The sequence below is a fragment of the Carcharhinus amblyrhynchos genome, chromosome 16 (genome assembly GCF_965287045.1).
Source record: "Carcharhinus amblyrhynchos chromosome 16, sCarAmb.v2.hapA, whole genome shotgun sequence".
NCBI classification, from domain to species: Eukaryota; Metazoa; Chordata; class Chondrichthyes; order Carcharhiniformes; family Carcharhinidae; genus Carcharhinus; species Carcharhinus amblyrhynchos.
The window spans coordinates 31,102,521-31,373,385 of NC_137339.1; the positions used below are offsets into that span (position 1 = coordinate 31,102,521).

Genomic DNA, 270,865 nt, shown 5'->3' on the forward strand with positions numbered 1-270,865 from the left:
TTCCAGGCTTCAGGTACAGATATGGAAAATGGTGGAAACTGACAATTGAAGTATTCAATAACTACAATGGAATGCCATCCATGACATAATGTTAACTGATTTAGGATCTAAATCTTACTTGCAAGTTCTTGAACTAAAGGGAGGATTGGTTTTATTTTTGTATTTTCATGGATTGATCTTTCTCAATAAACACAGAGTACAATTTGTATTTTTTTAAATTTAGCCATTTAAAAAGATGGACACTGAAGGGTTAGAATGACAGACAGGGAAACTATTTCAAAGTAAAATAAGTTGCGGTAATAATAATCTATTATATATTACATGATGTCCTCAAGGTGTGGTTACACTCCCAACTGACATAGTTTTATTGCGTAAGTCAGATCGCAGAGTGAAACCTGGCTTGATAGATCTCAATTTTTTACATTTTTTTAGAAACTGGAGGTAAGTTGCTGAACCAATTCACAAGAGTCTGCTGATAGACTTTTAATACAAAGAATAAAACATTCATTGAACAAGAAAAACGAAGTATATTATACTAGACAAAAAAAGTTGGAAAGATTGTGATAGAAACACCAAGAAAATAATTCAAATATTCTCTATTCCTTCACCCCAGCTTTATTTTTACAGATAAATGCAAAATTGGAAAGATAAAATCATTTACCATGGCTGGAATTTTCTGGCCTTTCTCACCCTATTGCTGCTGTGAAGATGGAGACTTTGGCATTCAGAGGCCTCTTCCCACTGACACGTGCGCAGATGTTCCAAGAAACTGTGGTTCCCAAACTGCAAGGTAAGTATTCTACTTTCATAACAACATCTTAATAGACTTGATAGCCAAGGGGTTACAAAAGGTGGGCCAGAGCACATTAATTTAATCAAAAAATTACAATTAAACAAGTACCACAAAAAGCTAGGTGACAAATATTAGGATTAAACCTAACAAAAACAAGAAAAATAACTATAGATTTTGGAAAAAAAAAGTTAATGATACCATTCCTGTGAATGTTCATGATGTGGACATTGGAATTATTGCTCATGACCAATATCTAGGTATTAAAGTAGATGATAAGTTGAATTGGAGGGAATAGTTAACATGTGGTGGCTAAGGGATATAAACAATTCTACTACCTCAGAAAATTAAAATCCTTTCAAGTAACTCCTATAATCATGAAATTCTTCTAAATATGGCTGTAGTGGAGAGTGTTATTCTTTTTAGGATGTCTGTCCAGGTGCTGTTATTATAGGAAAGCATATTCTTTGAAGGTACAGCGACTACTGAACCAGGCAAGAATTTGATGACATACCTTTCATGAAGAAATCTGCTCTCAAAAAATTTTGACAAAAGAGTGTCAGAAACAATGAGTAAAATCTCTTTTCTTGCTATTACTGCAGGTTGTGTTCAAGGAAAAGGTAGCAATCTCTCTGATGCAGAACAAATTGGTTCCTGAATCTATTTGTGTTCTTCTCTATAATAACTGTTAACAGAAGTTTGTTGCATTCATAAACCTTGGATCTATTAACTGTCCACACTTCCTGCTGCCTTAGCAAAGTAGTCAGCATAATTAAGGACCCCACGCACTCTGGACATTCTCTCTTCCACCTTCTTCTATCAGGAAAAAGATACAAAAGTTGAGGTCATGCACCACCCAACTCAAGAACAACTTCTTCCCTGCTGCTGTCAGACTTGTGAATGGACTTACCTTGCATTAAGTTGATCTTTCTTTACACCCTAGCTATGACTGTAACACTATATTCTGCACTCTCTCCTTTTCTTCTCTATGAATGGAATGCTTTGTACAGTGTGCAAGGAACAATACTTTTTACTGTATGTTTATACATGTGACAATAATAAATTAAATCAAAGGATATTTGATTTGATTTACTTTGTCACATGTATTGGGACACTGAAAAGTATTGTTTCTTGCACACTATACAGACAATACATACCTTTCATAGAGTACCAAGGGGAGTAGGAAAGGAGGGGGTGCAGAATGTAGTGTTACTGTCACCAATTCGGTATAGAGAAAGAACAGCTTAATATAAAGTTGGGCTATTCAAAAATCTGATGGCAGCAGGGAAGAAGCTGTTCTTAAGTCGCTTGGTATGTGTCCTCAGACTTCTGTACCCTTTTCCCAATGGAAGAAAGTGGAAGAGAAAATGTCCGGGGTGCGTGGGGTCCTTGATTATGCTGGCTGCTTTTTGGAAGCAGCGGGAAATGTAGACAGTGTCAATGGATGGGTTGCTGGTTTGCGTGATGGACTAGGCTTTGTTCAAAACCCTTTGTCACAAGAAGTGTTGAATTGGTGAGGAAATTGGTGTGATTCACAATTGTTTTTTCATTGGGAGTTCAGACTCGAATCTCCCACACTCTGTGCAATGTAGAGACCACAATTGTGAATATCATCAAATGTTCGGGGGGTGGGGTGGGGCCCATTCACACCAGAGTCTGATAGTCCCAGGACTCTGTGCATGTGCAGTGGCCTTGAACTGTCAGATTGCACTTTGCTGGCCAGCTCAATTGCTGGCCAGCCCAGGACCCTCACACTGTTGCCCTTCCAAACCACCCCCCACCCCCGCCAATCGCAGCCCCACGAGCATTCCCGGGCCATACCTGACCTCCCCGCCCATCCCAGAGTGCCCCAATCACCAGCCCCACCCCCAGCAGTGACACCCACCCCCAAGAGGCAGACCATCCCCGGCAGGCCATCCGCACACCACCAACCCCCCACCCCCCACCCCCCCCAAGCCTGCCCCAATTTCGGGCCCCCTTCCAGCCACAACCGATCGAAATGCAGAGTGGCAATAGGTGACCCCCTTGGCCCTGGCCCTCCCCAGCTCTGCCCCCTCCCTGGCCTGCCCCCTAGGCTCTTCCCCCTTGTTCCAGATCCCACCCCCCCCGGGCCCCACCCCTTTGGCACTGCCCAATGCCTGGTGGGCAATGCCAAGGTGCCCCTGGGCATGAGCAGTTTGCCTCTTTGTCGGTGCCAGGGGACAAAGGCTGGCACTGCCAGGGCGCCCATGCCCAGGGGCACCAACCCCTCTGGCCAACCCCCTGGGGGAGCCTGAGTGCCTCCCCTTCACTCTATCGGGGTCTCCTGCTAGTTCCCTGAAGGTGGGGAGCCACTCTAAACCCTGCCGGAGTGAAATACTTCTGGCAGGGTGGAAGATGGTATCGGGCCCAGAGAATTTTGTGCAGGGCCCGATAATGACATTTGAAATACATGAAAAACAGTTTTAAATGACTCACTTCTCTTCCCACCAATTTGTATCACGGTCGTGACTGTGTCTGCTCTCTGGTTGTGGGAGATGCGTTTGCAAGAATCCCGCAAAATGGCCCACTCAGATTCTCCCGTCCCGATGCCCCAAAAAATGGCCAGGTCGGGATGGGAGGATCGGGCCCATAGTTTCTTGCAGTGTTGGAGAGACCAGGAGCCATATCAAGCTGTGATACAACCAGGAAAGGTGCTTTCTGTGGTAAGCCTGTAAAAATTGTTCAGAGTCGTAGTGGACATGTCGAATTTCCTTAGCCTCCCGAGAAACTAGATATCCACTCAGGGTCAGAATCCTTGACTTAATGCATTTGAATAGTCTTTAACAGATATTTTAATTAACTTAAACCTCTGTGATGGGGATAATGTAACTTTCTTCAGGAAATGTTTCCAAAATGAATTTCTGTACGGTCAATTTTTACTTTTTTATTGAATAATTAGACAGAGGCAAAAATGTTGGAGATATGGAAAAATAGTTTGTTGCCAGAGAGATAAGGTGTATTTGGAATACAAATGATGGATGGATTTGTGCTTAGTTTATCTTTCACACGTATGGAAAGAGTTTAATGAATCCCATTTTGTTTTTGCTCACCATAGTCACGGTGAGATGGCAGATACCTTTGCATTTAATTTCTCTGACGCACAAAATATCATACCAGAAATCATCTGGTGCATGTGCTTCTTGGCACATACTTTCCGAAAAGGAAAAATGAATGAGCTATTTAAGCTACGAGGGAAAGAAAGACATACTCATTCAGCACCATTTGCACTGTCACGGTGTTGCAAAGCAGTTCACAGCTTTCCAAACATAGTTACTGTCTTAACTTGACACATGAGAGTTTATTCATCTGCACTCCCACGCACAGCATTGCACCAATGATTTGATAATGGTGGACCTTTTCCTGCCTCACCCACCGTGGGAATTGTAATGGGTGGGTGGGGGTGGGGGGGGTGGTGGGGGTGCTGCGGGGCGGGGCTGACCATGTAAAAGCTCATTGACCTCAGACAGGATTTTCCGGTTTTTGGGGTGAGTGTAGCCGGAAAATCCTGCCCAATGTGTTTATCAAATATGTTGATTAAGGGCTAAATATTGATCAGTACGGTCAATTTTTACTTTTTTATTGAATAATTAGACAGAGGCAAAAATGTTGGAGATATGGAAAAATAGTTTGTTGCCAGAGAGATAAGGTGTATTTGGAATACAAATGATGGATGGATTTGTGCTTAGTTTATCTTTCACATGTATGGAAAGAGAATACCCCTGCTTTTCCTCAAACAAGTGCTTCAGAATCCTGCAAGGGACGAGAGGGAGTCAGGTTGGTGTTGCAGTTGCTGCCCATTGGGCAGCACGGTGGCATAGTTTAGCACTGCTGCCTCACAGCGCAGGGATCAATTCTGGACTCGGGTCACTATCTGTGTGGAATCTGCACATTCTCACCATGTCTGCATAGGTTTTCTCCCACAGTCCAAAGATGTTCAGGTTAGGTAGATTTTACCATGCTAAATTGCCTCTTAGTGTCAGGGGGATTAGGAGGGTAAATGTGTAGGATAATAGGGATAGGACCTGGTGGGACCCTTGTTGGTGCAGGTCTCAATGGGCTGAATGGCCTCCTTCTGCATTGTAGGGATTCTATGATCTCCCCTTGTCCATTGACCTTCCTGACTTGGAAGCAGCCAGTCATAACACAGATTTGTCCTCCTTACCAACGTCAGCTCTCCATAGTCTCAGAGTCAAGGAATGGGATAAATCTTCAGGGTTCAAGGCTCATAGCTTGGTGGCACGGGATCAAGAGGCAATGGGGTCGCTTCTTTGCTGGATATGCTACGGCTGCCACTCATGATCCAGCAGCTCCCCGCAAGGCGGACACAACTGTTCAGTTGACCTTGGGTGGTCGGGCTGGGGGAGCAAATGTAAGAAGCCCCCTAGTGAGCTTAAGGGAGGGAAAAACCAGATGGAAGGCTACAGGCGAGTCTATGTGAGTGAGGGAGGGTCCAGTCATGGTTTGGAGGGCACCTGAGCTGTGAACGTGCAATGGCCGTCATCGAGCTTTTGCGATTGGCTGCTTCCCAGTCAGGAAAGTCAATGGGTCAGGTGTGAGATGATGGGCAGCAGCTGTGATACCAGTCTTACTTTCTCGATCGTCCCTGACAGGATTCTGAACAATATTGGGATGAAGCCAGTGGAGCTGGCCATCTGAACAATCACTGCGCTGGAGCAGCATAGACTCCAGCAATAATGTGTGGCAGTACCATGGCGCGACCCTACAGAACTAGACCAGGGGGCCACAGGGCAGGCTGAGAGTCCAGAGGTCATACCAGCTGTGCAGGAAGCACGAAGGTGCTGAAGAAGACCAAGGGTCTACCAGACTCATGTGTCCTTCACGGGTCTGTCCGACACCACCTGCTTTCAAAGACTCCAGATCATGAAGAAGACTGTGCAGCACCTGTGCCATGTCCTTGCAGACTTGGTGCCACTTGATGACAACTTCTACACCACTGGGCCTACCACCCATAAGTGCCTTCTTTGCATTAGGTCTTGCCTACTTTGACCTGGACCAGGCTTGGTTGGTAAGAGGACAATGGCGTTAGGGGGCAGATAGTTGGTCTGCCACAGTGCAGGAGATGATAGGCTACACCGATGTCACTCTCTGTGCTTCTGGCATTGGGGAGTTTCTTTCAGCAAACAGAAAGGGTTCCACTCAATGTCCAGTTGGTGTACAACCATTAAGTGTGTGCCCGTTTTCCAGGGAGCATGCATGACAGCTATATCCTCAACCAGTCGCAGATTCCTCGAATCTTTGAAGGATGCCCCAGGCTACAGGAATGGCTCCTTGGGGACAAGGGCTATACTTTCAAATTGTGGCTGATGATGCCAGAGCAGAGGCCACAGACCACTGCGGAAGCCAGGTACAATGAGGCTCACAGGGCAGTGCTTCGGCCTGTTAACAATGCGGTTCCGCTGCCTCGACAGGCCCAGTTACGACACAGCCTCCAGAGGGTCTTCTACATTGTCGTGATCTGCTATGTCCTCCACGACCTGCCTCTGCAACGGGGCGTGGGGCTTCTTGAGGATAAACTGGAGGTATGGCGCATGTCCTCAGATGAGGAGGTCATGTCTGAAACAAAGAAGAACTTGAATCTACAGCCTTCTGACTTAGCAGTGTGCCACAAGTTCATTCATAGCTGAGCTGACAGAACAGCAACTGAAAGACTCAACTCCTGTCTGAAACTCATTGCTGTAGCTTCCCTGAATTTGCATGACACAGCAAGAGGATATGAAACAGCACTTTGCTATATCTGGCATCCTTCTGTTACAGGGCAAGGCAGCCTTTGATATAGAGGACAAGTTAACTCAGACAGAAACCAGACTTTCGCATGACCACATCAGTATTCAGATTTCAATTAGATAAGAAATAAAATGGCTTGCTTCCAGGCATAGATAGAACTTTCAAATGTGGATTCAGTATCCAAAATAGATAAGACCATAAGACATAGGAGTAGAATTACTGAAGAGGTAGTGCTTGGTAGACTAATGGGACTGAAGGTACACAAGTCCCCGGGACCACATGCAATGCATCCCAGGGTTCTGAAAGAAATAGCAAATGTAATAGCAGATGCGTTAATAGTTATTTATCAAAATTCGCTGGACTCTGGGGAAGTGCCAGCGGATTGGAAAACAGCTACTGTTACGCCGCCATTTAAAAAAGGTAGCAGACAAAAGGCAGGTAACCACAGGCCGGTTAGCTTAACGTCTGTAGTTGGGAAAATGCTAGAATCCATCATTAAAGAAGAAATAGCGAAGCACCTAGAAAAGAACGGTTCGGTCAAGCAGACGCAGCACGGATTCATGAAGGGGAAGTCGTGTTTGACGAATTTACTGGATTTCTATGAGGACGTGACTAGTGCAGTAGACAGAGGGGAACCGGTGGATGTGGTGTTTTTAGATTTCCAGAAGGCGTTCAATAAGGTGCCTCACAAAAGGTTGCTGCAAAAGGTTACGGTACATGGAGCTAGGGGTAAAGTGTTAGCGTGGATTGAGGATTGGCTATCTAACAGGAAGCAGAGAGTTGGAATAAATAGGTGCTTTTCTGGTTGGCACTTGGTGACTAGTGGCGTGCCGCAGGGATCAGCGCTGGGGCCTCAACTGTTTACCATTTACAAGGGCGATCTGGAGGAGGGGGCTGAGTGTAGGATAACCAAGTTTGCTGATGACACGAAGATGAGTGGAAAAGCAAATTGCGTGGAGAACGCAGAAAGTCTGCAGAGAGATTTGGATAGGCTGAGTGAGTGGGCGAGGACCTGGCAGATGGAGTATAACATTAGCAATTGTGAGGTTATCCACTTTGGAAGAAATAACAGTAGGATGGAATATTATTTAAGTGGTGATAAGTTGCAGCATGCTACTATGCAGAAGGACCTGGGGGTCCTTGTGCACGAATCACAAAAACCCAGTCTGCAGGTGCAGCAGGTGATCAAGAAGGCGAATGGAATGTTGGCCTTTATCACGAGGGGGATATAATATAAAAACAGGGAGGTCTTGCTGCAATTGTACAAGGCACTGATGAGGCTGCAACTGGAGTACTGTGTGCAGTTTTGGTCCCCTTATTTGTGAAAGGATATATTGGCCTTGGAGGGAGTACAGAGAAGGTTCACTAGGTTGATATCGCGGATGAGGGGGTTAGCTTATGAGGAGAGATTGAGTAGATTGGGCCTGTACTCATTAGAGTTTAGAAGGCTGAGGGGGATCTTAGAGACTTACAAGATAATGAAGGGGCTAGATAGGGTAGAGGCAGAGAGATTCTTTCCACTTAGAAAGGAAACAAGAACTAGACAACACAGCCTCAAAATAAGGGACAGTCAGTTTAGAACAGAGTTGAGGAGGAACTTCTTCCCTCAGAGAGTAGTGAATCTCTGGAATTCTCTGCCCATTGAAGTGGTGGAGGCTACCTCGTTGAATATGTTTAAGTCACGGGTAGATAGATTTCTGATAGACAAGGGAATTAGGGATTATGGGGAGCAGGCGGGTAAGTGGAACTGATCCACTTTAGATCAGCCATGATCTTATTGAATGGCGGAGCAGGCTCGAAGGGCTAGATGGCCTACTCCTGCTCCTATTTCTCATGTTCTTATGTAATTAGGCAACTTGGCCCATTGAGTCTGCTCTGCTATTCAATCATGGCTGGTATTTTTCTCATCCCCATTCTCCCACCTTTTCCCCATAACTCCTGATCTCCTTATTAATCAGAAACCTATCTATCTCTGTCTTGAAAATGCCAGGATCCATGGAGCTCTGAGAAAAGACATGCAGAAAAGAGTTTTGATAGTAAGTTTTAAAAACAAGTTTACTAACAGCACTTTTGAAAATGTAAGAATCAAATACGGAGAGGGGATAAATGCCAAAGATCAAAGCAGAAGAATCGGAAGGATTTACTTGTTTAGTTTTGTACATTGGGGTTAATCCTACATTATAACCCTCTGAAAATTAAAAAAAAATACAGATGCTGGAAATAATTTCAGAGGTTCCAATGAAAGGTCATTGACTTGAAACATTAATGTGGTTACTCTTTTCACTGGTATAGCTGAACATTACTCCTGAAATTGTAATTCCCTGGAGCAGACAGAGAGAGAGAGACAGAAAGGCAGGGTCAGAGGGAAATGAAATGGAGACAGGGACTGGGGAGAGGTGGAGCGTACGGGAGAGATACAGAGGGAGAGACGGAGAGAGAGAGAGACATGGAGAGCGGGAGAGAGCTGGAGATGTAGGACAGATGGGGATGAGGGAGGAGAATGGAAGGGGAGAGATGGAGAGGTGGGAGGGGGAAGGGACAGGAAGGGGGAAAGAGACAGACAGGGTGGAAGAGACAGGGAAGGAAGATAGAGAGGGGGTTGGAGAGACATAGAGGTGGGAGAAATGGAGAGGGGGAAGAGATTGAAAGTGGGCAGGCGGGGGATAGAGACAGCAGGGGGTGCAAAGGCAGACAGGGGAGAAGAGACAGGGTGGAGAGATATGGGGAAAAAGAGTTGGGAGAGACAGGAAGGGTTGGTCCATTCAAGGATAGTGGAGGGAATCTATGCATGGAACCAGCGGGAACGGGTGAGATATTAAATGAATACTTTCCCTCAGTATTCACCAAAGAGAGGGACTTGATGGATGAGTATCTTAGGGTAGGGTGTGTAGATACTCTGGGTCATGTCGATATCAAAAAGGAGAAAGTATTGGATGTCTTAAAAAGCATTAAAGTAGATAGGTCCCCAGGGTCTAATGGGATCTACCCCAGAAAACTGAGGGCTGGAAGGGCAGAAATTGCTGGGGCCTTGACAGAAATCTTTGTATCCTCGTTGGCTACAGGCAAAGTTCCAGAGGACTGGAGGATAGCCAATTTTGTCCCACTGTTTAAGAAGGGCAGCAGGGATAATCCACAATATTATAGGCTGGTGTGATTTACGTCAGTGGTAGGGAACAAGATTCTTAGGGACAGGATTTACTCACATTTGGAAACAAATTGACTTATTTGTGATAGACAGCATGGTTTTGTGAACTGGACATCGTGCCTCACTAACGTGATTGAGTTTTTCAAGGAAGTGACAAAGATGATAGATTAAGGAAAGGATGTTGTATACATGGACTTCAGTAAAGCCATTCACAAGGTACCTTATGGTAGACCAGTACAAAAGGTGAAGTCACATGGGACCAGAGGAGAGCTGACAAGATGGATACAGAACTGGTTTGGCCAAAGAAGACAGAACGTAGCAGTAGAGGAATGCTTTTCTGAATGTGACTAGTGGTGTTCCATGGAGATCAGTTCTGGGACCTTTGTTGTTCGGGGTATATATAAATGATTTGGAGGAAAATGTAGCTGGTCTGATTAGTAAGTTCACAGATGACATAAAAATTGGTAGAGTTGTGGATAGTGAAGAGGATTGTCGGATAATACAGCACATTATAGACTAGTTGGAAACTTGGGTGGAGAAATGGCAGATGGAGGTTAATTCAGACATTGTGAGATAATGCATTTTGGAAGGTCCAATGCACGTAGGAATTATTTAGTAAATGGTAGAACCCTTAGAAGTATTAACAGGCAGAGAGATCTGGGCATACATGTCCACCAATCACTGAAAGTGACAATACAGGTGGATAAGGTACTCATAGAATCATAGAACCCAACAGTGCAGAAAGAGGCCCTTCGGCCCATCGAGTCTGCGCCGACCACAATCCCACCCAGGCCCTACCCCCATATCCCTACATATTTTTACCCGCTAATCCCTCTAACCTAAGCATCCTAGTACACTAAGGGGCAATTTTAGCATGGCCAATTAACCTAACCCACACATTTCTGGACTGTGGGAGGAAACCGGAGCACCTGGAGGAAACCCATGCAGACGCAAGGAGAATGTGCAAACTCCACACAGACAGTGACCCGAGCCGGGAATTGAACCCAGGTCCCTGGAGCAATGAAGCAGCAGTGCTAACCACTGTGCTACTGTGCCACCCAAGTCAAGAAGGCATACGGCATGCTTGCCTTCACATGTCATCTGCAGCTGTACAGAACCTTAGTTAGGCCTCATTTAGAATATTGTGACGCTACACTATAAAAGGATGTGAATGCGTTGGAGAGGGTACAGAGGGGGTTTAGCAGTATATTGCCTGGTCTGGAGAGTACTGCCCTGAGAAGAGGTTGGATAAACTCGGTTTGTTCTCACTGGAACGACAGAGGTTGAGAGGTGACCTGATAGAGATTTACAAGATTATGAATGGCATGGACAGATGCTCTTTCCTAGTGTAGAAAAGTCAAGTACTAGGGGACATAGGTTTAAGGTGCACAAGAAAAGTTTAGAGGAGATGTCCGAAGCAAGTTTTTTACACAGAGGGTGGTAAATGTCTGGAACGCGGGGAGGTGTTGGGAGCAGGTATGATAACGGCATCTAAGGGGCAACTAGACGAATACATGAATAGGGTGGGAATGGAAGGATATGAACAGTGTAAGTGCGTATGGTTTTAGTTAGGCAGACATCATGATCGGTACAGCTTGGAGGACCAAAGGGCCTGTTCCTGTGCAATACTTTTCTTTATTCTTTGTTCTATAGGGGGAGGTACCAGGCCAACCTGAGAGTTGGATGCTGGTTTTTGCTGACTTACGGAAGAGGTAATGTGATCTGGAAAGAAGTGAAAGGAGGAAGCGGGAGCATTTGCAAGATTGTGGCCATGCATTGGGTGCTGTATTTTTTCCTTCAGAATTTTTATTATTCACATTATATTTACACCTTTGCTGATTTATCGCCTTCACATTGCTAGGATGTCCGATTTTCTTGGGCAGTCTGGATGTTGGGAAGGAAGCTGTGGGGCTATGATGGTTTCTCCTGGCAGCCAGTTGAGTTCTGTGTCATTGCTGATGGGCAAGCTGCATGTGTTGGAGGATAAAGCGGGTCTTCTTGTTGCCCTGGGCCTCCTTGCCTGCCAGCTCCTGGATCTTGGTGTTCTGGTGCTCAAGAAAAGTGGCCAATTACATATGGACTGTTAGAAAAGAGTTCCAGAATTTTGAGTCAGCGACAGTGAGATATTTTGCAATGCGCTCTTTGTTATTTCATTTTTAATCAAGTACTTGGCTCCAATTGTTTAGTTTTCACAAAAGCAAATAAGGTTTCTAGAGTCAGGCATTTTAGTTAAATTCTATTCTATGTTAGCATTATTGGAAGGAAAATGAATGGTCCAGTTTCTAGTTATACTAATGCTAACATTATGCTTTATCATACATTAACTCAGTAACTTTAGCCAGTACTTTGCATGCTGCTTTGAGTGTAAAACACAAAAACAGGCTATGTGCCCCAACTTGTCTGCACCAGTGTTTATCTACCATCTGAGGCCCCACAAAACTTGTCAGCTAACACTAAGTATTTTCTTCTATTCCTTTCTCTATTATGCATTAATCTAGTTTCATTTTAAATACAAACATTCTATTCACTTCAACTATTCTTTGTGGCAACATGTTTCACATTCTAAATTCTCTTTTGAGAAAAAGAGAAGTTCCTTCAAAATTCCTCATTGAATTTATTAGTGACTATTTTCTAATTGTGTCCTCTAGCTTTCGGTTTCCTCTCAAGTGTAAACATCTTTACATCGCCACGTTCATAACTTCAAAGATCTCTTTTTAGTTGATGCCTTCTAATTATTCAAAATGATTCCTGCTAACTCTGTCCCAATACCTATTTAAAGTGCTCTTTGTTCTCCATGGTTATTCTTTTATCTCAAATATTTGACACACTCTACACATTATAACATGTTACATTGAGAATTACATAACCAGCAATTCTTTTCATAATCTGATGTTTATCAATGTTTCAAAGCAGTTGAACATTTCGGATTTTGTAAATGACTTATTGTTGATGACACATCTGCCTCATACAACAGTTCAAATGACAAAGAACAATTGTGCATGTAATCCCTTCCTTCCATAGCAAATTATGTTCACGCATCAGAGTATCTACTTGCAGACTTCCAAACTTTTTGCTTCTGGAGTTCATAAGTTCATAAGATACACGAGCAGAATTAGGGCCATTTGGCCCATACAGCCATTCGATTATGCTCCTCATCTCCATTTTCCTGCCTTCTCCCCATAATCCTTCACCTCATTATCAATTAAAAAATCTGCCTAACTCCTTAAAATTTATTCATTGTTCCAGCATCCACTGCACTTTGGGATAGCGAATTCCAAAGATTCACAATCCTTTGGGAGAAGTAGTTTCTCCTCAACTCTGTTTTAAGTTTGTTAACCCTTATCCTAAGATCATGACCTCTCGTCCTAGAATGCCCTGCTCTACATCTACTTTATCCATACCTTCCATCATCTTGTATACCTCAATTTGATCTCTCCTCATTCTTCTGAATTCCAGAGTATAGGCCTGAACTGTTCAATCTCTCTTCATATGACAAACCCCTCATCTCTGGAATCAATCTAGTGAACCTCCTCTGAACTGCCTCCAATGCCACTACATCTTTCCTCAAATAAGGGGAACAAAATTGTGTATAATACTCCAGGTATGGCCTCACCAAAGAACAAAGAAAATTATAGCACATGAACAGGCCCTTCGGCCCTCCAACCCTGCACCGACCATGTTGCCCAACTGAACTAAAACCCTCTACCCTTCCGGGGACCATATCCTCCTATTCCCATCCTATTCATGTATTTGTCAAGATACCCCTTAAAAGACACTATCGTGATTTTTGCTGCCACTCTGCCTGAGATCATTGGAGGGGAAGGTGGGGTCTGCTACCACTCTGCCTGACACGAGGGAAGGGAAGCGGCGGGGTGGGGAGGGGGGTGTGTGGTCTGCTGCCACTCTGCCTGAGGTGAGTGAGGAGGGAGGGGGCTGTGTTCAGTCTGGGTAACGGGGGCAGGGGGTTTGCTGGGATAAATGGGTCTGTAATGTTGTGGGGATTGAGGGGGAGCCAAAGGGAGGCATTAACTAGCCCCGGGCACGATGTGACAGGGGAATGCTTTTCAATTTTTTTTTTTAACTGCACATGCGCAGTTGAAGTTGCAACTGGAGCAGCAGCGTTTTGGGCACAATAACCCCACCTACAGCGCAATTCAGATTTGCGACTTTTTTCCAGGCTGAGTGCATATGAGAACAGGGTTCACAAGTCGGATCTGAATCTCGCCCAGATTCAGCACTTCGAATCAAAATGGTAAAATAGGGCCCAAAGAGTTTACAGAGAGATATAGACAGGTTAGGTGAGTGTGCAAAAACTTGGCAGATAGAATATAATGTTGGAAAATAGTTATGCACGTTGGTAGGAAGCATAAAGGAGCTGGAAGAAAGACTGCAGAAAATGGCAGCAGGATTTGGGGGTCATAGAATCATAGAAACCCTACAGTGCAGAAAGAGGCCATTTGGCCCATCGAGTCTGCGCTGACCACTATATCACCCAGGCCCTACCCCCATATCCTTACATATTTATCTGCTAATCCCTCTAACCTATGCATCTCAGGACTCTAAGGGACAATTTCTAGTATAAGAACATAAGAACAGAAGAAATAGGAGCAGGAGTAGGCCATCTAGCCCTTCGAGCCTGCTCCGCCATTCAATAAGATCATGGCTGATCTGAAGTGGATCAGTTCCACTTTCCCGCTTTCTCCCCATAACCCTTAATTCCCTTGTCAATCAAAAACCTATCTACCCGTGACTTAAATATATTTAGCGAGGTAGCCTCCACCAGGCAAAGAATTCCAGAGATTCACCACCCTTTGAGTGAAGAAGTTCCTCCTCAACTCCAATCTAAACTGCCCCCCCCCCGCCCCCACCATGGGGGGGGGGGGGGGGGGGCACATACTGCCCCGTATGGCCAATTAACCTAACCCACACATCTTTGGACTGTGAGACAAAACCAGAGCACCCAGAGGAAATCCACGCAGAGATGAGGAGAATGTGCAAACTCCACACGGACAGTGACCCAAGCCGGGAATCAAACCCAGGTCCCTGGAGCTGTGAAGCAGCAATACTAACCGCTGTGCTACTGTGCTATCCATTGTCCTTGTGCCTAAATCACAAAAAACTAGCATGTAAGTTCAGCAGGTAAAAGGGACAGTAAATGGAATGTTGGCCTTCGTTTCAAAGGAATGGAGTATAAAAATAGGGAAGTCTTGTTAAAACTATACAAGAACATAAGAACATAAGAACATAAGAAATAGGAGCAGGAGTAGGCCATCTAGCCCTTCGAGCCTGCCCCGCCATTCAATAAGATCATGGCTGATCTGTCGTGGCTCAGTTCCACTTTCCCGCCCTCTCCCCATAACCCTTAATCCCCTCTCTTATCAAAAACCCATCAACCCGCTTCTTAAAAATATTTAGCGAGGCAGCCTCCACCACTTCAACGGGCAGAGAATTCCAGAGATTCACCACCCTTTGAGTGAAGAAGTTCCTCCTCAACTCCGTTCTAAACCGCCTCCCCTTTATCTTGAGGCTGTGCCCCCTAGTCCTACTGTCTTTTTTGAGCGGGAAGAGTCTCTCCACCTCTATCCTATCCATCCCATTCATCATCTTATACGTCTCAATGAGATCTCCCCTCATTCTTCTAAACTCTAACGAGTACAAGCCTAGTTTATTCAGCCTCTCCTCATAGCTCAACCCCCTCAACTCCGGTATCAGCCTAGTAAACCTCCTCTGCACTCCCTCCAGGGCCAAAATATCCTTGCGCAGGTGCGGCGCCCAAAACTGCACACAGTACTCCAGCTGCGGCCTCACCAATGCCCTATACAGCTGCAGCAAGACCTCCCTACTTTTATATTCAATCCCCCTCGCTATGAAGGCCAGCATCCCATTCGCCTTCCTGACCACCTGCTGCACCTGCAAGCTGGGTTTTTGCGACTCATGCACAAGGACCCCGAGGTCCCTCTGCACCGTCGCCTGCTGCAGTTTTTCGCCACGTAAGTAATAGTCCTTCCTACCATTCTTCCTACCAAAGTGGACCACCTCACACTTGCCAACATTAAATTCCATTTGCCATTTCCTGGCCCATTCGCCCAGCCTATCTAGATCCTTCTGCAGACTCTCCACACCCTCCGCACAATTTGCCTTTCCCCCAATCTTGGTGTCATCAGCAAATTTCGACACCCTGCACTCGGTTCCCTCCTCCAGATCATCTATATAAATGGTAAATAGCTGAGGCCCCAGCACCGACCCCTGGGGCACCCCACTAGTCACCAACCGCCAATCCGAATAGCACCCATTGACCCCCACTCTCTGCCTCCTATTTGACAACCAATCCTCTATCCACGCTAACACCCTACCCCCAACTCCATGTCCCCTGACCTTCTGCAATAACCTCTTGTGAGGTACCTTGTCAAACGCCTTCTGAAAATCCAGAAAGACCACATCCACCGGCTCTCCTCTATCCACTGCCCTAGACACATCCTCATAGAACTCCAGTAAATTTGTCAGACACGACTTCCCTTTAATGAAACCGTGTTGCGTCTGCCCTATCAAGCAATTCCCTTCAAGATGCCTCGCAATTTCCTCCTTAATGACGGATTCCAACATTTTACCTACCACAGACGTTAAACTAACCGGCCTATAATTCCCCGCCTTTTGCCTGGCACCCTTCTTAAACAACGGCGTAACATTAGCCGTTTTCCAATCTTCCGGCACTTCCCCGGAATCCAGCGACGTCTGGAAAATAACCACCAAGGCATCCACTATAACCTCCGCCATTTCTTTCAGAACCCTCGGATGCATTCCATCCGGTCCTGGGGACTTGTCCACAATCAGCCCCTCCAGTCTGTCGAGCACCACCTCTCTAGTAACAGTAATGTCATTAAGACCCTCCAGTCCTACCACCTTTCCATCGCTAACACCCGGCAAATTATTCACGTCCTCCTCCGTGAAGACAGAAACAAAAAAGTTATTCAAGACCTTCGCCATATCCCCATCCCCTACCACTAGCTCCCCTTTCTCATCCTCTAAAGGACCAACGTTCACCCTAGCCAGCCTCTTCCTTTTTATATATTTATAAAAACTCTTGCTATCCTTTTTTATATTAAGCGCTAGCCCAGCTTCATAGCTTCTCCTACCCTCCTTTATCAACTTCTTTGTCAATCTTTGTTGACATTTAAACCTTTCCCAATCCTCTTCTCGCCCACTGCTCTTAGCTACTCTAAATTCCTCCGCTTTTAATTTAACACTTTCCTTCACCTCCTTCGTTATCCACGGCTTATTACCTCTCCTCCTACTGTCCTTTTTGACCATCGGAATAAATTTCTGCTGAGCACCAAGAAAGATCTCCTTAAAGATCCTCCACTGCTCCTCAGCAGACCTACCTTCCAACGCGCTCCCCCAGTCCACATTCGCCAATTCTTCTCTCATCCTACCATACTCCCCTCTATTCAAACAAAGGACGCGTGTCCGGGAACCCACTTTCTCCTCCTCCATCTGCAACAGAAACTCCACCATGCAATGATCACTCTCTCCAAGAGGATCCTTCACCGCAAGGTCCCTAATTCTACCCGCCTCATTACATAGCACCAGATCCAAGATAGCTCGCTCCCTCGTCGGCTCCAACACACACTGTTCAAGGAAATTATCCCGGCAGCATTCCAAGAACTCCTCCTCGAGCCCACCTCGTCCAACATGGGTCGACCAATCAATATGCAGATTGAAATCTCCCATAACTACTGCCGTCCCATTCCTGCACGTCGCACTTATTTGCGCGTTAACAGCCCGCCCCACCTCCAGATCATTATTTGGGGGCCTATAGACGACACCCACCAGCGTCTTCCTCCCTTTGCTGTTCCTAATCTCCACCCACAACGATTCCACTTTCTGCTCTTTGGCTCCGATATCATCCCTTGCTACCACCTTGATACTATCCTTAATCAGCAGAGCTACGCCACCCCCTCTTTCCTCCTGCCTATCCTTCCTAAACACTTGATAGCCCCGTACATTCATCTCCCAGTCCCTGTCACCTTGCAGCCACGTCTCTGTAATGGCCACCAGATCGTATCCATTTGTGTCGATCTGCGCCACCAGCTCATCCACTTTATTCCGAATGCTTCGTGCATTCAGATAAAGCGCTTTCATCCCAGCCTTCACCTGGACCCTATTTGCCGTAACGCCACCAATTGGGACATCCTCGGCCTCTTCCCTTACCTGTACCCTATCCTTAACTTTAGACCTCGTAGCGTCACCTACCCTCGCACCCTCCCCCCCCCTAATTAGTTTAAAGCCCTGTCTACAGTCCTCTTTACTCGATTCGCCAACACTCTGGTCCCAGCACGGTTCAGACCCACCCCATCCCGCCCGAACAAGTCCCACCTACCCCAATACTGGTGCCAATGCCCCATAAATTCGAACCCATTCCTCCCACACCAATCCCTGAGCCACCCATTCACTTCCTTTATCCTGTCAACCCTACGCCCGTCTGCACTCAGTTCAGGCAGTAGCCCAGAGACGACCACCTTGTCGGTTCTACTTTTTAATTCCATTCCCAGCTTTTCATACTCCCTCCCCAGATCCTCAGTCCGCACTTTGCCTACGTCGCCGGCACCCACATGTACTACAACGACCGGGTTCTCACCCTCCCACTCCAGATTCCTCTGCAGCCCAGCTGCGACATCCTGTACCCGAGCACCAGGCAGACAACACACCCTTCTGTGCACTTTGTCATTGTGACAAAGGACAGTGTCAATACCCTTCACCCCACTATCTCCAATCACTACTACGTTCCTTTTCCCCTTCTCTTTGCCTATGTCCTGCTGCATCACTGTACCGTGTGCAGTTTGCTCACCAACCTCACCTGCCTCGTCCTCTTCCAGACTGGAAGCAAGAACCTCAAACCTGTTATGCAGATTAAGAGGCTGAGGCCTCCGCTCCTCACCCCCCTTCCTCCTCCCAGCAGCCCCCTTTTGTCCCTGACCCTTAGATTTAGCCAGTCTAGCAGGGGTGGATGTCACTTGCACCCCATTGACAATGGCACCCTCTCTCCCCCTGATGAGCCTCAGTGTCTGTAGCTCAGAGGCCAGCTCATCCACCTTGAGCTGGAGCTCCTCCAGCAACCTGCACTTACTACAGACATGGTCACTGGGAAGGACCCTGGGGTCCACCAGTTCAAGACACTAGTTAGATCACACCTGGAATACTGTTGAACAATTTGGGTTCCCTTATTGAAGGAAATATATACTGGTATTGGATGCAGTCCAGAGAAGGTTGCTCCCAAGTTTGGAGTAATTTTGTAATGAGGAGAGGTTAAGTAGGTTGGGCCTGTACTCATTGGAGTTTAGAAAAATGAGAGGTGACCTTATTGAGATATATAAGATCCTCAGGAGCCTGAACAGGGTAGGTGCTGAGAGTATGTTTCCTCTTGCGGGAGAGTCTAGGACCAGAAGGCATAATTTCAGAGTAAGTAGTTGCCCACTTAAAACAGAGGTGAACAGGAATTTCTTCATTCAGAATGATGCAGAATTGGTTGTACAAGTCCATGCTTCTGCGCTTGTATTAGAGTGTTATCATGTTTACAATAAGAAATTTTCTATTGAATACATATACTGAACTGACATCATCAGTCAGTGCAAGCTTGTGCAGGTGGCAACACTGGCAGCATGGGTTTGTGCGAGTTGTTGCCAATGAGGGACCTGTTCATCACCGCCAACAGGTTATGTGTACAGGTGTACACTGCACAGTGTTATTTTATATTTCTGTAATAAATGAGATCAAGTGTTTAAACACTTGTCAATCACCACATCTTTTTGGCAACATGCATCATGAGGATTGTACAGGGCCTTTTTTTTTCATTCATAGAACATTGGCGTTATTGTCTGGCCAGCATCCCTAGTTTCCCTTTAACTAACTGGCTTGCTCGGCCTTTTCAGAGTGAGGTTGAGAGTCAACCACATTGGTGTGGCTCTGGAGCCACTTGTAGGTCAGATCAGGTAAGGATGGCAGATTTCCTTCTCTAAAGGAAGTGAACCAGATGGTTTTTTCTAACAGTTGACAAAGGTTTCACGGTCATCAATAGATCCTTAATTCCAGACTTTCTTTATTGAATTCAAATTCTGCCATCAGTCATGGCGGGAGTTGAACCCACATCCTCAGAACATTATCTGAGTTACTAGATTAATAGCCTAACGATAATACCACTAGCCCATCGCCACCCCTTTCGTGGGTCATGTTTCTAGTTATTATGAACGTGTATTCAAAGTGGCTGGAAGCACACATCATGAGCAACATCACAGCACCCATTACGAAAGAGAAACTGCACCAAGTTTTTTTTGACATCCATGGCTGATAGCTTGTCTTTGATCATGGCCCAACATTCATGAGGGAGTTGTTCCAGGAGTTCATGCAGAGAAATGGAATACCCCTTTTCACCTGGCCTCTTAACGATTTAGCAGAGCAAGCTGTGCAGACCTTGAAAGGAGTACTGAAAATGATGAGAAGCGGAACCCTCGGAACCAAGCTCTCATGGTTCTTGTTTCAATGCCACGTCATGCCACACATGACAACGGGGCTCTCATTGGACGGAATGCTGTTGGGCAGGAAGCCAAACTCAAACCTAGATTTGCTGCATCCAGATGTCAAACCAAGAGTGGGAAGAATACAGGAAAAACAAGAGGGACGAGACCACTATGCTACAGAGACATTTCATTCCAAATGACTACTAGTATGAGGAATTTTGGCTGGTTGGCTGCCTGGAGTCATTCACAATTAGAGTCATTGGACCAGAATGTGGTCCAATCTCTTTAGTGGAGAAACAAACTAATGGAAGAATCATGCACAAACAATAGCGCTTTTTGTCTCTGCCAAGACTCTGAAAGTTTCCAGACCACACAGCAGAAGGAAATGCTACTGCAGAAACCCAACAGTAAAATGATGTACAGGGACATCCAGTGGGAGAGGATGAGGGACTTACTCTTACCCAACCCACTCCTGCACTCACAAGCCCAGCACCACTGGGCTCAGTCTCACTAGTGTCCACTGAGATCCCAGGGGCACAGTGCAGATGCAAAGCTCCTGAAAGACTGGATTATAGTTGAGACTTTAATCATTATATTCAGATTCTATTTGGGAGCAAAGGGGTTTCATTACAAGAACTGTATCTTGTGAACTACTGTATCTTTCCTTAAGGAGGATTAAAATTAAGTTGGGGGGGGGAGGAATGGGGAGAAGTGTTTTAGAGTTATAGTGTGTACACTAGGCAATTTCTTGTTGAATACATGTACTAACAGCACCAGGGACCTGGGTTTGAATCCCAGCTTGGGTCACTGCCTGTGCAGAAACTGCATGTTCTTCCTGTGTCTGCATGGGTTTCCTCTGGATGCTCCAATTTCCTCTCTCTCTGAAAGATGTACTGCTTAGGTGACTGGCTATGCTAAATTCTCCCTCAGTATACCCACAGAGGTGCTGGAGTGTGAAGTCTAGGGGGTTTTCACAGTAACGTCATTGCAGTATGAATGTGAACCTAATGAATAAACTTTAATACACATATGTCAGTTGATACAAGCTTTTAAGGATGATATCATCAATAGTGTGGGTTGCTGTTGTGGCCATGAGGGACCTGCCCATCGCCACCGCCAAGTTGTGTGTCTATGCTGTACAGTGTTATTTTACATTTCTGCAGTAAAGGAGATTGTGCTTTTAAACACATGCATCCTCATTGTCAAGTTACCACTGGTTGACTAGAACTGGTGCTGGTATCAAAAATGACCAGTTACCTCAATCACACATGAATGACTGACTTGCTGGGAGATGTACATTCAAAGAACACACAAAACAATGGCTCTAATTCAAAAAGTGATATCTTTTCAAGGGTATAAAGGGATTTCATTCACAAGCTGCATTTTTTGTAATGAAAGTCCTTTGCTTCCCAGTAGAATCAGAACTCATTTACATATTAGTTGAGTTGAACTCAGGCACTCCTAATTCATGTTCAAGGAATTGGATTTCTTGAACATGAATTATACATGGACTTGTTTATTTTACTGTCTGTCCTGTTGTCAGGTAAAGTAAAAGTTTATTAGTCAGAAGTAAGGCTTACATTAACATTGCAATGAAGTTACTGTGAAATTCCCCTAGTGGTCATACTCTGGCGCCTGTTTGGGACAACGCACCTAACCAGCATATCTATCAGATTGTCGGAGGAAACCAAAGCAGACACAGGGAGAACGTGACAGTGACTCAAACCAGGAATCAAACCCAGGTCTCTGGCACTGTGAGGCAGCAGTGCTAACCACTGTGCTGCCCTAATAAAAATTCAATGTGAGAGAGTGCCTGTGGATAGGTGAATGGGAGTGTGTGCATGTGTATATGCTGGTGAGAGAGAAAATGGAGATCAGATGTGAAGCAGACTTGCACTCATCATCACACACACTGCCTTATACTCGCATCAACTCCCCCTTCCCAAACCCCACAGTGCCTCACATTCACTGCCCACAAACTCCCATTGGGTCAGGCACTCATACTCTCACATGGCCTCGCACAGTCACCCCACAACTTCCAGTGCCTCACACTTCCCCGCAACACATTTTCCATAGCCAGAAGTGACCTCACCCTCTCAGTCAGACCTGATCTCATCCTCTTGCTTGAGGAAGAAAATTGAGACTACCAGAGGTCTGGGCATCCCTGGGCTCTGAGCATTCAACAGCACGTTCTTCCCATCTCCAATGCACCCACCACCCAATGCCCCCATGCCCACCAGCTCCGAGCAGGCAACACAAAGCCACCAGCACACTTTCTTTTACACACACACACACCCCAGGAGCAGGTTCCTCTCCCCACCCCACCAGCTACTGGTTTCAACACAATCCTGATACTCGTCCCTTAAACCTGGCTTACCAATGAAGTAAATTCGAGGTCACCTGACATTGGGCCTGCCTCCCAAGGTCAAGTTTGGGGCTGGGGATGGTTTCTGAGATTTGGGGCTGAGGATACCACATCTCTGCAAGCCTGTCCATCCTCCTTGAATATCTACCACCTCTGACCCACCTGAACTTACTTTTCCGCATGGTCCCACCAGAAACAACTACATGCAAAACTCACACAGCAACTGACACCCTTCCGAATGTCCAATCACAGGCTGATTTTACCCTACAAAGACTGAATCTAGCAGCAGCCAATGCATGGAGAAAGCAGCCTGTGATTGGCTGAACAGACACTGAGCACTTTTTGAAATTCTTCCCAGGATCATTTGAAGTTGAACAATGGCTGCACTCGGTGGATCTAGCGAGCCTCTGAAAATGCCTCTGGACCCACATGTGGCCTGCAGGCCCAACCTTGGACAAACCCGCTTTAGAGACTTAATCTAACCTTAAAAAGGGCTATTGGCTATTGATTTGATATTTTGATCCACAAAGTATCTTCCAGTACTCTGGTCCTGTGGCACACCTTTTCTTACCTTAGAGAATAGTTGGGTTCATCAGACCTAAAATATAAACTCCATTCGAGGTGATGCTTAATTTGCAGAAGGATACATTGATTCAGATGTGGGGCTGAATTCTGCGGCGGGCTTCAAGACCCTGGGGTCAAGTGGGCAACGCAAGCCTGTACTTGCAGCAGCAATACCACCTCAGAGACATTCCTGGGAGCAAGTTAAAGGGTTAGTAGGCTTGAAAATCCCACTTGGGGAGGGTGGGCAATGCTGCGGCAGCTCGGAGCATTTGGGGAGGAAAATGCCCCCAAGCCTGAAAAATAAATGAGGGAAGGCAGTAAGCTGCTAGGTTTGGAGGGGATACCTGGCAGCTTCCCCACACTGAGGCCCACTTCACCACCAACAAATGCTAAAGAACAAAGATTGGCCTCTAATTGGGGACTTAATTCAACTGGCTACGTGTCTCCCTCGAGTGGCAACTGATCAGCATACCAGCTTGCTCCTGGGAAGCTTCTTCAATGCAGAAATTTATTAATATTCTTTCATGGAATATGGGCACCACTGGCTAATTACTCTCGAGAAGGTGGTGGTGAGTTGCCTTCCTGAATCATTGCAATCTATGTGTACATGTAGGAAGAACACTCTCAAAGCTGTGAAGGAGGGAGTTGCAGGATTTTGAGACAGCAACAGTGAATGAATGGTGATATATTTCTGAGTCAGGATGGCAGTGTTCACATGCAGCTGCTGCCCTAATCCAGAAGTGCTTCAGATCTCATTTTTTTCCCCCTGTACTCCAGCTTGTAGCTTGCCTTCCTGCGACCAGGAAAATTCAGCTTTTACCCTCTCTGGAAAACAGAATTACCATTCAATTTTATACCTGCCTTCAGCTGATCAGTGCAGCTGGCAATGGAAGCACAGTAGTCAAGTTCTAAAATTTGGTGTTTTTGCATTAACTCCCTGTAGGATTGGACAGGTATAATACAGACAACTGTATTTAGAATTTTTCATTCTTTTAATTCTAAATGAGAACTTAAGATCATTCTTTCCATGGCATCTTGCTAAGTGTGCCCAATTTCTCAGTCAGATGTCTCACAACTCCAGGTTAAAGTCCAACAGGTTTATTTGGTAGCACGAGCTTTCAGAGCGCTGCTCCTTCACCAGGTGGGTGGTGAGTTGGGTTCACAAACAGGTCATATATAGACAAAGACTCAATTGCAAATAATGGTTGGAATGCGGGACTTAACAGGTAATCAAGCCTTACAGGTGCAGATAATCCAAGTAGAGAGAGGGTTAAGCACAGGTTAAAGGAGGTGTGAATTATCTCAAGCCAGGACAGTTAGTAAGATTTCGCAAGCCCAGGCTAAATGGTTACAGGTAGTCTGACATGAACCCAAGATCTTGGTTGAAGCTGTCCTCATGTGTGCAGAACTTGGCTATCAGTTTCTGTTCGGTGATTCTGTGATATCGTGTGTCGTGAAGGCGCTTTGGAGAACACTTACCCGAAGAGCAGAGGCTTAATGCCCATGACTGCTGAAGAGTTCCCCGACAGGAAGGGAACACTCCTGTTTGGTGACTGTTGAGCGGTGTCCATTCATCCATTGTCATAGCGGATGCATGGTCTTGCTGAAGTATCATGCCTCAGGACATCCTTTCCTGTTTTTGACAGTGCTAGGGATCAATTCAATATTTTGTTCACGTGACAGATTGGCACATTTATGCTATATAAATTCTTGCAATTGCAAGGAATTTAAACCCTCACACATCAGTTTATAGGTGTACCACACCATTTACCAATTTCCAGAACCAGCTGGATTGGGCTTCTGCTGTTAAGGGTTTTAATGAGATCTTCACCACCTTTGAACCCAAAATTATTTACATAAAGCACATGGTTTGTCAAAATATATTTTTATTCACAATGAAGTAGACATTTACAAAATTCTGAATCTCCCCCAGTTTTTGATTAATTCACAAAGGCACCATCAGGTATCTTGATAGCTATAAAAACACAACTGAGCCACATAAAACACTTTTTTCCAAAGAAATGAGTCACTTCCTTCAAATAAGTTATACAGAATACAGGTCAATTGAAATTGTTCATCACTTCGTTCAGAAACTGTGGATTATCAGTCCCAAAGAAAAGTTGTCTCAAATATCTTCTGTTGGTGGTCTGTTTACATTGTGGGCATTTTTTATTTCTCTGAAATGATGATAGAACAATGACATCTTTGGGAATAGAGATGCATTTCAATACCTACATTTATATTTTGATCACTCAACTCACACAATAATAGCTTTAATTAACCACAATATATTAGAACCAACAAAAATATATCCCAATTGCACGAAAAGCCTTATTAAAGTATTATTCTTATAGAAATAACACCATTTTTCTAAATTCTCCCATCAGACTCACTAACCATTTTACTTTACTACTAATTTGCTTTTTATTTTACTTTTAATCTCAGCTTCCTGTTTTGAAGGTAGGAACAAGTTTGATAAACACGGGTCAAGTCCATATATTTGCAAATGAATGTGGTTTTCACAAAGTTAATCTATGACATGATTTGGTCCTTCCAACTGCAGGAGAGACTACTGAATCAAGGCCCTTAAAACGGCAGTGTTTCAATGGATAAACCTTACAGCAGTGCAGGAATTGTTCAATTTAAACTCAAATAGTATCCCCATTTCCTTTTCTCAAAGTATTAAGGCTTCATCCGCCCTATCACCGATTGCCTACCATCTCCAGAGATTAAGGACACTAGGATAATTGAAACTGAAGACTGGGATTAATACATTTTTGTTAGATAAAGGTGTTCAGAGTATGGAGCACATAATGTTGAGGGACATATCATCCATGATCCAGCTGAATGGAAGAATAAATACTAGAGGCTAAATAGCCTAGCCCTATGTTTATATTTTATAGATTTATGAATGACAAGTTGCAATTGACAAGTTTAATTTTTTCCAAATACAGTATAATGGGAACATTTTAATATCTTTATCCCAATAGTTTAGTTTAAGTTTATTTATTAGTGTCACAAATGAGTTCACATTAACACTGCAATAAAGTTACTGTGAAAATTCCCTATGCTCCACATTCCGGCACTTCTTCAGGTACATTGAGAATTTAGCATGGACAATGTACCTAACCATCACAGCTTTTGGATTGTGGGAGGAAACCCATGCAGACATGGGGAGAATGTGCAGACTCCTCAGAGACAATCGCCCAAGCCAGGAATTGAACCTGGTTCGCTGGCACTGTGAGGCAGCAGTGCTAACCACGCCACCCTTAGAGTCAGAGAACTGTAGTAAGAATTTAATTTTAACCAATTGTTTTTGACCCAGAATTGTGTGATGACATTTGAATTGCTGCACAGAACTTTCTGATTGGAACAGTGGATTTTAGTTTATACAATGCATTCCAAATTAGTTGCTAACAAATATTCTGTACCTAGACGACTGGCCAGTTGTTCAGAGTAACTCCATGTCGGACTTTCTTAAATAAGGATATATGGGCAAAATAGCACTGTAATTAGTTAGCTGCGGGCAATTTTAGAGGAAAACAATTGTATAACATATTAATCAGTGTTGCATCTCAGCAGGCTATCAACTTTCATAAATACAGCACTGGAAACTATCTTGAACAGGAAGCTGCTCAGAGGTAATTTATTGACAACAGGAGGAAGAATCCCCTGAACATTTTTGGGTAACAATGGACCTATTTTTGCCTTCAGGATCTTGTCTGAATTCTGGATTCCTATTGCATCATAAAAATTTACAGCACAGGAAACCATTTTGCTGACTGAGTCTATGATGGCTATTTGCCAAAGCAACTCATTATGCCATGCTCTTATTCTTTCTCCAGAGTCTTATATCCACCAGTCTGAATTTTATATCCACCTTTCCCTTAAAAAAAATGCAACAGTCTGTGCCTCAATCTCTGTGAACCAGCTTAAGAGCCACCTCCTCTATTGACAGTCCTCCACGTAAAACAGAATTGTTGTAATCACTCTCCTAACTCGTAGGCAAGCAACCTCGGTCAGCATTACAACAAGAGAAAATACTCTCATTCGATTCATACCATCAAAATCCTTCATAATTTAAAACAAATGTGTTAAATCTCCTCTCGGCCATTTCTCTTCTGGTAAAGATTGTCTCATTAATTTCTGTCATTCCTTCTTTTCATAGGATCCCTACATGTAGAAGCAGGTCATTAGACCCATCAAGCCTGAACTGACAACAATCCCATCCATATCCTATCATTGCAACCCCACATATTTACCCTACTGATCCCCCTGACACTAAGGGATAATTTAGCATGGCCAGTCCACCTAACCTGCACATCTTTAGAGTGTGGGGGGAAATCCATGAACACATAGGGAGCAAGTGCAAACTCCACACAGATAGTGACCTTAGCACGGAATTAAACCCCAAGTCCCTGGTGCTGAGGTAGCAGTACAAACCACTGTGCCCATTGCGTAATTGTGGTGAATCCACATTATACAGATAATATGCCCTTAATCCTTCTTATATAAAGTTCTCAAACCTCTAGTAACTGATCGTTGCTTTATTTAAATTTCATCACGTTTTCCCTATTGAAACTCAGAATGCTACAGATTTTTTAAAAATCTACCTACATTTAGTTTAACAGTTATTCATTTACCAATATAGGAATTCAGCATTAGGGTGGCATGGTAGCACAGCGGTTAGCACTGCGGCTTCACAGCTCCAGGGACCTGGGTTCGATTCCCGGCTTGGGTCACTGTCTCTGTCTGTGTGGAGTTTGCACGTTCTCCTTGTGTCTGTTTGGGTTTCCTACGGGTGCTCCGGTTTCCTCCCACAGTCCAAAGATGTGTGGGTTAGGTTGATTGGCCATGCTTACATAGAACACCAAGGGGCAATGTGTAGGTTAGAGGGAATAGTGGGCAAAACATATAGGGATATGGGTGTAGGGCCTGGGTGGGATTGTGGTCGGTGCAGACTCAATGGGCCGAATGGCCTCTCTGTGCTGTAAGGTTTCTATGATTTGCACTTTATGGAAATTACATACAGTAAGGCATGTTTAACTTTGGCCTGTTAAATGTTGTTTCACTTTAATAGTCAATGAGTGGGACCTGTATCCCCATTTAATGTTACAAGATTTATTTTAAAGTAAGTTCCCATTGGTCTGGTGTAGGGCTGTGACTCCAATCGGCACTATTTTGGAGTGGACTCTCCTACTTCGTGACCATTTTTCTTGTGGCCAACCCTCCTGTGCCAGCCCCTGCCTCGCCATCTTGCTTCCTCATGTACTCTGACCCTTCTACTTGGTGCTTGCCCTTCGACAACTTGCATTCTCATTTAAGGTCTACATTCAGGTCCACTTTGAAGCCAAAGGTGCTGGAAAGTGCCGAACAGCAGAAGTCTTTGAGCAATGCTCCCGTTTGCCATATGCCTCTCTTGAACCCTTGCTATGGAGCTGTGTCCTTTCTCAACAGCGAGGGGTCAGGAAAAAAAAACACAAACAAGAACAGCCCCAGCTAAGCACTTCCGCACTTTTGGGATCCAAGCTTTCACAACTTCTGGAGCTCTGATCCAAGGTCAAATCTGGGTCTGGATCTTGAACAAGAATGTAATTCAGGAGACGGAAGCAGCAAGCAGTACACAGGAGGTTCAGTGAGAAGATGCATCAGTTACAAGTCAGAGGATCAGCAGCAAGACGGTGCATTAGAAAGGAGAGGTCATGAACTGGAGGGCTGGTGGGAAGAAGGATCCACTGTGACCAGGAGGGTGGTAAGCTGGAGACTGAGGAAGTAGGGCAAGGATTTACTGCAAGTCGAATGCTACCTATCACTTTTCTATTTTTAAATTTATTTTACTTTAACAGTTTATTCATTTACCAATATAGGAATTCAGCATTGTAAAGTATTTTGAGTTATGGGTTATATATTTTTCATAATGAACCTGCAGAATCTATAGCTTTTAGAAAATCTGTTTCACTTAAAGTTGTGATTTTCAGGAATGCAACCACAACTTTAAGGACTTGCTGTATTTGAATCTCAGTCTTTCTATTTATCAAGAACTTTGTGTACTGTCTATATGGCGTTCAGCAATATTATATTTTCCATTAGTTACATTGCTTTGATGGGATAACAGGTGGAGGTCACAGCCTCACAACGGACCAAGCATCACAGACAACACAACAGTCCTCATCACACTGTTCTTGTGCAGTTCCTAATTCCTAGATTATAGAAACACAAGCATTGTCCTGAAACCGGTTGACAGCTTGATATGAGTGACAAAAGCACAAGTTGGCAGACAGAAAAAAACATTTAAATCAACGCAAGATCAACTGAGATCATCTACATGACATAACTTTTTGCAATAATCAGTTAACTGACTGAAATTGAATAGATGGATGGTTTTGGAAATATAAAATCACAATAAAGCATCTTTACTTTTGAGTGCATTTGTGCTAAGTATCTGCCTTTTCAACCTAGAGTTAATGTTCTCAGATTTAGTTATTTGGTCACTGCTCTGGCTACCCAGTCTATTGGTTTCCAAAGGGATCCAACAAACTAAATGTATAAAAAGCACAACATCTTAATTGTTAAGCGAGCTGTTTTTATTTAAAAAAATGTAAATTAAAAGGCTAGTGTCTAACCTTCAACATCTGCTTCCAGCAAGACATGCAGCAGGTGAATTCACAGGAATGACAGTTAAATGGCACTATTGCATCAATCCTGCAAAGTACGCAGTGAAAACCTAGCAGAATACATGATGCAAAGTTTACAATATTTCCTTTGTGGAGAAAAAAAGCTGTTCATAAAAATTAATTGGTTTGGTATCAAGTTTCGGTACATCAACTGGGGGCAGCGGGGGAAGTATGTTTTCATAGCTGCCACATTGGCCACCAGAATGTTATTACTGAATCAAGACTGAAGTTGTTTTCAGTGCAATGAACTGGTGATGTAATTGTTGGCAGAGATCATTGAAATGATAACATTTAGGTTCAAATTCTGATACTTGCATTCAAATTTTATACGTCAACAGGTCATGGGTGTAAGTTGACAAGTTTTGACCACTTCCTCTAACTGTACGTGCCTGATTAATGTGGCTCTTGAAAGAAAATAGAGAACCAGACCACTGCATCATAATGGCAACGTTACACAGAACACAAAGCACAAAAACAAATAAAACAGAAGAGCACAATTAAGTTGGGGTCAAACAGAGGAGACTTAATCTTTGATAAACAGGGAAACTAGGAGTAGCCAATAAGGGCAGCGCAGTGGCATAGTGGTTAGCACCGCTGTCTCATAGCATCGAGGACCCGGGTTCAATTCCGACTTGGGTGACGATGTGGAGTTCGCACATTCTCCAAGTGACTGCATGGGTTTCCTCCCACCCTCAGAAACATAGAACAGTACAACACACTACAGGCCCTTCGGCCCTCAATGTTGTGCTGAACTATGTCCAAACCCAAGATCAAGCTATCCCACTCCCTATAGAGGTTTACAGCATGGAAACAGGCCCTACAGCCCAACTTGTCCATGCCCCCCTTATTTTTTTTGAAACCCCTAAGCTAATCCCATTTGCCCGCATTTGGCCTATATCCCTCTACACCCATCGTACCCATATAACTATCTAAATGTTTTTTAAAAGATAAAATTGTACCTGCCTCTACTTCTACCTCTGGCAGCTTGTTCCAGACACTCACCACCCTCTGTGTGAAATAATTGCCCCTCTGGACCCTTTTGTATCTCTCCCCTCTCGCCTTAAACCGACACCCTCTAGTTTTAGACTCCCCTACCTTTGGGAAAAGATATTGACCATCTACCTTGTTCATGCCCCTCATTATTTTATAGGCCTCTATAACGTCACCCTCAGCCTCCTACGCTCCAGAGAAAAAAGTCCCAGTCTATTCAGCCTTTCCTTATAACTCAATCCATCAAGTCCCGGTAGCATCCTAGTAAAAGATGTGTGAGTTAGGTTGAATGGCCATGCTAAATTGTTCCTTTATGTCAGGGGGATCAGCAGGGTAAATGCGTGGGGTTACGGGAATAGGATCTCGATGGGATTGTTGTCCGTCCAGGCTCGATGGGACGAATGGCCTCCTTCTGCAATGTACGATTCAATACCATTTTTCAATTTGTATTTGGATCTGATAATGTTGGGACACTTCAAACTCCAGTACTGGTTACGAATACTAAAGCTCAGACTACAAGGAGAAGCAAATCTGATCTAGCAAACTGCCCATTAAGCAATCACTAGCTCTCCACCCTCTTTAACAAGCTGATTTTATTGATGTGTTGCATTACAATTCATCCGCAAGAAATAAGAAACTGATTTCACTTTTCTCCCAGTTCTCTTAGTTTTCAAATTCTTACATTTTATGAACACTAATACCTTGCAATGAATTAATGAATGCTCCAGATTTTTAAATCCTGAAAGACATATACATGCACGTATCCAATTTATTTTTTAAGTTGTCCCGTATCTTCAAGACTTTTTTTAATGAGTTAATTGCTCAGCCTGGTTCACTTGTTGCCTCGAAGTCAGATGGTGACCGATGCATGGCCCACTTCAGAAGATTCAGGCACAGAAACACTTAGAGCAGCCCACACATTTTGTGAATTTTAAGAGGGCGCTGACTTTCAAGAGAGATTAAACTAAATTCCAAAGAGCCACCCCAAAGATGCTGCCAGGCCTGCAAATTCTTCTGTTTAGTTATTTACTCTTCCCTACATCTGTTTTTCTTAAATGTTACTTTGTTTTTATGATGATAATTGTGGCCACTATGTGCCACTGCTCTACGATGTCAACGGCAGCTAGTCTGCCTCGTAAGTAAAACTTGAGTCAGGAAACCCTTCCTTCAAAACAATGAGGGAAGATGTGTACCAGAGATGTGCGGGTTGGGCTGACTGGCCATTCTAAATTGCCCATATTGTTCTGGGGGTATCAAGGTTAGAGGGATTAGCAGGATAAATGTGTGGGATTATGGGGGTAGGGCCTGGGGTGGGATTGTTGTTGATGCAGGCTTGATGGGTCGAATGGCCTCCTTCTGCTCTGTTGTGTTTCTATGAAAAGATTGATCCATGACACAGACTTCCAGATTGCATAGTATTTGTTAAAATTCAGCTAACCAGCTGGTGAGGGCTAGAACTGCAGTCAAACCTTCATAAACCTTTATTTACAGAGATATATGTTACATATAATTACCTCCAACCGGGTGAGCTCCTAATTAATGCCCACTATATAAGTGCCCTTAACCTCAAACTGAAACAAAAACCCTGCAAATATTTAAGAAGCAAATTAAATGGCGGAGCTTTGGGGACTATCCAATGTTTCTGAACGGACTGAAAGCTGTCATGGTCTGTAATGGTGCATCCTCCCATATTCTGCATCCACTAATCAACACTTCTCCACATCAAACCATTACTCTATTAAAGAAGCTTGTAGCAGCATTCCATTACCGCAAGCCACTACTACATAAAATGACTATATTATCAGACTCAAAAAACAGAGCCGTGATGAAACAAGGAAATTTTTCCTGACTTGAAAGATTGGCTCTATTCTCCCTCTACAGATGTTGTCAGACCTGCTGAGATTTCACAGCATTATTTTGCCTTTGTATCATTGGACTGTTACTTGAAATTATCAAAATCAGCACAGCGTATGAAAAATAATCAACTGTACTTGTGTCAGAAACAAGTAAGTCTCACCAAAGTTGTATACATCACACTTTTCAGTAAACCATTGAATCCTACCATTTATCTTCTGGATACCTACTACCTTCCTTAACACTCACCTTGTCTTTGGGTTTCATTAAGGTGAACAAACAAATTTTGCTTAAAAGAAATATCCATATAGTATCTTTCACAACCTCTGGACATCTCAAAGCATTTTATAATATTCAAAGTAAGAGTTTTGGTGGGGGAGACAGGCATTTGTGGGGAACTTTAGGTTTATACATGGGCTAATTCTGAGAAGTGTTTTAGTTAACTGAAGCCTTTTCTTTAAAATAACATATTAATTCATGTAACTTACCTAACTTCAAATTCACATCTGAGGAGAAAGGCAGCAATGGTTCCTTTGTTGATGGGGGCCGAATGCTTTTCGTTCCCATTTCTTGAATTTCAGAGGGGCAGCTTATTACCGTACTCTCATTCAAACAAAGCAAGGTGCCTGGTACTGCCAAGACACTCGAGGACTTTCCACCGCTTGGAAAAAATGCTGAAATCTTGCTCTCTGTTGTAACAGATCCTTCAGCTACAAAATTAGTAATTGTTGAAAAATAAAATCAGTCATCATCGCACATGGACAATATGTGTCTGAATGTTCACATATACCACAACAAATATTTGAATGGCCTGACCCATTATGGGCAGCTACCTAATGGAAATTCAGATCATGGGCAGGATTTTCCAAAGAGAAGCATAAATGCCAGTGTGGACCTCTTGACTTGGCATTTTCAAAAACCAGTTGGGAATTTTTGTTGAAGTTTTTTTATAATATTTAAGTATAATTAAAACCATCCTTTCTGGGAGTCAACACTGATTACATCACTGGCAGGGATTGGGGAAGATCTCAACCCAAGATCTCACCTGCACAGATCCCATTATGGCCCTCTTGAGAGATTCAGCAGCCATACCGGGATTTGCCCCTCCAACAAACAGACCCACTAAATCTCACCCCACAGCTCTTGCTGTCATAAAACCGCTTTTGCTATTTTGTTTTGAAGGAGGCACATGTCTTCAAAGAACATTAGCATGGTTACTAAAATATAACAGCATAGTTACACTTTAGTAACCATAGTTAATTGGATAGTTCACTGCTGCTTAAATAAAGCCTTATTGAAAGATTTAATTTCCTTTTGAAAATACAGCCCCCCTCTCCACATCAGACCCAAATGCCACTCAGTTCCAAATCAGCTCAGTTATTGTGGATTTCCCACTGATTCTCCCAAGCATGTTTCCCCATTTAATATTTATTTTAACTCCCAAATATTTTTCTGTTCAGCTAATTTTAATTTAGCTAAGCGAAAAAATATTCTGAGGCAGGAGAAAAAAATGCAACCATTTAACTACAATTCATCATTGGTTTTCAACCTATGTAAATATTTTCCCCCAAATTTCTCATGATTGTCACGATGAAACCATCAAAAACAATGCAGTGAATTTAAATTTCACGTTCCAAATGGGTTTATAGGAAAAAGCAGTCACCAGTTTGACAGGACTTATAACTTGCTGGGATATGAACATTAAATAGCCCAATTAGTATCAATATATAGCCAATTTTTTTCTTTGGGGGTCGGTGGGGGAGAGCAGGTGTGGTGTGCTGTTCTTGTTCCAATACCAGGATGGTAAAGAAAAAGACAAAGCTTTTAAAGATAGAATTGAAAATATTGCATTTGTGATTGAAAAGGGCACAATAAATTAAATTAAATCGGTCCCTGAACTTGTATGCAGTTCTCTAAAAGAATTGTCAACAGAGGTTTGATGCCTGGATGAGGAAATTCACTTGGTGTGGGACTCTCAGGCTAATTCATTAATACACTGGAGTCGTTTTTAATGCCTATTTTAATTAAAGTTAGATCTTAGTGATAGGCTAATTTTCTATTACTAATTTACATGAATTTTTTAAATGCATCCAGTTAATTTCCGCATGGAAAACGAAGTGAAATTGGATTTAGAGAATTGAATTGAATGGAGATAGAAGAAGAACAACACCATCGTTGAAGATAAAATAATCAGGGGAAAAAAGATAATTAAAATCTTCACACTAAAAAAAACTGCTGAATATTACAGTAAAGTTCCTTCTGAAATATTAATATTTACTCCAGTATTACGGATAGAGAACTGAAAAAGCAAAAAAAAGCCAATTTGTGGAAATGATTATTTCCTGTATTCCAAGCATTAAACATTATTGAAGCGAAAATGCAACACTTATAAGTATAAACAGAGCTCAGATATCTTGTGACAGGCAAGAAAACGCCAGGGTATTCTTACCAGTCTCATTATTGCTGGTGCACTGGGTTCCAGTCAGGACTGTACATTTAGGGAGTTTCTCTTCAATTTTGTTCTGAAATTCCCCTCGTCTCTCAGGTTGCATCTCCTTCTCAATTAACTGCTTACAGTCTGTTCCTGTCAGCTCTTTACACATCTGGTTAAACTGCTGCTTATGGTGTGGTCTAACAAATATGTAAAATTCTGTAAACATATAATTAGCAAACATTATCACTGATCATGCAGGCCAGGGTTTAATTCTTTTTTTGAACAGTTAATTGCATTGCGATCCTTTGAAGAGGCCACCTAATTCTCTTCAGCAGCACAAAGATAGTTCTCTCCCAACACATAAAGCTCATAAAACCACAAAAACAAAGTGACAACAGAATTTTCTCTAAATCTGACCTGTACATTTGCACGTGCATTTTGGATGGCACTGCAGAATCTCCTACAGATCTTTCCTCAACTCACCCCTTCTCTTCATCCACACCTACTCTAATGGTACCCAATTCATCCTCTATACGGGACATGGCCTCCGTTTTTATTGGCAAACCCAATTCAACTTCGAGGAATTTAAGTTGCACGATGGTGCAGTGGTTAGCACAGTTGCCTCACAGCACCAGGGATCTGGGTTCAATTCTGGCCCCAGGTCACTGTGTGAGTGGAGTTTGCACATTCTCCCCATGTTTGCATGGGTTTGCTCTGGTTGCTCCGGTTTAGAAACAAAAAAGATAGGAGCAGCAAGAGGCCATTCGGTCCTTCGAGCCTGCTCTGCCATTCATGATTATGACTGATCATCTAACTCAATAGCCTAATCCTGCTTTCTCCCCATTACCTTTGATCCCATTCATCTCAATACTATATCCAGCTGCTTCTTGAATACATTCAATGTTTTGGCATCAACTACTTCCTGCAGTAATGAATTCCACAGGCTCACCACTCTTTGGGTGAAGAAATGTCTCCTCATTTCTGTCTTGAATGGTTTACTCTGTATCCTCAGGCTGTGACCCCCTAGCTCTGGACATCCCATCATCAGGAACATCCTTCCTGCATCTACCCTGTCCAGTCCTGTTAAAATTTTATAAATCTCTATGAGATCACCCTTATTCATCTGAACTCCAGCAAAAACAATTCCAACCTAGTCAATCTCTCCTCATACATCAGTCCCGCCATCCCTAAAATCAGACTGGTAAACCTTTGCTGCACTCCCTCAAGATAATGCAAACCCTCCCCCCTTACCCTCCCAAAGCAGGCTGTCTTTTGTTCTTAAAGTTGCTACATTTCGTTGCAATTTCTCAGTTACGTTCTGCCTCCCTTCAGTACTGACGAAGAGACAAAAGAACTCAATCTGTTAACTCTGCTTTTGTGTCCTTACGGATGCTGCCGAACCTGCTAACACTCCTTCACATCTCTTAATCTTTCCACTTGTTTTAGTGGCTATGACTCATCTCGCATTCCCTCATCCTGCAGTATAAATATCTCCCACTTTCTATGCCTTTTAACTTTGACAAAGGGTCACCTGGACTCAAAACGTCAGCTCTTTTCTCTTCTTAAGATGCTGCCAGACCTGCTGAGAACTTCCAACATTTTCTCATCAGGTTTTGATGATCATCCCAGCAGTTTTGTGGCCATTGTTATTGACACCAGCTTCTTTTTTTAAAAATTACAGATTAAATTTAAATTCCTCAGCTGCTGTAGAGAGATTTGAATTAATCGCTCCAGACTATTTGTCAGGGCCTCAGGATTACTGGTCTGTAACACATTCACTATGTTTGCTAACCACTGCCCTTAATCCCTGCACTGTTTCTAACTGATAGATTTGTGTTAGGTAGGTGTATCTAAGCATTTAGGTCAAAGCTGTAGTGGAATACTTCACGGTGTTTATATAAATGCAATGTGTTGCTGATCAAAAGTCAGCTCAGGTTTAACAGCTGCCTAAAATCTGACCCATGATTGCTTCCAGCAACTCTGCAATACAAATCACCATGTGATTAAAAGCAAACGCATCTCCAAAGATTTTATATCCAGACTAACTCTGTTTTTGCATATTCAACCATGATTACATTAATTGAAGATGCAGCTAAGATCAGAGACTGAACTTCGCACACTGAGGCTACTTGAGAAACCTCTGCGTTGTGATATAAACCGGGAGTCGTTATTTGTCTTTGCAGAAACTTGAAAGTAGCAGGTCACCACCACCACTGCCCCCCCCCCAGTTCCTTCAAAGGTTTCCCAGGTTGAAGCTATCAGAAGAGTCAAAAAGCAGGGGTTCTGTTGTGGAATCTTATAAAAGCAAACATCTTGGTTTAACAGATTGGAGTTTAAAAAGCTGTTCACTTTGATAGGAAAGCATATTACTTAAGTGGATCAAGACGGCAGAATGCTACGGCACTGAGGCTCCTGGATGGCTTCAAATCACAAAACGTTAACATGCAGGTACGGCAAGTAATTAGAAATGCAAACGGAATGTTAACCTTTATTGCAAGGAGGATGGAGGAAAAAAGTAGGGAAGAAGTGCGACAACTATACAGGGCATCAGTGAGACCATATGTAGAGCACCTCAGCAGTTTTGGTCTCCTTCTTTAAGAAGGGACATATTTGCATTGTAGGGAGTTCAGAAACTCACTATGTTGATTCCTAGGATAGAAGTGTTGCCTTAGGAAGAAAGGCTGAGCAGGCTGAGTCTACGCTCACTGGAATTCGGAAGAATGGGGGGGGGTGATCTTATTGAAATATACCAGTTTTTACAAAGAATTGATGGGGCAGAAGCTGAGAGGAACTTTGGGAGAAACAGGGGAATCTAGAAACAGATGGCTGGGGGGGAACTTAGTTCGAAAATAAAATTGAGTTGAGGAGGAATTTCTTCACCCAAAAGAGTTGTGAATCTGTGGAATTCCCTGCCCAGTGAAGCAGTTGAGGCTACCTCATTGAATGTTAAGGCAAGGATAGATAAGTTGTTGAACAGTAAAGGAATTAAATGTAATGGTGAGTGAGCAGGTAAGTGGAGCTGAGTCTATGAAAAGATCAGCCACGATCTTATTGAATGGTGGAGCAGACTCAAGGGGCCAGAGTGGCCTACTCCTATTTCATATTTCTTATATTCAAGGTTGATCTGGGCACTTTTTTTTAAATCTAGAAAGCAGTCAGTTATGGGGTCAGGCAGGAAAATGGACTTGAGGCCAAGTTGGGGTGGGGAGGGGAGAAGTGATTCTCCCTCAAAAATTCTATGTGTTGAATTCACATAAAACCTGGAGTAAATCATCCTGGTCTTTTCAGCAGAAGTTTCAAATGAAATCCAGCTACTGGAGATTGGTGGAGGCCGTGGCACCCAGTGGGGAGCCTGCGAAACGGCTTCCGCTCGAGTCTCCCGGCCTGCTACGTTACAAAAGCAGCACAGCAGGATAGGACAATCACCCTCCCACCCCCAACCCCCCTCCTCAGATGAATCTTACTGAACGGTGGAGCAGGCGCAAAGGACCGATTGGCCTAGTTGACCATTCAATACAAGTGTCAAACATCAAATTCAAGTTAAAGGAGCACATATAGTTAATATTAAACTGGCACAGAAAAGAGGAACATGCAATCAGCATCAAGAATTTTCCAAATTCTGTTCCACTGTAGGTTTTATCTTGGACTACTACTGAGCGATGGTATATGTCACAGAATTGGTTTGCAGGATTCCGCATCTCCAATAACACCATTACATCTCATAGCAAAATTAACACCAGTTTTTTAAAAAAATTTAAACATTTCAAACTTCTACTGAAGGGCCAATGACGTGGATGACTTCTGTCAACTGCCCGGGGGATTAGTCATTTTCTATTAGCTTTCTTCGAAGCTAGGCAACTGTGTTGAAGATAAATATTTACCAAATAAACATAACCACAGTATAATCAAGAAGCTAGATACTTACTTCTTAGTAAATTAAAGTCTTCAGACCTTTCAGTAAAGAGAGCAGCTATTTCTGTTACCATGCTGTCATAATTATCCGTCTTTTTATACGTCTGAAGGACCGTTGAGAATCTGTTGTATTTACTAGGTCCCAAAGCCTTCTTTGCGTCATTGATATAAGCAACAAGTAAATGCTGTTTCTTCTGGTCTGCAGTTAATGTTTTTGAAGATGCAGTTACAGAAACAGTTGGTTCAGGATTACAAATTTCACCTATATTTAAGGTAGACAAAAACTCATTAATACAAACATTCAACCGCATGCATAAATCAGGCAACTTGGACAAAATGATTTCTGGAAAATCTTAATTTTCCTATAATATTAAGTGTATTTACTTGGTGCGACTTTGGAATTCTTAGGTTTTTCAGATCTAGGCTTTCCCAAGAGGAGTAAACTTTATCATTTCACGTGACTTTAACAAAATAAAATGTTGAAATTTTGTATATGAAATGACGTCAAACAACAAAGCAACTTAGTGATTTTTATTCACTTTATTTTGGTTAAGTTCCATAAATCCTGCACTCTAGGGCTTTTGGGCCAAGATTACGGGTAAAGGCATTAGAACAGCAATTTCTCCCTCTCCTAAACAGGTAAATAGCCAAAAATTGGGGGCAAAATAATTTAGTAGAATCTGTTTTAATGAGGTCTGAAATAAACAAAACCATCTGAATAACACAGTCAACACTGCACTGTAGGATTCTATGAATGATACAGATTAACAAAAGAATCTCAATACCTTTGCTAACTGCTTGACAGTTTAAATGTTCTCCACCTTTGTTGAGATGTGTGCAAGCGTTTAATTGTTCAGATGAACCTGAAGACGTAAATTTATTCTCCGCAGAGATCGTAGACTCAGCCTTCCATTTGGTCTCACTACCTGGATTTTTCATAAAAATGTTGGACAATAATTATCCTGTGTTCAGAGCAGCACTTTGTAGCTTTACACTAATCTTAGTAACCACCAAATCACTTTCTGATTTAAAAGAATTGAGACAAGAAAGACACTTATGAATTTTCGTCTCCACATTTAAAATGGATTCATATCTATCAAACCTAGAATTTCAACAAGGTGATGGGAATAAATAAAAGTCAAAAATATACAGATTAAAGAATGGGATTTCAAAGCTTTATGACTCCATAATATTTCTCTCTCTACTGTCAGCAGAAACTCCTGCTTAGTAAGATTTCACAATTACAGGTGGTTCTCAGTGGCTACGACAAGCTATTGAAACAAGAGATGTGCATAAAGATGGGTCAATATTTTTTCATTCATTCGTTTTTTAAAAATCCATTTTTGAATTTATTTTTTAAATAACCAAAACATTTTTGTCCTGATGCAGCACCACCTGCATCCCCCAGTGAGTCATCTGTCACTTGTTCTCAAGTTTTGATTTCATTGAGCACTGATCTTCATTTTCCCATTAACACTCCGGTATGTTACCTTTATGCCATGGCCAGCACCTTCTCCCATCACTAACTCTTCTTCTGTCTCGTGACTTATTCATCTTTGTTGCAATCTCTCCAATTTCCCACCAATCACTGACTTTCAAGTCTGCTTCAGCTACTACACACCCTCTAGTATAAAATCCATCACATTGCTACCACTCTTTAACTCAGAATCTCTAGTGTAGAAGGAGGTCATTTGGCCCATCGAGTCCACACCCACCGCAATCTCACCCAGTCCCATTCCTTGTAACCCTACGTATTTACCCTGCTAGTCCCACTAAGGGGCAATTTAGCATGGCCAATCAACCTAACCCACTCCATCTTTGGAGTGTGGGAGGAAACTGGAGCACCTGGCGGAGACCAATGCACACATAGGGTGAATGTACAAAATCCACACCTGAGGCCGGAACTGAATCCGAGTCTCTGGTGCTTTGAGGTAGGAGTGCTAACCACTGTGCCATGGTGTCAGAGAACACTGAAGAAGAGTCACCTGGACTCAAAATGTTGGGCAGGATTTTATGGCTTCGGTCATCCTGGAACTATAAAAATGCTGTCCCAGGTCATCGGACCTTCCCATTTACTTGCTGCTTATATCAATGAAGCAAAGGCAGCTTTGGGACCTAGTAAATACAACAGATTCTCAACAGTGCTTCAGACATATAAAAACTCGGATAATTATGACAGCAAGGTAGCAGAAATAGCTGCTCTTTTTACTGAAAGGTCTGAGGACTTTAATTTACAAAGGAGTATCTAGCTTCTTGATTATACTGTGGTTACATTTGTTTGGTAAATATTTATCTTCAACACAGTTGCCTAGCTTCTAAGATAGCTAATAGAAAATTACTAATTCCCTTGTGCAGATGAACAGAAGTTCATCCCCATCTTTGCCTGCTCCAATTCCTGTGGCAGGTGGGACGAAGAATTCCAGTGGTTAACTATGTTTTCTCTCTCCAGGGATGCTACCAAATCTGCTGAGCTTTTCCAGCATTTTCAGCTTTATGTTGGAGTCTAATTGTGCTACTTAAAATACATACACCCATCTGCAAGCGTTGGAGGACAGTGACCAGGCTTTGGAATCCTGGCTGTTCCCTACTTCTCTTCCTATTTTATTGTTTGCAAGTGCCTCAGTCTTCTCAGCAGCAAACAACGAAGAACATTTAAAATCAACCACAACAGAATTGAGCTATAGCAGAAGGCATGCCTCTTTGGCTTTGATTCACTAACTCAGTATGAACCAGCAGCCTAATCTAGGATCTGATGCCAAAAAATTGGGAATATTAATATGTAAATTTACACAAAGCTGATGTTGCCTCTCCTACCCTTCCAAAACACAATTTTCTATACAGATCTTTTGATGGAAAAGCTTAAAGCGGGATAATATGTAAGGGTGTCAGTAAGCCTATCATTGTTTATTCAAGTGTCCATTTCTCATGAGTCCAGATGGTGAGTGCTGCTCCTCATCTGGCTTTCAAATTTTACATACTTTGAACTGGACTCAATTTGGGAACCATTATCCCAATTTAAGTTTCCCATACAGCCCTACATGAGTGAAGCACAAAACAGGAATCAAATCTGAAACTTCTTCTGCCTGCCTGGCTGAGTATTACATAGTTGGTGTATTCTCGAAATAATTTTTTTTAATACATGGTTGAGCAAGCACAGGAAGGAAAAGTCAGCAAAAAAGCAAAAGCAAATGCTTGGTTTGATCCCGGAAACAGAACTTCACAATATGAGGAACTGCTTCATTTGGTTTCCCAGGAAATTTAATGTTATGCTTCTCCCTTTTCCTGCATGAAAAGGTTGTAGCTACCATTAAAAAAACTCCAACAATTTTTCAATTAAAATGCAATGCCAGAAAAGTTTTGTATAGTTGTCCTTACAGCAGTATTGACTCTATTTCTTCTAACAATATGCATTATTTCTTGTTAAAGTGCATTAATGACAAAAAAAAGGCATTATGGTAGCACAGTGATTAGCATTGCTACCTCATAGCACTAGGGACCAAGGTTCAATTCTGGCCTCAGGTCACTGGCTGTATGGAGTTTGCACATTCACCCCGAGTCTGCGTGGGTTTCCTCCAGGTGCTCCAGTTTCCTCCCACACTTAAAGATGTGGGGGTTAGATGGACTGGCCATGCTAGATTACCCCTTAAGTATCAGAAGAATAGCATGGTAAATATGTTAGTTTACAGGGATAGGGCTTGAGTTTGATTGCTGTCAGTGCAGGCTAAATGGGCCGAATGGCCTCCTTCTGTACTGTAGAGAGTCTATGATTTTCTCAATATACAATTGAAAGAGATCACAGAACCAAGCCTTTAGGACTCGCACTTTTCAACAGTTAGGTATTATAGAAATTGTAAATTAAGATTTAAAAAAAAGTACAACCGGATTAATAGAACATGCAGCAAAATATTGGTTTCACAACGTTCAATAATAAAAGCCTTAGACAAAGGTTACGACCATCTTGTAACAACTATAAACTCCCTATTTAAGTCACAGATAGATAGGTTTCTGATAGACAAGGGAATTAAGGGTTATGGGGAGAAGGTGGGAAAGTGGAACTGATCCACTTCAGATCAGCCATGATCTTACTGAATGGTGGGGCAGGCTCGAGGGGCTAGATGGCCTACTCCCACTCCTATTTCTTATGTTCTATAGATGATGTGATTAGGTTGAAATTTCTCCCTGATCACCTTTAGGCACCTCAGTGCCATGCACTATTCTCTGCTCAAAATGACTGGCAGGAAACTTGCTCTTTAAATTCTTGATAAGGCTATGTGTTCACTGACTTCCTTGGGTTGTTAATAGTCAATCTGATCTTTTATTTTCTTACTTGCACTTCCTTATGAGTACAGGAAACAAATCCTTTGGTAAGCTATTAATGCAAAATGAAACCTCCCACAGACGTTTGAACGGTACAGCAGTACGCTCTGCTAGGAACATTTATCTTGTTGAAGCCTTTATTATACAGACCAGATTTCAATTAAATAAAGTATGAGGAGAGGTTGAGTAAACTAAGATTGTTCTCACTGGAAAGACAGAGGCTGAGGGGAGATCTGATAGAGATCTGTAAAACTATGAGAGGCAAACGCAGGGTCGATAATCAGAGGCTTTTTCCCAGGGTGGAAGTGTCAATTACAAGGAGGCACAGGTTCAAGGTGAGGGTGAGAAAGTTTAAGGGAGATGTACCGGGGAAGCCTTTCATGCAGAGTGGTGGATGCCTGGAACACGCTGCCAGAGGAGGTGGGGGAAGTAGACAATTTGGCAACAATTAAGAGGCATCTGGATGGATACATGAATAGAGGGGGAAATAGAGGGATATGGACCTAGTAAGGCCAAAAGCTTTTTTTAGTTAAACTAGGGCATCATGATCAGCACAGGCTTCGAGGGCCAAAGGACCTGTACCTGTGGTTTACTTTTCTTCGTTCTAAAGTAAAATAACTTTTCTTTTTCACCCCTCTTGCCTAGCTGCACAGATTTACACACTCATCACCATTAATATTCATCAAGTTTCATCAAATTTCATTTTGTGATGAAGTCATAGCGTTAGGGTAGAGTGGAGAGAGATGAGGGGAATAAAGTAACTGGAAAATAAATGAATAAAAATACAACATTTATTGCCTTTATTTGAAACCTTAATGAACTGCAATCCTAAATAATTGGATGGAAGGTAAATACCAGTTAGTGTATTTCAAAGTTAATGACTCCTCCCATTAGAAGTTAACTGGTGTCATAGATTTCCAGCAAAAAATGTGATTTGAAAACTAAGCAAAATACGGGACCGGAAAACACCTATTAGATACTTCCCTTTCATTGCCTGCAAATGCCTCAATCTTCTCAGCAGCAACAAATAACAAAGATCATGTAATATCAACCACAATATAACTTACTGGCAAACGGAACAAAGAGGAAGACACTCATTTTTCTTGGATGTTATATCCATAAGGTTGCTTGATTGTTGCATAAGACATTTTATTTATAAAATGGGTTCCTCTTCTAAGAAAAAAAGTAGATCATGAAAGAATGGATTATTTTGGTTAACACAGGACTGTGTACCTGGATTTTCTTCCTGCTCTATTCTTCGCCTCTCCTCTCTTGGAACTGCATGTTCAGGTTTAAATCCGCATCCCTCACCAGTCAGGTTAAAGCAGGCTTCATCAAATCTCTTTTTGTGATGTGGTCGAACAAACTGATAAAATTCTGTTTAAAAATAGTATATTTTAACTTTAACAACAACAAAATATATCCCGAGACAACAAGACTGTGTTACCATGCAAATGACGACAAAATATTAAGGCACAGCCTGATACAATGGCACAGAATTATATTAACCTGGCGTCGTGAGACTTCTTAAAATCCAACAGGATTATTTGGTAGCAAACATCACTAGCTTTCAGAGCGCTGCTCCTTCGTCAAGTGAATGGGAGTTCTGTTCACAAACAGGGCATATTAAGACACGAACTTCAGGAGAACAGTGACCATGACACCACATAACCCTGCAAGATGTGCTGGATCATTGACACAGCTGCCATCATCTCACGTGAGAACACCATCCACCAGGTACACAGTACATACTCTTGCAACTCCACCAATGTTGTCTACCTGATACACTGCAGGAAAGGATGTCCTGAGGCATGGTACATCAGGGAGACCGTGCAGATACTACGACAACGGATGAATAAACACTGCTCGACAATCACCAGGCAAGAGTGTTCGCTTCCTGTTGGGGAACACTTCAACGGTTATGGGCATTCGGCCTCTGATCTTCGGGTAAGCATTCTCCAAGGCGGCTTTCGTGGCACACGACAGCACAGAGTCGCTGAGCAGAGACTGTCGAGGTCCTCATCATTGATGACAACGGACAAACAACAAGCATTTTAGGCCATGTATAGGGTGTCAGGGAGGGGTAGTACCTCTGGTGGGGGAACGTGTGTCCTTTCAGGTCCACGCTTTGTCCCCACCTGACACTCAGCTCTCACCTGTGGCTCCCCGTAGCTGTTTGCATGCGACAACAGCTACACCCCGGGCAACTGCTTCGACAAGCCGGCTAAACCAGGTGAGGGTAGCCGACAGGTCTCAACCCTCGGTGAGATAGGGAGATGTCTATAGCAGCATGTGAAGACAAACTCTGGCGGATTGAGCAGATGAGACCAATGGAAGGTCCAACAGTCAAGAAGGCGGTCTCTACAAACATCATGGAATGCAAAGAGCAGGACAAGGCATAGAAGATGTCTTGGTCATCCACTGCTTTTAGTCCCATCTCCAGCCGTCTTGACTCTTGTCTTGCCACTGGATCTAGATGGGAATTGGGAAGCGAGACTGAGGCTGACGCAGCGCAACTCTCCCTCACTTTAATCCAAATCAAGTGCTAGTCTCGACACCATCATCATCATCATCATCATCAGTGTCCTGTTCAACCCTTGAAGTCCTGTGGCAATGGGCGAGTGACAAAGCAGCAGGTGTAGATACACTGGGAGCTGTAGTCATGGACCTGCACACAGGTCTAATGGTCGTTTTCCGCTGACCGAAGCAGCAGTGAAACTCGGCGTCTACCTGGGCGACTGAGCAGTCCTCTTCAGGAACACACCGCTCACCTCCGTAGAACAAGGAGGGGGCTAGAAAAGGTGCCCTAAACATTGCCTTCTTCACTACACCCTGGCCAGTTTACCGCAGCTAGCGGGGATCCTACCTTGCAGTCAAACAAACAAAATAAAACACAAGATGACGTCGCTCACCATTGGCGCTTGGAATGTGTGCACGCTTTTGGACAACCCTACAGCAGACAGACCAGAGAGAAGAACAGCCTTAGTTGCCAGAAAGTTTGCAAGATACAACAGCGACATTGCAGCTCTGAGTGAAACTTATATCACCAACGTAGGTCAGTTGACTGATACTGGAGGTGGATACACTTTCTTCTGGAGCAGTCGCGGCAGCAATGAGCGTCGTGATGCTGGAGTCGGATTCGCTGTCAGGAATCACCTTGTTTGGAAACTTGACAGTCTACCCAAGGGTGTGAATGACCGACCAGCTTATGACATTACAGCTTCCGCTACAGAACTGAAGTCAAGTCACCCTGATCAACACCAATGCCCCCACCATGAACAACCCGGATGAGATGAAAGACAAATTCTATGAAGAACCAGACACTCTACTATCAGCAGTGAGCAGTATCGACAAGCTGATCTTGCTTGGCGATTTCAAAGCAAGAGTAGGGTGTGACTCTCAGTCTGGCAGGGGGTCATTGGGAGGCATGGAGTGGGCAAGTGCAACAAGTAACAGCCTACTCTTAATGAAGACCTGTGCAGCACACGACCTCCTCATCACCAACACAACCTTCCATTTGGCTACCCGTAACAAGACCTCTTGGATGCACCCCTGCACTAAGCATTGGCATCTTATTGACTATGTCATTGTCAGGAGAAAAGACAGGCAGGATGTCAGAGTGATCAAGGCCATGTGTGGTGCCGACTGCTGGACAAATCACAGGCTCATTGTCTCCAAAATGAGGCTCTGCATCAGACCCAAGAGGCGACCGCAAGAAAGCAAGGTTATGAAAAGAATCAATGCAGCCAAGCTAAGCATAGCTTCAGACTGGCTGAAGACTTAAAAATCAAGCTTGCTGAAATACACCTTGCAGGCAGCACTGAGGACGACTGGGAACGCTTCAGGGATGGTGTCCACACATCTTCACTGAAGATGCTTGGGCCCTCTACCCGCAAGCAGCATGTCTGGTTCGAAGAGGATGATGAGGAGATACAGGCTCTACTTGTTGAAAAGCACCACCTTCGTAGGGCCCGTCAGAATGACCCATCATCAGCCACCAAGAAAAAAGCTTTCACCAGTACTCGCAGGGCAGTCCAGAATAAACTGCATAAAATGCAGGATTGCAGGATGCCTGGCTGAGCGCCAAGGCAGATGAAATACAGGGATACGCTGACAGAAACAACTTGAAACGGTTCTATGAAGCCCTCAACACTCTTTATGGACCTCAATCTCTTGGAAGATCCCCCCTCCTGAGTACAGATGGTACAACTCTCATTACAGAGAGGGCTCAGATACTGCAAAGATGGGCTGACCACTTTTGAAGCTGTCCTCAACCGACTGTCATCTATTAACGATGAGGCAATAGACAGGATTCCCCAGGTTGATATCAACAGCGCCATGGATGACCCACCGCTAGCAGCTGAAGTCACGAAAGCTGTCAACTAGCTATCCAGTGGCAAAACCCCAGGGGCAGATGCCATACCTGCAGAGATCTACAAAGCTGCTGGCCCTGTACTTATCGAGAAGCTCACCGAGTTGTTCCAGTCGTTTTGGAAACAAGGATCCATTCCTCAGGAACTTAAGGATGCCTCCATCATACACCTCTACAAAAGGAAGGGCAATCGGCAAGTATGCGACAACCACCAATGAATCTCGCTGCTCTCATTGTTCTCTGGAGCAAATTGAGTGGAGGAGCGATTTGTGACTGGTGCAGTGCGGTAAGCGATTGAATCTATTTTTACTTTTACGCGGCTTTTTTTCTGTTCACAAGTAGTTTTAAATTTAAAGCAGAAATAAGTCGCGGGGTGAGCTGGGAAGGGCATGCGAAATATAAAAGGAAGGCCGTAGTATACAGTGGGCAGCGTCAGGAGCAGTCAGCGTCGTGAGCAGGGAGCAGAATGTGAGCTATAAGGGCTTTGGCTCACCGGCCTTCGACAAAAACAGGCGGAAGCAAGGTAAGTCGTTTGCTTGTTTTCACACCTCCCCCCCCCTTGTTTGATCGTGCAAAACTATAAAGGAAATGGCAGGTATGAGTGAAAGGCCAGTTTGCTGCATTCGGTGTCGAGTGTGAGAGTTCCTGGAGACGAGTTGCCTCCCGGAAGTCCACATCTGTGCCAGGTGCGTGGAACTGCAACTTCTGAGGGACCGTGTAAGGGAGCGGGAGCTGGAGCTGCGGCTCGATGACCTCAGTTTAGTCAGGGAAAACGAGAAATTAATAGATATGAGTTACAGGCAGGTAGTCACGCCAGGGCCTCGGAAGGAAGACACATGGGTCACAGTTAGGAAGGGTAAAAGTCAGAAGGGTGATGTACCAGAAAGTACCCCAGTGGCAGTCTCCCATAATAGTAAAGACTGGGCGACAGATGGGAGAGGGGAAGGAAGTGAGCAGTCAGTGGAGGGATCCCCTGTGGTTGTCCCCCTCCAACATAGGTATATTGTTTTGGCTTCTGTGGAGGGAGATGACCCTCCAGAGATAAACCATGAGGACCAGATCACCTGCACGGAGACAGGCTCTGTGGCCCAGAAGGGAAAGAAGAGGATTAGGAGAGCAATAGTGGTGGGGAATGCGATGGTTAGAGGCACGGACAGGCGGTTCTGTGGGCGTGAACAAGACTGCAGGATGGTAGTCTGCCTCCCTGATGCTGGGGTACTGGATGTCTCTGAGAGGGTAGGAAGCACATTAAAAAGGGAAGGCAATCAAACAGATGTAATAAGAACATAAGAACATAAGAAATAGGAGCAGGAGTAGGCCATCTAGCCCTTCGAGCCTGCCCCGCCATTCAATAAGATCATGGCTGATCTGTCGTGGCTCAGTTCCACTTTCCCGCCCTCTCCCCATAACCCTTAATCCCCTCTCTTATCAAGAACCCATCAACCCGCTTCTTAAAAATATTTAGCGAGGCAGCCTCCACCACTTCAACGGGCAGAGAATTCCAGAGATTCACCACCCTTTGAGTGAAGAAGTTCCTCCTCAACTCCGTTCTAAACCGCGTCCCCTTTATCTTGAGGCTGTGCCCCCTAGTCCTACTGTCTTTTTTGAGCGGGAAGAGTCTCTCCACGTCTATCCTATCCATCCCATTCATCATCTTATACGTCTCAATGAGATCTCCCCTCATTCTTCTAAACTCTAACGAGTACAAGCCTAGTTTATTCAGCCTCTCCTCATAGCTCAATCCCCTCAACTCCGGTATCAACCTAGTAAACCTCCTCTGCACTCCCTCCAGGGCCAAAATATCCTTGCGCAGGTGCGGCGCCCAAAACTGCACACAGTACTCCAGCTGCGGCCTCACCAATGCCCTATACAGCTGCAGCAAGACCTCCCTACTTTTATATTCAATCCCCCTCGCTATGAAGGCCAGCATCCCATTCGCCTTCCTGACCACCTGCTGCACCTGCAAGCTGGGTTTTTGCGACTCATGCACAAGGACCCCGAGGTCCCTCTGCACCGTCGCCTGCTGCAGTTTTTCGCCACGTAAGTAATAGTCCTTCCTACCATTCTTCCTACCAAAGTGGACCACCTCACACTTGCCAACATTAAATTCCATTTGCCATTTCCTGGCCCATTCGCCCAGCCTATCTAGATCCTTCTGCAGACTCTCCACACCCTCCGCACAATTTGCCTTTCCCCCAATCTTGGTGTCATCAGCAAATTTCGACACCCTACACTCGGTTCCCTCCTCCAGATCATCTATATAAATGGTAAATAGCTGAGGCCCCAGCACCGACCCCTGGGGCACTCCACTAGTCACCAACCGCCAATCCGAATAGCACCCACTGACCCCCACTCTCTGCCTCCTATTTGACAACCAATCCTCTATCCACGCTAACACCCTACCCCCAACTCCATGTCCCCTGACCTTCTGCAATAACCTCTTGTGAGGTACCTTGTCAAACGCCTTCTGAAAATCCAGAAAGACCACATCCACCGGCTCTCCTCTATCCACTGCCCTAGACACATCCTCATAGAACTCCAGTAAATTTGTCAGACACGACTTCCCTTTAATGAAACCGTGTTGCGTCTGCCCTATCAAGCAATTCCCTTCAAGATGCCTCGCAATTTCCTCCTTAATGACGGATTCTAATATTTTACCTACCACAGACGTTAAACTAACCGGCCTATAATTCCCCGCCTTTTGCCTGGCACCCTTCTTAAACAATGGCGTAACATTAGCCGTTTTCCAATCTTCCGGCACTTCCCCGGAATCCAGCGACGTCTGGAAAATAACCACCAAGGCATCCACTATAACCTCCGCCATTTCTTTCAGAACCCTCGGATGCATTCCATCCGGTCCTGGGGACTTGTCCACAATCAGCCCCTCCAATCTGTCAAGCACCACCTCTCTAGTAACAGTAATGTCGTTAAGACCCTCCAGTCCTACCACCTTTCCATCGCTAACGCCCGGCAAATTATTCACGTCCTCCTCCGTGAAGACAGAAACAAAAAAGTTATTCAAGACCTTAGCCATATCCCCATCCCCTACCACTAGCTCCCCTTTCTCATCCTCTAAAGGACCAACGTTCACCCTAGCCAGCCTCTTCCTTTTTATATATTTATAAAAACTCTTGCTATCCTTTTTTATATTAAGTGCTAGCCCAGCTTCATAGCTTCTCCTACCCTCCTTTATCAACTTCTTTGTCAATCTTTGTTGACATTTAAACCTCTCCCAATCCTCTTCTCGCCCACTGCTCTTAGCTACTCTAAATTCCTCCGCTTTTAATTTAACACTTTCCTTCACCTCCTTCGTTATCCACGGCTTATTACCTCTCCTCCTACTGTCCTTTTTGACCATCAGAATAAATTTCTGCTGAGCACCAAGAAAGATCTCCTTAAAGATCCTTCACTGCTCCTCAGCAGACCTACCTTCCAACGCGCTCCCCCAGTCCACATTCGCCAATTCTTCTCTCATCCTACCATACTCCCCTCTATTCAAACAAAGGACACGTGTCCGGGAACCCACTTTCTCCTCCTCCATCTGCACCAGAAACTCCACCATGCAATGATCACTCTCTCCAAGAGGATCCTTCACCGCAAGGTCCCTAATTCTACCCGCCTCATTACATAGCACCAGATCCAAGATAGCTCGCTCCCTCGTCGGCTCCAACACACACTGTTCAAGGAAATTATCCCGGCAGCATTCCAAGAACTCCTCCTCGAGCCCACCTCGTCCAACATGGGTCGACCAATCAATATGCAGATTGAAATCTCCCATAACTACTGCCGTCCCATTCCTGCACGCCGCACTTATTTGCGCGTTAACAGCCCACCCCACCTCCAGATCATTATTTGGGGGCCTATAGACGACACCCACCAGCGTCTTCCTCCCTTTGCTGTTCCTAATCTCCACCCACAACGATTCCACTTTCTGCTCTTTGGCTCCGATATCATCCCTTGCTACCACCTTGATACTATCCTTAATCAGCAGAGCTACGCCACCCCTTCTTTCCTCCTGCCTATCCTTCCTAAACACTTGACAGCCCTGTACATTCATCTCCCAGTCCCTGTCACCTTGCAGCCACGTCTCTGTAATGGCCACCAGATCGTATCCATTTGTGTCGATCTGCGCCACCAGCTCATCCACTTTATTCCGAATGCTTCGTGTATTCAGATAAAGCGCTTTCATCCCAGCCTTCACCTGGACCCTATTTGCCGTAACGCCACCAATTGGGACATCCTCGGCCTCTTCCCTTACCTGTACCCTATCCTTAACTTTAGACCTCGTAGCGTCACCTACCCTCGCACCCTCCCCCCCCCAATTAGTTTAAAGCCCTGTCTACAGTCCTCTTTACTCGATTCGCCAACACTCTGGTCCCAGCACGGTTCAGACCAACCCCATCCCGCCCGAACAAGTCCCACCTACCCCAATACTGGTGCCAATGCCCCATAAATTCGAACCCATTCCTCCCACACCAATCCCTGAGCCACCCATTCACTTCCTTAATCCTGTCAACCCTACGCCCGTCTGCACTCAGTTCAGGCAGTAGCCCAGAGACGACCACCTTGTCGGTTCTACTTTTTAATTCCATTCCCAGCTTCTCATACTCCCTCCCCAGATCCTCAGTCCGCACTTTGCCTACGTCGCCGGCACCCACATGTACCACAACGACCGGATTCTCACCCTCCCACTCCAGATTCCTCTGCAGCCCAGCTGCGACATCCTGTACCCGAGCACCAGGCAGACAACACACCCTTCTGTGCACTTTGTCATTGTGACAAAGGACAGTGTCAATACCCTTCACCCCACTATCCCCAATCACTACTACGTTCCTTTTCCCCTTCTCTTTGCCTATGTCCTGCTGCATCACTGTACCGTGTGCAGTTTGCTCACCAACCTCACCTGCCTCGTCCTCTTCCAGACTGGAAGCAAGAACCTCAAACCTGTTATGCAGATTAAGAGGCTGAGGCCTCCGCTCCTCACCCCCCTTCCTCCTCCCAGCAGCCCCCTTTTGTCCCTGACCCTTAGATTTAGCCAGTCTAGTGGGGGTGGATGTCACTTGCACCCCACTGACAATGGCACCCTCTCTCCCCCTGATGAGCCTCAGTGTCTGTAGCTCAGAGGCCAGCTCATCCACCTTGAGCTGGAGCTCCTCCAGCAACCTGCACTTACTACAGACATGGTCACTGGGAAGGACCCTGGGGTCCACCAGTTCCCACATCATACAGAAACCACACATCACATGCCCCTCCATTATTCACTGTAATTTTTTATGGGGAAAACAATTTTTTTCCTTGTTTCCTGCTGTAGTAGTTTTGAAAAAATTTTTTTTCCTTGTTTTTTCAAACAAACTCACCTGGCCTTTTTCCTTCAAGCCCTTTTTGATATTAAGCCCTATTAACTCACTCTGCTTCCCACTCACTCCGCTGCCCGCTCAGACGCTGCCCGCTGTCTACACCAGGCCTCCTTTTAAACCTGGCGCTGATTTAAAGCAGGCTGGTCCACAAATGCCTTTTAACCACTCCCTCAGAATTCTTAAAGCAGTAAATACAATAAATAAATGCTTTAAACAGTTCTACAAAGAGTAAAGTGCTTTAAACTTATTTTAAACAGGTTTTTAACAGGTAAAATCTTAGCTCTCTCTCTCTGCTCCAGCAAACAATGTAATTGTACACATTGGTGAAAATGACGTAGGTAAGGAAGAGTGGGGGCGGGGGGGGTCATACGAGAGCAATTCAGGGAGAAGGGTGCTAGGCTAAAAAGTAAGGCCTCTAGGGTAGCAATCTCTGGACTGCTCCCAGTGCCTAGTGCTAGTGAGGCTAGGAACAGGGAGATTCTACAATTGAACATGTGGCTAAGGGACTGGTGCAAGAGGGAGGGTTTCAAATTCATAGATCATTGGGAAGTCTTCAAGAGAGGTTGGCACTTGTACAGAAAGGATGGGTTACACCTTAACTGGAAGAGCACAAATATCCTGGCTGGGAGTTTTGCTAGACCGTTTCAGCAGGGTTTAAACTAGTGTGGCAGGGGGGTGGGGATCAAAACAGTAGGTCAGTAAGCACCGAGGCTGGGGTCAAGCTGGGGGCCAGGGCAAGGCTAGCTAAGAAGAAGAGCATTCTAGAGGAGGATGACCCGAGTGGGCCTGGAGGTCTGAAGTGCATCTGCTTCAATGCGAGGAGCGTAACGGGTAAGACAGATGAACTTAGGGCCTTAATGCTTATGTAGAATTTGGATGTGGTTGCGGTGACGGAAACTTGGTTAAAAGAAGGACAGGGTTGGCAGCTGAATATTCCGGGGTATAAGTGTTTTAGGCGAGACAGAGGAGAGGCAAAAAAAGAGGTGGGGGAGTAGAGATATTAGTTAGGGAGCATATTACAACAGTGCAGAGGATGGACAATTTAGAGGAGCTCAGAAACAGGAAGGGTGCAATCACTATGCTGGGGGTGTACTACAGGTCACCCAACAGCCCATGGGAAGTGGAGGAACGGATATGTAAAGAGATTCTGGATAGGTGCAGAAAAAATAGGGTTGTTAAGAACATAAGAAATAGGAGCAGGAGTAGGCCATTTAACCCTTCGAGCCTGCCCTGCCATTCAATAAGATCATGGCTGATCTGAAGTGGATCTTGTTGTACCAGAACTTGTTGTAGTGGGAGACTTTAATTTCCCTGGTATAGACTGGAAAATGCTTAGGGCTGGCAGTCTGGACGGGGACGGATTTGTAAAATGCGTACTGGAAGGTTCTTTGGAACAGTATGTAGACAGCCCAACTAGAGAGGGGACTATACCGGGCCTAGTTCTGGGAAATGAGCCTGGTCAGTTCGTCACAGTTTCAGTAAGGGAACATGTGGCAAATAGTGACCACAATTCTGTTAACTTTAGGATAGTAATGGACAAGGATGAGTATTGTCCTACGGGTAGGGTACTAAATCAAGGGAAGGCTAACTCTAGCCGGATTAGGCAGGAATTGGTGGCCATTGATTGGGAGAGGCTGTTCGAGGGTAAGTCCACATCTGGCATGTGGGAGTCTTTTAAGGTGCAGTTGAGAAGGCTGCAGGACAGGCATGTGCCTGTAAAAAGGAAGGATAGGAAAGGTAGGATTCGAGAGCCCTAGACAACCAGGGAAATTGAGGATCTGATCAAAAAGAAAAGAGAGGCTTATGTTAGGTCCAGGCAACTGAAAACAGATGGAGCTCTGGAGGAATACAAAGAGTTGTCAGGGTAAAAAAAAAAATCGGACCTCTCAGGGACAAAGGAGGGGAATTACGCTTAGAAGCCAAGGGAATAGGGGAGATCCTAAATGAATACTTTACATCAGTATTCACAAAGGAGGGGGACGTGTTGACTGGGAGTGTCTCAGAGGGAGGTGTTGACCTGTTAGAGAGAATCTCCATTACAAGGGAGGAAGTGTTAGGTTTTTTAAGAAAATTAAAACTGACAAATCCCCAGGGCCTGATGACGTCTATCCTAGACTACTCAGGGAGACAAGAGATGAAATTGCTGAGCCTCTGACGGAAATCTTTGTCTCTTCACTGGACAAAGGTGAAGTCCCTGAGGATAGCGAATGTGGTACCATTATTTAAGAAGGTTAGCAGGGATAACCCGGGTAATTATAGGCCGGTGAGCTTGACGTCCATGGTAGGGAAGTTGTTGGAGAGGATTCTTAGAGATAGGATGTATGTGCATTTAGAATGGAGCAATCTCATTAGTGACAGACAGCATGGCTTTGTAAGAGGGAGGTCATGCCTTACAGATTTGGTGGAATTTTTTGAGGAGGTGACAAAAAACGGTTGACAAAAGGAAGGGTCATGGATATAGTCTATATGGATTTCAGTAAGGTGTCTGAAAGTCTGTCATGGCAGGTTGGTTAAGAAGGTGAAGGCTCATGGGATACAAGGAGAGGTGGCTAGATGGATAGAGAACTGGCTTGGCCACAGGAGACAGAGGGTAGCAGTTGGAAGTCTTTTTCCGGCTGGAGGTCTGCGACCAGTGGTGTTCCGCAGGGCTCTGTTATTTGTGATATATACCTCTGCTGTTTGTGATATATATAAATGATCCGGAAGAAGGTGTAACTGGTGTTATCAGCAAGTTTGCGGATGACATGAAGATGGCTGGACTTGCGGATAGCTTTGAACATTGTCGAACAATACAGCAGGATATAGATAGGCTGGAAAATTGGGCAGAGAAATGGCAGATAGAATTTAATCCAGATAAATGCGAGGTGATGCATTTTGGAAGAATTAATGTAGCGGGGAGCTCTGCAATAAATGGCAGGGCCATCAAGAGTATAGAAACACAGAGGGACATAGCTGTGCAAGTCCGCAAATCTCTGAAGGTGGCAGCACAGGTGGAGAAAGTGGTGAAGAAGGCATATAGGACGGGGTATAGAGTATAAAAGCTGGAGTCTGATCTTGCAGCTGTATAGAACGCTGGTTAGGCCACGTTTGGCGTGCTGTGTCCAATTCTGGTCGCCACACTACCAGAAGGACGTGGAGGCTTTAGAGAGAGTGCAGAGAAGGTTTACCTGGATGTTGCCTGGTATGGAGGGTCTTAGCTATGAGGAGAGATTGGGTAGACTGGGGTTGTTCTCCCTGGAAAGACAGAGAATGAGGGGAGACCTAATAGAGATGTACAAAATTATGAAGGGTATAGATAGGGTGAATAGTGGGAAACTTTTTCCCAGGTCGGAGGTGACGATCATGAGGGGTCACAGGCTCAAGGTGAGAGGGGCGAGGTATAACTCCGATATCAGAGGGACGTTTTTTACGCAGAGGGTGGTGGGGGCTTGGAATGCGCTGCCAAGTAGGGTGGTGGAGGCACACATGCTGGCATCGTTTAAGAATTACCTGGATAGTCACATGAGCAGCCTGGGAATGGAGGGATACAAACAAACGGTCTAGTTGGACCAATGCGCGGCACAGGCTTGGAGGACCGAAGGGCCTGTTTCCTGTGCTGTAGCGTTCTTTGTTCTCTCCAGGAAAAACCCTCGCAAGAGTCCTGCTAAATCGTCTGGTTACTCATCTGGAGTTGGGCCTGCTTCCAGAGTCACAGTGTGGCTTTTGCAAAGGTCGTGGGACTACTGACATGATTTTTGCTGCGTGCCAACTTCAGGAGAAGTGTCAGGAGCAGAATCGCGAGCTCTACACAACCTTTGTTGACCTCGCGAAAGCCTTCAACACTGTGGAGGATCATCTCAAAGTTTGGCTGCCCCCCCAAATTCATATAGATGGTATGCCAGTTCCATGATGGCCAGAGTACTAGATGGCGGAGAATTCTCTGAGGTGTTCCCAGTTACCAATGGTGTCAATCAGGGCTGTGTGCTCGCACCCACACTGTTCAGCATAAAGTTTACTGCCACGCTGAATGATGCCTTCCAGGACAGCGTTGCTGGAATCAGCCTCAAGTACAGAGTGGATGGGAAGCTCTTCAACCTGAGGAGACTTCAAGCTACTACCAAAGTGAAGGAGACTGTTCTGAGAGACTTCCTCTTTGCTGATGACTGCGTCCTGTATACTGGCTCACAGCCAGAGATGCACGTCAGTATGAACAAATTTTCCACAGTTTGTGACAACTTTGGACTCACCATCAACATTAAAAAGACCAAAGTCGTGCACCAGCCTGCTCCTCAGGCACCGTATACATGATCACAATCAGAAGGGCAGAAGCTACAAGCAGTGGACTAGTTCACTTATCTTGGCAGCACCCTCTCCCAAGCAGTGGCTATTGATACAGAAGTTAACTGCAGAATAGCAAAGGCAAGTTCTGCTTTCAGTAGGCTGCGCTCCACTGTATGGGAACATCGAGGAATCAGCCCAGCAACAAAACTGAAGGTCACAGCACCGCGGTACTCACTACCCTCCTGTATGCCTGTGAAACGTGGACTGTGTATCGAAGACGTGCAAGACAGCCCAATCATTTCCATGTGACTTGTCTTCGCAGAATATTATGCATCAGATGGCAACACGAAGTACCAGACATTGAAGTTCTCTCGAGAGCAAGCTGACCATCAGTCCACACACTGCTGATGGGAGTGCAGACCCGGTGGGCAGGTCATGTCATCTGTATGTCAGACGAGTGCACATCCAAGCAGCTCCATTTTGGGGAACTCTCTGCTGCAAGGTGCTCGTGTGGAAAGCAGCAGAAACGTTTCAAAGACACAATCAAGGCCTCCTTGAAGTCGCTTGACATAGACACGACCACCTGGGAAACGCTGGCACAAAACCGCCCTACCTGGCGCTGCCTCATCCACAAGGGCTGTCAAGCTTACGAAGCAAGGTGTATTGTTGAAGCACAACTTAAGCGCGAGCTGCACAAGCCCAGTGCCACCAGCACAACAACTACAGTGTCTACACAAGTTTGTCCAATATGCGGCAGGACATTCCGTGCCCGTGACCAGTCATCTTTGGACACACTGCAACAAGCCTCAAAACAACTAATGGTGTCGAGGTCCTCATCATCGATGACAATGGACAACAAAAGCATTTTCCAAGGCAGCCTTCACGACACATGACAGCGCAGAGTTGCTGAGCAGAGACTGATAGCCAAGTTCTGCACACATGAGGATGGCCTCAACTGGGATCTTGGGTTCATGTCACACTATCTGTAACCCCCATGACTTGCCTGGACTTGCAAAATCTCACTAACTGTCCTGTCTGGAGACAATACACACATCTTTAACGCATGCTTAATGCTCTCTCCACTCACACTGTCTGTATCTTTAAGACTTGATTAGCTGTAAAGACTCACATTCCAATCATTATTCTGTAAATTGAGTTTGTGTCTTTATATACCCTGTTTGTAACAGAATGCCCATTCACCTGATGAAGGAGCAGCGCTCTGAAAGCTAATGGCGTTTGCTACTAATAAACCTGTTGGACTTTAACCTGGCGTTGTGAGACTTTTTACTATGTTTACCCCAGTGCAACGCTGGCATCTCCACATCACGACAGAATTATATCTACGAGCTTACATGCCAGAATCCTATAAATCACGCTTGGGATAAATCTGTACTGCTAGAGGGTAGACTAAATGGAGGTGACGCCAGTGGTATAAACAGTCAGGCGCAAAGTAGTTCTGGAAGTCCTCCGAATTGGTCATCAAGGTGAATGGTTTTTGATTGAAATAGGCTGGATATCCTGCTGCTGATAACACAACCCACCTGGTGCTGGCCATTCCCTACCGCTAATGACTTCAATAGACGAATGAATCATTCATCCACGTTGAACATTACGTGACGGGGCACCAAAGTGAATCAAGGGCTCAACCAGGATGCTGCCTGGTTTGGAGGAAAGGGTGAGGGAGCTGGGGCTTTTCTCTTTCGAGTGGAGGAGGAAGAGAGGCGACTTACATAAGAACATAAGAAATAGGAGCAGGAGTAGGCCAACTAGCCCTTCGAGCCTGCCCCTCCATTCAATAAGATCATGGCTGATCTGTCGTGGCTCAGTTCCAAATTCCCGCCCTCTCCCCATAACCCTTAATCCCCTCTCTTATCAAAAACCCATCTTTAAAAGATGTTGAGGGGAATAGATAGAGTGGACATGCAGAGACTATTTTCTCAGGTGGATGTAGCTGTTACCAGGGGGCATAACTATAAGGTTCATGGTGGGAGATATAGGAGGGATGTTCGAGGTAGATTTTTTACTCAGAGAGTGGTTGGGCTGTGGAATGCACTGCCTGCCGTGATAATGGAGTCGGACACTTTAGGAACTTTCAAGTGGTTATTGGATAGGCACGTGGAGCACACCAGAATGATAGGAAGTGGGATAGCTTGATCTTGGATTTGGGCATAGCTCGGCACAACATCGAGGGACGAAGGGCCTATACTGTGCTGTAATGTTCTATGTAATTTACTTTCAAACTGTAGAGTAATTGGGACTTATTGTATGCAGTGGAGCAGAAAAGCTGAAGAGATCAGCTAAAATTATGAAGGGTTTGATAAAGTAAATAGGGAAAATCCTATCTGTTGCTCAGTAACCCAGCAATTAGAGAATATGCATTTACCACAGAAAGAACAAAGGAAGCAGTTAAAAAATACTTTTATGAACACAGGTCACAGAATCTCTGCCAGAAACAACAATGGAAGCAAACACCACAGTAAAGCTGGCAAAAGAAAACAGCTAAAGTTTGAAAGTAAATAAATTTCTTTTAAAGAGGTGTCGAAAAAGACACAGAAATGAAGTCAAGTGGGTATCACATCCAGAAACAATCCCACTGCCTCTCTTGTGTAAATTGTGGGAAAGTACATTTAACTCCCCATTATACCATCGTAAGATTTTTTTAAAAAAAATCTGTATCTCCCCATCCTTGAAGTGTTTTACGCTTCCTCTTCGTTAAGTGTCAATCTTCTGTTTTATCCTCTCAGCAGTTCCTATTTTTTGGTAATTGGCATTAAATCTGTCATCGGTCTTTAAGTCTCATTTTAATTTTTACTCATTCATGGAACGGTAAAACATGCCACATAGCTCCTGGGAATAAGGCTACTTTCATTCCTAGATACCTCAATTACCTACTGCCTTATGCTAGTTTTTCTTTCTATTTATATGGGTTCATTCCCTTTACATCCTGTTGAAACTGGCCAGTTTCCAAGCATGTTCCAATAACTTTCACTGTCTTCTTCAATTTTAATATGAATCTAATTATGGTTGCTCTTTCCCAGGGGTTTTCAAAACCACACAGGTTCTCTGAGCGGGTTCCACTCCTACCCTTTACTTTAGTCTAATGCTACATAAATGGCCTCAAGTTGCAGGAAAGGCAACCATGCAAAACGTCCCATTCCAAAGATAAATGTTATCGGAACCTGCAGTATCCAAGCATGTAAATCAATAACAAAAAGATCAAAGTTATTTTAAAATTAATTCCAGAAATATTCAGATTGGGGAAATAAGGAAGAATGGAAAGGAAGTTTTGCATTTACATTGTGGTTTTTCATAACCAAAGGTTGACAAAAGGATTAAAGTTATTTTAAAATTAATTCCAGAAATATTCAAATTAGGGAAAGGAAATAAAAACTTGCATTTGCATAGTGCTTTTCTTAACCAAGCACCTTCCCAAGCATTTTGCTTCATAGTCATTGTAACGTGGAAAACCTGGCAATATTCACAACACACAAGTACCAGGTAATGATAATCGTCAACAGGGAATATTTAACCATATCCCCACAACGGCATTACTATTGCTGAATCCCCTACCATCAATATCCTGGGAAGTTGTCACTGACCAGAAACTTTGAACTGGTCCAGCCACATAATCCTGTCACTGCAAAAGCAGGTCAGAGGCTGGGAGCTTTGCGGTGAATAACTTACCTCCTGACTCCCCAAAACCCATTCACCATCTGCATGCACAATTCAGGAGTATTATGGAATACTCTCCACTTACCTGCATGAGTGCAGCTTTAAAGGCACAAGAAACTCAGCACCCTCAAGGATAAAGCAGACACTTGACTGACATCCTATCCATCACCTTAAACATTCATTCCCTCTATCACTAAAGCACAAAGACAGCAGTGTGTGTTATATACCTGGAAGCACTCAGCAAATCACCATGCTGCCTTCAACAGCACCTTTCAACCCCAGGACCTCTCCAATTCGAGGGCAAGGGCAGCAGACAAGTGGGAACATCATAATCTGCAAGTTCTTCTCCAAGTCACCCTGACTTGTAACTATATCAGTGTTTGTCCACTGTCACTGGATCAAAGTCACGGAACTCCCTTCCTAGCAGCACTGTGGGAGTGCCTGCACCAGATGGACTGTTGTAGTAGTTTAACGAGGCGGCCAGCAACATCCACATCCCATGAAAGAATTTTTAAAAACTAATTTGCACATACATTCCCACACAACAAGCCCCCACAATAAGAAATAATAATGACCAGACAATCTGTTTTGTGATGTTGATTGGGCTATCAATATTGGCCAGGAGTGTTCCCCACTTTTCTTTAAGGTAATTCCATGAGATCTTTTACAGCCAACAGATAGGAAAGTTGACACCTCATCCAAAAGACTTTTCCTTAGTGCAACACTCCTTCTGGAATGTCAGTCTTGAGAATTCAGTAATCCAGTATTAGAACCGTGTAACCATCAAGGGACTTGCTCAGTCCTGAACAGCGGCATCTTTATCTGAAACACATCGGTAATCCACCTCCTGTTAACTGCAATCCACTGTTAATATGCTAGTGATGGGCAGGAAGAGGCTCTGAAACAGTTCAATACAAAACACAAAATCTTCCAAAAATCAAGAGATCTCTGGCAGTAGCTCAGAGTTACATTAAATATTATGCCTGCTGTATTTACAGATAGCTTTGTCCCTAGCACAGGAAGCAGCAGATATGCTATTGACTGTTTATACTATACTTTGGCACTGACACAAGATGCATGAGAGTCACTATGTACTGTTTTTCCAACATGAACAGCAATCGGATCAGTCATGCAATTATTTTTTAACGTGTGTTTTAGATTACGCAACTTATACATCACTTCATACACAATGAAATCCATAATTAGCAGACTATAGCTCGATATACTTTATGCAGCCGCACAATAAATAACCCTTCAAATTATTTACCTCGCAGTAGATTGTTTTTTTTCAAATCTTCTGTAAAAAGTGCTGCCATTTCACCAAGCATGGTATCAAAATCATCCGTCATTTTGTACTTCTGCATTGCATCTGTAAACCGCTCATAGTTGGCTTTGCTCAGAACCTCCTTTACAGCTACAATGAAAAATTTAGCCTTTTCTGCTTTTGTCTTCTCAGATAGTGGCAGCACATCAAATCCCTGATCAGAAAATATGACAAATCAAGCTCACTTTGTCAGATAACAGAGCGGCTGAAAGGATGAAAAACATTAATATTTAAGTCAAGATTGTAAAACAAGTTTTTATCCTTACGAACAGCTGTAGCACAGGCTCGAGCAATTGGGAGTAGGTGGAAAGGATTTTTAATACTTCAATGCAGACGGCGAAAACATCATAGAATCATAGAATCCTTACAGTGCAGAAAGAGGCCACTCGGCCCATTGAGTCTGCACTGACCACAATCCCACCCAGGTCCTACCCCCATATCCTACCCGCTAATTCCTCTAACCTACGCATCTCAGGACACTAAGGGGCAAATTTTTTAGCATGGCCAATCAACCTAACCCACACATCTTTGGACTGTGGGAGGAAACCGGAGCACCCAGAGGAAACCCATGCAGACACGAGGGGAATGTGCAAACTCCACACAGACAGTGACCCGAACCGGGAATTGAACTCGGGTCCCTGGAGCTATGTAGCAGCAAACATCAAGTATTAGAATTAACTAAGTTCGATTATATTTGACTTTTCAAAGTAATGAAACAGTGCAATAGGCAATTCATCGCACTAGTGAGAAACGTCTCCATTATTGAATATAATGGGTGGCCTATTAAATGTCTCCTACAAAAACTGCATTTTCAAACCACCAAAAAGGACAGCACAGTGGTTTGCATTACTGCCTCACAGCACGAAGGGCCTGGGTTCAATTCTGGCCTCAGGTCATGTCTGTGTGGAGTTTGCACTTTCTCCCTGTGTCTGTGTGGGTTTCCTCCAGTTGCCTCTGGTTTCCTCCCACAGTCCAAAGATGTGCGGATTAGGCTGATTGGCCATGTTAAAATAACCCTTAATGTCAGGGGGATTAGTAGGGTAAATACATGGGGCAACAGGGAAAGGGCTTGGGTGGGATTGTTGTTGGTGCAGACTCAATGGGCCAAATGGCCTCATTCTGCACTGTAGGGATTCCAAAAAAGCAACTATGCATTCTGGTTCTGATGATATAGTGTACGTATAAAGCAGGTGAAGAATTGCACAACAAAATAGTCGGAATTAATTTCAAATGGAATTTCATCCTGGGAAAGGGCATTTGAAAACACTATCAGCTAACTATTACGAGATGAAGTGTCATTAGTTTTACATTGGAATGAAGACAAAATAACATACGTACATGATTACTAACAAGTGTGATCTTTTTCCTGCCTCCTCGCTGTTCACTAGTCGGATGTTTAAGAGACATTGTTGGCATTTTAACAGCCTACAGATATACAAATAAAAGTAAATTGTTCATCACATTCAGCAACAGATGACAATGAGCTACAAATAAGTCATTCATTCAAGACCTGAGGACATGAGAAATGTTATATAAATGCAAGTTCCACATCATTATTATGCAGCCATGGGCATTGACATAAATATTCCAAGCCTTTTGAAAAGCACTCAATTGCTAGCTGACAATTCTGACAAAACAGCCACCTGAACTAACTCACGGCATTGTTTTTTGGAAAAGCTAACAACGAATGCACAATAAGTGGTAGGATACTGAGAGAGATTGAGGAACAGCAGGTCCTGGGAATGTACATCCACAGATCAGCGAAGGTAGCTGACCAGCTAGTGGTCAAGAAGGCATATTGGATCCTTTCCTTCATTTGCAGAGACTCAGAATATAAGGGCAGAGAGATTATACTTAACATTGGTTAGGTGATATCTGTAGTATTACATGTAATTCTGGTCACCAAACTGTAGTTAATGTGATTGCACTGGACTGGGTAGACGGGAGATTTATAAGGATATGGCCTGGATTGGAGAATTTTAGTAATAAAGAAAGATAGGGTAGGCTGAGAGCCACCAGGAAGAATCATAGAATCCCGACAGTGCAGAAAGAGGCCATTCGGCCCTCAAGATTGCACCGAAAACAGGCCTAACATAAGTGCATGAAATTATGAGGGGCCTAGATGGGGAAAGCCCTATTTCCCTTGGTTGAGGAGGCATATATCTAGAGTAAGAGGCAGGAGATTTTGAGGAGAAACTTTTTCACCCAGAAAGCAACGGTGATCCAGAACTCTCTGCCTTAAAACTGCAACAGGCGACGGTGCAGAGGGACCTCGGGGTCCTTGTGCATGAGTCGCAAAAACCCAGCCTGCAGGTGCAGCAGGTGGTCAGGAAGGCTAATGGGATGCTGGCCTTCATAGCAAGGGGGATTGAATATAAAAGTAGGGAGGTCTTGCTGCGGCTGTATAGGGCATTGGTGAGGCCGCAGCTGGAGTACTGTGTGCAGTTTTGGTAGCTGCACTTACGCAAGGATATTTTGGCCTTGGAGGGAGTGCAGAGGAGGTTTACTAGGCTGATGCCGGAGTTGAGGGGGTTGAGCTATGAGGAGAGGCTGAATAAACTAGGCTTGTACTTGTTAGAGTTTAGAAGAATGAGGGGAGATCTCATTGAGACGTATAAGATGATGAATGGGATGGGTAGAATAGAGGTGGAGAGACTCTTCCCGCTCAGAAAGGACAGTAGGACTAGGGGGCACAGCCTCAAGATAAAGGGGGAGCGGTTTAGAACGGAGTTGAGGAGGAACTTCTTCACTCAAAGGGTGGTGGATCTCTGGAATTCTCTGCCCGTTGAGGTGGTGGAGGCTGCCTCGCTAAATATTTTTAAGATGCGGGTTGATGGGTTTTTGATAAGCGAGGGGATTAAGGGTTATGGGGAGAGGGCGGGAATGTGGAACTGAGCCACGACAGATCAGCCATGATCTTATTGAATGGCGGGGCAGGCTCGAAGGGCTAGATGGCCTACTCCTGCTCCTATTTCTTATGTTCTTAAGAGTGGTCGAGACAGAAACCCTCATAACACTAGAAAAGACTCGGATGTACATTTAAAGTGCTGTAACCTATAAGGCAACACACCATTAGCCAGAAAGTAGGATGAGGCTGAATTGGCCTCTTTCCATGCAGTGAATTTCCGTTCTTCAACTCTGAAGACACTAATGTATTTCCATCACTGGTGCATTTCCAACATTTTCTAATTTGTTCCTCATTTTTAGTTTGTTCTTTCTACTGCATGATTTATGAATGACAGCTGGCTCTGCAACATGCACAGGAGGCCTTGCTTCGAAGATAATAGACATAAGAACTGTGAATTAATTCAGAGAAATAATATCTTGTTTGTAAATTATGATTGGTATACTTCAAACCCACTGGTTTTAAGATGGAAAACAGTTTGACACCCAACGCTGCACAAAAAACATTTTATGAACTAAATGATATTCCACGGTTCCTACTGTGCTTTAAATCCTGCTAAATATTGTGCCCATCTCTGACATAATGCAAAGCTAGTTAAAAAAAAACCACGATGAGAAATAAAGGTTAAAAAGTAGAGGAAACACGGAGGCTGCAGAAATAATCAAAACAGAAGGAGCAGAAATTGAGAAGCTGATTGAATGAGATGCTGATAGTGAGTTTTTGCTGAAAGGAGGCAGCAAGGTGAAACAAGATGAAGCAAGCTTTAAACTGCCACACAGCATACCTACAGGTAGTTGTAGGTATGCAACACCATTCCAAAGGCATTGAAGTGGTCTGCACAACCAAAAGGACAACAAATTGAGAAGGCAGCTGAGTACAGAATTTGATCCAGACTGTGGCTAACTTATGCAGAGTTAGCTTGAAAATAATTTCAGTTAAGGCAATAATGGGATATAAAATCCAGTTGGGCACACAGTATTAGTCTCATGTAGAGGATATAATCACCAAGGTAGATTGATTGGGCCAAATGACCTGTCCTGGAATGTATTTTGCAACATTTGAAGCAATCTTGAATTAGGTGGGATCATAGAAAACACAAAGGACAGAGACATGTATAGAAATGCACAGAATTTGCTTTATAAAGTTAGTGAGTTGCAGGCACGGGTAGTCATGACAGAAAATGATACAGCTGTATTGGTGATTTGAATCAGAAAAGGTCTGGGTTGGGTAATTAACGTTCCTGGGTGCAAAGTTTTCAGTAAATACAGGAAAGGCAAAATGGAGGTAAGTTTTGAACAATCAAATATTAGAAGTGAGAATATCCTTGAGAAGTTCAAAATCATATTGACTAAGGATCAGGCTTGCAGGGTTGAATAGTTTAATGCTGCTCACATTTAAACATTCTTACATAAAGACTTTCAAAAAGGTCAGTACACCATTTTGCCTTCTCTGTAGTTTGCTGCATCTGCATCTTTGATTCCGCATACAAAGACAACAAATCCCGTTGAACCTCAACCATTAGTCTCTCTCTCTCTCTCACCATAGAAAAAATATTCTGTTTTTATGTTCTCATCAAGAGGACTTACATCTGTCACCTTCATGCCAAGTCACTTAACCGATTTATAATCTCTTTGCAGCTTCTCTTCATTTTCCTCACAGCTTACTTTCCCACTTGCATCACCAAACTTGGATATGCTACACTGAATCCCCTTAGCTAAGGTTGATACTGATTATAAATAGCTGAGGCTCAAAGTCTTTTGTTAGTTTGGAACAATTTAAAGTTAAAGTTTATTTATTAGTGTCACAAGTCATTCGTGTCAATTATTAGTGTTACATTAACACTACAATGAAGTTAGTGTTCAAATCCCCCAGCTGCCACACTCTGGCGCCTGTTCAGGTACACTGAGGGAGAATTTAGCATGACCAATGCACCTAACCAGCACGTCTTTCAGATTGTAGGAGGAACCCAGCAGCACCCAGAGGATACCCACACAGATATGAGGAGAACCTGCAGATTCCACACAGACTGTAATCCAAACTGGGAATTGAACCTGGGTCTTTGGTGCTTTTGGACGGCAGTACTAACCACTGTACCGTGCCGCCCAATTTCTTGGCGCTCTAGTTACTGAATTTCAAAATTGACTTAATATACGAACATATAACTTCCAATCCTATGAGCCCCATTTTTTGTGAAACAACCTGTTATATGACAGTTTATTAAGTGCCTTCTGATAATCTAAATATGCTATATCTGTTGATTTCTCCTCATCTATCCCACTAGTTATCTCAAAAAGGGGTCACAAAAAGTCATTGGCCAGAAGGATTAAGGAAAATCCCAAGGCTTTTTATACATATATAAAGAGCAAGAGGGTAGCTAGGGAGAGGGTTGGCCCACTCAAGGACAAGGGAGGGAATTTATGCTTGAAGCCAGAGGAAATGGGCGAGATATTAAATGAGTACTTTGTGTCAGTAGTCACCAAAGAGAAGGATTTGGTGAAAGATGAATCTGAGGAAGGGTGTGTAGGTAGTTTGGGTCATGTTGAGAGCAACAAGGAGGTATTGGTGTTCTTGTGAAACATTAAAGTAGATAAGTCCCCAGGGCTTGATGGATATACCCCTGAATACCGAGAGGGGCAAGGGAAGAAAGTGCTGAGGCCTTGAGAGAAATCTTGGAATCCTTGCTGACTACAGGGGAGGTCCCAGAGGATTGGAGAATAACCAATGTTGTTCCAAGGTTAATCCAGATAATTACAAGCTGGTAAGCCTCACATCATTGGTGGGGAAATTATTGGAGAGGATTCTTTGAGACAGCATTTTCTCCACCTGGAAATAAGTGGACATATTAGTGAGACACAACTTGATTTTGTGAAGGGGAGGTCGTGTCTCACTGACTTGATCGAGTTTTTCAAGCAAGTGACGAAGGTGATTGACGAGGATAGGTCAGTAGATGTTGTCTACATGGACTTCAGTAAGGCCATTGACAAGGTCCCTCATGGTAGACTGGTACAGAAGGTGAAATTGCATGGGATCAGAGGCAAGCTGGCATGTTGGATACAGAATTGGTTCGGTGTTGTGTTTCTGAATGGAGGACTGTCACAAGTGGCATTTCTCAGGGATCAATGCTGGGACCTATATATAAAATGATTTGGAGGAAAACATAACTGGTTCGATTAGTAAGTTCGCAGACAACACAAAGATTGGTAGAATTGCAGATAGTGATGAGGGTCATCAGAGGATACAGTCAGGTACTGATCATTTGGAGACTTGTGCAGAGAGATGACAGATGGAGTTTACTCCAGACAAATGTGAGGTAATGCATTTTGGAAGGTCTAATATAGATGAGAAATATACAGTAAATGGCAGAACCCTTCAGAGTACTGAAGGATCTGAGTGTACATTAATTCAAATCAGTGAATGTATCTCAAAAAAATTGAAGGTTAAAACACCTTAACCACAACAGAATTAATAGGCGGGTGTTGAAATTGTACAAAAAATAAATGGGACTTATGATTCAAGAGATTGAGCGTACCAAAGAATTTAAACAGACTTACAGCAAACAAATGATCAGTCAGCCTTTTATGCTCCACTAGCAGGTTTTTACACAAAGCATGGAGGGTGGGATCGTGAAATTCCACAGACAGGTTTTACTGTGCGTTCTGCCCTGATTTGTAATGATTTTACACTGGGGCAGGTAATGCCTCGGATGGGAAATCTGCCGTTGCCCCAACTGAGATCCTTAAACGAAAAATAAATGGCCACGTATGAACAATTCACTGCCCTGCCTCAATTTTTAGGCTGGTGGGTGGACTGAAGCTCCATGGGGCAAACATAGAAATAAACAAAGTTTGATCACACATGGGATGTGGTATGGGGGAGTGCCTCCATCAGAAGCCACCTTCTGGCTGGAGCCATCTTCCCTTATGGCCCGGTGACCTCCACAACAGATTCCTTCAACAGCATCTTCCAAATTTATGACTTCTACCACCTAGAAGGACAAGTGTGGCAGATGCATGGAAACACCATCCCCTGCAAGTTCCCCTCAAAGCCTCACCCCATCCCAGCTTGGAACTATATCGCTGTTCTTCCATGGACAGTGCATCAAAATCCTGAGACTCCCTTCCCATCAGTACCTCGGGTGTACCAACATCACGTGGACTGTGGTGATTCAAAAAGGCAGCTCATCACTTCTCAAGGACAATTAGGAATGGGTAATAAACGCTGGTCTAGCCAGCCCATATCCCATGAAAGAATAAAAAATGTCAATGTATCGTTTTGATATTGCTTTATTTTTGCTCAGCAAGTTGCTTCTTTCCTAATACCCCAATCATTGTTTTGAAATTCATGTTTAATGGCGCACCAAATCTTATCATTCTGAAATTTTGTCACCGGCTCTGTGAGAGAAAAGAGGAAATTTGGCCCCAAATTATAACACATTGAAAATATATACTTTACCAACCAGCGTTCCAAGTTACCCTTCCAGGTTTTTGGGATACATTTATGTCTAACATCAGTGGGTTACATAACATAATCAACAGCCAGATCGTGTAAAATGCTGTTGATTTTGCACAAGATTATAGTTAAGCCAAAGGTGGAGTGTTTTGTGAAGCTTTGTGCAAGCCATGATAGGAAAAGTTGGAATGTTCAAAGGGCTGTTCATGGTTGAAACTTGAGACAAGAAAGCCTTTATTCCCTGTCATAGCTAAGATGATTCAGTGGTAATATGATAAAGATCTTCAACACAAGAAACCTGTATAAACCTGTGATTTGTTATCTGTAAAGCTGGAGCAGTTAACGAGAAAACAGGTTTTACATGAAACTGAAGCAAATGTGTGCTTGAGAAGCTCTTGCAATATCTGCTTGCACACAGAAACTAAAGAATTTCAACTTGAAAGGTTTCAACCAATGAAAAATTAGAACAAGTCTTCAATTTTTCACTTCTGAAGTGAAATGCTTCATTCTGAGTCATTGACTGATATTTTACTGGCAAGCCAGCCCCAATTCCAAGAGCAGGGGAGGCTTGGAGAATGCCATTCTCTGTTGGCCTTGGGCAGGATAGTATGAATCTCGGTTGGCGTGCTGGTAAAATTCCAAACAAAGTTTTGAGCATTTTAATGGACCACTGATGAAAATCACACTGCAATTTGCAAAGCAAGAAGAGACAAGTATTTTGTTTTAAAACTCTTATCTGACAATCAGAAGCCAATACTATATAAAGATAATTAGATTGCATTGCAGAGAAAGCTCAGTCATGCACACACCTCACCTTCTTGCCACCTTCATCAGTTTTTAGTTCACTGTGTTCTAATGCATCCAGGAGACTCAAAGGTTTCTTCCTCATGCACTCAGTAGCTTTCTCATACTCAATGCAGAGCTTGGCCATGGCACCTCCCCTGGAAGCCTCAACATCATCTATATAAAAGTACATCAACACAAATCACTAATAATTTGTTTTGAGGAATTAAAACAATTGAGTTAACTTTTTTGAGGGTTGCTAACCTCAAAAAATTTAGAAGATAATCAGGCAGATTTGTGTTTTAACCCAGTGTAAACATTATGTTCAAAACACCGAAAATGACATCAGATGAAAAAACAATTTGCTCCTTATTGTGGAAAAATATTCCACAATAACAGGAGCAAATATACCAAATCAAAGATGATATCCAGAGAGGTAATAATCATAAACCTAATTAAATGTGTGTGTTTTAAGAGGACTCTTAAATAAGAAGAATGATTTGAAAGGATGAAAATGTTGGATAACCTCAGCAGGTTCTGGCAGCATCTGTGGAGAGAAACAGAATTGACAGTTCAGATCGGAATGACTCTTCTCAGAAGAGATAGATTGTTGTTCATGTGATGGCTAGTTGATGGACAAATGAAGTGACAGCAGCAAGGTCAAGAGGGGTTCAGATAATTGGTGAGATTTCCCTCCCTCCCCAGTAGTGCGCTTTGCAGAGGAGGAGACAGCTCACGATCTTCCAGTCCGCTGTTTTCACTGGAAGATCCCACCAGCGGGAACAGCCCTAAAATCCTTCCCAATGTCACCAAGGGACACAGATGAGGGAATGAAACGAATAAAGTCTAGATTCCTGGTAGATTACGTTGCAGTTAAAACACTGTTAAAAGATGTTGTACAGAAGCCACTGCTAAAGATTCCCAAGTTGGGCAATTGCAAGATCACATTTTAAACAAATGTTCTCTTTCAAGGTACTTTGCTTTAATCATCTCTTGTTTATGTGGATTTTTTTTTGGCCCAAAATAGATGGACTTGAATAGCCATAGAACTCAGGTAGCCTCGAACTTGCTATGGGTGCGATGCAATGGGTTAACTTTGAATAACAGCACTCGGTGATGAAATCTAATATTGATGTTATCCAATCTGCTGTCTATACACCAGGTTATTCAAGTCAAACATGCAACTCAATGCTCAGATGAGTGAAGGACATTACACAAAAACAGATGACTTTGCTAATACAGGTACATGGGCTACAAGGCCATATTCCTCATACGTCTCATTAGGGGAAACAAAATCTGCAAGTAACAGAACAAGTCTTTCGGGGTGACCATGACCTTTCAAGTGAATTACCTCCTAAATAAAAACATTGTTAACTTCCAGAAACTGCCAAAATTTGTGGGAAGGAAATGTGCATGCTCTGCATGGCTGTGGCTAAATTAAATAAAAAAGGTAAACATCATTCTTGAGGATTAATTGAACAGTTGTATTAAGATGCATGAGCTGGTTAATAAAAATCTACAAATCAGTAGCTGTTGGAACAGGTTTTCTGGTTAACCAGGAAAAAGTAGAAAATAAATCAAATCAGTGATATTTTGAGATATTTCCTCATAGTGGGGTGAGAATGCCCAACATGAACACCTACATCCAACAGGCTCAGCCTCTTCCCAACACTGGCTAAAAAACGACAAGCCCAAAAATATACTGGATGTGTGTGTGCTGAACCAGCAGAAGAACTCCAACCAGTGCTCCTAATCAATACGTTAGGTGCACTTTCCAATTCCAGGATACACCTGGAATCAAACAATCACAACAGTCACTGAGAAGCAATACTGGAATGGAGCATTCCACTGAGCAAACAGAGACATCGAAGATTGGAGCAGGAGGCCATTTGGCCCTTTGAGCCTGCTCCACCATTCATCATGATCATGGCTGATCGTCCATCTCAACAGCCTAATCCTGCTTTCTCCCCACAACCTTTGATCCCATTCAACCCAAGTGCTATATCTAGCCACATCTTGAATACATTCAATGTTTTGGCATCAACTACTTCCTGTGATAATGAATTCCAGAGGCTCACCACTCTTTGGGTGAAGAAATGTCTCCTCACCTCTGTCCCAAATGGTCTACCCCGAATCCTCAGACTGTGACCCCTGGTTCTGGGCTCCCCTGCCATTGGGATCATACTGCCTGCATCTACCCTGTCTAGCCCTGTTAGAATTTTATAAGTCTCGATGAGATTTCCCCCATCAGTCTGAACTGGAGCGAAACAATCCTATCCTCGTCAATCTCCCCTCATACGTCAGTCCTGGCATCCTCGGAATCAGCCTGGTAGACCTTTGCTGCACTCCTTTAACAGTAAAAAAATCCAACTCATAAAGCCAAAAGGGGAGGAAGGGTAAAATGCCAGTCAGTGGGGCAGTATGCTTCTCCTACAGAATATAGGAAATCAAAGACAGCTCGAGTGTCCCTGATGACGACATCTGCAGGAAGTGTGTCCAAATGCAGCTCCTGTCACATTGCATGGAATGGCAGTTGGGCATACCTAGAAGCATGCAGGAGGTGGAAGACATCACAGGTGTTTTAAAGATGTGGTCACACCCAAGGTTCAGGCAGATAGATGGGTGACTGTTAGAAGGGGCAGTCAGACTGTGCGAGAATCCCCTGTGACTATCCCCCTCTCTGAGTATACCATTTTGGATACTGTTGCGGGGGAGAATTGCCTATCAGGGGATGGCACACCAGCTGGCTGTGTTGTGCAACAGGGAAAATCAAGTGCAGTGGAGTAGTAGTTATAGGGGACTTTATAGTTATGGGTACCGAGTGTATGGTGTTGAAATTTGCTGATGACACCAAGATTGGTGGAACGGCAAATTGCACGGAGGGTGTGGAGAGTCTGCAGAAGGATCTAGATAGGCTGGGCGAATGGGCCAGGAACTGGCAAATGGAATTTAATGTTGGCAAGTGCGAGGTGGTCCACTTTGGTAGGAATAATGGTAGGAAGGACAATTACTTACGTGGCGAAAAACTGCAGCAGGCGACGGTGCAGCGGGACCTCGGGGTCCTTGTGCATGAGTCGCAAAAACCCAGCCTGCAGGTGGTCAGGAAGGCGAATGGGATGCTGGCCTTCATAGCGAGGGGGATTGAATATAAAAGTAGGGAGGTCTTGCTGCAGCTGTATAGGGCATTGGTGAGGCCGCAGCTGGAGTACTGTGTGCAGTTTTGGTCGCCGCACTTACGCAAGGATATTTTGGCCTTGGAGGGAGTGCAGGGGAGGTTTACTAGGCTGATGCCGGAGTTGAGGGGGTTGAGCTATGAGGAGAGGCTGAATAAACTAGGCTTGTACTCGTTAGAGTTTAGAAGAATGAGGGGAGATCTCACTGAGACGTATAAGATGATGAATGGGATGGATAGGATAGAGGTGGAGAGACTCTTCCCGCTCAGAAAGGACAGTAGGACTAGGGGGCACAGCCTCAAGATAAAGGGGGGGGGGGGGGGGGGGGGGGTTTAGAACGGAGTTGAGGAGGAACTTCTTCGCTCAAAGGGTGGTGAATCCCTGGAATTCTCTGCCCGTTGAAGTGGTGGAGGCTGCCTCGCTAAATATTTTTAAGACGCGGGTTGATGGGTTTTTGATAAGCGAGGGGATTAAGGGTTATGGGGAGAGAGCGGGAATGTGGAACTGAGCCATGACAGATCAGCCATGATCTTATTGAATGGCGGGGCAGGCTCAAAGGGCTAGATGGCCTACTCCTGCTCCTATTTCTTGTGTTCTTATGTTATGTATAGATAAGCATTTCTATGGCTGCAAGAGAGACTCAAGGATGGTGTGTTGCCTCCCTGGTACCAGGGCCATGGGTGTCGCTGAGCGGGTGTGGGACATTCTCGAAAGGGAAGGTGAGCAGCCAGAGAGTGTCATACACATTGGTACTAACAACATAGACAGGAAGAGTGACTAGGTCTGCATAGGTGTTCAGAGATTAGGTAGTAAATTGAAAAACAGGGTTACTCCCTGTGCCAGGTGCCAGTGAGGCTAGGAATAGGAAGACAGTACAGTTAAATACATGGCTAAAGAATTGGTATAGGTGGGAAGGCTTCAGATATGCGGATCATTGGGATGTCTTCCAGGGCATGTGGGATCTGTACAAGAATGGGTTGCACCTAAACTGGAGGTTCACCAATATCCTGTCAGGAAGGTTTGCTAGTGTTATTTGGGAGGGTTTGAACTCATGTGGCAGGGGGTGGAAACCAGAGCAGTTGGTCAGCAAGTGAAATGACATGGGATGACTTACAGACTAAGGCCAGTAAGGCTAAGAGGAAGAACAGACTGGAAGAGGTTACTTAATATGGTGGAATTGCCGGTTTGAAGTGTTTTTGAATAACATGAGGAGTTTGACAGGTAAGGTAGATGAATTTAGAGCTTGGATTAGTACATATAACTATGATGTTACAGCTAATACAGAAAGAAGGACAAAACTGGCAGCTCAACATTCTGGGATTTAGATGTTTCAGGCATGATAAAGGAGGATGTAAAGAGACAGGGGAGTTGCTTTACTGATTCAGGAGATTATAAAGTAAAAAGTTAAAGTTTATTTATTAGTCACAAGTAGGCTTACATTAACACTGCAATGGAGTTACTATGAAAATCCCCTAGTCGCCACACTCCGGCGCCTGTTCAGGTACACTAGGGAGAATTTAGCACAGCCAATGCACCTAACCAACATGTCTTTCGGGCCGTGGGAGGAAACTGGGGCACCCGGAGGGAACCCATGCAGACATGGGGAGAGTGTGCAAACTCCACACTGTGCCCCGACAGTTCTCTGCTTGAGATTGGTGGGAGAGGGGCTCTGCTGCCACTCTGCCTGTTGGATCTGAAACAGTCCCAGTTTCAAGTCCACTCAGCAGCTAAGGTCAAAATGGTAAAATAGGGCCCATGGATTGCCCATTAGGTTTCCAGTGGGCCCCTCTCTTTTCCCTGATCATTCTCTAGTTCTTAATATACTTATTATATACTCGGAATTTGCCTTAATCTTATCTACCAAAGATATTTTGTGCCCCCTCTTTGCCTTTCTGGTTCATTTTTTAAGTACCCCACCATGCCTCCGTCCCGCCCTCCGCCCATACACACTTCCTCTATTTTTATTCTCTGTACCTACCATAAGCTCCTTTTATTTAATTTATCAAGCCCTCAATATCCCTTGGCATCCAGGGTTTCCTTGATTTGCTGCCCTTGCCCTTCACTGTTAGATGAACATGTTGGCCCTGAACTCTTACTACTCCACTTTTAAAAGACTCCCACTTTCCAAATGTAGATTTATCTGTAAGTAGCTTCTCCAATTCAACATTTGCCAGATCTTTTCTAGTCATATTGAAATTGACTTGGGACAGCATGGTAACACAGTGGTTAGCACTGTTGCTTCATAGCACCAGGGACTTGGGTTCGATTCCTTACTTGGGTCACTGTCTGTGTGGAGTTTGCACGTTCTCACCATGTCTGTGTGGGTTTCCTCCAGGAGCTCTGGTTCCTTCCCACATTCTAAAGACATACTGGTTAGGTGCATTGAACTGAACTGGTGCCAGACAGTTACAACTAGGGGAATTTCACAGGAATTTCATTGCAGTGTTAACGTAAGCCTTACTTGTGATTAACAAACAAACTTTAAAAAATACTTTTATTTTACCATATGGATTTTAAGTGCTGGGTGGACATGAAACTGGGAATGTTTCCGATCCGACTTTTAGACTCTGCCTGAAAAAGTATCAGCAATTCCGAAAGGCGCTGCAGAAGCCTGTGAGCAGGGGCTTCTGCAGCTCCAAACGGTGTCTCCCACTGTGCATCCACAGAACAAAAAAGTGATAGAACGTGGCTTCCCTGCCACATCGCTGCTGGGCTGGCTAATGCTTCTCTCATGCCCTCACAGACATTGCCCCACCCCCACAACATTACTGACCCCTTATCCTCCCCCACCCACCCTGCCACCCAGGCTGATCGCAGGCCCATCTCTCCTCCCCCGCCACTGATCTCAGGCAGAGAGACAGTGGATCTCCCTCTTCCCCCCACTGGTCTCAGGTAGAGTGGCAGCGAACCCCCCTCTCCCTCACTGACCTCAAGCATAATGGCAGCTGACTCCCCCCTTCTCCCTCATTGATCTCAGGCAGAGTGGCAGCCGAACTCCCCATTCTCCCTCACTGATCTCAGGCAGAGTGGCAGCGGACTCCACGTTTCCCCCACCCCCTTCACCGATCTCAAGCAGACAGCCATCAGACTAACCCTTCCAAGCGATCTGTCGGGCATGTCTGTTCTGCACCAAATCTAGATGGGCGAACGCAGTGGTAAAGGGGGCAATCCAGGACACGACCATTTTCGGGCCTTGGTAAAGGAGGAACAAGCATAGAGGCGGGCACAAATCGTGCTACTCGCCTCACGCCTGACTTTACCAAGTTTCATGTCTGAATGTTTGCTGGAGCAGACGAGTGAGGGAGCAGAGAGTCAGATAAGAAATTACCTGTTAAAAAGCTGTTTAAATAAGTTTAATGCACTTTCGTAGTAAGAACTTACCTTGTAGAACTGTTTAAATCATTTAAAAGCATTTTTGTGGGCTTTTTGTATTTACCTCTTTAAGAATTCTAAGGGAGTGGATAGAGGGATTTGTGGGTGAGCAGGCTTTAAAACAGAGCCATGTTTAAAAGGAGGCCTGGTGTAGACAGCGGGCAGCGGAGTGAGAGGGAAGCAGAGTGAGCTATTAGGGCTTAGGATCAAAGGGTTGGGGAGAAAAAGGGCCAGGTAAGTTCGTGTGGAAATTTTCAATACTACTATAGTGAATAATGGAGGGGTATGTGATGTGCTGTTTCTGTATGATGTGGGAGCTGGTGGACCCCAAGGTCCTTCCCAGTGACCATGTCTGCAGTAAGTGCAGGTTGCTGGAGGAGCTCCAGCTCAAGATAGATGAGCTGGCCTCTGAGCTTCAGACACTGAGGCTCATCAGGGGGAGAGAGGGTGCCATTGTCAATGGGGTGCAAGAGACATCCACCCCCCCTAGACTGGCTAACTCTAAGGGTCAGGAACAAGAGGGGGCTGCTGAGAGGAGGAAGGAGGGCGGGGGCCGGCGGAAGGAGGGCGGGGGCCGGCGGAAGGAGGGCGGGGGCCGGCGGAAGGAGGGCGGGGGCCGGCGGAAGGAGGGCGGGGGCCGGCGGAAGGAGGGCGGGGGCCGGCGGAAGGAGGGCGGGGGCCGGCGGAAGGAGGGCGGGGGCCGGCGGAAGGAGGGCGGGGGCCGGCGGAAGGAGGGCGGGGGCCGGCGGAAGGAGGGCGGGGGCCGGCGGAAGGAGGGCGGGGGCCGGCGGAAGGAGGGCGGGGGCCGGCGGAAGGAGGGCGGGGGCCGGCGGAAGGAGGGCGGGGGCCGGCGGAAGGAGGGCGGGGGCCGGCGGAAGGAGGGCGGGGGCCGGCGGAAGGAGGGCGGGGGCCGGCGGAAGGAGGGCGGGGGCCGGCGGAAGGAGGGCGGGGGCCGGCGGAAGGAGGGCGGGGACCGGCGGAAGGAGGGCGGGGACCGGAGGAAGGAGGGCGGGGACCGGAGGAAGGAGGGCGGGGACCGGAGGAAGGAGGGCGGGGACCGGAGGAAGGAGGGCGGGGACCGGAGGAAGGAGGGCGGGGACCGGAGGAAGGAGGGCGGGGACCGGATGCCTCAGCCTCTCAATCTGCATAACAGGTTTCAGGTTCTTCCTTCCAGTGTGGACGAGAACGAGGGAGGTGAGGTTGGTGAGCAAACTGCACACAGTACAGTGATGCAGACGCAGGATATAGGCAAAGAGAAGGTGATAAGGAACGTAGTCGTAATTGGGGACAGTGGGGTTAAGGGTATTGACACTGTACTTCGTCACAATGACAGAAGGGTGTGTTGTCTGCCTGGTGCTCGGGTCCAGGATGTCACAGCTGGGCTGCAGAGGAACCTGGAGTGGGAGGGTGAGAATCCGGTCGTTGTAGTACATGTGGGTGCCAACGACGTAGGCAAAATGCAAACTGAGGATCTGGGGAGGGAGTATGAAAAGCTGGGAATGGAATTAAAAAGTAGAACCGACAAGGTGGTTATCTCTGGACTACTGCCTGAACCAATTGCAGACGGGCGTAAGGTTGATAAAATTAAGGAAGTGAATGGGTGGCTCAGGGATTGGTGTGGGAGGGATGGGTTTGAATTTATGGGGCATTGGCATCAATATTGGGGTAGGTGGGACCTGTTCGGGTGGGATGGGGTTGGTCTGAACCGTGCTGGGACCAGAGTCCTGGCAAATCGTGTAAATAGGACTGTAGGTAGGGCTTTAAACTAATTGGGGGGGGGAGGGTGCAAGGGTAGGGGACATTACGGGGTATAAAGTTAAGGAGAGGGTACAGGTAAGGGAAGAGGCCGAGGATTTCCCAATAATAAAGTAGGGGGCATGAGTATGGTTGGTGGCGTTCTGGCAAATAGGGTCCAGGTGAAGACTGGGATGAAGGCACTTTATCTAAATGCACGAAGCATTCGGAATAAAGTGGATGAGCTGGTGGCGCAGATCAGCACAAATGGACATGATCTGGTGGCCATTACAGAGACGTGGCTGCAAGGTGACAGGGACTGGGAGCTGAATGTCCAGGGGTATCAAGTGTTTAGGAAGGATAGGCGGGAGGAAAAAGGGGGGGCGTAGCTCTGCTGATTAAGGATAGCATCAGGGTGGTAGCAAGGGATGATATAGGAACCAAAGAGCAGGAAGTGGAATCGTTGTGGGTGGAGATTAGGAACAGCAAAGGGAGGAAGACGCTGGTGGGTGTCTTCTATAGGCCCCCAAATAATGATCTGGAGGTGGGGCGGGCTGTTAACGCGCAAATAAGTGTGGCATGCAGGAATGGAACGGCGATAATTATGGGGGATTTCAATCTACATATTGATTGGTCGACCCATGTTGGACGAGGTGGGCTCGAGAAGGAATTCTTGGAATGCTGCCAGGATAGTTTCCTTGAACAGTGTGTGTTGGAGCCAACGAGGGAGTGAGCTATCTTGGATCTGGTGTTATGTAACGAGGCGGGTAGAATTAAGGACCTTGCGGTGAAGGATCCTCTTGGGGAGAGTGATCATTGTATGGTGGAGTTTCTGGTGCAGATGGAGGAGGAGAAAGTGGGTTCCCGGACACGCGTCCTTTGTTTGAACAGAGGGGAGTACGGAAGGATGAGAGAAGAATTGGCGAATGTTGACTGGGGGAGAGCGTTGGAAGGTAGGTCTGCTGAGGAGCAGTGGAGGATCTTTAAGGAGATCTTTCTTGGTGCTCAGCAGAAGTTTATTCCGATGGTTAAAAAGGACCGTAGGAGGAGAGGTAATAAGCCGTGGATAACGAAGGAAGTGAAGGAAAGTGTTAAATTAAAAGCGGAGGCGTTTAGAGTAGCTAAGAGTAGTGGGCGAGAAGAGGATTGGGAGAGGTTTAAAAGTCAACAAAGATTGACAAAGAAGTTGGTAAAGAAGGGTAGGATAAACTATGAAGCTGGGCTAGCACTTAATATAAAAAAGGATAGCAAGAGTTTTTATAAATATATAAAAAGGAAGAGGCTGGCTAGGGTGAACGTTGGACCCTTAGAGGATGAGAGGGGGGACTTAGTGGTAGGGGATGGGGAAATGGCTGAGGCCTTGAATAACTTTTTTGTTTCGGTCTTCACAGAGGAGGACGTGAATAATTTGCCGGGTGTTAGCGATGGAAAGATGGTAGGACAGGAGGGTCTCAATGACATTACTGTTACTAGAGAGGCGGTGCTCAACAGACTGGAGGGACTGATTGTGGACAAGTCCCCAGGACCGGATGGAATGCATCCGAGGGTTCTGTAAGAAATGGCGGAGGTGATAGTGGATGCCTTGGTGGTTATTTTCCAAACGTCGCTGGATTCCGGGGAAGTACCGGAAGACTGGAAAACGGCTAATGTTACGCCGTTGTTTAAGAAGGGTGGCAGGCAAAAGGCAGGGAATTATAGGCCAGTTAGTTTAACGTCTGTTGTAGGTAAAATGTTAGAATCCGTCATCAAGGAGGAAATAGCGAGGCATCTTGAGGGGAATTGCTTGATAGAGCAGACGCAGCACGGTTTCGTTAAGGGGAAGTCGTGTCTGACAAATTTATTGGAGTTCTATGAGGATGTGTCTAGGGCGGTGGATAGAGGAGAACCTGTGGGTGTGGTCTTTCTTGATTTTCAGAAGACGTTTGACAAGGTACCTCACAAGAAGTTATTGCAGAAGGTCAGGGGGCATGGAGTTGGGGGTAGGGTGTTAGCGTGGATAGAGGATTGGTTGTCAAATAGGAGGCAGAGAGTGGGGGGTCAATGGGTGCTATTCGGATTGGCAGTTGGTGACTAGTGGAGTGCCCCAGGGGTCGGTGCTGGGGCCTCAGCTATTTACCATTTATATAGATGATCTGGAGGAGGGAACCAAGTGTATGGTGCCGAAATTTGCTGATGATACCAAGATTGGTGGAATGGCAAATTGAGTGGAGGGTGTGGAGAGTCTGCAGGAGGATCTCGATAGGCTGGGCGAATGGGCCAGGAACTAGCAAATGGAATTTAATGTTGGCAAGTGTGAGGTGGTCCACTTTGGCAGGAAGGACTATTACTTACGTGGCGAAAAACTGCAGCAGGCGACGGTGCAGAGGGACCTCGGGGTCCTTGTGCATGAGTCGCAAAAACCCAGCCTGTAGGTGCAGCAGGTGGTCAGGAAGGCTAATGGGATGCTGGCCTTCATAGCAAGGGGGATTGAATATAAAAGTAGGGAGGTCTTGCTGCAGCTGTATAGGGCATTGGTGAGGCCGCAGCTGGAGTACTGTGTGCAGTTTTGGTCGCCGCACTTACGCAAGGATATTTTGGCCTTGGAGGGAGTGCAGGGGAGGTTTACTCGGCTGATGCCGGAGTTGAGGGGGTTGAGCTATGAGGAGAGGCTGAATAAACTAGGCTTGTACTCGTTAGAGTTTAGAAGAATGAGGGGAGATCTCATTGAGACGTATAAGATGATGAATGGGATGGATAGGATAGAGGTGGAGAGACTCTTCCCGCTCAAAGGACAGTAGGACTAGGGGGCACAGCCTCAAGATAAAGGGGGGGCGGTTTAGAACGGAGTTGAGGAGGAACTTCTTCACTCAAAGGGTGGTGAATCCCTGGAATTCTCTGCCCGTTGAAGTGGTGGAGGCTGCCTCGCTAAATATTTTTAAGACGCGGGTTGATAGGTTTTTGATAAGCGAGGGGATTAAGGGTTATGGGGAGAGGGCGGGAAAGTGGAACTGAGCCACGACAGATCAGCCATGATCTTACTGAATGGCGGGGCAGGCTCAGAGGGCTAGATGGCCTACCCCTGCTCCTATTTCTTATGTTCTTAAACAGGCACAACTTGATGGTAAAATCGGGCCCTTGATTTCTGAACTATCCTTATCCTTTCCAATAATCACTTTGAAACTCTGAGTTATGATTACTATTCCCAAAATGCTCCTCCACCGACAATCTCACACGGTTCATTCCCTAGGATTAGAGCCAGCAGTGCCCCATCCTGACTAGGATTATCTATGCACTGACACAAAAAGCTCTCCTGGATACACTTACAAAATTTCATCCCATCTAGTCCTTTCACACTAAAGCGGTTACAGTTAATATTGGTGAAGTTGAACTCTGTGGAAAATGATTTCTGGGATAATGGAGTTTTGTTATTAGAAAAGTTTGGGCTTGTATCCTTTGGAGTTGAAAGGAATGACAGTTAATCTATTGAAACATAAGGGGTTTGACAGGATAGATTTCAGATAGCAATGAGATGCATTATTTTTCTATCACAGGATTGTTAGTCTGTGAAATTCTCTTCCTCAGAGAGCAGTGGAAGCAGGATCACTGAATATTTTTATGCTCAAGTTAGCTAGATTCTTGACTACCAAGGTAGTCAAAGGATACCATGGATAGACAGGAAAGTAGAGTTGAGGCCACAATCAGATCAGCCATGATCATATCAAATGGCAGAATAAGTTTAAGGCCCACCCCCAAGGCCTCTGGAAGTAAAATTAACAGCAATATGAAAAATACTGTACCTGCACGTTTTCTTTTGAGACTTGGGACATGAGAATCTAAAGTTTTTGCTTTCTTCAGACTTTGGCCAGAGTCAGCAGACAAGGATGAGGTAGCATGATTTATCTCTGAACATCGATCACTGCCAGACCGTAGCTTCAGTTTTGGTGGAGGCATCTGTTTGTGTAACAACAATATTTTAATTGTTGTAAACATTTTGTTCCATTTTAAATTCATTTCAGTAATCCATAAACTGTAAGCTCTTTAAAGTGAAACATTGGAACTTCCTAACTTGTTAAAAGCAAAGGGAGATACTGAGCGAGCTCAACTGATCTATATACAATGCAAAATGTGCTGTAAAATATATCAGTTCAGAAGTTAAATTAAGTCCCAATTGATTTCATTTTCCTTGCAAAGATGTCCTACTTTGGTTCACCAGACTCAAGAATGAGTTATTACTTGGTTGGTGCTAGGTATGGAACAGTCAGTACATGACCATATGGGCCTTTTCTCCAGCCTGGAGAACGTGGCTGTGGACCAGATTGGCAAGAGGTCTCTCTTTGGTTATTACTGTAGTTGATAGGACCCATATTGGACATTTGTTGTTACACTGCCATGAAGTAGATGTGATAGTTAAAGCTTACTCACTTGTGATTTACGAGAAATATTGTTTACATTGCGCTTTTCCCAACCGAAGGATGCTTCAATGGACTTTACAGTCAACGATGTACTTCTGAACTATATTTACTGTTGTAATTTAGCAAAGCTGGCAGCTAATTTGTGCAAAGTTGAAAACAGCACTGAATAATGGGCAGATATTCTGGGCGAAATTTTGCCAATTTTTTGTCATTTCGAATTGGAAAAGCAGAGGATAGCCTGTCAGCTGCATTGGCGGGTATTCCTGCTGTATTTTTAAACTAATAGACAAAATAAAATGTGAGGAGTGGGTCCCATGCCCAAGACCACAGGAAACTACAAAAGGTCATTAATGTCGCCCAATCCATCATGCAAACTAGCCTTCTATCCATTGACTCTGTCCACACTTCCTGCTGTCTCGGCAAAGCAGCCAGCATAATTAAAGGCCCCACGCACCCCAGACCTTCTCTCTTCCACCTTTTTCCGTCGGGAAAAAGATACAAAAATCTGAAGTCACGTACCAACTGACTCAAGAACAGCTTCTTCCCTACTGCTGTCAGACTTTTGAATGAAATTACCTTGCATTAAGTTGATCTCTCTCTACACCCTGGCTATGATTGTAACACTAATTCTGCACCCATTTCCTTCTTATGAACAGTACGTTTTGTCTGTATAGCGTGCAAGAAACAATACTTTTCACTGTATGTTAATACATCTGACAACAATAAGTCAAATCAAATCAAATGATAGAAACTAAGCCATTGTTGCTCAGTTGTGGATTCTAGGCACCATTTTTTAGCAACGGTTCAACGGTTGAACTGCTAAAACTGACAATTCGCAGCTCATTAAGCAATATGTGCTTAAGCCTGAATGCAAGTTGTAACTACAAGCTGCTGCACTGCCAGTCCAGAACATTAGTCACCAAGGTGGGAATTGTGTTTCATCAAGATTTTTCCATCAATTATAAATCAGCTACTCCCAGTTTTGGGAGATTGAGGGGGTGGGAGGGAGTGGCTGGAAATAAATTAACACATTATGTTGGACTGTGTTAAAAACCAAACAACGTTAAAAATCATAATTCCAAAGAATAGATAACCCTGCTTGTCCTCCATCCTCACCTGAAGTTTGTATATGTTAAAAGGTTAAAATGGGATCAGAAGGATGTTAAGGGAGAAAAAATACAAATTAACAAATAAAAATCTTGTTTTTCTACATACTGAAATACTTAAAAAAATGTTTCTGAAAGACCGAATCATTTAAAAAAATCAATTAATGGATTTTCAGAAATGAGCTTTTGAAGATTTGCAATATCAAACATAATAAAAATGTGAATGGAAATGCAAATTTCTGCCCATAATCAAATGAAGTGGCAGAATGGCAGCACAGTGGTCAGCATTGCTGCCTCACAGCGCCAGGAACCCAGGTTCAATTCTGGCCTTGGGTCACTGTCTGTGCAGAGTCTGCACGTTCTCCCCATGTCTGCATGGATTTCCTCTGATTTCCTCCCACAGCCCAAAGATGTGTGGGTTAGGTGGATCGGTCATGCTAGGGTAAATGCATGGGGTTATGGGGATAGGGCCTGGGTGGGATTGAGGTCGGTGCAGACTCGATGGGCCGGATGGCCTCTTTCTGCACTGTAGGATTCTATGATTCAAATTACTTCTATTTGGGGAAGCACAGTGGTTAACATTGCTGTCTCACAGCGCTAGGGACCTAGGTTCAATTCTGACCTCGGGTCACTGTCTGTGTGGAGTTTGCACGTGCTCTCCATGTCTGTAATCCAGGCCCTATCCCCATAACCCTATGTATTTACCCTAGCTAGTCTGCCTGTCACTAAGGTGCAATTTAGCATGGCCAATCAACTTAAACCTGCACATCTTCAGACTGTGGGAGGAAACTGGAGCACCCGGAAGAAATCCATGCAGATACGGGGCAAATGTGCAAACTCTCCACAAACAGTGACCCAAGCTGGGAATCGAACCTGGGTCCCTGGTGCTGTGAGGCAGCAGTGCTAACCACTGTGCCACCATGCCACCCTGAACCGACTGTTTACCCCTCTACCACAGCTACATTCACGGCTGGGTGTCCCTAGGAAGGGAGCAAGAGGTGATCATGGGCACCATCAAGGCTTTCCTTGCCCACTGAGCACCTCAGAGTTACCTGGTCTGGTTTACAAGTGACCCCAGAAGGACAGTAATGTGGTTGACTTTCAACTGCCCTCTGAAATGGCCGAGCAAGCCACTTCGTTCAAGGGCAATTAAGGATGGGCAATAAATGTTGGCCAGCCAACGACACCCATGTCCCAAGAATGAATAAAAAATAATCTGCTTTGAGAAAAGAGCGATGCGCCTCTTGTCCTCTGACTCCTGCCTCACAAGAAAGCCGGCCAATGAATGGGCTTATCACGGGGTTTAGAGATGCTGCATAACTTATCTTAGCTACTACAGCCTCCTCTGAGATCAAGGGTCCTGGTGTTTCCTCCAAATTACATCCAAGGTGGGTAGCCTCTAAACACCATGTCTGCACTCTTCCTCCTCATCCTGAAGAGTGGCAGACATGAGAGGCCGGAGTGATGCTAGGGGTGGGCATGCCAGCAGTAGCGCATGTTTACAGAATCATCAGTGTGGGAAGTGGGAGAGACATAGTGCAGCTGGAGTGAGATCCAAACATCCTACCATCCTCTGGTGTTGACATGCGTGTATTCCCATCAGTGCCTGCACCACGCAGTCGAGGCCCAGCACCATGAGCTCATGCCCTCAGACATGAAGGTCTTGAGCTGAACCATGGAACAGACTTGTCCTGCCATGGAGTGCATGTCCTGCATCAAGGTCTCCATTGTGGATGACACCTCACACTGTTGGTCTCATGGTGTTGAAGTGAAGGCACCATCTCTTTGAACAGATGGTGATGGGACTCCACCAGTCGGCCATGCAGTCTAAAAAGGGTTGATGTCACCCCTTCCTGATGCTTGTGTCTCTGCCTCTGCAGCTCCAGTAGCTCTGGGAACGACTGAACCCAGGGGCATGTCATTGACCAGATACTCAGCAGATTCTTGGGCTCTGACATTCTTCCGAGTGCTAGCCCCCACCTCAGGCTGTTGGGAATTTTCAGCTGTGAGGTGCTAACCAGAAGCCTATCTGCTAATTAATCCCATTGAGATGTGACTATCTGTGCTGGTGCCGGGTGCAGATCATAGACATGATGCCTCTATGCTATGCTGGTCTCCAAGAAGTCTTCCTCAGAGCTGCTCATGTCTGTAGCCTCAAGAGGGCTGATTTATTCATTGACCTGCTAGGGAAGGGAAATGGCATTAGTGCATCATGATGGAAAACTGATGGGAGAAATGTCATCTGAGCACGATATTCTGACGAATTTGGGGAAAATTCCAACCTATGACTATGTGACAAATCTGCTTCTACATCACTGTTGAAAAATCTACGTAATTGGGCATGGTCCATCTCTTGAGCCACATTAGAACCATAATTTTTTATTGACGCCAATACTTGCTCAATCAGTAATTTATCGCAATACTAACAACTTATTCATACAGGAGGGGCAAAGCATAATTTTGGATAGAATCATTTCCATATGATCCGCAAGATACGTCATGATTTGAAATCAATGTTGCTGGTGTTTTAATGAAGTATCTGTGTCTTGACATTTGAGCATAAACTTCACAAAATACAGTGCAATCTGCCAAGAATTTGGATGCTTTTCAGTTTTGCTGTTGGCTGAGGCATCACATTTTAAAATTTCATTGGTTATAGTTGTTTTTAATAAGTTTGTTCCTATGATCCTGGTAAAACAGCCCTCAAGACGAGTTGCCCTCTTGGACTGCTGCAGTGTGTGTCTACTGTAGAAACACCCACAGTGTTGTTAGGAAGGAGATCCCAGGTTTCTGGCCCCATGACAGAGAAGTAGTGACGATATAGTTCCAAGTCAAGGTGGTGCGTGTCTTGGAGGGAAACTTGCAGGTGGTGGTGTTCCAATGCCACAGCTACCCTTGCCCTTCTGGGTGGTAGAAGTCACGGGTTTGGAAATTTGTATATGGTATACACTGCTGACACAGAGCATTTGGTTGCAGGAGTGAATGTTTGAACTTGTAAATGGGGTGCCAATCAAGCAGGCTGCTTTGCCCTGCATGGGGCAGGATTTTCCAGCTGTTTCCCCCCCCGCCCCAACTCAATGGTTCTGCTGCAATCAATGAAAATTTGGCTGAATGCCAAATTCTTCGTCCTTGCTGGCAACAGCAGCAGGGCTTGAACGATAGGAAAATTCCAGCTATGGTGTACATCTTCTTGAAAGTGGACAGTATTCCATCATGCTCCTGACTTCTGCCTCATTATTTGGGTGGCATGGCAGCACAGCGATTAGCATTGCTGCCTCACAGCGCCAGAGACCCCGACTTGATTCCCGGTCACTGTCTGTGGAGTTTGCACATTTTCGTCATGTCTGGTGGGTTTTCTCCCACAGTCCAAAGATGTACAGGTTAGGTTGATTGGCATGCTAAATTTCCCTTTAGTGTCAGGGGAGCAGCAGAGTAAATATGTGGGATTAGGGCTTTGGTGGGAATATTGCAAGTGCAGGCTCGATGGGCAAAATGGCCTCTTTCTGCACTGTAGGGATTTTATGAAGATGGTTAATAACGCAAATAATAACTTGGAGGTGGGGCGGGCTACATACAAGCAAATAAATGATGTGTGCAGAAACGGAATGGCGATAATTATGGGGGATTTCAATCTGCATATTGATTGGTTGACCCAAGTCGGACGCGGTGGGCTTGAGGAAGAGTTCTTGGAATGCTATAGGGATAGTTTCCTTGAACAGTGTGAGACAGAACCAACGAGGGGGCGAGCAATCTTAGATCTGGTGTTGTGTAACGAGGCAGGAAGAATTAGAGATCTTGTTGTGAGGGATCCTCTTGGGACGAGCGATCATTGCATGGTTGAGTTTTTGATGCAGATGAAGGATGAGAAAGTAGAGTCCCGAACCTGTGTCCTCTGTTTGAACAGAGGGGGGTACGATAGGTTGAGAGAGGAATTGACGAATGTAGATTGGGGATGCAGATGGGTCGGTAGGACGGCTGAGGAACAGTGGAGGATCTTTAAGGAGATCTTTTTCAGTGCTCAGCAGAAATATATTCCGATGGTAAAGAAGGAATGTAGGAGAAGGGATAATCAACTGTGGTTATCGAAGGAAATAAAGGAGAGGATTAAACTGAAAGCTGGCTAAAAGTAGTGGGCAAGTAGAAGATTGGGAGAGGTTTAAAAATCAACAAAGAATGACTAAGAAGTTGATAAAGAAAGGAAGGATAGACTATGAAGCTAAACTAGCACTAAATATAAAAAAGGACAGTAAGAGTTTTTACAAATATATAAAGAGGAGGCTGGCTAGAGTGAATGTTGGACCCTTAGAGGATAAGAGGGGGGATTCAGTGGTGGGAGATGAGGAAATGGCTGAGGCCTTTAAGTTTTTTACCTCGGTCTTCACTGAGAAGGACATGAATAGTTTGCCGGATATTAAAGATAGAAGGATGGTAGGAGTTGAGGGCCTGAATGCGATAACTGTCACTAGAGAGCTAGTGCTTGATAGACCAGCGGGACTGATGGTGGACAAGTCCCCAGGACCGGATGGAATCCCAGGGTTCTGAAGGAAATGGCAGAGGTGATAGTAGATGCCTTAGTGATTATTTACCAAACTTCGCTGGATTCCGGGGAAGTGCCGGAAGATTGGAAAACGGCTAATGTTACGCTGCTGTTTAAAAAAGGTAGCAGGCAAAAGGCAGGGAATTATAGGCCGGTTAGTTTAACGTCTGTAGTTGGAAAAATGCTTGAATCCTTCATCAAAGAAGAAATAGCGAGGCACCTAGAAAAGAATGGTTTGATAGGGCAGACGCAGCACGGATTCGTTAAGGGGAAGTCGTGTTTGAAGAATTTATTGGATTTCTATGAGGATGTGACTAGTGCGGTAGACAGTGGGGAACGGGTGGATGTGGTGTTTTTCGATTTTCAAAAGGCGTCTGATAAGGTGCCGCACAAAAGGTTGCTTCAGAAGGTTAGGGGGCATGGAGTTGGGGGTAAGGTATTAGCGTGGATAGAGGATTGGTTGTCTAATAGGAGGCAGAGAGTTGGTATCAATGGGTGCTATTCTGATTGGCGGTTGGTGACTAGTGGAGTGCTGCAGGGATTGGTGCTGGGGCCTCAACTGTTTACCATTTATATAGATGATCTGGAGGAGGGGGCTGAGTGTAGGGTGTCGAAATTTGCTGATGACACAAAGATGAGTGGAAAAGCAAATTGTGCAGAGGGTGTGGAAAGTCTGCAGAGGGATCTGGATAGGCTGAGCGAGTGGGTGAGGACCTGGCAGATGGAGTACAATGTTAGCAAGCGTGAGGTTATCTACTTTGGCAGAAATAATAGTGGGAGGGATTACTATTTAAAGGGCGAAAAGCTGCAGCATGCTACGGTGCAGAGGGACCTGGGGGTCCTTGTGCATGAGTCAGAAAAGCCCAGTCTGCAGGTGCAGTAGGTGATCAAGAAGGCGAATGGGATGTTCGCCTTTATAGCGAGGGGGATAGAATGTAAAAACAGGGAGGTCTTGCTGCAACGGTATAGGGCACTGGTGGGGCCGCAGCTGGAGTACTGTGTGCAGTTTTGGTCACCACACTTGTGCAAGGATATTTTGGCCTTGGAGGGAGTGGAGAGGAGGTTCACTAGGCTGATACCGGAGATGAGGGGGTTACTCTATGAAGAGAGACTAAATAGACTGGGTCTGTACTCGTTGGAGTTTAGAAGGATGAGGGGGGATCTTATAGAGACGTATAAGATAATGAAAGGGATGGATAGGGTAGAGGTAGAGAGATTCTTCCCACTCAGAAAGGAAAGCAGGACTACAGGGCACAGCCTCAAGATAAGGCGGGGGGGAGCAGTTTAGAACGGAGCTGAGGAGGAACTTCTTCACTCAAAGGGTGGTGAATCTCTGGAATTCTCTGCCCGTTGAAGTGGTGGAGGCTACCTTGCTAAATATATTTAAGACACGGGTAGATAGGTTTTTGGTAGACAAGGGAATTAAGGGTTATGGGGAGAAAGCGGGAAAGTGGAACTGAGCCACTTCAGATCAGCCATGATCTTATTGAATGCTGGGGCAGGCTCGAAGGGCTAGATGGCCTACTCCTGCTCCTATTTCTTATGTTCTTGTTCTTACGGTTGACAGGCTGTGGGGAATGAAGAATTGAGTTACTCAGAGGAAATCCAGCCTCTGCCTTGCTCTTATAGCCAGCATGTTTATGTGGCTAATTCAGTTGAGTTTCTGGTCAATGTTTCCCCTAGGATGTTGATGTAGATCAATTCAATTATGGTAATACATGTGAATGACAAAGGGAGATGGTTAGATTCTCACTTGTTAAAAATAGTTACTGCCTGGTGTGAGTATTGCCTGCAACTTATCAGTCCAAGTGGCAAGTAAACCTTTATTAAGCTTATTTAATAAAGCTAAAAATACATACAGCAAAAAATGAATTCTTGCAAATAAAACAACATTGGTCTCTTTAGAAGGATGAATGCATGATGGAAAAGCATTATGACTATGAAAAGTACAGGAGCAGAGTGAAGGTGATAAAGATCTACTTCCCTACCAACAATTTTAAAATCATTGCAGGAGGCGGTCATTTGGCCCATCAAGTCTGCACCGACAACAATTCCACCCAGGCCCTATCCCTCTAACTCCACATATTTACTGCTATTAATCTCCCTGACAATAAGAAGCAACTTATCACAGCCAATCAACTTAACCCACACATCATTGCCATGTGGGAGGAAACTGGAGCACCCAGAGCAAACCCACACAAACACAGGGAGAATGTGCAAACTCCACACAGGGTCGTCCACACCAGATTTGAATTCAAGTCACTGGCACTGTGAGGCAGCAGTGCTAATCACTGTGTCACCATACTGCCCATTTGCACACATTGCATGTCATAACCATGGTTGAATAAAACAACTTAACTAATTTAGGAGGTCATGAGATTTCTTGAACAACAGCAAATCTCTTAAAAAAAAGAAAGCATTTACAATTGATTGCCATCTTACATTTCTTCCACTAGTACTAAACGCACATTACATTTTGCAGCTTGCATTTAAAAACGGGATACTCACAATTTTCTGAGCAACGCGAAAAAACTGAGAGACGTCTCGAATTATGTGTCCAAAGTTATCATACACTTTGACATATGGCCGCACCCATGATGGCAACTGCGACCTCACCTCAGTGCCGATGAATCTGAAAACAAAGGGCAAAGTTGAGCAAGATGTGAATTTTCAGATTAATTTTGGAAATTAAAATCTGGCGTAGCTGCATTTTTGAGTCAAATGTCAAGCTAATCCTCAAGTTATCTACAGTTTCATGTTACAAGTTTAAAAATAAACATTGCAGCAGTTGAGCAATGTGTCCACAAGGCATCATTCCCCCCTCCAACAAACTCCAGCATTTTAAAGCATCGACCCAAGCAGTTTCACTGGTCCCATTTATTCAGCATCAATCTCAATTAGTTAAATTCATTTTTCATAGCAAAAAAAAGTCTACCTACAGCAGACACTGAAACGGCAATGTCGAAGAATTGTCACACAGTGGCTATGTTCTGGAATAAGCTTACTGTAGCAGAATCACTGAGTAACAACTGCAAATAGACAAATGGAGATAAACTCATTTGATCTTCCTCTGAACTTAAAGCACTTAGTTCCTCAGGTCCAACCCACGGTTGCGGCCTGTCCTCCCCACATACATCTTTCTTATAGCATTCCTACAATGCAGGAGGCCATTCAGCCCATCAAGCCTGCACCAACAACAACCCCACCAAGACCCTATCCCCGTAACCGCATGTGTTTACCCCGTTAATCTCCCTGACGCTAAGGGGAAATTTAGCATGATCAATCAACTAACTTGCACAGTTTTGGATTGTGGGAGGAAATCAGAGCACCCAAAGGAAACCCACACAGCCATGGGGAGAACATGCAAACTCTACACAGATAGTCACCCAAGTCTGGAATTCAACCCGGGTCCCTGGCGTTGTAAGGCAGTAGTGCTAACCACTGTGCCACTCAAATGTGTTCTTTTTGTGTCAACTCCATTTTTTCTCCTTTTGTCCAATCCCTTGCTACCTACTTATGTGACTTTTTACAATGTCCTCTTTCACTTCAACAATTTCCTGGTCCTCCTCTTCACAGTGGATGTCCAATCCTTCTACATCTTCATCCACCAAGAAAATGATCTGAGAGCTTAATGTTTCTTTCTTGAATTGGGGCCAACTAGTCCCCATCCAGCACCTTGTTCCGCCTGGTTCTCAGTTTCAAAAAGTTTTCCTTTGGCTTCATTCACTTCCTTCAGTTTGCTATGTATTCCCACATTGGTTTAAGCTGTGCTGGCTTTTTCAGGGAGACATGGAACATTCCTTACTCCAGTCCAACTCTGGTTCCCTTCTCATCTCTTTTCAGGTGCATTGATGATTCATTGGTGCTGCCTCCTGTTTTCGACATGAAATTGAAATAGCATTGACTTTGTTTTCATCTTTCTCTCATCTTCACCTGGTGTATTTTAGATTCTTCCTTTGCCTGCCAAGATAGCTCTGTCACCATTTCTAGGGATAGACAATCAACTAATACGCACAACCCCCATGGAGTTACACAGCTATCTTGACTATATTTCCTAACATTCTGCTTCCTGCAAAGACTCAATTCCATCCTCACATTTTCCTTTTTCTTCAACCATAGATCCCACGCCCAGTGTGGTTGACAACGTCTCTTCATTGATTCTGATCTATTTCACGCACTTACTTCACCCCTTCCCTTCCAACCTAGAACCATGATAACGTTCATTTGTTCTTGCCTTCCACCCAACTAGTCCCCATATTCAATGGATCATCCATTTCTGCCACCTCCGTATGACGCCACCACAAAACATACCTTTGCCCACCCTCCCTTATCAGCATTCCTAAAGTGCTGTTTCCCCAGTGATATCTTGGTCAACTCCTCAGTCACCTCCAACATCTCTTCCATTTCTATGACACCTTTCCATGCATGTACAGGAAGTGCAACACCTGTCCTTCAATCTCTTCCCTTCTCACCAACCAAGGTCCCAAACTCCCTGCCAAGCGAAATGTACTTTGTACTTCTTTCAATTTAGTCAACACTGCAAAGCTAGGTTGTTAATGATACAACACCGTGAGGAAATGTAAGCTGTGAGAAAGACATAGAGAGGCTGCAATGAGATATCGACAGGTTAAGCGAGTGGACAACAAAATAGCATCAAAAAAAAAAGGTTATTCTGATTTTCTATTCTTACGACCAAAGTGAATGTTTATTAAAGGCACGAACACCGTAAATGTTGATGAACAGAGGCTTTGGTGTGCTCATACAAGGAACACAAAGTTATTGTGCAGGCACAACAAGCAATTTAGAAAGAAAATAGCATGCTAGCCAATGTTGCATGAGGATTGAAGTACAAGAATGAAGATGACTTGCTACTATTGTACAAGGTTTTGGTAAGATCACCCCTGGAATACCAAGTACAGATTTGACCTCCATATTTGTACTATTTGTTATACTTGCATTGCAAGTGGTACTGTGAAGGTTCACTAGTTTGATCCCTGTGATACCCTAGGATTAGAGGATGAGTAAATTGGACTTATTTTCTTTGGAGTTCAAAAGAATGAAAGAAAATCGAGAAGAATGTTTCAAGGAGAAGAAAAGACTCTGAAAGGGCTTTACAGAGTAGACAGAGACACTGTTTCCACTGGCCATAAAATTAAAGTAAAAAGTCTGACAACACCAGGTTTTAGTCCAACCGATTTATTTGATAATACTCACAAGCTTTCGAGGTTTCCCTCTTTGTCAGGTGAATGCTGACGATCCCATTCACCTGATGAAGAGGGAAACCTCGAAAGCTTGTGAGTATTATCAAATAAATCGGTTGGACTAAAACCTGGTGTTGTCAGACTTTTTACTGTGTTTACGCCAGTCCAACGCCGGCATACCCACATCATAAAATTAAAAACATGAGGCACAGTCTCAAGGACTGCAATGGTGAGAATGGTGTGAATCTTTGGAATTCTTTGTGCAGGGGGCTGTGGATGCTCCAGTAAGGTGGAGCTGCTGTTCCAGGTCAGGCATGACTGTACTGAATGGAGGAGCAGGCTGGAAGGGCTTTATAGTATCCTCCTATTCTCATGTATCCTGTATTCACTGCTCGTGGTGTGCTTCACTGGGAAGAGCAAATGCTGGTCCTGTGGCTGGTTTTTTTATATTCATTAGTGGGACATGGGCGTCACTGGCTGGCCAGCATTTATTGACCATCCCTAGTCACCCCTGAATTGAGTGGCTTGCTGGGCTATGTTAGAAAGCAGTTGAAAGTCAACCATATTGCTGTGGCTCTGAAGTTACATGTAGGCCAGGCCAGGTAAAGGTGGCAGATTCCCTTCCCTAAAGGACATTAGTGAACCAGATGGGTTTTTCCAACAATCAGCAATGGTTTCATGGTTATCAGTAAATTCTTAATTCCAGATATGTTTTATTGAATTCAAATTCCAACATCTGCCGTGGTGAGGAGCAGGCTAGAAGGGCCATGCAGTATCCTCCTGTTCTTGTGCATCTTGTATTCACTGCTCATGGTGTGCTCTCGTCTTCATTGAGAAGAGCAAATACAGGCTATGCCATGACTGTAAAATCCTGGGCATCATTTCTGCCTCTATTTTGTTCTGCTGGCTTGCTTTTGTCTTGTTTGCTGCTTATTCCTGCACATTGCATCCAGACAGTTGCTATGCTGCCATTCATGTCACATCCAGACACATCTTTTGTTCTTTAGCTATTGTCACCCACTTTGGTTTTGCAGCACAAAACCATTCATTATTTAATCCCTCGTACCTTCCACCCTCCCCTTTCGTTCACCTCCTCTGTCCCAAGTTTCACTTTATATTGTATTTCTATATATTCCCATCTCCGATGGAGCAGTGTCATCAACCCAAAATGTTAAACCATGTCTCTCCACAGATTATAACCTCCTGAGTGTTTCCAGCATTTTCTGTTTTTATTATAAGAGGCAGAAGGCCTTGGAGTCACTGAGAGAAAGACCTAAAGAGATTACGATGCTGAACAACATGGAACAGCCCATTTTGGTGGTGAGCAACAGAAAAGCCAAGGAAGACCGTTAAAAATCAAACACAGCACAGAAGTGCATAAATAATGCATGCCCAAGTGACAGACCAAGAATTTGTATCTAATTCTTCACAGGGAGAAATCATTCTCATTGTGAAATGAATAAATAGACAAATTATCACACTTCTTTCTCACGCACCAGAACACAATATTGCAATATTCTGTCCCTGTACATTGAGATTGTTACTACCATGTTTTTCAATGATTAGCAATGTTCTGCAAGGCAGTCAGTAATGAAGTCGATTCTGAAGCTATTTATTACTAGTATTATTTTATACAAAAACTTGTGAAAAAAAAATCTTATTTACATACCTATGGTCGCACAGAAAGATGGCTCCATAGTCATGTCGGTGACGAATAACTCTGCCAATGGCCTGATTGACGGCACGTGATGCTTGCTGCCTGTACCATTCTTGTCCTGATAAATTCTTTGAAAACAAAATTCCAAGTTATCTATGGTTTTATGCTTTGATTCATGTGATAAATATTTGTATCTGAACAAAATGACCTCCTTAATTACATAAGCTTTTGTTTTGCATGTATTAATGACAAATTACTCCATCAAACAGATATGATCAGCTTTGTTTTGTTAATTAACTATTTAATTTCTAGAAATAAATGCTACCTAGAAAACAGAATTACCTCCATTTCTGCCACCACTAAATGCGCTTTCCCTGTCCCTTTTAGCATTCTGAAGAGGCCATTCTCTCCCAACACCCTGGTCCGCTCCACAATCAACTCCAACAACCCTTTCTCTTTCCACAAGAAATACAACACCTGCCATTTTACCTCCTCCCTTCTCATCATTCAACACCCCAAACACCCTATCAGGTGAAACAGCAATTCAATATACTGCATTGTTGCTCACGTGATCTCTTCCACATCTGAGATGTGACCAAATGCAGATTGGGCTATGTCTAATAACACCATTCAGTCTGTAGGTTTGCCCCGAGCTTCTGACCACCTGCTGTTTTAATTCTCCACCTTGCTCCCATTCCGAACTTTTCTCTCTGGTTTTGTGGTTTTTCAATGAAGTTCAAAGTAAGCTTGAAGGACTGCATCTCATCTAACTGCACCTCCTCTAACCTAAATTATAAGTGTGGGAAAGTTTTTTTTTGTTTTTGTTTTTTTTTCCTGCTGGTAATTGTTTCAGGGATGGCAGTTCAGGCAGTGTGCTGCATCTCCTGTGGGATGTATGTGGTGAGGGACTCCAGTAGTGTTTCAGGGGATTTTACTTGTAAGAAGTGTGTTAGATTGAAGCTTCTGGAGGAGCGTGTAAAGGAGCTGGAGGTGGAATTAGAGGAACTCTGCATAATTCGGGAGGCAGAGGTGGACATTGATAGGAGTTATCAGGAGATAGTCACTCCTAGAAATCAGTCTTGGGTCACTGCCAAGAGGAGGGGAAAGAAGCAAGTGGGGGGTCAATCCCCTGGGGCTGTTCCCCTCCAAAATAGGTTTTCGGTCCTGGAGGCTACAGTTGAGGAGGAATCAACTGGCGATAGCCAAAGGGAGCAGGTCTCTGGGGGTGAGCCTATTGTAAAAGCTCAGGTGGTTAGGGGATGCAAAAGATTGGGCCTCGTGATTGGGGACTCCACAGTTAAGGGGACAGATAGGAGAGTCGGTAGTAATGGTAGGGACTCAGGGCTGGTGTGTTGCCTACCAGGGGCTGGGGTCCAGGATGTATCAGAGAGGATATTCAAGACTCTTAGGGGAGAGGGAGATCAACCCCAAGTTATAATTCATGTGGGGACACATGACATAGGGAGGCTAAGGGAAGGGGATATTAAGCAGAGATTCATGGAGTTGGGGTGGAAACTAAAGGCCAAGACAGACAGAGTGGTTATCTCTGGACTCTTGCCTGTGCCACGGGATAGTTTAGAGAGGAATAGAGAGAGGGAAAGTTTGAACTTGTGGCTGAGGGGATGGTGCAGGAGGGAGGGGTTCAAGTACTTGAGCAACTGGGGCTCATTCTGGGGAAGGTGGGACCTCTATAAGAGTGATGGTTTACACCTGAACCAGAGGGGAACAAATATCCTGGGGGGTAAATTTGTGAAGGCTATGCGGAGTGGTTTAAACTGATTCAGAGGGGGGGTGGGATCCTGAGTAGAGGGGGTGAAAGTGAGGGGGGCATAGATGGGGACTGCAATGCACGGCATTGTGGGGGTGGGGCGGAGCAGGGTTTGAAATGCGTATACTTTAATGCGAGGAGTATTCGCAATAAAGTGGATGAACTTGCAGCGTGGATCAGTACCTGGGACTTTGATGTTGTGGCCATTTCAGAGACATGGATAGAGCAGGGTCAGGAATGGATGTTGCAGGTCCCGGGGTACAAATGCTTTAGTCGGAGTAGAGGAGGAGGTAGAAGGGGGGGGGGTGGGGTAGCATTATTGGTCAAGGACTGTATCACAGTGTCAGAGAGGAAGTTTGATGAGGACTTGTCTGTTGAGGTAGTATGGGCGGAGATTAGAAATAGGAGAGGAGAGGTCACCCTGCTGGGAGTCTTTTATAGACCTCCAAAAAGTTCTAGAGAGGTTGAGGAAAGGATTGCGGAGATGATCCTGGTTAGGAGTGAAAGTAATAGGGTAATTGTTATGGGGGACTTTAACTTTACTAATATTGATTGGAATTGCTATAGCTCTAGCTCGTTAGAGGGGTCAGTTTTTGTTCAAAGTGTGCAGGAAGGTTTTTTGACTCAGTATGTAGATAGGCCAACTAGAGGTGAGGCTATATTGGATTTGGTGCTGGGTAATGAGCCAGACCAGGTGCTAGACTTGGAAGTTGGTGTGCATTTCGGTGATAGTGACCACAATTCGGTTACGTTCACCTTAGTGATGGAAAGGGATAGGCATGAACCTCGGGTCAGTAGTTTTAGCTGGGGGAAGGGTAATTATGAGGCTATTAGGAGAGAATTAGGAAGCATAGGTTGGACTAGGAGATTACAGGGACTGGGAACGTCCGAAATGTGGAATTTTTTCAAGGAGCAGCTACTGCGGGTCTGTGATAGGTATGTCCCTGTCAGGCAAGGAGGATTTGGTAGGGCTAGGAAACCGTGGTGTACTAAAAAAGTTGATTCGTTGGTTAGGAAGAAAAAGGAGGCTTATGTTCGGATGAGGCTTGAGGGCTCAGGTAGTGCATTAGAAAGCTTTAGATTGGCTAGGAGGGAGTTGAAGAGGGAGTTAAGAAGGGCTAAAAGGGGACATGAGATGACTTTGGCTGATAGGATTAAGGAGAATCCTAAGGCGTTCTATAGGTATGTCAAGAACAGAAGGTTGGTTAGGGCAAGATTAGGGCCAGTTACAGACAGTAGAGGGAAGTTGTGTGTGGAACCGGAAGAGATTGGAGAGGCATTGAACCAATATTTCTCTTCGGTGTTCACGCAGGGGGACATGAATGTAGCTGAGGAGGACACTGGGGTGCAGGGGTGTAAAATAGAAAGTATTGCAGTTGATACCGGGGATGTGCTGGATATTCTAGAGGGCTTGAAAATAGATAAGTCCCCTGGTCCAGACGGGATTTACCCTAGGATTCTCTGGGAGGCTAGAGAGGTGATTGCAGAGCCTCTGGCTCTGATCTTCAGGTCATCGTTGGTCTCTGGTATAGTACCGGAAGATTGGAGGACAGCGAATGTTGTCCCATTGTTTAAGAAGGGGAACAGAGACTTCCCTGGGAATTATAGACCGGTGAGTCTTACTTCTGTTGTGGGCAAGGTTTTAGAAAGAATTATTAGGGATAGGATTTATAGTTATTTGGAGAGTAATGAATTGATTAGAGACAGTCAGCATGGTTTTGTAGCAGGTAGGTCGTGCCTTACTAACCTTATTGAGTTCTTTGAGAAAGTGACCAAAGAGGTGGATAGGGGTAAGGCAGTTGACGTGGTATATATGGATTTTAGTAAGGTGTTTGATAAGGTTCACCATGGTAGGCTTCTGCAGAAAATGCAGATGTATGGGATTGGGGGTAATCTAGGTACTTGGATCAGGAATTGGCTAGCAGATAGGAGACAGAGGGTGGTGGTTGATGGTGAATATTCGTCATGGAGTTCGGTTACGAGTGGTGTGCCTCAGGGATCTGTTTTGAGGCCACTGCTGTTTGTAATTTTTATTAATGATCTGGATGAGGGTATAGTTGGGTGGATTAGTAAGTTTGCTGAAGACACCAAAGTCGGAGGTGTGGTAGATTGTGAGGAAGGGTGTCATAGTTTGCAGGGTGACTTAGACAGGTTGCAGAGCTGGGCCGCGAGGTGGCGGATGGAGTTTAATGCAGAGAAGTGTGAGGTAATTCATTTCGGTAGGAGTAACAGATGTGTTGAGTATAGGGCTAACGGGAGGATCTTGAATAGTGTGGAGGAGCAGAGGGATCTAGGTGTATGTGTACATAGATCCCTGAAAGTTGGGAATCAAGTAGATAAGGTTGTTAAGAAGGCATACGGTGTCTTGGCGTTTATTGGTAGGGGGATTGAATTTAGGAGTCGCAGCTTCATGTTGCAACTGTACACAACTCTGGTGCGGCCGCACTTGGAGTACTGTGTGCAGTTCTGGTCCCCACATTACAGGAAGGACGTGGAGGCTTTGGAGACGGTGCAGAGGAGGTTTACCAGGATGTTGCCTGGTATGGAGGGGAGGTCCTATGAGGAGAGACTGAGGGATTTGGGGTTGTTTTCGCTGGAAAGAAGGAGGCTAAGAGGGGATCTTATTGAAACATATAAGATGATTAGAGGTTTAGATAGGGTGGATAGTGATAGCCTTTTTCCTCGGATGGAGAAAGCTAGCACGAGGGGGCATGGCTTTAAATTAAGGGGGGGTAGTTATAGGACGGATGTCAGGGGTAGGTTCTTTACCCAGAGGGTGGTGAGGGATTGGAATGCCCTGCCTGCTGCGGTTGTAAATGCGCCTAGTTTGGGGGTGTTTAAGAGATCTGTGGATAGGTTTATGGACGAAAAGGGATTGGTTTAGATTAGTGGGTCAGTGTTTTTTTTTTAAAAAACTGGTCGGCGCAACATCGTGGGCCGAAGGGCCTGTTCTGCGCTGTAATGTTCTATGTTCTATCTTTTGACTAGACCCATTCCAGCTTCCCTTTCCCAGCAGTAAATTCAATCATATCAATCTTTGCATTCTTTTTTGATTCATTTTGCTTTGCTGGTTTTGGTTTAATTTTTTTTGCTATTCATGATTCTGCCATTCACACCTCCAGACATATCTTTTGTTTCTTTATTTGTCCCATCAGCACTCTTTTTGACCTTGTACCTTTTGTCATTTGTCTCTCCTCCTCTCCACTCAATAAGAGAGCATCCCTTTCTTTGCCCTACCTTGTTTTGCTTGCTTAAAACTCTTATATCATAAGAACTTAGAATCATAGAATCCTATAGTGCAGGAAGAGGCCATTCGGCCCATCATGTCTGTACTGGTCATAATCCCACCCAGGCCTTAATACCATAATCCCATGTATCTACCGTGTCAGACCCCTGACACAATGGGGCAATTTAGCATGGCCAATCAAATTAACCTGCACATCTTTGGATTGTGGGAGGAAACCAGAGCACCCGGAGGAAGCCCACGCAGAAACAAGGAGAACGAGCAGACTCTACACAGACAATGATCCAAGCTGGAATTGAACCCGGATTCCTGGCATTTTTTTCATATCTAAACATTAACTCTGCTTTCCTCTTCATAGATGCCGTCAGAGGTGTTGGGTCTTTCATTTTCCATTTTCATTTCAAATTTCTAGCATCCACACTATTATGCTTCTGTTCAAATGTTTTAACAGCCTCAGCAAAAGAAGCTAAAGTCATTGGTACTGTTTAACCAATCTGCCCTATTGTAAAGATAATTAATTTTATCAACATACCAAAGATAGTGTGATGTTGATTTTTAAAATTCAAAACAGACTGTATTTGCATTCTGCATAAAAGCATACCTTTGTATAGATCTATTTAATCAAAACAACCATCAACATCACTCTTAAATGAATGGTGTACAATTTATCCATCAAAAAAAATACAAAAATGTTTATATATCATTAGAACAGTGAAATTTGGTTTCACGTGTTCACCCTTAACTTGACACCTGTAATTTGGGACAGTGTTCAAAAAGAGAATATTTGGAACTTTGTACAGGTTTAATTTGTAGAGTGAGTACCATCAAATAAGATTATCAATAAAATATCATAAGCACAAAATAAATCTTTCAACCAAATGATTGTTAAAAGGCCAGGTCTATTAAACAGTGAAATACATTACCCGAACATTTCCGACACATTTTGATCTCATTTCATCAAGGAATTGCATCTTCAGCATTACTCTCGGATCCATCCGAGGCGGAAACGGCAAACCAGTGACAATTACACCTCGCCCATTCATATCCGCAAAATCCAAGCCTTCACTGGCCTAAAGAACAACAGATACAGCAACACAACATATGTCTTTGCAAATTTCCAGTAATATTTATATATACAAAAATAAATTGATTAAAGTCAAACCATAGAATCCCTACAGTACAGGAGACCAACACTTAGCTAATAAGAGTTTGCTCCAACAACAATGCAACCCAGGCCCTATCCCTGTAACCCTACATATTTACCCTGCTAGTCCCCCTGACACGAAGAATCAATTTAGCATAGCCAATCCTCCTAACCCACACATCTTTGGACTTGGGAGGAAACTGGACCACCCAGAGAAAATCCACGCAAACACAGGGAGAATGCGCAAACTCCACACAGACATTCATCTGAGGCCAGAATTGAACCCGGGTCCCTGGCACGGTGACGATGCAGTACTAATCACTGTGCCACCATGCCATCCCTAATTCACCCAAATTCACATCATAGATAATCCTTTCTACCTGTAGAACCAGGAAAATTTCATTTCATCAGGCTGGCCAGGTTTCAAAGCAGTACGAAATGAATAAGCACTAACCCACTGCCACAAATATACACTTACTCTCAAAGCTCTGCATTAGTATATTGTACACGGTTTGATATAACTTGTCAATCTTACAAAAACACAACTGTACCTCCCATGGCCTGGATTATTTCTAGTTGTCGATCTCACTTCAGGCCACTTCAACAATTTCTAACCTATCACTATGATCAAGTTTTTGACCAGTCTGCCTAATCCCATTTTTAAGATTTGAAATTCTATTCCTCCCTATCCACACCTGTCCCATGATGTACCAGGGATTATTTTTCAAAATCAAAATATAAATGCAAGTTGCTTGCTAACTGTACTTGCATTTGCTTGCACTACTCAGAGAGCACAGCCAACAATCATAGGTACAGTCAACATTTTGGATTTAATTCAGCTACTGTGCATAATCGAGAAGGGTGCCATGGTGAGACAGTGGATAGCACTGCTGCCTTGGAGCTCCAGGGACCCGGATTTGATTCCAGCCTTGGGTGACAGTGTGGAGTTTGTACATTCTTCACATGTCTGCATGGGTTTCCTTGGATGCACTAGTTTCCCCCACAGTCCAAAAATGTGCAGGTTAGGTTGATTGGCCATACCAAATTGCCTCTTAATGTCCAATTCTGTGTAGGTTAGGGGGATTAGTGGGGTAAATGGGCAGGATTATGGGGATAGGACCGGGATAAGATGCTCGGTAGGAAAGTCAGTATGTACTCAATGGGCTGAATGGTCCCTTTCTGCATTCTGTGGGATTCTATGATTCTAAAGATTACTTGACTATTAAAACAATACTTCCTTGTTGAGGGATTGTACAGTTGTACACTGCAGCTAGTTTCTCACCTTTCCTCTGCACACTGCATAGAAACAAGCTCCACTTGACTTTGGATCACTCACTTTATCATAATATGCATCCATAACCTGGAAGAAATTTGCCAATAGCAAGGTAAAATAACCACAAACTCGGGAAAATGCCAAGGACACTTAAATTGCTGCAGAATTTAATATTTTAATGTAAATAAAATCAGATATGCAGATTTACAAAGCAGTGAAAAAGTAAAATCAAACCTCTGTAAATGATCCCTTGCTTTTTACTTCCACGAAGATAGGTTTTATCTCTTCAATTCTATTGGAAATGCCCTGCTCCTGTTGGAAAGAATAATTTAAATGGTGGTGAGCTGCCTTCTTGAACAATTGCAGTCCCTAAGTGCTGGTACGGAAGGCATTTCAGGATTTTGACCTAGCGACAGTGAAGGAACAGTGATATACTTCCAAGTCAGGATGGTGAGTGTCTTGGATGGGAATCTCCATGTGGTGGTGTTCCCAAATATCTGCAGCTCCTGTCCTTCTAGAAGGTAGCAGCCATGGGTTTGGTTATTGTTTTGCAAGTGTCACAGGATTTGTCCTACTTTTTCTGGACAGGACATACCTGGGCTATTTTCCACATTGTTGAGTCCATGCCAGTGTCATAGCTGGACTGGAACAGCTTGGCTGACAGCACAAGTTTTCAGTATCTCTGCTGAAATATTATTTGGGCTCACAGCCTTTGCAAGGCCCAGTGCCTTTAGTTGTTTCTTGATACCGCGTGAGTGAATCAGATTAGCTGTAGACATCTGTGATGATGGGAATCTCAGGAGAAGGCCGATGGATCATCCAGCTTAGTCAGTAATGGTACTACTGAGCCACTCTTGATGACGGACACTGATGCACCCCACTCACCCAGAGTTTGTTCTGCATCCTTACCATTCTCAACACTTCAAGTGGTGCTCAATAGGGAGAATTTTTGATTCATCAGCTGAGGGGAGCCCGTGGGTAGTAATCAGAAGCGGGTTTCCTTGCTCGTGTTTAGTTTGATGTTGTAAGTCCTCATAGGGTCTGAAGTCAATGTTGAGGATTCCCAGGGCAATGCCCACCCTTACATATACCACTCTGCCACCACCTCTAGAGTGTACTTCTTGCTGATCAGTATGACTATGTCAGGCTGTTGCTTGACTAGTCTGTGAGAGAGCTCTTCCAATTTTGGCACAAGTCACAGATGTTAGTAAGGAAGGTCAATAGGGTTGGATATGCCAATGTCATTTCCAGTGCTTAGGCAATGCTGTATGGTCCATCTGATGTTATTCCATTATGATTTTGTACAATGGTTTACTGGGCCATTTGAGAGGGCAGTTAGAAATCAACCATATTGTTAGGGTCTGGAGTCAGACGTAGACTACAGCAGGCAAGACAGCAGATTTTCACCCCTTAAGGACATTAGCAAACCAGTTAGTTTTTGTTTACAACAATCTGATAGATTCATGGTTTCTATTATCAAGAGAAGCTTTTAATTAATTGAATTTAAGTGTCCCCCTCCCCCCAGCCACCAGAGCATTAGTCAGGGTCTCTGGATTACCAGTCCAGTTACATTTTCACTGTGTCACCATCCTTGCCAATGTGTAACCTACAGCAATGCGACTGACTCTTAACTACCCACTGAACTGAACAAGTAGACCAGTAATATAGGGATGGACAATAAACACTTGGCTTGCCAGTTCTGCCCACATCCTTTCCCGATGAATCAATTAAAAAAAAAGCGTGGTCACTTACCTTCCAGAACTCAAGACTTTTATCCATGACAGGATATGATGGGAAGAACACCAATAAACCATTTGGAACCACTCTAGACAGATTGACTGGGAGCAAGAAAGAAAAACAAACGTGTAATTGAAGTACCTGATTCGGGAAGTTATTTAAAACATCCAGGCCAACGTTTGCAAAGAACCATTTTAAAACATTTTTCTCAACTTTTTCTTTTGATGTACAGAAAAAACCCTGCATCAAATACTTTATTTCTGTACAGAAGTGCAACCTGTCCAGAACCATATAATATTTATTTGGCATCCTGTAGCAATGATTAATTTGTGATGAATTACAGTTTATGACAAGAATGTAAGAACATATCAAATAGGAACTGGAGTAGGCTATTGCCCCTCTGAGATTGCTCCACCACTCAACAAGGTCATGGTGGATCTTCTACCTCAATTCCACACTCACACACAACCCCCATATCCCTTAATACCCAAAATTTTATTGACCATCATGAATATACCCAATGTTGAGCACCAACAACTTTCTGGAAAAGAGAATGCCAAAGGTTCACAAATCTTTGAGTAAGAAATTTCTCATCTCAGACTTAAATGGCCAGTGGATAAGTTTTGCAACATTTTGCATTTTAAAGTTAATGATAGGTTTAACATCTCTCTCAACAAAGAAAAAAATGTTTATGTTTTGTGACATTTTTAAGGCAGCAAAGAAGTCTGTCTTTTTGTTTTTGCTAACAATTAGAAATCATCAACCTTCAGAACTTCTCTTCCAGTGCCCAAGTTTAAATATCACACACTCTTTTGATTTAACAAATGTATAAATAATGCACAGTGTAGAATCTACTTCAGGAACTTTGAGAATTTTCAGTTTTGGTGCATTTTCTGCATTCTCCCTTTTCAAGACTTCCAGGGAAAAGCAAGACTTCTGCATCAGGCTTAGACTCTACTGCACCCTCTTCCTTCCTACTCTCTTGGGTTTGCAGAAGGCCACGCAGACTCGTCTCTGCTATGGCACCAGGCCACTACATGTTGCAAGTTCCGGCTCCACTGCTCCCACCACCACTCTTAGCCTTTTGAGCCCAGGCTCCAATTACTGTTCAGGACCTTCTGACCACCAGCTCTGTCGCTCACTCCCTCCCATTCCCAGCATCATTTCCACTCCCCACCCCTCAAATCCAATTCCAGGCCTGCCATATCCTGTGTCTCCACAAAGTAAGCATCAGCAGAGCTTCTCCTCCTAGTGGGATCACTGCCAGCTCCCCAGAATAGCAGAGATTGTCTGCGTTTTGAGACTCTCTCTTCCAGGCTTTGGCAATCCTGGAGGCAGTTCCAGCCAAGGGGAGGGGAGGAGGAGGTTGGGAAAAAAAAAATTAAAGGATGAAATTCTATTATTCAAATGTCAGAATTCTGTCAAATGGCAGAAACTTTTGATCCCTGCATTTACAAGCAAAGGTCTATTAAATTGAATGGGCAGAGAAGACTATTGCATTTAACATTCAGCAGGCATAGGGTAAAATAGCAGTAATTTGTTACAGGACTCACGATCCAATGGCCTAGATTAACAATCCTCGGAGACAAATGCAGATCTCACCATGGTGGTCGGGAATTTAATACAGCTAGTTAGAGAATTAAACACCAGTATCAAAAATGACGTCCATGAAACTACCAGAACCTAACTAGTTCACTAATGTTCACTACCAGAACCTAACTGTTTCACTAATGTTCACTAAATAGGGAATGAAACCTACTGTCCTTATTTGTTCTGACTTTTGTAATTCCAGATACACTACAATGTGGTTAACTTTTAACCGTCTCTGAGGTTAGCTAGCAAACTTCTCTACATCAGAGCTCCTGCAAAAATCTATAATCCAAATGAACTACAGCTATTCAAGGAGACTCACCATCAACTTGCCAAGGACAATAAGTAATAGGTAATAAACGCTGACCTTGCCAGTGACTCCCACGCCTTGCAACTGAAAACCATCCGTACCTTTCAAGATCTATCTCCATTTTCATCTTTATTAGAAATAACAGCCACAGTAACTTAATCTCTACTTGGAAACAAAATTCACCTACTCACCCACTGTTTTTCCAAGGGATGACATGTACTCAGGTGAAAACCTAAAGTGAGAGTAGTTTCTATCACAATTAAGACCCACAACACTTTCCACATTCAATTACACATTAGAATTTGCTGAATTAAAGGTTTCTGAAGGTTTGTCAGCACAAATTATTAAAAATAGTGCAACTGAACCATTAACAAAAGAAGTCCCAGTTCTGGTTCAAGTTACACAAAAATACAACTTAAAAAAAAACACTGTATTCAAAGGTACTGTGTGGTCAGAATGCAATGACTTTCAAAAAACCATTCACAAACCATTAATTTGTCTAAATGAAATGTGAAGAGGCACACCAATGTTACTAGTTTCTGCCAGAAATCCAACAGGTTTGAATTCTAAATGTTTTTCTGTGGAGCGCCTGCAGGAACTCAGTAACCCACGTGCAGATTTTTTTTTAAATTAGGCAAGCCTCAATGTGGAAAGAGAGAAACAGAGTTAACATTTCAGACTGATGATCTTGCAGCAGTTAAAATGCCAACTCTTATTTCACTTTCTACAGATGTGGCCACACCTGCTTCCAACATTTTTTGTCTTTATCTCAGAATTCCAACATCCGTTGTACTTTGTTCTCATCAACCTCATCGTTTGTTGCATTATGAGCTTTCATGCAGTTTCCTTCAGTCGGTATTTGATTCAAACTGTTCCCCCTCGTTTAGTTGCCACTTTAATAATCCCATAGCAGTCACCTCCGTGAATCAGAGAAATGAACTATGAGTTTTGAATGCCTTTTATGACCTCCTTTGCCTGAAAAAAAGGCTCTGTCACAAAAGAACACAGCAAGCATACATATAAGACACCAAAAATCCATCTTCTGCTCAGTAGCTGTGTCTTGTCAATAACCTACAACTATTTTGTATCGGCTTTCATATAAATAAATTTACACCTTACCTTTGGTTATAGGCAGAGCTTAACTGTGCTCCATCAGGGCCTTTTGGAACAATTCCAATCCATATTTGGTGTTTGTCAATCACATGAGAATTTTCCAGACTGACAGGAAAGGGGCTGAAAGATATATTGGCAGGCATTTATTAATATAACTTTATTAGCCGGTTAAGCATGTAAGCATCATTATTCAAAGAAGAAAATGGTGTAAAGATTTCAATAAGTACTGTGATACTTAACACATTTTTGAGTTTAAAAAGTACAAGAAACTACTTAAAAAGGAAATCAGGAGGGCTAAAAGAAGACATGAAGTTGCTTTGGCAGTCAAGATGAAGGATAAAAGGATAATCCTAAGAGCTTCTACAGGTATATTAAGAGCAAAAGAATACTAAGGGGTAAAATTGGTCCTCTAGAAGATCAGAGTGGTCAGCTTTGTATGGAACCAAAAGAAATGCGGGAGGTATTAAATGGGTTTTTTGCATCCGTATTTATTAAGGAAACTGGCATGGAGTCTACGGAAATAAGGCAAGCAAGTAGGGAACCCATACAGATTAAAAGGGAAGAGGTACTTGCTGTCTTGAGACAAATCACAGTAGATAAATACCCAGGACCAGACAGGATATTCCCTTGGACTTTGAAGGAGACTAGTGTTGAAATGGCAGGGGCCTTGGCAGATATATTTAAAACGTTGGTATCCACGGGTAAGGTGTCGGATGATCGGAGGATAGCTCATGTTGTTCCGTTGTTTAAAAAAGGCTCAAAAAGTAATCCAGGATATTATAGGCCGACAAGTTTGACGTCAGTAGTAGGTAAATTATTGGAAGGAGTACTTAGAGATAGGATCTACAAATAATTGGATGGACAGGGACTTATTAGGGAGAGTCAACATGGCTTTATGCGTGGTAGGTCATGTTTAACGAATCTATTAGCGTTTTTCAAGGAGGTTACCAGAGAAGTGGATGAAGGAAAGGCAGTGGATGTTGTCTACATGGACTTCAATAAGGCCTTTGACAAGATCCTGCATGGGAGGCTAGTTAGGAAGGTTCAGTCGCTAGGTATACATGGAGAGATAGTAAATTGGATTAGACATTGGCTCAATGGAAGAAGCCAGCGAGTGGTAGTGGAGACTGCTTTTCTGAATGGAGGCCTATGACTAGTGGTGTGCCACAGGGATCAGTGCTGGGTCCATTGTTGTTTGTCATCTATATCAATGATCTGGATGATAATGTGGTAAGTTGGACCAGCAAATTTGCTGATAATACAAAGACTGAAGGCGTAGTGGAGAGTGAGGAAGGTTTCCAAAGCTTACAGAGGGATTTGGACCAGCTAGAAAAATGGGCTGAAAAATGGCAGATGGAGTTTAATGCAGACAATTGTGAGGTATTGCACTTTGGAAGGACAAATCAAGGTAGAACATACAAAGTAAATGGTAGGACCTTGAAGAGTATAGTAGAACAGAGGGATCTGGGAATACAGATACACAATTCCCCAAAATTGGCGTCACAGGTAGATAGGGTCGTAAAGAGTGCGTTTGGAACATTGGCCTTTATAAATCAACGTACTGAGTATTAAGAGTTGGAATGTTATGTTCTGGTTGTATAAGACATTCATGAGGCCGAATTTAGAGTATTGTGTGCAGTTTTGGTCACCTAATTACAGGAAGGATACTAATAAGGTTGAAAGAATGCAGAGAAGATTTACAAGGATGTTGCTGGGACTTGAGAAAGGTTGAATAGGTTAGGACTTTATTCCCTGAAGTGTAGAAGAATGAGGAGAGATTTAATAGAGGTGTATAAAATTATGATGGGTATAGATAGAGTGAATGCAAACAGGCTTTTTCCACTGAGGCTAGGGGAAGAAAAAAAACCTAGAGGACATGGGTTAAGGATGAAGGGGGGAAAGTTTAAAGGGATTATTGGGGGAGGGGTGGTGGGAGTGTGGAATGAGCTGCTAGATGAAGTGGTAAATGCGGACTCACTTTTAACATTTAAGAAAATCTTGGACAGGTACATGGATGAGAGGAGTGTGGAGGGATATGGTCCAGGTGCAGGTCAGTGGGACTAGGCAGAAAAATGGTTCGGCACAGCCAAGAAGGGCCAAAAGGCCTGTTTCTGTGCTGCAGTGTTTTATGGTTCCAAGGTTCTATATATGTTTAAACATTCAATAAAATTATTCTAACAAAACCAGGCAAGTTTGAATAAGGAAACATTCATTTAAATTGTTAAGAAAGCTAGTGATTTTTCTCCAAACAAGTTGTTAGACCCACTCATTAAAAAAGCTTCAGATTGTTATTGATTTACCAATCATGTACAAAATGTAGGAGGATGTTGTTCTTTCAAATTGGAATGGTTTAGTCACAATGGCGCTGGCCTAACTGTATAAATGGAAGGATTGTTACAAGATGACTGCATCCTGTGACTCGTAGTTGTTTCATTCTGAACCTGCATTGCTTGAAGTGTTGATTGAAACATGTGAACTTGTAAAGTTCACACTTACATTATACATCCTAATTGTATTCGATTTTCAGTCGGTGACAGTGTTGAAAACAAGGCAAGTGCTTTAATACATTTCTACATGTTGTTTTTGAATATACTCACATTTGCATTTCTGAAGTGAAAGAGGACAATGGAGCAAGGGTACCACTTGTTAGGATGATCGACTGAACTCCTTGGCGTACCAGCTCAGCCATACTGTAGCCAGGGCAGAAGCACCAGTAACTTAAAATCTTTCCTGTCAATGTAATTATATTTTTCACAAAGACAAAAAAAAAATGAAGAATTGGATGTCATAATATCTGAACTTCTCCTGAAAAAACACTGGATATCTTAATAGAGAACTTTTGTAAGTAGATATTCTCTGTCCCAGTTTTTAAGCTAAGCTGGGACATTTAGTAAAATATTGACGGATGTATAATTTTATATAATCAAGCAGGATGACTTGATAATTCATTAAAATTATGAGCAAGTTACGGTCTGAACTAGATATAGCACTTATGCTACTTCATTTAACCCATATTTCAGTCCCTGCTGCAAACAAAGGAACAACATTTATAGAATAATAGATCTAAACATTATTTTTTAATATATAAATTATATAAATGCATATATTCGCAGATGGGCCAAAAATTCTAGCATAGCTTGTATACACAAACAGATATACTAAACCAAACTGAAAGTAAATAACCCCAATTCACAAACTGAAACCAAAACTTGAAATTCTTAACCCTTAATTTAACTCGCATCAGATACAGTGATCAGATTTGAACCTGGATTGGGCCTCTCTATTACTAGTTCAGTGAAATTACCATTATGCACAATGTAGTAGTTTCTGAATGAACTACACCACATTGCAAAGCTTCCATGTTCTATGGAACAAAATGTCTCCCTCTCTCAACTTCTTACTAACAATTTTAAATTCATGTCTCCAGCTGGAATGAACAATTTTCCCTACTCACTGCATCAAAATCCTTCATTGGTGAATTAAATAAATCTAAATTCTTCAAACACAACTCTCAGGCAGCTAAATTAAAGATTCCGAAAGCTGCCCATTTATGTAAAACTTAATAGATTTTTGATCATTCTAGCCATGTCCCCAGCCAAGGTGCTCCAGAAGAGCTACAAATGTAATCAATTGGTTACAAAACCATTTGCTCTGGTTACGACTGCTCCATACCACTTGCCTCCCTTTGTGCAAGGTTATATTATATTAACTCCTTGATCATTTGCAGCTTTACCGGCATAGGAGCTAGATAACCACATCTAACCCCAATACACTAGTGAATTTTAGATCGGGGGTTTATAAAAAGCGAAGTACCAAGTACCCATCAGCATGGAAAACTGTCTAATCTTTCCGCAAAAAAGCTAAAAACAACCCAGACAATTCTGCCCTATCAGTCTATTCTCAACTGTCAGCAAAGTGTTAGAAACTACCACTGATTATGCCACCTGATGACAGCAAATAGGCTTCTCACCAATGCTCAGTTTGGGTTCCGTCAGGGCCGCTCAGCTCATCAATACAGTCTTCATACAAATATGGACAAAAAGAGTAGAATTGCAGAAACAAGGTGAGAGTAAGTGCCCATGATATCAAGGCAGCATTTAACCGAATGTGGCATCAAGGTGCAGACAAGTTCACGTTGACTAATGTTATTAATTTTAGTTTAGTTATATTCAATTATCAACGGATCAAATCAACTAACCCAACATGGTTGTACCAAGCGATTCTCCCTCTTTAGTTTCATTCCTACTTGATAAACGATGTGTGCCATATTACCTTTGCCCAAAATAAGGCTAGGATTTACAGTTTAACCACAGGACACAAATGCCAGACAACGACTATCTCCAACAAAGAGAATCTAACCACCTCTCTTTGATGTTCAACAGTATTACCATCTCATCACCTCTCCTTAATGTTCAACAGTATTACTGTCCCTTTTTTTTTCAAGTAACAATCATGAAGAATATAATCAATCACTTACAAGACCATTTGCTCTGGTCACCACTGCCCCATACCAGTTGCTTCCCGCTGTGCAAGGTTATATTACATTAAATCATTGATAATCTGCAGCTTTACCAGCATAGGAGCTAAGAACATAAGAAATAGGAGCAGGAGTAGGCCATCTAGCCCTTCAAGCCTGCCCCGCCATTCAATAAGATCATGGCTGATCTGAAATGGATCAGTTCCACTTTCCCGCATTCTCCCTATAACCCTAATTCCCTTGTCCATCAGAAATCTATCTACCTGTGACTTAAACATATTCAACGAGGTAGCCTCCACCACTTCAATGGGCAGAGAATTCCAGAGATTCACCACCCTTTGAGTGAAGAAGCTAGACAACCACATCCAACCCCAACAAATGGCTTCACCACATCAGTGACTTTTGGATCAAGATAATCACCAGAAAATCCAATAGAAAATTCAGGATAAACTTCTTGATCCAATGAATGATTAGAATGTGGAATGCGATTGTACAAGATTCATCAGAGGTATAAGCACCGAGAGGATGTTTCCTCCCAGGGTGGGTGAGCTGGGGGCGCAGAGGGACTGAGATGAGGAAAAATTTATACACTCTCAAAATTGTGAATCTTTGGAAAGCGAAGTGCAAGTAAACAGAAATTCCAAGAATGACCTCACAGCACCAGGGACCTGGGTTCGATTCCCGCCTTGGGTCACCGTCTGAGTGGAATCTGCATGTTCTCCCCATGTCAATGGGTTTGCTCCCACAGTCTGAAAGACATCTGGTTAGGTGCATTGCCCATGCTAAATTATCCCTCTGTGTATCCAAACAGGCGTTGGTTAATGTAAGCCTACTTGTGACTAATAAATAAATCAACTTTAAACAGCTGATTACACACCATTACAGTTCTGAAAGAACGTTTTCTGGTAACTTCAACTGAATCATTCTAAAGAAGTTTAAAAATTCAATATTTCTACTTGATACGTTTTTGAACAAAAGCCCAGAATTTAAATACACAAAAGATATGATTCATCGCCAAAATGGTATTGAAAGCAGATGGCCATCATAATGGAGAAGGAATCCAGGGTCTTTCGTACTATGCCTCCAGGCTACTTTAAGCATGGACTGCTCAATTATCTGAGCGGTTGCTAATGGAATTAGAACAACAGAATCCCTACATTGCAGAAACAGCCCACTCAGACAGTCAAGCCCAGACTAACCTTCTGAAAGAGCATCCCACCCAGGCTCTCCCCTAAGCATATCCCTGCAACCGCACATATTTACCATGGCTAATCCACTTACACATTTTTGGACACTAAGGGGCAATTTAGCATGGCCAATCCACCTAACATACACATCTTTGGGCAGCAGGGGGAAAGTGGAGCATCCCGTGGAAACCCACACAGACACGGGGTGAATGTGCAAACTCCACAAGGAGAGTTATCCAAGGCTGGAATTGAACTTGGGTCCCTGGTGCTGTGAGGAAGCAGTGCTAACCAACTGAATAAAACATAAGCAAATTATTTGAAAGCTTCTGTTTTTTGACCAGCGGTTATAAAAATTTCTTGGTTCTGTTTTATTTGAAGTTTCTTAAAACTTCTGACTAAGTTCTGATAGGAAAAGAGATAATGGCTGGAATTCTTGGGTCTTGCATGGTGCACCACCGCTGCCAGTGAAAGTGGAGAATTCGGCACTCAGCCAAAACCGCATTCACAGCAGTGGAACTGTAGAATTCCTGCCTTGGGAGAGGTCAGAAAATTCCAGCCCACGTTTCCACTTGTGGAGAATGCCCAAACCTGTTACCGTAAATACAAGATAATCACCAGAAAATCCAATAGAAAATTCAGGATAAACTTCTCGATCCAATGAACGATCAGAACGTGGAATGCAATTGTACAAGATTCATCAGAGGCTTGACAAGGTATAAGCACCGAGAGGGTGTTTCCTCCTAGGGTAGTGGGGCGGGGGCGCAGAGGAACTGAGATGAGGAAAAATTTATTCACTCTCAAAAATTGTGAATCTTTGGAAATCTCTGTCCCATAAGCTTGTGGATGCTCCATCGCTGAGGATATTTAAAGTCAAGATAGATAAGTTTTTGATCTCTTGGGGAACAAAAAGATATGGAGTGCAGGGAAGAAAATGGAGAAAGATCTGCCATGATTGTACTGAATGGCGGAACAGGTCCAAGTCTACTCTTTATGCTACTGTGCTCACTTGGAATAGTTAAGATATAGTAACATACATATGTTTATGCAGATTTATTTCTATGTGAGAAAAACACAGGGTTATACGGGCAGATGGAAGTTCACATGAAGCATAAACATCAGAATTGACCAGTTGGGCTGAATAGCCTGTTTCCATGCTGTCAGTCCTAAGCAAGCGCTGCAGAATTTCTGCTACCCTTATTAAATGTTATTCCGCATCTAATATGTTGTAATGCAGAGGCACTGCAGTGCCACAATTGTAAGGAGGGTTCAATTGCAATGTGATGAGTTTACGCAGATTGTTTATTTATTAGTCACAAGTAAGGCTTACATTAACGTTGCATTCCTCTAGTCGCCAGTCCAGTGCCTGTTTGGGTCAATGCACCTAACCAGCACGTCATTCAGAATTTGGGAGGAAATAAGAGCATCCGGAGGAAACCTACACAGACACTGGTTGAATGTGCAAATTCCACACAGTAAGAAGTCTCACAACATCAGGTTAAAATCCAACAGGTTTATTTGGTAGCTAACGCCACTAGCTTTCAGAGCGCTGCTCCTTCGTCAGGTGAGTGGGAGTTCTGTTCACAAACCGAACAGAACTCCCACTCACCTGACAAAGGAGCAGTGCTCTGAAAGCTAGCAGTGTTCGGTACCAAATAAACCTGTTGGACTTCAACCTCGTGTTGACAGACTTCTTATTGTGTTTACCCCAGTCCAACGCCGGCATCTCCATAAATCAAATTCCACACAGACAGTGACCCAAGTCAGGAATCGAACCCAGGAAAAAGGAAGGAAAAACACAACCTGACATGTTTTATTTTTCAATATTATTAATACCTTTGTAAATTTTACTATAATTCTCAGGGTGAACTACACACCAGTTTTAAGGAAATTTCATTTTTACAGAATGAATTTGGCCCCAACCCATTTCATAAAAACGGAATTTATCTATCTGGAGGGAAAAGCAGAAACTTACGTTTAGCATTTTCTTGGGTCTGTGAGGAAAAAAGACTGACATTGGAGCACATACATTTGTAGTAAGTAGGAAAACCAGAAGTTACTTTGCAGAGTAAAGCCCAAGAACCCATAAACAGCAAAGGAATGAATAATCAGTTAATTTACTTTTGTTGGGATTGTTTTATTGCCAGTTTAAGCTATTATGATCAGATTTGTACCTTGTCTTTTTGTAACTGATGAAGTCCATAAATCAGTTCTCTGCTGCTTCTTCTTCCCACTATTATCTGGGTGTACATGAACCTACGGGAAAAAGGAGAAACTGACAACTATGAAAACATCTGGGCAAAACTCAGTAATCAGTAACAAATAAAGATATTTTCAAAAATGATGGCAGCATTTTAAGTACATAAGCAAATTTACATGTTGTATGCAGAATAGTGAGTATGAAGGAAGCAGGCAGAAGTAGTCACAGAGTAACTTCCCGGCACTGATAAATTTACAGTCTTAACATGTATGATAGAATCTCTACAGTGCAGAAGGAGGCCATTTGGCTCATTGAGTCTGCACTGATCACAATCCACCCAGGCTCTATCCCCCTAATGCCATGTATTTACCCTGCTAGCCCCTGATCCTATGGGGCAATTAAGCATGGCCAATCAACCTAACCCACACATCTTTGGACTGTGGGAGGAAACCGGAGCACCCGAAGGAATCCCACGCAGACACAGGGAGAACATGCAAACTCCACAGCCACCCAAGGCTGGAATTGAACTCGGATCCCTGGCGCTGTGGGGCAGCCGTGCTGACCACTATGCCACCCTGCTACATGAAAACATAAATTTAATTGGCAACTTTGAAAAACAACTAAACATTGCAGTAAAGTCAATGACGTTGACTCTGGAGTAATAATACTGCTGGAACACCATTTTAAAGAAAGATTAAATTCCAAACTAACCTTGTAATGCTCGGTCACATTCTGCCTCATGGTGTGTGGAGTAGTACCCTCTGGAGGATTGCCATAGAAAACAATCTGAAAATGAAGGTAGATTTATTGTAACCATCAGCTCCAATACTTATCTTTAATATGTAATTGGGTGACATTCAACATTTCAGTGCGCTATTTAAGTCAACTGCTGTGTTGGATCCAAGACTGAAATCTGCTTCATTTTGGGCCAAATCCTGTTTTGTCCGCTGGCCTTTGGACTCTAGTGACTTTCACTTTTACCATTGCTTCCAGACAGCGTTTCACTGCTAGACGATCACTCTTATAGCAAATGGTCTGCTATAGGGGGATCAGGTGCCTGTTCCTCTGCTGGAAATTTTCAGTCTCTGCTGAACTAGCTCTGATTTGTTTCTGCTAGTTCCCATCTTTCCTCTCGCTCCTGATTCTTCACCACAGTGAACAGTTTCCCTGCATCAGATTTGCCGGTTTTTTTTCATAATCTACAACCTTTAATAACCATTAAGTTTCCTTTGCAAAGTAAAATATGTCAAATTTCCTGAATGCAACTTCGTAGTTTCATAGTTAGCTTGTCTCCACTGAGATGATCAGATAACATTACATCTGAGAAACGCATATCACTGCCAGGTGCGGCATTCACTTTGTTTTAAAACAAATAATTATGGACAGTACTTATTACAAGACACGTTCATAAAATTAAAAAGGAAGTAGTGACAATACTTGGGATGTGATTTTTCTCTTCCTTTCCCATCCAATGTTAGAAAGGCAGCAGGACAGGAAACATCAATCAGGGGACAAATTAAAAAGAGAACATGCTGTTATTCCCGTGAATTCAAAGCCTTGGCCATTAAGAAAACACGTGGGAACGCAAGCTGGTTAATCTTACACAATTAAAGCCCTGTATTGAAAATATTCTGTTTATTTTGCTGTCAACTTACAATTGTTCCAATTACATCAGCAACAATTCAAAAATAATAGTTTCACAGGCAATTTCATAAAGGGTGGCATAGCGGCACAGTGCTTAGCACCGCTGCCTCTCAGCGCCAGGGACTCAGGTTCAAATCCCAGCTAGAGTCATTATCTGTATGGAGTCTGCACATTCTCCCCATGTCTGCGTGGGTTTCCTCCGGGTGTTCCAGTTTCCTGCCACAGCTTGAAAAACGTGCTGGTTAGGTGCATTAGCCATGCTAAATTTTCCCTCAGTGTATCCAAACAGGTGCTGAAGTGCGATGACGAGGGGATTTTCACATTAACTTCACTGCAGTTAATATAAGCCTATTTGTGACACTAATAAATAAACTTTAAACTATAATCAAAAGTGGTCCACTGACATTAATCCTGTTAGCTTATAAAAAGTATGTGGTTTTCAATATAGCCAACCAATGATTTCATACCTAAGTTAGTGCCTCATCATAACAACCAAATCATCCTTCCAAGTTGAAAAAAATAAGGTTGAATAGCTAATCATTGCAATGTTGTTATGCATCTAAATCACTATATCATCTGCTTCTTCCACAAGTAGCAAAGTTTTGGATGAGCTGAAATTTATGGAGGATGGAAGAAGTGAGGTGTTGCAAGATTCTGGTTAGCATTTGATAGGACTGAAGAAGTCTTTATTGATGGCTAGAACCACTTACAAGACTACAGTAAAAGGTACAAGCTAGGAGCAGTTTCCACGCTTGATTCTGCACATTTCTGTTCAACGTCAATGTCTGTGCTGCAGATCATGCGCTCTATTTCAGCTCTGTGGGCAGTATGGCTCTCAGCCCCACATTAAGCCTATATGTGCCAGACCCTTATATGACAGGAGGCAGACCATGAGAGCACTGAAATTAGTCAAAAGGTAACAAAGGTAGAGATGAAGGTTTCAGCAGCAAAGCAGCCAAGTCAAGTTCAGGAACAACCAATATTATGGAGGTGGTCTTTGCTACAGACATAAGGTAGAAACCTCAGCTCAGGCCAGAGAGTGCTGAGGTCATGAACAAAGCTTAACCTGAGACAGTGATCAGGGAGACTGCCAAGTGTTGGCACTCCCCCTCTACCATTCATTGAATTCACCCAGCACGGTGGACGGTAGGGGTAAAAGAGTGCTGAAGTGCGCTGGGATGTTGAGGAAGGCAATTCAGATTAACAGGGAAAGAATTAAAGCATTGCAAAGCCATCCAGTGGGGGGCAGCAAATATATTCACAACATCACCGACAGGTGCATTATTGTATTGGCTTCACAATTCCTGGAAACACACACTACTTTTAACATGTAACAGATGGATAGTCCAAACCTGTATGCACATATCGCTCTTTATGTTCGAGACTACATCTCATTTCCACAATCAACTTTAGGTTTATTTCGTAAACTGAACGCTCAGCATTATGCACTCAGTTCAAGTTAACTGTAGGCATAATTACACTTCTGCAAAAAGTATAAATCATTTGTGCAAAGGACTTAGATCAAGTTATTAAAGAAGACGACAATTTTATTCAAAACCATTTTAGATTGTTGCAATTTGACATCACATCCTACCTCAAGTATGTCAGCTACCTTTTGTAGTCCACTTGTATTGGTGAATACTCCACTGCCTACAGATGGATGAAGAAAGTCAGTTTAATCTCAAGCTCCAACTATGTCAGCATTTTGATTAACGTGACAAGTTTTTTGGAAGATGATATACAGGCATGGTCTGAAACCAACTTAAGACATATCTATAATAGAACTAATCACACACAATGAACACCTCGTTGCTATACATCCTCCCAAGTGAGGGTAATTCACAGCAAGTATATTTCCACTGTCCGAATTGAGCAAAGTACATGAACTGAAAATATATGGATGTTAATACAAATGCCTGAAACATTCAAGATTATAATAACTGAATGAATATTTACACAGGACACTCCCGCACAAATTCATTTGAATCATTAATACAAGTAATTTTCTTGTGGTGTTAATTACTGGTTGATGTTCAAAAGTCTACCTCAGCCCCCTCAGAATCTCATGGTAGAGAGAATAACTGGATTTTCGATATCACCAGTTCAATCCTCCAAACACAATGAACTAAAATTTTTGGCACATTCAACGTACACAACAAAAATATTCAAGTAAATTTATAAATACTTCATTATCGAATAAATGATAGATGCATCATGAAGATCATTGAACCCCTACAGTGCAGGAGATCATTCAGCCCATCAAGTCTGCATTGACTCTCTGGCAAAAGCACCTTACCCAAAGCCCTAATCCTGTAACCCACTGATCCCCCTAATTGACACATCTTGGGACACTAAAGAGCAATTTAGTATGGCCAATCCACCTAATCCGCACATCTTTGGAGTGTGGGAGGAAAATGGAGCACCCAGAGGAAACCCATGCAAACATGGGGAGAACATACAAACTCCACACAGATAGCCACCCAAGCCCGAATTGAACCCAGGTCCCTGGCTCTGTGAGGCAGCAGTGTTAACCACTGTGCCGTTAACAGCCATAAGAAAATATCAATCCAAAACTCTGTTCACTTGTGAGAGATGCAACAAAATGGAAAAGACAAACTAAATCAAATACTTACGCTCTGACAGGGCACTCATGATCTGTTCCAGTGCTTCTAAAATTGCAAACTTGTTTTGGAAAGTAATCTGAGCTTGTGCGAACAATTCAAAGATGAAACTGGAAATGAAGATCACGCCATATTGGTTAGAGGAAAATGAATAATTAATGCTCACGGGGGGAAAGTTTTTGATGTAGGGAGTGGTGGGTGCCTGGAACGTACTGCCAGATGAGGTGGTGGAAGCAGATACATTAGCAACATTTAAGAGGCATTTGGATGGGTACATGAATAGAGCACTAGGGTCACAATAAGGGTAAAAGGTTTTTTTTCATTTAGGTTAGGGCATCATGATCTGCATGGGCTTGGAGGGCCAAAGGGCCTGTTCCTGTGCTGAACTTTTCTGAGTTCTTCATTAGCTAACATTTCCTGGAAACCTAAATAGTTACATTATTTTCTGAATTACTTTCCCCTGTGAGTTGAGAACTTAAATATATTTAGTCCTATGACTGGTTACAAAATCACAATACACTAAGAAATTCAAAGCATTTTATGACACAGAACTGTTGTTTAGCCCAATATGTCTATGTTTAATATTTATGCGTCACACCACTGCAATAAAGGGGACAGGTGCTGATATCATTAATGGCATTTTCTGGGCCTCTGTCCCACAGGAGCCATATGGAACAGCACCTTGCCGCTCTGTCAAGGTGGCTGATCAATTCAGCCAAAGAGTTCAAATATAAAGACTGCATTGTCTTTGTTGCTGTTCGGAAACTAGGATTTGGCAGCAACTTCCAAGCAAGTTCAAACTGGTGCTATTTCCGGTGGATACATTCCATCATCCTGCACCGGTACAATATGAGGATAGTCTTGAACAAAACTGCCTTGATCTCCCATTAGAATTTTCCCAACAAAAACAAAGCCTCAACCCCCGCCCATCAAGGTTGAGGAATTTTCTTTACTTCAAGGATAGTGAGAACATAGAACATGGAAGTCGACGCAAATAGCCAAAATGCATTTGAAGGGAAGTTAGGTAAGTATGGAAGGAAAAGCCACAGATATATGGTTATATGAAGATAAGAGGATGCTGATGTGATGCATAAATACCAACATAGACATGTTGGGCTGAACCACCTGTTTCTATACTGTAAAACCTTTGAAATGCTTTACGTACTGCAACTTCATAACTACCAGTGTTAAACGCATTAAAGTTCTCAACCCACAGGAGAGTGTACTGCAGAAAATAAAGTTTCAAGAAACGTTAACTAATAAGAATTGGAAAGTTGCAATGATTTAATTATCTGGACAAATGTTCCACATGATGTAGAGGTGCCGGCGTTGGACTGGGGTAAACACAGTAAGAAGTCTCACAACATCAGGTTTGAGTCCAACCAGTTTATTTGATAGTAATGTTACAAGCTCGTTTCTGAAAGCTTATAAGACTACTATCAAATAAACTGGTTGGACTCTAACCTGGTGTTGTGAGACTTCTTACGAATGTTCCACAGCCAGAGGTTTGTGTGATCAGATCTCGAATTTAAACACCAGTATTTATTATATATCCACAGGGTTGTATCCTAGGCCCAGCCATCTTCAGCTGTGTCACCAATGACCTTCCCTTCATCATAAACTCAGAAGAGGTGATGTTTTCTGATAATTGCACAATGTTCAACACCATTCACAACCCCTCAGATACTGAAGCAGTCCATGCTGATGTTCAGCTAAACTTGGACAACATTCAGGCTTGGGCTTGTAAGTGGCAAGTGACATTCATGTTGCACAAGTACTAGGCAACAAACATGTCTAACAAGAGAAAATCTAACCACTGCTCTTGACATTCAATGGCATTACAATCTGAATCCTCTAATATTAACTGACACTTACTATCGTTGACAAGAAACCTCACTGGACCAGCCATATAAATACTGTGGCTACAAAAGCAGGTTAGGGGCAGGGAATTCTGTAGCAAATATCTCACTTCCTAACTTCTTCCACCACATACAAGGTTTATTACCACAACTCAAGAAGCCTTCTTCAATAACTTCTTCCAAACCCACAAACTTAAACTCTGGAAGGACAACTGTGGCAGGCACGTGGGGACACCATCATTTGTAGGTTTCCCTGCCATCATGATTTGGAACTACCTATATTGCTGCACCAAAATCCTGGAATCAGATGGACTACAGCAGACCAAGAAGACAGCTCACCACCACTTAGAGATGGATAACAAATGCGAGCCTTGCTTGCAACAGTCTCAACCCAAGAAAGAATAAGAACACTTATGGGGCAAATGGTCTGTGCAGCTTCTTTAAAACCAGGAGAAACACAGATGCCATGCCATGAAATAACTTTTCTTTAATTGCAGGAAGAACTAGCAGAAATCAATCAATCAACAACTAACAGGAAAGTAGTTGATGACCCTTTTAAAAAGCATTGAATGGGGGAGGGGTGGGTGTCCTTCCTCCTGTTGAGTTGCACAAGGTTAAAAAGATGGCGTGACAGAGTGTTGGGCTCCAAAATAGTAGAACTAACAACAAATTAGCATTACATGCTGACTGATGTCATGACCTGCCTACACTGCTTACTTTGGGTGAATGCTCCCTGGGCACATGCTCACACCCTCAACAAAGCAGCACCAGGAATGCATCAGCAGACACCATTTTGGAGACAAAGTGTCAGCCAAAGTCACAAAGTGATATTGGATATCAGGTTCACTGTCCAAATTTTAAAAGAATAGTTCCGACTTAGGGATAAGATACCTAGAGCCAGGAACCGGCGATATTACAGCTGTTAATGTAGCAACGAGGCAAAAAAAAGTCTTAACAATTCCAGCTTACATCTTGATTTTTTAAATGTCCATCCAGAATATCAAACATACATGACAATTTTGATTCATTTATCATAACTGCAGATTTACATGTATAGAGACTACGACCGGGATTCCCCAATCTCTTGCTACCGTTGCTAGGGGGAACGGAGAATTCGGCACTCAGCCAAATCTCCATTCACTGCAGCGGAACCGGTGAATTCCAGCCGCGGGCGAGGTCAGAGAACTCTGGCCCCCATCAAATTCCCATTCCACAACGATAGTAAAATATCACATTGCTTCTAACCTTTCCTGATTAAAAGTAATGGGATGATGCTGAACGAGAAAGGCTCAAGTCTAAAGGTTCAGACAAGAACAGGTTTTCTGCAGTTATTTTTATAGGCTCAGAACAGATGCACCTTTGGAAGTAAGCAATTTGTATGTGGTCACAGCAATTAGTGATGTTCTATGGAAAATATATCCCACAGAAGGCCAACAACTAGCGAAAGCCAGATTGCTCAGCAGTGCATTGTTTAAATGCTATTGGTGTGGCTAACATTTTTTACTTAAATGTTAAGGTTTAATTTGCGCTTGGAAAAACTGTACGTTAATTACCAGGTGTGCTCGCTACCTTCCCACAGAATAGTGGACCTCTGAAAAAGGCCAGTGGCTGCTGTGGTGAACACCGATTTTGGTCTCTTCTTTCAAGCAAGAGCCAGGTCTGTCTAGCTGGGGTTGAGATTACCGCATGTAAAAGGTAGGTACTTCAGGGAATTCAGGGCCAGAGCGGTCTCCTTGGTTCGTCTCGATAGCCTAAGGGAGTCAAAGAGCAATTTTCCAGATTTTCTTTCCCTTAATTGGTCTGAATTTTCAATCTTTTTTTGGGTCTCCCAGAAGACTGCATGGCTTTCAGTTGAAGTGGGAGACGTGTATATTGTGATTCGAAAGGCAGTGCAGATGTGTGGGGCAGACTGGGATGACCAGTGAGTCTTTTCATGCTTGTGCTCGTTTGTATGTTTATTTTTTTAAAAAAAAACTAACCTCCCAAAAAGAGGGAGATTGAGGGGAAGTAAACAGGTCAATTTAATCATAGATACTGTCAACATTTATCACATATTTACATAAATTTGAGGAATTAAGCCTACAAACCATTCCATTTTAATTATGCAGCCAAATCACACAAACATGATCACGTCACCCATGATACAAGTGGTTGTTTTACTGACATTTTGTCAATAGAAAGAACATTGGCACTTAGTGCAAGATAATTTACTTGTCCCACTTAAACCTCAAAGTTGTATGTCAATGGTATTACACCAATGCATTACATCATGTGACAGACTGCAGTCCTCCTCAGACCCTTGTGTTCTTCACATCACAGGGGTGTGGGATTCAGGGAACACTCAGAGGGTAAAGTTTTTCCAGATCAAAATGAAACAAAGCTGGAACTGAAGAGGTCTAAGCTGGAAGATGGCATGACCAAATGGAGAACAATAACTGAGCCCAGCTTGGCACAGCTATATATTTCTCAGGTTTCACCTGCACTTCTGAATTCACAGTCCATCAGTGCAATTCTGTAGTGACTAGCATGTCATTTTCCTAGGTCTGTCCAATAGACACAGTGAGAGGTACTGATGCATTCATTGCAATGGGAAAAAATAATGAACACTATTTCCTATTACACTAATATTAAAAGGGAAAGAAAACCTTAACAGTAAATTGAATCGATACATCTTTATTTAGATTATTTCCCAATTATGTATTCATTTCCTTCTGATGTTTTTTAAAAATAATGTTGCCAGTTGCTTCTTCTTACATTTTGTTGATATCTATTTGCTGCAGCATTAAATGGAGCAGAGTGGAAGAAAACAAGACCAGCAGAATGCATGCGTGCTTTGTGATTAATAATGCCATCTGTCTCCTACTGCTCCATGGCACCATGCACTGGCGTTCGAAAGCAATGCCAGCATTGAAGGTTGTCACCTTATGTCAAACCTAAAATCACACAAAGCAAGACATATATCTGGCAAATAGCTCTCAGGAGTTGGAACGGGTATCACTGGTCTCTTTAATATGACTGAATTATTGACTTGATCTTCTGAATATGGAGCAAAATACAAATTCTGCTCACCTTCAGTTTAACCTATCTATTTATAGTAAAGGTGGCCTTAATCACTACCATAGAAATTCCAGTGCATGCAGCAGGAAGTATTGCACCAGAGGTCTATTTGGACTCCAGACCCAAGATTTCTAGTATTTAAAAACATCAAGTCAAACAGATTGGGATATCCCAGCTTATACTTCATGTAGATTATATTACATTACATTGTTAAAATTTATGCACTGCACACTTTTCTCTTGCTGGAACCACTGTGATTGAAACAAACCAAGCATCTGAATATGCAATCATTAAAAATTGAAGGATATAATATCAATTCTTACCTTCCTGGTTTGGTGACACCACTTCCGTTTGGTAGCAATTCAACAGAATCTATCGCATTTTCTAAATCAAGTAGAATCTCTATCAAAGGCAGAAGATACAAAAAGTAACAGCAAATTATCAACAGGCTGAAGAAAAATTCTCATACTGACTCTATGATGATTCATGCAAATTTCTGCAGTCATTTTGTTATCTGAGTGACCATTTTTAACACTTATCAAGCATTAATTTAATCCTATATACAAAGAAATAAAATAAATAATCCACAACTCAAGAAAATAATTGAATTGTTATCTTGTCACAGAAATAAAACTCACATCAAAATTTACTATTTATCATGTTCTAACTCACGCGTTCAGCCCTCACGTTCTAGTCTCCTATAGAATCCCTACAGTACAGAAGAGGCCATTCAGTCCATCAAGTCTGCACCAACTCTCCTGCACACTATTTTACCCAGGCACTCTCCCTCACTCTATCCCTGTAACTCTACACATTTACCATAGCTAATCCATCCTAACCTAGAGATCTTGGGACACTAATGGGCAATTTAGCATGGCCAATCCACCTAACCTGCACAGCTTTGAAGGAAACCAGAGGAAACCCACGCAGACACATGGAGAATGTCTGCATGGAGTTTGCACAGTCAACTGAGGCCAGAATTGAACCTGGGTCCCTGGCACTGTGAAGTAGCAGTGCTAACCACTGTGCCACCTTCCTCCCTTTCGCGAGCAGCAGCGCTTTCAAGCTCTTTGGTCCTGCTCTTGGAAACTCACTCTGTACATCCCTCTGCTTTGCTACATCTTACATATGTTTTTAAGCCTTATTTTTTAAGGACATGCTTTTGATCCACTCTCCTAATTCCTGCTACTGTTCAGTGCTCTTTGTGAAGCATTTTGTGAAGTTTCTTATATTCACTTAGATATTCCCATAAGTCCACTGTAATATAGGACAACTAACTACTATTTCTGCACACCTTGATCAGGAGCCAATGGAATTTTTGATTGGAAAACTATCATGTTGTGAAAGTAGTCTCGGAACCTTGAAATCAACTTACTTTTTATTTTAGCTAGATCACTCAACTCCATTTTCAATCCTGAAATTAAAAGCACACATATAGCAGTAAGCACAAAAATAACATATCCATAGTTATTAAAATGTTGGCATTTCATTACTTAAATAGAACCCCCATTGAACTGTGATTTCAGACAAATAAACAAACTACCCTTTTAGAACCAGAACTAGCACAGAGTCACATTTTAATTTGCATTTTAAGTGTTTGCCAATTTCTTGAAAGGCCATCTGTATACTCCACGGAGTTCAGTCCACAAATCAACGGATATAGCTAGAATTTCAAAAAGAGGCATGAATAAATGTGCATTTAAAGCCAATTACTACACCAGCAGATTTTTGGGATTAGTTTGCACCTTTATATAAAATAAAATCTCATATTATTTTGGAAAAAAAATTACAAAGTGCCAGAAGTTGGATACAGAACAGAATTGATGATTAAAATGGACGATTAAGTCAACTCAAACTGTTGGGGGGAGGGGGAGGGGGTGGTGGTGGTGGTTGCCAATCACTGTGCCTTCAGGGGAGCTGAGCAGAGATCAGCCATGATCTTACCGAATGGCCGAGAAGTCTTGCGGGGCCGACTGGCCTACTCCTACTCCAAATTCACATATTGTGTTAACAAAACTCACTTGTGAGGATAGAAATAGCACATTATTACAGGTGAATTGGTTGATGCTAACTTACTGGAAGGTTTTGCCATTTTTAAACTTGGAAGTAAAACCAGGAGCCATGCGCCAATAATGTCACTGTTGGTTGAAGGTATTATAGATAGGATTGTTTGTGATGCTCGAGGTTCAAGGTTTTTGAATATTGCTGTCCAGATATTGCAAACAGCCAGGTTCAAAGCAGCACAGCCGGTTACTTAATGTGAATGACAAAGTCATGAATAATTGCCTGACAAAGCTATGGTCATGAAGTGCATCATACTGAAACCTCAGCTTTCCATGAGCATAAGTGTACAAAACTCAAGAAGTTTTGCCAAAAGCCCATCCCATTGTGGCTACGGTTCCCAATTTTGGGCACCCGAAAGATGTGAAAGGGAGAGGCATGGCATGTTAGGGATAAGGGGCACGGAAGCAGGAGCCCGATAACCAGAGCCCATGATTTCTCTCCTTGGCCTTGGCTATGTCCTCATTCCTTTTCCAGCTGACAATCCAAAGGAAAAGCTTCAGAATAGATCTCCTGTCCACGTTATCGGCTGAACAACAAGGTACAGCATGAAAGGAAAAAAGAAATTGAAAAATGCGGTACACAAAAATTGAAAACGTACTGGATAATTCTTGATACAACTTATGGAAATCCCTCAGTCTTATAAAGATGAGTTTATTGACAGGCATTCACACAAGTAGTTGCAAAATGAACAAACCTGAATTGAATGATTCAAAACTGAACTGTGCATCGTCATCATTATGCTTAATCAATTTAGCTTCATTCTCTAAGACCTGATTAACAGCATCAATCCCAGAAGCAAGATCATAAGGAGTAAGGTCAAATGAAGCAGACTCTTCGCACATCTTTTCCTATGATTGAGGAAAGAAAAGAAGTTTTTCAACTTTTCCTAATTCTATGAGTATTACAGCTCAGCACAAACTAGGCAACTTTATTGCAGAGCTCACACTTGGATCCACATGACAAACTACAGCACAAATTCACTACTCATATCGTCTTTTGTAAGCCACTCAATATTGAAACCGGCACTCATCAGATATAAAGGTTTAACACACCTTAAATCCACAAGAAACGAAAGGAAGAGGGTGAAGGGAAAGCGAACAAGTCAGGAGGGGGAAAACAGCAAGACAGAAGTCCTTGAATTCCTAATAATGATGGAATCTAGCAATAAATTTCCAGAATATTATACCATGTATTATCAATCATAGTTATTAATCAGTGCCAATCATATTTTAATCAATCACTAGTACAAGATTTAGAGTAAGAAATTTAGAGGTCGTGGTAATTCCGAAATCTTATTTTACACTTAGATCACAAGAACTTTAATATTAATTTGTCCAACTCAGACCATAAGCAGTTGTCATTTTATGAATATGGTTTCCACCCCTGCCACAGAGCTGAACACCTAACTAAGATCACAAAGTACAAAGGGTATGTTGTCCCAACTGGTTGCGCTGCTCCAGCAGTGCAACAGGCCAGAAGACAGTAGTGGAGGCCCTTTCGCAGGTTCCCCACTGGGCGCCATGGCCTCTGCGCGTCTCCGACTCCAAGTTTAGACACAGTTAGCCACTTCAAAATAATAAGTATTTACACATGCTTTTAAGAACTAGTACCTTCACCAAACAATTTTATAAAACACTTACCACATTGTGCGCTTCATCAAAAATAACTATAGTGCCCCGTAGGTCTACATTGTGAGTTTTGCGACTCTATGGGAAAAATGTAATTAATTAAATAGAAAATGAAGCCATAAATAATGAATACATAACAAGCTAGCTTCAAAAAATATTTAATTATCAGCAGGCGAACTGCGGCGGGGTAAAGTCAGCCGATGTTATGCAGGTGGAAATAGGCCATCTTAGTGATGGTATGAATATGCTGCTAGAATCTGCATCTCTGGGTCAAATGAGACAGCAAGGTTACAAGCAGACTGGTTTAATCTCAGACTGTTACCAGAAGGATAGAATTGGTCGTAGGTAGGGAACAGAGTCTGGAGTGTAAACTGAAAACAGTGGCTTCAGCTTTCCTCACTATTCTAACGGAGGAAATTTTGGCTGGATGTACTGGATGTCAAGCAAGTAGTCTTATAATTGAGCAACAGTAGAAGAGGTGATGATAAGGCAGAGTTAGGTACCATCAGCATACATCCGAACATTAATGGTGAGTTTTCTGATGATATTGCCAAGGGTAACACATGGATGAGAAACAGAAGGATAGATCCTTTGGAACATAGGCAATACGTATGGAAATCCCTATTAGCATTTCTTAATACTTCAGAACACAGTCAATTAATTTTGTGAATAAACAATTTTCATGGTATTATTTCTTAATTTACAGTAAATGCGGTCTCATTTCTGATTCATCCATTTAAATACAATTGTTCCAAAAGTATATTTAGGAAAAAAGATTCTAAAAAAAATGTCTTAATAGATAGGGTGGTCCGAGGGACAAAAAAAAATTCAAATATTTTCGACGCCCAATAGGAAGTATGATCCAACATCATTCCTTATGGAAAACGGGTGGCATTATAGTTAATTCAGAAACATTCAAAATAATTCAGAATCTATGAGCTCCTAATGTATCAAAACACTGCTGTATGGCAAATAGCAAAGGAGTCAAGTAAAGCAAGTGTTCTTCAACAATACCTTTGGATCAAGTAAATAGTTGTATGGCATGAAGATTATTTCAGCATTCTGCTTCAGAGCACGAGACAAATAATAAGGACAAACCCTGTTCAAAACAAATTAGCAAGAAAGATAAGTGCACTTGTTCAGAAGAAATTAAAATTTTGCAGCAATGTACTTGACACTTGCTGTCAAGCACATTTATAAATAGCATTATAGAGTCAAAATGTTGCCATACTGTATACTTGTCGCTTTTCTGTTTCTAGAAAGTCAAACTTGCTGGAATACATTATAGCAATTAACTCAGTTTTTCTTCAACAATTGGGTAATATAACATTCAGTGTGCCTGAAGTTCAAATAATGGGGCAGAATTTACCAAAAAAAAGGCGAAGTGTTAGGTTCTGATTGAAAACTGGTATGTTGTTTCCCAGAAACATAGCAAGGATTTCATTCCAGAGCCTCTGACACTTTGTCAAAAAAAAAGCACAGGGTGTGCTTCTCCCTGCCAGTCTGGCAGTGTCTGATGTCCCCAGCATTTTTAATGGGCACCCAATCTCAAAGGAAAGTTAAAAGGCTCCCTCCCTCTCCCCCCACATCCCCCATAGAGAATGGGAAGATGGCCAACCATCGAACACAGGAAGTCAACCTTCCCCTTCACCGTTCAATGGTCAGGTCACCCACTACCCACATATCTTCACTGGCATCAGGGCATGTTCCCCACCGCATACAGACATAGCACTCACCCCCCACCATAATGGGAACCATCCTTTGGGGTTCCCTAGAGGCCCAGTCTCCTGTAATGAAACCAGGGACAGCGTAAAGCCTTTTAATTACATTAAAATTCATTAATTTATGGAAGGCTTGGGAACATTGGACTGAGAAATCTCAACAGTACAAAATCTGTTGTGGCCCTCTCATGAAATTTAGTAGCCACAACATATTTGTGCTCACAGAAAACGGGTCCAGAGTTTGCACCCGATGTCTTAGATTGAAGTTTAGAATAATGTCTATTATATCATTATCCTTCTCTTCTGACAATTATTAATTACAGATTATTAAGGATCAACCATTATACTTTCAGGCTTGACATCTTCATGTTCTGAAAACTGAGCATGTTTTTAATTTGAAAAAAAGCTTTCAAAGCACATGTATATTATGGCACAATGTCTAGAACAAAGAATAAAGAACAGTACAGCAGAAACAGGCCCTTCGGCCCTCCAAGCCTGCATCGCTCATGCGCCCAACTAGACCATTCGTTTGTATCCCTCTATTCCCAGTCTGTTCATGTGGCTATCTAAATAAGTCTTAAACGATCCCATCGTGTCTACCTCAACCACCTTGCTTGACAGTGCATTCCAGGCCCACACCACCCTCTGTAAAATACGTCCCCCTGACAACTGTGTTGAGCCTTGCCCCCCTCACCTTGAACTTGTGACCCCTTGTGTTCGTCACTTCTGACCTGGGAAAAAGCTTCCCATTGTTCACCCTATCTATGCCCTTCATAATTTTATACACCTCTATTAGGTCACACCTCATCCTCCGTCTTTCCAGGGAGAACAACCCCAGTTTGCCCAATCTCTCCTCTTGCTAAGACCCTCCATACCAGGCAACATCCTGGTAAACCTTTTCTGTACTCTCTCCAAAGCCTCCACGTCCTTATGGTAGTGTGGTGACCAGAACTGGACACAGTATTCCAAATGTGGCCTAACCAACGTTCTATATAGCTGCAACATCATATGCCAACTTTTATACTCTATGCCCTGTCCAATAAAGGCAAGCATGCCATATGCCTTCACCACCCTCTCCACCTGTGGTGCCACCTTTAGGGATCTGTGGACTTGCACCCCAGATCCCTCTGTGTGTCTATACTCCTGATGGTTCTGCCATTTATTGTATAGCTTCCCCCTACATTAGATCTACCGAAATGCATCACTTTGCATTTATCTGGATTAAATTCCATCTGCCATTTCTCCGCCCAATTTGCCAGCCTATCTATATCCTGCTGTATTCTCTGACAATGTTCATCACTATCCGCAGCTCCAGCAATCTTTGTGTAATCTGCAAACTTACTGATCACACCAGCTACATCTTCTTCCAAATCATTTACATATATCACAAACAGCAGAGGTCCCAGTACAGAGCCCTGTGGAACACCACTAGTCACAGACCTCCAACCGGAAAAAGACCCCTCCACTGCTTCCCTCTGTCTTCTATGGCCAAGCCAGTTCTCCACCCATCTAGCTAGCTCTGCTTTTATCCCATGAGATTTAACCTTTTGCACCAGCCTGCCATGAGGGACCCTGTCAAATGCTTTACTAAAATCTAAGCATTGAACACAAGGCCAATTACTTCAGCAGCCAGCTACATTTCTAAATTCATTGGCGAGTATCAGCTACTTGCAACAACGTTAAAATATACCAACATGAACACCTTCTTTCAATTAAAATTTATGACCCTTGTACTTTTATTGCACATTAGTGCTGTCGGTGACTAATGTTACACTGGATGGTCCTGCAAATATATAAACCCATTCACCACTTACAAGCAATGTTCAAATTTTGCTTGTGAGGAGAGAATATCTTGTTATTTTATTAAGGTGCTTTCAAAGAAAATCAAAGAAAGAACCTAGAAGATTTCAGTTCCACGAAACATTAATTATCCTTCCCCATACTGCATTTATATATTGATGAATTCATGTGTGCCTTTTCAAAAATGAACTAAACACTACTCCTTACTGCTACACTTCTTAAATCCATTCTATGAACCACCATCTCAGAATCATAAAATCATAGAAAGAGGCCATTCAGCCTATCGAGTCTGCACCGACCACAATCCCACCCAGGCCCTACCCCCATATCTCTACATATTTTACCCACTAATCCCCCTAACCTACGCATCTCAGGACACTAAGGGACAATTTCAGCATGGCCAATCAACCTAACACGCACAACTTTGGTCTGTAGGAGGGAACCGGAGCACCTGGAGGAAACTCACGCAGACATGAGGAGAATGTGCAAACTCCACACACACAGTGACCCAAGCTGGGAATTGAACCCAGGTCCCTGGAGCTGTGAAGCAGCAGTGCTAACTACTGCGCTACTGTGCTGCCTTAAATTCCCGCTCAATTTTTATCGATCTGACTTGTAAAGTGCTCTGGGATGTTTTTCAATGCTGAGTATGTTAGATAAATGTAAGTCGTTTGCCTTATCCTTATAAGCAATTCAATTTACCCAAAACTACCCGCAATAATCTGGAAAATATGAAAAAATGCTAAAAGAGCATAAGAACATAAGAAATAGGAGCAGGAGTAGGCCATCTAGCCCTTCGAGCCTGCCCCGCCATTCAATAAGATCATGGCTGATCTGTCTTGGCTCAGTTCCACTTTCCCGCCCTCTCCCCATAACCCGTAATCCCCTCTCTTATCAGAAACCTATCAACCCGCGTCTTAAAAATATTTAGCGAGGCAGCCTCCACCACTTCAACGGGCAGAGAATTCCAGAGATTCACCACCCTTTGAGTGAAAAAGCATTTCCTTTGCTAAGCAACATTCAAACTCTTTTTAAAATTCAACAGGAATCTAATTTGCTACTTATCTCAAAATTCTCTTCTGAATGTGGGAGTGGGGTACAGCTGGTGGCTGGAGAAAACAAAAGTCACATTTCCAACATGTATGTGAGAAAAGCTTAAACTTTTTCTTAAGAAAATATGGCAATCTTCCCTTTCATCCAACTGAAATCAACTGCTACAACCTAGTTCTATACCTAGCTAACTATCTCCTGCGGCTACTTTTCTTTCCACTTATTCCTGCATCATTACTCCTGGTGTTCCCTAAAGATCTATCATCGCACATTTCCTATCACACATCTACATGCTGCGGCTCAGCAGCTTCATCCAAAAAATTCTTCCAATTCCACACATATGCCGGTGACACCCAGCTCTACCTACCCATTCTACCTTCTCCATTGTCTCTAAGTGGTCCGATTGCCTGGCCAACAGGCAGATGAAGTTTGCTCCCTTAAATATGGGGAAGGCCAAAGCCACTGGGTGGGATTCTCCAATCGCATGCGCCCCAAGACTGAAAATTCCCACCCGACCTCAAAGGTTCTTTAAATGGTCTGCCTAATATTTTGCCTCACCCGCAACAATCCCTGCGGCAGGCCAGATGGGAGAATTTCAGCCACTGACTTCTGTTCCCACCATAGACACTGTTCTCCAGCCACCAACTCCAACTCTCTCCGAGTGAGTGCTGAAGGCTGAACCTGATTGATTGGAACCGTTGTGTCTTATTTGACCCAGAGATGATCATTCAATTCCATACACACTCCATCATTGAGGCCAACTATTTTTATCTCTGTAATGGTGTCATGTACATTCCCAGTCAAGCTCAACTTGGCAGTGAAATCCTAATCATGAGATACTTCCCAGTGTCATGCTGAAACATTATGGATACCTTAGACAGGGTAAGAAATGAAAATATAAACCAAGGGTTTTTCATGACAATCTGCTTTATAAGTACAGTGCATTGGCCTCATCTACCAACTCTCTACTTAGTAAGTGAAAGGGCCTGATTCAAAACCCTCTTCAACCTAGTACTTAGAAAAGCACTTCTAAAAAGAAACATGTTTTGAAAATATTTGTTGCCATTTATATACTATACCTGTGTTTAATGCCATTTTTAACAAGATCTTCTACATCAAGAATGGGCTGTGTAAATTCTTTCTCAGTGCTCTTTTCTGAAATAATAGATAAAATTCAAGAAAACCAGCAGACATGATGCACACTTTGACAATATTGTTGATTTAACAACTACTATTACAGAAGTCTTTATCTTGAGACTAATCGAATTTTGAGATAATATTTTCCCTTATAATGAATATATAGGTTTGGAGAACTAAACGTGACAGTCTAAATTGTAGAATTGCACATAGAGATGGCAACTCTCCTGTACTAATGAGTGGGATAATACAAATTAGATACAAATAAAAAAAAGTGGCACTTCATTTTACACCACTCAATTGTTGACTATGTTTTGATGATCCAATTTACACATCTGAGACGCCCAAACACACTTTCATTTAATATTCAATCCAATGGCTTTAATATTTTGTTCAGCATTTGACCTGTTCAACTGAACCTTTTCTACTGAATTGGTGCACTGACATATTTTTTCAATTAAATCCAAGCAATCGAGCACTGACATTTTCATATTTGAGTAAAGTACAATTTTTTTGTTTTATAATACAGTTCACAAATTCATTGAAGCTTCCATTGCCATGTATCTCTCATCTTAATACTCAAATTTATTACAAGTGGGCCTGGAATACCAAGTGGGCTGCAGAGGGGGTGGAATTATGCTGCAGTTGTGTAGAGGTTTTGTCAAGAAACTATGTAGAATACTGCATTCAGTTTAGGACACTGCAAATCAGGAGATTATTTTAGCCTTAGAGGGCATAAAGTGCAGATTCACCAGACAGCCAAGATTTAAAAGTGTTAATTTGTGGACTGGCTACATAAGCTTAGTTTATACTCCCTTGAGATTAGAAGGTTGGGAGTAATGGAATTGAAATGTTAAAAAACGTTAACAGGATTTGACAAGACAGATAAGGATAAAGTCTCCACTGCAGGGGAATCCAGAAAGAGGGCAACTTAAAATTAGACAAATAGCATTTAGAACTAAAATGAGGAAATATTTTTCCACACAAACAGCAGTGAAAATTTTGATGTTTGGTCAATAGAAATCTTATGAGATCAATAGATTTTCATTAGGCATGGGCATCAAGTTGTTGTAAAACAAAGAGCGAGGAAACGGATTTAAGGTGCAGACTAGCTACAGTGAATGACAACAAAAACCCAAGGGGGTAAATGACCTGCACTTGTTCCTATCATCTCTAGTAATTTTACATGGATAAGGCCGAAGTTCAAGCCAGTAACAATCTCATAGGTTCCACAAAATTCTTAAAGAAAAAGCACAGGGATCATGAATTAGAGGAGGATGTAACAGTGACAAAATGATGGAAAATCTCAGCAAGTCTGGCAGCATATGCAAGGAGAGGAAAGAGTTTTGACCCTTTGTCAAAGCTGACAAAGTTTAGAGCTGGACTTGAAATGTCAGCTCTTTTCTCTCCTTACAGATGCTGCCAGACCTGCTGAGATTTTCCAGCATTTTCTCTTTTGGTTTCAGATTCCAGCTTCCACACAGTAATTTGCTTTTATAGAAGTGTAGATATGCAATGTCATAAAGGGCAAACTAATTAAGGTCTGAAGTTATTAAAGACAATATTAAGGTGAGGTTGACCAAACATTTAATAGAAAGGTGCACAACTTTTCAAGAATTTCAAGAGCCAAAGACAATGAGGCCAGAATTCAGTGAAGGAACTAATGAAAGTGGCAAGTTACAGGATTGTGGTCACCCTGTGGGTGGATGGTAAGTGTTCAAAGTGGTCACTTCTTGTGTATTTGCTGTCCACAATGTGCAGCAAAATATGTAGTACAGTATTTGGAGAATGCAAATTTCTTTCTCACTCACGAGTGTTTGGAATCCTGGACAGTGGTATGGGAGAAAGTCAATGGTGTTGCAATTCCAGCACTTGCATAACGTAGTGCCAGGAAAACAAGAGCAGGTTGAAGAATGTATCATGGTCTCACTACTGGATCAGTGCTTTGGAAAGTAGAGGGAAAAACATGTGGTGATGGTGGGACTATATTGGTGGTATTGCAAATGCAATTATCTATCAAATATCGAGGCTGGTGGGGTAGAAGATGAAGACAGTTAGTTATTTGGGGGGGGGGGGAAAACAGAAAATGATGGGCTGAGAGCAAGGTCATGAGAAACCAAACTGAGGATTCTCACACAACTGAAAAGAATAACTGGCCTGAGAAAATAGAAGAATATTTCAGAGGTTCATATGCTTTCTGCACCCTCTAACCCCAAGGCTTGTTGAATTCACTATGTTTCATTAGTTTTCCCAGACTTCTAATTCGACCTCAGCCATTTATATCTGTTAAAAAAAATCCGCAGATACTGAAAATCTGAAATACTAGTAGACCTCAGCATGCCTGGCAGCAGAGTTCATTTTTAAGTCCAGATTCTGAAGTCATGCAAACTCGAAACGTTAACTTTGCCTCTCTTTCCACAGATGCTGCCAAATGTGCTGAGTTTTTCCAGCATTTCCTGTTTTTATTATATATTTTCTGTGCCTTATTTAACTTCTCTCAGTGTTCTAGTAATACCTTAAGATTTAAATATGAAGCATTTTACAGGTCATTTTTCTTGCACATCATTTTTATTGCTTCTTTTAATGCTACTCATTTGTTTCTTTAATGGTTTTGTTTAGTAATTGACTGAGATGACCAATGATATCTGAAGGAGTTAAAATCATTGAATGTAATAGAGTTTCCTTGTGAATTAAGTTCAGCAAAATTCCCAGGGGAGCTGCTGTGAAGATGTTTCAGTGCATTTCCCACACTTGCAGATGGGCAGCACAAAGAAGCTGACCACGAACAAGAGGGTGAGAACTCTGACAACCACAAGGTAGTAGCCATAACAGCAAATGTGAATGTTTGGATGGTGTAGCCATGTAGGCATACCTCATTCATAATTTTTGTTAAACATATAGAAGCCATAACTGTCAACTATATTCACCGGGCATAAATTAAATAATCAGAACTATTCAATATCAATGACTTCAGAGCGAGTGTATATTTGTGATTGGTATTTGCAAATTACTTGTACGATAAGCAAAGGTATTGTTCATGCCATGTATCACTTAGCAAGTCTGTACACCACTTTGTGAAAAACAAGCTTCCTCATTATAGACAGAATAAAGGCTGATTTAAAACTCTGAACTTTGTCTGCTCTGTCAAGGGTACAAAGTACGAATTTAGCTGGATTGTGGCAAAATTTCATATCAACTTCATTCCCTTTAGACATAGTTTTCACTCTCCTTGTTGTAATTGCATTAATACACCCTGCAATCGTCTCTTCTCTCCATAGATGCTGCCTGACCTACCAAGTGTTTACAACATTTCCCAACTTTGCACAGCAGAAAGCCACGTGAATAAGTTCATCTTGTCAATAAAAAAAATGCATCTCAAATGCTTTCAAATGTGTAACACTTCCTAATTCTTGAGCTGTGTTTTACACGTAAATTAAGAAAAAGATTTCAGTTAGTTTTCCCACTGAATAACATTCACAAAATCAGTGTGTCATGGGAAATGCTGCTGACAGCATTTTGTATTTAATTATCAGCTGGAGCCATTTTGCAGCAGAGATTCGGCTCGTCTGAAAATTTCCTGCTAAATATAGATTTATTCAGTTTTCAGAGAAAAAAATCAGAAGAAAAGGCTAGAAAGGACTAAAGTTTTAAAGTAGTAAAAATAAATATTTCCTGCTTTTGTAATAGTGGAATAATTAACAAAATAATACTGTGGTTTGAATTCTTTGTTAAATGAAATTAATTAAAATAACCTCAACAAACAGCCTGAATTAACGATGAAAATCTATAGCTTAATCTACCCCATGCAAAGGACAGACCATAACTTATCACTGGAAGCCATGTACATATATTTAACTGTCTTGCAACCTGCTCTAATATTATGACAAAGCTTCATGTTCATTTACCCTGCTAGTTTTAAAGAAAAATCACAACCTTAACTCGCATTATGGCAGCTAACCTTCATGGGAGGGCTGTAACAAGATTTGCACCGGTGAAAGCTCAGTTGGAGATCTTGCCCGTTGCATCATTCCCTTCCCTCCTCTCCCTCCCTCCGCCGCCACCACCACCACCACCACCACATTATCAGGTTCACATTCAGCGAGGGCATGAGTCGAATTATTTTTAATTTAAATATGCTTAAATTGCTTAACGCCTGCTTCCTGGGTTGTCAGATGTTCACACTGGTGGGATTCACTGCTGGTTTCCAAAAAGGAAACAGTCGTGGTCAGCATAGTGGGGGTTCATAGGTGAGCATACCATCTGGATGGTGAGGGGCATGGCTGGGCAGTACCCAGCACTTTGAGATTGGGTAGCCTTTAAAGATGCCTCCCAATCTCTGAGGAACCAGCTCTATCTGTCAAAGTGATGGGACAAAACACATCCCCATGCTTTTTTTTGACAAAGTGGCAGAAGATGCTGTGGGGGAAGAAGGTTGGTCCTCTGTGTTCAAGTGTTCGGGGTGTTCTCCATGTCTAACAGTGAACCCAATGCCTGTTGGAGGCGGGGGAGAGCCCCCATCTCTGTAGACATCAGACCCCGCCAAACTGACGGCGCAAAACATACCCTTTGCTTCTTTTTGACAAAGTTTCAGAAGATCTGGAGTGAAAACCTGGCTGTGTTTCTAGGGAGAAACATGCTGGTTTGCAGTTTCGCCACTTTTTTGAAAAGTTCTGCCGTATATGTTTCATCAATAATTTCTTTATTCCTCACTTAAAGCAGATAAAGAATGCTCAAGGCAGCCTACAAGAAAGAAATAACAGTGATCACTGAGCTGAAAGGAAAAAGGAAATATGGAAATATCAGAGGTGGAAAAACATAAAGACAAGTGGCTCAATTTTCCCGGCTAGATCACGATCCCAACGTTGGACCTCAATTCCAACTTCTGATGGACACGGCAAGATGTGATTCACGATCTTTTCAAAGACTGACAATTGGGAAACCACCTCCACTTAAGGATGGCAGGAGGACCTAGAAAGCTGGAGATCCAATAGGAAGCTCATGGCAATATCCAGCTGGCAGCCTGACTGGAAGAGACGGCACTGCTGGGATAGGTAGGAAATCATGAGGGAGTGTTAAAATGGAAGTGCGTTCTACAGCATTGGGAAAAATTAAAAATTCCTCCAGACTACAGCTCTCAAGCCATCATTCTGAAAGGGGAATCCCTAATTGTGCATGATTGAGTACCCATCGCTGCCAGGCCCCTGGTGTATAGGCCCCGCGTCTGGGAAGATTGTTGGAGTAGGGGAAACATGCTGGTTACTGACCTGCTGTCCTATTTTGAAACTTTGCTTTCAATTCCACCTCCTAACTCACCAGTAAAATTCCATGCAAGGAATCTGAAAGCAGTAAAGGTATTAGTAATGCAGGGGGCTGAAGGAAGGGTATTCCAGAGAGCAGGTGCAGAGTAGCTAAATGAGCAGTAACAGATGGAATGGGGAAGAGGGATAACCTCATGCATGGACTGTGAAGTGTGTAAGGCTGTAGAAAGTGAAAAAAGAAGTTTTTAAAAAGTTTATTTATTAGTCACAAGTAGGCTTACATTCACACTGCAATTAAGTTACTGTGAAAAATCCCTTAGTCACCACATTCTGGCACCTATTCGGATACACTAAGGCAGAATTTAACATGGCAGTTCAGCTGACCTGCAAATCTTTGGCCTGTGGGAGGAAGCCAGAGCATCCGGAGGAAGCTCATGCAGACACAGGGAGAATGTGCAAACACCACAGACAGTGGCCAAAGCCAGGAATCGAACTTGGATCCCTGGTGCTGTGAGGCAGCAAAACTAACCACCACGAAGGCTACAGAAGGATCTGAAATGCGGAAGAGTCCAATTGATTGTGTCACAGGGAAACCTGTGGAGATTTGCAACCACAGGGATAATGAATACAGGAGAGGACGTGAAGATACATTGTAATTTATAGACTGTGGAAACGAGTAAGTAAGCACTAAAGAAATTGAGCTCCTAGATGATAATAGCATGGATTCGTGTTTCAGCAGTGAGCTCATAGGAGCAAGATGGAGCAAAGGTGATACTGTTATGGAGTTGTGAGAATCTGATCTAGTGACACAATCGATACAGTGTAGGAAATGAAGTTCAGTTCAAAGCTGAACAGCAACTGAGGTTGCAGCTCCAGACTTGGCCTGAGGTAGCAGCATAGTGCTAAACGAAACATAAGTACTTCTTACTACAGAAAATGCATAATCTCTGTATTAGAATTTGCGTATTCAACTCTTACCCTCCACATTGTTATAGTAATGGCAAGTGCGGGTGGATGTTTTTGCTCGACACATGTGGACCTGAAAGAAATGTCAAGTCTCAAGTTAGTATATCCTGTGCATATAAATCCAGTCTAACTACTTACGTGAGCTATGGGAATCAGCATTCGAAAATTCCATTAAATTTCCATAAATTTAGTCTCCGTAACCCAGGGTTGTAATGTCAATTACAACAGCTGTGCTGGTTAAAAGCAACTAAATTAGCACACAGCAGGATACAAATTGGTGAACTTCTTGATCAGAATAGATCAAATATTCACCAAACTATCAGGGGATACATACAGCTTGCTTTTTAATGTATCACCAATTTTAAATAGAACAGGAGCAGAGAACCCATTAGATAAATCTAACTGCTAGAATTCTCGCCAGGCAACTCAAATTCAAATCCCGGTTCTGGCTGATATTCACTCATAGCTTGTCTCCGCAGGGGCACTAGGGAATTAATTCTGAAATTGGAAAAATGGCAGACAGGATGAAAGAATTATTGCAAACCTGATTCTCCCCGAAAGCCTCAAAGAACAACGTTTTGCAGAACAGATTTTTCTGAAATTGAATTTGCTAAAAAAAAGTCATCCCTGTTGACAGCAAAAGGTTAAAAAGTCCATATCTATGGGACAAGGCAGCACAGAAAATTAGCGCACTATTTTATCATTTCTGAATCTGTTTGATTTCACCCAGCCAAATTCATGAATTAACGTATTTTCTCTGCTGACTCAACAGATCTGCACAGAATGAGTATGGGCTTTGCTGGCTCTTAATGGGCACAGTTGCACAAAACAGAATTATGTTTGAACGGAAAATCCTACTAAGAAGTTAGAAGTGGGCACTGTGGCAAAACATATGCTGCGCTCTGCAGGATGGAATGCTCTTCTCAAATAGAGGTTCCTCAGACACCAAGATTACACACGCTTCTGATCAAGACAAGCAACAATTTAAATTTTAGTTTATAATACCTTACATATTTAATAATTCCAGATGAGCAGAGTTAGCTTTAAGAAGTGGTGGTGGTGTGATTCAGTCAGGGTCTGAGTTACTTTTACATACATGTTGTACACTGGAGCTATGGGCTGTGATGGTAGAGGCTCCAAGTTACTTTCTATCATAAGGCTGACCAGGAATCTTTTGCACGCTTACTGTCTGCTATTAGCGTGTGGGTTGGAAGAATTTGCAGCTTAACATACAGCCTGTTTGTCTATATATGGATGTACCTTTCTTGGCCATCAAGTCCTCAAACACTGAGCTTTTGGCTCAAAGGCAGGATGCTGTGCCACGAGGCCTCTGCAGAAAGTACAAGGTCACCAGTGAAGGGAACACACTAAATAATCTGGCAGTGAGGGACTGCAGACAGTTTTCATAGATATTTGCAGATGCAATTCAGGGAACTGAACATACACAGCTGCACTGCAAATAACCCTTCCATAGAACAAAACATTATCCTCAAATCCTAATGAAATCTTCTTAAATTTTTACAATAATATGCAAAACTCAAAATACAATATTTTGTGCATGATGTATGTACCTACACAGTTGGGAACATTATTCTCTAATTTATGCTGATTAGTATATATTTGTTATAAATACATCTACAGTCAATATGCACAATTAGGATGATACTGCCATTGGATGTCAAGGTCATTTCATCACTCAAACTATTTTCCATCTACCTTCATTTTTCCATTAAGAATAAAGCTTTTGGCACATATGCTGTTTCGACTGATTAGCTGGCTTTAAAGAATAATATGTACTAGACAGAAAAATGCTTGAAGTATCAATACTTCAATGCGAAATACTTCACATCATCATTTATCAACTTTGCACTCTGGTAATTGTTGGCAATTATTTTCAAGTATTTCTGATTCACATCAATACATTTAATAAATTAAAGTATTCCAATTTTCTTAAATAATACTTCAAAACAGTTTTATTTTCTTTTTCATTTCTTTAGTTTGAGTGTCCTAATATAACATCACAAATCAGTTGGGTTCTCCTCATGATGGGCAGGATAAAAGCAGACAAAGAACAAAACTGGCAAGAAGAGGATGGTTAAGTAGATAAAGCAATGCAAGAAAAATAATTTAAGTAAGATTCCAAAACAATTTTTTTTTTACCTTGACATGATTGCTTTCCTGTTTCATTACTTCAGGATGGATGCACAGCTGCTCTCTTGACCCAAGAACACACACCTTTGGTCTACACAGGTAATGGGAGTGACAGGAGAAGTTACAATGCTTATGTCGTTGGTTCTATTATCTATTTTCCATTACATTGCATATGCAAGTATTCATAAACTATAATTCTGAACACAATAAACATGAATATAAACTGCAGAGCATGAACGTGCAGTTCCACAAGGTGAAGTAACACAGATTCAATTGCCCAACAATGTCGGAAGCATGCCAAATCAAAAAAGAAACAGCCAATTAAAGCCATGTTGTAGCATCAACTGTAATGCAATGGGAAACTTGTCAGTTGTGTATGCATCAAGGATACCATTTACTTCAAAAGTAAGGGATACAAAATAATTATTTCTGTCATACAGACAGTTTACACTAACTTTCTGCAGTAGAAATTGAATTCTACACCTGAACCAATGCACGTTTGTCCTCTGGAATGCATGTTATTTCTAGCCAGTCAAAATAGAAGCTCAGATCAATGTAATTTTTGGTTCCAAAGGACTCCCAGTTAAGTTTTCAATAGAGAACATGTAATCCATGCTATTCCAATATGGTAAGATTTTAATAGCTCACAATTACGGTAGAGAATTTATAGAGGTGGGCAGGAATGAATATGCACGTGGCAGCCCAACGTGCCGACATTATCCATAATCTCAGGGCGGTTCCCCAGAGGAATTATCCCCAGTCAGCCTGCAGGCCAGCCTCTACCTTTCCTCTTGACCATCAGCTTAGAGAGCCAACCCATCACTCTTGGTTCGACAAGGAACCAATCATCGGGCCACTAATTTGCACAGTGCTGGGTCAGGATCCCCATTTGACCCTGTTGTTAGGTCCTGGCCCAGAACCAGGCCCACAATCTCTATAGCGCAGGTAAAAGGTGCTACATTAAAAAAGAAACACATTGGCATATCGCCAATTAAGCAACAGCCATTTACAATGCTCAGATTATTTACACTGAAGTATGTTACTAAAAACCAGCTAATGATAGATAGTTCACTATCCTAAGTTTAATGAGCACTGTCACTGAGGTCCAAAAAACAAAGGCATATTAACTGAGTTGCTCCAAAAGAAACATATTACCTGTACGTTGTGCTCTTTAGCTCATTAATAACTTGAGTGAGTTGCGAATGTGTTCTTGAGGCATAAATAATCTTTGGGATATCACTGTAGCTTGCTGCATGGAAAAATTCAGATAATATTAACAAATCGTTGAAAAAGTAAAAGTGAGGCACTGAAACATGCAAAACTAGGTGCAAGTTTAAACACTAGTAAAGTAAGAACTGTTAAAACTGCTGAACATAAGTATTGCCAACATGGTAGCCAGATCATGAGACAAACAAGGTCGTTTTCAAGCTTTCAGTGAAAGCACAAAGTCACTGTAATTTTAAAATAGGTATTGTGGGACTGAGAAGCTTCATTGGCTTTATAAGGACCCACTTACTTAATTTAAAAGCTTGACTTTATACAGCATTATTGCCACTTAACGGAAGCATATAATGACTAGGATGATATTAAAGTGAGGAAAACTATCATAGAGGTGGTTATTAAGCCAATTAGAGACTTGCTTCAATATGGAAGGGTATTTAACAGATTCTCTGAAACCAATGGTCTATGTCTCCCAAAACAGAAAGTTGGCAAGAACAACTAACAAAGGCAACGCACGAATGAAATAGTCACCCAAACAAATACCATCACGTGCTCATCTAATTCCAGCTTCTTGTCCGTCCCCAAGTTTAATTGTTCCACCTCTGGTAGCCATTCCTTCAGCTTCTAAGGAGCCGGGTACTGGAATTTCTTCCCTCTTTGGCCAAGGTCACTTGACACCAAGTCTTTTTATGACTTGGTGTCAAATTTTGTTTGATCAAAGGTCTGCAAATCACCTTGGGATGTTTACTACATTAAAGACGTTACATAATTGATGCTGCAGCGGTTGTTACTGCAAGCCTTGGTTTGCTCTTTCCCCATATTGCCTTAATGAAGTCACAGAACTGATTGCAAACAATTTGTGGCCAACAGACAACCATGACATATTTCATACAATGGCTTCCCAAGTTGGGCAGAGATACTTTGCAAGTGACACTCGGTACAAAATATATTCAAGAGGCAGGAATTCTTTCAAAGACAGAGCAAATCTAAAGCTGCAAGACATATGTATATATAATCTCTCCAAAAAATTGCAAGTATTATCTAAAACAATCATTACCTAAATAAGCAACTGATAATCTAAAAAACAAATTCATATCAGATCTAGAAACAATTCCCAGAACATATTGCTTATCTCCCTTTTTTCCTGATAGTACTTGAGGAAATCAGGCAAAACTAAATTGTAATTTATGATCAAAATGAGGAACATGTTAAATAAATAAACAAAAAAACTGTATCCTTACCTTCTATCTCTAAAATGGCAAAACATTTTAACGGCAGCAGCGGCAAATACTTCAAAATTACTGCAATTTGTGCATATGTTGGACGAAGCGCAATATTTAATTTTTCGGAGAGTTGAGAATACTCTACACATGCACAAGTCTAACCTGGAATCAAAGAATCCCTGCAATGCAGAAAGAGGCAGTTTGGCCCATCAAATCTGCACCGACTTTCCAAAAGAATCATACTCAACTCCACCTCCCCCATCCTGCAATCCCATTTACCCCACTAATCCCCCTGACCTGCAGATCTTGGGACATTAAGGGGCAATTTAGCATGGCCAATCCACCTAACCTGCATATCTTTGGACTTGCTGACTTTTCTCTTTTCAAGTTCAAGACCAGTGGCTTTGGCAACACTTAATATTAATCCTCATGACCCATGCACAAAAGTTTCAAAACCTCATCAGCAAAAGGTCTTTTTGAAGACATCGAATTTTACTTGTGGTATCTCAAGACACCTGCTCAGATGTTGCAGCAGTTTCAAGTAATGCTTTTTCGCAATAAGTATCTCACAATGCAACATGTTTACTCGATGAGCTTATTAAGATGGGGCTTTAACATCAATTTATATGAATTTTCCAGCTTTGCTCTAAACCAAGACCAAAGCAGAAGCAGCAGCACTGCAACTGGTATCAGTGCATCAGGAACAGGAAGGGGAAAAAACGGACATTTCCAATTTTCAGCTCCGACTCATATATCCCATGGGAGAAAAATGCACATCTGTGCATGTCAGGTTGGAACAGAACAGGGATCACCGATGTCACATCCCCTTGCTACTTAACTGCCGAAACTGTCACTGGTTTGTATTAGAAGCCAGAGGGGTGCCAACGCCCATCAAACTGAACCTTAGTGTAAATCACTGCTGTCAGAAAGACAGACAACTGGTGTAATAAAGGAAAATAAGATAAAAGCTGATCTTACCTGAATCAGCATCTACAGATGCACTACCCCATGAAGACAGAGGCCGGCCATCAAAAAGCTCTTCCCCATTCAACTGGCGGGATATTTTAGTTGCTGAAATACTGTCTCTTAAATGTTCTCTCCAGGCCAAAGAAGCACACAGCAGACAAAGTGTTTTTCCTGTGCCAGTAGGACTTTCCAGGATGCCATTTACTTTCTGCAAAAGGAAAACAGAATGCACCAAAAAAAAAATTATCCTTTTGTGGTATGCCATTTCACTAATAGAAGTGTCTCAAGCCAGTCTTCCCCAAGTTGATGCAGAGAGGGGAACACACAAAGTTCCGCATACATAGATTCGTAGAAAGGAAAGGTTTGGAAAATACACAGACCAATAGATCTTCATGCATACTGGTTAGTTTTGAGAGTCAAACATGGGACAAAATTTCTGCCCCTTACCATTTAAAACTAAATCAAAATCCTATGTATAACTTCACTACATTTAACAAAAATATCCCATAACTCATATCATCTCTGGCCAAGACCTATTGCTTTATAATTCACAAACAACAGTATCAGTTGGTATAGCAGCACCCAGTTTTTCTTAATTCATTCATGGGACCTGGGCATCACTGGCTGGCCAGTATTTATTGCCCACCCTCGTTGCCCAAGGACAGTTGACAGTCAACCACATTGCTGGAGTTACATGTAGGCCGGACCAGATAAGGATGGCAGATTTCCTTCCCTAAAGGACAATGAAATCATGGATTGCGCACAGGTGTTACTACTGCAAAGCTGTTTTAGCCATGTGCACTAATTTTCATAGAAAACACCTTGCACACAAAACAATTAAATGTACTTAGCAGAGATATTTACTCAACAAATACCCACCCCCATTTGGTGCAAAAGGTTGCAGACTTCGGCCTGAACTTTGAACATTGAGGCTACCAGATGCTAATATCTATTGAGTAACAGATTAGAAGTCTTCTACTGTCTTGGAGTTGTTGGTCAAGCAGGCTGTTCCATAGCACTAAATAAGGATTTCCATTGTGGACTTTCACCCACTCAGAATTTGCCTTCACAAACAGAAATGTCGATTTTCAGCCAACAAAGCTGGAGATGGAGATGCTATAAATTAATCCAGTTTTATTTTCTGATTTATCACATAATTTGAAATTCTCATTATTATAAACTCCCCCCAATAGTTCAGTCGAGTGCACTATTAAGCCATGTGGCTCAACATGATCTTGGCTCAATCCCAAATCTCTTGTGAATTAGCCGACCCTAGCAGCAGGGAGAGTTGAGTAACATAATTAGCATCAATGTGACTGGGTGGCGAGTGTGTGTGTGCGCGCGCGTGTGCATGTCTGTGTGTGTCTGTATGCCCTGATAACTTTCAATGATGTTGCTAATCTGAAGGTGAGATCAAGGTCAAAAAACATCCCTCCAGTTACAAAGCTAACTAGACTCAAGAGGAATGGTCACTCGCCATTGCAAGCGAGTTGGATGGTTATTACATAAGACCTCACTGAACATAATCTTGGTACAAAGGATTAGAAGGATCAGACATTAAATGTTGCAAGGAAAACATCGAAGTTATTTTACAATGTAGTTCCTTACCGTAACATAAATTAGAGTAACAGCTTGCTACGCACTCACAATACTATTATAATGGTGGCACAGTGGTAAGCGGTGCTGCCACACAGCGCCAGTGACCCAGGCCTCAGTCACTGTCTGTGCGGAGTTTGCACTTTCTCCATGTGTCTGCGTGGGTTTCCTCCAGGAGCTCCGGTTTCCTCCCACAGTCCAAAGATGTGCGTGCAGGTTTAGTTGATTGGTCACGCTAAATTGACCCTAGTGTCAGAGGGATTAGCAGGGTATATGTGTAGGGTTACGAGAATAGGTCCTGGGTGGGATTGCGGCCTGTACAGACTTGATGGGCTGAATGGCCTCCTTCTGTACAGCAGGGGTTCTATACAACAACACTATTAACCAGAGAGAGACATGTTTGCATGCAATTTGTCTTGTTTATGGATTGCTGTAGGACCATTAACACTGCATTTGATGCTTGTTTTTCACTGCATGACTGGATGACTAACAACTTGGTTTCCTGCAACATTAGAAGCATTTTATAAATGCCTTGAGGAACAACAGTGAAAATAAAGCTGCAGAATAATGTTACACCTAATACATAGTACATTACCTTTTGTAGACATTCTATCACCTTTGACATATAATCCTCTTGGCATTTATAAGGGATGTAAGGAAAATCTATCGTAATTCCATTAAGCTGTATTTTGGGCATCTTGGTATCTAAAAGGGGACAAAATAAAACGAAAATCCCACAAGAAATTAACAGTATTCCAGTTAAAAGAACATACGTGAGCTAAGTGAGATGACATGTTAATTTTCCAACTTTTTACTAATACAAAAGCAAAATACTCCAGGTGCTAGAAATCTAGGATGGATTGCTGAAAATGCTGAAAGTACTTAGGTCAAGCAATACCTGAGAAGAGTTAATGTTTCAGGTCAATGACCTTTTATTGGAGCTCAAAGTTATGAACTCTTGTTTATCTTTCCAAAGATGCCACCTGACTGAATACTTGCAGCATTTTCTTTATTATTCCAAAATTTACTGTTCACACAAAAGTCTTCCTTGCTTCATCAATGAAATATTGTCCATTTGTCCTGGTTCATGAATCAACAGGAAGCAAAATGTTAGAAAACTTGAAGCCCAGCAAAAAAACAATACAATACTCATTGCTGATCCTCTTGAATTCTATTAAATTCTACAACAATATGGGGGCGGCACAGTGGTTAGCATTGCTGCTTCACAGCTCCAAGGACCCAGGTTCGATTCCTGGCTTGGGTCACTGACTGTATGGAGTTTGCACATTCTCCCTGCGTCTGCATGGATTTCTCTGGGTGCTCTGGTTTCCTGTCACAGTCCAAAGCTGTGTGGGTTAGGCTGATTGACCATGCTAAATTGCCCCTTAGTGTCCCCGGATGTGTAAGTTGGAGGGATCAGCAAAGTAAATGTGTGGGGTTGTAGAGACAGGGTCTAAGGTAGGATTGTTGTTGACCTGAATGGCCTCCTTCGGCACTGTAGGGATTCTATGAACTCTTTCATAACATTTCCACTCAGCTGTTTTATACTGCCACTCAAGTAGCTAAGAAACAGTCCTCACTAACATAAACTCCCACTTTTTCCCTACAGCTTTGCCAGACCTGCCAGTCCTAACTGACTCAACCTAGAAAACCTGCCCCTGCTTTTGGGTCCACTGCTCCAGGCAGACCTGTTTTGAAGATCTGCCAAATGTCTGACTGACCAGCAGCTCCAGTCCCCTATGCTCGCTTGTTGGGGGGGTAGTGGGAGAGGGGAGTAATGTCCCAACATTTGTTTGGTGATGGTGTAAACACCCCGCTACACGTGGGGGTGTCCTCCATGTCCGTGAAGAAAGTTTATTGCTAGCACAGATTGGGGCACCCTTTAAATATGGTGCCCCAACTTCTGTGAAGCCTGCCTTGCCAGCTCTATCAGGCTCCACCCTGCCAGGGTGATGTCGCAAACCACAGCCCCAGATTCTCTGTGCACTGAAAATCAGAAAATCTGGTGTGAAAACTCAGCTGAGCAGCTGGAGAGATACATATTGGTTTTCAGTCTGAAGCTGACACTGCCAGATTTTGGGGAAATCCTGCCCCAGTTTTCTTAACACTCAACTGCAGAAATATAAATTGAGCTTGAACTTAAAGTTATACTTTATTCCTAACACAAATTCAAACATAACTTACTTAAAATTATCTCTGGTTTCTAACAGGACAGTAAGAAGTCTTACAACAGTAGGTTAAAGTCCAACAGGTTTATTTGGTAGCACAAGCCACAAGCTACAAGCTTTCAGAGCGCTGCTCCTTCACCAGGTGAGTGGGAGTTCTGTTCACAAACAGGGCATATAAAGACACAAACTCAATTTACAAAATAATGGCTGGAATGCGAGTTTTTACAGGTACTCAAGTCTTAAAGATACAAGGCATAGTACATTGGGGAGACCATCCAGATGCTATGACAATGGATGAATGAACACTGCTCAACAATCACCAGGCAAGAGTGTTCTCTTCCTGCTGGGGAACACCTCAGCAACCACAGACATTGAGCCTCTGATCTTCGGATAAGTGTTCTCCAAGGCGGCCTTCACGACACACAACGCAGAATTGCTGAGCAGAAAGTGATAGCCAAGTTCCACACAAGAGGACAGACTCAGCCGGGATCCTGGGTTCATGTCACACTATCTGTAACCCCCACAACTTGCCTGGGCTTGCAAAATCTCACTAACTGTCCTGGCTGGATATAATACAAATCTCTTTAACCTGTGCTTAACCCTCCCTCCATTCACACTGTATCTTTAAGACTTGATTACCTGTAAAGACTCACATTCCAACTATTACTTCCAACCCAGAATGGAACGCTGGCTTGGAAGATTGTAACTTATTGACTTTTTCAAAAAAAAATCAAACAGAGGAAGAGTCACAGCACCATTAACTAGTTTAAACTAAACAAAACATTTATTAAACATGAAAGAAAAATCGGATGATTATACAATACTTCTTTATTTCCTTTGTTTTGTTAACAAATACACAGGTTATAGGACACCTTACATTTGAAACCACAATGGTCTCCTTAGCACACAGTCCATTTTTAAAGCACATAGATTGGCTGTGCTCAAATACACATTTCACTCTAATGTGAAACGGTTCCATCCAGACATAGAAACATTACATTAAACCCACCTAAAACTATACCACACTTGTAATGTTCACCAATACAAACATAAATCCATTAAAACTGTCTTTGATTTTCTAACAGCTGTCATGACATATCACGCTTGTCTGACTTGCACCAGCCTCACACATCCACTGTAGTTCACTTGCAACTGTTCAGTGATGTCCATTATCCAAGCATGACTTTGTCGAACACTCTTTCTGCTAACCTCCACTTTGCTTTCTCAAAAGAGATCTCTGGAGTTTTTCAGCTCTGATTAAAAGGCTGAACTACTGACATTTTCTTTTCTGGATGTCATTTTAGAATTCTTTTTGCTCTTGCAATTTCAAGTACCTCTTTACTTGCCTTACTTTCTTCCACTTCAACCTTCATTTGTTTAATCAAATGTGTTCCTTCTACCATTGCTTTTGCCTATTTGGTATTCATACTCATTCGATATTTTAAACTTCTAAATTTAGTTTATCAGGCCTCTTTGATTCTGTAAGTAGCCCTGTGTTGTTAGTGCACCACAAGTTTGTTAAGTTTATGTCCTTGCGTCTAATTCTTACTCCTGGAAGTACACCTAATTCTCTTTTGTGTATAGACTGAAAAAATGGTGACAGTACATAGTCTTGTTGTACTCTCTTCTTTTGAAACACATCTTATTGACCATTTTCTAGCTTGATGCTCTTTATTTGGTTTCAGTATAGGCTCTGGCTAAATCTCACATCTTCACTGTCCACTTTGCATTTCAGCAGCGCATCTATTAACTTTTGGTGACAAACATGATCAAACTTTTTTTCACTGTCAATGAAAAAATTGTTCTTACTTATTTTTAGATACTTGGCAAAGATTGTTCCTAGGTTAAATATTCCCTCTCTTGTTTTTACTCCAGGTCTAAATCCAGGCTGCATTTCATTGATTTCTATTTCAAATGTGTTATAAGGCCACAAGACATAGGAGCAGAATTAGGCCATTCAGCCCATCAAGTCTGCTCTGCCATTCAATCATGGCTGATATTTTTCTCAACCCCATTCTCCTGCTTTTTCTCCATAACCCCTGATCCCCTTATTAATCAAGAACCGATCTGTCTTAAAGACAATATCCTGGCCTCCACAGCCTTCTGCGTCAAAGAGTTTCACAGATTCACCACTCTCTGGCTGAAGCAATTCCTTCTCATCTCTGTCTTAAAGGATCATCCCATTAGCCTGAGGTTGTGCCCTCTGGTTCTAGTTTTTGCTATTAGTGGAAATATCTTCTCCAAGTCCACTCAATCCAGGCCTCGCAGTTTCTTCTAAGTTTCAATAAGAGCCCCCCTCATCCTTCTAAACTCCGAGTTCAGAACCAGAGTTATTGAAAATCATTATAAAAAGTATCACTTTTAATGAGATGACCCGTTAAAAGCTTATAGTTCTAAAATGATTGCACTCCATTGCTTAACAAATAATGAATGTAACAAGTCACTTGAAAAGTATCATTTGAGATATATTTGATCACAAATTTGTGTCATCACTTCTAACTCTGTTTCTTCAAGGATTTTTAGATGTTCTGTTATTGTTTCATCAATGCCTGGAACATTTCCAGCATACATCAATTTCACAGAATTCACTGATCAAAACCCTTTCCCCAGATTCCTGTTCTTTCCCTTTGATTAGAATTCCTCTTGGGACTGCCTTTTGCTCCTCCCCCTGGTTTTGGTATCTTTCTGTTCTTCAGTGTAGGGCCATTGCTCTGCAGTCTCCTTTTATGCCTATTCCAGCAGATCCTGTGAAAAGCTCCTTAATTCCAAGTTACCTTCTTTCAGCTGAAAGCAGACTGTTTTCTGCTTCCCTGTAGCCTCCATTACAAGGCAACAGCCCAATTTTTTTTAACCATATTTGCTTTGGAGTCATAAGCATTATTAAAGTACAGGCATCTAGACAAACTTGTAGACTGAAAGGCTAATTTTAAAGTGAAATCAAAACCCAAGTTCTTCCCCTTCCTTAACAAACAAATACAGAAATACATATTAAAGCTACGCCTTATTCCTAATGCACACAAATATGACCTCTATTCCCTAAGAACATATATTTTTTATTTAAAATGAATGCTTTCAGATGTTCCCACCCTTCAAAATGATTAGGTCTAAAAGGTTATGTACTTTTTGTTATTTTCAGTTTCAAATTATTTTTTGCCACAATGATTTGAACTAGAATATGTCTCCATTCGTGCAAACTGTCACTTCCCACATTCTCTTCCTACAACCTTCTATTCCCTAAACTTAATTTGTCATTTATCTACCCACTCTGAAAACATGTTATCTTCCTGTAATTTAGTGTGCCCTTCCAAACAACTAGCTATGCCATCCTATCCCTACCATCACCTTTCCCCTACCCCCTCAAATTTAGCATAATCTTCAAATTGACATCACGGGTGGGATTTTCCAGCCATGTCCATCCCAAGGCTTGAAAATCCCACCCGTTATCAATGGACCTTTGCATGGCCTATGTTCTGCCCGCTGTGATTCCCACGGCGGGCAGGACAGGAAAATTCAGCCCAATAGCTCAAATTCACCAATTCTAATCGTACATAGACATGGCAAATAATAATCATCCCAACATAGATCCTCATCAAACACCACTTCGCGCTTTCTGCTGGTCTGAGGAATAGACTTCAACTCTTACCCTGGTTTCTGCATCGCAGTCATCTTGAAATCAATTCTGCTACCAAGTCCCTAACTGCATATGCTCAGAACTGTCAGCCTTCAGAAAACCTATGAATACCTCATCCACTGCATTTCTCTTATTCACTGTAACTTCAAAGAATTCAACAAGATTGGCTGAATACAAGCTTCCTTTAGAAAATCAATTGTAGAAAACAATGTCTCATTATATCTTCAGCTGTTCAATTTTATTTCTCAGTTAAGATTTGAGCATCTTTCTACCTCAGACACTCACCTAACTGCTCCATTACTATCTGGATTATTTTAACTCACTTTTTGAAGATAGGAACTACATTGGCACAGTGGTTGTTGCTACTGCCTCTCAGTGTTAGGGACCTGGGTTCAATTCCAGCTTCAGGTCGTTATCTGTGTGGCCTTTGTGTGCTCTCCCTGTGTTTGTGTGAGTTTCCTCTGCGTGCTCTGGTTTCCTCCCACACTCCAAACATCATAGGATCCCTACAGTACAGAAGGAGGCCATTCAGTCCATTGAGTCTGTAGCGACCAAAATCCCACCCAAGCCCTATTCCCAAAACCCTGCTAACCCCGCTAACACTAGGGTCAATTTAGCATGCCCGAATAGCCTAACCCGCACATCTCTGGACTGTGGGAAGAAACCAGAGCACCCAGAGGAAACCCCACACAGACACGGGAAGAAAGTGCAAACTCCACCAGACAGTGACTCGAGGCTGCAATTGCAGTGCTAACCACTGTGCCAACCTAAGATGTACGTGTTAGGTTGCTTGGCCGTTGTACATTATCCCTTAGTGACAGGGGGACTAGCAGCGTAAATAAGTGGGATGACAGGGATATGGCCCAGGTGGAACTGTGGTCGGTGCAGACTCGATGGGCCAAATAACCTCCTGCTGTGCAATAGGCAATCTATGATTTGTTCTCAGACATGACACCTTTATTGAAATTTCATACGTTTGATTTGCATGCCTCGGTCATCACTTCCCCAGCTTCTTCGAGCATCCACAATCCATCTATACCTGGAGTTTAGCCATCTTGGCGAGTTGATCATAATATCCCTGCTGCCTGTTTCGACAATGATGATTCCCACTTTGTGAGTCTTTTCAATTAAAACTGTGAAAAATAATCTATTCAGTATTTGTTACTTCTGTACTGTCTCCTGGATATTAACTTGCTCATGTATCAGCAGTTCAGTCAATATCTTAATTCTATTTTTGTTAATCATCTACCTATGGAATACCTTGTTTATTTTTATGTTAAATATTTGGATTTCAGATTTCTTCTTTACCTTCCTAATTGTTTATTTTAGCCCCTTTCCTGAACTCATCATATTTTCTTCTGTCATCATTTTTGTTTACAAAACATCGTATGCCAGTTTAGTTCCAAATGCAATCTCTTACTGTTGGCTTTTCTGCTAATCTGCTAATTGTATTAGCCATATATCTCTGTCTCAATTATTATCTTAAACAATATTATATTATGACCACGATTCCCTATTTATAGAATCATAGAATCTGTTATTGCATATATATTTCTAGTTCACTGGTTTTACAATTTGGGAACACTCCAAATACCTGTCTTCATGGGAGTGCAAAGTTTTGCTTCAATGTACAAGTTTACCCAACCTCCAGGAATCAAAACAAAAGAACATAAGAAATAGGAGCAGGAGTAGGCCATCTGGCCCTTCGAGCCTGCCCCGCCATTCAATAAGATCATGGCTGATCTGTCGTGGCTCAGTTCCACTTTCCCGCCCTCTCCCCATAACCCTTAATCCCCTCTCTTATCAAAAACCCATCAACCCGCTTCTTAAAAATATTTAGCGAGGCAGCCTCCACCACTTCAACGGGCAGAGAATTCCAGATATTCACCACCCTTTGAGTGAAGAAGTTCCTCCTCAACTCCGTTCTAAACCGCCCTCCCTTTATCTTGAGGCTGTGCCCCCTAGTCCTACTGTCTTTTTTGAGCGGGAAGAGTCTCTCCACCTCTATCCTATCCATCCCATTCATCATCTTATACGTCTCAATGAGATCTCCCCTCATTCTTCTAAACTCTAACGAGTACAAGCCTAGTTTATTCAGCCTCTCCTCATAGCTCAACCCCCTCAACTCCAGTATCAGCCTAGTAAACCTCCTCTGCACTCCCTCCAAGGCCAAAATATCCTTGCGCAGGTGCGGCGCCCAAAACTGCACACAGTACTCCAGCTGCGGCCTCACCAATGCCCTATACAGCTGCAGCAAGACCTCCCTACTTTTATATTCAATCCCCCTCGCTATGAAGGCCAGCATCCCATTCGCCTTCCTGACCACCTGCTGCACCTGCAGGCTGGGTTTTTGCGACTCATGCACAAGGACCCCGAGGTCCCTCTGCACCGTCGCCTGCTGCAGTTTTTCGCCACGTAAGTAATAGTCCTTCCTACCATTCTTCCTACCAAAGTGGACCACCTCACACTTGCCAACATTAAATTCCATTTGCCATTTCCTGGCCCATTCGCCCAGCCTATCCAGATCCTTCTGCAGACTCTCCACACCCTCCGCACAATTTGCCTTTCCCCCAATCTTGGTGTCATCAGCAAATTTCGACACCCTACACTCGGTTCCCTCCTCCAGATCATCTATATAAATGGTAAATAGCTGAGGCCCCAGCACCGACCCCTGGGGCACTCCACTAGTCACCAACCGCCAATCCGAATAGCACCCGTTGACCCCCACTCTCTGCCTCCTATTTGACAACCAATCCTCTATCCACGCTAACACCCTACCCCCAACTCCATGTCCTCTGACCTTCTGCAGTAACCTCTTGTGAGGTACCTTATCAAACGCCTTCTGAAAATCCAGAAAGACCACATCCATCAGCTCTCCTCTATCCACCGCCCTAGACACATCCTCATAGAACTCCAGTAAATTTGTCAGACACGACTTCCCTTTAATGAAACCGTGTTGCGTCTGCCCTATCAAGCAATTCCCTTCAAGATGCCTCGCAATTTCCTCCTTAATGACGGATTCTAACATTTTACCTACCACAGACGTTAAACTAACCGGCCTATAATTCCCCGCCTTTTGCCTGGCACCCTTCTTAAACAACGGCGTAACATTAGCCGTTTTCCAATCTTCCGGCACTTCCCCGGAATCCAGCGACGTCTGGAAAATAACCACCAAGGCATCCACTATAACCTCCGCCATTTCTTTCAGAACCCTCGGATGCATTCCATCCGGTCCTGGGGACTTGTCCACAATCAGCCCCCTCCAGTCTGTCGCGCACCACCTCTCTAGTAACAGTAATGTCATTAAGACCCTCCAGTCCTACCACCTTTCCATCGCTAACACCCGGCAAATTATTCACGTCCTCCTCCGTGAAGACAGAAACAAAAAAGTTATTTAAGACCTTAGCCATATCCCCATCCCCTACCACTAGGTCCCCTTTCTCATCCTCTAAGGGACCAACGTTCACCCTAGCCAGCCTCTTCCTTTTTATATATTTATAAAAACTCTTGCTATCCTTTTTTATATTAAGCGCTAGCCCAGCTTCATAGCTTCTTCTACCCTCCTTTATCAACTTTTTTGTCAATCTTTGTTGACATTTAAACCTTTCCCAATCCTCTTCTCGCCCACTGCTCTTAGCTACTCTAAATTCCTCCGCTTTTAGTTTAACACTTTCCTTCACCTCCTTCGTTATCCACGGCTTATTACCTCTCTTCCTACTGTCCTTTTTAACCATCGGAATAAATTTCTGCTGAGCACCAAGAAAGATCTCCTTAAAGATCCTCCACTGCTCCTCAGCAGACCTACCTTCCAACGCGCTCCCCCAGTCCACATTCGCCAATTCTTCTCTCATCCTACCATACTCCCCTCTATTCAAACAAAGGACGCGTGTCCGGGAACCCACTTTCTCCTCCTCCATCTGCAGCAGAAACTCCACCATACAATGATCACTCTCTCCAAGAGGATCCTTCACCGCAAGGTCCCTAATTCTACCCGCCTCATTACATAGCACCAGATCCAAGATAGCTCGCTCCCTCGTCGGCTCCAACACACACTGTTCCAGGAAACTATCCCGGCAGCATTCCAAGAACTCCTCCTCGAGCCCACCTCGTCCAACATGGGTCGACCAATCAATATGCAGATTGAAATCCCCCATAACTACTGCCGTCCCATTCCTGCACGCCGCACTTATTTGCGCGTTAACAGCCCGCCCCACCTCCAGATCATTATTCGGGGGCCTATAGACGACACCCACCAGCGTCTTCCTCCCTTTGCTGTTCCTAATCTCCACCCACAACGATTCCACTTTCTGCTCTTTGGCTCCGATATCATCCCTTGCTACCACCTTGATGCTGTCCTTAATCAGCAGAGCTACGCCACCCCCTCTTTCCTCCTGCCTATCCTTCCTAAACACTTGATAGCCCTGTACATTCATCTCCCAGTCCCTGTCACCTTGCAGCCACGTCTCTGTAATGGCCACCAGATCGTATCCATTTGTGTCGATCTGCGCCACCAGCTCATCCACTTTATTCCGAATGCTTCGTGCATTCAGATAAAGCGCTTTCATCCCAGCCTCCTTCTGGACCCTATTTGCCGTAACGCCACCACTTGGGACATCCTCAGCCTCTTCCCTTACCTGTACCCTATCCTTAACTGTAGACCTCCTAACATCACCTACCCTCGCACCCTCCCCCCCACAATTAGTTTAAAGCCCTGTCTACAGTCCTCTTTACTCGATTCGCCAGCACTCTGGTCCCAGCACGATTCAGACCAACCCCATCCCGCCCGAACAAGTCCCACCTACCCCAATACTGGTGCCAATGCCCCATAAATTCGATCCCATTCCTCCCACACCAATCTCTGAGCCACCCATTCACTTCCTTTATCCTGTCAACCCTACGTCCGTCTGCACTCGGTTCAGGCAGTAGCCCAGAGAAGACCACCTTGTCGGTTCTACTTTTTAATTCCATTCCCAGCTTCTCATACTCCCTCCCCAGATCCTCAGTCCGCACTTTGCCTACGTCGCCGGCACCCACATGTACCACAACGACCGGATTCTCACCCTCCCACTCCAGATTCCTCTGCAGCCCAGCTGCGACATCCTGTACCCGAGCACCAGGCAGACAACACACCCTTCTGTGCACTTTGTCATTGTGACAAAGGACAGTGTCAATACCCTTCACCCCACTATCCCCAATCACTACTACGTTCCTTTTCCCCTTCTCTTTGCCTATGTCCTGCTGCATCACTGTACCGTGTGCAGTTTGCTCACCAACCTCACCTGCCTCGTCCTCTTCCAGAGTGGAAGCAAGAACCTCAAACCTGTTATGCAGATTAAGAGGCTGAGGCCTCCGCTCCTCACCCCCCTTCCTCCTCCCAGCAGCCCCCTTTTGTTCCTGACCCTTAGATTTAGACAGTCTAGAGGGGGTGGATGTCACTTGCACCCCATTGACAATGGCACCCTCTCTCCCCCTGATGAGCCTCAGTGTCTGTAGCTCAGAGGCCAGCTCATCCACCTTGAGCTGGAGCTCCTCCAGCAACCTGCACTTACTGCAGACATGGTCTCTGGGAAGGACCCTGGGGTCCACCAGTTCCCACATCATACAGGAACCGCACATCACATGCCCCTCCATTATTCAATATAATTTGTTGTGGGAAAAAATTTTTTCCTTGTTTCTTGCTGTAGTAGTTTTGAAAAAAAAAATTTTTTTTTCCTTGTTCTTTCAACCTGGCCTTTTTACCTTCAAGCCCTTTTTGATATTAAGCCCTAATAGCTCACTCTGCTTCCTTCTCACTCCGCTGCCCGCTATCTACACCAGGCCTCCTTTTAAACTTGACGCTGATTTAAAGCTGATGGGCCACAACTGCCTGATAATCACTCCCTCACAATTCTTAAAGCAGTAAATACAATAAGTAAATGCTTTAAACAGTTCTACAAAGAACAAAGTGCTTTAAACTTATTTTAAACAGGTTTTTAACAGGTAAAGTCTTAGCTTTCTCTCTGATGCTCCTTCCTCGTCTGCTCCAGCAAACACTTATGTATAATCATCAATGGGGTAAATGAAAAGAAATTCTTCTCTTGGTTAGGAACACAGGAAATGTGTTCAGGATTCTTAATGCAAGATACTGATTTCTCTGACTGATGGACATGTTATGCTCATTTATTTCCAGTCTCAAACCAATGCTTACTAAATGACATTAAACAGAAGGAAAACAAATACGGTAATTTTTTTTAACTAAATTACAGTACTTAGCTCAAAATCCTAATTTCAAAATTATACAACCTTGAGGTTCTGGATATTGTCTTTTGCTCTAAGAACCAGGAGGTCGTACTGTAAGCGTGCGACAGCGGAAACAAAGTGAGAATGTTGGATTGGTGAGGAGCTTTGAATCTAACAGCAACTGACAGGAACTCACTAAAATTGCTCTGATAACAGCAATAATGGCAACACTCAGATTTCCCTCAACCAGAAGTAATACGATAACTCACTGGAGTCTATACATAACTGGTCACAACAGATGCTTGAAAAATACAGCGACCCCATCAAATTAAAGGTCTCACGAGGTCATAACATGGTATGATCAATTCATCAGAACTGAGAGTCTGAGACCAGCAAAAAAAGTGGGCAATAACTCACCAAATGTCATTTTCAGATTAAAATTTACCTTGAATTCCCATTCATCAACCACACCCTGTACCTTGAAATGAGAGGCACTTCAGTGATTTGATTTGATTTGTCACATGTATTAACATAGAGTGAAAAGTATTGTTCCTTGCACACTATACAGAACACTCATAGAGAAAGAAAGGAGAGAGTGTAGAATTTGTGTTACAGCCATAGCTAGGGTGTAGAGAAAGATCAACTTAACGCAAGTTAAGTCCATTCAAAAGTCTGATGACAGCAGGGAAGAAGCTTTTCTTGTGTCGGTTGATTCTTTTTCCCAATGGAAGAGGGCGAAAGAGAATGTCCAGGGTGCGTGGGGTCCTTAATTATGCTGGCTGCTTTACCGAGGCAATGGAAAGTGTAGATGGGAGGATTTTTCTTACATGAGATTCATCATAGAATCCCTACAGTGCAGAAAAGACCATTCGACCCATTGAGTCTGCCTCAACCACAATCCCACCCAGGCCCTTTTCCCATATACTTATCCTGCTGATCCTCTGACACTCAGGGCAATTTAGGATGGCCAATCAACCTAACCCACACATCTTTGGACTGTGGGAGGAAACCCATGCAGACACAAGGAGAACGTGAAAACTTTCACCAGCATGGCCCAGGGCTGGAACTGAACCCGAGTTCCTGGCAGCAGTGCTAACCACCGTGCCACCACGCTGCCCTCCAATATAATGCAACAAAGAAGACAGATGGCATAAAACATATTGGTTCAAATGCAATCTGATTTCAGAAATTCACTCTTGTTGCTATTAAAAATAATTAAATGGATCAATCATTTGGACCAGGCAGCAGAAATAAATAACCCATGAAAGTGGGATTTGTGAACTTCAGTGACCAGATAGATAATAGGCAGACAGAGTGAGGGTTTGCTGCTGAATTGTTGCGAATAGGAATGGTACATTTAAAAAATATATGTCGATATTAGTTTATAAAACAGATTGTCTCGTTCACCCAGCCAAACGCCGCTTTGAAGCTACTCGCAGGCCCCCCTAGAGCGGAGGCGAGGCCCAGCAAACCGATCCCCAGGCTGTGCGGCCCAGTGAGGAGAGCCACTTACTTGCAGCCTGCCCCGGTGACAGTCACTTCCCTCCGCTGCCCCCAGCCTCCGGCCGCCTCTACCGGCTCAGCCCGCGCGACTGCGGCGGCAGCTACTGCTCCTCCGGGTCCCCACTGCCACCGCTTCGCATTTGGCGCCACTCGCCCTCAGTCACTGAGCTGAGGAGAGGGCGGAGCGAGCTCTGTTGCGGGGGAATGTTCTCCTTGTCCTCTGTGCTCAGTGAGTGAGTGATTCCCCTCCCCCACCCCCCCCCCTTGCAGTCCTCTTTTATTCAAGGGCACCTTCTCAAACTGATAATCAGAGATGACCTCCCCCAAAACCCCCATACCTAAATTATAATACTATATATAATTTGGCACAGTGGTTGGCAGTGCCAGGGACAGTGGCGTTCGATTCCAGCCTCAGTTCTCTCTGTGTGTAGAGCTTGTGGATGGGATTTTCCGACCACGCTCACCCCGAAACCAGAAAATCCTGTCCGAGGTCAACAGACCCTTCACCCGCTCCAATTCCCCTGGCAGGCAGGACTGTAAATTTCTAGCCTGCATGTTCTCCTCGTGTCTAGGTTTCCTCCTCCGGGTGCTCCGGTTTCCTCCCACAATTCAAAGATGTGCAGGTTAGGTTGGTTGGCCATGCTAAATTGCCCCTTACTGTCAGGGGGACTAGTAGGGTTATGAGATGGAGGTTTGGCGGGGGGGGGCGGGGGGGTGGAGGCTGTTGTCAGTGCAGGCTCGATGGGCTGAATGGCCTCCTTCTGCCATTCTATGATTATACTAAATTGCTGCATGTAGAATGTGTTCGTAATGCCTTTAGGAAAACAAGCATATATTTAGAGAAACTTGCAACAAAATCTTAATATTTTCATAGCCCTCTTCACTGTGATTGAAACCTCTCAGTGCACTTCTGAGGACTGCTTATAAAGCAAAGTTTGACACATAAACTGATCATCAGACAGATGAATGAAAAGCTTGGTCATGTTTTAAGGATAGCATCTTAGAATAGAATCATAGAATTCCCACAATGCAGAAGGAGGCCATTTGGCCCATTGAGTCTGCACTGACTCTGTGAAAGCCATTTTACCCATAACCCCATGTGCTTATCCCTCTAATGTCCCTAACCTACATATCTTTGGACGCCAATGGGCAATTTAGCATAATAATAGGTCATTTTACCTAACCTGCACATTTTTGGACTGTGGGAAGAAACCAGAGCACTCGGTGGAAACCCATGCAGACATAGGGAGAACATGCAAACTCCACGCAGACAGTCACCCAAGCCTAGAATTAAAGTGCCACCTCTTAAAGGAGGAAAGAGAGGGACAGAGTATTAGGGAAGGTAGTACAGAGCTGAGGGTCTTGATGACATGGCTTTAACAGAGTAGGACTACTCAGGAGGGCAGAGTTGGAGGGATGCAGATGTTTCAGGGGCTTGCAGGGCTGGAAGAAATTGCAGAGATAGAGAGGGACAAGGCCCTTGAAAACAAAGATGAGAATTTTAAACTCAAGGCACTGCTTGCCCGGAAGCCAATGTAGGTAAACCGATATGATAGGTGAATGCATCTTGGTACGAGTAAGAGTTTTGGACAATCTCAAGTTTATTGAGGGCAGAATGTAAGAGGCCAGCCAGGAGTGCATTGGAATAGTTAAGTCTAGAGGTTACAAAGGCATGGTGAGGTTTCAGCAACAGATGAGCTGAGGAGATTGAATTTGACTATGTTTCAGAGATGGAAATAGGTTCTCTTAATATCAAGGATATGTGATTGGAAGATTATCTCAAGTTATCTCAAGGTCAAATATAAGAACATAAGAACATAAGAAATAGGAGCAGGAGTAGGCCATCTAGCCCTTCGAGCCTGCCCCGCCATTCAATAAGATCATGGCTGATCTGTCGTGGCTCAGTTCCACTTTCCCGCCCTCTCCCCATAACCCTTAATCCCTTCTCTTATCAAAAACCCATCAACCCGCTTCTTAAAAATATTTAGCGAGGCAGCCTCCACCACTTCAACGGGCAGAGAATTCCAGAGATTCACCACCCTTTGAGTGAAGAAGTTCCTCCTCAACTCCGTTCTAAACCGCCTCCCCTTTATCTTGAGGCTGTGCCCCCTAGTCCTACTGTCTTTTTTGAGCGGGAAGAGTCTCTCCACCTCTATCCTATCCATCCCATTCATCATCTTATACGTCTCAATGAGATCTCCCCTCATTCTTCTAAACTCTAACGAGTACAAGCCTAGTTTATTCAGCCTCTCCTCATAGCTCAATCCCCTCAACTCCGGTATCAGCCTAGTAAACCTCCTCTGCACTCCCTCCAGGGCCAAAATATCCTTGCGCAGGTGCGGCGCCCAAAACTGCACACAGTACTCCAGCTGCGGCCTCACCAATGCCCTATACAGCTGCAGCAAGACCTCCCTACTTTTATATTCAATCCCCCTCGCTATGAAGGCCAGCATCCCATTCGCCTTCCTGACCACCTGCTGCACCTGCAAGCTGGGTTTTTGCGATTCATGCACAAGGACCCCGAGGTCCCTCTGCACCAATATGACACCAAGATTCAGTCCTCAACATTACCAGGGAGAGGGAACAGAATTTTGCTACAATCCCTGTGGGGAAACCGCAAACCAAAATAAATCAAATAATGGAATGTTCTCACGGAGCCAAACTTCCTCTAATACTTCCCCTTGTGATAACTCTGAAGTCACACCTTTCTACGGTTTCTCTTCTATCTTCTCTCATGTCCAAGCTCATCTAGTCCATGGGACCCATCTCCTGTTCCCTTGACTCTATTTCCACTTAACTGCTGAGCGCCCAATACCTCTTCTTGTCCCCATGTTAACTGACATTATTCTCTCTCTTCAGATGTTGTCTGTTGTTCCTTTAAACCAGCATCCTCTCCTCAAAAAAAACCCTTGACCCCACTGTCCTTGAAAATTATTGCCCTGTTCCCAATCTCCTTTTCTTCTCTGAATTTCTTGAATATGTCAATACCTCCCAAACCCATCTTCTGAGCTCAACGTTTGAATATCTCCAATCAATTTCTGTCCCGAAATAGCTCTTATTAAAGTTACAACTAACATCCTATGTGACCATGGCAATTATAAACCATCCTTCCTCATTCTTCTTCTTCTGTCTGCTTTGACTCATTTGACTACATTATCATCCTTTAATACCTCTCTACTATTGTCCAGCTGAGTGGTAATGCACTGACCTGGTTAGCGCAGATTATTTCCAGAGATACCAACCTCAATGCCCTTCTATGCACGTTCCCCTCCTAGTTTACTCGACAAGCCACTTTGCACACCATATGTAGCAGCCCCGCCATTCCTACCACATGTCTCACACAAAGCCCACCTCTGACTGCCCACCTATAAGGCCAGCACTGCTCAATGAGCACTTCTGGATTCCCTAGAAAGTCTCTACAGGCCCCCAGGGGCCTGTGGACCCAAGTTTGAGAACCACTTCAGCAGCTCACAGGACAAAACAGCTCCAATAGACGTAACCAAAAAACAATCTGCTTTTAACCAATGCAAATTAATTATTTTGTTCCACTCGTAAGACGTGTGAGTTAGGTTGATTGACAATGTTAAATTGCCCTTTAGTGTCAGGGGGATTAGCAGGGTAAATATGTGGGGTTATGGGGATACGGCCTGGGTGGGATTGTTGTCGGTGTCAGCTCAATGGACTGAATGGCCTCCTTCTACACTCTAGGGATTCAATGATTATATAAAGTGTAGCTATTGATCCTTTGCCATGATGGAGTAAAATCAGTTTCTTTTAATAAACTGTTGTAGTTAACCAATTTGTGCTGTTCCTTTGTTAGCCTTGCAAAAACAGGATCCTGCCGCGATCTCTGTATGAGTTTAAAGAAATTGATGGATTTTTGCTGTGAATAAGAGTTAAGCTCACCACAGAAAGTTAGGGTTGATCTAAAACACTGGTTTGTCCGCAACTGGAGTATTGTAACCAGTTCTGGACACCATTCCTTAGGAAGGGCGTGACGGCTTTTGAGAGATTGCAGAGAAGATTCACAGGAATAGTTCTAGGATTGGGGATGGGGGAAGAAGTTGTAGATGGATGGTGAGGAACTTTTGATATGTGGATAGGAGAAGCTGCTGAAAAATCTGAAGAGAAAAAAATTGGCAAGGCAATGGAGAAAAGGTGGATGTGTGGGACTAAATGAATTGCTCTTGCAGACAGTCAGCACAGACACAAAGCACCAACTGACCTCCTTCTGTGCTGAAGCCATTCTATGATTCTGTGATTTCATGACATGCGCTCCTTTAAAATTAGACTTCTGTTGTTGCCATACCATTCAACTCCAGGGACCCAAAAGGGGAACAATTCAAACTATGGAGTTTCACTCCATTAGCTGGCAAACTTATCCTTGAAGTGGACCAACAGTTGAATAGCAAGCAAGTATTCACTGTAAAGACTCATTCCTGGCTAAGAGACTGAAGGACAATTGGCACTCAAGTATCCCATTGCTGAGTCAAACAACTTCAGGAATGAAATAGAGAGAATTGCTAAAGGGAACACTGGTCTGTTTTCGCAAGCATAACTGGGACTGCTGGGACACAGAAAGGACTCCCAGGATAATTGCACAGAAAATTGCATCTCCTGGACAAGAGTAGAAATATGCTTCTGCAGGACAGCATCATGGAGTGATAGCTGAGCTATCTGTTGCTGACATCATTTGAAATTGGGTATGTTGTAATTGCGTATGCTCCAAGATGGAGCAGGAAACGACCGCAGTCCAGGATATAACGGATAGTGGGTGAGTCAAACTGAATAGTAGAGGCCAATGATAAAATAGAAATCAAACAAAAAAAAATGTATTAAAGAAACAAGTAATAATACAATGACAAGAAACCAACAGCAGCAAAAATGTGGTTATTTAATTAAAACAGCCAAGGATTCCTACAATCCAAATTGAGGTGGGCAGAGACACATCAATCACCAGTAATACATTTAGCAAATGATAGATTCCATAAGTTATTAACTAAATGAGGAAAGCTTTAGCCATTGGGCGAGCTCCATTGTTCTAAGCCAGCCAAGCAGCATAAATCAGCAAACTAGATAAATTACTAGAGGAGTGAAGAAATTATTTGAATATCTATGTCTTAAAGATGATTCTAGCCAATAAAATCTCACATTTAGAGAGAGTTGTTACTGTTAAAACACCCCAATATCCTTCACAGAATTGTTATCAGAAAAAAATGTAGAAGCAAGTTAAAGCCAAAGTACCAGAAAAAAATTAAGACTCTAGGAAAATAATGGTTCCAGGAGATAAATAGAAACAATTTACTGAGAGAGGGTTGCAGTAAGGGCAGCACGGTGGCACAGTGGTTTGCACTGCTGCTTCACAGCTCCAGGGACCTGGGTTTGAGTCCTGGCTTTGATCACTGTCTGTGTGGAGTTTGCACGTTCTCCCCATGTCTGGTGGGTTTCTTCCTGGTGCTCCGGTTTCCTCGCACAATCCAAAAATGTGCGGGTCAGGTGCTTTGGCCATGCAAAATTGCCCCTTAGTGTACCGGGATGCCTAAATTAGAGGGTTTAGTGGGTAAATATGTGGGGTTCGGGGATAAGGCCTAGATGGGATTGTTGTCGGTGCAGACTTGAAGGGCCAAACTGCCTCCTTCTGCACTGTAGGGTTTCAATGATAAGTGAAAATAAAAGATAGGAGTAAATTCATAATGCGTGCATCTGACTGAACATCAGCCAACAAGAAGATATGATGTGGAGATGTCAGTGTTGGACTAGGGTATCACAGTAAGAAGTCTCACAATACCAGGTTAAAGTCCAACAGGTTTATTTGGGAGCACAAGCCAAAAGCTTTCAAAGCGCTGCTCCTTCATCAGGTGAGTGGGAGTTTCGTTCACAAACAGGGCATATAAAGACACAAACTCAATTTACAAAATAATGATTGGAGTGCAAGTCTTTACAGGTAATCAAGTCTTAAAGGTACAGACAGTGTGAGTGGAGAGAGGGTTAAGCACAGGTTAAAGCGACATGTATTGACTCCAGCCAGGACAGTTAGTGAGATTTTGCAAGCCCAGGAAAATCATGGGGGTTACAGATAGTATGACATGAACCCGTTTGAGGCTGTCCTCATGTGTGCAGAACTTGCTATCAGTTTCTGCTCAGCGATTCTACGTTGTCAAGTGTCATGAAGGCTGCCTTGGAGAATACTTACCCGAAGGTCAGAAGCTGAATGCCTGTGACTGCTGAAGTGTTCCCCAATAGGAAGGGAATACTCCTGCCTGGTGATTGTCAAGCGGCGTTCATTCATCCATTGTCGTAGCATCTGCATGGTTTCCCCAATGTACCATGCCTCGGGACATTCTTTCCTGCAGTGTATCAGGTAGACAACATTGGCTGAGTTGCAAGGGTATGTACCGTGCACCTGGTGGACGGTGTTCTCATGTGACATGATGGTATCTGTGTTGATGACCTGGCACGTCTTGCAGAGGTTGCTGTGGCAGGGTTGTGTGGTGTCGTGGTCACTGTTCTCCTGAAGGCTGGGTAGTTTGCTGTAGACAATGGTCTGTTTGAGGTTGTGCAGTTGTTTGAAGGCAAGAAGTGGGAGTGTGGGGATGGCCTTGGCGAGATATTCATCTTCATCGATGACATGTTGAAAGCTCCGGAGAAGATGTCGTAGCTTCTCCTTTCCAGGGAAGCACTGGACGACAAAGGGTATTCTGTTCTCTGTGTCCTGTGTTTGTCTTCTGAGAAGGTTGGTGCAGTTTTTCACTGTGGCGTGTCGGAATTGTCAAGCAACATATCCTGTTCTTATGATGGCATCTTTCAGCGTCTGGAGGTGTCTGGTGCAATCCTCCTCATCTGGGAAGATCCTGTGTATATGGAGGGCTTGTCCGTAAGAGATGGCTTCTTTAATATATTTAGAGTGGAAGCTGGAGAAGTGGAGCATCATGAGGTTATCCATGAGCTTGAGGTACAGCAAAGTAATGAGGCGACCATCCTTGATGGAGATGCATTGTCCAAGAATGCAACCAATTCCAGAGAGTAGTCGGTACCAACCTCTTAATTATGCACGCAGGGGTTTGGCAGCATATTCCTGGTGTGATAGTTTGAATTCTGCCATCATGTCTAGCTGAACATAGTGAAGAGGTGCCCAACTTCACTGATCCACCATTGAGGAATGAAGATAGACGTTCTGAAAAAGAAGATGGACCTCCCAGGAACATTTCAAAGCTGGAAGGTGGACCACATCGAAGAGACTGAATCTGGAAGATCCAGCCATATATTTTCACCCCCATCTACTGCTGCGGTGTCCTGAGGGCCAAGGTTTCTGGGTGTCTCCATCACGAACTCCAGAGGCAGCCCCAGGCATTATTCAGGTGAGTCCCAACTTCCGCATGCCACTTTGTTCCAGGTGTGTTCTGGACTGGCGTGTTTTCCTGTTGGTGCCGCAGAGGATTGGGCATAAATGGAAGATTCTGGTCAGACCTTCATCTGCATCCCGTCAGTGGGGTGCAAATCAGATTCATGCCAGCCTGCAGCAGGTTTTCCAATTGGCTCAGCAAGCGACAGTGGAAGATCCTGCAGGAAATTCATGCCAGTGTAAAACCGATCTTTGGACACAGCCTAATCCTCATGTAGAATCCCCACACCCGCTTTCGATTGGGAATTGGAGGTAAAGGCGATCAGAGGCAGAGTCAACAAGATTAGAGAACAGAACCATGGAAATGGGAAAAATGAATGGATCCAGCTTGATGAAATCTTAAAAAAAAGATTCCTGCAAATTTTACAGTGACTAGCTCCAGTGTGAATTACATTATTTCTGTCAGGGATGGCACCTCAAGCAAGAGTCACGGGACTCCACCGAATGTGAGAAATACCCTTGTGCAGTGAATTAACCTAGCATATTGAAAATTTCCCTTGAAACATGGCAATGTACAATTTCAAGGTCAAATCTTTTTTGGCAATCTTTTACTACAGAAAGTCACCATGAAGATAATCAAGAGTATAACATATAATATATGTGTGTGTATGTGTCTATTACATATATATTTATTTAGCACTACAACATCATGCGGCACACAGTACTGAAAAGGTTAAAGGAATTATATTTTTCAGTGGGTACAGCAGGAATTCCATTGAGGCTTTTAAGATCAGAATTCCTTGGGCATGTGGAAGTTAATCCCTTTCATGTCCCTCGATTAAAAAGGAAAGTGGATGGAAGGTCCACCCAACTCTTTAATGGAAAATTACTGATGTGAAAAAGAATTGCAGAAACTGACGCAACAATATCCTGGGCCATTTTCTCAGCCTTTTGGGCAAGATCAAATTGGATCAAGCCCAAGATGGTGGGGCGTGGAGGTGGGGGACAATGACTTATCTTGTCAGCTTGGGTCTTGTTTTGACCTCCTGTGGGGACCTTGAATTAGATTCTCTTGAATTGCTTGCTCCACTCTGCACATTGGTGTTGTAACTTTAAAAATGGAGTAATTGTTTCAAAAAGTTCTGAGCCATTTTCTGCTCCCTGGACTGAGTATTAGTCCCAGACGCAATCTGGCCAGAACAAGGACTTAGAGTCAAAATGGCTTGTATTAACAGCCTCTAGGTCAGCTGCCTATCAGTGTTGAATATCTACTTTGGCATGCTCTTACTACCAACCACCTAATGCAAAGTTCTCTTCAAAATTGCATCTTCCCCCACAATGTAATGTTACATAGGCCAGAATCTTACCGCCCAGCCCACCTTGGAATCGTAACGGGCAAAGGGCGAACAATGGAAAGGTCCATTAGTCTTGGGACAAGTGAGGCTGCCAAATCTCACCCATAGTGTATGATATTTTCAAAAGAGAACCTTTTGAGTATGAAAGTAAAGGTCTTTAACTTAATGTTGGAGGAGATTCATTCCACTTTAGTATTTTTTGTTACCAACTCATTGATATGCTAATTATTTCAATTAAGTAATTTACTGATTATGTGGATTTCAGATCCTGATTTGAGAATTCCCATTTGTCAGCTGACAGACCTCAGTAGATTTGTTTGTTCATTTTTTGTGCCTTTATTTATACCAAGCACGACATTGTTTCTCCTTGAATCTGAGGATATAACAGAGAACGGCCAATTAAATTTTTTTAGCACATTGTTGCAATGCATAAAATTCTTGTTGGAAAATGTGAAAAATACCCTTGTGCAATGAGTTAACTTAGCATATTGAAAATTTCCATCAAAACCTGGCAATGTACAATGTCAAGGTCAAATATTTTTTGGCAATCTTTTAATACAGAAAGTTACCATGAAGATAATTGAGAATATATGTGAGCGTCTATTTTATATATATATTTATTTAGCGCTACAACATCATGCAGTACACAGTTCTGAAAAGGTTAAAGGAATTATATTTTTCATCATAAATACTTTAACAGCAGTATTTTGAGCCAGCTATAGCTGGAGTGATTTTGCTGTGTATATAAAATGTAAGGTTTAATCCAATAGTCACCAATTCTCATTTTCAAAGCAATTATTCTGTGAATAGGAAATATTTCATAAAATAGTCCAATGTCTTAAAATGATCATTTGTAACGTCAAGCAGGCTAACAAAGCTACTACTCGGAATGTGCAATTGGTAGGGGAGTTTTGAGATATACTATCTAATTCAAACACTAAAAAAATGCATTTTAAGGTTGGAAGTTTTTGGATCATTTAGTAAATTAATATTCATTGTGTCAAAAAAGAGGCAGTGCAGCAGTGACATCAAAGGACTATCAGAGCCATTCAGAATTACTGTTCCTAACAGGTTACCTCTCCTCTTCTCTTTCTGCAGTTTACACACCACTGAGTCAGTGCCTTATTCAGACATCTGTCTCCACACCACTGCAGCACAGACCCATCTCATTCCTGCTGCTTGAGCCTCTACATCCTGCGCCACCATGTCCAGCACTGTAGCCGGTACGTGAAGATTTTTTTTTTACAAATATATATGTTGCTTTATAAAAAGATTGTGTTGATTTTAATTTTGGGCAGAACAAAATGCAGTGTTGCTGCAAATTCTTTCAGCCTTTCACTTGCCTAGAGCAGAGCTGAATGCAGAGTGAAATACATCTGCTGAATTTCAGTTCTGTTGGAAGCTTTAAGCAATTATTTAAAAACCTGATATTTTAATTTTAATGTAAGTAAATGTTATAATTGTATAGACAGGTACGTGGCTGTTAATAAGCCATGACTGTATTGTCTAAGACAATGGAAAGCAGAAGGGCAATGCTCTTCAGCAATGATTTTCAGTATTCTAAAAGCTGTGTGAGGGGAATATGACTTAATGCAGAAGGTTCCACCCAGCAGCCATATTACTTTCCTGGGTGGATGGTAAATTCTGAAGGTACAGTGTGCCTATACAGCCTGGGGCAGTGCATGGGAGGAAATTGCCTTTCGAATAAATTGATCAGAAATAACATTGACAGCAAGCCCAGTGGGAGCTAAAAATGTATATAGTTAGCAATTTGCAATGGAAATAGGCCATGGAACATTACTGAAACTAGGTCAGTTAAATCTTTAAATGAGAAAAACTGTATTCAACAGCCCTTCATTTTTCTCAAGTCCGTATTTACCAGGAAATGATGCCTGAATTGAAATCTACTGCTTTGCCTGGTCTTTTGTTGGATTTCTGCATATTCCCTTCAAATATTAAAAACTTGAACTTCCATTTAAAATAAGGAAGCTTTGAATGAACAAAATTATTTTGTCAGGAGCTATTTGCTATTTATTTTGCTGAGACCATTTACCCATAGAAGCTAAATCCCAGAGCCATTGGACCTGCATTATTGATCGATGTTGGAGAGAATTAATAGCTATGGAAACTGCTAGACAAAGATAATTTGTCTCTGGCCAGGCCTTTTTGAGATGCTTGGTGGTGCTAATAAATAACAGCTATGAGAGAGGCAGACTGTCTGCTGAGGAAATCTAAAACAATGGTGTTTTTGCAGTGTTGCTAAGAGATGGCAGGCCTTAATTCTTCCAGAATGAAGTTTATCTCCAGTGCAATATAAATAATTATAATTTATGGTTCCATTAGCCCTTTGCAACCAAGATCCACTGAGGTCTCAGTCACACCAAGCAAACTCTTGTTTAGAGAGATGATTTTACAGAACATTAGGTTCATTACTGAGAGAATGGCATTCTGGGTAGGTAGCAACAAGTCCAACTACATCATGAGGCCATTTATCAGAGAGCATTATAACAGAATAGCCACTCAGGGACACTATTGATTAGTAAACTCTCAAGAAAATCAGGTTGTGTAATGGGGATCTTGCATACAAATTATCATCTGATGTACAAAATCTCTGAGGAAATTCTCAGGTGTCTAATGTGTGCACATTTTGCAAGATACTTCGCATTAATCAGATCTCATGCATTAGATATTCTAGAAAGCATGCAGCAACCTTATATTGTTGGACCTCCAGTAGTTAAACTTGGAAACAATATAATTTGCTACACAAAGCATGCATCCAAATGAAGGCCAAATTATATCTATGTGCAAATGTTTCCTCACTTGACACTTAGAACAATGAACTACAGTCAAAATACATTACTAATTATCACATAGCAAAATTAAATTTCGTGTGTGTAAAATTGGTAGAAATAAAATTGTGGAAAGCAATTTGTTGAGATGAAGAATATATATATATATACTGAGTTGGAAAAAGTGAAGCTAATAAACAATTTAAAATGTTGAAGCACTTAAAATGTAATATTTATCGCTCTCATTCTATGCTAGTCAATTGTTAAAAGAAAATGAAAATGATTTTTAAATATTCATTAATTTAATCAATTTTAGACAAATTATGGATCTGTTTCTTAGCATTCCGGGGCATGAAAATAGATAGGCTTCGAGATATTTATGTGAAGCATTTATTTTAATTTGAGTTAATATTATGGAAGTCAACATATTTCTAGGACACGGCATAAACTTGCAGAATGGTGTGAATAAATAAACCTATGAAGACTAATTATTGTAAAGGAACAGTTAGTTTGTTGTCACTAATGACAAAGAAGGTTTGCGGTATCTGCAGTGTCGGAACAGATTTGCAGGCTGTGTCGTCACAGCTGAGACCTGCACCAAGCTGAGGCAGTGTCTATGAGTGTCAAATCACTTGTACTGCAGTCTGTGCTGCAACACGAGAGGGAGGGGGTGCAGGGGGTTGGTGTAGGGTTCCTATAATAAAGTGCCTGGTGTTTTAATGAATATTTCATATTTTCAGCCAGGCATCATATTTATTTTTATCTCTTTAGTCTTTTGTGCAGTAGTGGATTAGATTTTTGAAATAATGTTGGTTGAATCAGCCAATAATTTTCTTCATTTATGAAATTCTATCTTAAACAAATACGTTCAAATAATTACTTTATTTTGATAAGATCTGGTAAGATACTGTTGATTGCATGCATGGTTTAAGACCTGTCAATGCACAGCAGAAAACATGGCTATGCAGTAACTATTAAGTTTTGCAGTATCTGACTTGTAAACTGTCATTTCATCAAAAATAAGAACCACCATTAAGGTTTATAGCTAAGGACTGCTCATAATTTTTTACCTTGCAATTTTTACTTTATAATATTCAGTGGTGCTGATCTATAAATGGTATTCTGTACTCAGGGGTTAATGTGAACATTGCCTAGGTTATTTGTCTTACACTCAGGTAATTCCCTAAAAATTCATATCTTTGGCCAACAATTTGATTCATTTTTTTCTTCCCTTTGTTTAATTTTATTTTTTATGCATGCTTATTCCATCAAATGCATATTAACATTTCAATCAAGAATTATTGAGTTGCTACATGAATCCATGATAAAACTAAATCCATTTGACAAGCATTAGACGAAGTCTAACAGCCTGAAATCTTAGTGCATTGTTATAAATCTGATCCTTTCATGGGTGTTGGCAACAATGTGCACTAAACCTTTCCATGTGCCAGAAAGTGTAAATGCCTTTTTAGCAGATGCTTGAGCTTCCCATCACAACCCTGTAAATTACCAGCATTTGGGCAATGCTATATCAGTTGTCTCCTGTGCCACTGGTGTTTAAAGTCTATTGTATCTATAGCACATAGGGGCAATTATACTAACACAGTGCAATTTGCAATTAGTTTCAAATTAATACAAATACAATGTTATAGGAAATACAATCCACACAAAATGAATTATTTTTAAATGTAGTGATAATTATTGTAGTGATAATTTGAGATCACAATACAGCTTTTTACTTTGTTGCTAGTTTTGTATGACCATAAACTAAGTCTGATATACATTCTTACTAAATGGTGGCACAGTGGTGAGCACTTTATCTCACAGTGCTATGGACCCAGATTCAATTTGGCCTTGGGTGAATGTGTGGCATTTGCACGCTCTCCCCATGTCTGCATGGGTTTCTTCTGCACAGTCTGGTTTCCTCCAACCATCCAAAGATGTGCAGACTAGGTGAATTGACCTTGCCCCGTAGTGTCCAAAAATGTGTAGGTTAGGTGGATTAGCCATGGTAAATGCATGGGGCTACAAGGATGAGGAGGGGAGTGGTGTGTGGGGTGGTGGTGGTACAGTTCGTGGTGGACAGTTGAGCCTGGCTAAGATGCTCTTTTGGAGAGTTGGTGCATACTCAATGGGCTGAATGTTCTCTTTCTGCATATAGGGATTCTATTGCAGAAAGTTCTATTGCACAACTCTCTGTTGATGATTTTCAGTGCATCATGCTCCTCTATATGACAGATCCAATTGACCCAAATTTACTACTAAGTTCAGATATGCATTTTTCTTCATAAGAGGAACAGAGCATCAGAAGAAAATTTAAATTAAAGTTCCACTTATGAAAACATTTTCAGCTTTCAAAATGTGCTATGTTTTGGGGCGAATGGGATTAAAGTTGGGACGAATGGGATCAAAGGTTATCTTTGAAGGGAAGAAAGCAGGATTAGGCTATTGAGTTGGACAATCAGTCATGATCATAATGAATGGTGGAGCAGGCTTGAAGGGCCAAATGGCCAACTCCTGCTCTTACCTTCTATGTCTATGTTTCTATGTTTTCATATCAGGTCTAAAGGTTTTTTTTAACATTTCCAGTTATTTACTCATATATATTTGGAGAAATGTAAGGCATTTGTGCCCAACGTGAAAACTTTATCCCACCATTTTAGCAAATGTAATGGACTAAATGGCTATTAATGTCTCTAAGATTCTATAGCGTGAAAACAATGTCCTCACTGGCTTCAAATGTACAATAATTCACTCAAGCTTTGTCTTCGATATTTATATTTTTAAAATCTCAAGACATTTTTGACAAGAAAATATTGCTAATTTTCTTAAAATTCTACACTGTTTTTTGCTTTGCAGGTTCGTATAGGAACTGCAAAATTTAATGCATTGCAACAAAACTGGAATTGGTGGAAAGACTTAGTGGGTCAAGCAATTTCATTAAATCTGGTTCTCTAGATGAAAGAAAAATATTTCTATTCTCTCCACAAATGCCATTTGAGTTGCTTAGGTTTCCCATCATGTTCTGTTTTTGTAGAATCTGTATTTTGCAACGTGTTCAAGGTGCTAAACTTCACTATTAGCATTGTTACTTGGCATAAATCATTATAATGTAGACTCCTGATTGCCATCCAGAAAATACAATGATGTTTATTGTTTCATTACAGTTGTAAAAGCCCACTTGTAAACACAGTGAAGTACTTTCTTAGTCATTGTTGACAACAATCTTCATTCAAATATTAGCATGAGGTCACAAAATATCTCTTATCGCTCCTTAATGCAAAGAACACTTATTGCAACCCAATTTATTTCAGTTTGAACTGCTTTCAACTGTTGAAATACGACTGCTGGGTGATGTTCCTATCTACATTTTGTGTGAAAGCCTACTGTGTCTTGGTGAATTAGAAACAAGTTTTAACTGGTCTTTAAATTCATTCTCTTAAAAATACTTCAAGCACTAAATAGAATTGCATCAAGTGCGGAAGAGAGAAATCTGGTGCCATCTGCCATTTTCTGCATTTCTGTACTCCCAACCATTATCAGTAAGATATTTGTTATTGTTACTTTGTCTCTGGCAATGTCTTGATGTTATGCCACCTAATGTACATAAAGAAAATAACATCAATTAATACACAGATATACGCACGGATGGGCGATACAATAATCATGTGCATGTGCAATCCCAACTATGTAATTTGCTAAAGGGTTCATGATTCTCAGCTGTTAAGTTTTTGAATGGGCGCATTTCCAACAAACCTGCTTCATCATGTAATGAGGAGGATATTTTTGTTTCATCTGTCACTTTAACTCCATTTCATCTTCACTATTAAATTTTCAATTACACAGGATATCAGTGTTTCTGATAGAGCATGCAATCTGTAGAAGGAAAGCATGTAAAGTATTTCCCCTATGACATGGTTCTCATCATGCATTAATTTTACATGGAAATAAGTAGATGGGAAGGGGAGTCATTGATTTAGATACAGGATAGCTATCGGTCTGCGATTACTTTAAGCATGAGCTATGCTCAGAATCTCTTACTATTTTGAGGTATTTTTTCTCCATGCGTCGTACCTAATGGCCTGTTAACCCTGGGTTATAAGGAAAGTAAGATGTATTACCCAATGCTATCTAATTATCCTGGTCAGCAACATAGCTTAGGTTCTTATTTCATCCACAAATGGAGGTCATCATGTAATCATAGCCCCAAGGGACCACATATATATCAGACTGAGGGAGGATGATTTGCCCTGCTATGTGGATAGGGATGAACACTGGAGTTGGTGATTTGCTAATCCAGCATTGAATTACTCATTTGGATCGTTCACTTGCAGGATTTGGACAGCTCTAGATATTAATCAATTATAAAATTCCTAAAATAATAAAAGCATTAACATGATTGAACTGAAGTTCAAATGTAAAGTTCTAGATTGAGATTCTAATCCAGTTTAAGATAAAGATAATTCAAATGACGCACTATCATTTGGATTCTCTCCAATGAATCCCTTGGTGTACAGAGGCTTTAGAATATGTATAACAGCAGAGTGAAAGGTACTAATTTGTGAGGTTCCTTTGGCAGATATTCCATAATAAGTACAAATCATATGAGTTCTTATGAAGATTTTCAAAATAATGCATTTTGAAGATTAAGGATGGATTAGGCGGTTTTCTTCAAAAAAGCATTCTCAGTGTTGAATTCATGGGAAAATTGATGTAAATCTCGATTTTTTTTCAGTGGGAGCTCAGACTAGAATCTCACTACACACTTTGTGTAATGCAGAAGACACCAACACACCAACATGACCATCATTAAATTTCAGGGGGTGGGGTCTATACCCACCCAGAAGACTGAAACCAGTGGACCTCGGTGCATGTGCAGTGGCATAGAACTATCAGCCTCTCACTTGCTGGCCAGCTCAATAGCTGCCCACCGTGATACCCTGCAGAGCTGCCCCCCAACCCACCCTCCCCAGAAGACGCCCATCTAGACTGCCCTGATCGCTGGCCTCCCTCCTGCCCCCATTGATCCCAATGCAGAGTGGCAGCAGGACCCTCCACCCTCACCACCCGCCCCCATCTGGCCCCCCCCCCCCAACCACACCTCCTTGGCACTGCCCCATGCCTGATGGGGCAGTGCCAAGATGCCTCCTGGGCACAGGCACTTTGCCCTTTGTGCAGTGTCTCGGGGCACAGGCTGGCATCACCAGGGTGTGCATGACAGGGGGCATCCCCCCATCCTGGGGGCCCCGATCGCCCCTCTCCCTTCAGTGTGATCGGGCCACTAGTTCCCCAAAAGTGGAGAACTAGTGTGATAGTGCAACAGGCTAGCGGACCCAGAGAATTCAGTCCCAGGCCTATTAACAGCATTTAAATGATAGGTTACATATCATTTAATGCTAACTCTGCCTCCCCACCGATTTCCAGTGTGGAGCAGACACTGCTGGAAATCCGGCACTGGGAGACGTTAGCGGAGCATGAACATTTGTGGGATTCCCACAAATTACCCCCCTGCCAGCCCGCTGCGCTAAAAGATTACCTGGAAAGATCCGCATTCCAACCATTATGTTGTAAATTGAGTTTGTGTCTTTATATGCCTTGTTTGTGAACAGAACTCCCATTCACCTGACAAAGGGGCAGCACTCCGAAAGCTAGTGGATTTTGTTACCAAATAAACCTGTTGGACTTTAACCTGGTGTTGTGAGACCTCTTACTAAAAAATTAGTGCAGCAACATAGGAGAATTGTCCCCATTGTTCAGAATTGAAGGGAGTTGGAAAAACTCACTCAACTTATCCCTTAATTTCTTTTGCAGTTCATCAGTTTACTCATATATACATAGAATCATAGAATTTCTACAAAACAGATGAGATCATTCATCACGTCAAATCTGCACCGATTCTCTGATCAAGTATCTGTCCAGGCTCTGTCCCCCGCTCTATCCCTGTAACCCCACACATTTTCTATAGTTAATCCCCCCAACCTACACCGTTTTGGATATTAGGTGGCAATTTAGCCTGGCCAATCCATCTAATCTGCACATCTTTGGATTGTGGGAGGAAACCGGAGCACCCAAAGAAAATCCACATAGACTCGGGGAGAATGTGCAAACTCCAAGGCTGGAATTGAACCCGGGTTCCTGATGCTGTGAGGCAGCAGTGCTAACTACTATGCTACCGTGCTGCCCCATTAATAGCTCGTACATTTACAGTGATCACTTCTTGCTGTTGATTTAATCATATTCAAAGCTGTCTGGTGTGGTAATGTCAGAGGGTGCACATCACGAGTATTGAAATATAATCTAATACAATACATGAGACAGATAACAGAAGGTTACGCAGCGTGGAACATCAAATGTTCAAAGGAAACTTAGGCTTCTGCAAACCTTCATAAAACCTTGAAGTCTCTTACCACATTTTTTTATCAGAGCTCAAAACTGTTAAAAAACCCCTCCCTGATGATCTAATCTGCGAAGGCCATCCATTTTCTGTACAATATGCTCAAATCCCTCTTTGATGCATCCATCAGCAAACAGTAGCTGCATCAGGATGAGGTAACTGCATATTTAAAAATGGCAGTTTGTGATGAAGTGCATTTAATAACAAGTCTCATTTCCACACACACAGTCACATCAAAGCTGCACAATCATCACACTTGTATGGTGTGGAAATTTCCAAAAAATGCAGAAAAAATAATCTGCACACGCAGACAGGAATTCACACACATTGCAGAGATAGCATTTTCAGAATCTAAGCACGGGGCGGCACAGTAGCACAGTGGTTAGCACTGCTGCTTCACAGCTCCAGGGACCTGGGTTCGATTCCTGGCTTGGGTCACTGTCTGTGTGGAGTTTGTACATCCTCCTCATATCTGCATGGGTTTCCTCCAGGTGCTCCTATTTCCTCCCACAGTCCAAAGATGTGCGGGTTAGGTTGATTGACCATGCTAAAATTGCCTCTTAGTGTCCTGAGGTGCATAGGTTAGAGGGAGTAGCAGGTAAAATATGTAGGGATATGGGGGTAGGGCCTGGTGGGGTTTGGTCAGTGTAGACTCAATGGGCCGAATGACCTCTTTCTGCACTCTAGGGTTCTATGATTCTATAAGCAGTGGATACGTATTCCAAGATGTGATTTTCTTTTAACAGGGAGATGCTGTCATAATTAGTATCTTGTTTACATTGTCGCAAAATTAGCACTGATGTTGGGTACATCTAAAACAATTAACACCTTGTATTTCTATGGAGCGGAAATGAAACTGAATTAATTTCAGAAGACAAATGCCCTATGATGGTCCTGGTGTTACATCATTCTGTCAAATGAGCTCATTATACGTGTTGTGCATTTTTTTAGCTATTAATGGGAGTTCTTGTGATAAACAAAACAAGATTAAAGTATACAATTCTGCAGTCACCAAAAGAAAGACGCAAGGACATTCTGGTTGAAAAAGAAAATTCATACATGACAATAATCTGTTAATTGTAATAATTAGATAAATAAATAAGAAATATAATATATGAGTGATTGATTATTAATTTTCTTTTTACCCCATCTTTAAAATTACTACGCCAATGCTTAGAGTTGGCCAGGCAAACCTAAATCCATTCCTTGCTTCTCCAAAAAACAAATTCAAATTCCAATTGAATCCATTTCAAGGTCTCCACACAGGGACCAAACAAGATCCAAGCTGACAAGATAAGGCATTGCACCCCTTTTTCTGCATTTTTGGAAACTTCCACACCATACAAGTGTGATGATGGTGCAGCTTTGGTGTGACAGTGTGTGTGGAAATGAGACTTGTCATTAAATGCACTTCATCACAAACTGTCATTTTTAAGTGTGCAGTTACCTCATCCTAATGCAGCTACTGTTTACTGATGGATGCATCAAAGAGGGACGTGAGAAAATGAGTGGCCTTCACGATTAGATCATCTGGGAGGGCCTGATCTAATGCTTGATCTTAGCCAAGGGGCCGTGACGATTTATTTTTTATTGGCATATTTCTGTATTTCCTTTCTAATCAAAAAAGCCATTTCAAATTTAATCCAATCATGGTCCCCGCATGAAGGAAAAATCAGGTCCAAGCTGACAAGAGAAAATATTGCATCCCATCCTGGGCTCAATCAAATAAGGTCCAAGTTTGCAGGATGAGGCATTACAGCCCCTCCTGGGCTTGACTTTACGCTTCGTTTTAGCCAAAAGGGTGAGACAGCTTTGAAAAATTGCATTAGGTAAAGCCTCAGTTTAACCTCATTGGCTACCCTGACCCTTTACTCTACCCTAGCTTAGGCAAACCATGATCACAGGCACAGCACACCCCAAATGCAATAAGCTTGCTTCATTACCTGCTTGATTGTTGAGTCTCCCTTACCAGGTAAGTTGGTTTTAATTAAAAATTTATCTTATTCATATAGAACATTACAAAATCATTTCAAATTATTGCAACAATAATATGTGATCATATTTACATTTTCTTTGAGATCAAGATTTACGCTGTGTTTTGCCTAAGAACTTGCATATATTTCAATATAAGTCCAAAGTTCTTTATAAAACTACATACATTGATCAAATTGCACTTTATGGTTCTTTAATAGTTACTCATAGTTAGAGATTATACACAGTTACTAACTCCTTGATTTACATTGGCTGAAAGGCATTACACAATGTCCTTTCTCCATTGTGCCTTTGCGACGGCTGTCCCAAGCTTGAGTGGGTCCCTCAGCACATAATCTTGGACCTTGGATTGTGCCAGTCTGCAACACTTGATTGATTCTTTGCACTGGAATATCAACAGGTTTGGGCAGACCAGAGAGTGTCTTTCACTGAGTTGATGACCCACTAGAAGCAGTTGGTGTTTGTCCAAGTGGGTGTCACTGGGGACAGCCCATAGGGCAAAATCCTGCATCACAGAGCTGTTGAGGATGAAGCTGAACAAATATCCCTGCAACTCACTCCATACCTTCTTTGCAAAGGCACATTCCATAAGGAATTGTGTGATTGTCTCATTCATTCTCCACGCCCCCCCCCCCCCCCCCCCCCCCCCCCACACAGCCTCCTTCAAGGGCAGCATTTGGTGTCACTGAGACTTCAGGTGTGCATGAAGAATCTGACGGGGTGTGCCCTTCTCACCACCAGCCAAGCTACATCTTGGTGCTTGTTTGGAAGTTCTGGTAATAAGGCATTCTGCCAAATGACTTTGACAGTCTGCTCAGGGAACCATCTGACATGATCCACCATCTCCTTTTCCCTCAGGGACCCGATGTGCGGACCACTGCTTGATGGCCTTGTGTCAAGGACGTTTTCCTGAATGAATTTCATCATGAGGGATAGGTGATATGGTACGGTCTTACTTGGAGTGTTCTGTGGCAACATGCCATCCTTTGCAATACTGGGAGAAGTAGAACATCAGTTAGTAGTGGCACTTGGTGTTTATGTACTGAGGATTTACGCACAGCTTGATGCAGCCACACACAAAGGTGGCCATCAGGATGAGGACAGCATTGGGTACATTTTTTTCTCCCTTCTCCAGATACATGGTGCATGCATTTCTGCATGGTGTCCATCCGGACATGGTCCATCTTGGACTTCCTGATGAATTGGAAGATGGCTCTCGTAACTGCTGTGTCGCAGGTTGGGGATATAGTCCAGACCTGCACAACATACATCAACATCAAGAGTACGGGTGGTGAATCTCTGGAATTCTCTGCCCGTTGAAGTGGTGGAGGCTGCCTCGCTAAATATTTTTAAGACGCGGGTTGATGGGTTTTTGATAAGAGAGGGGATTAAGGGTTATGGGGAGAGGGCGGGAATGTGGAACTGAGCCACGACAGATCAGCCATGATCTTATTGAATGGCGGGGCAGGCTCGAAGGGCTAGATGGCCTACTCCTGCTCCTATTTCTTATGTTCTTATGTACCACACACTTGATGTCTTTGGGCTGCCCTTTCTCGTGGTCTTGGCTGAGACTGATCAGTCCCAAACTTCTCCCCGCTCCTGCTCCTTGCAACTGCCTCATTCTCACTCCCTCCATGAGGTTTGCCCCAGTCTTTCAAGGGTATCACTTTCTATTCTAAGAGGAACCCACAGGGCCTATCGGGTTCCTTGCCTGGTGTCTTCCCTTCCCTGGCTGGTACCTTTGCTGGTGGGACCTAGTTCCCCGTAGGGAATGCTGTGCAGTGGGTAAGGTTCGGGTATTGTTTGCAGTGAGCATCACAACTGCACAGTCATTGGCATATTGTTAAGTCATCAATATGCTACAGGGTCACTTTAGTCTTGGCTCTCAGCCTGTTGACATTGAAAAGTTTCCTGTTGAGTTGAAACTCAATTATAACTCCAGGCAGAAGTTGGTCACAACCAAGTTCCGTGACCAGGATGTAGTATATAGTGAAGAGATTTGGCACAATCACACATAATTTGAGAAATACGTAATGCGGTCTCTTCCTATTTTGTTAGTGCAAACTTCTTTTTGCATTGATAAGTGGGGCGTCAACTAATCTGAAGCAGCTAAAAAGAAGTGCAGGGAAAATGCATGAGGAAGGGAAAGACAGTTAATCAATTGCATGGAAAAAAAAGTACCTACTGTGAGTAAATTAATGCCAGTAAGTTAATGGCATAGCTAGCTGTTGTAGCTCACCCAGAGAGGCATTTACAATGCACAAATTGGAAATAATTACAGAATTTTCATAAGTGTTAAAGACTTAAATTAAAACAAGCATTTATTGTTTCCTAATATCTATGTACATGCATGTGTAAAAGCATTTGCAGTTTTAAAATAGACTCTAGTTTTCTTTTCTAACATGCATAAGACTCAGCAACCAAACAGTCTGATCAGACTATTGACCTCTGTTGTCTGGATGTCTATTATATGAAATGTAGAATTTACAAATCCAGAATGAATTTGTTATAAAGCTCTCAAAAACCTAATAACAATAATAATGCATAGTTGGTTCCAAAACTCAAAACAGATATGAGGATAGAGCTTACTAAATTCAATAAAAGTAAATCTGATATTGTTATGGAGATCCAATACGTTTTAGACTAAACAATGCTTCCAGTAAATGGAGACTGGAATTTCAGGTGACTGTACTGTTAAGAGGAAAATACAATTTCAAATATAAAAAAATTAACTGGCACAGTGGTTAGCACTGCTGCCTCACAGCACCAAAGACTTGGGTTCGATTCCCGGCTTGGGTCGCTGTATGTGAGGAGCTTGCACGTTCTCCACGTGTCTGTGTGGTTTCCTCTGGGTGCTCTGGTTTCCTCCCACAGTCCAAAGATATGCGGGTTAGGTGGATTGGCCACGCTAAATTACTCTTTAGTGTCAAGGTAAATGCATGGGGTTAAGGGGTTGGGGCCTGGGTGAGATTGTGGTCGGTGCAGACTCGATGGGCCTAACGGCCTCCTTCTGCACTGTATGCTTCTATTTAGCCAATGGAGGACCACCAGATAGCTACAATATATAGGCTTGCATTGCATCAAATGGGATGATGGGGCAGAGACACTCAAATGTTTTGGAGAGCATGAAAGACCTCATCTCCTTGAAGTGAGACATCAAATACAACATAAAAACACTGCATGCAGCAGACATGGATTAGTTCGCTTCCTCTAGAATATACAGTCAGCAGGGTACTTGCCAAACTGATCACCAAGCCAGAGGGAGATCAGAGATCAGAATGCTGTACTCAAAACAGGCTGGTGCTCTGTACCCTCTCTCTCTCAAGAAAGTATTGAGCCTGATTTGCATTATGACCATTCTGAGAAGAGAAATCCATTGCAAAAATCTTTTGGGAATAAAATGTGGCAATTTGCTCCAAACAATGACACACAGGAAGAGAACTGAGCAAAACAACCACAATGTGGAGTCACCACGTCAAGATCAGCCAAAGGATAGCTAAGTGCACACTCCTCTGTTTTACCTTCTTTACATATTGGAAAAATACCTTGAAGCCTATCATTTTATTCTACCATCCACATACTTAGTGTATGTTTGGGCTCAGGGATGGTGTGTGACTTATGAATGGTGGTTACAAATGACCTATTTTAAAAAGAAATTTGGAAAGTTATTTCAATTAAATTATTTGTTCTTTGTTTAAACTCAGAAAACCTGTCTGCCTAATTCTTCACAAACTGAATGTGTAACTAATGGGACATCTGCAGTATAAGCCTCTCTAGATTCACAAGTCAAATCCTGTTATGAGTAGAAAATGCTGGAAAATCTCAGCAGGTCTGACAGCATCTGTGGAGAGAGAACAGAATCAAAGTAGCGAGTCTGGATAATCCTTCGTGAGGGCTGACCCTGACAAAGGACCCTGATGAAAGATTATCCAGACTCGAAATGTTGGTTCTGTTCTCTCTCCACAGATGCTGTCAGATCTGCTGAGTTTGTCCAGCATTTTCTGTTTTTGTTTCAGATTCCAGCATTGGCATTATTTTGCCTTTACCTGTTATGATCAGACTTGGAGTTGTGGAATAGGGGTGTCAATTCACCCCTCCTCACGCGACTGCAACAGTATTATAAACACTGACTTGCTACTGTCTCATGGAATAATTTCAAGGCCAAATGCTTAATAAATTTAATACTCTTTTCTTCAGTAGAATAATGCCATGAAGCTGTGAAAATCTACCATTATCATACTTCCATCACGTGTGAAAGTGAAGGTTTGTCTTTACTGATCTGAACTGTTTGGATAACACGAGGGAGAAATTTGTTGGTGTACTGTCACTTCTATGCAGGTTTGTATTTTATCCCTGGGGGCTGGCTTTGCTGCGGGCTGCTACCTGTGCAGCTGCAGCGAAAGCTACCCTGCAGAATCAACATCAGTCTGCATAGAAGCAACACTGAGCAAATTAATGCCTCCTCCCACTTGTTTTTACTTAAGAACAAAGAACAAAGAACAACACAGCACGGGAAACAGGCCCTTCGGCCCAACGAGCCCGCGCCGCCGTCCCCCTGTCTCAGTGACCTATTCATGATTTTAGTCTACACCTAATGTAGGAGGATCAGGGAGGTCCAATTTAGGGACAATTTAGTACCCAATCAATCAGCCTAAAAGCACATCTTTGGGGGATGTGGGAGGAAACCGGAGCACCCGGAGGAAACCCACGCAACCACGGGGAGAACGTGCAAACTCCCACAGACACAGGCCCAAATCCATGTGTCCGCACAGCAACAGAGATAGTCTCTGAGCTGTCATGTTGCCCTCGAGATGGTCCAGTTTAAGCACACTAACGACATGAAGCAATAGGCAACTCCCGAAGCAACGTCCAAGAGCAGCCCACTACAACCTGCCGCATGCATGCCCCTTGCTGGACTTAAATGCCTGTGGAGACAAAAAAATTCATTATTAAACAGGCAAAGACTAACATCCCTGAGGCAAAACGTATTCCCAGGCCTACAATGTTAAGTAAGGCCTACTATATCCCCCTATATGTAGCCCGCTCATATGGCTGTCTAAGTGACTCTTAAACAACCCTAGTGTGCCTGCTTCCACCACCTTACTCGGCAGTGCATTCCACACCCCCACTACCCTTTGTGTGAAAAACTGCCCTCTAATATTTGTCTTATACCTAGCCCCCCTCACCCTAAGCCCGTGACCCCTCGTTCTATCCATTTCTAATAGCGGAAAAAGCTTACCACCATTTACTCTATCTATCCCCTTCATAATCTTATAAACCTCTATTAGATCCCCCCTCAGCCGACGTCTCTCGAGGGAAAACAGCCCAAGTTCATTCAATCTTTCCTCGTAAGACAGCCCTTCCATACCAGGCAACATCCTGGTAAATCTCCTCTGCACTCTCTCCAGGATCTCTACATCCTTTCGGTAGTACGGTGACCAGAACTGGACGCAGTACTCCAAGTGAGGCCTAACCAACGTTCTATACAACTGCAACATCAGACTCCTGCTCTTATATTCTATACCTCTTCCTATGAAGGCTAACATACCATACGCTTTCCTCATCACATTCTGCACCTGCACCGACACCTTCAGGGACTTGTGCACTTGCACCCCCAGGTCTCTCTGCGTATCTATACTCCGGATAGTTCTACCTTTTATCGTATAACTCCCCTCCACATGGTGGTGATATTGTGATTAGTATGTCCATTTTGAAGGTATCCGGATTCAAAAGCAGCCACCTTTGAAAAATTGTATTTATAGATTTTTTGTTGCCCATTTGAAAGTTACCAAGGGGGATAAGTGAGCCCAGGATGGTCACCACATCCAGTGTATCAAAATAGAATATATGTACAATTTGTGAAAAGGGCAGCATTGATTACAAAATTACCACTGTCAATTTCTATTCATTTTTCCCAATTAAGTGAACCAATTCCAGAGACAATCCAGTCAAGTTACAGCTAAATATGGAATTTGAAGTTTTTAACTTGGATGCTAGAGATTGATGATCATTCTTGCCCTCAACTTGTCCCATGCTGAATGAATGACGTTGGTACAGTGGAGTCTAAACTGGACAGTTCCCAAAAATGAATTCAGAATTCACAATTATCCAGGCCTGTTCAATGTAAAGCATGCAGCATCCAGCTTTACAGTCTGTTTATTCAAATGGTTGCTGCATGCAGCCAGCACTAATCATATAGCTCATTATCTATATGTATCCGTATGCAAGCCAAAACCATAACTTGCTCGTACTAGTTAAAGTTTGCACGGCTTGAAGTTAGATTACATCTTCTAAAGGGACTTATGTAGCTGAGTCAGGTGTTGGAAAATGTGCAGGAAGTGTATCTGACCAGGGCAATAGTGAAGAACATGGTTGAAAATGGGTGCCAAGGTTTTCAAACAGTGCACTGGAGGCCTTGCTGGAAAAGGTGGAGGAGAGATGTTTTGTATCTGGAGGGGTGAGAAGGCCCTTCAAGTACATGGTCAAAAGACAGTGGGAACATATACTATGGATGTCAAAAGCTGAGTCAAGCTCCAAGGCTGTGGATGCAGAGCTGCAAGAACTTTAGTGGCCTCACATGAGTAACCAAGGTCAGTGAATGCATCTTCTTATGACACTACTTTAAACATTCACTTCCCCCACCATGGATGCGCAGTGGCAGCAGTGTGTACCTTGTACAAGATGCACAGCAACAACTCATCAAGGCTCCTTTGAAAACACCTTCCAAACTTCACAACATCTACCACCTAGAAGGGCAAGGGCAGCAGATGCATGGGAACTTCAAGAACTGCAAGCCACAACCACCATGACCAGGAACTATATCACTGTTCCTTTACCATAACTGGGTCAAAATCCTGAAACTCTCTTCTTTACAGCATTGTAGGTGTATCTACACTATATTGCCTGCAGCAGTACAAGAGGGCGGCAGCTCACTGCCTTCCCAAGGACAAGTAGAGATGGGTAATAAATGTTGGCCTATCCAGTGAATTAATAAATAAAACAAAACTGTGACCAGCATTGAAACATTGACAACGTATGCTTTTGCCTAATGCTCCTCCTTTCATTCTGCTATCCCTCAACCGACACTGCTCTGGTTTACAAACTTTCACCCTGTCTAAGTACTGTGACCTTATTCTTGTGCAATTTTCTTTTCAGATATGAAAGAGATCCACTCTGGATAGGTATTGGGGAAACAGCAAGAATAGAGTACTTACTGATTGAGATAAGGGCATGCATAAGGAAGTGATAGATGCCTATTGGAGGCTTGCGGTCAATATCAAGGAGTCTGGAGGATTCCAATGTCAACTTGGCACAGGACTTGCATGGAGCTTGGAGTCAATCCTTTCTAACATGGAAGTGGCAGCCAACTCCTTTCACAGATTTGTAGATCTAACCATGATGTAACACTTGGCAGCTGATGTTGCAATATACATGTGTACAGGGTAGTCAGTTAATACTTGGGAAAATGATTTGCATTTTAAGTACTTCCCAGAGCAATGCATCATACCTGTGTCAGCCTGGCCACGAACCGCAGAAGGAGTCACCTGACTTTCCAGAAACCATTTGTGAAAATACAATGTCAGTATTCCATGTGGTTGTCTTTATTTTGAAGGTAATGTATCCATTTCCCGAGTAATGTGACTATTGCCATGTGCATTGTGAATGCCAGTTTGGAGCCCTAAGGGCATTTGTAATGGCCCAAAACAGGAATTAACAAGCCCAATCTCTTGTGCGGTTATTCTGAAATTTAAAATAATTTGGGCAGAGAGTAATTCGAAGTTGAAAGAGTTGTCACTTAGAATATGTGATGTATACATGTTGTGAAATGATTGTGTTCACGAAATTCTCATTAAGGCTTAATTTGTCTGTCTCATCACATTCCTTGAAAATCTAGTTTCTATCCAAATGAATAGAGAGCATAATCCTGTAGAATCATAGAAGAATACTACAAAGGAGGAGGCCATTCAGCCCACCCTGTCTGGTTGCCCTAGCCCACCCTGCTTTTGGCTAAACCAATCCCATTGATTTTCTCCTACCACTAGCCTTATTTCTTCCTTTGCTTCAAATAGTTTTCCATGTATTTATTCAAAGATGCAAATGTTTGTGCCTCAACCATTCTCTATGGCAAAGTTTAGTTTCAATTCTAAGCTGCTACTCTTATTCTTAGTCCCAAGTTCACAAATACAAAGTATGTCAGTTAATAATAGTTAAAAAAAATCACTTTGCCTGAACATAAGGATCATGCCCACAAGTATGTTCTTGTCTCAGCAAAACAAAGGTAAAGATAAATGGTACATTTGGCTTTGCCCGCCACTGGGATAATCTGGTTCTGTCGAAAGTCAGTGGACTTTCGGCTGGCCCATGGCTTCCCTCATCCTGGCCATTGCTATTCATAGAATCATAGAATCCCTACAGTGCAGAAGGAAGCCATTCGGCCCATCGAATCTGCACCAACCACAATCCCATGCAGGTCCTATTTCCATAACCCCACACATTTACCCTGCTAATCCCCCTGACAATAGGGTCAATTTAGCATGCCTAATCAACATAATTTGTACTCTTGGGACTGTGGGAAGTAACGGGAGCACTCGTTGGAAACCAGTGCAGACACAGGGTGAATATGCAAGCTCCGTATAGACAGGGACCGGAGGCTGGAATTGAACCTGGGTCCTTGGCGCTGTGAGGCAACAGTGCTAACCACCATGCCACCATGCCCATCCTTCCTGCACAATGTCTTGAGAACTTTGGTCTGATTCAAAGGTGGTAATAAAATCAAAATTTCCATTAAATCGTATGAGCAGCCACTGAAATTTGATTACAAAATGCCTCAAGGAGAATATTTCTCTGATTAAATCATACTTTTGGAGTGAAACTATTGTCTTTGCTTATCATTTTATCTTGCAAATTGAAGATAGCGTTAATGGGAATCTACTCTATTTTACTCAGTTACTAGGCAGATTTTGATTATTCCTGGATGAAGATTATGGCTAAGGCAGATAGCTGAAGGTGGACGAATTGATTCAAACCAATGGTTTTCTTTTCATGAATAGACCAATAATTTGCCTCATCATTAAATGCAGAAAATGCATAGAGCATTTCTATAACTCTTCAATTACAGTCAATAGTCCTGATTTTTCAAGGTGTCTTAGATTTGGGGACTGATGAAAACTAATTAACGGTAGAGGTGAGGAAATTAAATGGATGCATTACATCAAGAAAAAAATAATTGCAAAATCAATCACTAGTCATTTACTAGTTATTGAAAATCAATGTGTAATCATTAGTTATTACAGCTGGTTAGGAAAAATAAGTTTTAAAACGATCCACTGATTAATGGTATATTGCTCTTGCCTATGTCTGTTGAAGAAATTTTCTGCATTCAGTATTTGCAGTGTGTTAAGGACATTCAGTTTTCTGTTTGAATGAAGTGGGAGGCATGGCATAAAGGGAGGCATGGGAGCAGTGGAGGGAAATGGCTATCAAACCAAGGTTGTGGTCATCTTTGCAGCACTTTAATGAATGTAATTAGAACTGTTAAGATTGTAGGCAAATTAAGTTGTTTGTCATCTGTTATTATTCCTCACCATGTTGAACTATAAATGCCAGTACTTTGGAATGATGCAATTTTGGAGTTACAGCCAAAAGAATTAATTAATATGTCATTGGATTTATTGCACTGCTGTGGGGTTTGTTCAGAAAGTTCCTATTCCTGATGTTTATGATGATGATGTTGATGTTTATCATTGATGTTTATCATTGATGTTTATCGTTGGACTTGAAATATTCTTCTTCCACACGCTCTGGTTAATTAAAGATTCTCTGTATAATACACATTATATATTAAATGTTAAATGATAACACAGAAATATGTCAAATTCTTCTCAGATCAAACGGCCATTTAATTTGCTCAGGCACAGACACGTATGAAATGATGGTTATATTGCTCTTCCATCGGTCTAAATGTACACTCCTGCAAGTAACATTCAAAACAAAATTAACATCTACAAAATTCCAAAATGGAGAAACAAAACTTATTAATGGAGTTACCTATTTATATTTTATTGCACAGCCTCCATAGGCTTTCCCTAGCCTATATAGTGTTGGTTTTGATTTTCTCTGATTAGGAATTGCTGTTCCTCTTAGTTTTAACCACAATTTGAATTCTTTGCTTTTAATGATCTCTCTGATCCCATAATATTTCCTTTGATGTCTTTTGGGCCTCCTATGCAATCCATGTCCATGCAACCCTTCATCCCTCTTTAAGTGTGAAATCTAGTTTGTTACATTTCCAGACAGAAGTAGTTAATTCATTTCATGAAGATCTGATATATCAAATGTATCTACTCATTTAACCCAATAATGCATATCATTAACAAATGTTCACCCTTTCATACAATCATGGCCCCTTCCATCAGTGTTAGGATACACTATTGATTTCCTTTTCTGCCAGCAACATTGCAGAAGATTGACCAGTATTGGACAGCATTCCTTCCTGTGGTGAGGATCCCAGTGAAAACTCATACTAATTGCCTGATGAGATCCAGACAAGAAAAAAATGGTGTGGAGGGAAAAAAAGGGACAGGGTTATAATGAGGATAAAGAAGTAGATAGATCCTTCCAAAAGGTTTGAAATCCAGTTCCAAGACACTTTTATTAACCTTCTTTCTTCAGTTAATACAGATTTTGATTAATTTTAAAATGAAATTAGGGGGGTGATTTTTAGTTAAAGGCATTTAGTTAATGTCTAATAAACACAAAAATGACTTAATGGTAAGTCTTTAATGAGTGATTGTTTTGTAAGGACAGGTGTATTCTATGTTAATATATCATATACAATATTGGATTATTGACCTCAATTAAGCTGATATAAACTGCTCTACTGGAAGTGAGACAACAGATCATTTTTTGACTCAAAATATTATGGACTTCACAGGGGATAATTTGCATTAAGACATAATTCTTGTAAGTGTTAAGGATTAGCTTCACTGTAAAGAAGTGGTTGAGGAAGGTACAATTTGCTTGAATTTAAAACTATCAGGCATTAATATCAATAAGAACTTGGACAAAGTATATGACTGTAAAATTACCTATGCAAAGGAACGAGGAGTGACCTAAACTAATTACTTTGGGAGTATTGCTGAAGGAGATCATAGATAAATCAGCCTCCCATCTGTTGACTCTGTCAACACTTCCTGCTGCCTCAGCAAAGAAGCCAGCATAATTAAGGACCACACACCCCAGACATACTCTCTTCCACCTTCTTCCATGGGGAAAAGGATACAAATATCTGAGGAAATGTACCAACTGACTTAAGAACAGCTTCTTCCCTGCTGCTATCAGACTTTTGAATGGACCTGTCTGACATTAAGTTGATCTTTTTCTACACCCTACCTAGGACTGTAACACTACATTCTGCACTCTCTCGTTTCCTTCTTTATGAACGGTATGTTTTGTCTGTATAGTGTGCAAGAAACAATACTTCTCACTGTGTATTAATACATGTGACAATAAATCAAATCAACGATGGAGAAAATGAATATTTTTATAACTAAGATTGAATATGCAATGTAAATATATGCCAAAGAAAAATAAATGTAGCCCAAATACATAGGTGTCTGATAGAATAGAACAATTAAAATATAGAAAAATAATAACGCATCAAGAAAAGCACAAGGGAAGAACTCCGGAAAGGGCAGTCAAGACTGGCCATTATTTCAGCAGATAGTAAAGTGTAAGAAAGGTCCAAAAATGGGCAAGTAATAAGACGCAAAGCACAATACTAGATGCGCTTCAGGATAACAAAAAGGGAATAGTTATGAAGAAATTTAAGATGTTTAAAAAGCGGTAGTGACTCACAAGATGAAGATCAAATAGGAAAATACCAAATGAATATTTTGCATAGGAGAACTTCTCTGATAGGTGCTTTTGTTCTTTTCCTGCTCAACCTTTTCTCTAGTTTTGTTATTGTTTCAAAGGCTTTTGTCTCTAACGTCTTCCAGTTCCGATGGAACGACATTGACACTGAAATCGCGGCTGGAGTGTTCTGCACTTATTTCCTGCCAAACAGTGGAACCATTTCTGGGTTGGCAACTCAAAGGCTAAGGCTGTATCCCGGAACCAAAGCATGAGCACTGGGCCTCTGTGCTCTCTGACCAATCGGAGATGTGGTCAGGAAGCTGTGTGCTTTCTGCCATAAGGAATGCTTGGATTTTTTTAGGCTGCAGCAACTATTGGAATAATGAAGAGATCTTGGAAGCCTGCTTGTTTGGTCTGCCACTTTTAGCAGGAGTTCCTGCTGCGGGATCTGATGGACTGTAGTGAGGTGTACTGTACTAAGGAACAGAAACATGGAACAGAACAAACTCTTCAACCAAGCATGCATTATTGGAAAAGACTGAGGAAGTGAGCAGCATGAGTGTAGTTCCTTCAGCCTGGTGTCAGTGCACTAAGAAGATCCAAGAAGAGGACATAATAGGTAAGTGGCAGAATACATTAAGATGGCAATTACCACATACTTTGATCTTAACAGCGTTTTCTTGCACAGTACATCTCAAAACAAGACATCTTTCAGCTCTATTCACCCTCTCAGTGCAGGCACCTCACAGTCCCATCTAAACAGACAACACTTACCCTCACCCTTATGCTATTGCCCTCTCACACCCATGCTTCACAGCCTCCCTCCATAAATTTATCCTTCCCTCTGTCCACTCAAGACATTACAGACACTCACATCTCTATGCTTTCTCGCCTTTCAGAAGACGGTGCGCAACTTGCTGAGAGGCAAAGACCTAGAATGTGTGGGGGAGGGGGCGAGGATGACCTTCAAATGACAGGCATCTTATCGGCCACTAGAAATGCACTCCCACTGAGATGGAGGCCTTGTCCCCTGACAGTGCAGATATCGGCAGAGTCTGACTGTGAGTGCCTGAGCTTCTGGAGTCACTGGTGCTCAGACACATCAAGGGAGCTGATCCTTTGCCTCTAAGCTCTGTTTTCCAGGTCTTGCTTTCTAAATCATCATATCCATCACCTCTTACCTGAGTAGAAGGAAGCTGTTGCTGCTGCTTCTTGTGTTGTTTCTACTACTGCTGCTGCTTATGGCACTATTCAAAGAAGAGCAGGGAGGTTCCCCCCATTCTATCAGCCCATATTTAGCTCTCAGCCAATATAAACTGGAACATGTTGTTTCTGTGTCAATGTATGTGGGATCTTGCTGTGTGCAAATTGGCTGCTGGACTTCTTGCAATTCAATGGTGAGTACACTTCAAAAGTAGTTAGTTGACTCTAAAATGTTTTGGGGTATTCTGAAGTCAGAAAAGTGCTCCATGGGTGACATGGTGGCACAATGGTTCATAAGAACATAAGAAATAGGAGCAGGAGTAGGCCATCTAGCCCTTCGAGCCTGCCCCGCCATTCAATAAGATCATGGCTGATCTGAAGTAGCTTAGTTCCACTTTCCCGCTTTCTCCCCATAACCCTTAATTCCCTTGTCTGTCAAAAACCTATCTACCTGCGTCTTAAATATAGTCAGCGAAGTAGCCTCCACCACTTCAACGGGCAGAGAATTCCAGAGATTCACCACCCTTTGAGTGAAGAAGTTCCTCGTCAACTCTGTTCTAAACTGCCCCCCCCTTATCTTGAGGCTGTGCCCTCTAGTCCTGCTTTCCTTTCTAAGCCGGAAGAATTTCTCTACCTCTACCCTATCCATCCCTTTCATTATCTTTTACGTTTCTGTAAGATCCCCCCTCATCCTTCTAAACTCCAACGAGTACAGACCCAGTCTATTTAGTCTCTCTTCATAGTCTAACCCCCTCATCTCTGGTAGCAGCCTAGTGAACCTCCTCTGCACTCCCTCCAAGGCTGAAATATCCTTGCGCAAGTGTGGCAACCAAAACTGCACTGCTGCCTCACAACGCCAGGGACCCAGCTTCGATTCTCAGCTTGGATCATTGCTTATGTGATCCATTCTCCCTGTGTCTGCGTGGATTTCCTCTAGGTGCTCCGGTTTCCTCCCAAAGCCTGAAATACATGCTGATTTGGTGCATTGGCCATACTAAATTTTTCCTCAGTGTACCCGAACAGGCACCAGAGTGTGGTGACTAGGGGATTTTCACAATAACTTTGTTGCTATATTAATATAAGAATATTTGTGATGCTAGTAAATAAACTTTAAATACAAGTACATTCTCTTTTTCATTTTCTAAGAAATACGTCTGGTTTTCAAGGGAAAAAAGCATTTAATACAGGTGCAGCTGCTTCCAGCAACGATTAGTCAAATAATTGTGCTGATCTGAAGAAGTTGAGTGCTGACTTGATGAGAAAAGGTTGACTAATACAAAACCACAGAAATTAATTTGCCTCAAGGTGTGTCAGCAAGAATGAAATCAAGAACCAACATCTACATAGCAACAGAAAAATAAGAAAATACTCGAGTCAAAATAGGGGAACGAACAGTGAATCACAGATGAAGAGATTAAGAGTGTTCAACTGGTGAAAATCCACTTACCAAATTAGGCAGCAGAAGAATTCTGATGATTCATATCTGTTTTAGTGTAATGCTATAATTTAGTACAAACAATTGTCACCATTCTTCCCTTCTGGATCATCTCCCTGTCCAGAAACCACCCCTTCACTGGGAGAAGAATCCAGCTCCTAAGTACAGGCTTCAAAGCTCCTAAGTACAGGCTTTAAACCAGAAGCAAGGCCTGGTTTAATCTTAAAGAAAGCTGCATTTCTAAAATTGTCAAGCGGGGGCTGACTGAAAATGTGATTGAAAAGATAGGTTTTGCACAAAATTTGTATAACTCCCTAACTCCAGTAATTTTGCATCATTTAGTATTTATAAGTGCGTGCATGGCAAGTTAGGTCATACAAACAGTACATTTTAGAGTTTGCTTCCCTGATTCATTCTGGCACAGTGGTTAGCGCTGCTGCCACACAGGGCCAGGGGCCTGCGTTCGATTCTCGGCATGGGTTACTGTCTGTGTGGAGTTTGCACATTCTCCCTGTGTCAGCATGGGTTTACTCCGGGTGTTCCGGTTTCCCGCCACAGTCTGAAAGATGTGCTGATTAGGTGCATTGGCCATGCTAAATTCGCCCTCAATGTACCTGAACAGGCGCTGGAGTGTGGCGACTAGGGGATTTTCACAGTAACTTCATTGTAGTGTTAATGTAAGCCTTACTTGTGACATTAATAAATAAATTTTATGTAATATGTTATATTCATATTTCAATAAAATATATCAAATATCAACAAATAGGAACATCAGGGCAAATATGAACTCATTTATGCATTCATGTTTCCTATCATGTATGTGTATTCGTACTGTCATGGACAATTGGAAGGTGTTACTTCTTGTTGTGGATATTGTCATGAACCACACGGAGGTTCTGCGGGGGTGTCTCAACGTGAAATGTTAGTTCGTAGTGGTGTGTGGTTTTGTTTCTGGAATGGTGTGAGGGGTCACGTGAAAACCCCTGTGAGAATAACCAGCCCAGTCATCATGCAACGATTACTAAAGACTATTTACTAAATTAAAGATAAATACACACAAACAGGACTGCAGTACTCAAAGACAATTAAATGTATAAATTACTAAACACACCCACACATTACACAGAAATTATTCCTCAGTCCAAGATATACCTGCAATCCCTGAACTCCTTAATACTTTCTCATTCTGAAACAACATCCAGATTAAATCAATCTAAAAGCCAAATTCGGTTTATAGTTACCACACAATACAAGACGGATGGTCAAGTATGGGAAACATCTTTTCCTGGTCCAGCAGATAAATTTAAACTACTTTTACAAACATTTCTTCACTATCTTGGTTCTAGGTGGCATTGTGGTTAGCACTGCTGCCTCACAGCGCCGGGGTCCCAGGTTCAATTCCAGCCTTGGGTCACTGTCTGTGTGGAGTTTGCATATTCTCCCTGTGGGTCTGCGTGGGTTTCCACAGGGTGCTCTGGTTTCCTCCCACAGTCCAAAGATGTGCAGGTTAGGTTGATTGGCCATGCTAAAGGGGGATTAGCATGAGAAATGCTTGGGTTTGCAGGAACAGGGCCAGGGTGGGATTATGGTCGGTACAGACTCGATGTGCTGAATGGCCTCCTTCTGTACTGTAGGGATTCTGTGATTCTAAGATTTCTTACATATTAAAATGCCCTCTCAGCTGTGAGATGTTAAACTGGCCTGTCAGCTCTTACATGTTACAATGCCAGCCAGCTTCTGTAGGTGTCGGCAGTTATACCCTGGTCCCTCTTTGATTCTCCCTTCTGTGCATTTGGGCTGTCTGCATTGCTCACATTTTGTGACTCTCGAAATTATCATCTGCAGACATCCAGTGAACTGTCAGTGAGGTAAGCTGCTTCCGAATGATAATACCTGATTCTCTGGTAACTGTTGATTCTATGATGCTATGAAGTTTGTTAAAAACTAGAAGCAGTTGAGGGAAATCACCGGGGTTGCAAAGATAAGTGTAGCCGTCAGGGGGAGAAAAACATGCCTGGGCTCTGCCCTGGATGCCAGCTAATCTCACAACTAGGAAAGGCCATATCGCATGATCCCCTTTGAATACTGGACACTGTTGCTGCTAAGCAGCTTTTTACTGATCTACTGGACAGATCATATCCTATCTTTCCTTGTTAAGTTCTTGTTCTTGCTGCTATTGGCAGATCCATGACAATGTGCACATTTCTTAGCCTTGAATTGAGGGAGTCAATTTCAAATAAGCTAGCAGTAAACTTTTTGTATGAGGAAAGGAAAAGTTTTTAGTTTATTTTTCACACCCTTATCCTGATGGTTAAATAAAGAAAATGATGGCTCAGTCACTCTCACTCACACTCTCTTTCGCACACAAACTCATTGCAGATTAAGATAAAAACAGCAAATGTAAAAACAGAATTTAACTCAGTCTCTGTTCATTGCAGATCTTGCTGATGAGATCTCATTTTTTGATTTTCCATACCCCCCGCTGCCGATGACATGACAAAGTTCTCAGTTACAATACACTTTAATAAATTTAAATGTAATAAGAGGGCCTCCCCACAATATGCTCCCCCCCTCACTAAATATTCATTCCCCCCCCATGTGACATCATGTTTGTAACAAGGGGCAGCACAGTGGTATAGTGTTTAGTGGCCTCACAGCGCCAGGGACCTGGGTTCAATGCTAGCTTCGAGTCACTGTCAGTGTGGAGTTTGCACATCCTCCCCATGTCTGCATGGGTTTCCTCCCACAGTCCAAAGGTGTAGGAGTTAGGCTGATTGGCTATGCTAAATTACCACTTGGGGTCAGAGGGTTAGCAGGCAAAAACGTGTGAGGTCATGGGAATAGGGCCTGGGTGGGATTGTGGTAAGTTTGGACTCGATGGGCTGAATGGCGTTCTTCTGCTCTGTTGATTCTATGAAGTTTTTTAAAAACTAGAAGCAGTTGAGGGAAGTCAGCAAGGTTGCAAAGGTAAGTATAGCCCTCAGTGGGAGAAAAACATACCTGGGCTGTGCCCTGGCATTGCATCTTGGCGCAGCCCTGTGCCTTCCAGGCATTGTCAGGAGCAGGCCCTCTGGAAAGTCCCATTGGATCGGTTGCCCTTATGTGACCCTTTGAAAAATTGGTTTGCAATTGGTAACAGTACACACAGTCAGTACTACAATTTTATCAAGGGCTGAGTAGCCAAATTTCCAATCTTTAAAGAAACTGTTGGAGGCTGCCATCTGAAAGGTAAGTTTCCTGGGTTGGTTTTGAATATTTCTTGAGTTGTTGTGGAATCAGACGAAGTGGGAAGGCTCCTCCCAACTCCATTTTAAATCCATGAACTGGAGTCAGCCATTGCTCACCCTTCCTTATGTTTGCACCCCCCCCCCCTCCTCCACCACATCCCCCACCTTCCTGGGCTCCTTCAGCCAGCAACCAATTCAGTTCACCAAGTGAGGTAAGAGATTGGGGAGTATGGTCACACCCCTAACACGCAGAGCAGATAAGAAAGTGAGCAGAACCATTGTACCTGACAGACCATTTAATGTGGGCTCAAAATGTCTAACTGACAGGTATGTGCATAACAAATGACTGAGGATAAAACAAGATTTGAAAACCCTGATGACAAATAAGCTTGTTGACACTGAGTGAAGGTGCTCACAAATAAAAAAATGGACTCTTGGATGAAGCACCTGAGGACTGACAGCTGTTGTGGAAACGTATTTCCACAAAAATGTACAGGATTGAAAAAGATATTTTAAGTCCATCCACTAGTGAGCACCAGAGGATTGCACTTGGGGAGATTTACATTTAGAGAGAAAATTAAGTCCCATATGAACATGAACAAAAGCTTTACTTACTAAACTACGATGCGCATTATTTGAAATAATACAAAAACAGAGTTTAGCTTATTTCAAAAGTAATGTCAACTAAGCCTGTCAGCATATTTGACCTGATGGCTAGTTGCAAGATAATATAAATTTGTGCAGTATTGAAAAAATACACTGTAATGAAAGGCTTAGTCATATTAAAAATGACATTTTTCGTTTGAATGGAACAGATCAAATTAGAAATCATCAACAACAAGCCGATTGCTGTGGCTTCCATTGTTCTTACTTTTCTTGGCCTTGCTATTTGCAAGCATATCAAATTTAATTAAACCTGGACTTTAGTCAAATTTTAAGGGCAAGGCAAGTTAATGCAGCATTTCGCACTTTGAATTTACATTAAAGGAAGGTTAGTTGAACATGCAAAGTACTGTGAATATGGCCTTGGATAGGTTTTCATCTTCAAAGTGCTTAGTGCCATTTGAAATCTGCATCCTACATACGCTGTAACATTTTCAACAGATAGATGAAGTAAATACAATACTCATGCTTTTGCAAAATACATGATTGAAGTGTGTTAATTTTAAAGTTTAATATTTGTGGAATTATATAGCTGGAACCTTTGCACACAAAACACTACAGATGAAGGTTAGTGCATAGATAATAAATTCTCATTTGTGTCTTGCCTTTCATTTCAGTTTTGCAGGTCCATAATTATGTGACCATTTTCTAAGAGGGGCTGCAGAAAACATGTTATAAGTAACACTTCTGTTTGACCAAGTTACTTAATACACAGACAATATCACAGCTCTGTGCAGATTGAAGAACTAATTATCCAGAAAGCATTAAATAAAAGCAGAAAATGCTGGAAAAACTCAGCAGGTCTGGCAGCATCAATGGAAATCTACAGAGACTACCAGACCTGATGAGTTTAACCAGCATTTTCTGTTTTAATTTTAGATGTCCAGCCTTCACGGTATTTTTGCTTTTATTTGTAGAAGGAGTTCCGAATACCGGAAGCACCTGGTGCTATTTCACCACACAAAAACCAAATCTAAGTGTAGAACAGCTACTAGAATAAATCTGACTTTGTTTATTGAATAATGTCTGAGGGAAAAAAATGAAAAAATTAGCCAAGTCGGGAACTGTATTTTTGTATCATAATGAATTTGACATCATTCGGAGATTAGGAAGAAAAAAAGACATTTTACAGGATTTGAAATTATCTTAATTCTTTGCTCCGAAAAATGTTTGTGGAATTTTGTGCTTGCCATCTGTCTAAATACATACAAAATATTGCTGTGAGAATGTGTTTCTGTGCATCCTGATTTGTTTACCAAATATAGGTTTCTGCAGAAATGAAATCATAAGACCATAAGACATAGGAGCAGAATTAGGCCACTCAGCCCATTGAGTCTACTCTGCCATTCAATCATGGCTGATATTTTTCTCATCCCTATTCTCCAGCCTCTCCCTCATAATCCCTGATTCCCTTGTTAATCAAGAACCTATCTATCTCTGTCCTAAAGACACTCAATGACCTGGCCTCCACAGCGTTCTGCGGCAAAGGGTTCCACAGATTCACCACTCTCTGGCTGAAGAAATCCCTTCTCATCTCTGTGGATATGATATAATGCAACTGCTCAGGTTTTTCTTTTAGAACAAAAAATCATTTTCCAAGAATAAAAATGTTTTTAAAAAGGACTCTGTAGCTATATTAAGTTTAGTTTTATTTATTAGTGTCACAAGTAGGCTTACATAAACACTGCAAAGAAGTTACTGTGAAAATCCCCTAGGCGCCACGTTCTGGCACCTGTTCGGGTACACTGAGGGAGAATTTAGTATGGCCAGTGCACCTAACCAGCCCATCTTTCAGACTGTGGAAAGAAACCGGAGCATCCGGAGGAAACCCACACAGACACTGGGAGAACATGCAGACTCTGCACAGAGACTGACCCAAGCTGGGATTCGAACCTGGGTCCCTGGTGCAGTGAGGCAGCAGTGCTAACCACTGAGCCTCAAATTTTAGGTGAGAAAATATAATTGGCTAAAGTCTGATGCCCAATCCACTTCTGAGTTTGAGGTAGCGAGCTTTCAAAAGATGGAGGGTAGCCAACCTCCTAGTGAGTTGAACAACGAGAATACATTTGCAAATTGGCAATTTCTGTTTGTCCTACCAACATAAAAGGAGAATGTTGTGTCAAAATGGAGGCTCTGTGGACTATCCTTTTGGGAAAAGGGAAATGAAATACAGAACAATATAATGCATTAAATTTGATGCTTTATGAATTTGTATAATGCTGACAATTTAACATTATGTACATGCATCTTTTCAAATTACTCACTTCATTAGATGCACTCTGTCACCATTGGATAAATTCAGCTCCAGTTGATTTCACCAGTAGAAAACAGAATTCATAAGGGATGACTTTAAGTGCTAGCAAGAACAGACTAGCGTGAAAAGCAATTAAACTTAAAACTTGGCAGTTTCATGTGCCCACGTTAATCTTAACATTAATTAGTATTCCAATGTATCTGTATATTTGTTTGAAGTATTTGAAATAAGATGCGTGCATACTGTGCAAAATGCCAATGATGACACTATACATTGATAATATTGCAGAATGTAAATTAAAGGGTTAAGTGAAAGCTATTTTAAGGGAGATTTGATATTCCAAAGGTTGTGATTGAGTAGACACAACTAAACAAAATGATGTGTGAAATGGGGAAGTGAGATTATTAATCAGCTCCCCATTTGAGAATTCCAGGCTAGCTGATTGGAATGTTAGTATATAATGGAGCCACACAGACTTGACTAATCACTGGCTGGTGCCATAATCAGCATCTTGGTTAGAAAACAGAAAATCCACGAAGTTTCTTCCTCCTGATTGTTGTCAAGTAATTCACCGGGAAGTATGCGTGTCTGTACATTAGATAAGGATGAGTCTTGCCTGTGACTGAATCAACTTCTAACACAAACACACATTGTGATTTCACAGATGAATGGGCATTTCAGAGTGGGTTAACCGCAGGTGAATCATGGCTGTCTTAAATTATCCAGCAAGAGCCAAAAGATGAAGCAATGTGATGGGGAGAGAAAACCAGCCAAAATATAGTGGTGATTTGCCCCTAGCACAATTCAGATTGTAAATTTGAAAGCAAGAAGTCAGACAAACTGATTTCTTCTGCTCCTTCTGGCTGTTAGTTTCTTTACATAGTTAATTTGTTGTTCGATCATTACAAGTTTTACATTTCTTGTGATTCATCTTGGAAGGCAAAAGTCAGGTGAATGATGGAATATTGTCCACTTGCCTGGATGAGTGCAGCTCTTACGAAACAGACTGGACACCACCCAGGACAAAGCAGCCCGCTCGATTGCTTCCACAAACCTTCATACCTTCCACCAACGATGAAAAGAGGCAGCAATATACAAAATGCACTGCAGGAACTCACTGAGGCACCTTAGGCAGCACCTTCCAAACCCACAACTGCTACCTTCTACAAGGGCATGGATAACAGAGGTTCTTATCCAAGTTACTCACCATCCTGACTTTGAAATATATCACCACTCTTTCACTATTGCTGGGTCAAAATCCTAAAATCCCCACCTTGACAGCACTGTGGGTGCACCTACACCTCAGATACTGCCGTGGCTAAAGAAGTCAGCTCACAAAACCACCTTCTCAAAGGCAATTAGGGAGGAGCAATAAATGCTGGCCTAGCCAGGGGCACCCACATCCCAAATAAACAAAAATTCTGTAAATCTTTTAGCACCCTCTCTAGTAACCCTATATCCTTCTTCTACTGCGGCAACCAGAACTGTACACATTCTAGACAAGATCCAACACATGTTTAGCATAACTTCTTGACTTTCTAATGTCATCCCTCTTGAAATAAACTCTAATACTGGGTTTATTTTATTAGCTTGCATCTTAAATTTTAGTGACATGTATATTGCTTTCCCTTGAACCTTTTACTTCTCTACCCCATTTAAATTATTATTTTACAAGTAATATATTATCTCCTTACTTTTCTTACTAATAAGCAATTCTACACATTTTTATTGTAAAAAGGTGGCATGGTGGCACAGTGGATAGCACTGTTGCCTCACAATGCCAAGGACCCGAGTTCAATTCCCGGCTTTGGGTGACTGTCTGTGTTGAGTCTGCACGTTTTCCCTGTGTCTGTGTGGGCTTTCTTCACTTGCTCCTGTTTTCTTTCACAGTCCAAAGATGTTCAGATTAGGTGGATTGGCCATGTTAAATTGCCTCTTAGATGGATTAGCCATGGTAACTGTGTGGGATTACTAAGATAGGATGGGGGAGAGGGTCTGGGAAAGATACTTTGTCAGAGAGTTGATGCAGACTCAATGTGCTGAATGGCTTCCTTCTGCTCCGTAGGGATTCTATTGTATGAATTCATTTGCTATTGTAGTGTCAAGAAAGGCCAGTTCTGGACATAGTCTAAGGAACTATGGACAGATGTATCTTTGGGAGAGTATTTTGGTGATATGGATCACCATTCAGTTAGAGTTAACATTGTTATGGAAAAGGACGGAGATTAAACAGAAATTAAAGTTCTCAACTGAGGAAAAAGCAATTTTCCTAATTTAGCAAAAGTTCAATGGAAACAGCTACTTGAAGGTAAATCAGTGTCAGAGCAGTGGGAAAGTCGAGGAGGAGATGGAGATGGTTCAGAGCAAATATATCATAACAAGGAAAAAGGGGGAGATTTCCCAGGTCTACAGCCTTTTGGATGTCCCAGAGACTATATGGCGGGACAAGGTGTAAAAGGAAGCTTATGCCAGACACTGAGAGCTCAATACTGTGAGAAAAACCAGAAAAGCAAAGAAAGAAGTGTGAAAATCTACTGGTAACTAAAAGCAAGGAAACTCAAAGATGTTTATCAATATATAAAGAGCAAATGGATTACCACGAAAAAGATGGGGTGTGGGTATCTATTCGAGGCCAGGAAAGGTGACCTGTGTCTGGAGTTGAGAGATATGGGCGTGGTTCGTAGTGAATACTTTGCTTCTGTCCTCACAAAAGAGTGGGATGATGCAAATAATTAAGATCAGGAGAAGGAGTATGAAATATCGGGTGTGATAAAGAAGATGAAAGAGAAAATATTAAAGGCTTTATTATCTTTGATCAAGCCTGGATGAAATATATTGTAACCTGTTCCAGCGGCAAAGAAGAAAATACCAGAAGATCTGACCACCATTTTCCAATCGTCTGTGACGACAGGCATGGGACTGGAGGACTGCTAACATTTTACCATTGTTTAAGAAGAGGGAAAAGGATAGGCTGAGTCATTGTTGGCTGTCACTCGATTTGAAGGTGACATCTACTCAGGGTTGTGAGTTTCTACCAGGCTGATTTTTGACCCACAGACTAATGGGCACATTGTGGTGGGATGTTCCATGACGTAGTGGAATCTGGAGTGCAGTATTTGCTTGACAGAGTAGTTAACAGGCTATTCATTCTCATCTCACTGATGGACAAATTATTCAGAAATGTTCTGAGGGACAGTATCAAGAGAAAAGCATGCATTAATCGTGGAAAGTTAACATAGATTTAGATCATATCTGACTAACTTGATTGCATTTTTTGAAGAGGTAACAAGGAGGGTTGATGAGGATAAAATGTTGTCTACCTGGATTTCAGCAACATTTTTGACAAGGTTCCACATGACAGACAGATCAGAAAAATAAATACCCAAGGGACCGAAGGGAAAATGGCAGCTTGGATCCAAAATTGGCTCAGGGCAGAAAACAAAGGGTAATATTTGATGGGTGTTTTTGTGATTAGAATGCTGTTGCTGGTGAGGTTCCACAAGAGTCAGAACTAAGTCCCTTAGCTTTCATGATATACGTCAATAATTTAGTCTTAAATATCAGGGACATAATTAGGAAGTTTGCAGATCACACAAAAAGTGACCATGTGGTTAATCGTGAGGAAGAAAGCTGTAGCTAGCAGGAAAACTTCAAGTAACTGGTCAGAAAAGTGGCAAATGGAATTCAATCCAGAGATGTTTGTAATTTTTATTCTGTTTGTAATTTTTGTTAATGATCTGGATGAAGGTATAGTTGGGTGGATTAGTAAATTTGCTGATGACACCAAAGTCGGAGGTGTGGTAGATTGTGAGGAAGGGTGTCATAGTTTGCAGGAAGACTTGGACAGGTTGCAGCGCTGGGCCGAGAGGTGGCGGATGGCGTTTAATGCGGAGAAGTGTGAGGTAATTCACTTTGGTAGGAATAACAGATGTGTTGAGTATAGGGCTAACGGGAGGACTTTGAATAGTGTGGATGAACAGAGGGATCTAGGTGTATGTGTACATAGATCCCTGAAAGTTGGGAATCAAGTAGATAGGGTTGTTAAGAAGGCATACGGTGTCTTGGCGTTCATTGGTAGGGGGATTGAATTTAGGAGCCGCAGCGTCATGTTGCAACTGTACACAACTCTGGTGCGGCCGCACTTGGAGTACTGTGTGCAGTTCTGGTCCCCACATTATAGGAAGGATGTGGAGGCTTTGGAGAGGGTGCAGAGGAGGTTTACCAGGATGTTGCCTGGTATGGAGGGGAGGTCCTATGAGGAGAGACTGAGGGATTTGGGGTTGTTTTCGCTGGAAAGAAGGTGGCTAAGAGGGGACCTTATTGAAACATATAAGATGATTAGAGGTTTAGATAGGGTGGACAGTGATAGCCTTTTTCCTCGGATGGAGAAAGCTAGCACGAGAGGGCATGGCTTTAAATTAAGGGGGGGTAGTTATAGGATGGATGTCAGGGGTAGGTTCTTTACCCAGAGGGTGGTGAGGGATTGGAATGCCCTGCCTGCTGAGGTTGTAAATGCGCCTAGTTTGGGGGCGTTTAAGAGATCTGTGGATAGGTTTATGGACGAAAAGGGATTGGTTTAGGTTAGTGGGTCATTGTTTTTTAACTGGTCGGTGCAACATCGTGGGCCGAAGGGCCTGTTCTGCGCTGTAATGTTCTATGTTCTATGTTTTATGTTCTATGTGCACGATGATGCATTTAGGGTGGGTAAATAAGGCAAGGAAATATGTAATAAATGATGGGATACTGGGAAATATAAAAGAACAGAGAGGGCCGAGGACTGCATGTTCACAAATCTCTGAAGTAGGAGTACAGGTAAATTAGGTGGTTAAGAAAGCAAAACAGAATATAAGATCAAAGAAATTATACTCCTTCTGTATAAAACAGTAGTTAGAACATAGCTAGAGTACTGGCCATCACATTACAGAATGGATGAGATTTCACTAGAGAGGGTACAGAGGAAATTTAGAAGGATGTTGACAGCACTGGAAAATGTTAGCTATAAGGTAAGGCTGGATAGGCAGAGTTTGTTTTCTTTGAAACAGAGGAGGCTGGGGGGAGATTCAATTGTATAAAATAATGAGGGGCATATATCTTACATATTATATCTTACACAGTCCCTTAAGGATGACTTTCTTCCGCACTAACACTGAGTTCTCAGGCAATGGAGGGGTCCAGGTGTTTGTCAAAGGTGGGGCAGACAGTAGTCGGAGGAGCGGGTGGGTGGAATGTCTGGCTTGCCACACGCTCCTTTCATTGTCAACACTTGGCTTCAGCGTCCTCTCAGCAGTGAAACTTGAGGTGTTCAGCTCCTTCCCAGATACTTTTCTACCACATTGAGCAGTCTTGGGCCAGGGATTCCCAGGTGTCAGTGTGGATGTTGCACCTTGTTAAGGTGACTCTCAGGGTGTTCTTGAAGCATTTCCTCTGCCCTCCTGGGGCTTGTTTGCTGTATTGAAGTTCTGAGTAGATCCAATAGGTACTTTTCCAGTGTTTTAAGGTGTGTACTATACATAGTCCACATCTCTGAGCTATATAGCAGGACAGGTATCACTACTGCTCTGTAGGCCATGCGCTTGGTGCTGGGTCTGTGGCCCTGATCTTCAATCATTTTCTTCCTCAGGTGACTGAAGGCTGCACTAATACACTGAAGATAGTGTTTAACCTCATCATTGATGTCTGCCCTAGTTGACACTACATTCCCAAGATGGGGAAAGGGTTTTCCAAGACCTCGTTATGAATGCTGATAACCAAAGAATAATGATGTGTGGTGGGGGTAGATTGGTAGCCGATGTTTGTTTTATGGATGTTTGGTGTGAGGCCTATGCTTTCATAAGGCTCGGTGAAGGTGTTGTTGATGGCTTGGAGCTCACCCATCAAGGGTGTGTAAGCATTGTCTGCGCGGTGTCGCCCATGACAGAGGATGGGACATGATGTGGAGATGCCAACATTAGACTGGGATAAACACAGTAAGAAATCCCACAACCCCAGGTCAAAGTCCAACAGGTCTATTTGGTAGCAAACATCACTAGCTTTCGGAGAGTTGCTTTTATCAGGTGTGTGGATGGGAAACTTTGGAGCAGGCCTGCAGGCGATGTATGTTGAACAAGTTTGTTCTGTAGTTTAGCTCAACTCCTGCAGGGAGCTTGCTGAAGGTGAAATGGAGCATTGCAGCAAGGAAGGTCAAGAGGAGTTTCGGTGTGATGACACAGCCTTGCTTGACTTCAGTCTGAAAGCATATGGGATCTGTGGTGGATCCATTATGCTGTGGAGATGCTGACGTTGGACTGGGGTAAACACAGTAGGAAGTCTCACAACACCAAGTTAAAGTCCAACAGGTTTATTTGGTAGCACAAATCACTAGCTTTCAGTTATTCCTCTGTTCTGCTGCGAGACTGATGGGGTCTATTTTGGTGGCTTGTGCTACCAGATAAACCTGTTGGACTTTAACCCGATGTTGTGGGACTTCTTACTGTGGATCTGTTAGTCAGGGTCATAGTTTGCACTTCATCATGGAGCAGGCAGAGAATGGCATCAAACATTTGGGTGTGCTGAAACATAACCTATAATCCCTCGTGGTTGACAGTTTGCCAAAGGCCTTTGCGAGGCCAGAGAAGGCCACATACAAGGGTTGGTGCTGCTTGCTGCATTTCTCTGGTAGCTGCTGCCTGGTGAAGAGGATGCCCATTGTGCCCCTTAGTGGGCAAAATCGGCATTGCATCTCTGGGAGGAATTCTCCCAGTGATTCAGGAGGATTCTTGAAATGACCTTCCCTATGGCTAATAGCAGGGGAAAGGATTTGATTGGAAGGCGCAAAGAGGTCAATAACATGGAGCATAGATTAAAATAATTGGCAGAAGGACTGGAATGGAGATATGGAGAAATTCTTTCACTCAGGAGGGTAGAGGATGGTGGTCTCACTAATTGAAAAGTTAGCAGAACAGAGGCCTTCATTACATTTTAAAAAAATTTGGATATACAGTGGAAGTGTCATAACCCATAAGATTAAGGACCAACAGCTGGAAGGTGGAATTAGGTTGTATAACTTTTCTGCATCCAGCACAGAAATGATGGGCCAAATGACCTCGTCCTGTGCTGCAACTTTCTATAATCTATTGAATTCCATATATACAGATTAAAAGAAAGAGCAAAAAAAATTCAGAAGATACCCAGCAAGTTCATCAGCATCTGATAGAGAAATACAGACAACATGCCTGTGCATTACCCACATTTTCTGTTCGGCACGATTTTCAGAATTCAGTACTTCATTTTTTTCATTTTGCAGGAATGTATTTGGTCCACTGATATATCCCTCTTCTTAATAATGGAAGTCAAAGCAGTGTTCCTAAATGGTGTGGGATTTGCAGTCACAATGCTCAATTGATTCTTTTTCAAAAAATCAATTGTTTTGAAATGTTGCCTTGCTAAATCTTTCACTATCCTGCTCCCTGTCCTGTGTCACCAGCTGCCTTGCACAACCTCTTGTATAAAATCCAGAGAAGACTTCCAACATCGAGATATAAAAATAACTGTTTTGTTGTCATCTTTTGCCTTCTAGCATATTTGTCAACAAATAAAAAAAAACAGGGATAAAATAAAAGCAAAGTACTGCCGATGCTGGACAGTATTTGTGGAAAGTTCAGGATCAGAAATAGGAATGTGTTGGTATTAATACAATTTTAATTATTTTAACAGTTTGCATATTGCTATATTTCTCAAAGTTAAGAATTAAATTTAGGTCTGAGGTCTTGTTTATGGTTGAACTGCAATAAAAAAAATCTGCATTTCTTCCAAATCTTTTCCTGTTAAAACCCAAATTTTAACTTTGAACAAACCTGTTAGGAAAACCACGCCAGTTTCCATGCTCAGGCCCACGGTTAAAATAACATACTTAAAGAAGGACCCCTTCACGTTCAGTTTCTGCTTGCCTACTCAGGACATCAGATTAAGATCAGAGCCTTAATATTGGCAGGTGAGTCCCATGGGCAATTTTTAACTGGTCAATTTCTGCCAGGGTTACACCCACCCTTTGATTCTCACTAAGTATTAATCTTTAAGCTGCAATGCTCTGTTCTATTTAAGAATGGTTCTGTGCCTTTTTCAAAATGTCACCCAAAGTCATGTACCTTTTAAGTGCTGCTGTCTAGCTGTATGATATTTCAATATACATTTTGTCCCACTGGATAAGATTCAACCCCAAACAGAAGGCAAGTGGAGAAATTTTATTCCCATATTTCAACCCATGCTGGTTAAATGCTATGAATTGGCTGAATTGGAAGCATGAAAGAACTGTCCAAGTTTACTATTGCTCCTGATTTCTCATCCTTTCCTGCCTTAGGAACCAATTTTCCCAACTTTCTCATTGTTTGATCCCAGTATCTGTCAGGACTATGCTGACAAAGAAAATTGGTGAGGGAAGGGCTGTGGATATAATTTGTGTGGACTTTAGTTAGCGTTTGATAAGGTCCCACATGGCAGACTGGTACAAAAACTATAATCACTCAGGATTCGGGGTGGGCTGGCTAGATGGATTAATGTTCCACAGGGATCAGTGCTGGGACCTTGGTTGTTTGTAGTACATATAAATGATTTGGAGGAAAATGTGGGCGTCTGATTAATAAGTTTGTGGATGACAGAAAGATTGGCGGAGTTGTTGATAGTGTGGGGATTGTCAAAGGGTACAATAAAATATAGATAGATTGGAGATTTGAGCACAGAAATGGTAGATGGATTTTAATCTGGACAAATGTGAGCTGATGCATTTTGATGGATCAAATTTAGGTATGAATTATACTATAAATGGAAGAACCCTTAGGAACATTAACATACAGAGGTGTGCAGGTAGGCAGTTCCCTAAAAGAGGCAACTCAGATGGCCAAGGTGATTAAGAAAGCAAATGGCATGCTTGCCTTCATCAGCAGGGTCATTGAGTAGAAGAGTTGGGAAATCATGTTACAGTTATATAAAACCTTGGTTAGGCCACATTACCAGAAGAATATGGAAGCTTTGGAGAGACTGCAAAGAAGGTTCCCCAGGATGTTGTCTGGTCTTGAGGGTGTTGGCTGTGAGGAGAGGTTGAATAAACTAGGATTGTTTTCACTGGAAAGGTGGAGACCTGATAGAGGCCTACAAAAGTATGAGAGGCAGAGACAGATGGATAGTCAGAGGTTTTTTCCAAGGCTGGAAGTGTCAATTACAAGGGGGCACCGGTTCATGATGAGAGGGGAAAAGTTTAAAGAGATACGTGGGGGAAGTTTTTCACTCAGGGAGTGGCGGGTGCCTGAAATGTGCCGCCAGAGGAGATGGTGGAGGCAGGCACATTAGCAACATTTAAGAGAGATCTGGAGGGTACATGAATAGGGAGTGAATAGAGGGATATGGACCGGGTAAGGGCATGTTTATTTTTGCTTTGTTAGGGCATTATGATCGGCACATGTTGGAGGGCTGAATGGCCTGTTCCTGCATTGTACTTTTCATTGTTCTTTGAATGAATTTACAGATTCAATTTCTTCCTTTCTCAGTGTGACTCTTTACCACCATTTAATGCATCTTTGGGCATCACAACTCCTTGCAGACTCTTACTGACTGGAGAATGTGGAATCAGCATCATTACTAACCCTACAGGTTACTGTGTGAACAGTGTGGCACTATAGGACCATCTTAGTCCTCGAGTTTAAAAGAATCGTGTGAATTGAGAATTAGAAATATTCGCCGGAAACCTCCGACGTTCCTTGCGGCTGGGATTCTCCGGTACCATTGCATTGAATGGTGTTTTGGCTGAGCGTTAAATTCTCCAAACCTGCTGGCAGCGGGATGGGGGTGGAGGGGGTTGGAATGATGGAGATCGGAAAATACTGCCCATTGTTTTCTGTCATACAATTGAATATGCAATGATAATTCCAATTATGTCTTTTGCTGTCACTTCCCACTATACTAGCTCCATGAATGAAGCCAGTAAACAGCACTATGGCCAGGATATTTAGGACGTTAGGGTTTTCTTTCCAGCCATCCGAAGTGACAGTAGGGAACACATCTCCGCCGATGCAGTCTGCCCCAAAATTAATTCACTCTCCAGTAAGCAGTGATCGGCAAGAGGCTGTGACTTGAAAAGTAGCCCTGTTTCACCAGAGAGCTGCTGGCCAACAGGTTAGCCGGCAGATCTCCAATCCCTGAGGCAGCAGAGATTACAGTGGGCAGGACTGGTACTGTGTCTGGTTTATAATTTGTGATGGTGGTTTTTTTGCTATACCTGGATGAAATCCTTTGGCATTGAAGATGACCAAATAATTGGCTGAACAGTTGGCTCCATGGAGATGACTTTCAACAGAACCAGAAGGTAAAGGGATGTTTTACGAGAAGGGGGTGAAATTCTGTCCAACTTTCTCCAGAGTTAATGAGTCTCAGATGGTTAAATGAGGGAGCATGTCGAATAATGGACGTGATAGTCTAGTGTTATCATTGATAGGTTATTAATCCAGAAACTCAGCTAACGTTTGGGAACCCAGGTTTTAATCCCGCCACAGGAGTTGATAGAATTTGACTTCAGTCCCATGCCCGCAAACGATATTTAAATTGGATTTACGTGCTCCTTTGTCTGCCCAATGCAGCTCCATGCCTATTTCCACCGTGGAACTGAAGGTGCTGGAAATCCAGCACTGGGAAACAGGCTTGGGGCCAGACACCCAGCTTGGATCACGCTAATCCAGCTCCGCTGAAATGTCCTGGCCCACCCTCAGGATCTTTCCTTATTTTTTGTGACAGTTACACTGTATAATAATGCCAACTTCACATCAGTTCACACAGGGCTATTAACATGAAGATGGGATTAGGCTGGACAACCCTTTTGGCTGGCACAGGCATGATGTGCTGAATGTAAATCTTTCTATGTTCTGACAATACAGCTTTATCATTTGATATCAAACAATGGCAAAGGAATAGAGCTGGGATAATCACATGTTGTTTCAGTCATAATGATATCACACCTCGAGCAAGATAAAAATAATTTTAAAAATGGCACGTTGCATCATCCTATTGAGCATTTGTCGAGCAACTAAATTTTAAAAATGCTGCTGTAATATTTGAAGGGGTATTATTGGAAATTTCTAACCGCTGCTCCCTTCTTACTCACTTGATTCACGGGTGACCCAAAATTGGAAGGTGTGTGGAGATCTTTTATGTCCATTTGCCAACTTGATTCAACTTGTAGGGAAGCCTTTAAATGGGTACCCAGTACTCCTGCCTAAAATGTACAGGGTGGGTCTTAACATGGAAATCAAGCTCCTCCACTTGCTGTTGAGCTCCTTTAAGGAGAAATGGGAGGAGGGTGCACAGTGAGCACCAGTTTCCATTTACCCCAGTGATGTGAAATCTACCTGATGATTGCTAAAGGAAGGTCAGGAAGCCCCTCTCTTCAAAAGGTAAGCATTTGGGATTTTGTCATCAGAATTTTCTAGAGCCAGGAGGAGCAGGGTGCATCTCTGGGCCCTTCAAAAAATCTTCCGGCCTGCTACTTACCTGTTCTCACGACCTACCATCTGCTCCCTCCTGCTCTCTTGTTGACCAACTGTTTTCATAGAATACCTACATTGCAGGAGGAGGCCATTCAGCCCCTCAAGTCTGCACTGACCACAATCCCACCCAGGCCCTATTCCTGCAATCCCACACATTTACCCCACTAATTCCCCAGACACTAGAGTCATTTTAATATGGCCAATTAACCCAACCTGCACATCTTTAGAGTGTGGGAGGAAACCGGAACACTCAGAGGAAACCCATGCAGACACAGGGAGAACGTGTGCACTCCACACATACAGTGACTCAAGCCAGGAATCGAGTCAGGGCCCGTGGTGCTGTGAGGCAGCACTGCTAACGACTGTGTCAAAGCTGTTTGTAGTCGTAAATCATTTTTCTGAATTGGTAAACAACGACAGGGTGTCCATTAGGTGTTTTCAGCTTACTAAGAAAATGGTACAAAGACCAGAACATCGAACTGGTATCGAATGGTCTTTGGTGTGGCTTCAGGGCAATCCCAAGATACAGGATCGTAGTCTCAATGCATTTGCTTATCTCAGTTCCTCAATGAAAACAAATTATTTTCAATTATTGCAAAGGGAAGATGACGTTGTATTCCAGAAATCAGGACAAGGTGTTTTCAGGAACATGTTCATACATGTCTGGCATTTCTCAGGGGCATGCCAATATTTGTAGACCCTTTCGCACAGAAGAATGAAAAATCACTGCATTAAACCATTAGTGCAATCAACACATCTGTTGAGGGATCACCACAGACATAACGGCACCACTTTTGTTTCATGCTGGATTTTAATTGTCACACAGGAGTTGTTATTGGCTGCAATTGAAAATACTACAATCCCAATGGGCAGTAGATATGTTAATGCATCAGCAGCCATCGGTAATTATGTTAGAATAATTTTAGGATAGAATTTTGGCAGCGCACTAATGATAGTCAAATGTTGATTTTTTTTAAAGCTAATACCGAGGTTAACAATATAGTGAAGCATTGGACTAAAATGCTTTGAGATATCCCGAGGTTGTGAAAGGTGTGATATAATTACAAATTTAGCCTTCTTCTTGATTACTGATAATGCTTCTTGCTTTTCCCAATTGGCATTTTGGTCAGTACTGGTCAATATAATCGTATGGGATACTTTTCTTTTCCCATAATATATAGTTATTTCCCTGTTTAAAGTTTGTAATTTATTTTGCATTTCCTAATTATTGTTGTAACTCTTTGAAAATATGTGCCAGGGTCAGCCATTAATAGAATTTGTCTTTCCTTAAAAGGATCTCTTCTCACCATGAATCAAGACAATGCTTTATTTTCTATTTAAAAATGTCTCTGTGTTGTATGGTAAAAATTGGCAGCTGTAACAGCACTGAGATTTTCTTTCATTACAGTTAGGAGAAACATAACAAAATCTTATTTTTATTTCAATTCTATGTATATGTAAAAAAATGTAAAAATCTACATTCAGGGCTATAATGGTCTCTTGGATTCGGCCATAAATAATTCAGCATCAATCTTGCAAGTTACAGCATACACAGCCTCCAGCGCATTAAATGTTTCTAAGAGAATTCCAGCCAACTTCACATAATCTCCTGCTTCAGACAGTGGCTTTTTTGAAGTGCCACATATATCCTGACACGTTGTTAAATCAGATTACAAGAACTTCGAACGTCAGCGAGGGGAATAAACTTACGCATATTTCATCTAACAGTTAATGCTGGCAACTAGTAAAGGACAGTTGATTGAACTGTGTATTGGAATGTTTAATAATGCATGGTGCTTCAGCCAACATAATTGAATTTGGGTGCAATAGTGTTTCTATACGTGTGCTTATGCCATTGAAGCCTCTATCACAAGACGAGTCTTTGCTGTTTCCAAAACAGTTGAGGACAAAGGACACCTCATATTATTTTTCTCCTTTTTATTGTTAGTTATATATCTTCACTGTTATTTTTCCACTTCTTGTTTCTGCCTTTTCCCCTCCCGGATTCTCCATTGCTTTTAATGTTTTTATTTTTGCCTCCCTTGTTTCCATTAGGACTTCATCATGATTTTTATTATCTCCCTTCCCAGTTGGTTCTATTTTGTCCCTCTTTGTTCCTAATTACTCTGCTCAACCTATATTGTGTGCTCCGTGCACCTGTCCAACACGTAACCTTTTGAAAACAGTCGCACTGGAAGCAGAAAGAGATGAAGAGACAAAGTGACAAACAAGCAGTGGGGGAATACAACAAATCAATTTGAAGGGACTGGTGTTGTTCGTGAAGGAAGAACAAGTGACAGTGCTTGGAAAGCAAAAATATAGTGAAAAAAAAACAGTAAAATGGTGACCAAATTGATTCAACTGGTGTTTTGCTGTTTGTGGAAGATATTTTCACTTTGGATACAATCTCCTTGTGGCTTCATTTATATAGCAAAATACAACAAATCTGACTTAAAGAAGAATGTTTAGAGGCTGAACCACACAGCTATTTAATGTAGGAGTTTAATTCATTTTCAGTGAATTAGAACACTTCTCTTATAACTGTCGTAATTATGATTGAATGAATGGGTACCTAAGAGGAACTTGAGACAAACAGTTTGGTAATGTGATGAGACAACCATCTGAATTTTTCAATCTAGCGAATTCTGATTTGCCACAGGTTCATTATTGCATTATTTTTGAGCACCCCACCTGTCCTTAATGCTGTACTTGATGAGCCAACGAAGATGAGTAATATTGCAAACTGGGAAAATCTTAAGCGTGGCATTTCATTGGGGCTCAGTCCTTTAGTGTTCCGTGCAATGTAAGCAGATACGGATTTTTGGGTTTTTATTTAAGTTCTTAGGAAATCTTATCAAACGGATGCCCACTTATGTGGAATCCAGCTGGTAAAGTTGTACAATACACTGGTTAAAATGGCAATCAAATTGCAATTTTTAATCTAAAATATATTTTTCTGTTTTTAAAGCCTACAAGGAAAAGATGAAGGAGCTCTCAATGCTCTCGCTGATCTGCTCTTGTTTCTACACCCAGCCACATCCCAACACAATTAGCAAGTTTGGTGGTGAGTGATGCTTTTGTGTAATCTGTAGATTGTTCTCCATGTATGTTTAGATTGTGCAATTATACGATAACTAGCAAGTTAATGTAGTAACTACTGTTTTATCGATGTAGAGTCAACCCGTTTTAAAATTTGCACAATAATTCATTTTCAAATTTACATTAGATGTAAATATGTGACATGAACAGATGTAGCACAATTCAAAATAGTGTTTTATTGATAAACTATTCAGTGAATTGTTACCACAAGAATCCAATTATTTCCTGCATGAAGGGTTATGTATCATGTCAGGGCAAAAAATAAAACAAACAATCACCTCACAGGACATCAGTTAATCAGCTGTCCAAGAACATTGTCCCTTTAACTTGATAATACCAGGAATGTGAAGATCAGATCCAAGAATTAATCATGTATTGACATTTCTGATAAGTTTAGTATGAAAACTAGAAAAGGCAATCGATCAAAATGAAATTTGGTGCCAAGGCAGTTCATCATTCATCCCTCGTACTCTTCTAGAAAACTACTTTAGCAGTAATTCACAATTATCAATAATTAATTAGTTAATCCGTAAGAATCGTAACTAAAGAATCAGCTTTAAAGATCAGCTAATTCAATGCTTTTGCGTCCCAAAAGCTTTGTCCTGAAATGGAGAAGTCTGCAGCTATTCAATCCATTAGCTATTGTTTAAACGTTTTCCAAGGTTGAGCGTGAATGCGTTTAAAGGAGGAGTCTGCCAAAACCAGCAAATGTGGCAAAACCATTGACCTTTAAACAATATTAGCGCTATCTTGAATTTTAGCAAATTCCTAAAGCTAAACCTATCCTTTTAAAATGTTTTAACCTTTTTAACAATGCATCTGAAATCCACTCTTTCAGGTCAAACACATAAGTGGGGACTTTGGAGATTCCTTGGATATCTGATTCTTCAGGTCTGCATTAAAAACTCAACAGATTAACGTATTGCTTTACTCAGTGGGCCCAATAGTGAACATCATTATTGTTAGACAAGGAACCAACAAATCATCTGCTAAATTTGAAGCAGCACTAAAACCATCTTCACCTAAGAAGGAATTCCACTGAAGAATGGAAAAAAAAGATAAATATATACCCAGACACCAGACCAGCCTCCAAATCAACCAAATTTACCTGCAAGGACAGCCTGACACTTCTTCTACAGTAGTGTGAACAAGATATGGAAGGGTGGTAAAGGTTATAAGGCCATCAAATGGTCTGAACCTATGAACTCAGACTTGAAGAGGGAAGATAGGATACTAATAAATACATCAATTCATGGGATAAATAGAATTGCTTGGAATACATTGGATAAAGACTTGGGGGAATGTGTAGTATAGGAGATTGGCAAATATAGGTTTAATGTGGGACTGAGTACATTATCACCCACACAGTGATAAAAGAGAACACATGGCTCCCACTGAGGGGTCAGTCTAGTGTTGGACAGAGCCGTGTGCGCAAGCAAGCATGGAAACAGCTCTTAGCTTGCACCCTTTACTATATACATGTACTTAATTTTTATAGTTAACAAATACATACATTTAACCAATTTAAAACTACAAAGACTTCATTAAGACCTACCAAATGGTACTCAACACTCTACAACAGAGCAAGATGCTTCACAACACCAGGTTTTAACATTAAAAAAAATTGAACATCCAGTGATTAACTGAAGGAACTATGCCATAAGATTTCACATTTTTAAACAAAAGCAAGCTTTATTGTATATAATATACAAAGCAAGCATCATTATCTTAACACAAATTTGTCAAGATATAGATAATTAATCCAGTTCCCTTTTAGTTACTAACTGCACCAAAGGGATCCCTTGCACAGTTAGATCTTGAAGGTTCATTCATTTTTTCCAGGACCAAACCAAGCATGCCACAGCTTCCCCTAGTTCACTTTGACTTCTCAATGTTCCATATATTCTCTGAAGTGCGGGGCTTCATGGGGATCCTTCCATTAGCTTTGGTTAAACAACTTTCTAACTTTCCTTTAAAGCCTCATGACTATGAACTTCTTAACTTCAGCTTGGGCCTCACTGCATTTGTGCTTATTGATAACAATCAGGAACGCCATTAGTCTCTAATGGCTTCTATACTCCTTTCACTGGCTTAGGACCATTACAGACAGTCTTCGCTCAGTCTTTTAGAGTTCATATACAGCTCTTGGTCCCACAGCTGCTTTACAGCTCCAGACAGACTCTTGCCTTCTCCAAGCCCCGACCAGATTGACTGCTGACTGCCTGTTTCTATGAATGAATAAATTAAAACAAAGGAATCTTCCTAATCCCCATAGTCCATCTCCATGTAATGGGACATACTTTAGGATGCTCCAAACGATAATTGTAAACTCCTTACTTCTACCTTTAAAATAACCCATTGATTCTGTGAGGTACATGATTAATTTATATCCCTAATGAACTAAAGCCACTCTTTCCAGACTTGCTGGTTCAACCATGAGGCTTTTAGCTTCCTTAATCTGAGAACTGTATGGATAATTTAAAAATAATTATTGCACTAACCATAGTTTGTAAGTTTTCTCACTTGCAACTCTGACCTTATTAAATAAACACGGTTTACTCTTTGAACTGAAATCTCTCTTGTTGCACTTACCTGTTTCTGAACCAAGTATTTCGATTTTCCACATTTAAATTCAATTTTTATGTTATTTTCTAAAACATATTAAGTATAAAATCAGATATTTACAACAATAATGACAATTCAAGAAAAAGAGGGTGCAGAGGAGATTTACAAGGATGTTGCCTGGATTGGGAGGCATACCTTATGAAGATAGGTTGAGGGAGCTGGGACTCTTCTCCCTGGAGAGACGAACGCTGAGAGGTGACCTGATAGAGGTTTATAAGATGTTGAGAGGAATAAATAGGGTGGATTCTCGGACACTATTTCCCAGGGTTGAAATGGTCGCTACGAGAGGACACAGGTTTAAGGTGCTGGGAAGCAAGTACAGAGGAGATGTTAGGGGTAAGTTTTTCATTCAGAGGGTGGTGAGTGAGTGGAATCGGCTGCCGTCGGTGGTGGTAGAGGCGAACTCGCTGGGGTCTTTTAAAAGACCCCTGGATGAGTATACGGGATCTAATGGGATTGGGAGTTATAGATAGTTCTATGCTTGGTAGGTATAGATGTGATCGGCGCAACTTGTGGGCCGAAGGGCCTGTTTGTGCTGTAGTGTTCTATGTTCTATAAAAAAAGATTTCCAATGAACATAAGAAATAGGAAATAGGAGTTAATGAGTTAAGAATCACAGCTAAATTGAATCTATAAAGTTCTTTTCCTGGATGCTGAAGGTTTAATTGTAGTGAAATGCCTCTACACATTGAATAATTTTTCTGCAAAATAAATATACAATGTCACTAGACAATGAAAATACAATTTAAAAATTGATTAATCCAACCACTCAAAGAAGAAATGTAAATTATTATGTTGTTCTTGGGCTTCAGACTTGTCACTTTTAAACGACCATTGAGGAAACGACTGGAGATTCTTTTTTCTTCCACCTCTCACAAAGCTAGACGTTGGGGAGGCAATGGCCTGGTGAAATTTTTGCTAGACTATTAATCGAGAAACCTTAGCCAATGTCCTGGGTTCGAATCCCACCATGGCAGATAATGGAATTTGAATTCAATTTAAAAAAATCTGGAATTAAGAATCTACTGATGATCACGAAACCATTGTTGAATGTTGGAAAAGGCTCCCTTTAGGGAAGGAAATCTGCCATCCTGACCTGGGCTGGCTCCAGGGCCACAGCAATATGGTTGACTCTCAATTGCCCCTTAAATGGCCTAGCTGGTCAAGAGCAATTAGGGATGGGCAATAAATGCTGGTCCAGCCAGTGATGCCCATATCCGATGAATGAATTTTTACAGTGAGAGAAGGGCCAGATCATAATTACGTTTGTCACTGAATCTGACACAGAGAGAGCATGGAAAGCAGCATGGTCACTCTTTATATGTCTCCAGGAACAATGATGTTAAGTAATAATTTTATTTTTATTATTCCACAACATGCATAGTTGGGTCAATCCCTCGGGTACCTCCTGCTCATCGGCTGCAACTTCAACGGAAGAGTTGTGAAAATGCCAAACAAACTGCATCAACACTTATTTTTCCAGGGTTTCCAGCGCATGTTGACATCCACTCCCAGCTTATGTTTCTTCCTTAGAAATTCACATAAAAGAACATGCCAAAAATGTCACAATCCAAGAATAAACTCCAAATTCTTTTTCCATTAATAAGAATAGTTGTTTAAAGTTAATTCAGAAACATTGGGCCATGTTTTAATAAGTACTGTTAATAATTTCAAGATTATACGAGACGATAAAGGAACTTGCATTTAACTCTCACCCCTGCTACAATTCATGTACAAATATCCTATGCCAAATGTCTCTTCTTTCTTTAGACATGGAAGTGAAACCAATCAACAAGCGAGCATCTGGACAAGCTTTTGAGGTGATCCTGAAGCCCCAGTCCACTGATTTGTCACCTGAACAACCTATCTCACCAAAGAAGAAGGAGATCTCTTTGGAGGAACTCCAGCAACAGCTGGATGCTGCTGAGGACAGGAGGAAGGTAAACAACAATACCAGCTTCACGTTCAGATGGCAAAGTGAACGTTTTCCCCCATTCAGTTTTTCCATAAATAATGTTACTCTTAAGTCTCCAGTTTCCCACTGGTATGTGGATTTGAAAGTAGATTTCAAAGTGAATTTGTCCAATTCACAGCTGAGTAGCAAATGTTACCTTTACGTCACTGATCATAGAATGAGATAACAAAGAAGGCCATTCCTTCCATAATTGCCTGTACTGGCTCCCCTTTTCATTTCCATGAGCCATATAATCTTCCCCAATGGCTATACCTAATTCCCTCTTGAAAGTTACAATTGAATCTTCTTCCACTATCCTTTAAAGCAACACATTCCAGATCATAACAACTTGAAGTCTAAAAGTATCCTCTTCATCTTCCCCATGGTTCTTTTGTCACTTACCTTAAATCTGTGTTCCTTGGTCATTGACCCTTCTGCAAATGAAAACAGTTTCTGTTAAACATAATGTCCTTTTGAAAATAATGACTGCAAAACTTTCAGTGTTTGCCATCATTACACCACTGAAATGGACAGCAAACTTCTGGAGTCTGCACATAAGAAGACAACGTACGTGGTCATTTGCTCCTTTGAGCCTTCTCCATCATTCCACATGGCTGATCTTCTACCTCAACAACATCCTGCATTATCCCTATTTTTCTTAATTCCCTTAGTCCCCTAACATATTTTAACCGCTGTCTTGAATATACCAAACACCTACTGCTCTCTGGGGTGGAGAATTTCAAAGATTTACAATCCCTTGAATGAAGAAACTTCTTATCACAGCCCTAGTTGGACAACCATGTCACCTGTACCAGTGGAAACATTGTCTCAGCATCCAGCCTGTCCAGCCCCTTAAGCCTTTTGGCTGTAATTCTCCAGCCGTTCCTATTGGTAGGATCTCTCAGTCCTCTAATGGTGCACCACCACCAGGGGTTTCATGGTGGCATGAAGAAGAATCAGTTGGAAATCCAATTGACAATGGCGGAACCAGAAGATCCTGCCACTGGCGAGCGACATACCATCTCACGCTGCCAAGAAGGCCAGAGAAGCTCACCCTTGTTTCAATTAGATCATTCCTTCTGCTAAAATCCAGGGAGTATTGATCTCATACACTCAATCTCTCCTTATAGAACAATCCCTTCATTTCAGAAGCCCATTTTGTAAATCTTTGTTGCACACCCTCTCAGGCAAGTATGTAAGGAGACCAAAACTGCAGATAGTACTGCAGTTGTAGCTGCTCCAGTGTCCTGTACAATTGCAGTAAGATTTCTTTTTCTTTTCGAATCCCTCTGAAACAAAAGCTAACATATCAATTAGCATGCACTGTTAAATGCAGAAATCTAGAAATTGCCATTGGTGATTTTAAGCAAGAAGGTGCACTGTTGAGATTTCCCCAGAATGCAATCAATTGGAAATCATTGGTGATAACTTCCAGCACTCTTAGTGCAGGATTTTCTCAGCCTTCCTGTTGGTGGAATCTTCTGATCTTACTGAAGTTGACTCCTGCTATGGGTTCCTTGTCGGTGAGACAGGCGAGCCATGCAAACTGTCATTGTTTTTAGCGGGATTGGAAGGTTCTGCAGACTTGCCAGCTCTGTTGTAAAGAAACCTGCTGCAGGGGAGTTGGAAAATTGTGATCTTGGAGGTTGTTGTAAATATCATTTAAAAAGTTACACTTCGTTGAAAATAATATAAGTTTTTGAAGGTGTATTAAGTTCACAGTTACTGATAAATAGATACACTGAAAAATTACTTTTATATTTGTTGAATGTCAACTATCTCCATTATAAAAATAAATTCTACATACATATTTTATAATTTGCTTATGATATTTAATCATCAACTTTAATCCCATGCGATTGTCCTAATCATTTATTTTGTTGTCATAAAAATCTAAAATTAAAACTGAGGGGATTCCGTGTTTTTCACTTCCAGGTTAGGTGCCTTTTGAGAGTCCTCCAATGTGATTGACTGCTTACCCTCCCTGATAACATCACCCTCCACCCCAACATCACCCTCTGCCTGATAACATCACCCTCCACCCAACATCACCCTCTGCCTGATAACGTCACCCTCTGCCTGATAACGTCACCCTCTGCCTGATAACGTCACCCTCTGCCTGTATAACATCACCCTCTGCCTGATAACATCACCCTCCGCCTGATAACATCACCCTCTGCCTGTATAACATTACCCGCCTGTATAACATTACCCACCTGATAACGTCACCCTCCACCCGATAACATCACCCTCCGCCTGATAATGTCACCCTCAGCCTGGTAACATCACTCCCACTTAGACCATAAGATATAAGAGCAGAATTAGACCATTCATCTCATCAAATCTGCTCTGCCATTCAATCATGGCTGATAAGTTTCTCAACCCCATTGTCCCACCAATTCCCCATAGTCTTTGATCCCTTTACTAATCAAGAACATATCCATCTCTGTCTTAAATACTCTCAATGACCTGGCCTCTCCAGCTTCCTGTGGCAATGAATTTCATAGATTCGTTATCCTCTGGTTGAAGAAATTCCTCCTCACATCAGTTCTAAAGGGTCATTCTTTTACTTTGAGGTTGTGCCATTGGACCCTAGTCTCTCCTATTAATGGAAACACCTTTCCCATGTCCACTCTAACCGAACCTTTCAATATTCTGTAAGTTTCAATGAGATCCCCCTTAATCCTTCCAAACTCTATCGAGCTGGATAATATCAGCTCTGCTTGATGTCTGGAGGTCCTCTGGACTTCATACTGAAATAAACTGATGTCAGGAAATCTGTGCCACAGAATTCACTGAACCTTTATGAACAACTTTCTTTGAGGTCAGCGGAAAGTTGTTTTGCTGCTGTCTGCAAATTCGAGCCCAATTACTTGATATTTTTCTCAAATCCCACTCAGCTAGACATAAATCTTTTCATTCTGTATATTTGCAGTCCCAGGAGATGCAGCTTCTGCAGCAACTTGCAGAAAAGCAGCAGCACAGGCGTATCGTTCTACACAGGGCAATTGTGGATAACTGCGACTTCAGCAGAACTACTGAAAGAAAGTTAAATCAGAAGATGGAAATTTGTAATGAAAATCGCAAAGCCCATATAGCTGCCCTCAAGGATCGTCTTCGTGAGAAGGCAAGTATTTTGTTTCCTTTAAATAATACTTAATACTTCAGAAGTAGCTAACTCTAATTGATTGAATTCCTTCAGAATAAAATAGCAAATAATTTCTGGTTCTCATCGCTTTTTTTAGATATTTATACCTAAATATAAATATAGGTATGAATAGGAAAGACTCTCTAGAATGCTGTTGTTTCTAGTGGGATGTGCTAGGCAGATTTTAGTTTGGACCTGTGTCTATTTGGTGAATTCAAACCTCAAGTTTGTAGATTCACAATTGACTGACTCATCAAGTTGGGGAAGAACTGCTTCACCTTCCAACTTACACTTGGATCACTAGTATTTAAAATTGAGATCTTCATGGCTATCAAAACTATAGTTTATTTATTGTTGTCACAAGTAGGCTTACATTAACCACTGTCTTGAAGTTACTATGAAAATCTCCTAGTAGCCAGACTCTGCTGCCTGTTCGAATACACTGATGGAAAATTTAGCATGGCCAATGCACCTAACCAGCACATCTTTTAGATTAGAATCGTAGAACCCTACAGTGCAGAAAGAGGCCCTTCGGCCCATCGAGTCTGCACCAAACACAATCCCACCCAGGCCCTATCCCCATATCCCTGCATATTATACCCACTAATCCCTCTAACCTACGCATCCCTGGGTACTAAGGGGCAATTTCTTAGCATGGCCAATCAACCTAACCCGCACACCTTTGGACTGTGGGAGGAAACCAGAGCACCCGAAGGAAACCCATGCAGACACGAGGAGAATATGCAAACTCCACACAGACAGTGACCCAAGCTGGGAATCAAACTCAGGACCCTGGAGCTGTGAAGCAGCAGTGCTAACCACCGTGCTACCGTGCCGCCCCCCGGAAACCAGAGCACCCAGAGGAAACCCCCGCATACACGGAGAGAAGGTACAAATTCTGCTGGGAATTGAGTACCTGGTGCCGTGAGGCAGTCGTGCTAATCACTGTGTCACTGTGTTGCTCTATGTACCTGCTGCAGGGCTGCTGTTGCGATGTGCACAGTAGTCAGGAAATGTTTTGTAAGACCATATTTAAATTAAGTGATATTTTGCCACATTCTTAAGATATTAATTTAATACATAATGCTGACGTATTTTAGGTATATATATATTTGTGTTTAATTCCATTCAGTACAACCCACTGTTGCACTGTATCACCAAGAACGAGTTGCATCACCAAGAGAGCTCAGTGAATATTGAAAAATAAAGAATTTGTCGCTTTCTATTTACATGCTGTATTTAGCAACATTGTAAATGTATTTTTATGGGGATTTCCTCTGCTTGCTGCAGTTTGTGCTGAAGCACCTATTACCATTCGGAACTGTGCATCAGCCATGCAAGTTCAGACAAGGAGAACCCATAAATAGCGTTAAAAATGTAAGGTGTTAGATGTGGTGGCTCTGAATGCTAAGGTACTACATTGAAAAATGTACTTCAGTAACTATCAAAACTTTAATGTTTCTCAAACTGCTATGTTTGTACTTTATCTGAAAAATGTTGTCTCACATAATATTGTTCAATGACAAGTAAAATATATTTCTGCATCACTAGTCCACTAAAATAAAATGATTCTTTATAACTAATTTAGTTTAAACCTTTGTTGATAGCAATCCAATTAGAAAGAGCCAACTTAGTGTGCAATTCAAATAAACCTGTCCACACAGGATGACATTTTTTTCATTTCCCTGATCCTGCCACTGAAAACAATTTCCAAAGCTTTCTGTGAAAGAGGTTTCCAAATAGATATTGAGCCATTTTTGGTGGCTTCGTATGTGTACATAAACACAGTCCTGGGGACCACCAGCAAATATTGACATGTTTCTGATTATCCTTATTACAAATTTCAAAAGCAAGCATTATATTTCTGAAACTATTCGTGCAGATGTTTTAAAATTGCAAACAAATGAATAGATAAATATAGAAAATCATAAGACACAGCATTCACAAAACCCTTGTGCTAAGATCAACAAAAATTTGAAAACCTTATGTACCTCCAGAAATCCACAAAGTTCATTTTAAAAACCTACAGAACAGAACACTTCATGAAAATTAAATTCTTTATTTCAAAGGGTTGGGAACACTGAAGCTTGTCTCACCATTTTTTAATGAGATCTTCTTTGCATTGTCAAACAAATTAGAAAATCAATCGGCTGCGTAAAAACGAGAAAGATTCTCTCCATCCTAATTTCATGTTTGTCTCAAACTGGGAGCATGTGCTTTAAACTAATATTTGATTTGATCTGATTTATTATTGTCAGATGTTTTGGGAGACAGTGAAAAGTATTGTTTACTTTAGAGTACTGTAGAGGTAAAGCATACCATTCATGAAGTACATAGGGGAAAAGGAAAGTAGAGGGGGCAGAATATAGTGTTACAGTCATAGCTAGGGTGTAGAGAAATATCGGCTTAATATTTGATAGGACCATTCCAAAGTTTGATGGCAGCAGGGAAGAAGCTTTTCTTGAGTCTGTTGGTACATGTTTTCAGACTTCTGTATCTTCTTCCTGATGGAAGAAGGTGAAAGGGAGTATATCATACAGAAACTGATGACAACAAAAGAATTACATTTTTAAGACTGGTTGCTGAGGTATATTGTGTTCTACAATTTGTTCATTTTGTGTGATAGGAAAGGCATGCAGCTGAGGTCCGTAGGAACAAGGTGCTACGAGAGGAACTTTCCGGATAAATGTCTTTCTATCACTTTGAGGAGAACGCCCTGGAACGAATCTAATAATAATATCCTGGCTATCAAGATACGAATTTTGTTTCTGAATTCAGTACTTCTATATAATAGTTCATGCTTTTTTGCATTCAGATTATTGGTTCTTATTTCATGTGCAATACAGAAAGTTGTAAGCAGGCAAAAATCAGCAAAATATCAATAATCTAATGATATTCAAAACATTCAGAGTATTAATTGTTATTGACATCATAATCTGCCAATGTATTTAAACATGTGTATATATAGACGCATTATATTGATTAACAGATTCAACCTACAATTAGAAAAGGTTTACCAACAAATTAATGTTTTATATCCCATATGTAATTAACCATTGGGTTTTTATTGATATTATAATGGATACATAAGCATTGCCAGTTTTTGAAGGGTTATACTACAGTATAGTCATTGCAGCTGCTTACTTAATCCCCACACTTAAAGGATGGTAATTCTTTAATCTATCCCCAGCATGCTGCGGTTGTTGGAATTCTCAGTCATTTGAAGACTAACTGGACATCTCTGAAGCAAATAATGATTTATGCCAATAAATTATGTGAGTCAGGTTAAATTCATTAAATCAAGTAGATAAGGGTGACTAACTGTTTCTCAACCGTACGTCACAAACAGGTATGTTGAAAATATATTTTAAAATGTGCTTTTTGTTATTTAAATGTTCTCTTATTTCATAAAGATTATATCTTTAAAGTTATCGTTTACTCAATCATTTAACAAACACATCATTTTAAGTGAATGCCAATGAATTATCCTGTGAAAGAATCGCAGGTTAATTGTGACCTGTTGCTGCCCATTCGGCCTTTGTATCTTTAGGGAGCATAAAAATATCTGGGCCTTCAACAGGCCTGTCTATTTGGCAGTTGATGTTGTGGGTTGAACTTGTTAATAAATGGAGTAAGTTCCATCTATAAATAGAGAACATCATTGGTAACATTGTATAGTCCAGCTGTCGGATTAAGCAAACTCTTTCTATTATCTTATGCTCACTAAAGAGGGGGAAACCTTCCATGTAAGTAAGCAAGCAACATTTTGGTGAAATTAGTCTCCCTGCAGAAAGTAAATGGTTAATTGTGTGTGTGAGAAATTCCTAAATTATCCAGCTGAATTTTTGTCTTATTACTGCTGTAGCTGTGCTGAGTAGAAATGTTTTGCCAAATATAAAGCTGTATAAGTTACGGATTGTTTGTTTGATGTGGAGTATCTGACTTTGAAAATTATTTTGTATATACCCAATTTTCTTTGATAAGATTGTGTTCGGCAAGCTAGTACATAACCTTTAATCTGTAACACTGTACTTTGCTATCATCTCATCTGATTATGTGCCATTTCACCTCGAACTCTGACAGTTTGTATATTTGCCTATCGGACTTGAAACTAGAGTCAGGGTAAGATTGTAAATGGTGCTAGATGCTTTCACCTACTAACTGTACTTGAAGGTGGCATGTTTTTAATCACTTGATTAGATCTTGCTATTTATTGATGTGTTTGTATTTGAATTCTTTGGGCTTTTTGGGGAGATATTAACAAAGTCTCTCCCATCTCACAGAAGTCGCAGGAGGATGATCACCCTGAAGATTCTTGCCCACCCAGTTTAGGTTCCATAACATGCATTTTAATGTCAGTTCAGAATTGTTGTAGTGTGCTACATGTGGTTACAAAATAAAACACATAATATAACCTATAAGTACTTGTATTGCTATTTATTTTTCTTGTCCTTTCTTGCACTGCTAAATTCTTTGCTATTAATTTATATACAATCCATTCTCAAGATTTAGAAATCAATCAGCAGCCAAGGTATGACAAGTATAAGGATTTTGCAATAACATGATAATTATAGAATACCTACAGTGCAGAACGAGGTCACTTGGTCTATCAAGTCTGCACCAACTCTCTGACAGAGTGCCTTATCCTACATTTACCATGGCTAATCACTTAACCTCCACATCTTGGGACATTAAGGAGCAATTTAGCACGGCCAATCCACCTAGCCTGCACATCTTTGGACTGTGGGAAGAAACCAGAGCACCTGGAGGAAACCCATTGCAGACCTGGGGAGAATGTGCAAACTCCACACAGAGGACTCTATTTTACCATTTTGATTCTATGTGCTGAGTGGACTTGAAACTGGGAGTGTTTCAGATGCAATTTTTAGACCCATTCTCAGGCGTCCCTGTACGCACTCTGCCTGAAAAATTATCAGCGATTGCAAATCGTGCTCCAGGAGCCTGTGGGCAGGACTTAACGCACCCGAAACTCTGCAGCTCCGATCGGCGCCTCCAACTGCACTTGCGCAGAAAAAAAACAATAGAATGCTGCTCCTATACCGTATCCCTCCCGGGCCAGATAATGCCTTCCCCTGGCCCCACAGACATTTCCCCACCCCTACAACATCACTGACCCCTCCTTATCCCCCCCATTCCCCTGCCACCCAGAACAATCATGGCCCCCCCCCCTCACTAATCTCAGGCAGAGTGGCAGCAGATCCCCCTTCCACCCCCACCGATCTCAGGCAGAATGGCAGCTGATCCTCTTTGCCCCCCCCTCCTCTCCCCTCCACCGATCTCAGGCAGAGTGACGAACGTGGTTATAAAGGGTTAAGTGCCGGTAAAGTTGGGCGTGCAGCCCATTACGTCAATTTAAATGCACGCAAATGCATTTGAATGGCCGTTGCACCCATTTCAGCCACGGTCGCGGCCAGTTATGGGCCTTGGTAAAGGGGGAACTGGTGCGGAGGTGGGCACAGATCACGCTACCCACCTCATGCCCGACTTTATCAAGTTTTCGTGCCCAAAAATGGTCGCAACGTGATGGTAAAATCAGGCTTAAACGGTCACCCGAGGCTGGAACCGAACCTAGGTCCCTGGTGCTGGAAGGCAACAGTGCTAACCACTGTGTCATCGTATCACCCTATCACTTGACGGCATGTGTTTTAATTCTTAGCTCATTGCTGGTGATATGTTGGACAATATGGTCATTGACTACTTGTCTCGAATGTCTTCATGTTGCTGAACCTATCTCTTCTATTCTGCTTCTGCCCATCTCTGTTTGTTTTTCATTCTCTTCAGATTCCTTTTGCTCCCCTCAATTTCCTCTCTTGCTTCTTTAGCTTTTGTTTTCTTCATTCCTTTCTGGTAGGAAGTGATTGATGCATTATGTAGTGTGGCAGGCAAAGGAGCCACCAATGGCTTCAGGCTACGTTTGTAGTAGGGGTAGTGAGGTCAATGCCACCTTCAGCAGTTCTATTGTCATCCTGTTTCTTCCCATCACATCCACATCCCCTCCACTTTCCCAGTCCCCAGCCTACCATCCCTTTATACCGAGTTGTGACCCGAACTCTATCTCTTTCAACAACAGGTCGAAATCTGCATGCTTTCCTCTCCTGTGCTTTGTTGTCACCCCTTTCATCTCGAACCATCCATTCGCTTCACATATTCCATTTTACAAGGATGGCAAAATGCATTACCCTCTCGCCACCGCAGCGCACCACCCTCCAACACACACCTACTTAGGGCCCTGATTTTACCATTTTCATTCCAAGTGCTGAATCTGGGTGCAATTCAGATCCGACCCGGAAATCTGCTTTCAGGAGCCCCCATACGCACTCAGCCTGGAAAAAAATGTGGGTCTGAATTATGCTGTGGGCGGGGCTTAGCGCCCCTGAAATGATCAGAGCTCTGAACTACACGTGCGATGTTAGAAAAAAATTTGAAAAACATGCCCCTGTCACATCATCCCGGGCCACAAAAAGTGGATAAAGCTGCCAGGGAGCAAATAGCGGGAGCGATGGCTCCTACCAATATCACCTGCCCTCCCCCCCTCCACCAACAATGTAACAGTCCCCCTTATCCACATCCACGCACCCCCCCCCACCCCACCCCCAGGTCAATCGTGACCCTTGGCCCCCCCTTCACCCCCACCAATTGCCCACAGAGTGGCAGCAGACACCCCCCCACCTGTCTCTCCCCCATCAAACAACTATCTAGCCTCCCTATGCCTGCCCACCTCATCAGACAACAATCTGGCCTCCCTCTGTCTCCCCCTGCCCACCACCCCAGCACCACCCCCCCCCCCCCCCCCCCCCACAACAATCTGGCCTCCCTCTGCACCCGCCCCCCCCCCCCCCCCCCCAGAAAACAATCTGGCCTCTCTCTGACCTCCTCACCCCCCCAACAACCAGAAAACAATCAGGCCTCCCTCCCTCCAACCCATCCACCAGAGATACATCTGACCTGCCTCTTTCTCCTGTACCCCTGCACCCCCCCCCAACCCCCCCAACCCACAGCAGAGAATGATCTGGCTCCCACCCCCACCACCAGATCAGAGAATGATCTAACCTCCCCCCCCCCCCGCCCAGCACCAATCTGAATCAGCGAACCGTTGCAATCTGAATTTATTTCTTCACAAGCTGGAGTGCCCAAAACAGACCTTTGCTGAGCAGGCCTGTTTCATGCCGAATAGGGACACGTGAACACGATGGGAGAAGTGCTGGTAAAGTAGGGTGGGCAGCCTATTAATTCTATTTAAATGCACGCAAATTGCCTTTGCGTTGCGCCCATTTTGGGTGCTAATCGGATCGCGGCCATTTCTGGGTCTTGGAAAAGTGGGTATCTGCATGGGCACAGGCATGGATTGCATTAGTGGCCTCATGCCCGACTTTACCAAGTTTTTGTGCCCGAAAACGGGCGCAATGCAATGGTAAAATTGAGTTCTTAGTTTCCTTTCCTATCAGTAAGTCTCAAAGAGGCTTTTGTTCCCTACCACACTGATGGTGACAAATTATTTTGTTTCTGATATTTGTGCAAATTTTCAATTGTGTTTATGAATTGTTCACACTTTTATTGCTGGAAGGAGATTGTCTAACAAAGAAATAATATTATACATGCTTCTTTAAGATGTGAATATTCTACATGGGCACTAAGTGACAAAATCACAGAACGATGTGCTTAAACACTGGGGAAAGATTTTCACAGTAAGAAGTCTCACACACCAGGTTAAAGTCCAACAGGTTCATTTGGTAACAAACACCACCAGCTTTCGGGCTCTGCCCCTTCGTCAGGTGAGTGGAGAGTTCTGATCACAAACAGTGCATAAAAAGGCAGACACTCAGTTCACAGAACACTGATTAGAATGCGAGTCTTTACAGCTAATCAAGTCTTAAAGGTACAGACAATGTGAGTGGAGATAGCATTAAGCATAGGTTAAAGAGATGTGTATTGTCTCCAGACAGGACAGTAAGTGAGATGTTGTAAGCCCTGAAGTGTTCACCGACAGGACACTTCAGTGGTCACGGGCATTCGGCCTCTGATCTTCGGGTAAATGCTCTCCAAGGCGGCCTTCACAACACATGACAGCGCAGAGTTGCTGAGCAGAGACTGATAGCTAAATTTTGCGCACATGAGGACGGCCTCAACCGGGATCTTGGGTTCACGTAAGACTATTTGTAACTCCCATGACTTGCCTGGGCATCTCCACAGAAAGATTTTCATGCAGAGAGTAGTAGGTGCTAAGAACGCAATGCCAGAAGAGACAGTGGAAGCAGGCACTTTAGCAATATTTAAGAGGTTTCTGGATGGGTCCATGAATAGTGGGGGACTAGGGTGATATTGACCGAGTAAGGGCAGAAGGGTTTTTAAATTTTAGCTAGGGCTTCATCATCAGGATGGAGGGTCTGTTCCTGTGCTGTGCTTCCTTGGTTCTTTGTTCACAGAAAGACATTGAATTTTATAACACAGGCAAAGACCATTCAACCCAAGAGATCATTGCCAGTTTTTGTGCTGCACTCACTCGTTAGATCATCTAATCTCATCAACATATCCTCCTGTGTTTTTTTTCTCTCCTGTGTATTCATCCAATTTCCTCATGTTATTCACTTCAATCACTGAATGTTGTAGCTAGGTCCACTTTGTATTACTTTCTGAATAAGGGTGTTTTCCTGAATCCGTTAATGGTTAAATTAAGGATTATCATATTTATGATCCATCATTTCAAACTCTTCCACAGGTGGGAACATATTAGTGCTTGCTGATATCATGCTAGGCCAGCTTTATACAATCTAATTAATTTAATTATACATAATTAGTTCCCACTCCATCCTTGTCCTTTCACTGTGAGGCTGCAATTTTAAATCTGTTTTTTGACCTTTCCAAGGGCTTTCGGAGCCAATAAAAAAAAGTGATTGACACAAACTGAAGGAAAACAAAATATATGTGTGGCAGAAAACCAATGACATTTGTGACAAAATAATGAAACCGTCTTTGAGCTCCCTTTTTGATAGTTAATAAAAGAGGGGCAGGTACTGTTGGAGGAAGCAGATACAAGGATGTTTTCCCATTTTCCCTCAGTTGACACAGTGTGCAAAGCGGTGATGCTACCAGGCCCCATCTGCCCTCAGGTTGGTGCAATAGATCCCCACGTCTCTCTCAAGTGTCCTGGCCAATATTTATCACTCAAAAACATCTTTAAAAGCAAAATTTCCAACCTTTTTCACTTTATTTTTGTGGGATACAAATCTGCTGTCTTGTTTTCCACATTACAACAATCACTGGAGTTAAAGGGCAAATCTGGCCTTTAAAGGGCGCTGATTAACCAGTGCAGGGGGTAGATCCAGAGAGAGTGCTCACTAATGACATTTAATGTATTAAAATAAGCTTTCTACTGTCCCATGACTGTTTCGCTCCACTCTGCTGGCGAAAGGCCAGTAAGATCGGAACTTGAAAATTTGCCAGCAAGAATTGCGCTTTCCAGATTTTGAGCGCGTGCTGCCATTCCTGCAAATAGAGAGTGTGCACTCAAAATTGTCCCATTGTGTTCAATTTTGACCTCCTTCTTTCTTCCTTCGTTCAAAAATACAACTGGGACCCTTTACATGCCACCAGGGAACCTGAGGTGCGGATTGCTTTGGCGGAACTGGAAGATCCCATCAGCAGGAAATGCTGGAAAATCAAAGTCATAGTTTCATAACAGCAGAAAGTTCTAACTAAAAAGCTTGGCTTTGAAACTGTACGATCATTCTTCAGGGACTATCAGAAAATGCAATGAAATGATACACGTATTTCCCAAGCCTGATTTTAAGGATCCTTCTGAATATTTTCCAAATATGAATATATTTTTGTCTTCAGAAAATATTGTTCCATCAGCCACGTTTTGTAGTTGCGAGAAGCATTTAATTTGGTGTCTGAACATGCGGGGAGATGAAACTGTAATTTCTACATGGTATAATTTTCTCATGCAATGCAGGATAATTATCACAGGCAATTACATCAGCAAAACAGCTCCGAGAGAATTCAGGACCTGAGACAGCCAGGCTCCTGCTATGGCAACAGCTACCCCAGAGAATTTTGAGAGTGGGCAGAAATGAAATTGAGAAAAAAAGATAGGGAAAAAGTGATGAGCTACAGTCCCTGTGGGGCTAGTGACATAAATATTGTAACAAATGTTTCATACTTGGTGATATTATGCATCTTGCTTAATTTTTAAAGACGGTTTCCCAGATATCTTTCTCACAGAAGACAAATGCTCAGAAAAAGAAATTTTTTAAAAAACTGTCACTGCACGTTCATTACTCTAAACAGAACTAACTTGTTCTTCACTTTAAATGCAAAATACTAAAATATGGACAACGTAATTCTCTAAATACACCATCAATGAAAGTTAAAATATAAACAATTATTAAATAATAAATGAGAGTGTTTATTTAATGATGGGTTCGGTCTTATAAAGTCCATCTAGATTTCTAAGTGAGTTATTTGTCTACTTTACTTTATGATATGTGATTTACATGTACTCACTGACCCCTGTTACAATCACAGATAACGATTGGATCAATATTAGGAAAAGGAAAATGCGTGGAGAAAAGGCAGGGGAAATGTCTCTCGGAGAATTGCTCCCTCGGAGGGCTGGCACAGACATAATGGCCAGTGCTCTAACCATTCTATGATACCTTATAACTGTGATGTGTATAGAAATCCAAAATGAAGATTCCCAATTTTCTTTGAGCAGGTGAGCATCAGGAAAAGAATGGACAAGACACTGAGGAATTGTTCATGAGGCAGCGCGGTGGCACAATGGTTAGCACTACTGCCTCACAGGGACCCGTGTTCAATTCTGGCAAAGGGTGACTGTCTATATGGAATTTGCACATTCTCCCCATGTCTGTGTGGGTTTCCTCTGGGTGCTTGGGTTTTCTACCACACTCCAAAGACGTGCAGGTCAGGTTGATTGGCCATGCTAAATTGGCCCTTAGTGTCAGGAGGAATTAGCAGGATAAATACATGGGGTTACAGGGAAAGGGTGGGATTGTTGTTGGTGCAGACTCAGTGGGTCAAATGGCCTCCTTCTGCACTGTAGGGATTCTGTGATATTCTGTGGAAGTATACAAATGCTTACTATGCAACAAAATTGTGATTGTCAAGGAAATGTTGGGTGCATGTAAGACACACACCATGATTACACTGTCAAAATAACTTATTAATCCTTTTGAAATGAAACCTGAAAATATTATTTTTGCATTAGCTGGAACAGATCGCATTAAATTAATGGAACTATACTGTGCACAGTGAAGTGTAGAGGAGAAAGTACCATGCTAATCTTGATGTGTTTATAGTTCACAAAATAATTTGAGTTCATTCTGCACATGCATTTCAACAAATGTTAGAAAAAAAGTCTTGAAATTCTGCTGTTTTTAATAGTACATAAATGTTTAATGGGTTCATTTAATAAAAGCTTTTCTGCTTTCGAATGGAAATACTGATCCATCTAAAATAGCCTGTGCTTAAACAATGGTGCTTGATCAGTGTAGCAATATGTCAGTAGCAGAGCTCACATTCAAAAACAATTTATATAGTGCATTCAACGTAGTAAATTGTCCCAAGGCTCTTAACAACACCAAAACCAATAAGAAATACTGAGCCACACAAGGAACTATCAAGACAGATGACCAAAATCTTAACAAAGACAGAAGTAGTGAGGTGGAGCATTTTAGGAACAGATATTTGGAGTTTAGGAGCAAGGCAGTTGAGAGTGCAGCCAATGTAAGAGCAATTAAAATCAGGATGCACGAGAGGCCAGAATTAAGCACAGGGGTTCTGAAGGCTTGTAGGACTAAAGGAAGCTGTGGGGAGAGAGAGGGAGAGAGAAAGAGAGAGGGGGGTAATACCAAAGAGGGACTGAAAACAAGGATTGAGATGTTGTCAGATTAAGGTCTGGTGAAAGTTAGTAAGCACAGGCCTGGGGGGGGCGGGTGGTGGTATGGGGGGAAATTTGTTATAGCAGCAGAGTTTTTGGTAAGTACAAGTTTATGCAAGGTGGAAGATGGGAGTTTGGCCAGCAGTGTGTTGGAATAGTCAAGACTAAAGGTAACAAATGCGTGGATAAAACTATCAGATTCAAGCAATGATACGCAGGTGGAAGTAAGAAGTTTAGTGATGTTGGAGACACGTGGTCAGAAACTCATTTTGGAGCCCGTTGCAAGCTCTGTTAAACTTTGTTTCAGACAGTTACCAGGGATCGAAAACTTGTTCTGGGAAGGGAGTTTGTGGTGGGGACCAAAGGTAAACATTCCAGTCCTCCCAAAACTGAAAGTTGCTGCTCATCCAAAATTGAATGTTGCACAAGCAGCTGAATAAACCAGAGCTAGTGCAGGTATCCAAAAAGGTGGTGGTTATGAAGTTTTACGAATGAAGTAATGGCGTGATGGGAAAATTAGTCAACTATTTGGTGCAAAATAAGGAAAACTGACTCCGCATAACCTAAGACATGAATAAGACTGGAGAAGGTCAAGACCTGATAAGGCTAACTCCGCATAACCTAGGGCTGTATGAGTACGACAAGATAAGGTCAGGGATGAAGGTGTCACCGACCTTCTTCTGTTCTGTCAAAGGACAAGATAAAGGTATAAATGAGACAGAGTTCTGGGAGGTCAGCGGGTTGTACCATGACTTATGACATTGCTTATGACGCTACTACCGATCGAATTCCTGAATAAGCTCTAGTCACGCAAACTGATAATAATTATGTATAAATATTGAACTAATTCTTTATGTAAGCACAGACTTGAAAAGGAATTAGTAAGTCATAATGACCGCTCTCCAAACTCAAGTTACTGCCAATACTGCATGCAGTCTTTCATAAATAAAGACTAGTTATTTTGTCAGAATTACTTTTGTTGAGTCTTACTATCGCTGTCAAGAAGCAGAAAAATTTCCACTTCAACAGTGGTAAGACAGAGTTGAGTATGGCTGGCCTACAAACGGAACCTAAAGGCATGTTTTCAGATGATATCGTCAAGAGATAGCTTGCATCTGAGCAAATGAAGGGGACCAAGGAAAGATCTTTGGGGGTGTAAGGGCTAACAGGATTGGAGTAGGGGATGAAGCAACTGACTAAATTTGATGAAACCAAGCAAGGGCAGTTCCACCCAATTGGACATTGGAAAGGAGACATTGGAACAGGATAGTGCGGTAAACTATGTTGAAGGCTGCAGATAGGTTGAGAAGGATGAGGAATGATTGCTTATTAACAGTCACAAATTAAGGACTTTGTAGAGGAAAGGGAGGTTGGAGGTGGAGCTCTATCTTGTAGATGAGGATAGATTTTTTGAGAGAAGTGATGACTGCAGATTTGAAGTGCTGTATCTGAGGGGAAAAAAATGACTAATGTCATCTAACTTGGGGCCCAGAAAGGAAAGCTGGGTGGTAAAGAGTTCAGTCAGAATCAGATCTTTGGTGAAGGAGGTGAATCTTATGCATAAGATGAGTCCAGAGAGATGGAATAGGATTCAGAAAAGCACACTGGTTCAGGGCTAGGGCAATTGGAACATTTAAGCAAGTTGGTCCTGAGGGGCTAGGGTTTCAATTAGTGCTAGGCTGTGCCACAGGCAGCTGAACACAGTGTCTCAATTTTTGCAAAATAGAAGGTATTGTTGGAGGTGAGAGTGGAAAAGGCAGAGGAAGAGGCGTATAGGTTTATGAAGGTGGGTCATGGTGAAATAATGAACAGTTTTAGTAATGGAGAGCAAAATTCAACAATCCAACTAAATTTGGCTTCTTCCCATTTTCACCATTGCCTTTGTCATGCCAGGTGAATCTTCTGTTCCTTGTATGTGTGATGCTCCTCAATTGCTTTTGCTCCTTGGTCAACTATCTTTATTTAACAACAATTATAAGATTGGCACTTCTCCCAAGTTGTTCTCCGATTACAAAGTGACTTTGTGTTGAAAGTATATTTTGTTTCAATAGAAATATTCAAGAATTGCAGTTAGAAATCTTACTCCACTCACACAAACTTTTAAATGCCAGATTAACTCAGTTGAAAGGCTCTCACTTTGAAATCAAATCACACTCTGACATATAATCTAAACTGACGAGTGCAGCACTGGGGGAATACTGTGTTGTCAGACTCAATCTGCTTGTTTCAGTGAATGTAAAAGATCCCATGCAGGTCGTATTTCTCAAATCCAACATCCTCGGGGCTGAGACTGCTTTTGTTAGTTAGATATAGCTGCTTGCTTAATAAATTCTACTTGATTCATAAATACTTGCTATTCATTCGGCTAAGCACAGCTGAGGACCTCATTGATACAAATTAAGAATTCAGAGCTCAGAGATTCTATGTAAAATGTTGCATATCTTAAAACCTCTAAAAACGACATCATCTTGATATCCTTTATTCCCTTGCCCCTCTTACACTGGACTAGCCTCCCATCAAATGTATCTTCACTTTTCATTTTAACCACCCCCAGTGGGAGCAAGTTCCAAAGTCTCACCACTCTTTGGACAGAATAATTTTTATTCTGAATTCTCTATTGGATTTCTTGGTCACTATTTTCTATTGATGGCCTCTAGTTATGATCTTCTTCACAAGAGGAAACATTCTGTATCCACTCCTTTTCTGATAGCTATTTAATTTATACCTTTCCTTCATTTAAATTAACATTCTCTGTTATGTAATTTAGAACGCTGTATAAAAGTGTTATAAATGACACATGCAAGTCATCCATAAGCTGACATAAGCTAAAACAAAATGTTCCAGAATCTATTGTGGAGTCAAACATTGAATGGGAGACATGTTCACTTCCTGATCGTGACCCACTAACTGCAAAAGTGTGTTATTTATGCTAAGGGCATGATGCAGGACCATCAGAGAAGGCAGAGCAAGATCAAGTCCCCACCCCGGAGGGTATACAGACACTTTGTCCTTTTACTTTAAAACTTTGAGTTATCTGTAAAACATTATAGAAACATAGAAACTGGAAGTAGGAGTAGGCCATTCAGTCCTTCAAGCCTGCCTCACTATTCATTTTGATCATGGCTGATCATCAAATTCAATATCCCCCACCTCCCCATAACCCTTGATCCCTTTAGCTCCAAGAACTATATCTACTTTTTTTCTTGAAATCAGCTGTTTTGGCCTCACCTGGAGCTGTGACGCAGCACTGATAACGACCGTGCCATCCCGCTGCCCATTCTATTAAATGTATTTTTTTAAATGCTATTACTAGTCTGTTGTAAACATTTATTTTATGAGTGTCTTTTTCTGTGCTTCCTGAACCTTTGGGCATAGAATCCACATTGGAAAAGTATGTTTTTGTCTGGAAGCCATTTTATTTTTCATTTAGTTGAGATCCGAACGCTGATGTGTTCATACAACAGACTGTTTTTAAAAGGGAGGCTTAAGTGAGTCATAGTAATAGAGTCATAGGGATTTACAGCACGGAAACAGGCCCTTTGGCTGAACTTATCCACTCCGCCCTTTTTTCTAAACCCCTAAGCTAGTCCAAATTGCCACATTTGACCCATATCCTTCTACACCTATCTTATCCATGTAACTGTCTAAATGCTTTTTAAAAGACTAAACTGTACCCACCTCCACTACTACCTCTGGCAGCTTGTTCCAGGCACTCACCACCTCTGTGTGAACAAATTGCCCCTCTGGACACTTTTGTATCTCTCCCTTATCACCTTAACCCTATGCCCTTTAGTTTTAGACTTCCCTATCTTTGAGAAAAGATATTGACTATCTGGCTGATCTATGTCCTTCATTATTTTATAGACCTCTGTAACATCACCCCTCAGCCTTCTATGCTCCAGAGAAAAAAGTCCCAGTCTATACAGCCTCTCCTTATAACTCAAACCATCAAGTCCCAGTAGCATCCTAGTAAATCTTTTCTGTACTCTTTCTAGTTTAATAATATCCTTTCTATAATAGGGTGACTAGATCTGCATATAGTGTTCCAAATGTGGCCCTACCAATGTCTTGTACAACTTCAACAAGATGTCCCAATTCCTGTATTCAATGTTCTGACCAATGAAACCAAGTATGCTGAATACATTCTTCACCACTCTGTTCACCTGTGACTCCACTTTCAAGGAGCTATGAACCTGTACCCCTAGACCTCTTTGCTCTGTAACTCTCCCCAGTGCCCTAACATGAATAAGTGTTACCCTGGTTCAATCTACCAAAATGCATCCTCTTGCATTTATCTAAATTAAACTCCAACCGCCACTTGTCAACCCATTGGCCCAATTGATCAAGATCCTGTTGCAATCCGAGATAACCTTCTTCACTGTCCACTATGCCATCAATCTTGGTGTCATCTGCAAACTTACTAACCATGCCTCCTATATTATCATCCAAATCATTAATATAAATGACAAATAACGGTGGACCCAGCTCTGATCCCTGAGGCACACCGCTGGTCATATGCCTCCAGTTTGAAAACTAACTCTCTACAACCATGCTCTGGCTTCTGTCATCAAACCAATTTTGTATCTATTTAGCTACTTCACCCTGGATCTTATGAGATTTAACCTTATGCAACAACCTACCATGCGGTACCTTGTCAAAGGCCTTGCTAAAGTCTATGTAGACAACATCAACTGTACTGCTCTCATCTCCCTTCTTGGTTACCCCTTCAAAAAGCTCAATCAAATTTGTGAGACATGATTTTCCACTCACAAAGCCATGCTGACTGTCCCTAATCAGTCCTTGCATCTTTAAATGCCTGTAGATCATGTCTCTCAAAATACCTTCCAACAACTTACCCAACAGAGATGTGAGGCTTATTGGCCTGTAGTTCCCAGGCTTTCCCCTGCAGCCCTTCTTAAACAAAGGCACAACATTTGCCACCCTCCAATCTTCAGGCTCTTCACCTGTGACTATCGATGATTCAAATATCTCTGCTAGGGGACCTGCAATTTCTTCCCTAGCCTCTGACAATGTCCTGGGATGCACTTCATCAGGTCCTGGGGATTTACCAACCTTGATGCGCTTTAAGACTTCCAGCATCTCCTTCTCTGTAATATGTATACTTGTGCTAAACATAAGCTTTGTTTCTGCCACTCTACATTAACCTGTTCTTTTAACCAAAAGCCTGAAAGTCATGCCATATTTAACAATGTTACATCATACCCTCTTCAATCTTTTTCTTTAAGCAATAGGCCAAATCTTCCAGTACCCTGCCTTTCCTTTTTCCATTTCTCATACCAGATTGACTCACTAAAGGCAGGTGAGGACAGAGCAAGGGTGGAGGGGGGCTGCACCACACTTCAACAAACAGGACCTCCAGATCCTGATGGGGAAGGTCCAGAGATGGCTGTCCATATTAAACAGTCTGGAAACCACCCACTGTAACCAAGACGGCAAGAGATAGCCTCCCCCGTGAAGACAGCAATGACCCATAGAAAATCATGAGTCCAATGTAGAAGAAGTTCCACGACCTTTTGTGCTCCAGTGGATTAGCTGTTTGGCAAAAAGAGGTCCAAGTCATGTTCAGCTCTCAATACTGCACGTACGGTGGTAGATCTGGCACATACCCGTTATGTAGCATGGAGATTTGTGTTTCCAAGCCACTCCAATAGAGTTGTGAATATTTTCTAAGATGCACTGCCACATTCAAGAAATTTGTCCCTGGTATCACTACGTGTTAGGCTAACATTACTCTTTTACATTGTATCTGCAGGACAATAAGGTGCCTAATGTCAGGGAGATGACCCAGGTGTGGACGATATTGAACATAGAGTAGGCAGTCATGGAGGTAGCTAGGGTACTTGCCTGGCTGGTTGTTGGGGATGAAGAATCAGCCATAGCAGGTGCTAAAGATAGTAGTAAAGATACTTTGAAACATGATGAAGGTGATGGTCTTAGTTCACTGAGAAAAAGAGGACGTTGGAATGAGAGAGATTTGGATGAAAAAGGCAGTGCAATTATGGTTGAAGGCAACGGCATGAATCACAGTATGCTCTCACATAAAGGGCAACATCGCATTTTGTTCTTTTGTGTCACATTTACATTCTCCAGATATGACATATAATGTAACATTCATTCTAGTGTCTCTTAAAGAGACTGACAATTCAGATGTGCCAAAAACTTTCAGTGACTGGTCATCATCATAAGTGAAAATGTGTATATTCCCTGCAGAGAATGAAGCAATTAGAAGATCATTGAGTGCTTTGTTTGCTGTTGGCAGATACTCCTGCATCTTTGACAGCATCTTCTTCCGAGCAGTCAATTGTGACTCATACATGGCTTGTTGCTGTGTCATAACTAGAACACAAAAGTACATTCAGGGTCAGCCACCTCTTCATTGGTGATATTCACCTATTTTTGTGGTATCCACATGTGGTAGCCTTCTGATGGTTTCAACAGTTGATATTTTCGACTGGAAAACAAGTGGCAGTAAGATTCACTGCACACAAGTGCCAATCAGTGACCATTTCCAAAAAGAGAAAATCTAACCATTGCCCCTTGACATTCAATGGCATTACCATCGCTGAATCCCCCACTATCAATGTCCTGTTATTACCATTGACCAAAGCAGAACTGGACCGTGGCTAAATACCATGGCTACAAGAGCAAGTCAGAGGTTAGGAATTCTTGGAGAATAACTCAATCCCTGATTGTCCAATGCTTGTTCACCACCTATAAGTCACAAATCAACAGGGTGATGGAATACGCTGCATTTCTCTGGATGACTGCAGCTCCAATAGCTCTCAAGAAGCTTGACACTATCCAGGACAAAGCTGGCCACCATCCAATCCACAAACACTTCCCTTCATCATCAACACTGAGTAACAGCAATGTGTACCATCTATAAGATGCACAGAGCAATTCACTAAGGCTCCTTAGATAGTACCTTCCAAACACAAAATCGCTACCAACCAGAAGAACAAGGGCCGCAGATACATTGGAATACCACTACCCGGAAACTCCCCCCCCAAGTCACTCACTATTCTGACTTGGGAAATATATTGCCATTGCTCCACTGTTGCTGAATCAAAATACTCTCTCTGAAGCACTGTGGATATACCGACATGACATGGACTGCAGCTGTTCAAGAAGGCACTCACCACCACCAATTAAGGATGGGCAATAAATGCTTGTGCAGACAGCAATGCTCACATCTCATGAGTGAATTAAAAACAAAACCTATGTAAGTTAAGTTTTCTACAAGTTTTATGTTATTTGGCAGCAGCGGAACCTTCTGTCCCACATGGATAAGCACTGCCAAAGTAAAAAGCTTATTTGGATACATCACAATTCAGTCTGAGAGACTTCTGTTGCTTCAAAGTTGTTTCCTTGCACATGAGTGGCATACATGGTTCACAGATGTTGAACTTTAAGTGTACTAGTTTCTGTTGGCACCAGTAGTTGTTTAATGTGAAAGCTCTAGCGATTTTGCTAACTCCAGCAACTCTGACAGCTTCCTGAGTTTGTCAAGTCCTTTCACAAGTAGTTGACTGGAGAGAAAATATTCCATTATGCGTATTCCAATTTTCTGTCTGACACATTCAACAGCACAGTAAGAAGTCTCACAACACCAGGTTTTTTTACACCAGTCCAACGCCGACATCTCCACATCATGACATTCAACAGCACCAAAGTCACATTTTGTTGCTAGTTGCCTCAATCACATGTAATGTTGATGAATTGCTTCATGTAACTCTTGCATTGTGTGTCAGAAGACAGTTGTGTGAAGTGGATTGTTAGTTCATTATTTTCTAATTCAGAGTTATCTTGTGCAAGTATCTGAAAAATCATTTCCAATTTGTCACCTCCATAGTGGAAAAGTAAGGCCTTTTATCCTCCTGTCATCTGTAATTGCAGATTCTGCTATTGAACCTTCAATAAACCAGAGAGGCTTCTGTTAAATTGGAAGAACAATCGCTGGCTTGGAGCTGATGTTAAAATGTGAGACTGGGAACCTACAACCTCTCAATGAGCAGTGTAGCAACAGTTTGTGATCACAGATTCCAGATTGTGTTCCTGGACTGTGCACACATTACAGACTCTGTGTTCGTAGGTGCTTCCTTCTGGCGAGCTGACTGGTGCAAAGGTCTCAGTTTAATCTGGATCTTCGCCACTGCAAAATCAAACTGGGGTGGGGGGGGGGGAATACTCTGCAATGAGAAAAAACATCTCCTTTAGATTATGCCTCTGTGTGCCTGTAAATCCTAAACGTACTGCTGATTTGACGCTTTCTTGAGAGGGAATGATAGGAAATGAGGTCCATGCTGGCAGCCACTGAAATAGATTTGATCATGCAAAGAATTCCTTCAGACCACAAGAACAACTTTTGCAGTGTATGGTCCATGTGAAAATCACCTCAGGGCATCTTTTGCCCCAATTATTCAACTATTTAATTTACAAAGTATCTGCTGAAAGCTGAAGATTTACCACAAAACTGTTTGGACACATACTTGTGACTGTTGTAAAGTGCTTGGTAAAGAAGCAGCCAGGTCTGCACGTACTGTTGGAATTTTGTTGGACTGACTCCTTCCACTGGTAGTCATGATGTGGAGATGCCAGTCTCACAACACCAGGTTAAAGTCCAACAGGTTTATTTGGTAGCAAATTGGTAGCTAGTGGCGTTTGCTATCAAATAAACCCGTTGGACTTTAAGCTGGTGTTGTGAGACTTCTTACTCCCTCTACTGGCACAGTGTCTCAAGCAAACAATGCACACCATAGACACAAACCATGTACTCACATTGGACTCCAAATGCAATGGCCAAAAATGTGATGTTAACAGTGCAGATGGAAATAAAAATAGCAATCAACTGCTATCAGAAGGGATGGCACCAAAATGGCAAAAGAACTTAAATCTAAAACAGTAACAAATCAAGGGTGACACATGGAGACTTCAGAACAAACAGGATTTACTGCTAAAACAATGATTAACTATATATACAAACAGGTCCTGACAGAATAACTATGTGACTGTACACTGTTCTTTTCTAGTTCCAACTGTCAGTCCTTTTGGACCTGGGATAGCGCCCTTACATTCAGCTTCCTTCCTCAACACTCCATAGGATCCGGCCCAACTACACAGGCCTCAGTGAACACCCCCTTAAAGGAGCCACACAACCATACTCCTTCGCTCCTAACCCCTGGTGGCAGCTAAGGAGAAAAACAAAAAAAAGTCATTGACACAAACAAACAAATTGCAAAGAAGCCATCGGGGAAAATCCCCCATGACAACTTGTCACAAGTTTAGTCGATCTGGCGACTTCCAAACTTTTACAGAACATTTCACCTCTGAGCTAGGTTCATCTGGTTGTGAAAATCAGGTTGGGCCGAGACAAATGACACACTCATTAACCCAGTGTCTGGATCGTCCTGGGTAGCTGCTATATTCTCTGTCACTGAAACAACTGGTTGCTCCGGTACTACATCTATGACTGAGTTGCCTACTCCCAATTCAGGTGAATCTACCTGTACTGCTGGAGTCACCTGTGGACCTCCTGTATCAGGCACTAATCTCCTCCTCAGGTGAACCACATATTTCTTGATGTGACACCGTTACATCTCTACAAGAGAGGAGACTGGCTCTGTCCTTTCCATAGTCTTATCAGCCACCATGCTGTTCCAGCTGCGGAATTTCTGACCATGACTAAATCTGAAGACTCTGTCATTCTCCTTTGAGTCATGATTCTCTTTCTGAGAGGTTTGCCTAGCCTCTACCCTCCTCACCAAATTTGGAAATATCATATCCAACCGTGTGCTTACACAACATCCCATTAACAGCTTGGCTGGAGTGACCTCACATTTGGTGTGGTGTTGTAATCCTTAAAGGCAGTGGCCTATTTACTTGTGTCTTCATTGAGCCCTTGAATGTTTGCACGGCACAATGTGCTAACCCATTTGATGCTAACCGCACCTCCGCTCCTCCCCCTCAACGCACCCCCCGGCCCCCCGCCAAATAACAACACCTGTCTTCACAAGTTATCTCCATCCTTCCTTGTTGACAGGGCTTTAACAGCTCAGACTTCTCATATCCCCACCTTTGCAATACCACTTTTTAGCCTTTGATAATACTGGGCGTCATTCTGCCCACATCCTCATATGTTTTGCTGAGCCCAGCAAGAACTCTATCATATATACTGCCAGCACTATCTCTTGCGCAACCAGTGGTAATCCTCAATGGCTCCAACTCCTGATCTTTTCCAACTAGGGTTGAGTGCCCTCATACTTGATTGTCTCAGCTTTCTACCTCGACACTCCATAGGCATGGCCCTCAGGTACCAGGCTATGAGAAAAACAGAAATAAAAAATATACAAATTTGCTTCTTTTAAAGTGGAATCTTCTGTGAGGAGCGAGTCATTTAGTGTACACCATACGGTATCACTAAACGCTTCCAAATAAGGACACATCCATTTTACAAGTCATGCAAATTAGAGAATCTATGTTGTCACCTTGTTATTAGATAAATGCTTTCTACATTACTGTTCTGACCACACTGTCACGTACTCAATCAGGTGTTAAATGCTTTGGGATGTGCCAAGGTTGTGAAAGGTATTGTATAATTGCTTCTGCCCTCGGGCCTGTGGCAGCTGAGCCATCTTGTCTCAAGAGATTGATGATGAAGATATCCAAATGCTAGTATGTCAACTCGACCTGTAATTGTTTAAATGCTAATCATTGCCAACTCCATCACTTCTTTCACTCATTCTGTTACAGATTTCTCAACTCACATTAAAATCACAACAAGTATGTTTTCCTTTTTTTCTCTATACCTGAAGCTGCATTTCTCTTCGCTTATCACTTTACTTGAGGATCAGTCACGTTCCTCCTCTCTGCACTTATTCATGTACGTTGTATTTTAATGAGAATCTATGCAAAACTGGAAAGAGTACTGGTGACTCTTTTTAATTTGAAATTAATCCAAGTGATTATAATTTGACTTTATTGACCAAAATAATTGCCCGGCTGTTTTGTTTTTGTATAATTTGATTTATGGATATCACAAATATTCATTGAGTGAAGAATGATTTTTTTAAACTTTATTCCAATCCAATCAAGTCAAATTAAACCCAATTCAGAGTCCCAACAAGTTGGGACATTCCCGATCCAAGCTGACAAGACAGGGCTCTCACCTCCTGTCTTGGGCTTGATCTACATGATCCAAGCTGACTGGAGTAGGTGTAGCTCCTCCTCCAGGGCTTGATCTTATTTGCATCTTAGCCAAATGGCCGAGATGCCGCTTTAAAAAATTGCTTCAAATGAAGCTGAAATGTAACCTAATGACTTCAACCAAGTGCAGCATGTCGATACTACACTTGATCTTAGCCAAAAGGCCGAGAAGCGATTACAGAAGTAGTCTGTAAGTTAAGAATGTGGTTATCCCATCTGTTTTACTTCAATATGAAGTTGTTTCTGCTGCACATTAATATGAAAGTAACACCTAGAATTAGACCACACTCTAACTTTGGTTTCATTGTATTTTTTCCAAATCTCTAATTTTAATGTGACAATCATTTTGTAATTTGAATTAATATGTTCTTAAGTATTTTGTGCTAAATTGATGGAAGCCATTTTAATAAAATCTAATCCAGTATTATTGGAAACCAGGCAGATTAATTACGTAAATTGTGAGACCATTAAAGTATAAGAAATTCATTAATAGCTATGTTTGAAAGGAGACTGCACCATGAACAGTGAAAACATTACATATCCAGAAAAGCGAGTTCAAATCCCATCATGGCAGTTGGGGGATTTCATTGTTGATTTAGTAAATCAGGAATTAAAGGAAGTTAATATTAATAATGGTTGCCGTTTAATAGTTGGAATATTGTGAAAATCCATCAGATTCACTGAAGTCCTTTCAGGGAAAAAAAAACTGCTGTCCTTCCCCAGTCTGGCCTATAGCAATTAAATAAAGAATCCCTGCGGTGCAAAAGGAGGCCATTCGGTCCATCGAGTCTGCACCAAAAATAATCCCACTTAGGCCCTATCTCCATGATCTCATATATTTACCCTGCTAATCCCACTAACCTACGCATCCAGAACAGTAAGGGGCGATTTAGCGTGGCCAATACACCTAACCCGCGCATCTCTGGACCTATATGTGACTTCAGATGCACAGTAATGTGGTTGACTCTTACCTGCTCTCTGAATTGGCCTGGCAAACCGCATGGTTTAGAAATGAATAAGAAATGTGTCTTCATCAGTAACAGTTACATCCCGTCAATTAACTTTTAAAAAATTCTAAACCGAAAGCAGTACAAGTAATTTGCTGTCACTTGGAAGGAGTGTTTGGGGCTCTGGACAATGGGGAGGGAGGACGTGAAAGGACAGGGATTACATCTCCTTATATGGTAATAAAGTGCTGTAGAAAGGGGAGTCGGTGCTGAGGGTGATGGATCATACTGCTGTGGTAGTAAGATTCCCTTTGGGTTGCTGAAAGGTGAGCGGTGGCGAGGGGAAGATGTGTTTGGTCGCTGCATTAAGGTGGCGGAAATGGGGGAGGAGGATGCGTTGAATGTAAAGGCTGGAGGATGGAAGGTGACGATAAAGGGCAGGCCTTAGCCTGGTTTTGAATGGGAGGGGTTGAAGGGGGTGGGGGGTGGTGGGGAAAGGGGGTGGGGTGGAGGGCTGGGGGGAGCTGAAGCATAAGAAGTGGAACAGACATAATCGCAGGCCCTATCAATCATGCCACAGGGAAATTGCATTGCTGAACACCTCCATTCAGTTTGCAAGGTGACCCGGTGATTCTAGAAGCTTTTCATTTTAATTTTCTCACCAACTCGCATTCTGATCACTTCAACCTCTTGCTCTGGTTCAGTGAAGCTCAGTAGAGCTCAAAGGACACAGACGATCTTTTTGATGGGCGTATTTTACAACCCAGACTCAACAAAGAGTTCAAAAATTTTAGCTCACAAACACTGCTCCCATTTTGTTTCAAAGCTGGTTCTGGCAAAGGTTCCACTATTGTCATTCACAGCCCCTCTGAACACATTTATTTTTGAGAGGCTTGGGGAAATTCATGCTCATGTGCAAGGAAACTAGATTGGAGTGAAGTAGAACTGTTTGGGTGGATGGAGTTCTGAGTGCATATAATTGGCTGATTGAAGGGATTTCCCAATCAATAGTTCAATGGATGAGAAACACAGACCAAAATTCTCTTATATCTAAATCTGCTGTCTTTATACTGTGGAATTACTGCAATAACCACAGATGTCTTTCACCTGAGATTCCTACAAACTCAGGAGCAGGAGGAGGAGACGTGAAGAATGTGTTCAGTTCTTGCTGTGCAACGTAAGAAGTTTCACAACACCAGCTTAAAGACCGACAGGTTTATTTGGTATCACGAGCTTCTGGAGCGCCGCTCCTTCAAAAGGTGACTCAGTCACCTGATGAAGGGGCAGCGCTCCAAAAGCTCATGATTCCAAATAAGCCTGTTGGACTTTAACCTGGGGTTGTGAGGCTCCTTACTGTGCCCACCGCAGTCCAACACCGGCCTCTCCACATCATTGCGGTGCAACAACAGAAGTCACTTGAATAACAGCAGGCAGCACCACCGGGGAAGGCTGGTCCAGCCACCAAGGGAATGTTACAGTGAAAAGGGGCACTAGCATGTCAACACATCTAGAGGACAAATACAAATGACTCCAGATGTCAGAGCATTTATCATAGGATTGGACCATAGGATCCCTATAATGCAGAAAGAGGAAACTTTGTGAATTTTCTCGAGAGATTCTTTTCCATTTTTGGTGCTACTTTTGTTTTTAGGGGCTCCTTTGTGAGGTGATGCAGTTCCAAAATGAAAATTCTAATTACTTAACACAAAATAATTTTATTAGGAAGGAGTTTCACATCTGCAGCATCTTTTTAAAAATTAACTGCAAGCAATTAGCACCTTTCACCATTCTTGGTTGTGTTTTGTTAATTTTGAGTTTTTCCTCAGTAATTCTGCTTAAAAAACTTCTGATAAAAATGTCAGGATGCAAACTTCCAATGGGAACACATGCATATGAATTCTGTGGCACCAAGCTAGTAAGATATAAGATTATCAGCTGCTGACTATGAGTATAGGTTGCATAAATTAAGATTGTTTTCATTGAAAAGGCAGAGGCTGAGGGGTGACCTGATAGAGGTCTACAAAATTACATGAAGCATAGATAGAGTGGATAGCCAGAGGCTTTTTCCCAGGGTGGATTTGTCAATTACAAGGGGGCACAGGTTCAAGATGAGAGGGGAAATGTTTAAGGGAGATGTGCAGGGGATGTTTTCCATGCAGGGAGTCTGGAACACGCTGCCAGAGGAGGTGGTGGAAGTAGGCACATTAGCAACATTTAAGAGGCATCTGGATGGGTACATGAATAGGGAGGGAATAGAGGGTAATGGTCCAAGTAAGGACAAGAGGTTTAGTTTTGTTTAGTTAGGGCATCATGATTGGCACCGGCTTGGAGTGGCGAAGGGTCTGTTCCTGTGCCGTACTCTTCTTTGTTCTTTATTCTATTATTAGACTACTAACAAGAATACTAATTGGTTGTCTGTGAAAAGCTGATAGTGTGAAAATGGAATATAGATGTCTCCGCCCTACCAGGTAAAGAATGGCAGCATATAAAAGCACTAAAATACTCATAGGACATACAAAGTGCATTACTTCTGTACCTATGTAAGGTTAGCATCAGTCACAGGCTTGGACTCAGCCAGAACACTCCCACTATGACTTGGACCCAGCCCTGGCTGTAACTCCACCACACCCAATGATCCACAAATTGAGACGAGAGTCAGCCAAAACCACCCCGCCCATGACTCATGCTGACCCCGATGGGAACTTGCCTCGCAATGCTGAGCAACTGTCCCCCGGGGCCTGCTCTGACCTCATTACCGGCGGAGACGCTTCCTTCCTTTTCTGCTTCTTCTCCTGGGTTTCCCGGGAGATGTTGAGAAATCTTTGGTAATGGTGCAGCTGAAGGTCTCCTCTATGATAGCAGTGGGACTGACCAGCTCCAGTTCCCCCAATTACAGCATCCCCCTTTCTCACGCTCCTGTTCTTCCAATCATAGATTCTGTCTCTTAAGAAGCAACAAGGATGGGAGAGGATCAAGGAAAGGTTCCTGGGTCAAAGGAAGGCAACCTCAATGCTGAACAACGAGCAGATTTTATAACCTCGCTTGGGCAAGGCTTGTAAAATCCTGCCCGAGACCAACAGAAAATTCCATTTTGCGAGCCTCACCAGCCCCAATTCCAAGGCAGGCAAGGTGGTAAAATTCTGGCTTATGTGTCTGCATCCCTTGAGTGACTCATAAGAGCCTGTGCTGTGGCTAAGGAACATCTCTTAGTGGACTGTGAAAAGACATTCTGACAAATAACCTGAATTTTTAACCCAGGCAATCAGGCCTTAGTCCTGCTGCCAGTATTGAGTGACCCTCTAAAGGCCAAGTTTACCTACTGTGTAAAAAAAGAAAGTAAACTATCTGATAAAAACAGCTATGTCTCCTCAACATGTTAAAAAAAATTACAGCAGGGAACAGGACAAACAAGTAAACATATGCCCATAATGAGGGTAAATGAGGATGAAAGGAACACTGAGGAAGAACTAGAGAGAGACAGGGACCTTGAAAACTCCAAGACTGAACAAACTATTCTGAAGCTAGCCAATACAGAGGTGTTAGGGAGATTAACTACTTAAGTATTGGGCAAAAAGAAGACATGAAGTAAAGTTTATTTATTCATCACAAGTTGGCTTACATTAACACTGCAAGGAACTTACTGTGAAAATCCCCAAGTTGCCATCCTGAGGGAGAATTTAGCATAGCCAATACACCTAACCACCATATCTTTTCATACTGTGGGAGGAAACCAGAAGAAATCCACACAGACACAGGGAGAACGTGCAGATTCTGCACAAAAGGTGACTCAAGTGAGGAATCGAACCTGGGGCTCTGGCACTGTGAGGCAGCAATGCTAACCACTTTGCCACTGTGCCTCCCTGATTGAGCTGCTCACAGTGTTTATTGGAGTATGTAGGGGAAAACCAGGCTGCATCTCCTTCGCCCATCATGATGTTGATGTTGGAGAGACTCCTGCAATAAAACAGAATCCGTGTTGGTTGAGGCTAAATAAATATTCCATGGTCAAAAGGAAATTAGATATATGTTGGAAAACAACATAATAGAACCCAGTCAGAGCAGCTGCAGTTCCCCTAGAATGGTGCTTCCAAGAGGTTCTGTACTGACAATCAAAAGGTTAATGCAGCAACCCAAACCAATGCACACATGATTCCTCACACTGGAGAGTTTGTCGATTGAATAGGAAACGCTATGTATATCAGAAAAATTAATTTATTAAAAGAATACTAGACAGTGCAGATGACCATTGAGCTAAAGAGATCTCAGCTTTTGTGATGGTTTATTTCATTGAAAAGTAATGCCATTTAGTTTCAAGACTGCTCCAGCCACATTTCAAAAGCTAATGAACCAAAACGGTGGCCAGCTTACACAATGTGGAGGTGAATATTGAAGATCTTTCGCAACACCTGGGAAGACCGCCAAATTTTAGTACCTAAGATGTACCACGAGCTTTTGGAGCGCTGCTTCTTCATCAGGCGAGTGGAGAGATAGGTTCACTCCACTCACCTGATGAAGGAGCAGTGCTCCGAAAGCTCATGGTTCCAAATAAACCTGTTGGACTTTAACCTGGTGTTGTGACACTTCTTACTGTGCCCACCTCAGTCCAATGCCAGCATCCCCACATCATGGCTTCTTATAGAAATTTCAAATCAACAATGCGAAGCTGCTCAATTGGAGTCTTGTCACTTCAACGCTTTAGTTTAAAAATTAGACATATTGTGGGTAAAGCAATGTGACAGTTGATGTTCTGCGCAGAATGTAATATAGCATATGGTGTAAGTGACAAAATGTAATGACCATGACCTCATGCAAATGAGCGTCTGGATGAATGGTTGCTAATGTGTGTTTTACCTTTTGCCTAATACAGCCACTGCTGCATTGAACCCATTGTCAGAGTGATGAAATGCAGGTCTGAGTGGGCATGGATCAAATGATTGATCTGGGTCTCCATGGCGCTTGCCATCCTCTTTATGGATGAAACCATACACTCAAATGCCTGAGACATTGCTACCATCGGCTCCTCTGTTGAATTTTTGGTCCTGGTATCTTTCAAGATCGATCAGTCCACTTGTAGACAGAGGAGGTGGTTAACATTGCAACTGCCCTTTCTTGCTTCAGCAGTTGAACTGACAAAACAACATGGATCTTGCAATCGCACATTACAAAGTATGGAAAGCCAAACAATATACACAAAATGTAACTTACTCCTCAGCCCTGGTTGGAAGTGTCAGTTTAACAAAACATTTTCTGAATTAGAGAAAGAAGGTAGACTGCCTTAAAAAAACTTGGATTCACTTTAATTATAACATTAAATGCTCAGGAGTTTTAAAGTTAAAGTTTATTATTAGTGTCGCAAGTAGGCATTCATTAACATTGCAATGAAGTTACTGACTTTCAGACTGTGGGAGGAAACCGGAGCACCCAGAGGAAACCCACGCAGACACAGGGAGAAGGTGTAAACTCCACACAATTTCTGACCCAAGCCGAGAATCAAACCTAGATGCCTGGCACCGTGAGGCAGCAGTGCTAACCAATGTGTCAGCATGCTGCCTGTCTTCTCTGCCAGTATGGATTATGGCAGGCATGAATCTGAAGCATTCCTTGATTTGGAGATAGCTCACTGGAAGTGGTGAAATCAGGATCTTCTATAAGAGGTGAACAGTCAGTCAACTTGTCTCAGGTGAAATCATTCGCTATTTGGATTGTGTACTCAACAGATCCTGCTTAAGCAGTAATGATAAAAGGAACCCATTTAGCTCCAGTAGCATGATTATGAGCAAGAACCCTTTGCCTTGTGCAGAAAATTCTTGGCTTTGCCTTTTGTGTTCTTCTCTCCTCTTGGTCGCGCTGTTGATCTTGCGCAGCTTGTCACATTTTCCTTGATTTCAGCAGATCAAAGCAAGTGCGCAGTTGCTGCTCCATGATTAGGAATGCTGGAGATGCTCTAGTTGTAGCGTGTGGCATATTTCGATATGTCAGTAGAAATGTATCCAGATGCTTTCAAATAGAGAAATGTCCTTGCGATGACTTTGAAGTGTGTTTCATAGTTTGAACAAATTAGTCTGCTAATCCATTGGGAGATGGATGGTATGGTGTGGAGATGATGTGATGAATTTCACTGTTTTTCAAAAAAAATGATCAAAATCCTATGAGACAAGTGAGGTTCTTTGTCACAAGTTGTTCTGGTAACCCATAATGACTGAACATCTCTCTCAGCCTTTGAATTGCACTCTCAGCAGTAATTGTGAGCATCACTGAAACTTCTGCCATTTAGAATGAGCATTTACAATCACCATGAACATTTGCTCCTTCAAATGGATTAGCAAGATCGACATGGATGCACTGCCAAGGGTTTGCCTCAAAAGAACATCTGCACAGCCACACAAGATAGATTTTTTGAATGCCATATATGTGAGCATTCAACGTCAATGCTCAACGCTGCAGCCTGTTGCAGCTGAAGGAAGGATAGCTATGTGTGCTGAACATTGAGGTGAGTAGTGGGTGATCAGTCAGGAACCTAAATTTCTGTCCAAACAGGTACTGATGAAAAATTTCTGTATTCTGAAAATGGCTGCTAGTTCTTCACATTTGATTTGAACATATTGCCACTCTGCTTTATTTAACAACTGTGAACCGAATGCTATGGGCCTCTCCAGACCACAGGGCATTATGTGTGAGACAGCTGCTCCAACTCCATGAGGCGATGCAGCACATGCAAGTTTCTGTCCACTAGCCAGGCCAGCAAAAAAGTCCTCAATACGGGGAAATGGACATTGTTCAGCAAACACGCAGTTAACAGTAACCTTGAAATCCCCACAGATGCACATGGGGCCGTCTTTCTTGAGCACTGGAATGGTGGCTGATGCCCATTCACTATCTTGAGCAGGCACTTTTACCGCCCTGCCCGTCACAGGAATCTGAATGGGCGAGAGGCAGACCGTGGAAAGGCCCATTGACCGTGGACTGAGTTTTATGGTTTCTAGAGGAGTAGATGCTTAATTCCAAACTTGTAACAGTCTTTTACAGCTTCTGTAGTTGAGTTGACATAATAACAAGGATCCTGCATTCTCACCTGGTAGAGACAAGTTGACTAACTGTTGCCAAGTCAAGCACTATCTAAGGATTCACCTCTTACAGAAGATTGTGATTTCACCACTTCCAGTGAACCAAATCAAGGAATGCTTCAGATTCAGCTACAAGTCCAAAATTGTCACTGGTTTCCAATGAACATTATTCTATAAAAGAACGCAAAGAATGGCAAGCCAGACAAGACATCCAGTACACAACACCCTCCATGACAGCTAAGACCTTTGCTCATTTGATATAAGGCATGATTCTGGCCTTACCTTTCCTGGCTTTCAGAAATTTTGGTTGAGAGTCAACTTTGATATTTACTTTTACAGTAGTCCCCTTCATGCTGTTCATCTGAAAAGTAAATTTCTTTAATTTCACATTTCGAATGGCATTATGCAAAGCTTTGTTGTCCTCATCACCAGTTTGTTACGATTTTGGTACTTTCAAGATCAATCAGTGCACACATATATAGACAAAGGAGGTGGTTAACTTTACAGCTGTCTTTTACAGTTTCAGCAGTCGAGTTGACAAGAAAACAAAGATCCTGCAATCCCACAAAGCACTGGCTTGCAAAGAAAGGCAAGCCAGACAAGGCATTCTCCTAAAATTCTCCACACTTCACATAAAGCTGCACATAATTTCCTATATCTCTGCCATATTTCCCCTAATCTCTGCTGCATGTCCAGCAGGCTTCCTAACTGCTGTAGCCAGAGATCTGACATCAGTGTAGGCCTCAACGGCAGCCAAGTCCCTAGCAGTCCCCTGGTTATCTATTTTTTTAAAATTCAGATTTCCTTCCTTCCACATTAATGAGTCAGATGGGTTTTTCCAACAGTCGACAATGTTTCCTAGGTCATCAGAAGATTCCTAATTCGAGATTTTCTTTCTATTGAATTCAAATTCCTCCATTTGCCGTGGTGGGATTCGAACATAGGTCCCGAGAACATTAGCTAAGTTTCCGGATTAATAGTCTAGCAATAGTGCCACTAGGCGGTCACCTCCTCTTGGGAGAAGGTTGTCACATGCCCCCTCAGCTGCTGGTATGTGGACTGTGCTGCACTCACCAGATTGTGCTCCCGAATCTGAAAAGGAACTTGCAACAGATTATGTGGATGTACACTGTACATTGGTCGAGGTGCATGATGAAACAAATGACATAGAACATAGAACATAACAGCACAGAACAGGCCCTTCGGCCCACGATGTTGCGCCGACCAGTTAAAAAACAATGACCCTCTAACCTAAACCAAACCCTTACCATCCATAAACCTATCCACGGATCTCTTAAACGCCCCCAAACTAGGCGCATTTACAACTGCAGCAGGCAGGGCATTCCAATCCCTCACTACCCTCTGGGTAAAGAACCTACCCCTGACATCCGTCCTATAACTACCACCCCTTAATTTAAAGCTATGCCCCCTCGTGCTAGCTTTCTCCATCCGAGGAAAAAGGCTATCACTGTCCACCCTATCTAAACCTCTAATCATCTTATATGTTTCAATAAGGTCCCCTCTTAGCCGCCTTCTTTCTAACGAAAACAACCTCAAATCCCTCAGTCTCTCCTCATAGGACCTCCCCTCCATACCAGGCAACATCCTGGTAAACCTCCTCTGCACCCTCTCCAAAGCCTCCACATCCTTCCTATAATGTGGGGACCAGAACTGCACACAATGCTCCAAGTGCGGCCGCACCAGAGTTTTGTACAGTTGCAACATGACGCTGCGGCTCCTAAATTCAATCCCCCTACCAATAAACGCCAAGACACCGTATGCCTTCCTAACAACCCTATCTACTTGATTCCCAACTTTCAGGGATCTATGTACACATACACCTAGATCCCTCTGTTCATCCACACTATTCAGAGTCCTACCGTTAGCCCTATACTCTACGCATCTGTTATTCCTGCCAAAATGAATTACCTCACACTTTTCCGCATTAAACTCCATCCTCCACCTCTCGGCCCAGCTCTGTAACTTGTCCAAGTCTCCCTGTAGACTAAGACACCCTTCCTCACTATCTACCACACCTCCGACTTTGGTGTCATCAGCAAATTTACTAATCCACCCAACTATACCCTCATCCAGATCATTTATAAAAATTACAAACAGCAGTGGCCCCAAAACAGATCCCTGAGGCACACCACTCGTAACTGAACTCCATGACGAATACTTACCATCAACCACCACCCTCTGTCTCCTATCCGCCAGCCAATTCCTAATCCAATTTCCTAGATCACCCTCAATCCCATACATCTGCAATTTCTGCAGAAGCCTTCCATGGTGAACCTTATCAAACGCCTTACTAAAGTCCATATATACCACGTCAACTGCTTTACCCCCATCCACCTCTTTGGTCACCTTCTCAAAAAACTCAATAACGTTAGTAAGGCACGACCTACCCTCCACAAAACCATGCTGACTATCTCTAATCAATTCATTACTCTCCAAATAACTATAAATCCTATCCCTAATAATTTTTTCTAAAACCTTGCCCACAACAGAAGGTGCATTATTATCCCAGAGATAGAATCTTCTGCCTTCTGCAATGACTGTGGCCTGGTCCTTGGATGGAGGTGGCCTAAGGTGGAGAACTGCCAGAATTATACTAAGAATTATCATAGTTTGAGCACTTCACACTTCATCACATAGAAATCATAGAAACCTTACAGTACAGAAAAAGGCCATTCAACCCATCGAGTCTGCACCAATCACAATCCCACCCATGCCCTATCCCCACATCCCTACATATTTACCCATTAATCCCTCTGACCTACACATCTCAGGACACTCAGGGCAATTTTTAGCATGGCCAATGAACCTAACCCGCACATCTTTGGACTGCGGGAGGAAACCGGAGCACCCGGAGGAAACCCATGCAGACACAAGGAGAATATGTAAACTCCACACAGACAGTGATCCAAGCCGGGAATTAAACCCAGGTCCCTGAATCTGTGAAGCAGCAGTGCTAACCACTGTGCCACCGTGCCGCATCTATCCTGTGTCTCCCTATGCCACGTCCATGGTGGTTGTATCTCCTTCCTTGTCTGTGGCTGGTTCAGCCTTATCATCCGCAATGGATTCCACTCCACCAGCAATCTCCACTGTATTTTCCTTGGCTGCTGTGAGGAGCTACATATGAACACATGAATTAGGAGCAGGAGTAACCCTCAAACCTGCTCTGCCATTCAATAAGATGATAGCTGATTTGATTGGAACCTCAACTCTACATTCCTGCCTAACCCCAAAAACATTTAAAATCCTTGTTAATCAAGAATCTATCTTGCTCTGCCTTAAAAGTATTCAAAGGTTCTGCTTCCATTGCTTTTTGAGGAAGAGTTCCAGAAAGTAATGAACTTGAGAGGAAAATTTTTCCTCATTTCCTTCTTAAGTGAGTGACCCCTTATTTTTAAACAGTAACCCGAGTTCTAGATTCTCTGACAAGAGGAAACATCCTCTCTACATCCACTCAATACCTCTCAGAATCTTAAAGGTTTAGATCAAGTCACCTCTCACGATTCTGAAATCGAGTGGATACAAACCTAACCTCTCCAACCTTTCCCCATAAGACAACCTGCCCATTCCTGGTACAAGTCTCATAAACCTTCTTTGAACTGCTTCTAATGTATTTACATCTTTCCTTACATACTGAAAAGCACTACCATCACAGAATTGCATGTGTTTTCCATGCACTCAGCCAGCACTTCAAATTTAATTGTAATTGTGTTGAAGATTGGAAAAAGCAAGAGGACAAAAATCGTGTACAGCTCCCCTTCCAGCATCAAGAATAGAACACCACTGATAGAATTCCACTCTGAGATGTGATTTTTCAGGTGAACAAACTGTGACTGAAAAGATACATTCAAAGATACATTGCCTGGCAAACACAAAGCAGAATCAACTGCTTTGTCAGATCTGAGTATTATATTGCCTTATCGTCAATCTCATGAAAAGTGTTCCATCAGCTTTAGAGACAGCTGGTTTTGAGTGTTCCAGTTAGATATATGACAGGAGATTAGTGGTTTTGAATTTGCCTATCTATCATAAACACACCTCTTGTCAATCAAACATGGGTAGGGATTCTTGTGGGGCAAGGCTGCTAGTTGTTTCAATGGGGATGTAGACATCTTATTACCCATCCCTAATTGCCCTTGAGGAGGTAGTGAGCTTCTCCTTGAACTGCTGAAGTTCTTGTGGTGTCGGTATATCCACAGTGCTGTTATGCAGGGAGTTCCAGGATTTTGACCCAGTGACAGTGAAGGAACAGAGCTATCATTCTAAATCAGGGTGATGAGAGGCTTGGAGGAGAAATTCCAGGTGTCCCCATGTGTCACCTGTCTTTGCCCTTCTAGATGGTAGTAGTTGCAGGTTTGAAAGATGCTGCTTAGGGAGTGTTGGTGAGTGAGGTGAAAATATTTGCTTTGTTTAGTATTTTGTCTCACACTGGCATGTTGCTTAACAGTGCCCACTCAAGCTTTCCTGTGCACCCAAAGATGGATTTCCTGTGCTCCAAGGAATCCACAACATGTTGAGATAAAACTACAAAATTCCTCTTCCTTAATTTCCCCATTCTCAGCCAATGATTGCAACAGGATCTTTGTTTCTTTTGTGAGAAATCATTCCCTGAGATCTGGCTGGAATTTTACCGCCCACCATGGGAATCTGAGTGGGCGAGGGGAAGACATTGGGAAGATCCGTTGATCTTGGGCAGGATTTTACGGTTTCAGGACAAGCGAGGCTGTAAAATCCCACCCTCTCTGCTAAATTACCTTGAAGAGTATGAATTTGCATTGCAACCTCTTTCACCAATGTGTTGTTTTTGTCAATTTTATCTCCTGTCTTCTGAAAGGTGGTTGTTCTCTTAATAGTAAAAGAAAGCCAATGTTTCATGCAAAGGTCATTGAACATTTTCTTCAAAGGAGTTGCACATTTGTCTTGATAGAAAAAATATACCCTGAGCGCATCAAAAGTCAGCAAAATTATTTCTATTGCTGTTGCAAAATAAAAGGAATTGTGTGCTGTTGTGCTCCATCAACATTGACAAATTGGCAGACCTCTTTTCAGCAAGAACAATGTAAGTAGAAACATACAAAACAGAGGCAGAAGTAGGGCATTTAGCCTTTTGAGCCTGCTCCACTATTCATTATAGTCATAACTGATCATCAAATTCTATACCCTAATCCCCCCTTCCTCCCATATCCCTTGATCCCTATAGCCCCAAAAGCTTTTTCATGAAATCACACAATGTTTTGGTCTCAACCACTTTCTGTGATAATGAATTCTAAAGATTTACCACTCTCTGGGTGAAAGAATTTCTCCTCACCTCAGTCCTAAAAGGTTTATCCCTTATCCTCAAACAATGACCCCTATTCCTATACCCAAATCCTCTCTCTATGAAGGCCAACACACCATTTGTTGCCTGCTGTACCTGCATGCTTACTTTCAGTGACTGATGCTCGAGGACACCAAGGGCTCACTAAGTATCCACCTCTCTCAATTTATACCCATTCAAATAACAATCTGCCTTCCTATTATTGCTGCCAAAGTGGATAATCTCACATTTATCCACATAATACTGCATCTGCCATGAATATGCCCATTCACTCAGCCTATTCAAATCACGTTAAAGCATCTCTGCATCTTCCCACCTAACTTTATATCATCTGCAAATTTTTAGATAATATGTGAAAGTATTTATGAACTTTCACAGTAAGTAGCCTCAGACCACTTAGAAGACAGTCAGCTGCTATTTGTGAAGCTATGAATGACCAACACCAAATATCCTTTTCCCCAGTTTGACATGCAGTTTATAGCACGTTGTTTTGCCAGTGCATTTAGCACCTCCAAAATCTGTATTAATGTTGTCTTACAAAGCCAGTAAGATTTTCACTAAGAGAACATTTCTCATTCCATTGATGTCGAAATTCATACATGAGAGGTTTTGCCTGACAGAAAAGAAAACTCAATAATTTTATCCCACTAATTGGAAGAAAGAAGTAAATAGGGAATAGCTTTTAGTCTTTTCCATTTGATGCATACACACTAAGTGTGATGAATGAACACGTCTCTAGATCACACTACAGTTCTTTAGTTGGTAATAGAGTTAATACATTGTAAATAATTACCTCAGATTTTGTGCACTCAGAGGAAAACGTGAGTTGGTGAAGTTTCTCAATCAATTGAAAGGTACAATCACTAGATTTGGAAGTATGTCCAGGGTGCAGTGTGGTCAACAAACAGTTCCTTCATCCATGTTTTGCTTACACCACATTTGACACTTTTGTGGGCTCCATTAAATCTGCCCCCCCCCCACCCCCCACACTCATCCTCCCAAAGTGCTTTGGAATTTCTGACTGAAAAGCATCCCCTGTCACGGAATCACATGTAGCTCCCAAGCATAGAGTTGGCACTCCAAATTTTAAAAGTAATTGCGTGGGAAACAGGTAAAGACAATAGAGCAGGGATAGCTCACACTTTTGCTTCCACCATCAAGAATGTCACACCACTGACAAAATTTGCCCTGTTGAGTTGCCCACTTACTTCTTTTAGCCTCCTTGTGTGTTGTTGTTGAGTAATGTCACTACGGCTGCCATGAGCAATTGAAAAGGTGCTGCCCAAAGTTGAAAAATAACTTGAGTTACCTGACTGTTGTCAAAGATCGATGAGTTTTTTTTTCCAACTTGAATTGTTTTTGCAGTTCATCATGGTACATCCCAGTTAGGAACTGTTAACATTTAAACAGAAATCCAAATAATTAGTTTTAACCAATAGATCTCTGCGCAAGATTTCACTATTTTTTTTGAAAACATGTACTTTATTGTACTTTGAACAAATTGTACGCAGCATATATGAGTGAGTTAACACTATAGCTTATAAGAAAGTATATTCTGAACTCAGTTTTACTTCTTATTACTGCCAAGAATTCTCTTACAAGACACATCAATCTTAAAAGTTATTTACTTCTGTGGGAACCATTGTGCCACATTCCTCTGGAGAACTTTTCTCAGCTCCGGCTATTCACAGAGGTGAAACTTTAATTTATTCTCTCTTAACTGTGAAAGCCTTGTTCCCCTATTCTGGTTACTTTTCCAATATTTCCAAGCTAATGTGCTCATAAGGCCAGAGATTCTCCCATCAGTTTAAAACTAGCCAATCTTAAAGCTTCTGTTCCTCCATAAGGTTCAAACTGAGGTTAAACCTTACCTGCCTTCCATGAGTTCAATAATGAAATTAGTGTTTTACTTTGCTTACAATGCAGGTCTGCCTAACTGTTATTTATTGGCTAACATTTCTCAGTGAGCTGCAAATCACACCAGGTCTAAACTGCAACTAATTCTGTTAGCAAAATTAACTGATAAATTGAAACCAGATAACCTTTCTAAGTTCCACCCATCTTATGACAGTGTATCCTGTTCTGTGCTGTCCTCAAACAGATCTTAAAGTTAGTTATCTCTAATTTACAATTGCTTTTTAATGACCTGAGGAGGTAAATGGATTTTATAACTTTTCAAGATTACACTGAATGTTTTTAGACTAATTTAGTTCTAATTCCTAAAACAAAACAATCTCTCTGCCCTGCACTCCTTTGCAAGCAGTGTAGACATTACATCTCCTGGTCTCTAGTTAAGTAAACCCAGCTGTGGTTTTATGATTTTATACGTTCATAAGATATAGTAGCAGAATTAGGCCATTCAGCCCATCAAGTCCACTATGCCAATTGATCATGACTGATATACTCCTCATCCCTATTTTCTTGCCTTCTCCCCATAACCCTTCAACTCATTACAATTAAAAATCTAACGCCTCCTTAAGTTCGCTCACTGTCCCAGCATCCACCGCACTTTGGGGTAGTGAATTCCACAAATTCACAACCCTTTGGGAGAAGTAGTTTCTCCTCAACTCCATTTTAAATTTTCTATTCCTTATCCTCAGACCTTTTATCCTAGAATGCCCCACCAGCAGAAGCATCTGCTCCACATTTACTTTATTCATAGCTTTTATCATCTTGTATACCTTAATTTGATCGTCCCTCATTCTTCTAAATTCCAGAGAGTACAGGCCTAAGCTGTTCAACCTCTCTTCATACGACAAACCAAATTTTATCTTTCTATCTGTTAACCTCTCAAGTCAACTTGGCCCTAACCTTTTAAGTGTAAGATTATGAGCTGCTTTAATTGCATTTATCCCATTTTCCATTGTTAAGCTTTATTTCTTTAAAATATAAATCATATACCGAATCATATGAACAATGAACTAGATAGTTGTAATAATCATTAAAATAACTTTTAGGATTTTGCGACATTTCTGAAGTAAAGGTAGAATGATACAATTGTTTTACAGACTGCAGTGCAGGAGTGATTGATGTGGCATCTGTTACGGACAGTAGAGAGTGGAAAAATGGAGCTCCTTTATTTTCTCCCCATCTACCCATAAATACAGTTGTTTAACGTTTTGTGGCATGTTTCCCCAAGTTTTTAAAGTGACAAAAGCAAATGCTCTTTCGGGTTAAATCTGAAGTATGGGTACCAGATCCCTTGCCAGGCATCCCAAAATCTGGAAGATCCTGAAAACTGACTATGTTTGAAGCTGATACCCTGTGTAACAATTTGAATAAAACCTTCCTATTCTTTATTTTTCATACTTTTATGAATTATCAAGTACATACTATGCCATGGACCCAAAATACCTTAAATTCCCAATTTTGGCACATGTCTGGTCCTGAGCTTCTTGGATACGGGGTCTAGAACCTGTACAGTTTATTCACACATTCTAAATGGGGAATGGTCACAACTTCATACACAGACAAGCAGACAATAAGATAGGAAAGAGGAGTTTTTACAGCAATGAATAACTTAAAAGAAAAAGCACCACAGGTTATTTCATGAGATTGCCAGAGTCCAAAAAGTCAGGGTCCCGTGGGAGTTGCTTCATGGAGGAGCTACGGTTCAGGCAGGTTCAGCTTGCTGTAGCAGGAGTTTTCAGAATTCCTTTGAAATTGACAGTAATGGAGTGAGATGTTTGACTAGAAATACATAAAAACTTTACAAAGCTTAGGTCATGTGATGTTGCCCACTAATGAGTCAGTTGCAGACTAACACGCTATTTCTATGCCTCTGGTCAGGTATTTTGTTCTTACTAGAAGGTAGTTGGTGGACTTTAGCACCTCTGCAAGTATAATGGGTTTAATGGCGCTCCTTTTGTTATGGTCCAGGCTAGGGAGACATGTTTTTGATTTTAGTTGATTTACTATTGTTACATATGTTATCTATACAGTGAAAAGTATTGTTTCTTGTGTGTATACAGACAAAACATACCATTCATAGAGAAGGAAACTAGAGGGTGCAGGATGTAATGTTATAGCCATAGCTTGGGTGTAGAGAAAGATCAACTTAATGCAAGATAAGTTCTTTCAAAAGTCTGATAGCAGCAGGGTAATGCATTTTGGAAGGTCTAATACAGATAGGAAATATCCAGTAAATGGCAGAAATCTTAGGAGTATTGATAGGCAAAGGGATCTGGGTGTACAGGTACACAGGTCACTGAAAGTGGCAATGCAGATGGAGAAGGTAGTCAAGAAGGCATACGGCATGCTTGCCTTTATCGGCCGGGCTACTGAGTTTAAAAATTGGCAAGTCATGTTGATGCTTTACAGAACCTTAGTGAGGCTGCACTTGGAGTATAGCGTTCAATTCTGGTTGCCACATTATCAGAAGGATGTGGAGGCTTTGGAGAGGGTACAAAAAAAAATTTCCAGGATGTTGCCTGATATGGAGGGCATTAGCTATGAGGAGAGGTTGGAGAAACTTGGTTTGTTCTCACTGGAGTGATGGAGGTTGAGGGGAGACCTGATAGAAGTCTACAAGATTATGAGAGGCATGGTCAGAGTGGATAGTCAGAAGTTTTTTCCCACAGTGGAGGAGTCAATTACTAGGGGCATAGGTTTAAGGTACGAGGGGCAAGTTTTAAAAGAGATGTACGAGGCAGATTTTTTACACAGAGAGTGTGGGTGCCTGGAACTCATTGTCGGAGGAGGTAGTGGAAGCAGATTCGGTAGTGACTTTTAAAGGGCATCTTGACAAGTACACGAATGAGATGGGAATAGAGGGATGTTGTCCCCGGAAGCATAGAGGGTTTTAGTTATGTCAGGCAGCATGGTCAGTGCAGGCTTGGAAGACTGAAGGGCCTGTTCCTGTGCTGTAATTTTCTTTGTTCTTTGGAAGAAGCCTTTCTTGAGTCGGTTGGTACATGACTTCAGACTTCTGTATCTTTCTCCCAAAGGAAGAAGGTGGAAGAGAGAATGTCCGGGGTGTGTGGGGTCCTTACTTGTGCTGGCTGCTTTGCCGAGGCAGCGGGAGTGTAAACAGAGTCAGTGGATGGGAGGCTGGTTTGCGTGATGGATTGGGCTACATTGACAACCTTTTGTAGATCCTTGCGATCTTGGACAGAACAGGAGCCATACCAAGCTGTAATATAACCAGAAAGAATGCATCTGTAAAAGTTGGTGAGAGTCGTAGCTGACATGCCAAATTTCCTTAGTCTTCTGAGAAAGTAAAGGCGTTGATGAGCTTTCTTAACAATTGTGTCAACATGGGGGACTATGTTGTCTACTGATCCTTGGTTTCACCAATTTTAATGTGTATTTACTATCAGAGTTGTGAGATTCTATAAGAATGAGGGTTGATCTTCTGTTCTATAACTGCTGTTGGAAATTTCCAGAAACTGTAATCAACTTGTGAATCATTTGACCTCAAGCAGCCATTTTTTGGTTCAGCAATGTCCACTTTTTAAGTAAGTGAAAAGGTAAGCTTTGATTTAAAATGTTTATGATCTCTTTCATGTCCTAGGGACATGATACATTGCAGATACACATGCAAACGTATGCTTGACAACATAGTTTTTAAATCAATCTGGAATAATATAACAACATAACACTACCCTGCATTTATTCTTAATAGCCAACAAGATCACCTCTCATTCTTGTAAACTCCACTGGACATAGGCCAAACCTGTCCAACCTTTCCTTAAGATAGCCCCCAGGAACCAGGTGAGTGAACACTCTCTTCACTGCTTCTAATGTAATTATTTCCCTTCTTAAAAAAGGAGACTAAAACTGTACACTTACACCCTCGATGTGGTTTCATTGTCCTTGCCAATGCCCCGTAAAATGATAGCAAAACATGTCTTCTTTTATATTCTATTTCCAAAATGATTCACGTGAATATTAATCAGTAAAAAGAATTAAATTATGAGGTTAGTTTGCACAGAATAGGCTTGCGTTTGCTGAAGAAAAAAAACTGAGATACTACTGAAGTGTTTCTGGTATTAGATGGTTCAAGAGGGTGAAGGTTGTCCATGATTGATATCTGGAAACACTTATTCACACATAGGTTACTGGAAACCTGGAAATCGACCCCAAAAAGCTGTTGAGATTGAAAATTTCAAAATAGATCAGTAGGTTTTTGTTAAGCAGGTGTACTAATCAATACGGATCAATGTTTCTGTTAAGGTGAAAGCAGCAGCCTGGAAGGTACCCAGCAGGCCTTGTACTGGGTTCAATATTGTCTATATACACCCTGGAAAACAATTTAAAACTACCACGCATTAAAAAAAACTGGCTGCATACCACAACATTTTACATGGAATATTGATAAAGACCTATGGCAGGCATGATCTTGCACTCCACTGTGGAGCATTACTTGCACAGACTCCATCTTGGAAAATGCATAACTTGCAATATGGGTTGTATGCCTGTTACTTCTCCTTCTACCTTTGAAACGAGTATGCACTGGGCGTGCAATATTGTGAAATCACTCTGAAATTTCGCATCACCATACCAATGCATAATTTACTGCTATTCTGTGGTATCACTGTTGTTCATCCTTTAGACTTATGGGTTAATATTCAAATTTGTTTGTATCTTAGAGTAATAAGCTTATCAAGATGAACAAGATGATTTTGAAGTGCTCCAAGAAGAAAGCATGGCTTAGCTACTGTTTTTATTATTTGCATATTATACATGACGTGCAATTGTGCAAAGCAATAAGTGACATTCATCACATCAATCATGAATGATTAAGGTATAATTTTTGTTGTTAGTTATAGGGACCTAGTAACCATAGTATTGTGACAATACTGTGCCTTAAAGAAATGTATTTTAATCACACTTCTCTGCATTCTTTGTAGTCTTTGGCAATTTGTCAGCACCACGTTATCTGTAGCTGATGTCCTTTATTGTTGCTGAGGCAGTATAATTGAAATCATGTTGATTTTAGTCTGGAATAATGCAGTGCTCTGTTGTTTTAGTCGTCCCTTAGAATTGCAGTGTGGACTTTGTTTTGGAGTGGTTGACAGGGCATGTCATGCAGCAAGGGACAGCTATGCTTCACAGAAAAGTGCAGGTTTAATTTTGCTTTTCAGAAGTAACTTGAAGCTGAGAAACAGCAGTATTTTTCCTCTCTCTGGAGTTGGATTTTCTGTTCTCCGTGTGGCTGTTTTCGGAAGCTGCCAGAGATTAAGTTTCTCTGAAACTTGAAGTTTGGCTGTTTTGAGGATATACCCTTCTTGGGAAACTGCTGGCCCGCATTTCTGAGCATAAGTGTTACAAAGCTGAAAATCCAGCATCACATGAGCATACTACTTTCTGTGCCAAGTCTAAAGAAGGCCGTATGTCTGTGGGTGGTGTTTAAATTGGAACAACAGAGTTAAATAGTTAGATAGCTGTTAAGAGTTATACTGTGTCATATTTTAATCTTATAATTGGTAAAAGTTGTGCTAATTCTTTTTGTTATATTTTAACTGTGTTCTTAAATAAACTTTGTTTGATAAAAGCTCCCTAGTAGGTCACTTGAATCATACCTGCAGTGAAAAACTTTGTGCTTGCCCTGCCAAAATCAAATATAAAGCTTAGGCTAACTTCACCAAACACCTTGGAGTTCTGACGTTGGTCTTAACAGTTTATGAATGTCACAGTTAATTAATCTAGGAAAGGATTTGAAAACCCTTCAGTTAGGAAAATTTGTTTGAGGAAAGCATCTTTGAGAAGTAAACAACTGCAACTGTTTGTGTAATTTTCAAAGGATTTGGATGCATCATATGGTCTCATGTTATTCATTTACCTTTGCAGTGGGTAAAGTAAGATGTATAAAGAATTGGTTTTCAATAATTCTTCATAGGATTCAAATGAAGCCAAAGCCAAAAAGCCATTCTATATTGTTAGTTTGATCATCAAAGCCGAACAAAATTTATTCCATATATTCCACCACAAATATCGTGTGTTACTTGAACTACAGATTGACTTAACAATCAAATGTTAATAGTCACATTTTCCACATACTAGTCATCAACTTCCATCCTGGTACTAATAATGCAAGATGTGATCAAGGACTACACAAGTGAAAATCCATATTTTTTTTTGCACAGCCTACATTGACCCAAATCCTGAAGTCAATTAAATACTAAATACTCAAATTATTTGAAACTGCATGATAGGACCCAAGATGAAGTGTCATCATCTGGTGAATCAGTGTTTGAGGGTGGGAGATAATTGTCTGCCTAGGGGTTGCAGACATAAAGACATCATTTTAAAATCACGCATCTGTTCATGATTTTGTGCAACGTATAATAAATTGCATTGTCCACATTTATATTGGAAACTGCCTATGTAAATATATCCCTGTAATTAAACACTCCCACCATACTGCAGCACCTGCATTTGGGGAGGTTGTAATTACAGCGTGACAAGTTTACATAAGTAATTTCCATCAGAAATGTGAACACAGCAATTTGCAATAGAAAACACTGCACAGTTGTATCCAAATCTAAAGTTTGTCCTTGTGGCCCCAAATTGTTTCATACCCTGTATCTTTGTTGTTCATTTGTTGCTTATTTGCGAAGTGGCCATCAATACTCCATCTCTCTACAATTGCGCTTGGTATGTCTCTGCTTATGTTTAGGTCATTGTCCATCATTGGTCGGAAGGTTGAGATAATGGAAAGAGATTAACGTAGAATGACAATGATATTTAATTGCATCAGTATGAAAGGAATACAAGGGATGGGGTTTCCGGTCCCTAATGGACAAATACAGAGGGGAATGGATGTGAAAAGTTGCATTACCAACTGACGTGCCAGGTCACTGGCACCATCCATCTCAAATGATTCTTTCTCTCTAGGTTAAGAGCTTGCTAAACACTACCTGAGCTCAGGCTTGTTGAAAATCAATTGGATGAAGCATCAGGTGGTTAATATCCATGGAAGTGCATGCTGTGAAGTAGTTGATACTTGCAGGTGACAAATGACAAGGCAAAATGGTCTAGAAAGCATTGATATTCAATATAATGAGTGACTGTTAATTGAAAGTGATTTGAATGTCCAGTTAAGTCCTTCTGCTCTATATTTGCTTTTATTCATGTCAAACAAGAACAAAAGGTCAAAAGCTGAACACTGCAGATGCTGGAAGTCTGAAACAATAAAGATAAACTCTATTTACAAAAGTACTGGAGATCTACAAAGTAAAATGTGGCACAAAGAACACAATGAGTTGGTAGCACCATCACTGTGTTTGAGCTTTTATGGTCACATATACATTGTGGTCAAAGGTATCTCTCTGCATAAATTATTCTGTGAGGGATAGGTAGTACTGCACAATCCAATTACTTGGAGAATTCTACTGCAGTGCGATCAGACCCATGCTTCGCAACACCACGGAGGACAGGTAGAACCTTAGCATATTGGAACACTTGGTTTTTGCATATCTAAGGTCTACACACAGATTGATGCGGCCACACATAAAAGTGGCCATCAGGATTAGAGCAACGTTGGGCATGCTTTTTCCTGCTTTATGTACAGGTTTGTACATCGCTCCTCCATTGCCTGGAATCATCACTTCTCTTATGCCCAAATACTTCCTGATGGACTCAGCAAAGGGTTCTATGCGATATACTAACACGACAGGAGACACAGGGCAGCCCTGCTTGACTCCCGATTTAATTGGAGAGCTTTCTGATTCCCATGTGTTGATTGAAACTGTGCTACTGATGTTTGTTTAGAGCAGTTGGAACCAATTGTGGATTCCGTCCCCAAACCCTTTTTGGAGTGCACATCCATCATGCAGGCATCTGATATTCTGTCAAAGACCTTCTATTGGTGAAATGAATAAGATATGCGTCCACCCAACTGTCCTGCACATAGGCAGTTATATACCTGAGTAGTGGATGACAATCAGAAATCTTCTTGCTGGGTATGTCTAGTCAGAGTGGATCACTGACTGCAGGGCAGACATGACCCAAGTGGCTATGACCTAGAACAAAGAGCAGTACAGCACAGGAACAGGCTCTTCTGAGTCTGTGCCAACACCGATACCTCTCAAATCTAATATTTTCTTGTCTCTACATGGTCCATATCCCTCTATTCCCTGCCTGTTCATGTATCTATCCAGATGCCTCTTGAACGTTGTTATAGAATCCGCTTCCAATACATGCTCCTTTCAGCCAGTGTAACCGTCCAGGAGTTTTGTACTTCTCGAAAGAGTCAAGAGTCTTAGTCACCAGCTGGCAGTTTGTCTACCTCTTTTGCTGCTTTTATCCAAGACCCCCATGATAAGGGGACAGAAAGGATTGGGAGGCTGTGCATTCTGTGGACTTTGCACCTTGCAGCCTGGCGTAGAAGTATTTGCTGATCCTCAAAATGTCTACACAGCAATGATTTCACCAAGCCATCTTCTTCTT

General features: G+C 42.3%; 2 protein-coding genes and 1 non-coding gene across 8 annotated transcripts; 1 reads left to right on the top strand and 2 right to left on the bottom strand.

The window, feature by feature from the left end:
• Nucleotides 1-25,009: 25,009 nt before the first annotated feature.
• Nucleotides 25,010-161,341, bottom strand: rtel1 (regulator of telomere elongation helicase 1). 6 transcript variants are annotated; one of them, XM_080204952.1, is made up of 36 exons: nucleotides 161,149-161,341; nucleotides 148,213-148,322; nucleotides 146,034-146,229; nucleotides 143,767-143,860; nucleotides 142,621-142,702; nucleotides 140,473-140,533; nucleotides 134,179-134,254; nucleotides 129,543-129,627; nucleotides 128,541-128,606; nucleotides 127,595-127,748; nucleotides 126,212-126,250; nucleotides 125,160-125,238; nucleotides 119,933-120,030; nucleotides 118,894-118,949; nucleotides 116,367-116,441; nucleotides 115,630-115,711; nucleotides 110,392-110,524; nucleotides 107,801-107,914; nucleotides 106,873-106,913; nucleotides 104,797-104,882; nucleotides 103,279-103,356; nucleotides 103,054-103,131; nucleotides 101,551-101,697; nucleotides 95,628-95,743; nucleotides 91,266-91,389; nucleotides 82,500-82,653; nucleotides 70,476-70,621; nucleotides 63,646-63,732; nucleotides 62,251-62,461; nucleotides 44,556-44,699; nucleotides 39,791-39,931; nucleotides 39,019-39,267; nucleotides 35,109-35,309; nucleotides 33,148-33,369; nucleotides 29,765-29,865; nucleotides 25,010-25,318 (listed from the first exon to the last, which is right to left on the bottom strand). In XM_080204952.1, the coding sequence occupies exons 2-36, from the start codon at nucleotides 148,312-148,314 to the stop codon at nucleotides 25,202-25,204; spliced, it is 4,035 nt and encodes a 1,344-aa protein (XP_080061078.1). In that variant the 5' UTR covers nucleotides 148,315-148,322; nucleotides 161,149-161,341; the 3' UTR covers nucleotides 25,010-25,201. The 6 variants fall into 6 exon arrangements, with proteins under 6 accessions (XP_080061078.1, XP_080061080.1, XP_080061082.1 ...); XM_080204953.1 differs by lacking the exons at nucleotides 25,010-25,318; nucleotides 161,149-161,341 and adding an exon at nucleotides 28,048-29,678; XM_080204954.1 differs by lacking the exons at nucleotides 103,054-103,131; nucleotides 161,149-161,341.
• Nucleotides 161,342-170,940: 9,599 nt separating this feature from the next.
• LOC145353665 (stathmin-3-like) lies at nucleotides 170,941-228,402 on the top strand. The gene is made up of 5 exons (XM_080204432.1): nucleotides 170,941-171,058; nucleotides 216,124-216,219; nucleotides 220,650-220,819; nucleotides 223,769-223,960; nucleotides 226,608-228,402. The coding sequence occupies exons 1-5, from the start codon at nucleotides 171,040-171,042 to the stop codon at nucleotides 226,665-226,667; spliced, it is 537 nt and encodes a 178-aa protein (XP_080060558.1). The 5' UTR covers nucleotides 170,941-171,039; the 3' UTR covers nucleotides 226,668-228,402.
• Nucleotides 228,403-247,108: 18,706 nt separating this feature from the next.
• LOC145354101 (U2 spliceosomal RNA) lies at nucleotides 247,109-247,300 on the bottom strand. The gene has a single exon (XR_013888793.1). It is a non-coding gene; the product is annotated as a U2 spliceosomal RNA (small nuclear RNA).
• Nucleotides 247,301-270,865: the final 23,565 nt, after the last annotated feature.

Excerpts from the sequence above, each read along its gene's own strand:
- LOC145353665 (XM_080204432.1), top strand. Across the intron at positions 216,220-220,649 it reads CACAATTAGCAAGTTTGGTG|ACATGGAAGTGAAACCAATC; the intron begins GTGAGTGATGCT and ends TTCTTTCTTTAG. Across the intron at positions 223,961-226,607 it reads AGGATCGTCTTCGTGAGAAG|GAAAGGCATGCAGCTGAGGT; the intron begins GCAAGTATTTTG and ends TTTGTGTGATAG.
- rtel1 (XM_080204952.1), bottom strand. The coding sequence starts at position 148,314 with ATGCCCAAAATACAGCTTAATGGAATTACGATAGATTTTCCTTACATC. Across the intron at positions 118,950-119,932 it reads CATGAGTGCCCTGTCAGAGC|GCAGTGGAGTATTCACCAAT; the intron begins GTAAGTATTTGA and ends ATCCATCTGTAG. Across the intron at positions 62,462-63,645 it reads TCACACTTGTTAGTAATCAT|GGATTTGATGTGCTGCCACT; the intron begins GTACGTATGTTA and ends TTTTCTGATCAG.